Source organism: Rhineura floridana, chromosome 10 (genome assembly GCF_030035675.1).
Source record: "Rhineura floridana isolate rRhiFlo1 chromosome 10, rRhiFlo1.hap2, whole genome shotgun sequence".
In the NCBI taxonomy this organism is placed as follows: Eukaryota; Metazoa; Chordata; class Lepidosauria; order Squamata; family Rhineuridae; genus Rhineura; species Rhineura floridana.
The window spans coordinates 88570332-88853252 of NC_084489.1; the positions used below are offsets into that span (position 1 = coordinate 88570332).

The 282921-nt window shown below is 42.9% G+C and overlaps 9 protein-coding genes, 1 long non-coding RNA gene and 3 other non-coding genes across 27 annotated transcripts; 8 read left to right on the forward strand and 5 right to left on the reverse strand.

Annotated features, from left to right (window-relative positions):
• Positions 1–9285: 9285 nt before the first annotated feature.
• On the reverse strand, positions 9286–58908 carry LOC133365657 (tyrosine-protein kinase SYK-like). 4 transcript variants are annotated; one of them, XM_061587951.1, is made up of 13 exons: positions 58784–58908; positions 41250–41701; positions 40513–40673; positions 34923–35061; positions 32400–32481; positions 30531–30571; positions 21686–21791; positions 18805–18967; positions 15797–16006; positions 14063–14249; positions 12654–12794; positions 11405–11517; positions 9286–10136 (listed from the first exon to the last, which is right to left on the reverse strand). In XM_061587951.1, exons 2-13 carry the CDS (start codon positions 41655–41657, stop codon positions 10064–10066), a joined length of 1824 nt encoding a protein of 607 aa, XP_061443935.1. In that variant the 5' UTR covers positions 41658–41701; positions 58784–58908; the 3' UTR covers positions 9286–10063. The 4 variants fall into 4 exon arrangements, with proteins under 4 accessions (XP_061443935.1, XP_061443933.1, XP_061443934.1 ...); XM_061587949.1 differs by lacking the exon at positions 58784–58908 and adding an exon at positions 58234–58675; XM_061587950.1 differs by lacking the exon at positions 58784–58908 and adding an exon at positions 57388–57589.
• A 17565-nt stretch (positions 58909–76473) lies between these two features.
• On the forward strand, positions 76474–81089 carry LOC133364955 (uncharacterized). 2 transcript variants are annotated; one of them, XR_009758063.1, is made up of 5 exons: positions 76474–76572; positions 77343–77455; positions 79356–79506; positions 80292–80351; positions 80925–81089. It is a non-coding gene; the product is annotated as an uncharacterized LOC133364955 (long non-coding RNA). The 2 variants fall into 2 exon arrangements; XR_009758064.1 differs by having other exon boundaries at positions 76518–76537.
• LOC133365715 (small nucleolar RNA SNORD126) lies at positions 79206–79283 on the forward strand. The gene has a single exon (XR_009758307.1). It is a non-coding gene; the product is annotated as a small nucleolar RNA SNORD126 (small nucleolar RNA).
• LOC133365716 (small nucleolar RNA SNORD126) lies at positions 79585–79662 on the forward strand. Its single transcript, XR_009758308.1, has one exon. It is a non-coding gene; the product is annotated as a small nucleolar RNA SNORD126 (small nucleolar RNA).
• LOC133365712 (small nucleolar RNA SNORA79) lies at positions 80560–80706 on the forward strand. Its single transcript, XR_009758304.1, has one exon. It is a non-coding gene; the product is annotated as a small nucleolar RNA SNORA79 (small nucleolar RNA).
• Positions 81090–85136: 4047 nt separating the features above from the next.
• Positions 85137–87075, forward strand: LOC133365647 (OTU domain-containing protein 1-like). Its single transcript, XM_061587912.1, has one exon. It carries the CDS (start codon positions 85437–85439, stop codon positions 86616–86618), a length of 1182 nt encoding a protein of 393 aa, XP_061443896.1. The 5' UTR covers positions 85137–85436; the 3' UTR covers positions 86619–87075.
• An 8079-nt stretch (positions 87076–95154) lies between these two features.
• Positions 95155–142331, reverse strand: LOC133365646 (transmembrane protein 161B). 2 transcript variants are annotated; one of them, XM_061587910.1, is made up of 12 exons: positions 142097–142331; positions 127731–127834; positions 126478–126561; positions 121086–121183; positions 119401–119557; positions 113801–113952; positions 111740–111800; positions 109238–109378; positions 107537–107650; positions 102121–102295; positions 99894–99990; positions 95155–96385 (listed from the first exon to the last, which is right to left on the reverse strand). In XM_061587910.1, the coding sequence occupies exons 1-12, from the start codon at positions 142097–142099 to the stop codon at positions 96108–96110; spliced, it is 1464 nt and encodes a 487-aa protein (XP_061443894.1). In that variant the 5' UTR covers positions 142100–142331; the 3' UTR covers positions 95155–96107. The 2 variants fall into 2 exon arrangements, with proteins under 2 accessions (XP_061443894.1, XP_061443895.1); XM_061587911.1 differs by lacking the exons at positions 119401–119557; positions 121086–121183; positions 126478–126561; positions 127731–127834; positions 142097–142331 and adding exons at positions 118137–118198; positions 119142–119246 and having other exon boundaries at positions 113801–113854.
• Positions 142332–148561: 6230 nt separating this feature from the next.
• THAP7 (THAP domain containing 7) lies at positions 148562–161151 on the reverse strand. Of its 6 annotated transcripts, none has more exons than XM_061587247.1 (6): positions 161066–161082; positions 156896–157033; positions 155656–155735; positions 154815–154967; positions 151316–151432; positions 148562–150519 (listed from the first exon to the last, which is right to left on the reverse strand). In XM_061587247.1, the coding sequence occupies exons 2-6, from the start codon at positions 156977–156979 to the stop codon at positions 149964–149966; spliced, it is 990 nt and encodes a 329-aa protein (XP_061443231.1). In that variant the 5' UTR covers positions 156980–157033; positions 161066–161082; the 3' UTR covers positions 148562–149963. The 6 variants fall into 6 exon arrangements, with proteins under 6 accessions (XP_061443231.1, XP_061443229.1, XP_061443227.1 ...); XM_061587245.1 differs by having other exon boundaries at positions 156896–157036; positions 161066–161081; XM_061587243.1 differs by lacking the exon at positions 161066–161082 and adding an exon at positions 160538–160664.
• Positions 161152–162699: 1548 nt separating this feature from the next.
• LOC133365023 (serine/threonine-protein kinase PLK4-like) lies at positions 162700–191334 on the reverse strand. The gene is made up of 16 exons (XM_061586213.1): positions 191233–191334; positions 189565–189660; positions 186428–186523; positions 186234–186348; positions 184341–185361; positions 178846–178946; positions 176241–176599; positions 174770–174871; positions 173510–173612; positions 171708–171857; positions 171059–171189; positions 167622–167710; positions 167328–167478; positions 166661–166801; positions 165570–165676; positions 162700–163093 (listed from the first exon to the last, which is right to left on the reverse strand). Exons 1-16 carry the CDS (start codon positions 191332–191334, stop codon positions 162994–162996), a joined length of 2964 nt encoding a protein of 987 aa, XP_061442197.1. The 3' UTR covers positions 162700–162993.
• Positions 191335–214218: 22884 nt separating this feature from the next.
• CHST14 (carbohydrate sulfotransferase 14) lies at positions 214219–217195 on the forward strand. Its single transcript, XM_061586049.1, has one exon. The coding sequence runs from the start codon at positions 214754–214756 to the stop codon at positions 215870–215872; it is 1119 nt and encodes a 372-aa protein (XP_061442033.1). The 5' UTR covers positions 214219–214753; the 3' UTR covers positions 215873–217195.
• A 2990-nt stretch (positions 217196–220185) lies between these two features.
• LOC133364951 (diphthamide biosynthesis protein 3) lies at positions 220186–231030 on the reverse strand. The gene is made up of 3 exons (XM_061586052.1): positions 230759–231030; positions 227175–227249; positions 220186–222781 (listed from the first exon to the last, which is right to left on the reverse strand). Exons 1-3 carry the CDS (start codon positions 230864–230866, stop codon positions 222716–222718), a joined length of 249 nt encoding a protein of 82 aa, XP_061442036.1. The 5' UTR covers positions 230867–231030; the 3' UTR covers positions 220186–222715.
• Positions 231031–231566: 536 nt separating this feature from the next.
• Positions 231567–255757, forward strand: LOC133365420 (oxidoreductase NAD-binding domain-containing protein 1-like). Of its 5 annotated transcripts, none has more exons than XM_061587262.1 (8): positions 231567–231928; positions 236479–236624; positions 239610–239673; positions 241380–241486; positions 247216–247357; positions 253122–253364; positions 254560–254668; positions 255337–255757. In XM_061587262.1, exons 2-8 carry the CDS (start codon positions 236503–236505, stop codon positions 255489–255491), a joined length of 942 nt encoding a protein of 313 aa, XP_061443246.1. In that variant the 5' UTR covers positions 231567–231928; positions 236479–236502; the 3' UTR covers positions 255492–255757. The 5 variants fall into 5 exon arrangements, with proteins under 5 accessions (XP_061443246.1, XP_061443248.1, XP_061443251.1 ...); XM_061587263.1 differs by having other exon boundaries at positions 231686–231774; XM_061587264.1 differs by lacking the exon at positions 236479–236624 and having other exon boundaries at positions 231567–231774.
• Positions 255758–262702: 6945 nt separating this feature from the next.
• LOC133365357 (cyclic AMP-dependent transcription factor ATF-4-like) lies at positions 262703–265873 on the forward strand. The gene is made up of 3 exons (XM_061587119.1): positions 262703–263185; positions 264430–264744; positions 264936–265873. The coding sequence occupies exons 2-3, from the start codon at positions 264528–264530 to the stop codon at positions 265784–265786; spliced, it is 1068 nt and encodes a 355-aa protein (XP_061443103.1). The 5' UTR covers positions 262703–263185; positions 264430–264527; the 3' UTR covers positions 265787–265873.
• The last annotated feature ends 17048 nt before the right edge of the window (positions 265874–282921 follow it).

Sequence of the window (282921 nt, forward strand, 5' to 3'; positions counted from 1 at the left end):
TACCAGAGCCTAAATAGTTCCAGTCTCAAGGTGTATGTTGCGCTTTGCCATGTCTGAAGCATATTAATAAATGTTGATGTTTATAGAAGAGTTGTATATGCTGAGACTTAGCAAAGACATTATAGCCACTTTGTGACAGAAAGGAAAAATTGGCACATGGCACTTCCTAAAGGAGTAGTGACTTCAGAAGGTCTTAGAAATGTAAGAAGGCATAGGCTTCTGTTCCGCCCTGCGTTCATCACATGCAGCACTGTCTCTGTTCTGCAGCAGTTCGTCATTTGCAAAACAATATGTTATTTGTTTTGTTGTCCACTGTGGAGAAACTATGTAACTTAACATAATTAATTACATAATTACGTTGTCATTATGTAAATTACTGATGGAAAATTTTATATATTCAAACAAAAAGCAAAATATATTATTTTATAACATTTTAATAAGTTTAGTAGCCAGCTAGAACCCTTTTTCTTCCCTGACTGTGCTGGTGTGTTTGGAACAGCTTGTACTCTAAACAAAATAACACTGAATAGAAACTGAACTGTCCAAAACGTAGGAAAAATTGCAGTAGCTAAAATGCTTACCTAAATTGCTTAGCTCATGGCAAAAATGTACTTTTATGTGAAGTACTGAACATTGCCAAATTCACAAGAACATGATGCAGAAAGTATAGTATGCAATGCCTATACAATACCTGTGCAATGCCTATGAAATACTGTAATGCCTGTGTCATACTGATGTGTAACCTCCTGATTGGTAGATGCTAAAGTCTATGTTCTGAAATGTATAAAAACCCCAGGCAACCAGTGCCAGGTTACAGTTCTCCACTCACTCAGAGGGAGACTGACCAAGCTTGTCATCCAATAAAGGCCTACCTTTTTGCTGCAAGCCTGTGTCTTCAATTCCCTCAAGGACCCCCAGTCCAACGAACTACAAAATTCCCCGCCATTACATTGTCATTATGTTTGTACACCCCATTGATTCCAATACAAAGGAAATGGATTGCGAATGGGGACAAAACATTTATTGTGTATTGTTTGTTTGGGGATGGAACAACAACAGTGAATACTGATTCTGTTTGCTGGATTGATTTCCTTTCCAGATGTGGGATAAAGAAGCAAACACTGGCCATTTCCACTCCCATTTCCGTTGAAATTCTCTGAGAGCCCTAATTGTGGTATAAGTCACTTCAGGATGGCATATATGTGTAATTGGAGATGTTAAGGAACCTGTAGCAAGTTTGCTGAATATCGTAATTTATGTCACATAAGGTGCAATGCTAATGTACCAATCTTTTGGGTTCTATGGGGCTACTTTGTACATGAATAATGCAAACACAATTACAATTATGTAAGATTTTTGAAAGTTTAAATCAGGTAGCAAAAATGGCAAAACAGCACAACATGTATCAACAGAATATAAAAGATGTCTTCAGAATATAGTAATTCCCAAAGTTCAAAGCAACCACCAGTGCACGAGTTGCTTGCAGAAAATTCCAGAACAGGAAGATTAAGGGTTTCCATTCAGAAACCTTAAAGCCCTAAATAAAATACAAGATATATACAAATACATAAAGCCACTAAAAGGAATTGACTCTTCCATTCCCTCCAACACACAAATTAAAATCCTGTTACCTAATTCAAGGTAACAAGGGCCTAATTCTTCCTTCCTGGCATTAACAATACCTTTCCCCTCCAGCCTTTCTCTCTTTGTGATCTAAAATCCACAAGTGCAGCCACTTCCTTAAGGTTTCTCCACCCGCTGGACCAAACCAATAATCCATACGGGTTACATTATCAAGTAAAAATAGTGATTTGTCAAGTGGTATGCCTTGGGGAGAGAACATATTCTTCAGTTGGTTTTTCCTCTGACGTGTTTCGTTTGATTTTCTTCCAAAAGAAACTTACACACAAAATCCTCATGAATAAGGATCTTGAAAAACAGGGCAAAAATCGCAATAGCAGTTGAGGATTTCAGCTTGGGTTTGGAGAAAAAACCCTGAGAGTAATGCCAAGATAATTAGCAGTCACAGTGGTTGTGTAACCCTTGATCTACATCAAAGTAACAATGAATTGAGTCATTTATTTAATTGCACAACTACGTTTTGAACTGGGAATGCCGCCTGTGAGACACATCATGGCCATGATCTAAATGCAATCCATGAGCTATTTTGACAGCAACTAAAATGCTAATTCAGAGGCAGAATTTAAAGACAAAACTGCTGGAAGTAAATATTTTGAAGAGCTTTTTAATGTGACTATCGCATGTTAGTGACGCATAAATATGAAAGCAGTAACTGCACTTTCTCTGGTACCGAATATCACCGTCCTTTGCAGAAGAATAGTAATTAATCCTCCCTGCAATTAAAAGCATAGCACTTTTCATTTATGCAGGCAAACATGCACACTAGAGACAATAACAACATGCGTCCACTACTCCACTTAGAGACTCAACTTGGACCAGGGGTGTAAGACAATCAGCACGAAAGGAAGTGTGTTAGCCACTGAGAAGAGTCTTCTAACATGCTTCTTTCCTGATTGGAGCCAATTGGAGTGAAAGGAGGCAAGTCAGCCACTGAGAAGACTCTTGTCAGTGCTAACACTCTCCTCTTGCATGATTACTAGTTCCTAGGCGTTAAGAAGGATCTCATTCTCAACCCCACAGCAAAAAAAGGGGGAAGGGGCGGTGGCTCTTATCCACATGAAGGGACCCTGCAACATCTGGATTTACCACTACACGACTGACTTGGACTGATCTGGAAAAAGACTGGCAACAATACTAGCTGCACCTACTACCTCTTCAACACCTTCACTTGTCATTTGCTTACTCAGTCGAGGGTGAGGCAGGGAGGCAGTTTCAGGCCTAGAGAACTCATACAGGAAGCACAGTGGTGGAAATGGGCAGGAAAACAGGCAGAAAAACACATGCAAATGACTGGGGGACAAGGAAGGGGAAAGGGAGGAGTGTAGATGTGGTAATTTAAAAAACATGCTTACTTTTTTATGCATAGTTTATTTGTTTTTCCATTTTTTTCTATGACAATACAAGTAACAAGCAAAAACACAATAAAAGGCCGGAGGCAACAAAGCAACAAAACGCTATCAAGTTATAAAATGCTAAAATAAAGAAAAAATGAATAAAAATAAATAAATTGGGAGAGAAGGAGTTGGATAGGGAAAGGGAAGGGAAGGGAAGGGAGGGAATAGGCTCTAGCAGAGCCCCACATGGCACATTTGCCTTAATGGACCATGCAAACCACTCCAAGTAGGAGTCCTGGATCTCAGAGTATTTATGTTTTTTTTGCTGAGGACGTTGAACTTGTCAAGGATTATCAATACCTTGGCACAGTCATTAACCAAAATGGAGACAATAGTCAAGAAATCAGAAGAAGGCTAGGACTGGGGAGGGCAGCTGTGAGAGAACTAGAAAAGATCTTCAAATGCAAAGATGTATCACTGAACATGAAAGTCAGGATCATTCAGACCATGGTATTTCCGATCTCTATGTATGGATGTGAAAGTTGGACAGTGAAAAAAGCAGATCAGAGAAAAATCAACATTTGAAATGCGGTGTTGGAGGAGAGCTTTGTGCATACCATGGACTGTGAAAAAGACAAATAATTGGGTGTCAGAACAAATTAAATCAGAACTATAATTAGAAGCCAAAACGATGAAGCTGAGGTTATCATACTTTGGATACATCATGAGAAGACCTGATTCACTAGAAAAGACAATCATGCTGGCGAAAACAGAAGGGAGAAGAAAAAGAAGGCCAAACAAGAGATGGATTGATTCCATCAAGGAAGCCACAGACCTGAACTTGCAAGATCTGAACAGGGTGGTTCATGACAGATGCTCTTGGAGGTCACTGATTCATAGGGTCGCCATAAGTCGTAATCGACTGGAAGGCACATAACAACAACAAAAGTAGCTCTTTCATGTGCAGCAAGGGAAGGAAGTTCCTCTGACCAATAAGCCATCAGGGGAGTTGTTTGATCCTTCCAGTGCTGCAAGACCAGTTGCTTGGCTACAAACAGAGCATGCAGGTTCCAGCTACGGTGTTTCTCTATCAAATTCTAGGACATTGGGATATAATGCAGTATGACATGAACATCTGAAAAATGTAGAGATGTTCCTAGGACCAAGTTCATGCGTGTAAGGACTTCTGTCAAAATGGGGTCATGCCAGGGCAAGACGCATATGTCTCATCACAACGCCAACACGCATCAGTAGATGGAATATGCTTCTGACAGACGTGATGGGGGGGGGTGGTCCAGCAAGCCCAAAAAACAAATTTCTGCTGGATAAGACATACCCTAAGTTCCAGGCAGCACAACCTTACAGTGGTCACTATGGATTGCCATTGTCTCAAATGTATGGCGTGTTCCAGTTCTCTGTTCCAGACCTCCATAAGGCCACCCATACCAAACGTCTCACCACTCAACAAAATGTTATAAAAGGAAATTGTGGGTTTCGGAAATTGCATTGAATCTATAAGATGCTGCAACAAATCCAGCATTTCAGAAGCACTCAGCACCGCTGGGCCATTGGCCGAGACCAAGAGGTGCTGCAACTGATCCAAGGTAGACAGCTCCCGGTGCAGACACTGTCATTATATACTTTACTCACTAAGTGGCACTGGGTGTTGCTGCATTTGGATGGAGTTGAGATTCTTTGTGCTGTTCCGCTCTTAAGAGAGAGAGCAAAGGGTTTGTCTGGCCTTCTGAGCACCCTTTGAGTCAGCGACCTCCAAGAGCATCTGTCCTGAACCACCCTGTTCAGATCTTGTAAGTTTAGGTCTGTGGCTTCCTTGATGGAATCAATCCATCTCTTGTTTGGCCTTCCTCTTTTTCTACTCCCTTCCATTTTCCCCAGCATTATTGTCTTTTCTAATGAATCAGGTCTTCTCATGATGTGTCCAAAGTATGACAACCTCAGTTTCATCATTTTAGCTTCTAGTGATAGTTCTGGTTTAGTTTGATTTAGTTAATGAATGACTTCATGGCATGCAAAATATAAGGGTGTTTCACATCTGATAGGAATAATGCAGCCACATCTCTACGCGGATTAGCTACTGGTTGAAACCAGGGCTGGCTCCAGGAATACTGGGGCCCTTGGGCATCAGCTTGCCCTGGGCCCCGGCGTGTGTGTGTGTACACACACACACGCGGCCCCCCATACCCCCCACCTACCTGTCTGCTGTCTTTTACCATTGCCCTAAATGAAGATGGCGGCTGCGGTTTCCCTAAGGGGATGATGCCTCCACCGCCATCTTTGTTGATGGCACGCATGTGTGCTACGCGCACACATTTCTGCCATCAACTAAGATGGCGGCAGGGGCTTCAGTACCTTAAGGAAACGGCAGCCACCATCTTCATTAAGGGCAATGGTAAAAGACAGCAGACAGGTAGGTGGGGGGGCATGGATTGTGGAAGGAGAGCAGAGGGGCAGCTGAGGGCCCCCCTGTAGCTCCAGGGGCCATAGGGCCAGTGCCCCACCTGGCCGCCCTTTAGAACCGGCCCTGGTTGAAACCCTGCAGTGCTGCTGTCAGTCAGTGTAGACAAAACTTAGCTAGATGGACCAAGGGTCTCACTTTGTATCAGGCAGCTGCCTAGGATCCCAATCATATATCTGGCTTCTACATTTCTGAGATTACAACAGGCATCGCCTGCACACCGGCAAGCAGATCTTCCCTGCCACAAAAGGCTGAGCTTATTCTGAATTTACTCAGAACCAAAACATATGCAGACAACCTTGGGCTAATGAAGAAAACATTCCCTGAGGACTGGGCTCCTAGCAGTGGCGGGGGGTGGCTCCATGTCAGTGGGGTAGTGGAATCTGCTCCAGGTTTTATCCAGGTGTGGCACCTTGGACATGGAATTTCTTGTGGTGTAAATTGGCACTGAGCAAGGACGCCGAAAATCTATTCTAGATCAAGGAAAACAAACAGCCAGAGAAATTCAGTGAACAGATTTTGTTTGTCAAAATAAAAATGTAGACAATTGGAAATAAAAAAAGAGAAGCAATTTCTGTACATAAATAGGCAATGAAAATAGGACTTCCTTGTAAACAAAACATCTATTTCAAAAAAGGCATTTTGCATTCATACTGTCAAGTGAATCTACTTGTTCGGAATTGGTTTACATTCTGTAGCACTGCTTGAATATGAAGTGATTTTCCATTTCCAGCAGTCAGCTTCCTTAACTGTTGCATCTGAGGTAGAAAAGCATGGACACAATGCTTACTAATACTAAGCCTCTTCCCTGGGTGGTGCTGGTTTACTACCTCACTATCTTCCACTCTTGTGCATGCCTTATATTTAAGGCCTGTCAGGTAAGTATACCAGCAGGAAGTAGCTAGTGCTGTTGTCCCTGGGAAAGCACATGTGCATGCAGGCACACACTGGGGACCTCAAGGGAAAGGGAGAACAAGTGGAAGAGAAGGAACCCATTTCTCTTTCCTCTAACACATGACGTACTTGCAATGTAATCCTAAATATGTCTACTCGGATGTAAGCCTCACTGACTTCAATGGAACTTACCAACTGGTCAAGTGTGTATAGAAATCCAGCCTAAACTGAGATGAGCCTGGCTTTGCATAGTAAAATAAATCCTTTGGGACCACTGAATTCCTTTCAAAACCCAAAATGAGAGGGCAGGACCTAACTCAATAGATCCGCTAGCACAAGGATTTCCACTTGCACAATGGAATGTCCACTCCCTCTCCTCTCCATGTGTGCTCCTATGTCTCCCCAAATCTGCTCTGGAGGATTGGGGGAACCTCTAGAACTATTTAGCGAGGTTTGGGGGCATGTGAGGACAGGGAAGGGAAAGCCAAAAGTCCTTGTGCTAGTGGATCTATTTTAAATTGCTTTTATACTGTTTTAAATTTTAAAATTGTTTTAAATTGTTTTTAAAATGTTTTAAATTGTTTTTAAAATGTGTTTTAAATTGTGTATTTGTTTTAATGTTTTTGATTGCTGTAAACAGCCCAGACAGCTTCGGCTATGGGGCGGGATACAAGTGCAATAAATAAATAAATAAATAAATCTTTTGAGTTGGATACCACTCAGAAATTTTGTATCTGTATTAAGTAGCAGACACACTCCTATCCCCAATGCAAAGTATATTGCAATTCTGAGGACTTTTGGGGAATAAGGCCTAGGCTTTCAACATTAAGGTGTTTTAACACAAATATATATTAAGAAAGCCAGTGTAGTGTAGTGGTTAGAGTGTTGGACTAGGACCTTGGAGACCAGGGTTCGAATCCCCACACAGCCATGGAGCTCACTGGGTGGCCTTGGGCCAGTCACTGCCTCTCAGCCTCAGAGGAAGGCAATGGTAAACCACCTCTGAATACCACTTACCATGAAAATCCTGTTTATAGAGTCGCCATAAGTCGGCATCGACTTGAAGGCAGCCCATTTCTATTTTCCATATATATAAACATAGGAAGAGCCTTGCCAGATCAGACCAAGGGCCAATCCAATCCATCCTCCTGTTCTCACAGTGGCCAACCAGATGCCCATTATGGGAAGCCCCCAAACAGGACCTGAGTGCAACAGGACTCTCCCCACTTGGGATTCCCAGCAACAAATATTCAGAGGTATACTGCCTCTGAACATTGTCTTATCTTCCATGAATTTGTAATCCTTTCTTAAAGTCATTCAGGTTGGTGTCCCATTACTTCATCTTGTGAAAGTGAATTCTATAGTTTATGTATGTGCAGTGTAGCGATGGGCTCCATTCCTGCAATAATCAGATTTGCCATCGGATTAATTATTATTTCTGGTAGTCTCTGTGTTTGCTGAGAGAATTTTGAAGTAGAAACTCTTCCCGACTGGTTTTCAATCCATTCTTTTTATTTTTTTTGTTAAAATTTGCTTTGAAATCATCAATAGTGTGAGTGATACTTTTATTGATCTACTTTCTATGTGTGCTCTTCAAATGTGTTTTCATTAAGTGGTGATTGTCAGCAGCAGGGGGGAGACACTGACTTATCTGCCTTAATCTGCTCTGCAGTGCACTTGAAAAGGAATGTAAACAGGCAATAATTGCAGAGTTTGGAATAAAGATGGATATCAGTGGAGACTCATGAATGAATAACAATTATAATATCAATTATATATAGATATCAGAGGAAAAAGGAACCAGATCGTTAGCAACCACTAAGGGGCACGCTTAAAAACGGAATGTAAAAAAAGAGAGGGTTCCATCCATAATGCTGTGTAAAGAAGTACTTTCTTTTGTTTGTTCTGAATCTCCAAACATCCAGGTTGGATAGTCTTGTTTATCTCCCTCTCTCAAAATACTAGAAAACATCTTTCTCTTCTCACCATGCATAATCTTATACACCTCTATCATGTGTGTTCCCCCTTATTCACCTTTCTTCTAAACTAAAAATCTCCAACTGTTATAAGCTTGCAGTCCCTTGATCATTTTGCTTGCTGGACTAAGTTAAGAAACTGCTTTAGGAAGCTCCATGGAAGGCTGCAGAATGGATCTGGCAATGCTTAGGAGCAGAGCTTCCTGAAACATCCCAGGAACCGCTTGGTCAGCTGTGCCCGGCCAGGAAATCTAGAGGCCCTAGTGGAGGAAAGGAAATGCAGAGGTGGGCCTTCTGCCAGCCAGGCTCTATTGCAGTGGTCAACAATGCAGACTATGAGGGCAATTTAAAATGCCACAAACTGTACCTGTAGCCCACTGAAAAGCACTTCTGTTCTTGCTGTATTCATTGATTCAGTCGCATCAGTGCTAACAATTGCTGGGATGTGTAGTGCTCATGGAGCTGTTTGGGACAGTAAAGGGCTTTCAAAAAGGAGATGCCCATCAACTGGTGTGTCTTCCCTTGGGAATACCTTTCAGGGTCCTAAATAATGTGACTGTCACATCCCTGAAACTGGCACCCCAACTTTTATTCTTATGCTGATGGTCTTGGCGGACCAATTGCCTGTAGCAATTGTAAGGCCCTCTGCTAGACGCTGTAGGATTCCTAACTTCTTTCATTTCTTATACTCTATTTTGTTGCCTTACAATTTGTATTCCATTGAATTCAAACTGTAATACACGAAAATACAGTAAAAGACAGAAAAGAAGCAATAAAATACAATTAAAATAAATGTATTTAATGCAGGCATGCCAAGGACCCCTTGGAAGAAGCTCACAGACCACTGGTGATCCCTGGACCACAGCTTGGAAGCCCTTGCCCTACAAGATACTAATGCCCGGACACTGGATTTGTGGTTACACGGCCTGATAGTACTAGTTAAGATAGAGCTATATTGCTGATGCAGGTTCATGTATTTTATTCTTACTGTGAAAGTGATTTATAGTTTATCAGGAAATGATGAAAATGTATACTCAAGTCCATCATTGGGATTCACCCCAAGTAAATGCCTTCAGTTATTGCAGCTTTAGTTGTATAGATCAGGGTAGAGGTTGTGGTTAAGTTGCTGTTGTGGAAAACAGCCTGCAGAAGAATTAGATTTCTCTGTAGAATAAGACTTAACAGCAAGGAAGAAGTACTGGCAAAGACCAAGGCAACATGGTTGTTTAGCACATGAACAACATACTACTTATACAGTTTGAATTGGTAACTCATTAAACACAGTCTAAGGCTGAGCTCTACTACTTAAAACAGGCTCAGTTGTGGTCTAGAATCAATCCCTGTGTTAAAAGCCCCAAGGAAAGGCTATGAAAGAGGCAGTGTGAGTATCCCTGATTTAACAGGAACAAGTAAGGCATGGAAGACCTCTTAACAGCAATACAGGTCTTCTGCTGAGAGCAGGAAAGGTGTCTGGAGAGGTCTGCTTAGCTCTCTTGGCCTGCAGCAAAATCCATGCCAGTCCACAGTCAAAAGGTTAAAAACATAACTAATATCCAAAGGACAACAGGAACCCCACTTTGAAAACGATCCTTTACATGTAGAAACGCTCTGAAAAGCAGCACAGGCGGTTTCACAGCAAAACTTTTCCCCAAAGATTTCCCTGGAGAGCATCTTCGGACTTGTTATTTGCCTCATGCTCGGTATCTCCTTTTACAATCGTCAATATTAAGCACGCCATGCTCTTATTGTGCAATGTCATAGTAGAAGGTGCGCAGCCTGAACTCCACCGCAGAAAATCCTGGCCGATCATCAACGCTGCAAGCAAAAGGCAATTTTTAAAATAGGCACACACCCCTTTACTTTCCCATTATTTAAGACCTGTTTGGCAATTTCCAGCCATCTGTTACTTCAAGACCCAAACTGTGTAATGGAAAGGCATGTTTTGGAGACACTGGAAGTGGGTTTTGACCACAAATGTCAGTAATGCCACAGACTGTTGCTCACCAACCGCATCAGGAAGGTCCCGGAGATACTTGATGGAGACTTGCGAGGGAGATACAGACATTCAGCCCCTAGTCCCTCCTGAGCAATAAAGGACAACACTGCAACACGGTCCCCTCTCCACCAGGTGAAGGAAGGGGACAGCTATGAGAAGGAAGTCGGGTAGCTGAAGACAGACTGCAATTCCCAGCTGCAATGTGATTATAAAGACCGTCTCTCTTCCTCTTGAGGAGTGGGCAGCTCTCGGACTGGTGGAGATTGGAAGGCACCAGCCACTTCTTGAGCTTCCCTGGGAGTCCAGGAGCGGGACCGGAGGAGCATCCAACAGCACCCCATTGCTTTAGGCAATTTCTCCCATAGATGTAAAAAGGCCTTCCTCAGAGAGAAAATACTTGAAGGGGCCCTTAGATCAAGCACCATGCTTGGGATTAGTTCATACTCGGTTCCCATATGACCCAGAATGTTTGCTAAGTGGGTCTCTTCTAAGGCCTCTCCTACAATAATTTAGGGCACCCCCATCACTGAAGGAAGGGTCCTCTGTTTGTGAGAAGCATTGAGAGGGTCAAGAACACCACTCTATCTTCTTCGGTGGAAGCAATGCGTTTGTATTTTTTTTCATCAACATTGCTTTTGAGGTTTAAAAACCATACCTACTTTTTAAATGGCATATTAGATGTATTTTTCATGGATTCTCAACAACTGCGTAGCTGTTGCAGTCCAGCGTTTTGTCAGCCTAATTCTGGAAAATGCTGAACTGGAAACTGGCAGCTGCTATGTAGCTGTGCACAGTGATTCTGAGCAGCTGTGCAGCATTCTCCGCTAAAAGCTAGATCCCAATCATCTATACTCCAAATGGGCTTGCAGGGGATTATTTGCTGTTTTTCCTTGCTGTGCTAGGTAGCTGAACAATTATTGCTAGTTCACATTTTTATTCTTTTGGCTCAAGACATTTAGGACAGATCATATATTTTAATCCCCCCCCCCAATTTAAAATGCAGAAAAAGCAAAGAAAGGGCAGGGGGAGAAAGTCACAAGCAATCCAATATTTTTATCAGAAGAAACAGGAATATGATGATGCTCACTTATACGTCCAACACAACTTCATTAAGTCATAGATCTCAGGTGGGCAGGCAGGTGGGCATTCCATGCGCAATCCTAGTTCAATCATCTGAGCAACCTCTCCCCCTTTCATGCCCTGCAACAGAGTGAGAAAGGATTTTGGTCGGATGGAATTACTTACAGAGACAAGTGAGGCTCTGGGAAAACATGGAGTGCCTCTCTCTTTGGTTCCCGCATCTCCATTTGACTCCCTGACCTCCCCCCCCCCCCCAGTGAGTCCGCATCCTCTGCCCACTGAGCATGCATGCTGAATCTGCATTTTGGGTTTTGAGTGGGGCAGACATAACTTGTGCTGATCCCACCTATGTTAAATTATCTGATTTCTCCACTGAAGTCTCTTCTGTCCCCAGGGGACACTTAAAAATAGATTGTTAGAGGGAATTGGGGAGAGACATGAAATGGCCCGTTCTACATTTCAGATAACAGCTGGTATAGCACAGTGGGGAGGAGAGCCTGGCTGGGAGTCCAGAGCCTGTGCGTTCAAATCCCAGTTCGTGTCTCCTGGGCATCAAGAGCCAGCTAAAGATCACCCCCACAGCAAGTGGCTCAGGGGTCACGTGCCCTGCCACCTGTGCAGCCGTGGGCAAGCTCCATAGTCCCCAGGAACCCAGTTGCCCCCCAGCTGGCAGTTGCGGACAAGGAAGGGGCTGGCTTGTGCAGATATATGGCAAGCTGAGCAGGCCCTGGCCAGCTGGGGAGGACCAGCCTCAGAAGGAGGCAATGGGAAACCCCCTCTGAATACCGCTTACCATGAAAACCCTCTTCATAGGGTTGCCATAAGTCGGGATCGACTTGAAGGCAGTCCTTTTCCATTTCACATTTCAGATAGATCTATATGTCTCTTGTCCTCCTGTTACTGCCACTCCATTCACCACCACCACCCGGCTATCCTTTTATTTCTTCTCCAGTCTCTCATGATTCCATGACACGGAGTTATTATTTTATTTATTTATTTATTAGATTTATATTCTGCCCTTCCTCCCAGTAGGAGCCCAGGGTGGCACACAAAAGCACTAAAAACCCTTTAAAGCATATTTATCATTATTATGGGGCTGTTTGGGGGATCCCCCCCCAGTTTGTTTCTGGAGATTTTTGTTATGTTTGAGCATGCCAATACTGTCTGTGCCAGCGCTGTGGTTTTGGCTCACGGAGAAAGTCTTGAATCTGCGTTAAAATATGGAAAACAACAAGCACACACACATATATACATACCTTGTATGGCTTTTGCCCATAGGAAAAAGCCTCCCACATTAAGACACCAAAACTCCAAACATCGCTCTTGCTTGAAAATTTGAAGAAGTTCATGCATTCTGGAGCATACCACTTGATTGGCCATTTCCCATAACGCTGTGCCTACAATGATTCCACAAGTAAATGGAGAGATCATTAGCCATATATACCATTAGCCATATATACAGCGATAAGTAGAAACAATTTCGTTTTTGAATTTTTTTGAGGTTTTAAAGTCTACCCTCTTCTGACAGCTTAGGGGATGGTCCGTGCATCTACAGTAAGGAGAGAAGGGGGGGAAGGTTAACCACTGAGGGGTCCAATGTTCCCAGTGTAGCATCGTGCTGTGAGCCAATGATGTCATCAGTGTGGGTGTGTATACGTGCAACCTGCTAGAATCTACTCAGCACAGACAGCATAGCTGCACCCGCTGATTCATAGGGTCGCCGTAAGTCGTAATCGAAGGCATATAACAACAAAAACCTGCCGCTCCCTGCTTGGCTCAGCTGGCAGCAGTGACAGCTAGCAGGTTGTCCAATTAGTTTTCAGAGAACAAGGACCCAGAAAAGATGCCTTGCAGTGGTGCCTGTGCTGCCCTGATTATGTTTTGTATTGAAGAGTGGCTTACCAATTGTAAACTACAGCGGAAGTACTTGCATATCACAGAAAGCTACAGTGACGCTGTGACAAGAAGTCTCAGCCAAGGCACTTTAACAGGGTGAAATATCTTTCTATGTAATATTTTTGTGTTGCGCTACACGCTTCTGTGCAGGCGCAAGTTGTGATGCTGTGAGGTTAGGGGGCAAGGGCCCAATGGTGACAGCGCCTGCAGCAAACAGGTGAGCGAGCAAGTGCGGTGGCGGCGGAGGCAAGCAAGGTGCCCAGCGGTGGATGGGCGTGGCCCTTGGCTGGGGGGTGGGTTGGTTGGGGGAGAGGAAGGGGGACCTGTGGGAGGGAGGGAGACTGCGTGTGAGGGGAGACCCATGAGGGGGATGGAGGGAGAGCTGGTGACCCATGGGGGGAAAGGGGAAGAGTGGGCTCATGATACGTGGGAGGGGTGAGGGCTGATGACCCATGGGAGTGAGGGAGGGAGGGCTGGTGACCTGTGGGTGGAGGAGAAGCACTGGTGACCCATGAGGGGAGGGGTGGAGGGGGACTGCTAGTGACCCATGTGCAGGGAGGGAGGTGGACGTGCTGGTGAGGGTTAGAGAGGTACAGCACTGGCAACCCATGGGGGGAGGGCTGCTGACCCATAGAGGGCAGGAGCGCTGGCGACCTGTGGGCAGGGGAAAGGAGGAGGAGTGCTGGTGACCTGTGTGTGTGTGGGGGTGCGCTGGCAAGAGTAGGCAGGGTTGGCGAGTGAAGCAAGCAAGGGCAGAACTGCTAGTTACCTGATAATAATCACTAGAGCCCAGTGCTTTGGAAAGTCCAAAGTCACTGATTTTGGCATAATGTTGTGTAACCAGCAGTACGTTTCTCGCAGCTAAATCTCTGTGCACAAAGTTGTTCTCTTCCAAATATTTCATCCCCATGGACACTTGATGAACCAGCTCTATGATATTCTTTTCTGTGACATCTCTGAAAAACAAAAACTGCACCTTTAGCAATTTGTAGTATATTTTCACTCATTATTTCATGGCAGTTTGTTTATTGTATTTTAATCAGTTGTTACTAGATTTTCTTTGGGTCGAATCCCACATTGTGCAAATGGATTTGCCTTTCCTTTCCTCCACCTTACAGGCTCCCAGATGTGCTACAAATCTGCTCCTGAGGGCTAGTAAACCCTCCATAAATGATGTTGGGGGGCACGCACCCCTTTCCTTGCAGCCAGCTTTGCAATCTTTTGTTTGAATGTGAGGAACATGCAAGGGTGTGTGAGTGTGTTATCAAATATAAGTATTATAAATGCTTATGTTACAAACCCATTACATGCTTGCACTTTTCAAGACTGAAGGTGTCCCATCTAGAAGGGCTCCATACTGGAGAACAAACAGTAATGACGCACTGTACACATTTCTCGACTCTTTTGAGAGCACACCTATCATGTAATTATTCATTCTGACAATTCTACTATCATCAGGTATTGCTAAAATTCAGTTAAATCTGTTATTCAACTAGTTCTCTTTTGAATGATTCAAGAATTTAAGAATATCTGAATTCTTCTAATACTTTGTATATCAAAGGTTTTAAGGTTTTCTGTGTCTCACATAGGTTTTGAATATTTTCCATGTTAAATGTTTAAAGTTTTGTACATTATTTTGATATTCCACACCTCCAAAATTAATGTCTTCAGTCTAGCTGTACCGATTGTCAAAATACATAATAAAGTCTTTAAAGAAAAATGAATAAAAATCCCTATCAATCATCCTTACAGTTCGGCTCAGCAGATTTTCATAACTTGACACTAGTCACTGGGAAGTGAACTTGCCTGATGTTGACCAGAAGCCAGCACAAGCAAAGCATTGTGGGCAATAGGCGTAAAACTCCCAGAAAACCACTTTTATAGCTTTCTCCTATGTATATTAAATATGGCTAATGGACAAAAGTGCACATGATACATGCTCTTTTTATGTCCCCATGCAGAAGTTCATTTGTGAAATACTAAATTCAGTAACATGGCAGCCAAATTCCTTGTCTCCCAAGTCAGCAGGCAAGCTTGTGTGTCTAGGGGCCCATGAATACCTAACTATAAAATCCACATTTTCCATATTTGAGATCCATATATGTCCTGTTTATGGTCTGATTTATATTGTGAAAACCCAATTTTCAAACATCCATACGTCTGGGATTTTTTGGGGGGGAGATCTAAATTGCTTTAGCATTGGTCACTCCCCTAAGTCTACGCCTTGTCACTGATTGATCCATTTAGCTTTTCACAGTCCCTTCTCTTCCCTGGACCTGATGGGTTTAGTTTCATTTACGGAAACTGCTTCAGTTTTTTACTGAATTTCACTAACATGGCTGGACATTAGAATCTTCTGCACAAACCAGCAGTGTAAGTGGGCTCTCAGAAAAAAATTAAGCCTTGGAAAACCATCATTATACATTTCTAGCACCCATGTTAGTGTTAAAGTTACAGTCTATTGATTTTGCATTTTAAAGTTCAAGAATTCAATAAACGTTACCTGTGTTTTATCAAATATTTATTCAATGGGCCAAGTTCAGCCATTTCCATTACCAACATCCAGGACTCATCCTCACACAAGCCAATCATTCGGACAATATGAGGGTTATCCAGTTGTTGCATTACAAGTGCTTCTCTCAGCAGTTCATCTTTTATGGCGGGATCATTGCCTTCGTTCTTGAGAATTTTCACAGCCACTGTTGTTTTCCCTCTGCAAATAAACCACCAGGAAACTTACATTATATGCCTTGCTCAAAGGAGTCTTCCCTGATTGGCACATGCTCAGTCTATTCAGTTTCCCATTTCTAAGTGTGGCTGTGTGTATCACCTCAGAGAAGTGGCAACTAACATTTTTAATTCATGCAGTATAAGTCTCTAGCCCTCCTAGAGTGAAAGTTATGAAGCAAAATATGCAGGTAGTGGCAGCTGGTGCCACCATGTTAATGAGGCAGTGGAATCCACTCCAGATTTTAGTTTAACTTTCAAGGAGCTGTCCAAGGTTCACACTAAAACCCGGAGTGGATTCCACTGTCCCACTGACATGAAGCTACTAGCTGCCATTGTAGGCAGGTACCCTTCAAAGTAAATGTTTTGAGAGATATGAATCAGCCTGCTTCCACCTTCCACTGTTTTTAGCCAATGAGTGATGTCACAGCTCTAACTAGCAAGTGTGTTAGAGAAGCCCACAGTTACATATGCACAGAGAAGGCAGACAATGCAGAAGGAACTTCCTGGTTAATTGTGAAGGTTTGTTTTCGCCTTTTTTTTCGGGGGAGAGGGGTCATCATTCAAATTTTTGTTTCTAGACTCCGACAATAGAGACGGGACTGCCTGATTTGTATTTATGGTACTTCTTGTCTCACTTTGAAACTTTTTTCATTATTTCCTGCTCAAGTAGTGATTGTTGCTCAGATAAAATAACTGAGAAATCTAAGATTTTAGTGCAGCTGTGACTGGGCAGTGGTGTGTCCATCAAAAAGCAAAAAGTAGTAGCGACAGCAAACATTCATACTCTAACACAGGCTTACTTTCATGCAAAAATGTCATTTTTTTTCTATGCAGCCATTAAAAAACTACCCTGCTAATGCAAATAAAACCTGTTAGTATATCCATATTGCAGGAGAGGGCTGAGGGAGAGGAGCATATGACAACCCTGGAGTGTTTTTTGATTATTTGTTTGTTTTTAAAGGGGACTGTAGGAGTGCAAGAGGGGGCTGCTGACTACAACAGCAACAGTAATGGGGGAAGGAACCATTAATTTTCCCCCACCAATGGGGGAAAAATAGGGGGATCCTTGGGGTTGGGAATTGGTATAAACACTTAAATGGTTGTATCAAAGGTTGAAGTCCTTGTCCTCAACACAGAAAACAAGAAAAGGGTCGCTGTATGGCCTGTGCTGATAACATTGCTGCAGTTGTTATACAATGTCAATAAATAATCACAACAAATAGACTTTGAAGACACTGTTTCCATTTTAATTATTTAACCTGAATTTATCCAAGCATGGGTATCTGGACCTTGGTGGCTGTAAAATCTCTTTTCACCACCCGCCCCCTGATCTGAAATATGGACCTGTTGGTCTGCCGTTGAATGCACTATTGCTAGCCTAAGATCAACTGTTGACAGATCCGCAGTAACATAACTGCTCTACAACTCATTAAATGTGAATTCTTTGCATGGCTTAGTATTGACATTAGGGGAGAGCGCCATTTTTGTGCCTTTCACAGCTGCATTGAAGGAAGCACTTCTCTACTCAGCGCATAGTTAAACTATGGAATTTGCTCCCACAAGACGCAGTAATGGCCACCAGCTTGGATGGCTTTAAAAGAAGATTAGACAAATTCATGGAGGACAGGGCTATCAATGGCTACTAGCCATGATGGCTGTGCTCTGCCACCCTAGTCAGAGGCAGCATGCTTCTGAAAACCAGTTGCCGGAAGCCTCAGGAGGGGAGAGTGTTCTTGCACTCGGGTCCTGCTTGCGGGCTTCCCCCAGGCACCTGGTTGGCCACTGTGAGAACAGGATGCTGGACTACATGGGCCACTGGCCTGATCCAGCAGGCTCTTCTTATGTTCTTAAGGCAGACGTTCAACAGGTTAAGTCTTTTCTAGTATGGAAAAACAATTATAGGGAAAGCTTCAGTTCAGGTAAGATGTCTGTCAGACATCATATTCGTTGCATGTGGCTCCTGACTTAATTTTGGTCCCTCCACTGTACACCCAAAAGACGATGAATTTTGCACATGACCCAAAGTATATGCAAATGTTTGTCTTCTTTTGCCAGTGGGACAGAGGGCCCAATCTACCTACAATGTCCTTGGCCCAGAAATTCCTGCTGGCACCCATGTGGGCTTGGGCTGCACAGCTGCAAATCTATGTTCTATGAAATGAAGTGTGACTTATTTTTAGAGCAAAAATGTGTGGGATTAGCTTTCACTTTTTTAAATTACTGAAGGAAAACAACTTTAGTATACCCTTAACGTTAAAAAACAAACAAACCGAAACAAACCACTGTTGATGACAGAATAATAGATCCTGGTCATTTCATGGAATGTACTCCTGTACCAGGTAAAGCAACCTTCTCCATCTGTGTGACTTGCAGCTGGGGCTCATGGAAGTCATTGTCCAAAATATCTGGAGGGCACCAGATTGGGGAAGGCAAAGGTCAACAGCGGCGCATGAAGAGGCAGAGCGGCCAGTGCCACCCTCCCAGCGATGGGGTGGGGTAAGGTGATGGCCTGGGCAGGGTGGCTCTGGGATGATGGCATTAATAGGTCACTCCTGCGCGTTGCCAACAGCACCAACCTGGAACAGCCGTGACCTTGTTGCCACCTCACCCCATCCCATCTTGGAAAGTAGAAGCATTGCTGACATCAGGCATGTGCTCCCCCCATCACCCCCCTTGGGCTGCTGCTGGCTGAGGGAAAGGATGTCAGATTCACGACTTAAAAGTAGCAGTATCAAAGATGTATGACAAAGAAATCAAGATGGAGAGAATTTCAAAACTTACTTTTTCATTTCATAGGTGCCCTTTTTCACAGTGCCAAAATTACCAGAACCAATTTCCTGCTCTTCCAGGGTCAGCAGATTTCGGTCAAGGGTAGCTTTTATCTCTTCTGTGTCTACATATGGACTCACATAGACCTCCGTGTCCATGGGGAACCTCTGATCAACTACACGTTGAACAACAGGACAGATTTTACATTGCATGTGTGTATGTGATATGAATGCCTCTGTTCTCCCTGATATTAACACAAGAACTCAATAAAAACAATTAAAAAAAATATTAACACAAGAACTGTCGAATGTTAGGCCTCTCCCTTATTTCTTATTCACTTCTCCTTCCAGACAGCACCATATGCCAGCAACAGCCTCTACCACAATTGGTTGTTGTTGTTATGTGCCTCCAACTCAATTACGACTTATGGCAACCCTATGAATCAGCGACCTCCAAGAGCATCTGTCATGAACCACCCTGTTCAGATCTAGTAACTTCAGGTCTGTGGCTTCCTTTATGGAATCAATCCATCTCTTGTTTGGTGTTCCTCTTTTTCTACTTCCTTCTGTTTTTCCCAGCATTATTGTCTTTCCTAGTGAATCATGTCTTCTCATGATGTGTCCAAAGTAGGATAACCTCAGTTTCATCATTTTAGCTTCTAGTGACAGTTCTGGTTTAATTTGTTCTAACACCCAACTATTTGTCTTTTTTGCAGTCCATGGTATGCGCAAAGCTCTCCTCCAACACCACATTTCAAATGAGTTGATATTTCTCTTATCCGCTTTTTTCACTGTCCAACTTTCACATCCATACATAGAGATTGGGAATACCATGGCCTGAATGATCCTGACTTTAGTGTTCAGTGAGACATCTTTGCATTTGAGGACCTTTTCTAGTTCTCTCACAGCTGCTCTCCCCAGTCCTAGCCTTCTTCTGATTTCTTGACTATTCTCTCCATTTTGGTCAATGACTGTGCCAAGGTATTGATAATCCTTGACAAGTTCAGTGTCCTCAATGTCAACTTTAAAGTTACATAAATCTTCTGTTGTCATTACTTTAGTCTATTTTTACCAACCACAATTGGTAAGCTTCTTGAAACCGACTTTCCGCAGCAACACCTTTGCTGACTAGGCCTCCCAGATGCATGTTAGTTGCATTTCCATTACCCACTGCTCCCCACCCTCATCTCAATTTGTCATCTCCTAACCTCTTCCCTCCAACCCCCTCTTTTGTTGGTTGTTTAACAGGCACCTGCTTGTCTGACTTTACGCCAAATAAACAGCTCTTCTAATATTTTGCTCATTCCTCCAGCAAACCATCTTAAAGTAACTGCAGTGACTGAAGCAGACTTGTGAAAATGGAAAGTCAGTGTGTAGTTCCATGCAATCCTATCTTTAACCCTGAAAGACTAGGAAAAACCTTTTTCCCCACATTTGGCCTTTAAAAAAATTAAGAAGGTTTTGCAAAATTCCAAAGATGCTTCACTTGAAAACAGACCTAAAAGTTTAAAAGTGGTCCCATGTTATTTGTGTGTGGGTGTTGGTGCGGAATTGGGGAAAAAAAATAAATTAGCAATACAGTCCTATGCATGTCTAATTAGGAAAGTTCAAAGGGATTTACTCCCAAGTAAATGTGCTGATAAATCAACAAAATGATTTGGCAAAACAAAGCTTAGGAGGAGACAGTTTCACAAAACAGTTTCTCCTTGAATTACTGGGTGAATTGCATGAATTTTGGGTCAAATCACTATACCTCTTCAGCAATATCAGCAACTGAACGTAGTGGGACTGAAATACCACTTGGAGAGCTTTTTGATCAAGCGGTTTATAAATGTTCTAATTTTCTAAATAAAAATAATTAAACGTTGTGACAAATATGCTCATTATAAATAGCATTTCTAGGCATTATAAAGCATTTCCAGGACTTTTTTTTGAAGATTTCTGCATTATGAATTACCACAATTATTCAGGGTTTTACCAGTTTCCATGTTTAGCACTTTAACATTTCTGCATAAGCATCTGTCCACCTCAAAATAAGAAGGAATAGATGACATCCCTGGGAACTTGACTTTTTAAAAGAAAACTGCTACTAGGTTCTTGGCTATTGTTTCCAGCTAGTGTTGGGACCTATTCAGAACAGGAAAACACAAGGCTTCCTTTTCCAAAGGCTTTAGAATCAAGTTTGGGATAGAATCTTTCTTTGGTGTAGCAAGGCTACTTGGAGGAGCGGAATTTATTTATTGTTACATTTATATCCCACTTTTCCTCCAAGGCTCAAGGTGGCATACATGGATCCCTTGCTCCTCATCACAACAATCCTGTGAGGTAGGCTCAGCTGAGAGACTGGCTGGCACAAGCTCACCAGTTAGTCTCATGGCTGAGTGAGGATTTGAACCCTGGCCTCCCAGGTCCTAGTCCAACACTTTAACCACTACACCACACTGGCCAGATAAGCTCATTGGGGTCTCTTATTCAAGTTAGGAACCTAACCAGGCCCAAAAGAAAGAAGGGGGATTAAGATGATACTAAATTCAAGGTGGAAGGAAAGCCTTATAATACTAGCAAGCACTAACGAGCACATCAATTCAAAGTCCATCTGAAGTCACAGTAAAGGCAAAGCAAGTTTTCATCATCATCATCATTATTATTATACCTCTGAGGTAGGTTAGGCTGAGAGACAGTGACTGGCCCAAGGTCACACGGTTTTAAAATCTAACGTTTACAAGGGAAAGATGTGACCAAAACATCTGCCTAACCCTTAGATCCTATTTTGAGAGTTGCAGACATCTAGAGTGAAGGCAAGTAAGATTTGAATATGTGGCAAGATAACACAAATGACTTGGCCTATCTTGAACGACAACTACTATCAATAAAGGAGTGATATCAATGCCTACCTTGCTTTATCCATGATGGCCCATAAGGGTTATATGGAGAAGTGTTAGATGATGAGGATGAAGGTAAGGCACAACCATCATTCCAGCCAGGAACAGGTAAAGGTGGCTGTGGCACATAATCAGATTCTTCCATTAGCATATTTTTGGGGTATTAAGGAGAGTATTATATGACAAGAACTAAGCAATGAAAGATATAGGCGATGAAAGTATGCATAAGGAAGCAAGCAAAGCTTACCTAAACCTCCAGGTTATTTCTTGCATACGTATGCCAGCAAAATAAAAAGACACATGACAAAGCCTAAAGAATTCTGGCAAATATTTCACAGCATTTCCTGACGAGGGAATTAACTAATGGCTTTGTGTTCAAATTGTAGCTCTGTAGAATTGCTGGTCTTATTGCAGAATTCTCCACCCGCTCTAACTGAAGCTGCTCAATGTTTGTTTCCCTACTCTGTATTATGTTTTTCACGACTTCCTTTTTATGGTCTCTGCATCATATATAAACATATCCCAAAAAAACTCTGAATCAGTAAGTCTGAGAGTGAACCCATCTATATCTCCCAGTATTTAAAGTGGTAGACATAGGTTCATCTCACTAATCATTTTTTTTTTGCCTGTCTCTATATCTTCCCTGTCAAACTGACAAGCTCCTCATCTATGTTCCTGGCCCTTGGCTTTATTTTCAGCATGAGTCAATAAAATTGACTATACAAAAGGATGGTTTACCAATGGCATTTTATTCGGCATGCAGTCAGTCCTGACAGTTGGTGGCAACCCATTAACCAGGATCACACATGTGAAAAAGACTGTCAGAGATAAAATTCCCAGAGTTACGATGGCTGGAAAAGTGGTGTTGACTGTGTCCGTGTTTACCTGGTTCACTTCTGTCACGGGCCAGTGCATTCTTGAGCAAGGACTACCTGTGTGTCTCATGGGACCAGAGCTTGGAAAAGTTACTTTTTTGAACTACAACTCCCATCAGCCCCAGCCAGCATGTGCTACCTGCAGGCTACCTATAAAGGCTGTTCAGCAGATTTTGTTTATTGTTGCTCAGCTATGTCTGTAAATTTTATTTTAATGGGTTTGCAGCTGAATGACTGCAGGGCCTACGTTGCTTAAGCTTAACTTGCAGAGAAACTGAGATCCTGAAAAGAATTTTGGTTTTGGTGGTCATTTTAAGTCTTGTTTGTATTCCTGCACCTCTATCAGTCTGTAACACTATTAAGGATGCCTTGATGAAGAAAAAGACAGTAGGTGAAATAAAACTGATTCAAATGAAACCAAGTCATTAGGGAGACAGACAAATCTATTCACTCTTCCAAGTAGGCATTTGGCACCCTAAACATTTTTACTCAGACTTACTTCTGAGTAATATTCATGGAACAGTATGTCTGAATGCATTTATGACTGCAGTCTTGCTCCACAGTTCTAAACACTATAGCACAAACGTACTCCTGCTGCATCCATTCTAAAAAGTGTATCTAATTTGCTGTGTATCCCATTAAATACATGGAAGCAGGAATTTAATTGTTTCCAAATCTTTGGTACAATATAATTTAAATGAGATAAGTACATGGATACGTGCTTCCCATCTCTGCACTTGTTAGGGGGAAGATGCAAAATCTTGACTTTGAATACAGCAGAGAAACAGGGAGGCAGGAAGTGTGGAAGCCCTTTACTTCTTTCCCCCTCCAAATCTTACGTCCTAAGCCGTGGATCTTTTCACTAACGAGAAACTGAGAGATGCAGTAGTCTCATCCAGCAAAATCAGACTAAACCAGATTAAATGATCAGCGATTTAAAGTTTGTTCATTTCAGAATTGATTAGGACTAGCATGAAGGAGAGAGACATGTAAAATCCACTTAATTTCCCCCATTTATTAGATAAAAGAAACACAGAGAACTGATCTGCCCCACACTTATGGGAAAAGAAGCAGGCATGTGCCAATCTGCTTCACCAATTAGGAAGTATTTTTATTGGAACTTTTAATGTAACATACAAAGGGGGGGCAAGCTGGCTTCCATTCATTTCTCCTAAAAATAACCAGTGTTAATAAGCACAAGCACCCAAATATTACTCTTCATTACCTTAATTAACTATTTTCATTATCTTAGTTAGTTTTCCTAACGTGCATGCCTCTACATATCTACTCTGAACAGAAGTAAGCCCCAATGAGTTCAACGGGACTAACTTGCAGGTGCGTATGTAGGATTGTCGCCTTGTTATACTTCTAAACTGTGTACTAATCCTCCATGAAGTCTTTGTAAGAGCCAGTGAACAATTTTATCATCATCCTATTATAGTCTGCATGCGGCTGATCCTGAACTGCTTGAAGGCCTTCAAGAGACTACAAAAATAGGCCATCAAGGATGTCCAACATCACTTGCATTTACATGACAGGCTGAGAGGTAAACAGTCTAACTAAATGTTGGGAGCCTGTGAAGAATTGTTGTGGGGTGTGTGTAGGAAAAATAATTTGAAGCACCCCCACCCCAGCCCCCAATAGCACGAGACTACTGAACTCCAGGGCTACATGTGCAGCTCCTGGTCGCCTAGTCCAAAACCTTAACAGTTATAGTTCTATAGTGCTAGCTCTCGACTCAGACGTGTAACACTACAGCAGTTTTCACCCCCCAATCCTGTATGGGATAGGGTTAAGGAGGCAACTGGGGGGGAGGGATGTACATTCCTGACCTTATTTGTAACCACACGCCACCCCTGATTCCAGGATGCATGAAGCTGTCAGGTCAGAAGTAAACACTGAAGAAAGTTGCCAAATGTGCACAAAGGATTAGCAGCAAGGCATGGAGTCAAACCATCAAAAAGAGTTGTGAGTGAGCTGAGTAAGGGTCAGTCCCTCCACACATCTACAAAACACTGCATTTATGCACTTTTTTGCTTCCCAGCTTTGGGAAAGTGTGTGATTTGATTCTGGTGATAATTCCACATGTTGACCAAGTCTAGAAACCACAAAGGATATCAAAAGAATAAATAAGTGTATCAGAAAAATTAAAAGAAATGTTTAACACACATACCTATTTTCTTAAGTTGTCTGCAATAGTGGTTTCCAAACTCTCTACTGAGAGTAGGGCTCAACTGTGGACTTTTGCATTTTTCTCCATGATTCACATGTAGGAACCTTCCCTTTGAGTACTGGATTGAATCATTGCTCCTCGTGTATAAGACCCATTGTCTGTTGACCTACAGTCCCAGATGGTTTCTGCTGAACACTGGTGGCTTTCAGTCAATGATTTAGCAATCATTGGGCTGCTTTTGGTATCATTTTTTTGGATCCTATTTTATGATCCTGGTGTGGCTGCAAGATCACCTGAAGATTTCCTTTCCAATTCTGGTTAGCAGTAAGTGCCAGCCTAGCAATGGCAATTAGCCTTAAGTACAGTTTATTGAAACAAGCCAAGTTCAAATTTTGCTTTATGAAACTGCCTTGTTCTAATGAATCATAGTTAAATATACCACAGTTTAGGGCTCTGATGAAACACTAAACTATGATTTAAAAAATGTTAGCGAAAACTTCAGATTTCCTCCTCTTGGCCACACTGCAGGAAAATGAAGTTGAGGAAGTATGGCAGGCCAAGCCTCTGCTATGCTCATTCCCAAAATGACAAACCATAGTTTATCATTGCATCTGAACTGTCATCACTCTAAAACAGTCTTGCTCCTTGCTTCAAAAGAATAAGCTCTTCCAGTCTGTTTTTCAAAGCACTTGATTTGGCTGGAGAAAATGAGATACAATTGTTTATTGTGATACTCTGAAACATGAATGTTGAATGCAAGGTTATTTTTTAAAATTCTTCCTTAAATAAGTGAGGATGGTTTTCCAAGGGGGTAACTAGGTTGAAGATGCAATCCACTATGAACTTACCAAGAAGCAACTCCCTCTGAACTCAATGGGGTTTACTTCTGAGGTAGACATGTATAGGATTGCAATGTTAATCTTATAGTTTAGGTTTAAGAAGTCTGTGGAACTATATTAATAAAAGATTCACCCACCAAGATCCTCCAAACCAGAAAACTGTGCATATTGGCAGTTGTGTATTTAAATAGCTAGCTTTTTTGAACACTCAGGTAGTTCAGTGCTTATTCTGACTGTAATCCTGTTCCATTAAAGTCAATAGGAACAGAACTGCATGCTCTGAATGTGTACATAAATTAAGGGGTCAGCTGTTTTTGCATTACCTTCAGGGGCAGGTTTCACAAACAACTTTTAAAAGACATAGGTACATTCTGAGAAATCATACCCTGTGTCTTCAAATGCATGAAAACAATAATGGCAGAAAAGAATGCACATATTTCACAAAAAAGATGTTGGAACTCAAGACACTTCTGGACACTAAGTAGTACTTAGGTTTTGCAGCACAAGTCTATTGTGAAGCAATATGATGAGGAAGCCTCTTTTTCCAATCCTAGTTGTGTGTGGGCTGCCCTAGCAACTGCATCATAAGCTTGTCTTCAGGAAAGGCGGCAGGAAAGGCCTTCAAGGAGGCAAGAAGTGGTAGTGATGGGGGACTTCAACTACCCGGATATCTGCTGGGAGACAAACTCTGCGAAGCACAAAGCCTCCAACAAATTCCTGATGGGCCTTGCTGATAATTTCCTCTTTCAAAAAGTAGAAGGAACAAGGGGATCGGCAATCCTGGACCTGAACTTAACTAACAGGGACGAATTGGTCACGGGAATTAAAGCGGTCGGTACCTTGGGGGAAAGTGACCACGTAATGCTGGAATTCGTGATTCTGGGGAATGCCAAAGAAGAATATAGTCAAATATGGACCTTGGATTTCAGGAAAGCCGATTTTAGCAAGCTCAGGGAAATGATGGTAGGATCCCGTGGCTAGATAGACTAAAGAAAAAAGGAGCCCAAGAAGTGTGGGAGTTCATGAAGAACGTATTACAAAAAGCGCAATCGCAAACAATTCCAAAGAGGAAGAAAAACAGAAGACATCGGAAAAAGCCAATGTGGCTACACAGAAGACTGGTGGAGGAGGTAAAAATAAAAAAGAGCATGTATAAAGAATGGAAGGAAGGATGCATCACCAAGGAAGAGTACTGACGAGCAGCTCGGGCTTGCAGGAATAGCGTAAGGAAAGCTAAAACCCAGAATGAGCTGAGGCTGGCGAGGGAAGCGAGGAACAACAACAAGGGGTTTTTCAGATTGAAATTGAATTGGGAGAAAATACGTTCGAAGCAAGAGAAAGACCAAGGAAACGGTGGGACTGCTGCTCAATGAGGATGGCAAAATGTTGACAGATAACAAGGAAAAGGCAGAACTGCTGAACGCCTATTTTGCCTCCGTTTTCTCCCAAAAAGGGAACAGTGTGCAACCTTGCATCGGTAGCAATCTCAGTAAGGGGTCGGGATTGCAGTTCAAGATTGATAAGGAGATAGTCAGGAAATACCTAGTTAACCTAAATGAGTTCAAGTCTCCAGGGCCTGATGAACTGCATCCCAGAGTATTGAAGGAACTTGCTGATGTACTCTCGGAACCTCTTGCCATCATCTTTGAGAAATCCTGGAGAATGGGAGAGGTGCCGGAGGATTGGAGACGGGCAAACGTCGTCCCGCTCTTTAAAAAGGGTAAAAAAGAAGATCCGGGGAATTACAGGCCGGTCAGTCTGACTTCAATACCGGGAAAGATATTAGAACAGATAATAAAAGAGTCCACTGGCAACTATCTAGATAACAATGCTGTGACTGGTAGGAGCCAGCATGGGTTTGTCAAGAAAAAATCCTGTCAAACTAATCTCATCTCTTTTTTTGATTGGGTCACTAGCTTAGTAGATGGTGGAAATGCTGTAAATGTAATCTATCTAGATTTCAGCAAAGCGTTTGACAAAGTCCCCCATGACCTTTTGATTAGCAAACTGGTCAAATGCGGACTAGATGGAAATACTGTCAGGTGGATTCACAACTGGTTGGAAAACCGTACTCAAAGAGTGGTCGTCGGTGGCTCTGCTTCGGATTGGAAGGAGGTCTTGAGTGGAGTGCCACAGGGTTCTGTCCTGGGGCCGATACTCTTCAACATTTTTATCAATGACTTAGATGACGGGGTGGAGGGAAGCCTTATGAAGTTTGTGGATGATATGAAACTGGGAGGGATAGCTAACACAATGGAAGACAGGAATAAAATCCAAAGGGACCTGGATAACTAGAAAATTGGGCTAAAATTAATAAAATGACATTCAATATAGACAAATGCAGGATTCTGCATTTAGGCCACAAAAACAAAATGCATGGGTACAGGATGGGAAATACCCGGCTTAGCAGTAGTGCGTGTGAGAAGGACCTTGGAATTGTAGTGGATCGCAAGTTGAACATGACCCAGCAGTGTGATGCTGCGGCAAGAAAGGCAAATGTAGTTTCGGGCTGCATAAACAGAGCTATAGTTTCCAGGTCGAGGGAAGTAATAGTCCCACTATATTCTGCATTAGTCAGGCCTCATCTGGAATACTGCGTTCAGTTCTGGTTGCCTCATTTTAAGAAAGATATAGACAAGTTAGAGCTGGTTCAGAAGAGGGCGATGAGGATGATAGCCGGTATGGAGAACAAGTCTTATGAGGAAAGGTTGAAGGAACTTGGCATGTTCAGTCTGGTGAAGAGAAGGCTGAGGGGCGACATGATTACACTCTTTAAGTACCTGAAGGGCTGTCACATAGAGGAGGGTACAGATTTGTTCACTGCTGCCCTAGAGGGTAGGACTAGGTCTAATGGTTTTAAGTTGCAGGAGCGTAGATTCAGATTGGACATTAGAAGGAACTTCTTGACAGTAAGGGCAGTTCGGCAATGGAACCGACTGCCTAGGGAGGTGGTGGGATCCCCTTCGCTGGATGTCTTCAAGCAGAGGCTGGACAGCTATCTGCGGGAGATGCTCTAGCTGTGGATTTCCTGCTGTGAGCAGGGGGCTGGACTCGATGGCCTACAAGGCCCCTTCCAACTCTATGATTCTATGAAAAATGGAAATGGACTGCCTTCAAGTCGATTCCGACTTATGGTGACCCTATGAATAGGGTTTTCATGGTAAGCAGTATTCAGAGGTGGTTTACCATTGCCTTCCTCTGAGGCTGAGAGGCAGTGACTGGCCCAAGGTCACCCAGTGAGCTTCATGGCTGTGTGGGGATTCGAACCCTGGTCTGCGAGGTTGTAGTCCAACACCTTAACCACTACGCCACACTGGCTCTTCAGAGAGTCAATGAAAACAGCAAAACTCATAATTCACATGTATTTTTTTATTTATTATATGAGGGAGATAATTCTAGGTAAGTGGAAAGGGCAGGTCTAGGTTTGACATGTTTTGTGTAGCAAATTAATTCTCCTGCGTGTTCTTTTTTCTTTTCAAAGCTGTAACTTGTTTTGCCTTCAACAAAACTATGGGGAGCATTTTTCTTTAACATGTTTGGCTTTCTAATCAAGTTGTCCAGCTGCTTATTTTAAAATTCAATAGATTATAAAAGCATCCTTAGGGATCTACATTTAGCAAAAATTCAGAGGAGATGTCTAATGAAAGTAAGGCCACTGGACAGAGAAATCTCCATTTCATTCTTATTTTATTTTTTTATCTGAATCATGGTAAGAGAATTAATATTTAGACTGTTTGCTCTGAACGCATCCTTTATTTTTTAATTATATGCACTACCAGATAGTAAACCAATATGAAACCTTACTTAAAACACACAGACACCTTCAATCTCCTTGGCCCAGTTCATCCATGCAAACATGTTATTGGTTGCTTCAAACCCAACTGAGCGGAGGTTGCTCCATGTGGCAAGCTGTTTATATACAGTGTTCCTCTTCTCCCATGCGTAAGCAGTTTTCACCCTATCATGGTAAACTGCAACAAGTGGAGGTTCGTATAGTGAAAGATGCCAGAAGCGGTGTGGCAATTGGAGTAAGTGTACAACCTTAAAAGGGTATCGCCGTTCAATTTGAAGTCAATGCCCTGCCTCCTTCAGCACCGATGTGAACGACATGGAGAAAAGCCTACTCTTTCAAAACAGGGTCGGATTTTCAAAAGGCCTCTGTGCTTGAGACCAAATGTTTTCATTCCTTGGAGTTCTATTTCCCCTCTCATTCTCCATATAATGGCCCTCTATAATATTTTGGCTCCACTGTTATTATTTTTTCATCCTACCTCACTTTCACCCTGTTCCCTACTCTAGTAGTCAACACATTCAAATTGCTTTGGAGGAACAATGGCTGCAGAGCAAGAAAATACATGCAGAATATCTTAATTTAAATGAGTTATTTTGAATGTATAGTTAGTGTTTTCTCTCCCCAGAATATAGGAACTGTGTGTGCAGAGGAAAGGGGATGGAATCCAAGTGGTGTCACGACTCCACTAATGGCAAGGACTTCATCAATGGAAATGGGAAGGAGGTGGTTTTCGGTGACTCCTCCTGAAGTCCCCACCCCAAACCAAACTGTTCTGGAGGGTTGGGAACCCTCCTGAGTAGATTTCAGAGGGTTTGGGAAGCTGCAGGGAAAAATAATCACCAAAAATCTCCTCCTTTCCCTATTACGCTAACCTACACCGTCCACAAGTGGAGCAGCACCACTTGGATCCTGTCCATTTCCAGTATCCAGATAGCCACACACAAAGTATTGCTGTAATTATTTTTACACAAAATTATTTCTTGCAAAGAACTGAAAGGCAGAGCAAAAAATAAATAAATCCATATGTCTAATGCTGTTGTATGAAAATACACAAACATTTCTGAAAATCAGAGCAAGTATTCATATATTAAGAACTAAAAAAAAATTAATCATCCTTAGACTTTTGTTATATAACAGAAACCATAATTACTGCTTTTCACCAGTACAATTTTCTTACCTTGCTGCCACGAGACTTACGATGTGTTGCGAAGGACGTGCCTAAGAGAATGAGGTAAACTACTATCAGAATTTGTTTCTAGGAAAAATGACAGGAGAAAAACATTCTGTAGGGAATAAATGTGCACAAATCAGTCTAGCTCTGGCATGATCCTGCTGAAAATGTAGTCACAAAACTAAGGAATGGAACTTAGGAACCTGCCTTATAGTGAATCAGACCATTGGTTCCTCTAGCTCAGATACCAGGTATTGAACCAAGAACATTCTGCATGTAAAGCAGATGTTCTACCATTAAGCTACAGGTCTCTCCCAAAGAGGCTGGATTTCTCACAGAGGGACTCTGAGGTTGCAGCAAACTGCTAAATATACTCCTACGCTATGCTGTCATTACCCCCTAAAGCTTGGTAGGGCAGCCCTGTTGCAAAACACAGTACTAAAAGGGAACTCTGAAGTTTCCAAGATAGCTGTGCCCCACTTGCTTAACACAGGATGCTTCTATTATTACTATTATTGTTGTTGTTGTTGTTTGATTTATATCCCGCCCTTCCTCCCAGCAGGAGCCCAGGGCGGCAAACAAAAGCACTAAAAACATTGTTGTTGTTGTTCTGTGCCTTCAAGTCGATTACGACTTATGGCGACCCTATGAATCAGTGACCTCCAAGAGCATCTGTCATGAACCACCCTGTTCAGAGCTTGTAAGTTCAGGTCTGTGGCTTCCTTTAGGGAACCAATCCATCTCTTCTTTGGCCTTCCTCTTTTCTACTCCCTTCTGTTTTTCCCAGCATTATGGTCTTTTCTAGTGAATCCTGTCTACTCATGATGTGTCCAAAGTATGATAACCTCAGTTTCATCATTTTGGCTTTTAGTGACAGTTCTGGTTTAATTTGTTCTAAACCCAATTATTTGCCTTTTTTGCAGTCCATGGTATGCGCAAAGCTCTCCTCCAACACCACATTTCAAATGAGTGGATTTTTCTCTTATCTGCTTTTTTCACTGCCCAACTTTCACATCCATACATAGAGATCGGGATACTGATATTCAGATATTCTATTCTATTCTTATTTTGGGATAAAACAAATCAAGCTTTATGATCTGGGAGGTTCCCGATTCACACGCTACTGCATGTTCTGCTTTGCCTCATCAGTAAAGTTTGAAAATCTGTTTTAAAATGATCTCAGTACTCCAATTTGAGACAATTTGTATGAAATAGATGAATATGAATTTTCAAGTGGCATAAGAGATATCTAAGGGACAGAACAGCATCAATAGGTTCTATTCACTTCTTAGCATTAGGGACTTGTTTAAAGTGGTAAAAAGAAATGGTCTGTGAGATATTGGACTCTGGTTCATATATTTTAATTAATTGATGTATTTTAATTATTGTTTATTTTATAATGAATTGAAATGTTATAATGTGTATATTGCAGTCTGCTTCTGTGTTGGAATTGCTTTTTAATATGCTTTTAAACCTTTTTTAAAAAAACAATTATGTTTTTAAACCTTTTTTTTAAAGTCTTCAAAGCTTTTTAAAAATATGTTTTTAAAGTTGTTTTAATGTATTTTAATGTCTGTTTTTATGATGTTTTATAGTGTTTTTAGTGCTTTTGTTTTTCGCCCTGGGCTCCTGCTGGGAGGAAGGGCGGGATATAAATCAAATAATAAATAAAATAAATAAATAAAATAAATTGCAATGTTATATTGCTATATTGGTAAGTATTTTTTGGTTGAGTGCCGCTTTGGAGACACTATGTGGAAAAGTGGCCTACAAATGGAATCATCATCATCCTCCCTAGATTTAGCCTTTATAGTTAACTAATGATGCACATATGGATTCACCTTCTAAATATTCAAAATAAACCCAGTCACTCACCATTTGCCAAGTGAGGATTTGGGACTGGATCTGTGATGATTCTTAGAAGTCCATCTGCTTTGTAGGAATAATGTTCCACTAGCTATTGTGAGGAGAAATAAAACAGAAAAGATTAGAGCAAAAGGAAACAGGATGAAAACCCTACACTGAACTGTTACTAGTGGCTTGCAGCCAGAGAATCCCGCCACCTGCCCTGCCAACCTCTTTGTCTGTTCCTCGGCCTCCAATCATTCCCTCATGTTTTCCCTACCAAACTGTTCCCAGGCTGCATGCAATGATTTAATAAAGCCCCACTTTCTCGTTAGCCATCCACATTGACCATAACTCATCCTTCAAGGCCACGTTCTCCCTTTAGATCTCCATTTATCAGGAAGGGATCCTGTGATTCAGTTTTGTGAGGGAGGGGAAGAATCCAATAATTAGTCCACTTCCAAAGTGGCGAGCAAAATACTGTCTAACATAGGGATGGGCAAAACTCAAGATTTCACCATGAGCCGCAGAAGGACTTCATGAGTATGGAGGACTTTTTGAAGCGATTCTGGCTGTGCCCCTAGAAAAAGAGTTTATTTTGCAGTATGTACACAACTGGAAAAATGATTCTGTCTACATACTTAAAAGTGAAATAAACTCTCATGCCGTACTTCATACCTGATGATATTCACACTAGCCCTGTTCATAAATTACTCTTATGTAGGGCATACGGAGTAGGACTGCCATTTTAGCCCTGCCCCCAAGTCTTGATTCTGCAACAAATCTGTGCTGTGTGCATCGTCTGCAGAAAAATTCACACGCATGAGCACCATTCACATGTAGGACTCTGCATGTCTGGAAAACCTGCACAACTAGGTATCCTGATTGGGAGACCCTGCATGGGACAGATACGTGCAACACACCACTTGTTGCAGAAATAAGATCCAATGGCAAGGGCAAGGCTTTGGGAGGAAAGGCTGGATATAAATGTAATAAATAAAATGAATGAATACATTATAAAAATGTGGCCTTACTCTGTTACAGATCTCTCTCTCTCTCTCTCTCTCTCTCTCTCTCTCACACACACACACACACACACACACACACACAGAGAGAGAGAGAGAGAGTAACTCATGAATAGAGCTACTGAGTGTCTCCCAGAGCGTGGAAAAGTTACTTTTTTTGAACTACAACCCCCATCAGCCCCAGCCAGCATGGCCACTGGATTGGGCTGATGGGAGTTGTAGTTCAAAAAAGTAACTTTTCCAAGCTCTGGACTATCTCCATGAAGGAAAAATGGCGCATTTAGCTTATCAACACACGTGTTACATTTGGCATACTATGATGCAGCAGCAGGTGGCATGTCCTTTGATTTCAAAATTCATTCATCACCACGCCTGTGCCACTTTAGAGATCCGAATCATTCACATTATGTGCACGCAAACAAAACATCCAGCCCAACCACAGAGAACATGTAGTACTGTGAGGTCTCACATTTGCTAGGATTCACTTGGACTCAACCACGGAATCTGTCTTCAGTACCCCGGGCCCTTTCTTTCATAGTAGCTTGTCCATCATCCCCAACCACAAGTCAGCACCAGCGTTCCAGAGCATACTACTTTTTCCGCTTGTTACCTCTTGGTTGCTCATAGGTTAAGGCCACTATTATTTGCAAAGTGCAGTATTAGGCGTTTCATTAATCAATACTACTCTTAATAGTAATGGGGAGTCAAGACAGAGGGTGGCTTCCTCGATTAAAAAGCAGTAATGGCAGATGTGCAACAAACCTGTATATCCTCTTTTGGTGTTTTCATTTTAACATGCAAGAATGAACTTGCACGCCTCCCCAGGAGAGAGATGTCTATACTCCAAAAAGTGGCCACAGATTCCCCCGGGGAGAAGAGGCACAACCTTCCCTTGCCCATGTCGCATTGGCATTATACAAACTGAATACACAAATCATTCATGCATTTGCTGTTGCTACTCCTTTGTAGGAAAGTCACCTGAGAAAATGACTTGGCAGAGCCTGCATAAAGAGTCGGTGGGATTTAAATTTAAACTTTCTCAGTGCACTGAATTAATGTGAAGTACATGCAAAAAAATCCTTTAAATCTTGGTTTCATAATGGTTTACAAAACCACATTAATATATAGTTTATTTCTGCTTTTGTGTTTTACATTGAAAAAAATTTAAAGGCCACAAGAGATGTCTCACAACACAATCCTATATTTATAGTCCCTCGTAGCATGTTGTGTTTCAGAGAGGGTATAACAAAAGTGGCACAGAATTTCACTGTTTTTATATAATGTTCCCATTTTCAGTTTCTGGGATTCCTGCAATTTGCTCAACGACAGCAATAACCCCAGTTAACCTAATTTTGTCTAAGAAGGTCTAAATAAATCATATATTCCCCACATTTTGTGCCCACAATGAAAGACAGGAGAAGATATGATTTTGCAAAGTATATTTGGACTACAGACCAGCAAAACCCATGCTAGCTATGCTGTCGATATGCAGGTGTAAAAGTCAGCTGGTTGGCAACACCCAACAAACCTGGCAGAGGCTATCAAACTTCTTTCCTTCCGGGATTGAGAATTTCCCCTTTCTCTCCTTCTCAATGCGATAATGTACTACCTTTCCTTCATTGAGCAGACAGAGAGCATAGGATTCCTGGTTCTCTTTTTCCCTAATTCTGCCAAGGAAAAAGATAAATAAATAAAATGATAATTTTCAAACTGCAGGGAGTGTCATTCTTATGTAAACAAATATGGGGCTAATTCTTCTCCAGTTTGTTATTAGCTGTGTTCAGCTCCCAGTTCTCACCATGTTTTCTACATTGTTCAGAATTACCTTCATTACCAAATTCAAGGTTCTAGTCTTGGTGTACAAAGCCCTATACAGCTCTGGACCAGGATACCTGAAATACCATCTTACCCCTTATATACCCAGTCGATCACAGCGCTCTGCAGGTGAGGGCCTCCTGCAGATACCATCTCATCAGGAGGTTCGTTCTGCACAATATAGGAAACGGACCTTTAGTGTGACAGCACCTACCCTGTCGAATTCCCTCCCTTTGAATATTAGGCAGGCGCCATCTCTGTTATCTTTTCGGCACCTTTTGAAGACTTTCCTCTTTCAACAAGCCTTTTAGGTTGAGACCTATCCCAGTCTGCGTCTGTGTTAGAATTGCTTAATATGTTTTTTAATACAGACATACCCCGCTTAACGTTGCCCTGCTTAACGCTGCCTCGCTATAACGTACATGCTCCATTCATCCCCATCGCCCGCTTAACGTTTGTGCGCTTGGCAATAACGTGTACTTTATGGGCATGACGCCGCTGCCATCTAGTGGTGATTGTGTGCAGTACAAGTGAAGACAATTGCTCCACTTAAAGTAGATTTTCACTTAAAGTATACTCTTCGGTCCCATTGCAACCGTTAAAGCGGGGTATGTTTGTAATGTTTTTAACCCTTTTTTAAAGTTGTTTTTTTAAAAAATGTTTTTAACACTGTTTTGTTTTAATGTATTTTAAGATCTGTTTTTATGATGTTGTAAAGTGTTTTTAGCATTTTGTTTGCCACCCTGGGCTCCTGCTGGGAGGAAGGGCGGGATACAAATTAAATAATAAATAAATAAATAAATCACAATTTGCAACTTGTCTAATGGCGACTGGAGATACTTGTCTGTACCTCCCAAGTGAGCAGGGAAGCAGCCTTCGTACAGCCGCTCTGAGATTCCACAGCATGTCAGCAGCATCTGGGAAAACAGTCCTTTGCACTGACTGCTACAGTAGTCTAGTCCAGTTAATAAAGGATTCATGGGTTCTTCAGTTCTAGGGCAGCAAATCGTACTTTTCAGTGTGCATATCATTTATTGTTATGAATACAGGAAGCAGCTTTATATCGAGTCAGACCATTGCTCCATACTGTCTACAGAGACTGGCAGAAGTGGCTTGCCAGGATTTCAGGCAAGAGTCTCTCTCCCAGCCTTACCTAGAGATGCTATTGGGGACTGAACCTGGGAACCCTGTCATGCAAGGCAGATGCTCAACCACTGAGCTTACAGCCCTGCCCCAAAAGGGAATTACTATTATTATTTGTTTAGAATATTCCTGTATCATAAAGCGAGATATGCCTAGCTCTGTAACATTCCATCCTTGGGACAGGCGCTAACATCAACAAGTTCCCACTTCTCTGCATGCTATACAAAGATCCCCCCCCCCAAAAATGGCTTGATTTTATTCTTTATAAAAAAACTTCATGTCCTTAAGAATCAAGTTTTTTTGTTTTTTTGTCTACAGTAGCTCTTCATTTAAAAAGCAGCTGAATTCCAAAATGAGAGGCAGATGTTGCGTGGTTAGGAGGAGGAAATATATTGGCTTATCACACTTGTTTTATGCTGTAGCCTGGAAAAAAGTGAGAGGCAGAACTAACAATTAATGTGATCTTGCCCAGTCCAAGCTACAAAGATGACTTGGATTTTCCAGTTCCTGAATTGTGCACGCATAGTATGCATTTGTTGGCCTATCCTATAAATAGTTTAGGTAGTTGCTAACAGAAATAAAGAGAGAAGTGCATTACAAATTTTGTTATCTCATGGCACAGTCAAATAAAAGAGGAAATGGAAATGGACTGCCTTCAAGTCGATCCCGACTTATGGCGCCCCTATGAAGAGGGTTTTCATGGTAAGTGGTATTCAGAGGGGGTTTACCATTGCCTCCCTGTGAGGCTGAGAGGCAGTGACCGGCCCAAGGTCACCCAGTGAGCTTCATGGCTGTGTGGGGATTCAAACCCTGGTCTCCCAGATCACAGTCCAGCACCTTAACCACTACACCACACTGCCTCTCTAAATAAAAGAGGAGGGGGAAAAACACCCAAATGTAAATTAAACATTGGAGGGGAAATTCACTTAATTTGCTCCATCACAAAAGAATGCAGGGCCATTAACACCTATCAAGAACAACAGTGTGACAAATAACATTTTCTAGACTAGTAACATTTGCTTTTAGAGTAGATTTAGGCAAGTTTTCTCCACCTTTAATAAATCTGGGTTTACATAGGGCTTGTCCAAACTGACCCGGATAATCCATGTTTTCCATATTCGCTTTGTCATCTGACAGTCCCCATTTTGCCTGTTTGTTCGCTCTTTCAGATGTAAAAAATACGCTTTTTTTGCGCCCACACACGCAGCGGGAAGACCCGTACATTCTTTTCGCTTTTTCCAAGCTCCGCCTGTAACACCACCCCCTATCAGCCAATTGGTCTGCAAAATATGACGTATGCTCCTCTCCCCCTTTGCACCAAAGCGCAATAACGCACATGCGCTTGAACGTAAGAGCGCGAAAGTTTGAATTCCCTGATGGTTTGGTAGTAGCTTCAGCTGGTGCAGAACGCAGCTGCCAGATTATTGACGAGGACCAGTCGGTCTTTGCATATAACACCTGTCCTGGCGCGTCTGCACTGGCTCCCTATTTGCTTCCGGGCGAGATTCAAGGTGCTGGTTTTGACCTATAAAGCCTTACACGGCGTGGGACCTCAATACCTTGTGGAACGCCTTTCTCGCTATGAACCTACCCGTTCACTTCGTTCACAATCTAAGGCCCTCCTCCGGGTACCAACCCATCGGGAAGCCCGGAGGGTGGTTACGAGATCTAGGGCCTTTTCTGTGGTGGCCCCTGAGTTGTGGAACAGCCTCCCCGAAGAGGTACGCCTGGCGCCTACACTTCCATCTTTTCGGCGCCAGGTAAAGACCTTTTTATGCTCCCAGGCATTTTAATCTTGTTAACTTTTTTAATCTTTTAATCTGTATTTTAATTTTTGTAGTATTTATTTTGTTTTTGCTGTGCTTTTTGTTGTTTGTTTGTATATGTTTTTGTATTTTTATTATGATATATTGTATTTTATTTTGTTTGTTCACCGCCCTGAGAGCTATTTCGCTAAGGGCGGTATATAAATTGAAATAATAAATAAATAAATAAATAAATAAATAGTGGCTCTAATGGAGTTCTTTGCCGCTCGCCACTCTGGAGCAGGGCCGGCCGGGGGGGTGGTGGTTTCCAGGTGCCCAACTGTCCAGGGGGATTGTGGGCAGTGCAAGGGATCAGCGCTTGTAATCGCTGGGCGAATCCCCCGTAACCCTGGGCTCATTCACTGCAGGGCATTGTGTGGCTCGGCGGCAGGAATGCTGCCCCTGAGGGAAGCAAACAACCCCCCCAGCGGGTGGCAGCTCTGGGCTCGGGCAGGAAATGCAGACAAACAGCCCTGTGTGCTGCTATGTCAATCTGCGCTGAAGCGCCCAGCACACGCTTTGCGGTGTTCCCTCTGATAAAAGAAACATGCAAACCACTTATATGCCAATAATTCCTGTATTTTTGTTTGCTTTATTTGTGATATTTCGCAAAACTGACTGTATGCTTTTCTGCCTTTATGATATATTAAAATTTCTGGAGATACAGATGGCTGGCAATTCCACTTATTTCTCCAGAAACGCAAGTAACGACATGTCATGTCTAGGAAGGTAGAGCACCAGTCTCTATGGTTCCAGGTGGCCGAGAAGCTCTAGCAAACCACTTGTATGCTTATGCCAATAAATTCCTCTGTTATTTTTTTGCTTGTTTTGCGATATTTTGCAAAACCAACTGTATGCTTTTCTGCCTTTATGCATATTAAAGTTTCTGGAGATACAGACGGCTGGCAATTCCACTTATTTCTCCAGAAACGCAGGTAATGAGGAGTTTATTGTTTTTAAACACACAGAGAGAGAGAGAGAGCAAGCAGGTCTTTGCAGGAGTGGTGGGGAGGTGGGCGGGGAGGTGCAGATAACGGAAGGAAATAAGCAGCGCACAGTGTGTGTGCATGGGGGAAATCTCCTCTCCGCCCGGGTATATCCAGTACTATGTTGGTAGATGGAAAGGAAAACAGAAAATGAATGAGGAAGAGAAAAGTTAGTTAATGCGAAAGAAAGACAAAGCGCCAGGGTCTCGCTTTTCTCCCGTGTGTGCCTGTGCATGTCTGTCTGCCTCCCAGCGAGGAGGAAAGAGCAAAGCGAGCTCCCTGCACCAACCAGCCACACTTGAGTGAGACCAGCCAGGAAAAGGGGGGTTTACAAACAACCACAATTGCCGCCTAGTTTGCACGATGGCTAAAAATTAATGCTGATTCTGCTTCTGCGCAAATGCGCTTTTTTGCATCTGCGCAGTAGAAGTTGCAGAGTCCCCCCCAACACCACCCCATTGCTCTGATTGGTTCAGTTTTCCCGGACTTTCCCTGGTCATTTTCGAACATGCGCAAAAGTGGAAATATATCATTGGCTGGGAATTAGGGAAGGGGTATGGGGAAACGCCCAAGCACCGCCCACGGAATGCCTCCTGCTCTAAAGTCCGCAGTATTGCATCCGAGTGCCTGAAGGTACAGCGGGTGATTCCCGGTTTAAAAAAGCAAATAGCATTTTTTGCGGTAATGCCAAAGCGGATTTAACCGCGAGAAAGTCCGCTTTAACAGGTGAGGTCGTATGGACCATGGAAAATTAATGAACACACAAAGTGATCATATTGCAGATTATACAATCGTCTGGATGAGCCCATACAGTCAAGTCCACAACAGAGATTTTCTAACAGCTGAGTTGTTTTCATTACTGTCAGCTAACTCTTGAGTCTTGCAGAGCCGGTGATTTGAAGGCCCAACAATCAGCTGATCATCAGTGCTTCAAAGCACTGCTCACTGGGCTTCAGTAAATGCATCAAACAACGGGATTTAGTGCTTGAAAAAATAAAATAGAGCAAAGTGTCTGAAACACCATGCATGGTTTTGGTATACTGAAGAACAACAGATTGCCATTGCCCCTCTTAGAAAACTAGTAATAAAATTGGTTAAAAAAAATTGAAGTATAATCCACTGACAGAGCTGTTTTGAAAATACATTCATTTACTGCTAACAACAGGAAAGTTAAGCAGATTTAATATTCCACAAAGAACGTACAATGTTTGTGCAAATGAGAATGAAAAGGATAGATTGATATAATGAACATAAAATACTTTGGAATGGCTAGAAATGCCGACTGCATCATTGTACTGTTCAGTTTTCCAACTACCCTTCAGTCAGCAAGCATGACCCTAGAAACTGTGAGACAAACAAATTTACTTACAAAAATTTCCCATTCGTCTTTGTCCCTAGGCGAACACGATACTCCGATTCCTCCCGAGATATCTTCCCATGGAACCAGGGCATATTCAAGTGTGCAGTTGTAGCAATCAATTTCTCTAAGTGGGGTTTCTGACCAATAATAGCTTGCTCAAGGGCATGTCCCTGCGCAATAGAAAAAAAAGTGGGGGAGGGGGAATGTAAGAATATAAAATAAACAGTTCCAGAAACTGAGCTAAGCATTGAATGGTTTAGAGATGTTCAGAGTCTTTTGCTTTGTCAGGAGCTGACTAGTAGGTATGTTTAGTTATACTGGCCCATCAACATGTATATATATTCATTAGATAACAAATCAGGACAATTCATAGTAGAAGAGCCCTTCTATTTCAAAAGCGACACTAAAAAAAAGCCAAAGATAAAATAAGGCAAACAGTAAGATTTCATACAAGCAAGTCGCATGCAAGAAAACATGTCACCTAGGAATGTACCCTGTGCTTTTAAGATAAGAAATGTGGTTACTACATGGATGTTGACACTGGAGAATTTCAAATAGTCAAATGTTTATTTTCAGAATGGAGATCAGAAAGTGCCAGCCAGAATGGTATTTTTGTTAGGAAGGGGAAAGTCCTTAGGTGCCACTGCAAAAGCACACGGTTTCCTTTTTCCTTATTCTCCTCTACACACCTCCTTATTTAGGTGTCAAAAACATAACAGATAAAAACACAGGAGAACTAAACTTACATGCAAGTTCCATCTTCGCTTGGCATAATCCCTGATGAGATTCTCCTTTAAGTCCTCAAACTGACTTGTTTTTGGTTCCACTCCTGGTGGCCGATGACAGGGCTTCTTCAGCAGGCAGACAAGACCATCCACTTCATCTGAGTGGTAATGAATGAGTTCTACAGGACTCTGGTGGGATTTCCCTCCTGTAATGGCGTACGTCCCGCTCTTTTCCCTCTCAATGATATAATGATACACTTTGCTATCATGGACCAGGGACAAAGCAAAGACACCGAGATAGTTGCGGCTTTGTCGCAGTAGGTACAGTCCGTCGCTCAGCCCGCCTTGCATCAGGTAATCTTCTGCTTCTTCGCGTGTGATGTTGCCAAAGAAATAGGACAGGTAGCCAATAGGAATAACCCCTGCCATTTTTTCCTTTCGCTTCTTAATTCTGTAGAGTAATTATTTTGTACCTGGTAGGAAAGAAGGAAAATATACTTTATTATTTTTTTTTTTACAATAATTTTTATTCAAATTTTCATAAAACATAGAAAACAAAATCATAAAACATTCAAAGACAAAAAACAAAACAAAACAAAAATGATTAAACAAAAAAATAAAATAAAATAAAATGTTGACTTCCCATTTGTCACATATCAAATCAGTTATAGGTCTACAATATATAACAATCCTGTCTCTTAAATCATATTATAAAATCACTTTCCTCCAGTAGTTATCTTAATTAATCATCAAATCTCATAAACATTACTTTATTCTTTCCACAAAAAGTCAAAGAGAGGTTTCAATTCTTTAAGAAATATATCTATCAATTTTTCTCCAAATAAACATGTCAATTAATCCATCTCGTTAATAATTATAATAATCTTATTGTCATAACCATAGTCCAAATAAACATTTCGATTAATCCATCTCATCAGAATCTGTTAGGTCCAATAATTTCAATAGCCATTATTCCATTATCCCTATTAGTTCCATCTTCCATCTTCAATAATCCTGTTAAGTCCAGTAATTTCAGTGTCCAATCTTCCATTATCAGTATTCCATAATAATCTTGCTGTTGTAGCCATAGTCATATAATAAGAGTCTGATGGGAATTTCCTCTATCCCAAATATTTTCTTGCCATCCATTCTGAATAAGTTGCTGAAATACTGTTGTAAAGTCATATCTGTGTTCTTCTTTTTTACAAAATGCACTGGCTCATCTCTTGAGAGTTTTTCCATTGTCACATGGCTGCAGTTAATTCCATATATTTTCTCTATATCAAGCTCCATCACATCATTCCAGTCCAGAAGATTATCCAAGCCACTGATAACTTTATCTCTAATATCTTCATTAATTTCTTCAGAGATAACGTTAAATTCCAAACAGTAGATTTTATTTCTAAAATCCATAAACTCCAGATCTTTTTCCAATTCCACATTTGTTCCAATCTCCAGGGCTTGTATCTTCCCTTTATTTTTTCTTTTCTCATCTCTGATCTCATTCTCCTCTCTCACAGGGTCCCCTATTTCTTTAAGCTCCTGCGTCATTTTGCTCAGTTCAATTTTCAGCTCCTTACTACCCTGTCGCAGGGTTTGTTTCGTTATCTCAATCTCATCCATTATTTTCTGAAACATAATTACTTCCAGATTCTCAGCCACTTTCTTGATTGCCATTTTTAAAACCACGAAAACAAAGCAAAACAAAAATAAAGAAGAACCACTTCTTATTTCAGCAACAATTGGGTTAATATTCCAGGCTTGATGACATCACAGTATAAACAGAGCAACCTGCCTTATCTCTCTCGTGCAAGAATGCAAAACAAATTTAGTTCCCAGCATCAAAACAGTTAGTGGCGTCGTGAAGAAGCAGATTCGTCAAAATAAAATAGACCAAAAAAAGAATAGTCCCAGACAATATAATATTCCTCGGAATAGAAATCAGGAATAGAAATCCCTCTTCTGTTTATTATCTTTAGAATGCACTTCCAGGACAGCTTTTTGCAATAGAAACAGAGATAAGCTGTTAATTTCGTGAATAACAGAGAAGAGCTATATCTCACCCAGAAGTTGTCCAAAGCCGATCAATCTGACAAATCTCCTTTTGCTGCAACAATTTAAACCAAGTAAAAAAAATAATAGAAAGAAGGGTGCTTGCCTGTTAGTCCGTTCTCTCTTTGAAGAAAAGATAAACGTATCGCTTAAGCAGATAGAGCTTGTTAGAAAGTCCGTCCGGCATTGTTGGCTGGACCTTATCTCATAAATTAATGAAATCCAGTCCTCCCAACAAAAACAGGCTTTGAGGTTGATCTCTACGTTTCTCCCTGCCCGGGAGAAATTTCATCAGTCAAAAAAAAAATGTTCTGACTGATTTATATCTGAATAAGCTTCTTTTGAGGCGGGAGCCCGTCCCAAAAGCAGGCACAAGCGAAGTCACCCTTCCCGGAAGTCGAAAATATACTTTATTTTATATATATATATGACAGCTTAGTGGTTAAAGTGTTGGACTACGACCTGGGAGAGCAGGGTTTGAATCCCCACATAGCCATGAAGCTCACTGGGTGACCTTGGGCCAGTCACTGCCTCTCAGCCTCATGAAAACCTTATTCATAGGGTCGCCATAAGTCGGAATCGACTTGAAGGCAGTACATTTCCATTTCCATTTTACTGTTCAGTTACTTTTCCTCGACATGTGACACTGTCACTAATAAATATATCACTTTGAGGCCTTAATACGGGACTCAGACCTCGCAATTAGAACTCCATGAGTACGCAACAGGATGTGACGCTGAACCACAGGGGAACCCCGTCTTTTGGTGGCTATCAGACCCCTCAGCCTGTGAACTGAACCCGTCCACATGAAGAGCCGTGGTTCTTACAAATCTGATTGTTGCTACTGCCATGAACTCAAATAGACTAGAGTCATTTTCCTATTATAAGTGGGAAACAATGGAAAAATACAGCCTTCACCTTAAAGAAGTGCATTGTTTTCTTCTGTTAAGCCACTGAATAAACCATTGATGGTATATCAAAGATGAGACCTAAACCTGAAAACACAAACGTTCGCTCTGGGGGCCTTTTTGTTGTTGTTATGTGCCTTCAAGTCAATCATGACTTATGGCGACCCTATGAATCAGCGACCTCCAATAGCATCTGTCGTGAATCACCCTGTTCAGATCTTGTAACTTCAGGTCTGTGGCTTCCTTTATGGAGTCAATCCATCTCTTGTTTGGTCTTCCTCTTTTTCTACTCCCTTCTGTTTTTCCCAGCATTATGGTCTTTTCTAGTGAATCCTGTCTTCTCATTATGTGTCCAAAGTAGGATAACCTCAGTTTCATCATTTTAGCTTCTAGTGATAGTTCTTGTTCAATTTGTTCTAACACCCAATTATTTGCCTTTTTTGCAGTCCTTAGTCTTATACCAATTCAAGACAGGTGCAGGTGGTGAATCGGCTAGGTTGGCTGCATATGGAGTAGTCCAATAAATTAAATATGCTCTCATCCCTATATTTCAAGTGCGTGGCTGAACTGAAAGTCTGTGGCTTTCCCAAGCTTCCTAGCAAATTCATCATTGAGGAGATTTGAATCAGGGATTTCCTTGCTCACACACTTAGCCATTATTCTGCCCATTACCTTAGGCAGCTCCTGGAAAGTTCAGGCTAAAACCCAAAGTGGATTCCACTGCCCCACGGACATGGAGCCACCAGTCGCCAAGGACACAAGCTACGTGCCTACACCAGTGCATACATACAACTCAAAAACACCTGTCACTGGTTTGCTAGGCACGCTACGGCAAATTCAGCTACCCTTTTTATCTTTCTATGTACTGCTGAATTATAAGCAAACATCATGCATGGTTGTCATTCTGCAGCTATGGACTATGCTTAGGCCCAAAACCTGTTTACAGCCTTGTGGTATCTGCTCTTCTCCACCTTTTTAGTCTAGGTTTTTCTAGACTTCAACGCTCTTCGATTACCCTTTTAAAAAAATATTTCCATCTGACACAGGAAGCCACAAAGCATTTAAGGAGATGTATCTCTCTAACTGAAAACGTCGACCCTGCCTTTCCTGTTTCCTCCTGTGGCCAGTGGACATTCAAACATTGCCTATTTTAACCAAAAGTAACCGTTAATCATTGTGCAGAAGATTTAGCGGAAGAGAAACAAGCACAGAATTATTGATCCTTGGAGCACCTTTCTCTCAGCAAAACCCAAGAAATATTAACATATTATTCCCAAGACATGTTCCTTCCTTGATCCTTATGTCACTGGAATAATTCTTATGGGGTGGTGGGGAGAGGAACACTCTGCTCTTATTCATCCTGCAGAAACATTATCTGTGACTGGAATCTAGTAATTTCTGATTTATGTCTCCGGTAACTACGGTATCTTCCTGACTAAGGCAGCTGGTGCAGGTCTTTTCCACTGTGTTTTGTATGATTTGCAAGCCCACATTGCTTACACCCAGTGGTGGCCAGTGGCTCCATGTCAGTGGGGCAGTGGAATCCACTCCGGGTTTTTGTCCTAAGTTTCAAGGAGCTGTCCAAAGTGTAAGTAAGCATTTGGGTCACAGGGACGAGAACAACCACAACAATGGGTTCAGACATATTGCACAATAAGTCATGTAACGCTCAGCTGAAAACAGGGCTATGGAGTCGGAGTCGTGGAGTCCGAAGCAATTTTGGGTGGAGTCGGAGTTGGTAGAAATGTTCCAACTCCGGCTTCAAAATAAATTTTGATTGACAATTTTTTAAAAATATAAATTCAAAATGTCAAAGAAGCTTCCCATGAAGTCAGCTGTAGTTGAGCATTTCACCATAACTCAAGATGGAAAGCATTTTTTGTGTCAGCGTATGACACAGGACCCAGATGAAGACAAATGCTGTGATGCCAAGATCAGCGCATATTCAGGCAGCGATAAAAATGCTCCTACCAGAGCTTCCAATTTAAAAAGACATTTACAGCGCTTTCCAGGGCTGTGGAGTTGGAAGCAATTTTGGGTGGAGTCGGACAGTAGAAAAATAGAGGAGTCGGAGTTGAAGGTTTGGCGTACCAACTCCACAGCCCTGGCTGAAAAGCCAAAAGATGTGGCGACGGGACAGACGTACAGCTGACCACAAGTGAAGTTTTCCTTACAGCAAACTGAAACAGTGAGCAAATTTTATTAATTTAACAAAAAGGTCCAAGAACTACTCTGGTTCTTTTTAAATTTAAAACTGAGAAACTAGGTGAAACCCTCGTGGCTTGACAAACTCCAGCTGACAAGTTTCTGTTAAAATCCTGCTGGACATATTCACTTCATCTTCCTCAAAAGAAAGGTTTTTCAGTTCAAACACATATTTTTATAATTAACTAAATATATATCCCACCATTCCTCCAAAAAGCTCGAGGCAGCATACACAGTTGTCCTTGACTCCTCCATTCCCTCAAAACAATCCTATCACATAGGTTAAACGGCCAAGAGATAGTGGGAATTTGCAAACCAAAAGTGGAGAAAAGTAGTGTACAACAGAGATTTAGCAGAAAATTACATTCACAATATAACTATATTAATTATTGCTCCAGACATAAAATTTACCCTTCTTTTTACATATCCATTTCTTTTCTTAGGTTGCCATTCTCATTGAGCTCAATGGGAGTTATTTCTGAGTAGAAATGCACAGGATTGCACCATGGGACAATCGTTTCATTGGCATAGATTATATAGTGTGTGGTGTACTGTAGTTTATATGAGGGATAAAGCTATAGGAATCATCAAAGTATATTTACAGAAGAAAGAAAATTATAAGGCAACTAACTCACCAGGGCCGTGGGGTCGATATGTTAAACCTCAGACTCCGACTCCTCTATTTTTCTACTGTCCGACTCCGACTCCTTCATAAATGGCAAATGTATATTAATATTAATAAATTAATATTAATACTAGTATTATTAAATTAATATTAATATTAAAATATTAATTTTCTTTTGAAGCCGGAGTCAATACATTTCTACCGACTCCACGACTCCGACTCTACAGCCCTATAACTCACAATGAGACGGATAAAAACAACTAGAAAAGGTCTTCAAATTCAAAGATGTATCACTGAACACTAAAGTCAGGATCATGCAGACCATGGTATTCCCGATCTCTATGTATGGATGTGAACGCTGGACAGTGAAAAAAGGGGTAAGAGAAAGATCAACTCATATGAAATGTGGTGTTGGAGAAGAGCTTTGCGGACACCATGGACTGCAAAAAAGACAAATAATTGGGTGTTAGAACAAATTAAACCAGAACTATCACTAGAAGCTAAAATGATGAAACTGAGGTTATCATACTTTGGACACATAATGAGAAGACATGATTTACTAGGAAAGACAATAATGCTGGGAAAAACAGAAGGAAGTAGAAAAAGAGGAAGGCCAAACAAGAGATGGATTGATTCCATAAAGGAAGCCACAGACCTGAACTTACAAGATCTGAACAGGGTAGTTCATGACAGATGCTCTTGGAGGTCACTGATTCATAGGGTCGCCATAAGTCGTAATCGACTTGAAGGCATATAACAAAAACAACAATTGGCCTTTGTTTGCATAATAATATTGCAAAATAGCTTTTAAGTGGAAATCTGATTCATTAAACATCTGATTTTGCATTTGATTGCAAAACAGCTAAAAAAAAAAAAAAGCAGTGTGATACTGCTGTAGAAGCCAGAAGGAGGAAGCACTCTGGTTCAGTTTCGGAAGCAGGAATAAACTGTAAGGAAGAAGGCAGAAGCATGGACAGGGGGTGAGACCTCAGGTCATCCACCCATAATAAAAAAGCGGGGAAATATGTCCTCACTATAGAGGTTGGAGTGGTTAATAATCAGGACAAAAAACCCCATCCGTTTACAGCCGGGCAGGGGAGTGCGGATTTAACTAGGAGAAAGTCTGAAATGGCGGGGAACATCATATGGAAACAGAACCATCAATAGTCTTCCCAATGGTCTCATATTAACGTGTGTGTGTGAAGCAGTGGCAACTTTAGTCCAATGACACATTGTGCAGGAAGAGGCCACTGTCAGGAAGAGGCCACTACAAGGAAGCACATACACTTGCTGTGGCAAGTCACGGCAACTCAGTAGCAACCACACAGAGAAAATTCTCCTCTTAAGAGCAAAGCAACTTCCTTGCACCCTGTTCAGATTACAGGTTATCTCTTATGTTAAGTTACATAAAGGTAAAATAACAGATCTAGAAGCCACTGGACTTTGAACCAAATATTTGAACTATCACTCATGGGCATGGGTTAAACGAATTCAGTACATATCAGAACCTAGCACATTGTGAGAAAGCAATATGCCTGTAAAACAGGCAGAAATGAAATCTCTTTGTCCTTATCAGTCCTTCAGGTATCTGAAAAACTGTTACCCTCAGTCTTCTCAAGACGAAACCCACCCAGATCCTTAAACCTTGCTTCATAGGATCTGTTTTACACTCACTGTCTCTTTGCCCTCCTCAATTTGCTTATATTCTTAAAGTGGTTTGGTAGTCCCACCACCCTTGGAAGCTCAGGGTGTGTGGGGCCCCTGGGAGAGGGCCTTCTCTGTGGTGGCCCCTAAGTTGTGGAACTCCCTCTCTATCAAAGCAACCTCACTGTACAACTTTAGGTAAATGCTGAAGATGCACCTCTTTACCCTGGCCTTCGACGCCTGAGATATATATTTTAGGACCCACCCTATTCTGTGAATTTGGGTTGTTTTTAATGGTTTTTAATGCTGTATTTTAAAATTGTGGTAACCCGCCCTGGGACCTCTCGGTGAAGAGCAGGTAATAAATGTTAATAATAATAGTAATGCAAGGAACTGGATACAGTACTTGTCTGATTACTGCTGAATGCAAAGAAATTTACATTAAAACTTTAAATTAGATTTAGTCCACGCTTGTTAATTAAATATATTCTGCTCCAGTCTTACAAGAGTTACCCGATCTTTGTCAATTTTGAGAAACACTTCCTGTGCTTCTCTGAAAACGTGCCCCTCCGACCACACACATTTGTGTTCAAAGTGGTTTGCAGAAAATAAACAAGTCTAATACAATCAATCAATGGTGATCACTCGTGGCTGAGTAAGATTGTCTTCCAAGATAAGGTCTTTAACAGTGGGTCCGTAGGCGACTGTGGAGGCCAATTCTGGATCCACACAACCTCCCACAGTGAGGACATAGGTTTCCAGATGGAAGATGGTCACAATGAGGATTTGTTTGACATGCCTTCCGCTTGGCTCATTTGTCTCTTTCGCCCTGTATTAGTGCTTCTTCAAAGTCCATAGCACCTTTGATAATAGCCAACCATTTGGGATGCTCATGGGCCAAGACATCCCAGTTCTCAATGTTCATGTTACATTTTTTTAGGTTATTTTTAAGAACATCTTTAAACCTCTTTTGCTGTCCACCGATATTCCATTTTCCATCCTTAAGTTGGGAGTAGAGTAGCTGCTTTGGAAGACGGAGACCAGGCATTTGAACAACATGGCCGGTCCAGCGAAGCTGATGTTGGAGGATCATTGGTTCAAAGCTGGTGCTCTTTGCTTCTTCCAATACGCTAACATTAGTCTGCTTATCTTCCCAAGTAATTTGCAGAATTTTCCGGAGGCAGCGTTAGTGGAATCTTTCAAGAAGCTGGGAGTGGCGTTTAGAGATGGCCCATGTTTCACAGGCGTACAGTAAGGTCGGTAGTACAATGGCCTTGTAAATAACCATTTTGGTCTCCCTGCGAATATCCCAATCCTTGAACACTCTACGCTTCATTCAGGAGAATGTGGCACTCACAGAGCTTAGATAATGTTGAATTTTAGTGTCGATGTCAGCTTTTACAGAGAGATGGCTGCCAAGATAAGAAAAGCGATCAACATTCTCCAGCGTCGCACCATTAAACTGGACTGATAGTGCTACAGAGGGACTAGTTCGCACCTGCTGATGAAGCACTTTGGGTTTTTTTATATTAAGCGAGAGGTCAAGCTTTCCATATGCTTCTGCAAAGACATTTAGGATAGTTTGAAGATCTTCCTCTGAATGTGCGGAGACTATGTTATCATCGGCATATTGGAGTTCTACGAGAGGTTGTAATTACCTTACTTTTTGCTTTCAGCCTACTGAGATTAAAAAGCTTTCCATCTGTTCGATAAGTGATTTCCACACCAGTGGGAAGTTTCCCCTCAACAAGGTGTAGAATCATGGCAATACAATAACCATAATGCATAATAAAAATTAGAGCTTCATTACAACATAACAATAACAATTCAACTATTAACAGAACATTTAAAATGTATCAAAAATTTAAGGGAGCAGAAAGTTTACCAACAGGTCAATTAACAGTACCCAGTATCTTCACTTCCTGAAGCAGTCCCGCAGGTGACGGGATTAGTGCCTAGACCCTTTCCCCCTTCCACAACTTTTATACCTAGACCCCAAAGTCCACAAAGCATCCCCCCAAGGTTTTTCTAGCAGCAGGCTCCCTTATGAAAGCTGAAGAGCAGGATACGGCAGGTGTGATGGCAAACACAGAGTATCACCCTCCTCTTAAAATAACTCTTTCAAAAAGTAAGCAAGATACATAGGGCATTGCAGGACCAAACTTTAATCTTGTTTGGATCTTATAATGAATGCATGAGGTTTGGAACAACAACCTATGTTACAAGTGACTTGAGCTAGTGGGGGAGACAGACAGAAACGCAAGCTATTCTTCCCTCTGCTGATTCCTCCTCTAAGGTGTTTGTTGTTTTTGCAGGCTTTGCTCCTCCCCTTCTTTTCCTGTCTTTGTGTTAGCTAGTTAGTAAGGGCTTACAAGCTGCATGGCTGCTTCATCATGAGTGGCTTTACCTCTTTGTAGTAATAAACCTTGTTTCTTTATTCTTTCAACTACCAGTCTTAACAGACCAGTTATTTCTGCACTCCGCTGCAATACATATCTGTGAAAAACTCTAATAGAAACAGCCTTCTGTATACAACTGTAAATGCACATAGGGAATTTTTGCATACACAGGGGCTCTTTTTAATCATATATAATGAATGTGTGGAGGTCATATGTGATCCCACTTCCAAACCTTTGAATGTCTGAAAACCGCTCCTATCACTGGTATATGAATTTTCTTTCATTTCAAGATTCATTGTATTTAAATTGGGTTGTTGTTTTTATTTACTTATTGTAAACTGCCCAGAGAACTGTAAATAAATAAAATGTCCTCCACAAAGCAGAATGCGCAATGTTCTGATTTCCAGTGTTGACACATAATCTTTTCAGTTACTAGCACAACTTGTTGAACTTATTCTTTACAATGTTTTGGCAGGGTACATATTGTAGGAATGCATTAGAATGTGGCACAAATAAAGGAAAATCCGACAGAAGTTGGACCGGAAGATTTAACCTTGCACCAAAACTGGGAGATCACAAAGACAGGAGCAGCAGAACTTTCCTTGCATCTTAACTCATATCCAGGAGTTCTGATTTTAATGACGTTCACTAAATGCCAGCGTGCTCTGAATGTTATTTTCAGCTGAATCATTTTCAAACAATATGTTTTGCGAGAGAGCAGTATAAAAATACTTCTATAAATATAAATAAATAAATGTCTAGATTGGATGTTGTGAGGGATTTTGGGGCTATATCTCACTACAGAGGCCCCAATGGGGGCTCCTGATTCCATCTTCCATGGCTGCCAAATTTGCCACTTATATTCCAGATCCATCCATACCTAAAGTTAGCTCTGGGAGAGGGGCTTATAGCACTGATGAGGGTGGATTAAGCACCTCCCCAGCACTGCTGCTACAATCAAATTCAGAGTCTCGTAACTATTTTAAAGTTAAATATCAATATCAAGAGATCTGGTCACACATCCTCTGTGTCAGGTGTGGTTTGGTCCTCAGTTCTGAGACGGAGAGACACATTTGAAGGTTTTGTCCCAAGTGGGAAACTGCAGATTCTCCAAAGAAAAGTTAAGCCATGCTGACAGCAATGGAGTTGAATTAAGCCATACTGACAGCAATGGACGTAAACTTTAGTTTTAACTCACTAAAGTCCCATTGCTTTCAACAGAGTTTATGAGCTAATAATTTTTGCTGGACATGCACACGCTGTTTGAAAGCAGAGGGAAGGTGACTTTGCATCCCCTGCTGTTGCTAGCAGACAGCCATGTGGGGGTATTATGTTGGCTGGAGCTGCATCGTCCCTAATCTGAAGAAATTCTTAAATGAGAAGCCTGTGACTGATGACCAGCCCCACATAACAATCAGATTTGTGCATCTATAATTTAACATCCCTAAAAGTGGGTGTGTCATCTGCCAATGGCCTTTTCTGCATGCAAGCTTTTGTCTAATCCTCTCAGAAAATTTCCTTTAGAGGAGTATTTTTTGTACAGAAATAGGTTTTTGCAGCCCTACTATTACTAAGGATGCTAAACATCTTCATCAAGGTCTGTAAATACAGTGTTTAAAATGTTTCTGTAGTTATTGTTATAAACTGGGCAATTTTATAAGTATCTTCTGTGTACAATGTCAATTCTATCCTTTCCTTTCCATATTGCACCTGTTATATCTGGGATTCATGCCAGCTTAAACTAAATAGCTCTCACAAAGTTTTTTTTAAGCCGTGATGGATAAGTTGTACAATATTTCTAGCACTACGGAACAAAACTCACTCTGCTGCTCACACACAAAAGAAGCACAAGTAAAAAGCCTATTAATTTGCGGACACCTTTTTTCCCAGTAATACTTAGCATTCAAAATTGTTTTTTCTTTCTTTCTGCTTTTCCTGCTGTTCTTATAATTTGCTAAGTGGTTCCAGCCACTCTTTTTTTCTTTGCAGATGGAGAATCTTGTAACTGGCTCTTTCAGTTTTGAAATGTAGCTAACAATAAATGCAATCAATTCAGTTAGAACAGACCTAGATATCCAGTACCAAAGTCAACCCTAAAAACAACAACACCAACACGTTTATTTACCTGTTTATTACACACCTGAATCCCAAAGTTCTTCTGGAAAGTTCAGAAGTGTTCACTTGGGGTTCCCAGGCAGTGTCTCATCCTGGCTCTGGCCAAGCTAGGACTGACTTGGGAGAGGCAGAAAACCATCATTGTTAAATGGCCCCTCCCATCAGAAGTGTTCTGATTCTTGAGCCCAGTTTTTATTTTGACTGAGGATAAAATATGTTTTTTAAAAAACATATTCGTCCTCCAACAAGAAAGGTCTATATGCAGAAACAAACGTCTCTCTTTTTGGTTTGAGAATCATATACAAGCTAATGTACACATCTGCACTGCAAACATCCAGACCACACTGGATTGCTAGTTTTCTCTCTTGATGCAAATTGAGGTACACATGCCTATCGGGGACCTCTAGCTACATGCAATATTTTATTTCTTTACTTACTTGCCTACTTAATTATTGTATTTATAAAAAGATGGTTCTCTGGGTGGCTTACGGCATAAATAGATGTAATACTGTTAAAAACACAGCATCATAAAATAACCCAACTTCCAGCATAAAAACTGCCAGTATAAAAGCAGCAGTTCAGAAAGCTAAACTCAGACTTTTAAAGGGGCTGGGAGAATTAAAAGGATGCCAACATGACGTAAACAAGAGACTGTGGCCCCCTCTGCGGAGGGCACTCTCCCACCTATTTCAATTCTGAAGGTCATCTCAAGGTCTATAAGGGAGGAGATCTTTCAGAGCCGCCCTGAGCTCCTGCTGGAAGGGTGGGATATAAATCAAATGATACTGATAAATATAAATATAGTTTGGTCCCAACCTGCTGAGGGCTTTAAATGTTAAGATCAGAACTATGAATTGGAGCCAGGAACAGAATGGGAACCAGTACAGCTGACAAAGCGCTGGTGTGATGTGATCAAATCGCCCAGTTCCAGTTAACCATCTTGCAGCACTGGTTTAAACCAACTGGCCCATTTTGAAAGGCATCCCCATGATACTATCCTTGTGTTGCATGAGGCTAAAGCAGAAATAAGTGCAGGTCTGAATTATATTGTTTATTTCTTCACACAAGAATCGCAAAGTGCAAAAAAATTAAAATAAATGCTGACGTTATGTAGATCTCGGTATGCCATGAAAATATTTCTATTTTAGCAAGCATTTCTGGAATCTTAATTTTATCTGGCCACTTGCAATTCTCTACAGTTTTATTTATGATGCATGTTATTTTGCGTTTTATTTTGTTGTAAGTCGCTTAGTGATCTGTGATTATAGGTGATTCATAAATATTTTAAATACATAAATGAGTTCCTCTTTTCATAGGAACACAAGGAGCACCCTTTTACTGAATCAGACATGGATCCATGTAGCCTGGTACTGACAACACTGACCAGCAGAGTCTCTCCTGGATTTCAGGCAGAAAACGTTTGAAGAACTCTATGGTTTGTCACCTAGAAATACAGAATGGACCTGAATTTTGGGATAAAGCGCAACTCAGTGATACACATAATTCTGAGGAAAGAATTCCAGTTCAGGAAATGTGCATTAATACCATGTAAATAAATGCAGCATATTTTTTCGGTCTTAGTTAAAAGATATAATTCTCTTTGTGCAATTTAAAATGAAAGCCATTATACATATTATGAGAAAGTAAGTCCCATCAACACCATCCTTTCAGGGTTTCATAAGACCTTTGTAGCACAGTAACTTGAAAGGAATATTGGCACGTAGCCCTTTCTAAATGGAAACCAAACAACAATAATAACAATAACAATAACAATAACAACAACAACAACAACAACAACAACAACAATAATAATAATAATAATAATAATAATAATAATAATAATAATAATAATAATATCAACCTGCCCTTCACCCACAGGTCCCAGGGCAGATTACAACAGTTTTAAAACACATAATTAAAAACAATTAAAAGCAACCTCAACATCACAGAAAATAGGACGGGTCCTAAAAACATACATCTCAGGCGTCAAAGGCCAGGGTAAAGAAGTAGCATAGGTTGTGGTTATCACCATGGAGTATAACATATTCATACGGACCTTCTAAAAATTTATATATTTGAAGTTTCAATGCAAGCAAGCTAAGCAGGAACAACCCAATAGTGAAATCTGTTTTGCATCTTGCAGTCTTAAACAAATTAAGCAATACATATCCTGTGCTCCATTTTAAGGATGTTACCAACTGCAGGCGTTGGGGGTTTTCTGTCATGCCCAGCTCTCTCTCTCCCCCCCCCCTTTTAAACTTTACATCCAGTTTGAATAGAGTTCCGGTCTCAGTACTGTCACGGAAGGGAATATTCTTGTTTCTTTCAAAATGAATAATCTACGGTGGTGTTGAGACCAAGACCAACAGAAGAAATTATGGAATCCTTCTCTGCGTTTACTTATTTTTTACTGAGATTTTGCTGTAGGGAACCACAAGGAGCAACCATCAAAATAAAGGAACAGCCACAGACTAGCACAGAGAAAACGAGTGACCGTAAGGAGGTTCTTTATTTTTGCAGTATCATTATTACTTTGGGATGGAAAGGTGGGGGGAGCACTCCTCTTTTGGTATTACAGAAATCTAGATCCATCGCCATCAAGCCCATAGCAATGTAAAGTTAACATTTATTCCTGATTTCATGTAGCCGTATTACAGCAGAAGATGGCAGGCCACTCCATATTTGGACAACAGACCAACAGATCACCTTTAAAAGATGGTCCTAAGCACATTCATGGAGAAGTTAAATGTGCCTCAACAGCCCAATTCAGGAATGCCAATTTAGGCAGAAGGCCCACTCTTTCCATGGAGCTGTACACAGGGTCATCATAAGCACCTATTTTTCTTAAATGAAAAGGATGACTTGACCATGCCATCTGACAACCAATGTGTTAAAGAGAGCCAAGTCTCCAGCTTTGGGAGCGGCTGGATTCAACTTTCTGTTGAGCCAAGAAGCTCACTGGGGTGGCTTTCATTTTCTTTAGAGAATTATTGCCATGATATTATTATTATTATTATTATTATTATTATTATTATTATTACTACTACTACTACTACTATTACTACTACTACTATTATTACTACTATTATTGTATTTATATACCGACCCATAGCTGAAGCTCTCTGGGCAGTTTACAACAATTAATAACATTAAAAACAAATATACAAATTTAAAAACACATTTTAAAAAGCAATTTAAAAACACATGCTAAAATGCCTGGGAGAAGAGGAAAGTCTTGACCTGGTGCTGAAAAGATAACAGTGGTGGTGCCAGGCGCACCTCATCACACAGATCATTCCATAATTTGGGGGCCACCACTGAGAAGGCCCTCTTCCTTGTTGCCAGACTCCCAGCTTCCCTCGGAGTAGGCACCCGGAGGAGGGCCTTCAATGTTGAGCGTAGTGAACGGATGGATTCATGTTGGGAGAGGCGTTCCATCAGGTATTGTGGTCCCAAGCCGTGTAAGGCTTTATAGGTTAAAACCAGCACCTTGAATCGGGCTCGGAAACATACAGGCAGCCAATGCAAGTGGGCCAGAATCTGTTTTATATGTTCGGACTATCTGGTCCCTGTTACCAATCTGGCCGCTGCATTTTGCACCAGCTGCAGTTTCCGAACCATCTTCAAAGGCAGCCCCACGTAGAGTGCATTGCAGTAATCTAACTTGGAGGTTACCAGAGCATGGACAACTGAAGCCAGGTTATCCCTGTCCAGATAGGGGCATAGCTGGGCCACCAACCGAAGTTGGTAGAAGGCACTCCGTGCCACCGAGGCTACCTGAGCCTCAAGTGACAGATGGTTCTAGGAGAACCCCCAAGCTACAAACCTGCCCATTCAGGGGGAAAGCGACCCCATCCAGGACAGGTTGGACACCCACCATCCAGGCAGAAGAACCACCCACTAGCAGCATCTCAGTCTTGTCTGGATTGAGCCTGTTTATTAGCCCTCATCCAGTCCATTGTCGCAGCCAAGCACCGGTATGGCAGATAACCCCCTGCAAGGTTGTCCAGAGCCTGAAAGAAAGATCCTGCGGGGATGAGGCACCTTTTCCAAATATCTGTAGGTGCGTTTCAATAAACAAACAAATCTCCACTCATCTGATGTAGTAGATTTAAACAAGGATTAGACAAATCCATGGAGGAAAAAGCCATCCATGGCTACCCGCCGTGACAACTACGCTCTGCCTCCATTGGCAGAATGCTTCCAGATACCTGTTGCTGGAAACTGCTGGAGGGGAGAGTGCTGCTCTTGCGCTCATGCCTTGCTTGCTTATGGGCAGTCAAGTAGTGGCAAACTTTGAAGTGCACGGTCCCTCCATGATAGTCACAGCCACACCCCCTCCCATCTTTTTTTTTTTTGTCTGCTGGGTTGAGAAAACAGTTCCTTGCGAACGCCTTCTCCCGCAACAACATATGCCCTTACAAGCCAATAAAGGGGAGAGTGTTAGGTACTCAGAAGAGTCTTCTCAGTGGCTGACTCACCTCCTTTCACTCTGATTGGTTCCAATCAGCAGGAAAAGACAAGGAAGCATGTTAGAGGAGTCTTCTCAGTGGCTAACACACTCCACTTCCATGCTGATTGGCTCATAGGATGCTGGCGACATGGGGACCCCGCTGGGACCCTGCTCCCAAAAAAGTAAGGGGTCTAAGACATCCCTGCTTATGGGCTTCCTACAGGGGCACACCTGCTTGGCCCTTGTGAGAACAGGATGTCCAGGCGCGCCTTTGATTGCCGCAGGAGGAAGGGGGCGCCCCTGCCTGGCTGGCCCCTCTCCCCGTAGGGCTCCTGGCCTGGCCCTTCGTCAGCCGCCCTGAGGCAAGCACGCGGGGCCGGGAAGAGAAAGCAAGGCAGCCCGGGCAGCCCTAAGCAGGCACGGGGAGGCTGCCCGCCCTGCGCCCGCCTGGGGCTCGGCTGGGGCGGCCGCCACCCGCCGGCTCCCAAGAGCCGCTCCGGGTGGCCGTGCAAGCCGTTCAGCCTGGCCGCCAGCCCCAAACCACCCTCGCCGCGGGGTCGGCGGGGCCCTCCGTCCCGGGGGCCGAGGGCGAAGAGCCGCTTACCTGAGGGGCCGGTGGGGACACGGCAGGGCGGCCGCCAGGGGCCTCTCCTCCGGCGCCTCGGCGTCCCCAGCAGCCGGAGGCCAACCTTCCTCGGAGGCCGGCCGTCCGGCAGGGGCGACAATCCCCCGACGGCGCGCGCCAGCCCCGGCTGGGAGGGGCGCCCCGACGGCGCCAAGCACGGGGAGCGCACCTCTGCCCGCCGGCCCGCCTGGTGCTGCCGCGGAAGGCGCGTCGTCGGCTCGGGATAACAGGAGCGCCGGCTGCCTCCTTTCCAGCGGTTGCCCCAGCGCCGGGCGAAGGCTGCCGAGCAGCGCGGCTTCCTCGTGGGCGAAGCCGCGCTGCCGCCCTGTCCTGAAGCGCGTTTCTGGCGGGGTGGGGTGGGGGCTCGCGGGCGTCAGGAGGCGGAGGTGCTCTGGAGCCTGGGCTCCACGAGGCTCTGGAGTCGCACTCCTGACTCGGGGGAAGTCCCCCAGGGGAGTGGTGAGGACTTAGACGCCTTACTTTTTGGGGAGCCGGATCCCTATGTACTTGTACTTAAGGGACCACTTACGTCCATATGCTCCTACCCTGGATTTAAGATCATCTGCCTCTGGTCTCCTCTGCAGGCCTGTTAGATCGACTGGCACAGGGGAGGGAGCCTTTTCAAGCATGGCTCCCAGACTTTAGATTTCCCTGCCCCAAGAAGCCCGCTTTGCTCCCTCCCTGATGGTCGTCCGGAAACTTGTAAAAACTAAATTGTTCCAGAGAGCCTTTGGTTGGGACTGATGGGTCAGCCTGACACTGTTTAAATTCTTTTTATCTTTTATTTTTATCTTTTAAGTTCTTTTGTTCTCACTCTTTTATATGTATATGCATGTATATTTGTATGTGTATGCATAATGCATTTTTTGTATTTTACTAGTATTTTATGCATTTTAATTTACTGTAATGTTTTGTGTTTTTATTGTGCATTTTATTATATATGTGGGGGATTTTATTGTAGCCACCCTGAGTGCCCTATTGTAGGGTAGAAGGGCGGGATAGAAATATTTTAAATAAATATGTCTCCAGCTCCCCACGGGAGCCAATCAGGGTGAAAGGGGAGCGTGTTAGCCACTGAGAAGAGTCTTCTAATATGCGTCCTTGCCCTTTCCTGCAGATTAGAGCCAATTGGAGTGAAAGGAGCTTCTGTTTGTACCTACTTCCAAAAGCCAACTTGGGGAGAGTGAGAATTTGGTGCCTGCAGAAGGAGGCAGTGAATCCCGATGACAGTGCCCCGGCTACATCATCAAGCAGTGTGGTAGGCGCGAGGGACAAACATGTAGACGCTGAACTCAGCAATTCAAGCAATATCTCTGACAGTGAGAAAGAACAGTCAAATGGTGACAGTGATAGAGAAGCAGAACGCAGGATTCAAACCTGGCCAGGTTATTCTACATGTATAATCTTAGAAGGGGGATTACTGTAACTATTATGAAGGGACCCTGCACTTCTGAATCTGCCACTAGACTACTGCCTGACAATAGTGTCGCCGGCTCCCCGGCACACCTCTGTAGGCAGAAATTCACCAGGCACAAGCCAGTCTGTGCACTGCTTTTGTTTCCATGCCAAGTAAAGATGCAACAGCTGAGTTTCTGCTTTTTGCATGTACGAGGGTGACTGTGCTTTTTAGCTTGGAACTGTATGCATTCGTGCTGTGCAGTTAAAAGCTCCGCTGGATGCAAGAGACACTTTCTTCTGAACGACGTGCATAGGATTTTGTTGGATCCTATGAAAACATTCATAGGATTGATTTGGATGAGTGCATTTGATTGTTTATTCTTAAAACGTGCCTGCAAAAAGGTAGCATTTTCGCAAGAGTCCTCAGCCGTTTTGCTATCTATTTGGCAGTGTATTTTGCTTGCATGATAGAGATAACTGAGAATAGCACAATTCTTCAGATTTACAGTTATTAGGGGGCTGCTATATTATTAACTTAGCAATTGTCCTTGAGTACTTGCTTTCCAGTTAACCTCAGCCAGAACAGCAAAACATGTTGCTTCACGCTTCATCTACTCTTGGAAATAATGTTTAAGCAGGTTTGCTACTTCATCTGCAGGGAATTCCCAAAATATCAGGGCGTTCCCAGCCACTCATGCAAAGGTGTGAATGAGGAAAAATGGAGAGTAGGTTACATAAGAACTAGGCACCTACTGTTTCAACATTTCCCAGTATGTAGAATTCCCATCCAACAGGTTGGGTCGCTTTCTTTATCCTTTGGATATTGTGTAACAATTAGTATTGACTTTCTACAGGAAAGAGCAATATGGGCAGGAAAATCAGTTTATGGAACGCTGGACCAGCTTTCTGATGTATTCCAAGACAATGTGCATCAACATAATCTGTTTACATTATTATCAGAAGTTACTGTGCTTGTGTGAGTTATTGGGTATTTACTTTTCTTAGGTGTAATTTTATTTGCTGTTGAATGGTTTTTGGAGAAAAAAGAAATCTCTCTCCACATCTTTTGGGTACTGGCATTTCTGATGTCAGATCTGTGTCCATTTACACTGTTGTGTGGAAACTGACCTGTTTGTTCTATACAGAATGCAGGAAGATGTTACTGGCAGATGTTGGCATATATCACATTGGAAAATAACCAAATGAGCATTGACTGTGTTGCCAGTACTGTGTTTTGAATCTGGGAACACACAATATTATGAGCAATGTGTATGTATTCTGTATTTTTGTGTGAAAACCATTGTTTAACAAGTTTTTATTTGTGAACCTAAGGAACAGGTAAAATCAACTTTGCAGCCTTCAAGTTGCAGTGCCACTGCTGAGAAAATAAAATTTCTTTGTGTTTTTTGGTATATTTGCAATTTTTTTTTATTAAGGAAATAAAAAAGAAAACTCTCCTTACAATTATAAACAGGTAGAATTGTGCTTCACACAACAGCTGCTTCAGCAGTTGTCTTCCAGTGGCGGGAGGTTGAAGGCAGCATCATAGAATCATAGAGTTGAGAGGGGCCTATAAGGTCATCGAGTCCAACGCCCTGCTCTGTGCAGGAATCCAATTTAGAGCATCTCCGACAGGTGGCTGTCCAGCTGCCTCTTGAATGCCTCTAGTGTTGGTGAGCCCACCACCTCCCAAAGTCATTGGTTCCATTGTCATACCACTCTAACAGTTAGGAAGATTTTCCTGAAGTTCAGCTGAAATCTGTCTTCCTGGAACCTCCTGTCCTGCACTCTGAGATGATCAAAGAGATCCTGGCCTCTGTATGGCAACCTTTCAAGAACTTGAAGAGTGCCATCATGTCTCCTCTCAGTCTTCTGAACCTGAACTAACATTTGCAGGAAGGGATTCTGAGGAACTGAGACAAATAGTGGTAACGAGAGAGGAAGTTCTAAGCTTAATGGACAATATAAAAACTGACAAATCACCGGGCCCGGATGGCATCCACCCGAGAGTTCTCAAAGAACTCAAAGGTGAAATTGCTGATCTGCTAACTAAAATATGTAACTTGTCCCTTGGGTCCTCCTCTGTGCCTGAGGACTGGAAAGTGGCAAATGTAACGCCAATCTTCAAAAAGGGATCCAGAGGGGATCCCGGAAATTACAGGCCAGTTAGCTTAACTTCTGTCCCTGGAAAACTGGTAGAAAGTATGATTAAAGCTAGATTAACTAAGCACATAGAAGAACAAGCCTTGCTGAAGCAGAGCCAGCATGGCTTCTGCAAGGGAAAGTCCTGTCTCAGTAACCTATTAGAATTCTTTGAGAGTGTCAACAAGCATATAGATAGAGGTGATCCAGTGGACATAGTGTACTTAGACTTTCAAAAAGCGTTTGACAAGGTACCTCACCAAAGGCTTCTGAGGAAGCTTAGCAGTCATGGAATAAGAGGAGAGGTCCTCTTGTGGATAAGGAATTGGTTAAGAAGCAGAAAGCAGAGAGCAGGAATCAACGGACAGTTCTCCCAATGGAGGGCTGTAGAAAGTGGAGTCCCTCAAGGATCGGTATTGGGACCTGTACTTTTCAACTTGTTCATTAATGACCTAGAATTAGGAGTGAGCAGTGAAGTGGCCAAGTTTGCTGACGACACTAAATTGTTCAGGGTTGTTAAAACAAAAAGGGATTGCGAAGAGCTCCAAAAAGACCTCTCCAAACTGAGTGAATGGGCGGAAAAATGGCAAATGCAATTCAATATAAACAAGTGTAAAATTATGCATATTGGAGCAAAAAATCTTAATTTCACATATACGCTCATGGGGTCTGAACTGGCGGTGACCGACCAGGAGAGAGACCTCGGGGTTGTAGTGGACAGCACGATGAAAATGTCGACCCAGTGTGCGGCAGCTGTGAAAAAGGCAAATTCCATGCTAGCGATAATTAGGAAAGGTATTGAAAATAAAACAGCCGATATCATAATGCCGTTGTATAAATCTATGGCACGGCCGCATTTGGAATACTGTGTACAGTTCTGGTCGCCTCATCTCAAAAAGGATATTATAGAGTTGGAAAAGGTTCTTATGTTGTTATGTTCTTAGGAGAGCAATGAGGATGATCAGGGGACTGGAAACAAAGCCCTGTGAGGAGAGACTGAAAGAACTGGGCATGTTTAGCCTTGTGAAGAGAAGACTAGAGGAGATATGACAGCACTCTTCAAGTACATGAAAGGTTGTCACATAGAGGAGGGCTGGGATCTCTTCTTAATTGTCCCAGAGTGCAGGACACGGAATAATGGGCTCAAGTTACAGGAAGCCAGATTTTGACATCATCAGGAAAAACGTCCTGTTAAAGTGGTACAACAGTGGACCCAATGACCAAGGGAGGTGGTGGGCTCTCCAGTACTGGAGGCCTCAGCACCTGTTGGGGATGCTTTAAGTTGGATTCCTGCATTGAGGGGGTTGGACTGGATGGCGTTATAGGCCCCTTCCAACTCTACGATTCTATGATTCTGTGGCTCAGAGCAGCTGCCTTCCCTATACTGAGAGCAATCAGGGGTTGTGGAGAGAGGAGAGGCTTTTGCTGGCAGATTCCTTCACTGGGGGTGTTCCACAGCCCCATACTTTGTGAGGCCAGATAAGGTAACTCAGGCAGTCATTTGGTGCCCAGGGACGATTGCAGCGGTGTTTCTGTCTGCTCTTAAGAGGCCTCCGAGCGGCCTCCCACGTACACACAGACGAGGCCTGCAGGTTCTGAGTTCCACCGTGCTGCTGCCCCGGGGTGATCTTACGTGCTCTTTGGGCCCAGCTGCAAGATCCTTCATAGTGTGGAATGTTGCTGACGTGTATTACTGTTGTAGCTTGTCCTGAACTGCCTTCCTGTTCATAAAGCATGGATTGATCCCCGTTTCGCCCATGAATAACTCGCTAGGGGGCGAAGGCAGAGATCCGGCAGCTGGGGCAGTCTTCTTCCAGTCCTTACAGTAATGGGCAGTCAGATGTTGTTGGGCTCCACCTTCCACCAGCAAGGCCCATGTTGAGGGATAATGACAGGAGTTGTAGTCCAAGTTGGTTACCCTGGCCAAGGGCCAATTCATCTTCAGATTCGCACGGTCCATACTGAACAGGTACCATTTCATCAATCTCCATTTGGGTGCCTTTTAACTTAAACGGATTTAGTTTAAAACTAAACCAGACGGCAAGTATTCCAAATAAACTTTATAGAATTTGGCTGTTGCGGTCTGAAGTGTGTTTATGCCAACTCTTAAGGATTTTTCTAATTTCCCACGTGCCTAGACTCTGGGTGCATACTTCTTGGGCAAGTGAGTGGGGTCTGATGAGGGAATGAGCAAGCTGTCCTGATCACCCACTCCCAGGGCAGGGTAGGCAGCTGGATGCTAGCCTTGTATTCCCAGTAAAGTTGAAAGGGATATTGTCTGGCAAGTGCAGGGTGTCCCTTTATAAGTAATTGCCCTGACCTCCTTGAATTCACTTCTGCCTGAGGGGCCGAAGGTGCTAAGAGGGGAGTGGTTGTGGCAGCATATTGGATAGTTTTGGCATGCAATTGGCCTACCTTGCAAGAGAGTTGTGCAAAGCTGGCTGTCTTAGCCTCCCCTTCAGTTACAGTGAGGGGAAGAACCACACACACCACTTGGAGCTCCTTGGCGCAAGGGTGGGGTGTCCATGCTCTAAACAAGTCACTGCTGTCCGTTTGGAGCCATCTTCCAGTCCACTTGACTCTGGCCAACTCTGAAAAGGGGGCATCTACTGCCCTGAGCCAAGGCAGTGAAGCAGGCATGCCTAGGAGGGGCCATTTCATGTATCTATGGAGTGATAGGGGGGGATTGATGGCCTTATAAGTCCAACTCCCTGCTCAATGCAGGAATCCAAATCAAAGCATTGATTTGTTGTGCATCTTCTCAGAAGGAAGTCTCTGTTTAATGGTGCTAACAATCCAATGGTTTTCTCCAGGTGCTGCCTCTGAGAGAGGTTTGGAGGGTGGCGGTGACAAGGGAGACAGCCTTTTCAGTTCTGCCCCGTCTATGGAACACTCTCCCTAGTGAGGCCTGCCTGTTGCTGACATTACATCCTCTCAGTGCCATGTTAAGAGGTACCACTTTCCCCAGGCTTTTAAGGGATCATGATCATTGTGATCACTGCTGTTTCTGCGTGTGTATTTAGGGAGGGGGCAAATGGTTTTTATTGTTAAAGCTCAACGGCTGTTTTTTAATGGTGTATGGAAGTATGGTGTGTGTGTAAGCACCAACCAAAGCCAAATCAATATATATGGGTCTTTCTCTGCCCCTTCTCTCTCTTGCACCTCTTCACCATCTGCTCTGGAGGGTTGGGGGAACCCCCAGAACTGATTTGCAGGGAGCACACAGAAAGTCCTGTTGCACAGGCAGAAGTCCTTGCACTAATGGGACACCTTCGTTAAATAGAACCTATAGCTTCTGCGTCCCTTATAATATTTTAACCATGCCTTCTGCATCCATTACAGGGACATCTAAATCTATTTTCCCTTTCCAGTGCATCCATTGCTGGATTTTCCCCAACAGTAAACAGCAATGTCTTAGCGCTGGAAAAACCGCAGAGAGAACTAGGATCATTCGATGATCACAGCTACCATACGCCAAACTACAAGTGTGTGTTGGGCTTGCTTTTTAGTATGTTTTTTAAACCCTTTTTTTAAACAATACGTTTAACCTTTTTTTAAAAAGATGTCTTGAAAGCTTTTTTAAAATGTTAAAGATGTTTTGTTTTAATGTATTTTAAGGTCTGTTTTTATGATGTTTCAAAATGTTTTTAGTGCTTTTGTTTGCCGCCTTGGGCTCTGCCCGGAGGAAGGGCAGGATATAAATCAAATAGTAAGTAATAACTACAAGGGATGTGACACTCTTGATTCTTCCCTTTAGGATGCTGAGGACCCTTTTACCAGACCTGTAGGAAAAATTATTTAAGGCCTTCTCAAAACACGAAGTGGAAAAAAACTTTTAGCAACAGCAGCATGGGAACATCCTCCCACAAGGCATTTGTCCACCATTTCTTCTTTTTCTAAAAAACGAACACATGAACTCTTTAACAAAAAGGAGGGGGGGGGGAAGGGAACCAGTGAAGAGGGAGCTCTGCTGTTATCCCCTGCAGCAAGGATAGTAGCCGCCACACCCCATTGTTGTAGGGCTTCCCTTTCCCAACAGTTTTGTAGGGCCCACATTTTCCACCTCGCCAGTCTCCTCGCAGCACACAACCCTTTTTGCCCGCAAGTCCTGCCTGAAGTTTCCCCCTCCCCCTCTGCTTTCCCCCACATCACCTCAGCTGCCTTCCATTATCCGTGATGTACCCCACAGTGTGGAGCAACTCCTGCCCCTACACAAGCTCCTAAACAATTTTAATAAGGGAAGATAAAAGTGGGACACAGTCACTGGAGCAGTTTCCCCAAAAGAAACAAAATCATTTTCAGAAGGTGCAGTCTCTAATTATAGTCAAAACAGGAAGCACAACAGCTGAATCCACACATTACACTCAATTTTATTTATATAAAATGCCTTGAGTGAAAACAAGAAGAGAAAAAACCCTGCTGGTCAGGTGCCACCGAGACAGTCCCTTTTGCCATCCGAAGGCAAGCTGGTTATTTGGCATTTTTAGCATTGTTGGCCTGCATTTTTTTCAGCCCTTTCTTGTTATGTTTCTTTGCAAATCGCATGTTCCTCAGAAACTTGGGATCAACCTAGAGGTGGGGGGGAAATGAATAAAAATATAATTTGTTTAGCAACTCATATTAACTGGCTCTGGTATTTATGACGGGGCAGCTGAAGGCAGCCTGCTAATGCCACAACAGAGCCTGTTCCTCAATAAAGCAGCACTTTGGTAGCATCAGGGTTAACAGCCTGCTTGGTCTGGCTCAAATGTTTCCTCTCCCTGTGGCTTTCTACACTCCAGCTTCTGACCCAGTGTTATAGTTCTGTGCTTGACCACATAAAGAAACATGGCTGCTGCCACAATAGTGGCCATTGGTAATAGCTGGCAAACAAAAAGTTAGGTTACACTTGAAAGATAGCAGGGGAGCAACTCACTTAACAGTTCTGAGTCTAATTACTGCTCTTTTGCAAAATCAGGGTGATATACAACATAAAAACACTTCAAAAGCAATACAGGCGGGTCCTGCTTATACGGCACATTCCGTTCTGGACCCCCGCCGTAAAGCGGAACCCCATTGAGTATAATGGGGCACGTCGCGCAAAAATGCCGCAAAAGCGGCTTTAAAATGGGGAATGAAAGCCACTGCATTAGCGGAGCACCGGGAAGCAGGGCCCTACTGTACAGATCATAAATTGACTGACTACTCATGGCCATTTTAGACAACTGCATGGGCCTGCTGGCATACAAGACGTCTTCACGAGACACCTGAAAGTCAAAAGCGAGGATGCCTGCTGAATCTCTGCTGAAGAGTGTCCCACAGCATGGGACCAGCAACATTAAATGCCTGGCTGCTGGTTGCGGCCAGTCAGGCCTCTGGAACATAGGGGTTCTTAATATGACGTAAACACAGCTATATACTAAAATGAGCAAAAGTGATCTTCACTGAGTGACTCCAAACAACAGATACAGGAGAAACAAGGACATATATCCTTGTGTATATTCACAAGCCCTGGACAGCAGGCATCAGAAAGGAGGTGCTCCCAAGTTCTAAAAGGTGCCAAACAGGCTCACTTCCAGCAGCTTTGAGGAATGAAAAAACAGAAGTTTGGTCATGTTATCAGGCTACTTCTCTGACCCCGAGAAGAACCCTCCCACTGCATCCAAAGGCTATTTGCATCAGTCCCATCTACCTACATAAAGAATTTGAAGCCAACTGTGGTTAAAGAGGTACCCCAACAGGAGCAAAATAACTAAAGGCCTGCGATATTCACATTCAATGAAGTGCAAACATACGAAGTATAGGCTGTGTTTTGCAATATCCACTGCATGTGACACTGAAGTGATGCTTAATGTCGTCGTCTCTCGTCTGTAACCCTGCATTCTTAGCATGCAAGGCCTACTACACAAACCAGCTGCTGAGGAGCAAAAATGCACTTACCCCCTTCAAAGATTCATATCTATTCGATCTGGGTTTCTTAATGCCATTTCTGTGCCACTTGCGAGCTGTTAAGAGATAATACCATTTAAAGATTAAAGATTGCTGAAGTTGTAAATCAGCATTCGCCAACTTGTGCCTTTCAGATATACTGGACTACACCTCCCATCAGCCCCAGCTAGCATTTTTATCTGCCTATTAACAAAAAGAAAAATATCTATTTCCTCATCACACTTGCAGGTTTTTAAAGTTCTGTGAGCTAGTCTGGAATTCCCTAGTTAAAAACTGGAATCTGGGCAGTCACTGAAAAAAATGAAATGGGCTGCCTTCAAGTCGATCCCAACTTATGACGACCCTATGAATGGGGTTTTCATGGTAAGCGGTATTCAGAGGTGGTTTTACCATTGCCTTCCTCTGAGTCTGAGAGGCAGTGACTGGCCCAAGGTCACCAGTGAGCTTCGTGGCTGTGTGGGGATTCGAACCCTGGTCTCCCAGGTTGTAGTCCAACACACTAACCACTACGGCTCTCTGGGCAGTCACTAGCAAACACAAATTTTGGCTGTCTATCAAGGACAGCCAAAATTGATGGACTCTTGATATGAAAAGCTTTTGAACACTCATACAAATGCCGTTGTTCTTATTATTGACTGCAAAATGAGTCTTCTCTGTAATTTTCCCTTTGAGACATGAGAATGTACATGAAGACTGTCAACATGTCCCCCAGCTGCTCTCTGTTGCCATCCTTACCTGCACCATCCAGGCCATACTCTTAAGCGGAGCATTCTTACCTACTTTTTACCTGAAAAGTTTAAACTCTATTTCCATGTAACAGTCCAAACTCCTTTTTAAGATCTGCTTTGCTGAATCAGACTAAAGGTTTATCTATTTCTGTACTATGTACATAAGAGCCTGCTAGATCAGGCCAGCGGCCTACCTAGTCCAACATCCTGTTCTCACAGTGCCCAAGCAGATCCCTTAATGGGAAACTCACAAGCAGGATCTGAGCGCAAGAGCACTCCTTCCTCCTGCAGTTTCCAGCAGGGCTGTGGCGTCGGACTCATGGAGTCGGAAGCAATTTTGGGTGGAGTCGGAAGAAATGTACCCACTCCAACTTCAAAATAAAAACTTATACTATTATAATATTATAACATTTTTTGGTAAACAGGGCTGTGGAGTCTGGGTTGTAAGCAATTTTGGGTGGAGTCTGAGTCGGACAGTAGAAAAATAGAGGAGTCGGAGTTGAAGGTTCGGCGTACCGACTCCACAGCCCTGGTGTCCAGCAACAGGAATTCAGAAGCATACTGCCTCATTCCAAATGGATCTCACCAATGGGAGTGGGAGAAAAACATGTTTGCCTACCACTGTTGGGACCAAGGCACTCAAGGATGGCTTTCAAATGAAGATTATCTGGAGGTCCTGAAAGGGCTAGAAGGACCATGTGCTTTGATCAGCACAGGAAATATCACTTTTGGGACCAAGCATTGGGCATTTATGCTCACTATGGCAAGGATGATGCTGCCCTCTGGCAAGGATGATGCACCAGCAGGCATCCTCCCATCAGCTGAAGATGGCACACTCCCAGACTGCCTTTCTTGCAGGAAAGGTTTTTTTCCTTTGGGGGGGGGTTTCATTTGGAGGAGTCTGCCTCAGGCTGATGAGGGAGGGGAAAGTACCTGGCAACAAGACCAGTCAAAACTTACAGAGCCCTGTATGGGACTGGTGACCCACTACAATTTCATTGAGAATTCAACGACTCTGTGTCTTACTGAATTTGAATCTAGATTTTAGGGTAGATCAGGTGTGGGGAACATCTTCCAGATGTTGCTGAACTACAGCTTCCATCATCCCTAGACATTCACCATGCTCGCTGGGAGCTGCAGTTCAGCAACATCTGGAAGGCCAGAGCTTCTGCACACCTGAAGTTTTTTTTTTCAAGTTGTTGTTTTGATCGCAGTCCTTCCATTCACGGGCACATTAAATAAATCCAATGAAAAACATAATATGTAAAGAAAAACATGAATTGTATTTAGGCACCTGGTTATTTGGAATTGTTAGTAAAGGGATGTGGATCCTCCCACTTATAAATACGAAAAGTTTTATATCTGTTGATTAAGAGGTCAACAACTACACACAATTACCTTTACTTAAAACTGTTTTGGATGTCCAAGTAACAGTTGCTGATAATTACATGCCTCCAACAATGCCTTGCAAAAGAAAGAATTACTGACCAATTCTATACAAACTTACACTGATTGTGCGTGGTGTGGTTCTTGGACTTGGCCATGGCTTAAACCTGTTGCAAAGAATCGAAATCAGATGCATTCCTTTCATATACAGAACAGCAGCACAGAAATACATTTTGAAAGTAGAAAAGCTTTAAATTCTATTTCCATGTTACAGCCCAAACTCCTTTTTAAGATCTGCTTTGCTAGATCAGACCAAAGGTTTATCTAGTTCTGTTTTATGTACATAGGAACAGCCTGCCAGATCAGGCCAGCAGACCATCTAGTCCTGCATCCTCTTCTCACCGTGATCAACAAGATGCCCGTTATGGGAAACCACAAGCAGGATCTGGGCACAACAGAGCTCCCCCCTCCTGCAGTTTCCAGCAGCTGGAATTCAGACGCACACTGCCTCCAAGCATGGAGTGCGGCATCTAGATGCTTCTGGTACGCAAGAGGAACGTGAAGACAAAAGACTCCCCTGTTGTTTGACAACTGAGACAAAGGAGACAGTCCTAAACACACTTACTAGGAAGTAAAATCCACTGAACTCCATAGTACTAACACCAGTAGTGTGGTGGCAAATTCAGAAGTGCAGGGTCCCTTCATGATAGTCACAACCACATCCTCTCCCATCCTTTATATATTTATTTATTTGGCTGCTGAGTTAAGAATGAGATCCTTTTTAATGCAGTCTCCCACGATAACAAACGCCCCTAGGAGCCAATAAGCATGAAAGGGGAGAATGTTAGCTATTGAGAAGAGTCTTGTCAGTGGCTGACTCACCTCCTTTCACTCCAATTGACTCCAATCACCAGGAAAGGACAAAAAGGAAGCACGTTAGAAGACTCTTCTTGGTGGCTAACACTCTCTCCTTTCCTGCTCAATAGGATGCTGGAGACATAGGGATGCTGCTCCCAAAAAAGTAAAGGGTCTAAGAACCCCCCTGGGACCCCGGACCACTACACCTGACTAACTAGAGCATAAACACACACACTGCCAGAGGTCTACAGCCTCTGAAGATAGTGCTCTCATGGCTTGAAGCTGGTCTGGAAGCTGCAGCTGGTGCAAAATGCAGCAGCTCAACTGCTCACTGGGGCAGGGTATTGCCAGAATGTCACCCCGCTGCTGAAATAATTGCACTGGCTGCCTATTACTGGGCAAGATCAAAGTTCTGGTTTTGGTGTACAAAGCCCTATACAGCTTGGGACCAGGATACCCAAAAGATAATCTTACCCCTTATATAACCACCCCTTATATCACTGCACTCTGCAGGTGAGGGCCTCTTGCAGATACCATCGTATCAGGAGATCTGTTCTGCACAACATAGGAAAAGGACCTTTAGTGTGGCGGCACCTACCCTGTGGAATTCCCTCCCCTTAAATATTAGACAAGTACAGTCTCTGTTGTCTTTTCTGCACCTCCTGAAGACCTTCCTCTTTCAACAACCTTGTAAGTGGAGATCTTATCCCAGTCTGTGTTGGAATTGCTTTTTAAGATGTTATTAAACCTTTTTTAAAAAAATTGTGTTTAAAGATGTTTTGTTTTAATATATTTTCATGTCTGTTTTTATGATGTTTTATAGTGTTTTTATTTGCCGCCCTTGGTTCCTACTGGGAGGAAAGGCAGGATATAAATTTAATAAATAATATTAAATAACATTTTGCAATAATCGGGAGATTGTCTGGCTTTTTTAAAAGAATGTTTTGAACTCTGGATTGCTCCGGATCAATTTGAGTTGATGTAATTTGGTTTGGACTAATCTGGACCCAAACTGGCCCGATTCAGTTCAGGATTTGGGATGTGGTCAAATCAGTTACACCTTATTACTTAACTTTATCATTTAAAGACAAATACATTACTATGATGTATATTAAGAGCAGAGCTTGGAAAAGTTACTTTTTTGAACTACAACTCCTATCAGCCCCAGCCAGCATGGCCACTGGATTGGGCTGATGGGAGTTGTAGTTCAAAAAAAGTAACTTTTCCAAGCTCTGATTAAGAGCGGTTTTAGTGTTTTTGTTTGCTGCCCTGCGCTCCTCCTGGGAGGAAGAGTGGGATAGGAATTTAATTTTTTTAAGTAACGTTTTTGAAGATGTTTTGTTTTAATGTGTTTTAAAGTTTGTTTTTATGATGTTTTAATGTTTTTAGTGCTTTTGTTTGGGCTCCTGCTGGGAGGAAGGATGGGATATAAATCAAATAATAGTAATTAATTAATTAACTGAACGAGAAGCAAGCAAGCTGTTGACAGGAGGCTTTCTCCAGGCATTCCTATAATCTCTAGCGTCCACTGCATGTGTTAGGCATTGCTGCATGAAAGTGGATTCCATATAAACCCTAGAAAGACGGATGTAATGCTTGGGCAAGTCACACGCCATGCCCTCCAGAGACACCTCATGCCACAAACGAGCAGGACCCCAGCAGGGCCAAGGGCGAGACCCACCTGCGCTCCATCTTAGAATCATAGAACAGTAGAGTTGGAAGGGGCCTATAAGGCCATCGAGTCCAACCCCCTGCTGAATGCAGGAATCCAAATCAAAGAATTCCCGACAGATGGCTGTCCAGCTGCCTCTTGAATGCCTCCAGTGTCGGGGAGGCCACCACCTCTCTAGGTCATTGGTTCCATCTTCTCTCCATCCCTCCATTTCCCTCTCCCCTCTGCCGTTTCCTGGGGCACAAAGCTGATCTAATTCCGACCGGCCTCTCCACACACAGGACACGAAATGGCTTCCTAGGAAGGCGTCCCATCCCTTCTCCCCGGCCAATTTGCTGCTCCCCGGCATTCCTCGGGAAGGATGGCACTAGATTGACAGAGGGAAAGCTCACCTGCGCCTCCGCCACTGTTCAGGCCGAAACCGGAAGAGAAATAGGCCTCGCAATGCACTCTAGGAAACTAGAAACCCATAGAGCCACAGAGGGCGCAGTTATTATGTGCCCCTCTGGAAACGCAAGCCTCCGTCGGAAAGGTTCCCTATATCACCATGGAAGGAATGTGTAACAGCACCCAGATTTTCATGAACGTTGGTGGATCTATACAGTAATACTGGATGCCCCATTCATCATGAGGTTTCACAAAGTGGTCCTAGGCTATGGTCTGAAGGCACATGAGGCCAGCATCCTGCTGAAGCTAAGCAGGGTCAGTGTCTGGATGGGAAACCGCCTGGAAACCACATGTAAAGCCGCCTTGGGTTTCTATCATGAAAAGAAAGGTGGGGTATAAATTATTATTATTATTATTATTATAGTTTATTTATACCCCGCCTTATGGCCAAAAGGCCCTCAAGGCGGCTTACAAGAAAAACACAAATATAGAAATACATCAGAAAAACAATACACTTTACAAAAATTAAATAACAAATAACATTATTAAAAAATAGCAATTACAATTTCCAGTGAAAATACAGGGTGGTGCAGGCGCCTGGAGCAGCAGAAACATCTCAGGCTGCCCCCAACAAAGCTGTGAGTTGGTTCTGTCTCTTTGCTTCTATGCTTGCAAGTCCGACACCTTCAGTTGAACTTCTGATCAGCTTCTCTGATGGCAAAATACAAGTAAGCTTTCCCCAGCACCAGCCAGTCGTGGCTGGATGTTGTTCCTCATCCCACCGCCATAGTTGTAAATGGCGGCAGCAGTGGCAGTCCCCTGCTTGGAGGCCACGTAGATCTTCTCAGAGAAGGTGCACCCACCGCCCCACTGGACCTTCTCATGTCTCTTCAGACTATCTTACGTCCTAAGGTCTGTGTGTGGTGGTGATGGTCATGGTGAGAAATGAAGGCCATGGAACTGCTTTATTCTGTGTTCTGCTGGACTTGAGGAGGCAGGTTGGAGAAATGCTTTGCATTATTCCTCATCCATTTTCAGGCTTCAGAATTTTTTCCTTCCTTCCTTCCTTCCTTCCTTCCTTCCTTCCTTCCTCTCTCTCTCTCTCTCTCTCTCTCTCTCTCTCTCTCTCTCTCAAATAAATAAATAAATTAGTAATAATCCTTGATGCCCCAGTAATACAACCCCCCATTGCAGGCTGGACGAACGGTATACTCAACTTCATCTTCATCTGTATTCATATTGGTGACCCAACGGTAAACACCTCTGGAAAAGGATATAGAAGTCTCCAAAGGCTGAGAGATAATTGTCTCCTCCATGACAGTTGGGATGGAGAGTGTATACTACAGCATCCTGGTCCTTTTTCATGTTGATGACACGGCAACAATGGTCTCCTTTGATGATGTAGAACAGGTCAGACTTATGGGCTAAGTAGTTATCTCCTCCCTGACAAGAATCGTGCAGGCTAAACACCTCAAGGTCGCTTGAACTTGGTTGACCTCATGTAGCAGCCCAGGTCTGAGCAGACAATGTACTAATATATTTATTTGTCCCCCCAATAAATCAACCTCTTTGTTCTTGGGGACTATTTGTGGCATGGTGCTTGATTCTAGGAAAAACAAAACAAAACGTGTCTAATTAGATCAGAACATTTCACAAATTTATTCCTTTATTTATTTATTTGAGAGCCAGTGTGGCGTAGTGGTTGAGTGTTAGACTATGACCTGGGAGACCAGGGTTTGAATCCCCACACAGCCATGAAGCTCACTGGGTGACCTTGGGCCAGTCACTGCCTCTCAGCTCTAATAAATAATTATTAAGCAGTAAGATTACAGGTCAACAAAGAAATGCTCTAAATCCTAAACTATTCTTCCAAGTATCCCTCCAAGACATACCGGTAGTCATGCAGGGTTTTTTTTAAATGAGATGACAGAAAGTTCTGTCGGTGTAGAATCAGGGGAAGCCATTCTTGGTTACATAGTCCACACAAGTTAATGAGAAGTCTGAAATGGCCCCTCCTAATTTAATGTAGCAGTAACCTTGATGATCTAACTTCAACATGAATTTAACAGATTGTTACACACACCAAAGTAATAAAGAAAATATACATAAACTGAGAATGGACTTGACCAATGGAAATAGGCAAGAAATTCTTGAAGGCCAGATGCTTTCCCCCCCACTCACTGCAATCAGCCAGTACTTTGGAGATCATGCTCATCGGAACAACCAGCCTAGGGTGGATCTATAAATAATATTCCCTTCCTGCTCTCCCCTTCCACACTGCTCATTTAACAAAGAAATTAAAAGTGCATTTGCTTATGTCGTGGTTTCTCATTCACTGTTGACATTAAAATTGTAAGCTTCTTGGGGCCAGGACCCAATCCCTTTTGCATATACTTTTTAATGCATCATGTGTGCATTAATCAGCAACAACACTTTAGAAAGTCAAAAGAGCAGTTTTCCTGGTCTCGTACAGCAAAAAACACACCACTGAAGTGTTAACAGACACTATATATTTTCATATCAAGAAAGCATAGAATCATAGAATCGTAGAGTTGGAAGGGGCCTTGTAGGCCATCGAGTCCAACCCCCTGCTCACAGCAGGAAATCCACAGCTAGAGCATCTCCCGCAGATAGCTGTCCAGCCTCTGCTTGAAGACATCCAGCGAAGGGGATCCCACCACCTCCCTAGGCAGTCGGTTCCATTGCCGAACTGCCCTTACTGTCAAGAAGTTCCTTCTAATGTCCAATCTGAATCTACGCTCCTGCAACTTAAAACCATTAGACCTAGTCCTACCCTCTGGGGCAGCAGAGAACAAATCTGTACCCTCCTCTATGTGACAGCCCTTCAGGTACTTAAAGAGTGCAATCATGTCACCCCTCAGCCTTCTCTTCACCAGACTGAACATGCCAAGTTCCTTCAACCTTTCCTCATAAGACTTGTTCTCCATACCGGCTATCATCCTCATCGCCCTCTTCTGAACCCGCTTTAACTTGTCTATATCTTTCTTAAAATGAGGCGCCCAGAACTGAACTCAGTATTCCAGATGAGGCCTGACCAATGCAGAATATAGTGGGACTATTACTTCCCTCGACCTGGAGACTATAGCTCTGTTTATGCAGCCCAAAACTGCATTTGCCTTTTTTGCCGCAGCATCACACTGCTGGGTCATGTTCAACTTGCAATCCACTACAATTCCAAGGTCCTTCTCACACGCACTATAAGCCGGGTATTTCCCATCCTGTACCCGTGCATTTTGTTTTTGTTTTGTTTTAGCAGGGAGAGGGCTACATCTTTTCTCCTGTGTTAGTTTTCTACATGCAAGGATTTTGTAATGCAGACGTATTTACAATCACGACTGAACGATTTGATTTTCCTGAATGTGTAACTTGGTTTTCAAGCAGACCGTACTGATATTGATCATATAGCTTGAGTTGGTAAATTTATGCTCTTGTGTTCTGCACTGATGTAATACATACCAACGACCAAAACACAGAGGGATGAAAAAGTTGGTTAGTGTGCCTCTTTAAAATGTACACTTGGAAACTATAAAATAATATCATATTAGCCATTTGCAAAGCTCTGAACATATCTGTAGCCTATGCAAAAGAACTGGCACCTCTCACCCTCCGCCCCACAAATCTCCAAATTGGATCCTTGCCTTGAAGTGATAAAGAAAGAGACATGATTGGCTTGCCTCCCCAGCCAATCCCAAGGCAGGCTGCCAGCATTTCCTGGCCCGCCTACCTTCTTCCTCTTTCATTACCTTCAGGTGTTTGGTTGTGGGTAAGCCTCGGTCGTTCCTGAGATCGAATCCACTGGTAATCTTGGATTAGTTTTTGCCATCCATTCTAGTTGCGCCTTTGGAAAGAATTGCAGCACACCTAGGGATTGGGTAGTGAGATTTTGGGGCGCACTTATGCCCCATCGATTTCAGTGGGGCTTGCTTCCAACATGGCATGCTTTAAGTCGGATGGTGCGCCTTGGAGCGCGTGTTCGGTGCTGAAACCTGCAAGGGAGCCATCTGGGTCCGCCCAGTCGCTCGTCTGCTCTCCCCCGCTATAAATACTCTTCCTGCTGTTTTCATGGGATACGGAGTGAAAACAGGCCGCGTGGTGAAGACGAGGCTTGCAGGTTTTTGTCGGGGGGGGGGCGCCACATTGGCGATGGGGCATGTTAGGGTAGAGGGAGTTTCTTCTAGCCAACGTCTTACTAGTCGGAAAGACTTGGGGGTCGGTCTTTTCAAGGGTGGTTAGAAATCTAGCCACGCTTACTATGCTGGGAAGTTAACTTCCTTTTGGGGGAATCATATTGATTATAGGTGATGTATAATAGTTTGATTGCCAAAATGCTTGTTGTGCATGTGCCGCATCAAAATTATGTTCCAAAAAGGAGGGTTGATGCGAGGAGAAGCTCTTAGAACTCTGGGCCTTAGAAGACTTTTTAACCCGTTTTGTACTCCTGTGTGGTTCCTGACATCATGGTCCTGATTTAATTCTTCTTAATTAGAGTCAAAAGTCTGATCTAGGAGGAGAGTTGAGGTTTGCTTGAGTGCTCTGTTAACGCTTCTCCCCCCTCTTGTGCTCAACAGGCAGGAAAAATGGATGGTCACCGCTTGAGGCCTCTCATCAAAGCAGTGCTGTGTCCTCTTGGAATGCGCTCATCTGGGTAAAAATCAAAACTTTATGTTCTCCATATATTTAGGTAAGGCTTTTCTGAGGGGGAGCTCTTGTGCAAAGGTTTGCAAAGGTAATGGAAATGTTTGTTAATTTCTAGCCCACCTCTTTTTCCAAGGCGCTCAAGGTAGCATACACGGTTCTCCCTTCCCCTCTTTATCCTCACAACAGTCTTTTGAGGTAGGCCAGTCTGAGAGAGCGACTGGCCCAAGGCCACTCTATGAGCTTCATGGTAGAGTGGGCATTTGAACCCTTTCAGCTCCTTGGGTGTATGTAGCCCTAGGGACCTTGTATGCCCACGTCTTCTGCAGATAAGAATAGCAAATTGAACTTGTACGTACATTTCTGTTTTCAGCTTTTGTGCTTATGAACAAATGCCTGAAAATATGGTAATAATGTGATGAAAAGTTTGAGAGGCATATAAAGATGATTCAGATAACTTTAATCTTAAAAATATCAAATGATAAAATTGAGAGGTTGGTTCAAGATTTTTTTATATTTTGGTTAGAAATTTTATGAGATAAAGTAAAGTGTGCTATTTATCTAAAATAAAACAAATAGTAAACTGAGTAGTTATGATGGTAGAAGCCTCTAGCCTTATTTGGCCTACCCTGATTGTTAGTAGCTCCTGTTACTGGTGGAGGAAGATTAATATTTTGCACATTCTTGGCCAAATAACTTTTTTTTTTTTGCTTCTCAGTATAAAGGGTTGATGTCATTCAGTTGTGTCCAAGTGTTGCCAAGAAAAAGACAATACTGTGACCAGAGCTTGGAAAAGTTACTTTTTTGAACTACAACTCCCATCAGCCCTAGGCAACATGGCCACTGGATTAGGCTGATGGGAGCTGTAGTTCAAAAAAGTAACTTTTCCAAGCTCTGATCTGTGATCCATTACTAATGCCTGAATCCTGGCAAGATGGAGGCGCTGTGGGTTGGTGGTTTCCGAGTTCAGGTAATTGATCAGTTGCCTGCTTTGGATGGGGTCGTACTCCCTCTGAAAGAGCAGGTCTGTAGTCTGGGGATGCTCCTGGATCCATCTTCCTTGCTAGAGGCCCAGGTGACCTCAGTGGCCAAGAGTGCCTTTTATCAACTTCAGCTGGTAAGACAGCTGGAGCCATTTCTGGACAGGGATAGTCTGACCACTGTTGTCCATGCACTGGTAACTTTTCAGACTGGATTATTGCACTGCGTTCTATGTGGGGCTGCCCTTGATGGTAGTGCGGTGGCAAGACTGCTCACTGGGGCAGGGTATCACCAACATGTCACTGCTGCTGAAAGAACTGCACTGGCTGCCCATCTGCTATTGGGCCAAGTTCAAGGTTCTGGTTTTGGTGTACAAAGCCCTATACAGCTCGGGACTCGGATACCTGAAAGACCGTCTTACTCCTTATATACCCAGTCGATCACTGTGCTCTGCAGGTGAGGGCCTCCTGCACATACCATCTTATCAGGAGGTTCATTCTGCACAATATAGGAAAAGGACCTTTAGTGTGGCATTACCTACCCTGTGGAATTCCCTCCCCTTAAATATTAGACAGGCGCCATCTCTGTTATCTTTTCGGCGCCTACTGAAGACCTTCCTCTTTCAACAAGACTTTAAGTAGAGTCCTTATCCCAGCCTGCATCTGTGCTGGAATTGCTTTTCAAGATGCTTTCACTTTTGTATTTTTTAAAAAACTGTTTTTAAAGATGTTTTGTTTTAATATATTTTAAATGTTGAAGTAAGAAATCTGTGGTACTTTGGTTGCTAAGAAGGAGGTGTCAAGAGACTTTTGTAGAGCCTGCTATGATGAGCTGCATGTTCTGTCCGTGTTTCACCTGATTAACTCTGATTATACACATGCCCTGAGCAGATCTCTCATTTGCACAACTGATATGACAGTCTTGTATATAAATACGTCATAATAACTGGTGGCTTTCTTTCATAGAATATGGGTTTGGAGGAGGGTGAACACCACATACTTCTGAAGAGTTCTATAAAGTGAACAGCTGCAATGCAAGGTGGACTGAACAAATTCTGAAAACTACTAGGATATCAGAACTCAAGACTTTGGTCTCTTTGGTGACAGTGAGAAAAAGGTATGATCTTGGCTTCTCTTGAAGCAAGAAATTGTGATACCTTGGTTGCTAAGTAGAAGGTAGCAAGAGACTTTTAGGAGCCTGCTGTGATGAACTGCATGTTCTGTCCGTGTTTCACCTGATTAACTGTGATTATACACATGCACTGAGCAGTTCTCTCCTATGTCCAATCAACATCTCCACAAAAATGCTGGGGTGTGTGTGTACTTAAGGATATTCTTGTCAAGGCTTGATGTTGACAATTGAAATGACATAGCAGTGTGATGCAGCAATAACTTATCTTCTAAAAGATAAAGGGGTTAACTAGATGTATCTAGACATGTATGCAGGGCCCTTAAGAGTAAGTTCCCCCAGAATGTTAGGCATACTTTCCTAAATGTAAGGGCTGACATTTATTTGACGCAAGCTTTCAGTTACTGAATTCTTCCTTCTCAGACTGGAAGCGTACCTGGTTGTGATGCTTGGCCCTTTTTATCTCCCCAAGGGGTGTTGAACAGACAGAAGCATTTAAATTTGACTCTGGTGTTTGATTTATAGTGACTCATTCCATGTGCAAGGCACCCTTTGGCTGTCAGGTGAATAAATATGCACACGTTTTGCCCATTAGCATAGGAGTAAAATTTAAATTGCCCACTGGGGTCTGATTCTATGTAGGAAACATGACACTAACTCTCCATGGTAACCAAACTTTCTATAGTAGAGAGGGGTGCAAGAGCCATAAAGGACATCCTTTGTGGTCAGATGAAAAGAAGGATGGTTGCTGATTAAAGACCTTGTTTTTATAGGGCTGATGATTCTGAAGAGACGAGACAACAGTTTGGCGTGTTCTCCATTCCCTAGAAAATGTAAGGATTGACACTTTTTCTCTTTTGCCTTGGGACACATTTCAACCCAGAGCAATCATTACTATCTTGTAAGAAGTGGCTATTCATGTAGTAGAATTTACTATGCATAATAAGCAGGATTAAAAACTATATGCAAGTGGATCATCAAAAGAACAGTGGAAGGTTGAAATATAAATAAAGGTGGGCAGAGTAAGGATTAGTAAGTGCATGATGACTGTTCCTCTTGCTGTCACAAGCCTTGGACAGTGGGATTTTGTGTCATCAAATATTGAAACTGGCCTTTCTTCACTCAAGGTGCCTTTGGATGGATTTGGCCATCTGCTAGCACTTTTGAATTTTGCGGGGCCAGACATTCTGAAAAGAGCAAACATAAAGCTTTAAAAACATAGACTGGGGTGTATGAAGAGGATGGCTGTTTCCTCATTGGGATCTCTTGACTGGTACAAAAGGCTTTGGAATGTGGACATGCAAGCCAAACTGAGTTATTCTTCCATGGAAGAACCAAGCTGTGCTTGTCTTCCACAGGAAGCTTGAATTTACATTTCTAGATGTCTAAACCATTGCTTTCCACAGGTATGTTGGAGATGAGCTTTAAAAGGAGAACACCCTGTTTCACTCTGGAAGAAAAGTTGTATAGAAGATGGAGGAATTTGCCATAACATCTCAGAACAAGATAGTGGATCCTTAATCTCTGAGAAGTGTGTAACCACACACAATAAAACTTTTGTGTGAATAAAATTGTGGCTCATCATTGTCACATTTACTAATGGAGTATATGTTGAATAGCTTTGGAAATGGTGTACAATTCATATTAGAAACTGTCTAGTTCCAAATTTACATGAGTGCATTAATGGGCATAATGGTTTTCAGAAAAGGAAGAGGTGGTTGTGTAAGTGTAAATATGAAATACTAATTTAAAATGATTTTTATTTACTATTTTATTAAATTTACATCCTGCCCTATATATGCAGTACATGCTATCTGCATTGCACATGTCCCTATTTTTTTCTGGGGGGGGGAGGTTTATTTCCAAACTTAACAGTTGTAGATGAAAACTACACCTTGATTCCATAAACCTGGGCTCCTACTGGGAGGAAGGGCGGGATATAAATCTAATAATAATAAATAAACCCTCCTGTTTGTCACAATGGCCTTCTAGTGAAGCTAGAGTGGGATGCTCTCGTTTTGTAAACTCACAAGTTACTCTTGCTATTGTGAAAATTTTGAATCTGTTAGTCATACTCTTGAGTAAACCCATTGAAATTAATGGACATGAGTAGGTTAAGTCCATTAGTCTCAAGGGGTTTACACTTGAGTATAATTTAGCTGGATGCAGCCCAATGCCATTGACAACACTAATAGCTGTTTTAAAATCTTGTCAACACATAAGTCAGCTATCCAATTTGTGCAAGATGTCATAAGTGAGCATGTTTTGGCTTATTTTGACATCTAGTGCTATTCATATTAGCAAAGCCTGTATTAAAGGTATAAAGTACAATGGCTACTCAAAACTGACTGGTCCTGTAGCTGAGACCCCATCCATGGGGACTATGAGAGTGGAGACTACTGAAACAGGTTTGTAGCAGAAGAGGATCCAAACTGGTCTCAATGGAAACAGTTTTTTTGTAAACATTTTATTGAGTTGTCCAACTATTATACAAAGCATTTCAATAGTAACCAAGAACCGCCCCTTCTATCCCTTCCAAATAAGTGTACCTTGCATGCAATTAATTAAAGTAATCCAATCTTAGAACAGAAACATGCCCATATATGCCTGGGAAGCAGATGGAACTGATAGTTTCTAAGTGGGTTGCTGGAATGTCCCCAGCAAAGGCAAGAAAATGTTCCAATTCCAACACAAGGACCATCAGTTTAGTTTTCCTAATGTTAAGGATGTAGGTTTCGTGCTGACATGAACATGCCTGTTCATAATAAAAATGGGAGCCGTGTCTGTTTCCTGTATGTCTAAAATGCAACTTTTGAAATTTGGAGTTTGAAAGGCTCCATGATTTCTCAAGTGTCCAAGCCACATACGTTTTTCAGCGATATGGTAGTGCAAATACGGTTTTCTTGATCTCTCAGTGGCTTTTGATACCATCGACCATGGTATCCTGGGAAGACTGGCTGAGTTGGGAGTGGGAGGGACTGCATGGCAGTGGTTCTGCTCCTACTTGGGTCGCCTCCAGAAGGTGGTGCTTGGGGAGCATTGCTCAGCACCCTGGACTCTCCAGTATGGGGTTCCGCAGGGGTCAGTTCTGTCCCCCATGCTGTTCAACATCTACATGAAACCATTGGGTGCGGTCATCCGGAGCTTTGGAGTGCATTGCCATCGGTATGCTGATGACACACAGCTCTATGTCTCCTTTTCATCTTGAGGTGAGGCTACCAATGTGCTGCACCAGTGCCTGGCTGCGACAATGCACTGGATGAGGGCTAATAAACTAAGGCTCAATCCAGACAAGACTGAGATGCTGCTAGTGGGTGGTGGTTCTGACCAGATGGTGGATGTCCAACCTGTTCTGGGTGGGGCTGCACTCCCTCTGAAGGAGCAGGTTCGTAGCTTGGGGATTCTCCTAGAACCATCTCTGTCACTTGAGGCTCAGATAGCCTTGGTGGCACGGAGTGCCTTCTACCAACTTCGGTTGGTGGCCCAGCTACATCCCTATCTGGACAGGCATAACCTGGCTTCAGTTGTCCATGCTCTGGTAACCTCCAAGTTAGATTACTGCAAAGCACTCTACGTGGGGCTGCCTTTGAAGATGGTTCGGAAACTGCAGCTGGTGCAAAATGCAGCGGCCAGATTGGTAACAGGGACCAGACATTTCGAACATATAAAACCGATTCTGGCCCACTTGCATTGGCTGCCTGTATGTTTCCAAGCTCAATTCAAGGTGCTGGTTTTGACCTATAGAGCCTTACACGGCTTGGGACCACAATACCTGATGGAATGCCTCTCCTGATACGAACCCACCTGTACACTACGTTCAAGATCAAAGGTCCTCCTCTGGGTGCCTACTCCAAGGGAAGCTGGGAGTCTGGCAACAAGGGAGAGGGCCTTCTCAGTAGTGGCCCCCAAATTATGGAATGATCTTTCTGACAAGGTGTGCCTGGTGCCAACACTGTTATCTTTTCGGCACCAGGTCAAGACTTTTCTCCCAGGCATTTTATCATGTGTTTTTAAATTGTTTTAAATTTTTAAATTGTTTTTAAAAGATGTTTAAATTTGTATATTTGTTTTAACGTTTTTAGTTACTGTAAACAGCCCAGAGAGCTTCTGCTATGAGGCGGTATATAAATACAATAAATAAATCCGTTAAATTTCATTCTGTTGTTTTCAGTGCAATGCTCTAGCCTTTCAAAATCCCTTTGAATTTTGTTTCTGTCTTCCAAGGTATTAGACTTGAAGTCACCATGCATTTGGGGTGGGGTGGGGTGGGGTCCCTCCTGCACATTCTGCTGAGCTAGAGGGACCCTGGACTTCTGCCCCACAGACCTGCCCTGACAGCACCATGCATTTCAGTAAGTCCTCCAGGCTTCTGTGGCTTTTGGATTCCACCCCCGTGTGTATCTGAGTACATGTGTGTACATAAACACACAGAACTACAGGGTACGACTGTTGACTGACTGACTAGAGTGAAAGTGTGTTATTGTGTGCCTTCAAGTCAACTATGACTTATGGCGTCAGTTTGAATCAGCGACCTCCAAGAGCATCTGTCATAAACCACCCTGTTAAGATCTTGTAAGTTCAGGTCTGTGGCTTCCTTTATGAAATTAATCCATCTCGTTTGGTCTTCCTCTTTTTCCACTCCATTCTGTTTTCCCCAGCATTATTGTCTTTTCTAGTGAATCAGGTCTTCTCATGATGTGTCCAAAGTATGATAACCTCAGCTTCATCACTTTAACTTCTAATGGCAGTTCTGGTTTAATTTGTTCTGACACCCAATTATTTGTCTTTTTCACGGTCCATGGTATGCTCAAAGCTCTCCTCCAACACCACATTTCAAATGTGTTGATTTTTCTCTTACCTGCTTTTTTCACTCTCCAACTTTCACATCCATACATAGAGATCAGGAATACCATGGTCTGAATGATCCTGACTTTAGTGTTCAGTGATACATCTTTGCAATTGAGGACCTTTTCTAGTTCTCTCATAGCTGCCCTCCCCAGTCCTAGCCTTCTGATTTCTTGACTATTGTCTCCATTTTGGTTCATGACTGTGCCGAGGTATTGATAATCCTTGACAAGTTCAATGTCCTCATTGTCAACTTTTTTAAAAAATGTAAATGTGCTGCTTTCAAGTCGATGCCAACTTATGGGGACCCTATGAAGAGGGTTTTCATGGTAAGTGGTATTCAGAGGGGGTTTCCCATTGCCTTCCTCTGAGGCTGTGACTGGCCCAAGGTCACCCAGGGAGTTTCGTGGCTATGTAGGGATTCGAACCCTGGTCTCCCAGGTGGCAGTCCAACACTCTAACCTTACACCACACTGGCCCCAACTTTAAAGCGACATAAATCTTCTGTTGTCATTACTTTAGTCTTTTCAACGTTAAGCTGTAGTCCTGCTTTTGTGCTTTCCTCTTTATCTTTCATCCGCATTCCTTTCAAATCATTACTGGTTTCTGCTAGTAGTGAAAGAGAGACCAGTTTACAAAGAAGCCTTTTTTATCTATTCATTTTTTATTTGACTTCCTCCCGCCGGTGGGGCAGGGAGCACACGGCGCGGGGCGAGCGCCAAGCCATGCCGCCCTGAGGACGTGCGCCTTCCAGCGAGCGTGCTGGAGGGAGGGAAGTAAACAAGGCCCGGCCTTCCCTCCTCCCCGCCCCCTACCCCAGGCCTCCAGTACCTTCCAGGAGGCTCTGGGCCTAGGAGAGGGAGAAGGGAACCGCCCAGCGCTGTGGCGCAGCAGGAATTCAGCTCCGGCCGGGCCTGAGGGAAAAGGGGGCGCCTGGAGGGGGATGCCCGTGTTTACTTTCGCTCGGGCGCCTCATCCTTCCCGGCGGCCTGTGAGGAGGGGCGGCGGCCCCCGAGCCCGGCGCCTGCGGCCTTCCTCACGCCGCCGCCGCCGCCGCGTATAAGAAGCCGAGGATGCAGCTCTACAGCACCATCGTCACTCATTACACGGCGTCAGCGGCGAGCGGCGCGGCGAGCGGGCCGGGCGTCGTCTTCAAGGTCTCCCCTTCGCCGGAGCCCGCGGGGCAAAGTCCGGTGGGAGTCGAGGGCGGCACCGGAGGCGGCGGCGGCGGGACTTCGAGCGCCGTGGTGGGAGCGGGCGCCACCGCCGCCATGCCCGCCTTCTCCTGCCTGGAGCTGCTGCCGCCGGCGGGGCCTGCCCAAAGGAAGCCGCCGCAATGCTACAGCTCCGCCGCGCAGATGATCCGCAGGAGGCTAGTCCCGCGCCCGGAGCCCGTCGGCATGGCGGCGGAGCTGGGCCCGGCGCCGCACAGCCATCAGTGGCTGCTGCTGGAGGGCGACGCGGCCGCCGCCGCCCAGCCCAGCTTGCCGCCGGAGCCCAACGCCTGCTTCAGCGAGCACTGCCAGCCCGTGCCGGCAGCAGAGTCTCGGCCGGCCTGCCAGGCAGCCTCCGCCGGCGCCTTGGAGCATGGCGGCGGGTGCTGCTGCCGCCGGCGGGAGGCCGAGCTCGAGGGTGCCGACGACGAGGACAGCCCCTGCCAGGCGCGCCCGACGAAGCTGGCGCTGTACCTGGCCGAGGTGGAGAAGCAGGACAAGTACCTGCGGCACGAGGGCCGCTTCCGCTTCCACATCATCCCCGACGGCAACTGCCTGTACCGCGCCGTCTGCAAGGCCGTCAACGGCGAGCAGCGGCTGCACGGCGAGCTCCGCGAGCAGACGGTGCACTACATCGCCGACCACCTGGACCACTTCAGTCCCATCATCGAGGGCGACGTGGGCGAGTTCCTCATCAACGCCGCCCAGGATGGCACCTGGGCGGGCTACCCGGAGCTGCTGGCCATGGGGCAGATGCTGGATGTCAACGTCCACCTCACCACCGGCGGCCGGCCCGAGAGCCCCACCGTCGCCACCATGACCCACTACCTGGGGCCCGAGGACCCTGGGCGCCGCAGCATCTGGCTGAGCTGGCTGAGCAACGGGCACTACGACGCCGTGCTGGACCGCCAGTGCTCCAATCCGGAGTACGAGGAGTGGTGCAGGCAGACGCAGGTGCAGCGCAGGAGAGACGAGGAGCTGGCCAAATCCATGGCCGTGTCTTTGTCGAAGATGTACATTGAGCAGAACGCCTGCTCCTGAGATGGGCGCCGCGCCGGTTGCCCGCTGCCACGGTGCCTTCATCGCTCTGCATCCAGCACTTGCGCTTCAGACCGAGCAAGACCTTGAAAAGAACAAACCTAGGCTGAGATTTGTAATGAGCACTTGTATATATTCGGGTTACCTACAATTCTGTTCTTTTGTATATGTTTGTTCTGTTTCCAGTACACGCTTTTCTAAAAGTTTTTCCCCCTTTGGCAGAATATTTTTTAGCTTGTTATCTCTGTCTGTTACCACCAGAAATGAGTTAATAAGAGGATTATGGTGTTTTGTTTTTGCTAATATGGCTTGTAGCTTAACGCTTGTTTTATGCCGCGTTTCTGTCAAATGGGAGGAAGCGTGTTATTCTACTGATTTTCACCGCTTTTCTTATTAGATGAAAGCAAAGAACTTCCAGGCCTCTTTTTTAAAAAAAATTAAATACGCAGTTAACTTTGAAGTGACAGGTTCTGAGATGAATTGACTACTCTGCAGAACAGGATTTCTTCAGACAATTGGAACGTGGCTATTTCAAGAATGGTACAGAGACCAGTTGTGACTAGGATCAGATGGCTTTTCATTTTATTGCCTGGTTGGTGCCATCTTTTTTAATTTTACTAGTATCTGGTTTAGAATGTTAAGACATGACATTGTTCCTTAAGAATGGCCTTGATATGTGGTCTTTGTTCTTTCTATCGACATAGATGCCACCTGCCTGCCTTCTGACAGTGCACCAGCAGGCTTATTAGATCACATTCTATCTTTTAGATGTTTTCTAATCGCTACTAATGTGCTTACTCTGGTATTATGTAAAAATGTATTTATACTAAGTTTGTATATATGGTTTGCTGGGTCAAACATTCAAGGTTTTCAAGGTAAAAGCTACCCTCTTTAATTTCCAATCAAAATGACACGGCTAGATATATTTATTAAGTAATGGAGTTTTTACTTTTTTATTTTGTGATCTTTGAATTTATACTGTATTTGTATAATAGGAATATTCATAGCTATTCTGGAATAAATGTATAGTTTTGCTTGGATTTATGTGAGTAACAATTGCTAACCGGGGTGGGGGATAAAAATGTGTGACCCTTTAAAATTGGGGTTAATGATAGGGCAGTACAAGAGTAGGAGAAAGCCCTTTCCTCTTGGAAAAAAATGATCTCTCTCTTGCAGTAATGTAGTGGCAGATTCAAAGTACAGGGTCCCTTCATGGTGGTCACAGCCATACCCTGTCACAGCTATGTTCCTTCTCCAGGCTAAATATGCCCACTTCTTTCTGTCTCTCCTCATAGGGCTTTGTTTCCAGTCCCCTGATCATCCTTGTTGCCCTCCTCTGAACCCACTGTAGTTTGTCTGCAACCTTCCTAAGTGCGGTGTCCAGAACTGGACGCAGTACTCAAGATGAGGCCTCACCAGTGCTGAATAGAGGGGAACTAATACTTCACGCAATTTGGAAACTATACTTCTGTTAATGCAGCCTAAAACAGCATTTGCTTTTTTTGAAGCCACATCACACTGTTGGCTTACATTCAGCTTGTGATCAACCACAATTCCAAGATCCTTCTCACATGTAACATTGCTGAGATTCCTCATCTTATAACTGTGCATTTGGTTTCATTTTTCTAGGTGTAGGAAAATGCACTTATCCCTGTTAAATTTCATTCTGTTGTCTTCAGCCCAATGCTCCAGCCTATCAAGATCCCTTTGAATTTTGTTTGTCCTCCAGGCTATTAGCTATCCCACACAGTCTTGTGATATCTGCAAATTTGATAAGCATCTCCTGCACCTCCTCATCCAAGTCATTAATATGGGCCCAGGACTAACCCATCCTCCAGGGAGATAGCATACCTGGCATGTCCATGGATCTGCTCAGCATAGTTGGGTTTCAATCCCATGTGGTAGGGAGTCTCCCACTACTACTCTTCTTGACATGGGGCGTGGTTTCATTGCCTTTGCTTGACTGAGCTTCAACCTCTCGCACTTGCTGTCCTGTGGGGTCCCCAGTCATTCTTCTGCAGGCTGTCCTCCAATCTCATCCTCAGGTACCTGAAAGCCATCCCATAGTTCCACCGGCATGGGGTGCCTTCAAGCTCTTCTGCTCCTGTCATCCTTTTGCACAGTTTCTTCCACTTCCATGTTTCCTCAACACCCTTCTGCTTCAACATGCTGCTGTTCTTCCACCTCCTGTACTTCTCTTTGCTGCTGTTGTTCCAGCGTTCTAAGAACTCTTCATCTTCTCAGGGGTGGCCACTCCGTGGCCCTCCAGATGCTGGTGGACTACAGCTCCCATCATCCCTGACCATGAGCTGTGTTGGCTGTGACTGATGGGAGCTGTAGTTCAGCAGCATCTGGAGAGCCGCGGAGTGGCCACCCGCCTTATACCTTGAGTGTGGCCACCCATTGCTCCAGCCTGCTCACTTGTTCTGCTAACAGTGCCACCAGCTTGCACTTGTTCCTAGTGTATGCCATGTTGTCCTCAGGCAAGAAAACAAAGGGACTAGCTTTTCTGGATAGATGCTAGAAGGGACGTACAATTAATTAAGATCTCCAGATTTTCCCCATGCTTCTCTTCTGTGAAAACTGAACATTTTAGAGCCAGTTATTTGACCAAATTAATGCCAGTTTCCCTAAGAAATGCTTTTATGGAACTATGTTTCCAAGTCATGCCAACTGCAGTACTAGACGGACGCTACAAAAAGGTGCAATTTGAAAATAGATTGTGTATTTGTGACCAATGTCAGGTGGAGAACTTTGTTCATTATATGTTAATTTGTCCTCTGTATGGCCCCCAAGAGAGATTCTGGAAACCTCTTGTCTCAGGGAAAAGGAATGCCCTTGTAGAATAAGTACAATTCCTCCTGAGCGATACTAATGGTTATGTGACATACAAAGTGGCTCTTTTTGCGCTTGCTGCGAAAAACATTAGAAAGAAAGAACTAGATAAAATTGCTACAAATTGTTTGGGAGATTGTCTTAAACTGAGCTTGCTGATGGTAACTCTGAAATTCTTTTATAGTATTGGTTGCAACAGCAATTTGTTCTCTGTATACTTCAGCATATCTCCGTATGTTTTTACTTTTTTAATGTATTTGTCATGGCCTTTGGCTAGTACAATGAACTGAACTGAAAAAAAGGAAACAAACATTGCACACACCTTGTAGGTCACCACCACTAGAGCATCCTTGCCGTCCATAATCTCTGCTGCCTTTTGTTTCGTTCTGCTTGTATTGGAATGGCCTGTGCTTTGTCCTGTCCTCCTCGAAAGTTGACAGGAGAGTCCCACTGGTGTATTCTCCTCCACTACACCTCCTCCTGCCAAACACTTGTTAGCTCTCCCTGTTTGCTCGCTCTCTGAGAGCTGGCTCACTTGTATACCCCTCTTGTTACACAGGTAGCTGTTGGGAACCTCAATGCGTGTGAACCTGCTATCCACGTATCCCATTAAACATGCCTCCTTCAGAGGAGAGGCATCTTTTGCTAGGGATAAACCAGGCGCTTTGTCCTGAAATGTGCCTAAATAGTGTGTGTATATCTCAAGAAATGCAGGTCCAAACCAAGCTAAAGCAAAGCTTGCTTTTATTGAGAGAAAAGAATAGCAATATAAAATTACTGGGTGCGTGGCAGCATTGATCATTACTCTGCTAACCCATTCATGACTCTAAAATAAAGAGATAGAAGGTCCTTACTGCTATATGAAACAACAGATAGCTGAGATGACCTACCCGAGGCCCAAGGAGTGGCCTGTGGAATGCAGGTGGAGTGATGTGAACGAACTCTGACCAACAACCAGGAAGGAATCTCTTGGCCTCAAGGTTTGCACCAAGCCACAGGCTCCTTGCCTGACCTCTGGCCTGTGCTACATTCCTTGAGAGTGTAGTTACACATGTTGGAGCTCAGGTGCACTCTTGGGCCCTCAGGCCCTGCTCTTAAATACATTTCCCCTCCTACCAAGCAATTTGGAAAGGAGGGGTTTGGGGTATGTATGCGGTGATCTCATGGTGTGTGTGTGACACTTGGGTTTTGCTTCTAAATGCTGCCTTCAGACAACAGGATTGCTCTGCTAGGTGAAAGGGAAATCTGCCAAAGAAGAAGATAACATTTAATTTTAAAGAGGGTCTGCCTGTTTCTCTGAGATAGCCAACAGATTGGCCTTGCTGCATGTCCTCATCTCACAATAGGAAGGCACAAGGAGTCAGAAAACTGGCTGTGGGATGGAAAATGTAGTCAGGATACTCCAGGGCAATATGATTATTGTTTTAATAAACTGTAATGGGAGTTATAAACCATGTTAATTTAGAAGGCTTCTGTAACCTTCCTTGATATCAGAAATACCTCCTAATACGGTAACTTCCACAGAAATAAGTGTATAATGAAGTAGTCTAAAATAAAGCCTCCCAATCTAAATTGTTAAGATAAAAAAGCCTTACAATATAAACTGAAATCAGGATTAAATATTTTAAATGCGTATATAGATTTGTGGCTAACCAGGAACATGATATGTTTTAACCCTTGCCAATCAGATCAGCTCACTGGTATTTCCTTTGATTCCACATTACATTGCTTTATATTCTATCCGGTATATATTGTTTTTATCGGATATTCAAAAAACACTAAACAAATGCACATTTTCATAACCATTGTACTTTCATATTACTGCATTTGAAGTGTAGGGGAAATTATTTACCGGAGAACCAGAGTTCTGTCTTGTCCCGCATACGATGATATATTTCAGTTAAAGTTATGCGTTTAAGTTTTGTTCAAATCCAAATGATTCAACCATTTAGAGTTGACCTTCTCCCAAATACCCACAACAAATTGTTTCCAGGTATGTTTTGAGGCTTTTCTTTGTTTAGCATAAAAATATTTCACATCAAGAGGCTGTTCTAGAGTGCAGCCATGCTTTTGGCTCATGCTTCATCAGGGAGCAATTGGTTTTATCACACAACAGCTCGGAAAAACACCACTTCTGAGAAAGTTTTCAGCATGCTCAAATACCTTTAGATATGTCTGCATTTGCTCAAGATTCTGTTGAAATCATACAAACGAAATGCCTATTTTAAATAAGCACTGCTACAATGTTCTGATTTATTATCCACTTCTAAAGAGATCATACAGCAAGGATGCCAAGGGTGATATCGCCTATCACAAAGTCAGATCAAATTTATTTTCTACTGCTCAAGACAGGGTAAGACTCAAATCAATAGGTTCAAATTACAAGAAAAAATATTTAGGCTAAACATTACAAGAAACTTCCTAGCAGTGTTCAAAAGTGGAAGACGTTGCCTTGAAAGATGGTGGACTCTTCTACATTAGAGGATTTCAAGCAGAGGCTGGATGGTCACCTATCAGGGATATTGTAATAATGGGCGATAGCCCATAATAGTGTACGGACTTTTCTCCTATTCTCATTTTATGGTACTTGATACTTTAAAGCATATTTTCTATAGGATCTGCATTTTCATTAGAAAACATTTTAAAAAACAGTGGTCTTTTAAAAATACATGATCTCCAATGCACATTTTTATGCTGACTCCACAAATTATAAAAAAATAGAGTTAATTTGCCTTGGAGGTTTAGTTACATACAAAAGTATACTAGTATCATGAAGCAACAAAAGATTAATTCTGTATTTCACTGTTGCCAGGGTTTTTTCTTTTCCTGGCAGAGCTCTTCTATGTTTAAACCAATTATATGACACGAAGAAATTCAGCCGGTGAAGTTTCTGCTAACATGGAGAAATAGCTGTTAAAGACTGGAAAGGTTTCCAGTCCTAATTTTCCTCAAAATCATGATGAATTATCATAGGTTAATAGAAGTTTAAAGAAAACTAAAATACATCTTCTGCATGTATAATGTTATAGACAGTGCTCTGCACTAGAGATTAAGGCAAATGCTAGACCCAAACCTTTCAACATGGATTGTTTTTGAACTTGCATACCTTTTCATTTCATTTATATGTACTTTTTAAAGGCTGCACTGGATTCCAGCCATGGCTGACAATCCAATTTTTACACTGCTTTTCTCCATACTGTATTCCTTTGCAATCTTTTCTCCGTGCTTCATGTTCTCCAGCTCATATATACATATAAGTAGTGTACACTCTGCAAATTCAACTGACAAGAGATTGGAATATACTTCAATCAGCAGGCGGAAATCCTGTACAAGCAGGCTACTCCATTCACTTTAATTGAGACACTGATGCACACATTCCTTCATGCACAGAGCTACCCTCTCTACAAGCATGACTGAGAAAGCTCTGGTGGGCAAGCAAGTTGCATGGTGATGAAATCACTGGATGAGAACATTCATAACAGAAATGCAATGTTCTCTTGGTGAATCAAATCAGCACCATTGTAATCTGGATATTTTATTTATTTAGTCAGAGCTATTTTTTGAAAGGACAGTCAATCCCATGAAGAACTGTCAGAGGACATCTATATTTTGAAGTTTGATAAAATGATTTGGATCCCAAGGTGCACTTGCATGAGCTCATACAAAGTAGTATTGCCTCATACCATGACATTTGAGGGTCCTGACCCTCAAAAGTGGCTTTTGGGGAAGGCTTGGGCACAAGCAGCTGCAGCGAGGAGGAAGAGCAGGAAAGCCCCGTTGTGAGAGTGTAATTTTTCACCTGCCTGTGTTAGGATCCAAGTTTTATAAAAATTTGCTTCTGTCAGAATTCCATGAAGCCCTACTACGTTTAAAGCTAGTTTTAACTAACTGTACTGCAATTAATTTTTCGTTTTAAGCAGAGGCAGTTTTACTACCATTCAGCAGTTATTCTCTATTTTTGTAGTTATTAAACACAGTCCTTTAACCTCATTGCCTTTACCCTTTTCAGACCTGGAGACCTCATTTAAACCCATACTGATAAGGGGACCCAATTCTAATTTTTGAGACATCTATCTTTGTCTTCTCTCTCCCTTTTTAAATAAGTGCAAATGGTGGTGGCACCACTGGTATGGATCACTTAGGTCAGGGTCTGACTTCATTATGATCTATGAGCTGCCAGCTGGGCCCATGCTTTAAAATACTCTACCTTTATAAATATTTATAATGTATAACCTTAACAGCAGTCTCTGTCTGATAAAAGTGTATAAACACCAGCAGTGAGCGTGACAATGTAACATATTTTAGGTCTTAACTAAGTACAAGTAATGGTTCTTCTAAAATGGAGTTGTGTTGCAAGTCCCCAATTGCTACAAGCTATTACAACAGGCTACAGATGAAGTGGAAGAGCAAGAGGGTGAAGAAGCCAAGCCAGAAAAAAGAAACCTCTATATTATATGATCAAACAACAGACAAGTGTCTCCATCGTGTGAGCTTCCTGGGGGCTTATGGATGGCCACTGATAAGAGTTTGATCCCACAAACCAATTGCCATGTTTGTCTGTGCTGTGTTTATACTGTTCATATGTGGTATAGTGAATAAAGTATTTAAGGTCCAACAAGGGTAGTGTGTTGAGGATACAGCCAGTTTAGAAGATGACCCTGACATTTTGGAAATACAGATTCATCTCAGATGTTTTGCTCAGGCTGAATCAAGTAAGGAAAATTATGCAGATATTCCCATTTCCAAGTTTACACTAGTAGAGACAACTGCTATGATTATTATGAATTGGTGTTTCTCATGCTACACTGTGAAGTCTCTCTTCATCCATACAAGTGTTCCAGTTCCTAAGGCAAAAATAAGCAAAACACTGGAGAAGCCAATTTAAGAATATCCACTAGTTCTATTTTTTTTCCAATTTAATGTTGTGAACCAGACATGAAATAGACAAGTAAATGCGAAGTTTCTTCTAGAGCTTTTTCACCTAGCTTAATTAATATTCTCTTAACACAGCCCAACCATTACTGTGATAGCAGAACAGTTAGGATGGGGCACAGTGATTATAGTGCCAGTGCGATACGATGACCCATGGCATTGTCATGAGCCAACTCCGCATGCTGTAATTGGTATTCTAGGGTAGTAACGGTCTAGCAGCCGCCGCCAATGCTACTACAAGTGCTGAAGCAAAGAGGTAGCCACAAGAGAACAAGGTACACTGGCACCATCTAGTATCGGTGTCCTTTATGATAAGATTGTAACAGCCAAGCAGAGCAGATGGCTCACTGAAACACAAAACACCTTACAGTGCTAGAACAGGGAAATAGCATGCCGGCTACGGCTGATGGGAGATGGAGTCCAACATCATCTGGAGGGCACCTCATTGGCTACTCCTGCCAAGAGTGCTTTCATTGACACAACATTGCAGCTATGCTTATTTATGGTTAAGGCTACTAAAGGATCTTTTCAGACATAGCCCTTATTAACTTAATTCTTCAAAGCTTGCCCGTCGTGCAGTACACATTATATGGAAATTTCAACATTTTCATCTATTATGTTGATGATACACACTTAGCAAAACAAATTTAGGAGTCTTTGATCAGTGTTAACAAGCCACTCCAACCATTGTTGTGAAGTCAATTAAATTTGTCTTAATAGCAGAACAATAAAACCCAAATGGATTTTGTGGATAAATATTAGCACCAATATGTTCAAGGATTCATATGGCTATTTATTATTTTTAAAAAGACTGTTAAGACTGAAACAATATATTTACTCTTACAATATGAAAATTCTTTAGGACTTCCTAACATATTACATTATAGGATACAATGCCTCACACATAGTGTGGAAGCCTCGCCATATTATATTACTTTGTATAGTTTTAATATATGAATGTGCAGGAGTGAGGCACATGTCGTAAGCTGTGTCACAATTTTAAGCCTTACTACTCTTCAGTTATAACTACTAAAGGATGAGTTCAAGTATGTGAGTGCTCAAAGAGTGAAATGCTTTTAGAGTCTGATAACGGCACACTCCTGACTATTCATACATTAATTAACCGAGTGACACATATTGCAATACAATACCCTTACTGTAATATGTAAACAAGTCCTTCAGCACATATGCTTTCCGAGTCCATGCATTTTATTTACAATAAACTCTTTTGAAACATCTTCCTTTACTGTAATATACAGTATTTCTTTGTCCTATTGGATGACCTTGCTTTTCAGTAGAAAAGCCAACTGTGTTTTTCCAACAGGGTAACTTCTCCAACCCCTCATACGGCTCAGCTGAACTTTCATTTTCTACACAGTCACTGTTACCCTAGTACCTTAACACCACTAAGATCAGCCAATCAATGACTGAATAACACAGTGTTTTGAGGACAGCACGGAGTTAATCAAAACAAAAGGTCAAAAGGTTATCTGACATATTTCAAAGTAGTCCAAAAAGATTTCAGCAGTTGCCTACAATTTTAGGTAACAAAGTTATAAACTCGTTTGCAATTTCCAACATTACCCAAAATTTGTCCAAGAATGTGAAGGAAGCATTTACAGAAAAGACTGATACTTTCCCCCCTTGTCATGTTATTTCTTTCAATTTTCTTTAGTCTCCTTGCGGCACATGGACTTCCTAGTTTTAAATGTTTGCCTTGTTAAGTCATGCCACTGTCAGGTACTGATGATAGAAGAGCCCAAAAAGGCTTGTGGAAAAGAGACAAGCAGCAATCCACCAGGTGAGAAAAGACAAAAGTCCTCTGAATAAGAGCGGAGTGAAAATGTTCTTCAGGCTAGCCAGTGTCATAGTTAGCTGTACTACAGTTACCTTCATCTTTCCCTCATCAGATGAAGATTCAGAGTTTACTGAACTGCTCAGAGGACTGCTCTCCTCTGGTAAATCTGAAGTAGATTCTGGATAAACGCCCCAGGAATAGTTGCCTACAGAAAGAAAATAAGAGGGGTGGTTAAGGGTTATAGTCTCATTCTTTGAACATTTGTAATTACATGTCAATAAGCAAGCCTATGACTGGTGTTAATATAGCAAACAGCATAATCTAGTTTCTAGAAGATGAAAAGATGATAGCTACCTGAACCCCAAGATTCACAATGCAGTTTTGCTCAGTACAAACTTAATGTCCCTTTTTCATGCTCTTAACAACAGGTGAAGCAGGAATTCCCACATCTGCTCTGTAGTCAGATGTGCAAGCCCCAGATATACGTATTGTTCTTGCTTCCTGTTGTCACTTGTTTGTAGTATGTAAAGCCTGAGCCTGGAGACGCAAGGTGAAGTTGGAGGCAGCATGCGCTGGTTCACAAATTTAAAAGATGACTTGAATACATTGTAATGGGCTCAGCTCATACAGGTTTAAAATATGTTTATTATTGCTGCAATAGCTTATACAGTCTGCTTAAAACAATGGTATGTATACTGCAAAAGAGCAAAAATGTTCTCAGAAAGGGTTTCTTTGCCCCCCTTCTGAGCAAAGCACTAAATTCTCTATGAATGGCTGTAGTAAAATACAGACAGATAAGGCGTCTGGGCAGTTGGCCAATGTACTCTGGCTGACATAAACAAATAAGAAGAAACTCCTTATATGGTATGGTTAACACCACAACACTCAACTAGTTGTTGACAAAAGGATTGGCTAGTCGCACTTGCCGTCTCAGGTAGATGGCACAGAGAGACAGCACAGAGAGATAGCATGGCCAGGCAGCATAGCTCATAAGACCACGGGAAAACGCCCTCTCTCTGATAAGAAAGTGTATAAAAAGACAAATCATTTACTGCTCAGGATCCATCTCTGGCTGGAGAAGGTCAAAGACTCAGGAGTGATATACCATTCATGTCCTCTGATGAGTGAGATGTATTTCCATATATTCTGTACTTTTGGCTCTGTGATAAGACTTTGAGTTTAACTCAGTCCTTTCACCTGTTGTAACCTAGCTAAGGCTGCTATCCAATATATGTCTACTCAGAAGTAAGCTCCACTGGTTTCAATGGGACTTACTCCCAGATAAGTGTGTACTGGACTGCAGCCTGAGGTCTTATACTTTGATGTTAAATGAATGAATGATTTGTATTCTCTTTTTCTGTTTCTGCTATGATGGCTAATACCACTTAGAATGCATTTTAATACAGTAGGGCCCCACTCATACGGCGGATTACGTTCTGGACCCCAGCTGTAAAGTGGAACCCATTGAATAGAATGGTGCGCAATGCCCGAAAACCGCCGTAAAAGTGGAACAAGTGCCGTATGAGTGGGGCTTTAGTCTAATTGCATCTAATTGAGACCGCTGTATTACCGAATTGCTGTAAAGCGAAGCGCTGTAAACTGGGGCCCTACTGTAGTTGTAGTGTGCAAGATATGAATATATATGTTAGAAGTCTATTCTGCTGTCTGAAGTCTGATTCCCAATTAGAAAATTTCTGGTATCTCCCAAGTCCCAAGAAATCTTGGGTGGGATCTCTAACTATATCTGCCTACTGTTTGACAACTGCTGTTGGAAATCTGAGCTGAGGTGAACTAACATTCAACATATAAGGACTGAGCAGAGATGGATAAAGGGAGAAAGCAAGAACCTCAACCCTGTGCATTCACAAGAAGAGGGCTGGCCGTGCTGGTATCAACATGTATATGTATGAAGGGGAGGGGAAGAGAAAAGACGAATAAATAAATGGCATTTCTTTAATGTCTCTATCCTACAGTATTACAATTAATGCCCATGATCCAAAAACATCTTCTCTTATCTCCTACGCTAGTTCCCGGTAAAAGTTGTCTTTATTTTCTGGGGCACAAATATTTTGAATGAACTTAAGTGTCTCTTTTAGGGAAGACTTGTATAGGCCTTGATTCACCATTAAACCGGAGGAGGAGACTTGTAGACATTAAGAGCTGATCAACACCTTCTAACAAGGGCAGCACTTCATCTTTTTTGGGGGGGGGGGACGGAGAGCCAAGACTCTAGTATATGCCATGTCATGCCCAGCAAGCATATTTTGGACATCATAAACAGGAAGCATAAATGCATGTGTGCCCTTACAAAAATATCACTAGTAATGATTTGAAACGAATGCTGATGAAAGTTAAAGAGGAAAGCACAAAAGCAGGACTACAGCTGAACGTCAAAAAGACTAAAGTAATGACAACAGAAGATTTATGTAGCTTTAAAGTTGACAATGAGGACATTGAACTTGTCAAGGATTATCAATACCTCGGCACAGTCATTAACAAAATGGAGATATCAGAAGGCTAGGACTGGGGAGGGCAGCTGTGAGAGAACTAGAAAAGGTCCTCAATTGCAAAGATGAATCACTGAACACTAAAGTCAGGATCATTCAGACCATGGTATTCTCGATCTCTATGTATGGATGTGAAAGTTGGACAGTGAAAAAGGCGGATAAGAGAAAAATCAACTCATTTGAAATGTGGCATTGGAGGAGAGCTTTGCGCATACCATGGACTGCAAAAAAGACAAATAATTGAGTGCTAGAACAAATTAAACCAGAACTATCACTAGAAGCTAAAATGGTGAAACTGAGGTTATCATACTTTGGACACATCATGAGAAGACATGATTCACTAGAAAAGACTGTAATGCTGGGAAAAACAGAAGGGAGTAGAAAAAGAGGAAGGCCAAACAAGAGATGGATTGATTTCATAAAGGAAGCCACAGACCTGAACTTACAAGATCTGAACAGGGTGGTCCATGACAGATGCTCTTGGAGGTCACTGATTCATAGGGTCGTCATAAGTCGTAATCGACTTGCAGGCACATAATAACAAAACAGTCATATGTAAAAACCCTGATACATGTAATTCTTAAGCTGTTTTTGAGCAAGAACTTTCCTAATTACTGGCTGTCTTATACATGCACATTTTGCCAGCCATTCTTGGACTTGGAACTGAGGTAAGTGATAGGTGCACAGAGGTCTGCAGGAATGTTTTGGCATGCAGTCATATCTCAACATCTTAGCTTGCCATTTCTTCCAGAATACTGAACAAAACTAATACAGCTTTATAACATAGCACTGTTGTTGTTATGTGCCTCCAAGTCAATCACGACTTATGGCGACCCTATGAATCAGCGACCTCCAAGAGCATCTGTCATGAACCACCCTGTTCAGATCTTGTCAGTTCAGGTCTGTGGCTTCCTTTATGGAATCAATCCATCTCTTCTTTGGCCTTCCTCTTTTCTACTCCCTTCTGTTTTTCCCAGCATTATTATAGTGAATCATGTCTTCTCATGATGTATCCGAAGTATAACCTCAGTTTCATCATTTTAGCTTCCAGTGACAGTTCTGGTTTAATTTGTTCTAACACCCAATTATTTGTCTTTTTCGCAGTCCATGGTATCTGCAAAGCTCTCCTCCAGCACCACATTTCAAAGGAGTTGATTTTTCTCTAGCATTAATGGGCTGATTTTTTCTTTATTGGATGCTTCTTACCTAAAGTTTTCAACAGCAGAGTCATGTGAAGCAGCATCACCAGAGGCGCCACATACTGAAGTGCAATTATGCAAAGGTAATAGAATACTCTGGCCACCTAAGCCAACAAAAATATTAGATGATTCAGCACACAAGCCAATAGAGTGTGACAATCACAGAAGTTACCATAGCCAGCAGTTAAGCATAGTTGTTGGCATTACTGAACCAAATATCTTAGAACACCTAATGCAATTTATTTATTTTATAGAATTTATGTATCACTTAACATAAAAATCTAAAGTTTACAAAAAATACTACCATTATAAAGTCACAAGCTAATATCTAAAAATACATATCAAAATACAATAAAATACTAAATCATAACACTGAGCACAATAATCAGAAAAATCATGCAATTTTAATTTGAAATCTGTTTGCTATTTCCGTCCTAAACACCATCCAAAAGCAAGTATATGGTTTACATCAGGAATATGTTTACCACTCATATACTTAAGTAGGGTTAAGCAGCATTACCCCCTGAAAAGCAAACGGATGGATGGCAAACTGTGCCAATACCCACTCCCGCTCCCATAGAGCTAAACTATTTCTCCAATCCAGAAAACATAATTTGTTAATTGCTACTTCCATTGTCTGCTAGTCTTTCAATCAAGTCAGTCATTTGCATTGACAACCACCATTTTCCAACTACAATGTCACTAGTTCTTCTACCCACTAACCAGTAACTCGGAGATAATGTGATGGCAAATACAACTCTCCCCACAAGCTGTTACACCAAGATGCAAAGGAGGAGATGGTGCTAAAGCTTTCTTCAACTGCAAACCAACAGCGTTACCTATTCACACAGAGAGCAGTAAGCCCTCACTCTGAATTGACTTTGTGGAATCATGATGCCATCACACATTATTTCATCTCAGATTGGCAGGAATCACTGAAGGAAGATGGTGCAGTATTAGCAGGGGTGCAGTAATAACACTGAACCACCAGAGGGAAAATACTGCTGTGAACAACAGTGTTGAAAGGTAAACAAGGTTTTTCCCCCCAAAGGAATATTTATACCCACCCAAAAGATACCCTTTCACTCTGAAACACAGGGCCGGCTCCAGGAATGCCGGGGCCCTTGGGCATCAGCTTGCCCTGGGCCCCGGTGTGTGTGTGAGCGCGCGCACGTGGCCCCTCCACACACCCCACCTACTGTCTGCTGTCTTTTACCATTGCCCTGAACAAAGATGGTGGATGCAGTTTCCCTAAGGGCATGACGCCTCTGCCACCATCTTTGTTGATGGCATGCGTGCGGGCTACACGTACACATCTCTGCCATCAACTAAGATGGCGGCAGGGGCTTCAGTACCTTAGGGAAACCACAGCCGCCATATTAGTTAAGGGTAATGGTAAAAGACAGCTGACAGGTAGGTGGGAGGGGCCGCAGATAGCGGAAGGGTGGCTAAGGGGCCCCCTGTAGCTCCAGGGACCATCGGGCCAGTGCCCCACCTGGCTGCCTTTTGGAACCGGCCCTGCTGAAACATTTATCTCTTACCATTCAATGTAATCTTACAAACCAGGAGCAGAGAACCTGTGTCCATCTAGATACTGGACATGCATTAGCCCCAGCCAGCATGGCCAATGATCAGTAATTATGTTAACTGTAGTCCAGCAACAGCGGGTTCCCTCTATTAATTTATTTCCCATTGCGGAGAGCCTCATCTTTGCTACCCCACCACTATGTGATGGCCTTTGGCTTTTCTTTCACTTTATTTTAATCTCAAGGTGCAAGATCCCACATTTATATTATATCCCCCTTTTATATTATCACCACCTCTAAAACACCACCTGTCGGATTTCCACCATATCCATCTTTGTTGCATCTTTGTCTTCTGCCACCTCAGACTCCCGAGTCCACTAAGAAAATAGGGATAGGTGCCCTTAAGAGAATCTGTGCCATCAAAATCAATAAGCACTCTCCCAGTATTCCTCTCTGACCAGATGACTCCTTGAAAGGCAAGGCTACACAAATCAAGGCCTCTCCTAGAAGGAACAGTGGAAGATGGGAGTCAACCACAACCTGGAGGGGTTGCCTTCCCACACACTGAGGTAACAATCCCTTAATAATCCTACCTAGTGGAGCTAGCAGGAGGGACTACCCATCCAAGGATCCCCTCCCCCACTGCAGGAAAATCAAAATATATCAGTTCATTTATTTTATACACATTATTTTTTCAATCAGGCTTACCATTTTCTGTAGTTCAACTGTACTTATTCTGCCAACTTCCTTTTTCATTTGATCTACACATTTCTGTGCTAAATTAAGATAGGCTTGAAGATGACTGCGCATCATGGCTAACCTCAAAACACACAGGAGAATTATAATCCACAACCTGACAGTATCAAATGTAGCTTCTGACATCCTGTCAATCAGAAAAAAGGAACACCATGATTTTCCAAAAGGACATTCGCACTGTGCTCAACAAATATTCTTAATATTTTCTGAAATTTGTACAAAATTAAGTGCTGAAAGAAACGATGCCAATACAGAATAAAAGAGGTCCTTTAACAGTACCATTTGTACACCTTTCAGACACCAAGTCCACTTCTTAAAAAGCCCACACTGGACCCAACGGAGTGCAACAACTATAGACCAGTCATCAGCACCCCTTTCTCGGCAAAGGTGGTGGTTGTAGAGCAATTGCAGGTATTCCTGGATGAGACTGATTATTTAGACCCATCACAATCTGGATTCAGACCTGGTTTCAGAACAGAATCAGCCTTGGTTGCTCTGATGGATGACCTTTATTGTGAGAGAGAGAGGGAATGTGACCCTGTTACTTCTGCTTGACCTCTCAGCGGCATTTGATACCATTGACCATGGTATCCTCCTGGACCAACTCAATGGGATAGGGAATAAGAGTGGTTCCACTTTTACCTTCAGGGTCGCATCCGGAAAGTTTTGTTGTTATGTGCCTTCAAGTCGATTATGACTTATTTATTTATTTTATTTTATTTTATTTCATTTTTAAACCGCCCATAGCGAATAGCTCTCTGGGCGGTGTACAAAAGATTAAAAGTACAGAAATACAAAATATCACAATAAATAAACTGAAACAAAGAGATTTAAAATTGTAACATTAAATGCTTTAAAATGCCTGGGAGCATAGCCAGGTCTTAACCTGGCGCCGAAAAGGTAGAAGCGCCGGCGCCAGGCGTATTTCTTCGGGGAGGCTATTCCACAATTCCGGGGCCACTACAGAAAAGGCCCTAGATCGAGTAACTGTCCTCCGGGCTTCCTGATGGGTTGGTACCCGGAGGAGGGCCTTAGACGCTGAGCGAAGTGACCGGGTCGGTTCATAGCGGGAGAGGCGTTCCACAAGATACTGCGGTCCCACGCCGTGTAAGGCTTTATAGGTCAAAACCAGCACCTTGAATCTGGCTCGGAAGCAAATGGGTAGCCAGTGCAAACGGGCCAGAACAGGTGTTATATGCGCTGACCGGCTGGTCCTCGTCAGCAGTCTGGCTGCTGCATTTTGCACTAGCTGAAGCTTCCGAACTGTCTTCAAGGGCAGCCCTACGTAGAGCGCATTACAGTAATCCAACCTAGAAGTTACCAGAGCATGAACAACTGAGGCGAGGTCATCCCTGTCCAGATAGGGGCGTAGCTGGGCTACCAACCGAAGGTGGTAGAATGCATTCCTTGCCACCGTGGCCACTTGCGCCTCCAGAGACAAGGAAGGATCGAAAAGAACCCCAAGACTACGAACCTGTTCCTTCAAGGGGAGTGTAACCCCATCTAGAACAGGGTAAGCATCCACCATCTGGGCAGGGAAGGCATTCACCAGCAGTGTCTCAGTCTTGTCTGGATTGAGTCTCAGTTTATTAGCTCTCATCCAGTCCATTATCGCGGTCAGGCAGTGATTCAGCACATCCACAGACTCACCTGTAGAAGATGAAAAGGAGAAATAGAGCTGCGTGTCATCAGCGTACTGGTGGCAACGCACTCCAAAACTCCTGATGACGGCACCCAGAGGCTGCATGTAGATGTTAAAAAGCATGGGGGACAAAACCGACCCCTGAGGGACTCCACAATGGAGAGTCCAAGGAGTTGAGCAATGTTCCCCAAGTACTACCTTCTGGTGACGATCCGCCAAGTAGGAGCGGAACCACTGCCAAGCAGTGCCTCCAACTCCCAACTCCGCGAGTCTCCCCAGAAGGATACCATGGTCGATGGTATCAAACGCCGCTGAGAGATCAAGGAGAATCAACAGAGTCACACTCCCTCTGTCCCTCTCCCGACAAAGGTCATCATACAGGGCGACCAAGGCTGTTTCAGTGCCAAAACCAGGCCTAAAACCGGATTGAAACGGATCCAGATAATCGGTCTCATCCAAGAGCACCTGGAGCTGACCGTATGAATCAGTGACCTCCAAGAGCATCTGTCATGAACCACCCTGTTCAGATCTTGTAAGTTCAGGTCTGTGGCTTCCTTTATGGAATCAATCCATCTCTTGTTCTGCCTTCCTCTTTTTCTACTTCCTTCTGTTATCCTGAGAGTAACACTGGGTAAGTATTCCTTGGCCCCCTGGCACTTACACTATGGGGTTCCACAGGGTACTATTCCCTCCCCAGTGCTCTTCAACATCTATATGAAGCCATTGGGAGTGGTTGTTAGGAGGTTTGGAGCAAGATGTCAGCAATATGCTGATGACACACAGCTCTATTTCTCTGTAACATCTGAATCAGGAGAGGCTGTGAATGCTCTGGATTGGTGCCTGAATGCTGTAGTGGACTGGATGAGAGCTAATGAACTGTGCTTGAATCCTGGGAAGATGGAGGCTCTTTGGGTAGGTGGTTCCCATGTCTGAGAGATAGGCAGGTTACCTGTTCTGGACGGGGTCATGCTTCCTCTGAAGGACCAGGTCCATAGTTTAGGGGTACTCCTTGATTCAACTTAGAGGCCCAAGTATCTTATGTGGTTAGGAGTGCCTTTTACGAGCTTTGTCTGATTCGTCAGCTATGGCCATTCCTGGACAGTGATAGCCTGACCTTTGTAGTCCATGCACTGGTAACCTTGAGGCTGGATTACTGCAATGCAGTCTATGTGGGGCTGCTCTGGGCCCTGGTTCAGAAGCTCCAGCTGGTGCAAAATGGCAGGTGTTGCCACCACTCACCATATGCTCAGAGGCACATGTTGCCGAATTCTTCCAAGCTACACAGGAAGTGGATTGGACTGTGAAAGACCAACCCAAATTGTGTTTGCATTTTGACAAATTTGTAGGGCAGTCCAATATCTCAGAGAGGAGGTCAGGTCTCCTGCTCCCCTGGTGCATTCACTATAGCTGTCCAATTTCCCTGCTTTTTAAAGTTTGATAGAAATATCTGTTGGCTACAGGTACGTTCTTAAACCACAAGGTTTTTTGCCTATTAATGAATATAAATAAATAAATACAGGCATATACAGAGATGGTGATGGTCACAAACCTTTGGGAGAGTATGTAGCAAATTTCCTACTGCTACTTTAGAGTTAACATTCCTATCACCCTGGGTTTCCAAGATATTGTATGCAATATGTACTCAAGTAAATAAATGGATCTTGAGCCATTTGTCTCTCTATTCCCTTGTAAAATTGAAGGGCAAAAATATGTTCAGTGTATCTTTACAGGCAGTGGAATGCAACAGAAGAGGATTAATACTGACTGTTTTTAAATTATGCAGTTTACTGGGCAGGGTATTTGGTCTTTTCACTACTTCAGGCGTTGCATTACTTTGCATCATTTTCTCTTGCATTTCAGTTCTATTAAATGCCAAGCAATTACAAGAAATCTTTCACATTGTTCTGTACGCTGCTCATGCTAACATCATCCTATCCAAGCCCAGAACTCCTTTCACTGTTTCAAAGAGTTGGTTAAACAAGTTAGAAGGTGGTGCCGTTTGTGTTCACAAGCAAGTTCAGGAGTCATGATTAAACACTTTCCTTCCCGTCTCCCAACAATAGCTGTGAAATTAAGTATGAACACTTATGTGAAGTGACAATGCAAGCTCAGCTTGAAGGATCCAGCAGGATGTGCACCAAATATGGATCCCTCCCACTGTAGTTACCAAGGAATTGATAGGAGATGTGTAAGAGCATATTAAAACATAATGCGTTTTGCACACCTGTAGCAGTCATGGCTAACTTTTAGAAGATTCTCCCCAATATCTAAAGATCAAGAGATCCTTTTCATTACAGTTCCTCAGTACTATTTAAGACAACTAGCTGCCTCTGCATTCATAGCCAAACAGATCTCTGTAGTTCCTTGAAATCTAGAGCTCGGGAGTAGGTTCTGCTCCTAACATTACTCTGTGCCTTTCTAGCTTCCTACGGGTGCCATTCCCAGTGTTACTACTTCTCAACGTTACCACCATCAAAAGTCCTACCATTCAAACAGAATGAATAACCAGCTAATATAATGGGTGGTATTCAACTAAGTCATAGAGTAGGCCCGCTGCAATCCATGGACTTATTAAGAGAGCCAGTGTGGCATAGTGGTTAGAGAGCTGGACTACAACCTGGGAGACCAGGGTTCGAATCCCCACCCAGCCATGAAGCTCACTAGGTGACCTTGGGCCAGTCACTGCCTCTCAGGCGAAGAGGAATGCAATGGGAAACCCCCTCTGGATACCGCTTACCATGAAAACCCTATTCGTAGGGTCGCCATAAGTCAGGATCGACTTGAAGGCAGTCTATTTTCCTTTTTGTTGTTGTTGTGAAGAACTCCAAAATCATTTTAACTGTGCAACAACCTGAATTTGCTAGTATGCAGTTTAATCCTGCCTGCAAAATGGTGACAGTTTGGAAGTGGTTTTATGAGACATCTAGGCACGCCTCCACCAGTCTGGTAGGGAATGTGGATGTCGAATTTGCTCCTACAAGATGTAGTACTGACCACCAACTTTAAAAGGGGTGCAGATGAATTCAGAGGATAAGGTAACTACTAGCCCTGCTGGCTAGTATGTGGCGTAGTGGTTAGAGAGTGTTGGACTAGGACCTGGGAGACCAGGGTTCGAATCCCCACATATCCATAAAGCTCACTGGGTGACCTTGGGCCAGTCACTGCTTCTCACCCCCATGAAAACCCTATTCACAGGGTTGCCATAAGTCGGCATCGACTTAAAGGCAGTCCATGCATTATTATTATTTATTAGATTTATTAGTTGCTTGATACCCCAAGGTCCCCAAGCAACTTACACAATGTTGAAACAAAAACCAATAAAACGCACTATAAAACATAACAAACAACAACTACAAAACAATAGCGATAACACCCCCATGTAGCTGCAAGATAGTTTGGCAGCATATTAAAAGAAAACATCACCTCAGTCTAGGAAATGCTTGGGAGAAATGGTACATCTTTACCAGGTGCCGGAAAGATCTCACTGAAGGCACCAGGGGAGCATATTTCAAGACTAACCTGAGTCCATTGACTGTAGTCGGCCTACCCTAAGTATGACTTAGTCAAATGCTACCCAACATATGTTGCATTCCTTGGTTTGATAAACAAACAACCATAAAGGCTGGGGCAATAGTCAAGTCATTCTCTTTAGGACAGCTACAGTGGTCTAAAAAGCAGACATGTGTACAGTAAGATTTACAATATAGGTTTTCAAAAGCAGCTTACAAAGGCACATTCTCTTTTCCCAATGGTGGATTCATTATATAGTCCTTGGTAATGGGCTTGACCCACAATAAAACCATAAGCAGGGGTGCCAGGAAGTTGATATGCAGCAGAGTTCTGAAAGTTGAAGAGGGAAAGAAAATCAATGCATTAAAATAACCAAGTTCCAAACTGCTGTGCTGAACTAAAGTAAATACATACAAACTAGTTCACAGTCCATTAATAAATACATGATCTGGTTTTCAAAATGTTGCTGAAAATCCTGGAGCTCAGCTCCTGACTTTAATCAGTTTCTTCAGGAAGAAGTTCAACAGTGGCTGACTAGCTTCCCCAAAGCCCAGCTTCCTTGCCACTACCAAGCTTCATATGCAGTGTGGCGCTGAAGAAGACTCTTGGGTTATATTCTAGGATTCGCTACCCATTTGCACACGGCAACAATGAAGCTCAATAGGTCTTTACAGCAAGATGAACTGGCAGTGTGCCCAAGAATATGCTCCAAAATCTTCTGCAAAAAGTGGAGGCTCTCTAGCAGGCTCACAGGACTTTGGGGTTCCTGAGCAGATTATTACGATGGTCTAGAAGGTAATTCCAATGAATTCACAGCTTCAACCCTAACCTGACCCCCCCCCCCACACACACACTAAACCTACAGCAATGGATTACTAGCCTGATTCATGAACTTGTTAAAAAACCAAAACATTTTAGTTACTGTTTGAAATTGTAGAGAAGGAAACTTTGAAACAGATAAACTATTTAGTTAGCAAGCAACGTATCTGCAGTTGAGGCAATGCAGGTAGAAAGAGGTAAATGGTATGAGAATAATATTTTTTTCCTTGGGTTTCGGCATGCGATCCAAGCGGAGGTAGGGTGAAGCAGTCATTTTGGAGACCATCTTTCGCTATGCCCTTTCCATGAGCATATTCAATAATCAAGTTGCTTGAGGATTCTTCTCTGTGGCATAATGTGCCTAAGCTACTTCCCAGGCTGACCTGCCACTACAACCTATCTTTGGTTATCCACAGGACTTGAAGTCTGTTAATCCTCTTATACGGGTTTCCAACGGTGCTTCTCTATCAGTTTCAGCTGGTTCGGAATGCACCAGCAGCTGACTGGCTTAGGCACCCATGATCTGATTATTCCTGTGCAGCATTCTTGAGCATTCCTAGAGTCTCAGATACCACATATAATGTGCAGCTCCTCCCACTGTGTATGAAGACAGCATGGGCCACTGGATCTTCACTATGGCAGACCCTTCGGTGTCAAAACTTACTCTATGCAGACATTCAACTGTTCCAGGTATTCAAGGATTCTGAACACAAGTCCAGATTTGCTTTTATCTTTTAGTTCCCCCCTTACTCCCACCTCCATTATCTCCTTTTAATATGTTAATAGATGGCCTACTTGTACTCTCAATCTATTTGGAAGATAGAATGCTGCCTTATATAGAGTCAGACCATTGGTCCATCTAGATCAGTCTACACTGACAGAGGGTCTTCAGAGTTTCAGGCAGGGGTCCCTCCTGGACCTACCTGGAGACGTCTAGGCCTGAACCTGAAATCACCTGCATGCAAAGCAGTTGTGGCTGAGCTATAGTCCTTCCTTGACTTTTACAGCACCCCAAAAACATGAATTGGCATTTTGGGTGAGAAAACGAAACCCAAAGATTATTAAGATACAAGCAAAATTCCATATGATGTAGCTTACTGGGTGATTTTTTCAGTGGCTAAACTCAAAGCATCCAAATGCATCTGAGCCAGTCTCAATCCAGGGAATGTCAAAAAAGCACCAATAAGTGAACAGATGAAAGCTAAGAAGAGTTTGAAGGTTAGTTTAGAAACAGGACCCCTAAAAAAACAAAAGGAAAACAAGAGTCAGATTTTCTGACATTTTAAGGACATGATACATATTTTGCTCTTTCTCACCCCAAGATAATAGAGGTGTGAAACGGAAATAAAAAGCAAACAAAAGGCATATTTCACTTTCAGCTGTTAAGGAATAAACCTATTACTGAATTAGTATTTCTGACTTTCAAATATAAGCCAAACTACTCTTTTTTTGCTATCACAGCAAAAAGAGAGTGTCTTCTTAGATATTTATTATGCAAAAGTTCCTTTGGTACTTGCTGCCCAGTAATGGCTTGTTGTTGGCAAGGGAGGAACAACATGCGCTTGGGCATATTTGCGTGCCATAGTCAGAGCCTACATATCAACAACAGGGAACCTCCAGCCCATGGGTTAAATTAGGCCGGCCAGGCCTCACCATTTGGCCTGCTAGGCCATTTTGACCAAGCCATAACTATCTGCTCTACAAATGACATCAGGAGCAGGGCAGGTAAAGATTCAGTTGAGACAAAAGCAGAGTTGTCCTGCACTCTACAAGCTTCAATGGTCAGCTGATTGTCAGGGCTTCCATAGTGCTTTGCAAATCCCAGTGTGGACAAAAACGGGAGATCTGACACCAGTTTGATAGGTAGGTGGCCCCACCCACCTGTCAAACTTGACCTATTGGGGAGATAAGATCCTAGCCTACCCACCAGATCCAGTTGTCCACCCTTGCTATATACTAACAGTGTTGTATAGTGGTTAGACTGTTGGACTTTGACTTGGGAGACCAGAGTTCGAATATGCAGTCCGCCATGAAGCCCAATGGGTGACCTTAGGCCAATCACTGCCACTCAGCCTAACCTACCTCACAGGGTTGTTGTGAGAAGGGGAAGAACTATGTACGCCACTTGAGCTCCTTGGGGAAAAGGTGGGATATAAATAAATAAATAAAATAATAGAAAACTTATTCTCCGAGTGTGGCTATTTATGTAGACAAAATGGCATGCACAGACACGCATGTACGCACACAAGAGAGGTATGAGCAACAAGTTTGGGGAAAACCCCAGATTTGCAGAAGTACAAAAAAATCTGTGAGCAGATGGGCAAGGGGAGAACCTCAAAAACAGTGAGAACTAAGTATGCTTAGTGGGCATGGGATGCTGATTGACTGTTGGTGGTAAAAAGAGAGGGTGGAATGGAGTAACCTGGAAAAGGGCATGGCTGGCATTCTGAACAGGAACTCTCCACACTGCAACTTTTTATACATAATCTATATATATTATTTTATTATATAATCTCACATGCCATACCCCTCTGTACAATTCATGACACTGATGCTGCATCCCACCACAGGATGGAGAATGACACAATTTTATCCACTACCCTGTATTGCTGGCAACTTTTAAAGGTGTTACATCTGTGGAATAGCATATTGAGGCTTTTCCTGCTGATTACAAGAATTATTCCGACAGGCCTTTGGAATAGAAGATGCTTAAGGATAGAGTTTAAGAGGTGTACGGTATTGTATTGCACTATTTTTAAACTGTTTTTTGAAACATTTTAAGTGTATGTTTAAATGTCGTATATAGTTTAATTCAATTTTAAACGCAGGTTTTTGTATGTTTTTATTATATGTATTTGTTTTTATTTGTAAGCCGCCCTGAGTTCCAGCTCTGGAAAAAGGGAGGGGTAATAATAATAATAATAATAATAATAATAATAATAAATTTCTGCTCAACCCAGCATATTTGTGGATCCATGGGGGAAAACATCAGCACTAGTTTCATGTGACACTGGCTCAAGAGCTAGGGCAACAGGACTCAAAAAAAGGACCGGATTCTAATATAAAAGGAAATTTCAGCAGGTATAGCCTGTTGCACTGGGGTGACACAGCCCTGTCCTCATTTACACGTCATCACTCTTTCCTCTAAAAACATGAAGTTACAATATAGTTCCAAATTATGAGCTTCAATTCAGAGAGTATTTGGTTTACAGGACTGAATAGTTGCTACCAATTCAAAGTAAGTATCTGAAAAATAGAGAGCATGGTCTGTTACATCAAGAATCTTGTAGTGAGCACCATGAGCTCCTACTGCAACAAGAACCATATAATGCAAGCCCACCGGAACCTTTATTTTCTGTCAAGAGCAGCTCCCACATGCCATACCAGGTGTTCCCAACAGTTTCAGAAGCAGTTGGAGGTACACACAGAATTACTCTCATGAACACAACATGAAAGGTCTTGCTGTTCTTGAAGACCTTGCCACATGTGTCTCTGTGAATTAAAGGGCTAAACTCCTGCAAGTAATACAAACTCAGCTAAAAGGAGATCATTTCAGTGAGAACAATACGCATCTCTACAGAGGTGGGGGTTTTTACTTACCGGGATTCCAAGCCTTGCTTTTCAAAAAACTGCACAGCGCTTTCTGAAAAATTTGAGAAGCCTGTAGATGGAAACGTTTTACACAAGGTGAAATGTAGAATCTCAAAATGCTAGGAGCACAGAACGTTTCAGATGTAATTCTCAAATGCTAACCAGGTTCTTCTTCATCATTCAGAATGCCCTAATTCAATTATGAAAAACCTAGGCCTCTGGTGGTCTCTCTTTGCTGTTTGTATATTCTCTTAAGTGTGAACAAACTGACATCTCTTTAAGAGTGCAATCCATATCCACCTGAAGTCAACACCAAAGGCCTTCATTGATCTTAATGGGGCTAAATTACAACCTAAGAGCATAACCAATTTCTAGAAGAGGTGCTTCAGTCAACTGCAGTGATGGGGAGTTTAAGAAATGAAAACAAGCTACGGTTGGAAGTAGACAAAATAATAGTAAATATTTCAAAAATGAATCTATTTGTAAGGCACACACTGGGCAAGAACCAGAGAAACATTGGCAGGAGACTTTCTTGCATCCCTTTACTCCAGCAGCCTGCAACCCTCAGAACAAGGTGAGCTGGGTGGTGGGTGCAGAGGAGGAAGAGGATATTAGCGAAAATCATGGGGAGGCATTTTCCATGAGCAGAGCTCTTATACGTGGAAGGTGCCACCATCCAAGTTTCGACGATCCTCTTCCCTGTGTTCCACAGCCCATCCCATTTTGCAGGGTCCCAGGGGGCGGAGGCTGGGAGACTGCTGGGCAGAGCAGAGAGTCACCTACCACAGATCACCTTGTTGAAGACCTTTCCATTCCAGCAGGCATGTTAAGTAAGGTTTATTAGGCCTATTGTACGTTTTCATTGTTTAGACACCATGTTATTTGACTGACATCTTGTTTTATACATTGTTCTTTACAGAGCTTGGAAGTAACTAGTTACAAGTAACAAATTACTTGTAATTCATTACTTTTTTGAGTAACGAGTGGGTAATTCCTTTACATTTTGGTTGTAATAGAACTAGGAGTAATTTTACTACTTTTGTGGAGTAATTGCAACGTTTCCAGAATTACTTTTGGGCATTACTTGGGGGGGAGCAGGGGAAGTCTTCTGCTCCTCTGATTTGTGGATGAAAATCATGTTCCTCAAACTGGGCTTCTGTGCAGTGTCGCTCTTTCCTCATGCTCTGTGGATGCTTAGGAGGCAACGAGGGAGGAGGCGGAGAGTGAGACGGGGTGGAGTGGAGAAAACAATTATTTTAAAAAACAGATAGTAGTGGTGAAGAATGGAGTGGAGGGAAAAAGGATCCAGAGGTCAAGAACATGGATAAAGGAGAAGGAGGCAGCAGCAGAATGGAGATAAAGAACCGTGGAGGTGAAAGATGACAACGCGTGTTTGTGTGTGTGTGTGTGTGTGTGTGTGAATACCGTGTTTGCACTTGACACAAAGTGGCCTCCACCACCCTCTCTGGCTACTGTGCTGCATTTGCAGTATTTTAACTTTTTTGCATCTCAGGGGATCCCTCCCCACCACCATTGCTATCTTATGAATTAAAATAATTATTCTACTACCTCTGTATGTGTTTATTTTTAATGTTGTTTGAGGCTACTTAGATGTGCAGCAGCCAAGGCCAGCACCTTGTAGGCGTTTTTTTCTAAGTAACTGAAATGTAATTGTAGTGATTACTTTGGAGGAAAAGCAAAGTAATCAGTTACTTTCAGAGCAATTGTAATTGTAACAGTAATTACTACTTTTTTGGGCCATGTAACTGTAACTGATTACTTTTTAAAAGTAATCTTCCAAGCTCTGGTGCTGTAAACTTCTTTGTGACTTTCTGTAGTGAATCACAGTCTATAAGGTTAGGAAATAAATTAAAATTTTTATTAGAGAATGTTTGATTAAAAAACAATGTACAGGCAGTGAAGCAGCATATATAACTTCTGTGGAAGCTGGGTGCATGCAGAAGTTTTTAGTAAACAGTCGTAGGAAGCAGGATATAACAAGGCACGCAAGCCCTTTCTGGATCCAACCCAATGATAACACTGCCCAGATGCAACGTTTTAAGGTCTTACCTGATTCAAGTCCAAATTCGAGATAATTTTCTGTTACAATCAGAATTGTCATGGCTTTGACAAAGAAAAAGAAGCCAAATGTTACACAGACTGATCTTTCACCTCCCTCTTCTACTTTGAAGTAGTGTGCAGTTAATGAGAACAATATTTTGCTACATAAGAATAGTTAAGGAAAAAACGGCTTTGTACAATCCTGAAGATTAACCAGAGATTAGGCTACAGAGAAAAATATTTACAATAGTCTTAATCAAACTGAATTATTTTGTTTAAATACACGAACACATTATTAAACATTGTATCAATATTAATACATTGACCAGGATCCAAAGAATCAGTTTGATATGCTCAAAGAGACTTTGGCTTATGTTTCATCATCAATAAGTAGTCCCAATATGCCACATGGTCCATTCCTCTTTAAACAGAGGCAACTAAATTGATATAGAAGTGAGGTTGCTGTTTAAAGTATTAAAAAATCCTACACAGCATACCTAGAATAGGTTGTCGGATGCTGGGTTGCATCCAATATGTCCCTCTGCTGATGGGAGGCTCCTTGGATCCAGTAGAGGTTTCCATTGGCTGAAAGGTTAGGGGGCACAGATGATTTTCATAAATTCACCTTTTTTCTGCAGCTCCCTGCACCACTCCCACACTTTTCCAAAGGGTCTTCCAACTCTACCCTTTGGGGGCAAGGTTCTTGAGAGTGTGGCTGCAAATCCAGACTCTCTTGGATGAAACTGACTTTCTAGATCCATTTCTATCAGGATTTAGGCCTGGCTTAGCATGGAAACTGCCTTGGTCACCCTGTATGATGACCTCTGTTGGAAATGACACAGGGGGAGTATGTCGCTGTTAATCCTCCTTGATCTCTCAGTGGCTTTTGATACCATCAACCATGGTATTCTTCTAGAGTAGCTGTCCGAGCTGGGGGTGGATGATGCCCTCCCACTTGGATGGCTGTTTTCAGAGGGTGGTGCTTGGGGACTATTGTTTGGCCCTGTGGAGCCTTAAGTGTGGGGTACCACAGGGTTTGATTTAATCCCCCATGAAATCTACATGAAACTGCTGAATGGGGTCAGCAGAGTTCAATGTCAACAACGTGGTGACGACACACAGCTTTACTTCTTTATATCTGCAGGTGTGGCGGTAGATGTGCTAGATCAACATCTTGTCTCGGTAATGGACTGGATGAGAGTCAATAAACTGAAGCTTAGTCTAGACAAGACTGAGGCATTGTTAGGGTGGTTCCCTAGACCGGACGGATGGGATGTGGCCTACTCTAGATGGGGGCACACTCCCTCTGAAGGAGCAGGTAATAGCTTGGGGGTACTTCTGTATCCATTACTGTCACTGGAGGCTCAAGTGGCCTGAGTGGCACCAAGATCCTTTCACTAGCTTTGACTGGTGGCCCTAACTTCAGTTGTCTATGCTCTGGTAGCCTCTAGATTAGACTACTGCAATGCATTATATGTGGGGCTGCCTTTGAAGATTGTTTTGAAACTGCAGCTGATGCAGAATTCAGTAACCAGTTTGTTGACTAGGGCAGAATGGGCAGAACATCAATTCTGGCATGACTGCACTGGCTACCAATTAGTTTCTGGGCTCAATTCAAAATGCTGGTTTTGACCTACACATCCTTATGTGGCTCAGGACCCCAATACCTCAAGGGCGGCCTCTCCCCACATGAACCAAGCTAGACCCCGTGCTCTTCATCTGAGCCCTTCTCCATGTGCTTTCTCCAAGGGAGGTACAGAGAGTGGTGCCACAAGAAAGGGCCTTTTCAGTGGTGGTTCCACGCTTGTGGAATGCTTTCCCCAGAGAGGTATGCCTGGCACCATCATTATCTATTTTTAGGTGCCAGGCAAAAGCCTCCCTTCAGATAGCAGCAGGTTCTTTTAATGTGGCAGGTCTTGCAAGGTCTATCTTTATCTGAACTGATGTGTTTTCAGGTTGTTGTGTTGCTCTTGTTTATAATAGGTTTGTTTGTCATAGCTGGTTTTGACATTTTATCGTTTTAAGTCACTTTCATAGAATAGTAGAGTTGGAAGGGGCCTATAAGGCCATCAAGTCCAACCCCCTGCTCAATGCAGGAATCCAAATCAAAGCATTCCCGACAGATGGCTGTCCAGCTGCCTCTTGAATTTGGGTTGCTTTGCAAGAATAAATTAATGTAATATTAATACATTTATTAATAATTGTTGAGCAGATTGGGTGGTAGAGGAATGCAGAGGGTATAAACATAAATCACCTCCCCCCCTCAGCAATTACCATCTGCTGGATCAAAGAGCCTTCCATCAGCGTACAATTGGATACAATCTCTGGGCACTACATGGAAATAATTTCCATTTAAAGAGTTAGCACTGAAGACTTATTCAGAAATGGAGTAGAGTTCATCACAACCACGTTTGACTTCTCTCACTTAGGAATTATAGCCAGGCCCTTTATTTCCAAAACTGAAATGTCTGTAGGAACCAAATAAATTGTAACTTTTGTAGAGTTGAATATTTAAGTATTTTCACTTATTTTAAAGGAAACTGAAATTAGATAGAAGTATTGGCTAATTAAGGATTGCAATCTTTCTCATCAGAAACTACTTATCAGAAACTACAGAATTTAACAACTTCATATGCACAGGTTGAACACAAAAATGTGACTTGATCACACAGTCATTTTCCCTCTGTATCACACTAGTATCAGTCTGCAGAAGACTTTAAAATATTTTAAATATTAACAGAATGGGACTTTTTTTAAAAAAAGGGAACTTCAGAATATTGATTGTTAGTTAATTAATGCAGACAAACTGCTATTGAAATGAGAGATTCTTTAAACACAAAGTCATTTCCAAATGACTTCCAACAAGCACACACTATAATACCAATTTTTACTATAATGTAAGAAATCTGAATTCAGATGTATGCATACTCTACGGTTTGGGGATTCATTATCAACGAACAGTGCCAGAAACTGAATTCAATGTATGCACTGAATAATTTCATCTCCTATTAGGGTATTTATTTGATTTACAGCCTGGAGGGGGAAAATATTATTTAAGTCATGAATTTCACTAATTAAATCTGTATCCACATACTAGGAACACTGCTAGTATTTGTTTCCTTTGACTTTATCAGTTCAAGAGACACTAACATCTTGGACAGAACTCTGGCCTCGAATAGCTTACATCCACTCTGCAGCTTCTCTTCAGACAGCTGTTTGACTAACATTGATTATGGAAGCCACAATCTTTTTTAATTATGTGAGAACATACACAAAGGGTAGCAGCTGACCGGACTGGAGTACAACCTGAAGAAATAAAGAAATGCTGCCACATGCGGTTGGTTCCATCATGTTTTGAGCTGTCCCATTCTTCATATTTTCTTGCCCATATATCTATCCTGGGTGGGGGGAGGCATGATGAGGAAGACAAACAGAACATTTAAGACTTGAGCAAAAGGAGATGCTAGCTAGTGAGGAACACTCTTCAATGGAGGTCTCATTCCCAGGCTATGGTCTAAAGGCACATAAGGCCAGCTCCCTGCTGAAGCTAAGCACGGTCAGGTGTGGTCAGTGCCTGGATGGGTGACCGCCTGGGAACCATATGTAAGCCGCCTTGGGTTTCTATCATGGAAAGAAAGGCAGGGTATAAATGTAATAAATAAGTGTGTGTGTGTGTGTGTGTGTGTATTTCAGTGCTAGGCTAATCCAAAGTTAGCGAATTTCTTAAGTTAATGCATGTCCAAAGCTTCAAGAAAATGTAAAATAATAGTTTAGGTCAACATATATAACTAAGAGACAGCAATCAGCAATGTGACTTTTTTCATTCCCTATGTTTGCAGAGTCTCCTCTTTAACAGCAAGCCTGCAGGTATGCAGAGGCTGGCACATTTTACAAAGGACAGGAAAAGAGCAATATATAGATTGCTGTTGGTGGTACTCTTCTCCCACAGCAGTCTGCACACAAGTGCTCCTTTTAGTATACTGTCATTCATTACTACAACTTTTACTGCATGCTGTGCAATATTGGCAGCTGTAAACAGAAGCCCTAATTTTGTTGCAGTCCAATTATTTTGAACAAGGTTATATTCTAATTAAAAAAAACACCTTACTTTCAAGTAGGTTATGATTTGATATCGTTTCCTATGCAAATAACTACAAAGCATGATATAGGCTACAATTTTAAGACCATGTCCATGACAGAGTTCATAAAAAGGACAGTTTTATAGTGTATCATGCTATTACTTAGCTAACATATTTAACGAGAATGACATTAAAATAAAGCATCAGCATCTTGCAAAAACTCTGGCTTGAAAGCTAAAATTAGAAATATGTTTTATTCAACTTACGTCAGCAAATGAATCATAAGGAGTATTTATCAATGTCTGAGCAGCAATGTCAATCACCAAAACTAGGTAGGGGAAAAATTAGAAAACAATTATACAGGCATACCCCGCTTAACTTCGCTTCACTTAACGTTGCCTTGCTATAACGTACATGCTCCATTCGTCCCCATCCCCCGCTTAACGTTTGCGCGATTCGCAATAACATAATTTTATTCGCATGACACCGCTGCCATCTAGTGGTGATTGCGTGCAGTACAAGTGAAGACAATTGCTTCACTTAAAGTAGATTTTCACTTAAAGTATACTCTCCGGTCCCATTGCGAACGTTAAAGCAGGGTATGCCTGTACTTCTCTAGCCTTGCTACAAATCTTATTAATGGGAATAGATGCCAGCCTCATGAAAGATGCCATTTAGCCCTAATTATCTAGAACAAGATGGGGGGGGAATTTGCCATGTGGCTCAGTAACTCACTTCCTACCTCTGCAAAATATAAATAGTACATGTAAGATTGTGTCAGAATGCTTTAGACACCTCTTTGGTAATATCCATTCACCATCACCTGCAAGACCTGCAAGCACAACCGAGTATTATTCCACTGTACAAGTCTTACAGATGTTACCTGTGCTACTGGACAAAGATAAATTCTTTTATACAGAATAATGCACTATGTAATATTGAATTATGCACACTTTAGATGAACCCACACAGCTGGTGTAGCACAATGGGAAGGAGAGTCTGGTTGGGAGTCCAGAGTCTGTGAATTAAAATCCCCACTCGTGTCTCCTGGGTGTCAAAGGCCAGCTAAAGATCACCCCACAGTGAGCGTCTCAGGGGTTACGTGCCCTGCCATCAGTGCAGCCGTGGTGCCCAGTTGCCCCCCAGCTGGCAGTTGCGGACAAGGCAGGGGCTGGCTTGTGCAGCTGTGGCCAGCTGAGCAGGCCCTAGCCAGCTGGGGAGGACTAGCCTCAGAGGGAGGCAATGGTAAACCCCCTCTGAATACCGCTTACCATGAAATCCCTATTCATGGGGTCGCCATAAGTCGGGATCAACTTGAAGGCAGTCCATTTCCATTTTAGATGAACCCTACTGTAATCTTGGAGGTCACTGATTCATAGGGTCGCCATAAGTCATAGTCGACATGGAGGCACATAACAACAACAGCTGTAACATATCCTATGCGCCAAATTATCCCCTGCAAGTTTCACAAAACATTACAGCATATTTTAAAGAGTTATACAGAACAGTTAGGACACTATAAAAGGATACATTGCAAAAGCCAGAACAAGCAGACACCAGACAATACTGATATTCATTTCTTGTGAGGGCTTCATCCAGCTGTAGTAGATTTCGGTTACTAAATATACCACTGTAGCTGCAACTGTGAAGTCTACCAGCCACTGATATTCAGGAAAATAATGCAAGGCTGAAAGATATATGGTTACTGAGTAACTGAAATATAAGCAGAAAACAATTTTCACATCTACAGCTGTGGTTCCTAGATTCTCATATAGACCCAGGATGTCTATACTTGAACTGCAGTTATCAACGTCTTTTTTAAAAAAATCAACCACAATCATATTGTTAGGAAGACAACTCACAATGTGAGAAACACCGTGAAATAGCCAGAATCTTTAGATATAGATATTTAGAGATAGATATTTAGGAACACACTGGCTAAATTATAGTTTCTGGCAAGGAGAATGCTGCACTTCTGACATTCAATTCAAATGGCTTCATACAAACATATAAAAGTGCTTTATTATACATAGGTATACCACTAGTCCGTCTAATCCAGCACTATCCACTCTGAATAGCAGTGGTTTGCTAGGATCTCAAACAGGGGTCTTTCTCATCTCTGCTACCAAATATAGCCTAATTTAAAATGCCAGGGAATGATCTGGATCTTGTGTGCGCAGAGTGTGTGTTCTACCTGTCCTCAAACACATATATCTCAATTGCAACTATCATGACCAGTTTAGCCTCAGAATCGTCTTAGAACAGCTTCAAAGTTTTAAGTTTAGCCTACAATATATAGTGCCCCTTCTCTCTTTAAAATAATGTTGAGGTAAAGGTTTCAATATTCACTGAAGCCTTGCAAGAACCAACATTCTGTCATTGGAGTCATTTCTGTATGCCATCAGAAAGCTGTTCTCCAACATGCACGAACTCTCAAAGTGAAATGCATCTTGTGAAGTGCACCTTTAAAATGAAAAGCTTAAAATAGTCGTCCTTTATCTCCTTCCTGATTTATTTGAAATCTGTCTGTAATACAAATACCGAGCACTACATGGAATCAATTTTACAACTTACACAATGACTGCCATATGGAGAGTAATAAGACTTTGAATACTGAAGTAAGCATTTAGCAGAATCTCTCACATGCAAATATTTCATTTTTTTATGACTGATAAAATATTTTGCTTAGGAAAAGAGATCCTCAAACTGCAGAACTTACCAGTCAAGAAACCCTCACCTAACAGAAGGAAATGGCAATCCTCCCTTTTTTTCATCGACCTAGAAATACTTTGTGCAGTCTAATCTTACTTCTTTCTATGACAGTTATGAAAATCTACTACGCTAGAACAGTAAGTCTGCTTTATAGTGAATCTATTTTCTCTGTCAATACAGAAATCTAAAGAAATCCTTAGATTTTTAGCATTAAGAATAATTCTGATTTTGCTGGGAATTAAGGATTTTTCTGAGGCTGGACTCCCCCTGCCCCTCCCCCCAGCAACACCACCCATTTAGGACACCATGCAGCTTAAACTGTTTGAATTGCTCTTTCAACTGTTTGAATTGTTGTGCTTTTAACGGATTTGTTTTATTGTGTATTTTAAATATGTATGGATTTTACGCTTGTAAACTGCTTGGAAGACATTCTGGCATGTAAGCAAGATGTAAATTGATGATTATGATAATGATTTATTATTATTATTTCCACAGATCCTTACTTAATGCGTCGATTTCAGTAATAGACTTTGTTTCCAGATGAAGATCAATGTCTTTAGGAATGGTTAGAGGTTTGTTTTCAATATGACCATTATATTTCCTGTAGAGAAACATACATCATATCAGCTATTTCATATTGCCTCATATCTTATGTTGAGTGACATCAAAGTTATCCGTTCAAAATGGATTTAAATATAATTCGTATAAGAGAGAGAGATAGACAAGCACCTTCATTCTTGCAGGAGGTTGGGGACAAGGTTGAAATAACACCATCCACTCCTTCCAAAACTAGTTCCGACTGAGGGTTGTGCATATACATTACCCTCTGCCATCAGGAAATATCACCACCAGCAAAGAATAGTGTATGGATGCTAGCTGTGACCAGGGATGCAGGTTCACTGTGTAAGCTGCTTAGCAAAGGGAAAAACTGTAAACCATCCTCCCAATTATAAAACTCTGATGAATGGGAGAGGAGATCTTAAAGGTGCACTGAGCACAATACATGAAGGCCCAATGCGATTTAGGTTCTAAGAGTATTCCTCAGGAGGAAATGATTCCGTTTCTTTAAGGAATGTCTAAAACAATATTACATGCACCTCTCAGGTATCTTTCCTCTTTCCTCTACTGATGCATTCCCTTCTTTGCTACCTATACAAAGATGACCAAAGTCCTCAAGTCTCCAATTACTGCTAAAATAATCCAGGAAAAAATCCTCAGAGGAATAACAGGTTTCTAGTCCCCACAATTATAATCATATATATTTGAAGGGGGGGGGGATAATAGATGTGACAGCCTGCATGACCTTTCTTATAGCAAAGGTGAAGTATGAAATCCTAACAGATCCCGATCCCTCAGTCACACTTCCTTATCCTATTCATCAGTGTGTCATTTGCTACATATCCAATACAGAACAGGCTTCAGTGGTACAAAGTGAGTATTGTCAGCTGAGGCTGGTATACCACTTATAACTAGACAAAGGTGGCCTAGCCAGTTATTCATGCTCTGGTCAGGGCCTGCTTGAACAATGTAGTGTGCATAAGGCTATCCTTGAAGACAGTTTGAAAGCTGCAATCAGTTCAGATAAAGCAGCAAGATGACTAACCGGACCACATATACAGAGCCTATGGTCACCAGATTTGAAACAATTGAATCCTGAAGGATTTCTGGGCACAATTCAAGGTGGTGGGTCATAAATAGTTTTGGAGCAGAGTACTTCAAAATAGACCTCATCCGCATGAATTGGCACACATATTAATCCTGACAACTGAGGTGAGGTGGGTAATGACCCATGATGGGGCACCACGACAAAGGTGGCCCTTTCTTTGGAACTCCCTCCCCCAGACAAGCTCACCTGGTACTGACTACTGCAAGGACAGAATATGGAGAAACGAACTGGTTCCCAATCGGAAAGGATGTGAGACAGGGGTGTATTCTATCACCCTATTTGTTTAATCTATATGCAGAAAATATCATACAGAAAGCAGGATTGGACCAAGATGAAGGAGGTGTGAAAACTGGAGGGAGAAATAGCAATAATTTAAGATATGCAGACTAGCAGAAGCCAGTAATGATCTGAAATGAATGCCGATGAAAGTTAAAGAGGAAAGCACAAAAGCAGGACTACAGCTGAATGTCAAGAAGACTAAAGTAATGACAACAGAAGATTTATGTAACTTTAAAGTTGACAATGTGGACATTGAAGTTGTCAAGGATCATCAATACCTTGGTACAGTCATTAACCAAAATGGAGATAATAGTCAAGAAACCAGAAGAAGGCTAGGACTGGGGAGGGCAGCTGTGAGAGAACTAGAAAAGGTCCTCAAATGCCAAGATGTATCACTGAACACTAAAGTCAGGATCATTCAGACCATGGTATTCCTGATCTCTATGTATGGATGTGAAAGCTGGACAGTGAAAAAAGCAGATAAGAGAAAAATCAACTCATTTGAAATGTGGTGTTGGAGGAGCGCTTTGCGCTTACCATGGACTGCGAAAAAGACAAATAATTGGGTGTTAGAACAAATTAAACCACAATTATCACTAGAAGCTAAAATGATGAAACTGTTATCATACTTTGGACACATCATGAGAAGACATGATTGACTAGAAAAGATGATGATGCTGGGAAAAACAGAAGGGAGTAGAAAAAGAGGAAGGCCAAACAAGAGATGGATTGATTCCATAAAGGAAGCCGCAGACCTGAACTTTCAAGATCTGAACGGGGTGGTTCATGACAGATGCTATTGGAGGTCACTGATTCATAGGGTCGCCATAAGTCGTAATCGACTTGAAGGCACATAACAACAACAAAAGTCTAAGGCAGTTTTTAGCCAGGTCTTCTTTTTCTTCCTTTCTGTCTCTGATTATTTTTATTGTTGACTATTATTGTTTTAGTTGCTCTAACCTGCAGATGGTGTGGAACTCCTAATTTCCATCAGCCCCAGCTAGCATGACCAATGGCCAGGGATGCTGGGAGTTGCAGTTCAATGACATCAGGCAGCCACAGGTTAGCCACCACTGACATAAACCATATAAAATAAAACAAAACCAGGTAGGCAAATAGGCCAACTCCAATTGTGTTCTGTTTCCTTTCTTCCTTAACCATTAAACCAGAGATAGCTAACCTTTTTTAGCCCAAGGCTACATTTACACTTGGTGAAACCTCCAGGGCTGCATCCCAGTGGTGGGTATAGCCAAAAGTGTGTGCAGTCACTCTATACTCTCTCATACACACACAGGGTCACTGTTCACCCTCATCAGCTTATCTATACAGACCAGCTATTGGGGGGGGATTTATTGCCCTGTCTCCACTCATCAAATGCTCAATCTGAGGACCAAGGGGTGGTGAGGAGAATCTGCATCCCCATTAGTGTTTTTGGTTTTTTTGCCACCCCTGCTGAATTGGGGGGGGGGATTGGCTTAGGGGACTGGATCAGGTCCCTCAACTGAGAGCTAACCACCCCCTACAGTAAACCAACAGTATTGATAGGCGGACTGTTAGTGTATTGGAAGAAGCAAAGACCACCAGTGTTGAAACAATGATCCTCCAATATCAAGTTTGCTGGACCGGCCATGTTGTTCGAATGCCTGATCACCGCCTTCCAAAGCAGCTACTTTACTCCCAACTTAAGGATGGAAAACGAAATATCAGTGGACAGCAAAAGAGGTTTAAAGATGTTCTCAAAGCTAATCTAAAAAAATGTAACATGAACACTGAGAACTGGGAAGCCTTGGCCCATGAACGTCCCAAATGGAGATTGGCTATTATCAAAGGTGCTATGGACTTTGAAGAAGCACGAGTACAGGGCGAAAGGGACAAATGAGCAAAGCGGAAGGCACGTCAAGCAAATCCTCATCGTGACCATCTTCCATTTGGAAACCTGTGTCCTCACTGTGGGAGGCTGTGTGGATCCAGAATTGGCCTCCACAGTCACTTACGGACCCACCGCTAAAGACCTTACTCTGGAAGACAATCTCACTCGGCCACGAGTGATGGCCAATGAATGAATAAGCCAAACTTATCAGGTGGATAGCGGTGGAGACATGGCAAATATCTTAGATAAGCTGCTCCCCTGCTCCTTCTTTTATTCCTCACAAAATCCTGTAGGTGCTTGGAATTCCTTTAAGTTTCATGTTTTTATTGGTGTAGTGGGAGGGCAGATGTGCACATCCACATATACAGTTTTCCATATTTATTTATTTATTTGTTGCACTTGTATACCGCCCCATAGCCGAAACTCTCTGAGCGGTTTACAGCAATCGAAAACATTAAAACAAATACACAATTTAAAAACATATTTTAAAAACAATTTAAAACACAATTTTAAAATTCAAAACAATATAAAAACAATTTAAAACACATGCTAAAATGCCTGAGAGAAGAGGAAAGTATTGACCTGACGCAGAAAAGATAACAGTGTTGGCGCCAAGCGCACCTCGTCAAAAGAATCATTCCATAATTTGGGGGCCACCACTGAGAAGGCCCACTCCCTTGTTGCCACCCTCCAAGCTTCCCTTGGAGTAGGCACCCAGAGGAGGACCTTTGATGTTGAGCGTAGTGTACAGGTGGGTTCGTATTGGGAGAGGCGTTCCATCAGGTATTGTGGTCCCAAGCCGTGTAAGGCTTTATAGGTTAAAACCAGCACCTTGAACTGAGCTCGGAAACATACAGGCAGCCAATGCAAGCGGGCCAGAATCGGTTTTATATGTTCGGACCGTCTGGTCCCTGTTACCAATCTGGCCGCTGCATTTTGCACCAGCTGCATTTTCCGAACCGTCTTCAAAGGCAGCCCCACGTATAGTGCATTGCAGTAATCTAATTTGTAGGTTACCAGAGCATGGACAACTGAAGCCAGGTTATCCCTGTCCAGATAGGGAAGTAGTTGGGCCACCAACCAAAGTTGGTAGAAGGCACTCCGTGCCACTGAGGCTACCTGAGCCTCAAGTGACAGAGATGGTTCTAGGAGAACCCCCAAGCTACGAACCTGCTCCTTCAGGGGGAGTGCAACCCCATCCAGGACAGGTTGGACATCCACCATCTGGTCAGAAGAACCACCCACTAACAGCATCTCAGTCTTGTCTGGATTGAGCCTCAGTTTATTAGCCCTCATCCAGTCCATTGTCGCAGCCAGGCACCGGTTCAGCACATTGACAGCCTCACCTGAAGAAGATGAAAAGGAGAAATAGAGCTGCGTATCATCAGCATACTGATGGCAACACACTCCAAAGCTCCGGATGACTGCACCCAACGGTTTCATGTAGATGTTGAACAGCATGGGGGACAGAACTGACCCCTGTGGAACCCCATACTGGAGAGTCCAGGGTGCTGAGCAATGTTCCCCAAGCACCACCTTCTGGAGACGACCTGCCAAGTAGGAGGAAAACCACCGCAATGCAGTACCCCCAACTCCCAACTCCGTGAGTCTCCCCAGAAGGATACCATGGTCAATGGTATCGAAAGCCGCTGAGAGATCGAGGAGAATCAACAGAGTCACACTCCTCCTGTCTCTCTCCCGACAAAGATCATCATACAGGGTGACCAAGGCTGTTTCCGTGCCAAAACCAGGCCTGAAACCCGACTGAAATGGATCCAGATAATCAGTCTCAACCAAGAGTGTCTGGAGCTGGCCCACAACCACTCGTTCCAGGACCTTGCCCAGGAATGGAACATTTTGCTACCGGCCTATAGTTATTAAGATTTTCTGGGTCCAGGGAGGGTTTCTTCAGAAGCGGTCTCACTACTGCCTCACTACTGCAGCCAAGGACCACCCCCTCTCGCATATATAGTACAAATATCATTTTCAAGAACTATTTGGAAGAGAAAATGATGGTTCCCATTTTATAGTTGGAAGAGAAAGACTGAAAAATAGTGACTGGCCAAAACTGCTTACTTACCTATCTTTCTTGCTTTTTCCCTTTTGTTGCTTTCCGGCAAGAATACGTAATTCTTCTTCTGTGGGATGCAGATACCATCGCAAACTAGAAAGGTTTTGAAGAAGCAGATAGCAAGAAAAACATAGGTGTTTGTCACACGGAATATCAAAACATTTCCTTTTTGTTCCTTCGCAAAGTTCCTGATTTCAAGCTGATGCTATCATATGCCACATATTTCCTTATATGAACGCCACCCTGTAGTACATAGCACCAGTCATCAGGATGAGGTTCCACACTGGTGTCAATTTTGTACATCTAAGTTTCAAAAGACTAGCTTGCCGTATTACAAAAATTCACATAATAAGCTTCAAGGAAATCAGTTTAAAAGCCCTATGACTAAACTAATGAGGTTCAACAATAGTTTTAAAAGCATACAGTGACTACAAAAGCCTCTGGTGACTTGGGCTGGTGGGGGCAGAACACTCATACTCTTCATTTTGAACTCCTTTTTTTTTTGCCTATTGATCTATTTTCAACATTTTTCTCCTTTCAAACAGCTACTGCAGCCATCACAACCATCAAAGAAAGTCCTTCATACAGTGCATAGTAAGCTGTGGAACTCGCTTCCAGAGGAGGCAGTGATGGACACCAACTGGCTGCAAATGCAAATTTATGATTAATATGGAAGGCCTTGGGTAGATTGCGGTTAGCACACACGTACCGGTTAAGACTTAAGGAACAGAGTTTAATGATCTAAAGTCATCAAGGAATGTGATCTAGATCACCATGGAATGTGTCACAAATAGCATGCCTTTCACCAATGACTGCTTCCTTTCTGATTCTTTCTTTAATTTCAACTTAACTTTTTGTCTATAGAAGGTACCATTTTTAATTACAGGCACTTGGGGAAGAAATGTGTTGTATAATTAAGAGGAATTTAGATGGAACAGAAATGTTAGTTTCTCCAACAAGAAACCTGCCAAGACATTTATTAAGATTATAACCAAGCATATAACATATTTCTCAATTTAATCTGAAGTTACAATACAATGACAGATCTCCAAATGACTCAAAAAGATTGAAAGTGACTATTCTATTGAGAGCCAAACTTTCAAGATTTGCACATCACTGTGATTTGTTTCTAGACAAACTCAAACACGCTACACAACAGGGCAATTACAACAACACCTTACAGTCTTATTAGTGTTATGGTATAAGCTTTCATGGGCTAGAACCCACTTTGTCAGATGTTTGACTTGTTGCCCTTATCTTACCTGCCACTACAGAGAAGCCACCGTGCAAGAGAGTAGTGAGGTATGATCTTCTGTATAATACTAGCCATCACCATGGTAACCACCAGCTGCACACCTATCACACCCTGTAGAGAAATAAGCCAATGTATGTTAACATGCAGAAACAAACTTTCTATTTCAAAGCTTACTTTTCACAACAGCTCCAAAACGAACCTTTATATACTGCAATTATTTTTTGTAACTGTGAGTGGGCTGTTGGTCCTAATCCTTCCACAAAGGCACTGATGTATGATCCACAAATGTGGCTTTTAAAAGGATTTTAAAAGGGGAGATAGTACTGTGCTTTACCTAGGAGTTCTCAGTTTAAATTCTTACCCAAGCTGGACCAGGTTTGCAATTAGCCACTCGCCTGGAACAAGTCATGACTTGCTACCAGATTTGTCTCCGCTCTCTCTTTATCTTAAAAATACTCTCAAAAACTGGTGAATTAGAGCTGCTTCAGAATATGGGCAGAAACAGAGATATACCTGTGTCTACTACAGGAAAATCAAAAAGTGATTGACCATGGCTCCTAGGCACATAAGTCTCCTCTTCACATATTTATTTATTTTCCATTGATGAATCACTTCCTGTAAAATATTTCACAGCAACGGAACAATCAAAATATCAATAAAAAACAATTACAACAATTTTGTAAATAAAAACAATTAAAAACAGGCAATTAAAACAGACCTCAGTGAACACCTTCACACCCAGCTTGCAGCATAAAAAGAAGAGGCTGTATATCTAATACTTTCCAATGTATTGCGTAGCACACTATAGTTAGGACTCTGCCTAGCTAGAATATGTGTGGCAAATTTCCATCACCGAGATGATGATGTCCTATACCCATAAGCCATGAGAACACCATGGCGGATGAGGAAGGCAAGGTATGGAACGGGAAGTAAACAAAAGCAAATCCAGATGCTCTCTCTCATGGGTCGGGCACCTCTTTCAGTCTGAGGGCTAGATTCAAAGATGGCCAACCTTCCGGGGGCTATGTGACAGTTGGGGCCACAAAGGTTCTCCAGCCAACAAAGCAAAACACACAAAAGAGTTCCCCAAGCATCACCCCATATCACACATCAGGATCACATTCCAGTTCTCCTGCCACAGAAGTAAAACAGAGAATTAATACCCACTCATTCCCAGCCATATTCCATATCACACATGAAGGTCACTTCCCAGTTCTGTAGAAAGCAAAGCAAAAACTAAATGTTCAAGCGTGATACTCCGGCCCCTCCCAACTCCAAACGAAGATGGGGAAAAAAACACAGGAAAATATTTCGCAATTAGCAGCACATATAAACACACACAGCCCCCACCACCCCACTCCCAGTCCATTATAAGCTGAGGAGACAGAAAGGTCTGGGTACCTGGATCTCAAGAATATTAAATGCTAAATTTCACAGTACCAACTTTTAGCACTAAGTTAGTGTGCTAAAGATCAGTTATCTATTTGACTAAGAAATATATCAAACATGCAAACACTCTTACGCAAACATAGCAGGTAATGTGCTCTCACTTAGCTTCACTCTGCAGGACAGAACTAGGTGGCAGCAGTAAAAAAAGCATGCTAGAAAGATGCACATCCCCAAGCACTTGAATTACATTTTGCTCCACTCCTTCTAGCAATCCGAGAGAGAGAAAGCGCATGTATGCACAAAAGATGCCAGTTCTTGATTTAACACAATCTCCCCAACTTATTTGTCCACATAGCACAACTGGAGCTGAAGTCAAAGATTTAATGTCTTCCGGTATGTTATAAATTACCGCGCTATAACCTCACTGCTTGCTTTCTTTCTTTCCTTGCAGACAGAAATTCAGAGAACCATGTCAGACCATGTTGCTACCAACAGGCTACACTTATGGCAGTATTCATTCTGCTTTGAGCCAGAAGCCCTTAAAATCAGCAGGAGCGTGCTACTTATACAATAAAACACAATAATGCCCTGTCCTGGCTGTTGGTCTTGAGCTGCAGATGCAGCCAGCTCAGTGTTGCAGATAGCAGGAGTGTTAGACTAACTACCTGACACATGTTCATGACGCACATAACTCAACGTCACTCGTTTGTAGCCTCAGATAACTAGGTTCTTTAATCATTTTTGCTGCTGCTCTTTGGATTCTTTCCAGCTTGTCTATAAAAAGAATCTTAAGAGTGTGACAATCAGAATGAAACATTATACTCCAGAAAAGTTCTCATCAATGTCAAGCAGTTCTGCTTTGCTCCCTTATCAAAGTTACCTATTACAGCGTCTGCTGCTATTGAAATGGTGCCGTGTTGCAGACTCACGATCAGCTCATCAACTATGACCAAGTGTCTTTTTGCACTGCTGTTGGGTAACAGCTCATCCTGCAATCATTCCTTTCATAGAATAGTAGAGTTGGAAGGGGCCTACAAGGCCATCAAGTCCAACCCCCTGCTCAATGCAGGAATCCAAATCAAAGCATTCCCGACAGATGGCTGTCCAGCTGCCTCTTGAATGCCTCCAGTGATGTTATCCAAGTGGGAAAACCTTGTGCTTATCCTTGTTAATCCTCATGTTTTATTTCTTGTTATTTTTCCAATTTGTTGGGATAATTTTAATTTACGATTCCGTCCTCCGAAGCATTTGTAGTTTTCAGTTCATCTTGATACCACGTAAGAGCATCCAAGTTTTACACTAAAAAAGTTACAGCTTATCAAAATATTGTGCCCAAAACTAATTATATAAGTTAGTCACGACAAGTGATTTTGATTAGGGTTTCTTGGTTTCACCCACCACAGCGGCTGCAGCAAGCGTGCAACTGCTCCCATGACAAGCCCCATTTTGCCTTCCAAATTCGGAACAAGAGGTGAGGGGATCATCTCCACAGCTGAGCAGCAATTTGCACCCTTACCTAGGCCCACAGTCGGGAGAAGGGATGGTGGCTTTTTGGTTGCTGCATCACCAAAGAACTTGGAAACGGTAGCAGTACAAGGCCACACAATCAAGCCCCCACCACCATTCCAGCTCCAAACTTGGAACAATATATTGTGCCTGACTAAAACGGGAGCTACAGCATTATCAGTGATAATAGGAGGGGCAGGGGTCTAGTGACCAAACTTCGGTTTGGCTACCAAGGCCAGCCAAAAATAAAGGATCCCTGAATTCATATACATTAGTTTAATTTACATGTGGCATTTAGAACCCATATTTGAGTTTTGTAATAAAAAAAGTGAAGTTGTTCTAAGTCAAGTATTCATGGCATGATAAATTGCTGATCACAGTGCACCAACTGAGAGGAAGGAGGCTAAAATTTTACTTCAGGATACATGAAAACTGTCCTAGAGGTTGCCAGTATTGCTTACACGCCCAAGTCAGCAATCTATGTTTTCCAAAACATTACTTTACTGCCTACAATGTTTTAATGTTCACCGCCCAGAGAGCTGCTGCTAGTCGGGCGGTATATAAGCTTAATAAAATAAAATAAATAAATAATAAATACAAAACCTATTGAAAATGGAAATGGACTGCCTTCAAGTCGATCCTGACTTATGTTGACCCTATAAATAGGGTTTTCATGGTAAGTGGTATTCAGAGGGGGTTTACCATTGCCTTCCTAAGGCTGAGAGGCAGTGACTGGCCCAAGGTCACCCAGTGAGCTTCACGGCTGTGTGGGGATTCGAACCCTGGTCTCCCAGGTCGTAGTCCAACACCTTAACCACTACACCACACTGGCTCTCCTACAAAACCTATTAATATTGTATAAATCTACAGTATACATTATGCTATGGTATGGGAGGTTTAAATTTGACCATCTATGTTCCACATACCTCTTACAGCCCCTACCTGTCACCCTTAGACAGGCATTTACAGCACTACGTTTTTTTCCCTTGCCTAATGCTGATAGAGAGGGACAGATTTCTGGCATCCCAAAGAATCAAAGGAAATGTATTTGCGGATCCCATACAGAGGAGGATCTCCCACATATTCTGTTTTATTGTCCAATCTATAAGAATCTTAGAATTAAATTCCTTAAGAAATGGTTAGACATTCATACGTTGTGCACAGATGATGAAAAAATAATTTTCCTAATGTCTGACTTATACTCGGAGGTGACTCATAAAGTATCTTTGTATGTAATAGTAGCTTGGAAATTACGAGTCAATTTTCCTACAGAATGTCACACAAAGCAGATGGCTCGTGAATATGTATCAGCTATGGTACTGTTTTAGATTGTGTTTTTTTAGAAATTGTTTTAATACTATAGGCAATTTTGTTGTATCTGTTTTGTTTTGTGTTGGCCAATGGCCCTGCAAATAAATTTTGATTCTGATTCTGATTCATTATGCTATGATAGGTAGTCAGAGGTTTCATGGAGACATGGAGACCATAATACAGTCAGACTATAACAGAGCTCTAAGAAATCACTTACTCAAGGGCAGGAAAATTGATTGCCCACAATTACGCCTAATATTTACTTTTGTAGCAGCACTTGCTTTGAACAGAACTTAGCAGTTGCACTGTAACAATATCTAGAGGTCAGACAGTCTAGGACTACATCGTGATAGGCACTGTTCTTAGGTAAGCATAAGGTAATTGACAAAACAGGTTAAATATGAAGGACATAATAAGGAAAAAACCAAGGTCAGCAGAGAAGAAAATGTATAGGCTGAAATACATAACACCACAGAACTATTTCTCAGGTTTTTAGATTGCTCTTGAGAAAAAATATGATTCCTGGGCAGATTTGCAATGCACCATTAGGAGTCTCTGTAACAAAAAGGCAACTTCATGATAAGTACCAGACCCGTACGCATACTTAGCTATACTTAGGTTTAAGACCTTAGGGCTGTTTCACACAGCTTCTCTCCCACCCCCAAGTATGTAGATTCTACATGAAGTGGGGCAGTACAGAAAAGCCTCAGGCTTGTGTACATTTCCACAGTGCCCACAAGGTCGTGAGAGATCAACTCTCTATATACTCACATTCCATTCATACGATCCATACACCTCTTTTTTGCCAACAGATTACACACATAACAAAAAATAAAATTACACAACTGTAATGGGCGAGATCCAACATTAGTCATACTCAGAGTACACCCACTGAAATCAATGAATTTAAATAAGTCAACTGATTTCAATGGGCTTACCTAGCTGGCTATCATGTATGCATGTAGAGCTGTACACACTTGTTTGTGAAGGGGTAGCCATGAACAGGGGTGTTCAGCATGCCTAATCATCTTCCAAAGCAGCTACTTTACTCCCAACTTAAGGATGGAAAACGGAACATCAGTGGACAGCAAAAGAGGTTTAAAGATGTTCTTAAAGCAAATCTAAAAAAAATGTAACATGAACATCGACAACTGGGAAGCCTTGGCCCATGAACGTCCCAAATGGAGGTCAGCTAAAGGTCCTGTGGACTTTGAAGAAGCACAAATACAGGGCGAATGGGACAAACGAGCTAAGAGGAAGGCACATCAAGCAAATCCTCATCGCGACCGTCTTCCATCTGGAAACCTATGTCCTCACTGTGGGAGGCTGTGTGGATCCAGAATTGGCCTCCACAGTCATTTACGGACCCACTGTTAAAAGACTTTATCTTGGAAGACAATCTTACTCGGCCACAAGTGATCACCAATGAAAAATGAATGAGTATCAAGCCTAGAGAAATGATCTGCTGTTTTTCTTAACACTGCCCGCAAGTTCACAAAATGAATGAAGTGACAAGTGTCTCCCCACACACGATAGAAAAATTAGAAAATGAAATCCTGGCTTTATTATATATAGATCTAATTGATTTAAACTGTTTAGTGCATAAGATGGGAAGCAACCAAAGGCAACCAGTCTGGAAATCTGGGGCCTGCATCCTTGTTCTGCTGAATTGCAGCAGAACCTTGAACTCAGGCTGAGACCAGAAACTAAACAGGTCCTGACAGGACTTACTAAGTTCCAATTGTATAAGGCTGCTTCCCACAACCTAAATCAATGGAAGATAATAAGTACTTCAGAACACTGCTGCTTAGTGACCTAGTTTCTCAAATACCACTGGCTGAGAGGTTCTTACATAAAGTACGAGAGTTCAAGCAACATTTATCATCGCTACATTAAGAACTTTTGCCCCTAAAGATAACATGTGGTAAGAATTCGAAAGCCCTTTCAATATTCTCAACAGCATGGGAGCTTCTGCAGCCCTTCAGTGGCTTCAGACGCCTCAGGCCACGTGAAAGGAAGAGTTCAAAACATACCTTCTTTCCATGCCAGGATCTCCCCAGTTCCCCAGCAGGGCAACGCTAGCATGGAAGGAGCCATGTTGCAACATGGGGCTTCTGATCTTAGGGAGACATGCAGATGTGATATGTATTGACGGGTAATGGGAGGTATGGCGTTAGGAGAACAGGCCAGGTAAGGGGAACTCGTCCCAGACAAATTGTGTCTGTGCCTTGTTCCGGTTCTCCTCATACCCACAGGTTTGTTGGTTGTCCTATCAGCCAGCTCTCGGATCTCCAAGTGCTGCTTTTGAATGCCAGGTCGGTACATAATAAAACCTCACTTGTCCATGATTTAATTCTGGAGGAGGGTGCCGACCTGACATGTATAACCGAAACCTGGGTGGCTGATCAGGGAGGAGTTGCTCTTTCCCAGCTTTGTCCACCCGGGTATTTGGTTCAGCACTGTGGTAGATCTGAGGGCCGGGGAGGGGTCTATAGGAGTTCTTTCCCTCTCACCAAGCACCCTGTCCAGATGGCGACTGGTCTGGAATGTCTCCACCTTGTATTGGGCCAGGGAGACAGACTAGGAATACTGTTGGTGTACCGTCCACCTTGCTGCCCAACAGCTTCCTTAGCTGAGCTGACAGAGATAGTCTCGGAGATGCTCTTCAGATCCCCTAGACTTTTGGTACTGGGGGATTTCAACGTCCATGCCAAGGCTGTCTTATCTGGTGCAGCTCAGGACTTCATTGCCTCCATGACAACAATGGAGCTGTCTCAATTTTCTACCGGCCCAACGCATGTGTCAGGACATACTCTTGATTTGATCTTCGCCACTGGACATGGAGATGGTGGTCTGGCGGTGGGGTGTTTTTCATCTACCCCATTGTCATGGACAGATCACCGCTTGCTGAGATTTAGACTTACAGCGGCTCTTTCCCTCTGCAAAGGTGGAGGATCTATTAAGTTGATCCGCTCCCGGAGCCGGATGGATCCCGCAGGTTTTCAGAGGGCTCTGGGAGATTTTCCGGCTGATAGGACTGGTGCTCCTGTCGAGGCCCTGGTTGCACTGTGGAATACGGAAATGACCCGGGCTATTGACACGGTCGCTCCCGCGCGCCCCCTCCGCTGTAGAGCTCATACAGCTCCGTGGTATACCCCGGAGCTGAGAGCGATGAAACATGAGAGGAGGAGGCTGGAGTGCAGATGGAGGAAAACTCCCAGTGGATACAATCATGCCTTGGTAAGTGCCACCAATAAGTTGTATACAAAAGCGGTAAGGACAGCAAAGAAGCTTTATTTTGCTGCCTCTATTAGATCATCCCTATGCCGCCCAGCGGAGCTTTTTAAAGTTGTGCGTGGGCTCTTACACTCTTACACCCCCACGATACTACGGAAACATCGGAAGCCCGCTGCAACGAAATTGCTGGACACTTTCAAGATAAGATCGCATGTATCCGCAGGGACCTTGACTCCGATGTTGCGACAGATGAATCCATTGAAGTGTCCGGAGCACGGCCTTGTCCTTCATTATTGGATGAGTTTCAGTTGGTGCAGCTCGAGGAAGTGGACAAGGTGCTTGGAATGGTTCGGGCAACCACGTCTGTTCTGGATCCTTGCCCATCTTGGCTAGTGGAAGCTAGCAGGGCTGGGACCACCGGTTGGGCCAAGGAAGTGGTTAATGCCTCGAGGGAGGTAGTAGTCCCTGGTAGCCTCAAGGAGGCAGTAGTGAGACCTCTTGTAAAGAAACCCTCCTTGGACCCAGATAACTTGAACAACTATAGACCGGTGGCGAATGTCCCTTTTTTGGGCAAGGTTTTGGAACGGGTGGCTGCCGGCCAGCTCCAGGCGCTATTGGATGAAACCGATTATCTAGATCCGTTTCAATCCGATTTTAGGCCCGGTTTTGGCACCGAAACAGCCTTGGTCACCCTGTATGATGACCTTTGTCGGGAGAGGGACAGGGGGAGTGTGACTCTGTTGATTCTCCTTGATCTCTCAGTGGCGTTTGATACCATCGACCATGGTATCCTTCTCGGGAGACTCGCGGAGTTGGGTGTCGGGGGCACTGCTTGGCAGTGGTTCCGTTCCTACTTCGCGGACCGTCACCAGAAGGTAGTGCTTGGGGAACATCACTCGACACCATGGACTCTCCATTGTGGAGTCCCTCAGGGGTCAGTTCTGTCCCCCATGCTTTTCAACATCTACATGCAGCCGCTGGGTGCGGTCATCAGGAGTTTTGGAGTGCGTTGCCATCAATATGATGACACGCAGCTCTATTTTTCCTTTTCATCTTCTTCAGGTGAGTCTGTTGATGTGCTGAACCGTTGCCTGACCGCGATAATGGACTGGATGAGAGCTAATAAACTGAGACTCAATCCAGACAAGACCGAGACACTGCTGGTGAACGCCTTCCCTGCTCAGATGGTGGATGTTCACCCTGTTCTGGATGGGGTTACACTCCCCCTGAAAGAACAGGTACGTAGTTTGGGGGTTCTTTTCGATTCTTCCTTGTCTCTCGAGGCCCAAGTGGCCTCGGTGGCATGGAATGCATTTTACCATCTTCGTCTGGTAGCCCAACTACGCCCCTATCTGGACAGGGACGACCTCGCCTCCGTTGTTCATGCTCTGGTAACTTCAAGAGTGGATTACTGTAATGCGCTCTATGTAGGGCTGCCCTTGAAGACAGTTCGGAAGCTTCAGCTGGTGCAGAACGCGGCTGCCAGACTATTGACGAGGACCAGTCGGTCTTCGCATATAACACCTATTCTGGCGCGTCTGCACTGGCTCCCTATTTGCTTCCGGGCGAGATTCAAGGTGCTGGTTTTGACCTATAAAGCCTTACACGGCGTGGGACCTCAATACCTTGTGGAACGCCTCTCTCGCTATGAACCTACCCGTTCACTTCGTTCACAATCTAAGGCCCTCCTCCGGGTACCAACCCATCGGGAAGCCCGGAGGGTGGTTACGAGATCTAGGGCCTTTTCTGTGGTGGCCCCTGAGTTGTGGAACAGCCTCCCCGAAGAGGTACGCCTGGCGCCTACACTTCTATCTTTCCGGCGCCAGGTAAAGACCTTTTTATGCTCCCAGGCATTTTAATCTTTTAATTTTCTTAATCTTTCTACTTTTAACATGTATCCTTCTTAATTTGTGTTGTATTTGTTTTTGTTGTGCTTTCTGTTGTTTGTTTGTACATGTTTTTGTGATTTTTTACTATGATATATTGTATTTTATCTTGTTTGTTCACCGCCCTGAGAGCTATTCTGCTAAGGGCGGTATATAAATTGAAAAATTGAAATAATAATACCCAAGCTATCAGATTAATATAAGAAGGGCCCTAATAAGCTAAGAATAAGCCTTCCTTTTTTGATCCACATCATTGGATGTTTTGATCCATGTCATTGGACATTCACCCAGTTGATCATGCTATTATATTTCAGGAAACATTCACTATTGGCAGTTATTAGGAGTTTATAACAGCGTTTGACTCAAAAAGTAGTCCCCACCTATTATCATGAATTTACCAGCCCTGAGCACTTCTAAATAGGCCTGAAACCATTTGATAAAGGATAATGCACTAAATATTTAAAAGATATTTAAAAAGACTTGCACTGTTCAATTGGAACCAATCATGCAACATACTTTTCCCAACAGCGTCTAAGCAAGTGTCTCCAGAAGATCACAAGCAGTGTATGAAAGTGGTTGAGAGCCATTCCTTCCTGTTTGTTGAGGCATCCAACGCAGTAAAGGGAATCTAAATATTGTGGTTCCACTCAACTATATGACTAATAGCCCTTAATAGACCAATCTATCGCACATGCACTAGGGTACATTTTGCACTAGTATTTTTTAAGTATCCATATAGGACATACATGGTGTGAATGTGACAAATGTATTTGCCCCCCCAAAATCACACAAATAATTGTGAGAGGGCAGAGATTTGACAGAAAACCGTATCTTATTGTAAGCTGTATAAAGTGGCCTTTAGGATGGTGTCAAACACATATAGGAATACTTATTTTTTCCATAGGTATTTGATAGGAGTTGCTGGTCATTGAAAGAATCTATTGCTCATGCCCCTGAGGAGTGCAGGCTGACCACTCATTCCACAGTGACTGGGTCACTTAAATCTGGAATGTTAACTACTATCATCAGTGCTATCTGTAAACATTCCCCCCCAAAATTATAAAAAGAAGCAGAACGCCACCAGTGCTCACTCTCTCAAACTTCTGTATAAACCCAAGTCAAAGGACTAAGTATTGTCTCAATAGCCCAGCTGTGAAATTATCAGGTATAGTACAAGGAGACAACAGCCTGTCACCATAAAAAGGAGGGGAAAGAGTGGAATTGCTGCATCAGTAGGTTTATATGCAATTCTTATCTTGCCTAACAGGTTGCATGCACAGTGAAGTGAATCAACATTATATGGATTTGACACAGCCAAATCAGTTCTTAACAACCAAATAAAATCAAACTACTACTTTTTTTTAGCTTACATATTAGAGTAACTCTGGGTAAATTTGTAATATTAGGTTAATTATAACCCTTGACTTGCTGATTTTTCCAATCCAGCATGTACATGGACTGGTGCGTGCAACCACCTCTGTACTGGATCCTTGCCCCTCTTGGCTAGTGAAAGCTGGCAGGGTTGGAACAGCCGGCTGGGCCAGGAAAGTTATAAATGCCTCCTTGAGAGATGGAGTGGTCCCCAGCTGCTTAAAAGAGGCAGTAGTGAGACCACTCCTGAAGAAACCTTCCTTGGACCCAGATAATTTGAACAACTGTAGACCGGTAGCGAATGTTCCATTCCTGGGCAAGGTCTTAGAATGGGTGGTCGCCAGCCAGCTCCAGGTGCTCTTGGATGAAACCAATTATCTAGATCTGTTTCAATCCGGTTTTAGGCCCGGTTTTGGCACTGAAACAGCCTTGGTCGCCCTGTACGATGACCTATGTCGGGAGAGGGACAGAGGGAGTGTTACTCTGTTGATTCTCCTTGATCTCTCAGCTGCTTTTGATACCATCGACCATGGTATCCTTCTGGGGAGACTCACGGAGTTGGGAGTTGGGGGCATTGCTTGGCAGTGGCTCTGCTCCTGCTTGGTGGACCGTCTCCAGAGGGTTGGGCTTGGGGAGCATTGCTCGACACCCTGGACTCTCCATTGTGGAGTCCCGCAGGGATCGGTCTTGTCCCCTATGCTTTTTAACATCTACATGAAGCCGCTGGGTGCGGTCATCAGGAGCTTTGGAGTGCGTTGTCACCAGTATGCTGATGACACACAACTCTATTTCTCCTTTTCATCTTCTTCAGGTGAGGCTGTTAATGTGCTGAACCGTTGCCTGGCCGCGATAATGGACTGGATGAGAGCTAATAAACTGAGGCTCAATCCTGACAAGACTGAGACGCTGTTAGTGAGTGCCTTCTCTGACCAGATGGTGGATGTTCATCCTGTTCTAGATGGGGTTACACTCCCCCTGAAAGAACAGGTTCGTAGCTTGGGGGTTCTTTTCGATCCATTCCTGTCTCTCGAGGCGCAGGTGGCCTCGGTGGCACAGAATGCGTTCTACCACCTTCGGTTGGTAGCCCAGCTACTTCCCTATCTGGAAAGCGACGACCTCGCTTCAGTTGTGCATGCTCTGGTAACCTCTAGATTGGATTACTGCAATGCGCTCTACGTGGGGCTGCCTTTGAAGACAGTTCGGAAACTACAGCTTGTGCAAAACGCAGCAGCTAGACTGTTGACGAGGACTAGGCGGTCTGCACATATAACACCTGTTCTGGCTCGTTTGCACTGGCTACCTATTTGTTTCCGGGCCAAATTCAAAGTGCTAGTTTTGACTTATAAAGCCTAACACAGCGTGGGACCACAATACCTAGCGGAACGCCTTTCCCGCTATGAACCTACCCGTTCACTACGTTCAACATCTAAGGCCCTCCTCTGAGTTCCGACTCACAGAGAAGCTTGGAGGGTCGTAACAAGATCTAGGGCCTTTTCGGTGGTTGCCCCCAAATTATGGAACAATGTCCCTGATGAGGTGCGCCTGGCGCCTACGCTTTTATCTTTTCGGTGCCAGGTTAAAACCTTTTTATTCTCCCAGGCATTTTAATTTGCATTTTAATTTTAATTTTATCTTTTAGTCGTATATCAGGTTGTTTAATGGTTTCATATGTATGCTTTTACTGTTTTTGTGATTCTATTGTATTTTATCTATGTTGTGCACCGCCCTGAGAGCCTTCGGGCTGTGGGCGGTATAGAAATCGAATAAAATAAATAATAAATAAATAAATACATGCACTATGCATTCTGTTGTGCTTGGTCAATCAACTCTCCCTGAAGCATTTATGAAAAACAGGAACGCCTACACAGAAACTATTGCTTATAAACAGGCCTGCCCTTGTAGCTGGTGAGAATGAAACTAAACCTCACCCACCCCACCTAACAAATCCACCCATGCTGCCCACGCAGGAAAAGGAACAGCAACAGAGAACTACATTTCTCTAGGCTGTGGAAAGATATCTGAAAACAGGGAGCCCCAAATCAATGAAAAATGAAATGAACTGCCTTCAAGTCGATCCCGACTTATGGCACCCCTATGAAGAGGGTTTTCATGGCAAGTGATATTCAGAGAGGGTTTCCCATTGCCTTCCTCTGAGGCTGACAGGCAGTGCCTGGCCCAAGGTCACCCAGTGAGCTTCATGGCTGTGTGGTGACTCAAACCCTGGTCTCCTAGGTAATAGTCCACTCTAACCACTACGCCACAATGGTTCTAAATCTATAGTATGAGCAAATTGGACTTTTGCTTAATACAGCATCAGTCAGGGCACATCTAGCAGGAATGGAGAAGCTGCAGCCCTCCAGGTATTGTTACGATCCCTCTCAGCCCCAGCCAGCAAGAGATGCAATTAGGCATTATACAAGTTGGAGTTCAGCAACATCTGGAGGGCCACAGGTTCCCCGCTCCTGCTTTAATGAACTTATGTGCCGCCTTTTTTGTCACCAGCGACCTCAAAGCGGTTTACATAAAAATAAATCATACCATTACAAACCACAGAGCAAATTACAAACTGATCACAATTGAAAAACTGGAATGGACTGCCTTCAAGTCGCTCCCGACTTATGGCTACCCCATGAATAGCGATTTCCTGATAAGCGGTATTCAGAGGGGGATTACCATTGCCTCCCTCTGAGGCTAGTTCTCCCCAGCTAGCTAGGGCCTGCTCAGCTTGCCACAGCTGCACTAGCCAGCCCCTTCCTTGTCCGCAACTGCCAGCTGGAGGGCAACTGGGCTCCTTGGGACTATGCAGCTTGCCCACGGCTGCACAGGTGGCAGGGCACGTAACTCCTGAGTCACTCCCTGTGGGGGTGATCTTTAGCTGGCCCTTGACACCCAGGAGACACGGGTAGGGATTTGAACTCACAGACTCTGGACATTACAAACCGAATCACAATTAACATGTATTATTTTGGAGAGCCAGTGTGGTGTAGTGGTTAAGGTGTTGGACTATGACCTGGGAGACCAAGATTTGAATCCCCACTATTTTCCTTTTTGTTGTTGTTGTGCAAGAACTCCAAAATCATTTTAATTCTGCAACAACCTGAATCTGCTAGTATGCAGTTTAATCCTGCCTGCAAAATGGTGACAGTTTGGAAGTGGTTTTATGAGACATCTAGGCACGCCTCCATCAGTCTGGTAGGAAATGTTGATGTCGAATTTGCTCCTACAAGATGTAGTACTGACCACCAACTTTAAAAGGGGTGCAGATGAATTCAGAGGATAAGGTAACTACTAGCCCTGCTGGCTAGTATGTGGCGTAGTGGTTAGAGAGTGTTGGACTAGGACCTGGGAGACCAGGGTTCGAATCCCCACACAGCCATGAAGCTCACTGGGTGACCTTGGGCCAGTCACTGCCTCTCAGCCTCATGAAAACCCTATTCATAGGGTTGCCATAAGTCGGAATCGACTTGAAGGCAGTACATTTATTTATCTATCAACGAACTTATCAGAAAGCATCCCTTTCTAAAGCATCCCTCATTCCCGCCACGCTTCAGCCCTCAGTCTCGGGAAGAGGATTCCTCCCGCAGACTCGTGAAGCCCTAAGAGGGCGAAGCGGCTCCAGGCAGAACTTCGCATCCTGTATGCTCGACTCCTTCCCTCCTCGGCTCACACTCACCATGCTGCTCCAGGGGCCGCCGGCGCCTCCTCGCGAGCTCTCCCCACACGCGGCTCATAAATCCTCCCCGCGCGAGCCGAGGAGCGCACACAGCTCAGGGGAGGGAGACTCCATTGCGCTCAGGATCCCTCCCTCCCCCCCCCGGCGGTAACACCGGTTTCGAACGCCCGGCTCACGCCTTCCGGGCCTGCAGAGGTCACGCCAGGACCCAACCGCACAAGGACCCAAGAAGAGCTGTCCGCGGTAGTCGCCTGAATGCGAGAACCCACCCCTGTTTACGGCCTACCGGTCCACCACACTCTATTTATTGGAACAAATTCTAATTACAGTAGAACAAATTAAACCAGAACTGTCACCAGAAGCTAAAATGATGAAACTGAGGTTATCATACTTTGGACACAGAATGAGGAGGCATGATTCATTAGAAAAGATAATAATGCTGGGAAAAACAGAAGGGAGTGGAAAAAGAGGAAGGCCAAACAAGAGACGGATTTATTCCATAAAGGAAGCCACAGAGCTGAACTTGCAAGATCTGAACAGGGTGGTTCATGACAGATGCTGTTGGAGGTTGCTGATTCATATCGACTTGAAGGCACATAACAAAAACAAAATGGAACACTAAAGTCAGGATCATTCAGACCATGGTATTTCCGATCTCTATGTATGGATGTGGAAGTTGGACAGTGAAAAAAGCAGATAAAAGAAAAATCAACTCATTTGAAATGTGGTGTTGGAGGAGAGCTTTGCGCATACCATGGACTGCAAAAAAGACAAATAATTGGGTGTTAGAACAAATTAAACCAGAACTATCACTAGAAGCTAAAATGATGAAACTGAGGTTATCATACTTTGGACACATCATGAGAAGACCTGATTCATTAGAAAAGACAATAATGCTGGGGAAAACAGAAGGAGTAGAAAAAGAGGAAGGCCAAACAAGAAATGGATTGATTCCATAAAGGAAGCCACAGATCTGAACTTACAAGATCTGAACAGGGCGGTTTATAACAGATGCTGTTGGAGGTCGCTGTTTCATAGGGTCACCATAAGTCGTAATCGACTTGAAGGCACATAACAACATTTATTTATGATATATCCCACCCTTTGTCTCAATAAGAGCCCAGGGCGGCAAACAAAAGCACTAAAAACACTTTAAAACATCATAAAAACAGACTTTGAAATACATTAAAACAAAACAACTTTTAAAACATTTTTTTAAAGCTTTGAAGACGTTTTTTAAAAAAAGGTTAAAAAACATAGTTTAAAAAACAAAAAAGGGTTAAAAACATTAAAAAGCAATTCCAACACAGAGGCAGACTGGGATAAGGTCTCTGCTTAAAAGGCTTGTTGAAAGAGGAAGGTCTTCAGTAGGTGCCAAAAAGATAACAGAGATGGCGCCTGTCTAATATTTAAGGGAAGGGAATTCCACAGAACATAAGAACATAAGAACATAAGAACATAAGAAGAGCCTGCTGGATCAGGCCAGTGGCCCATCTAGTCCAGCATCCTGTTCTCACAGTGGCCAACCAGGTGCCTGGGGGAAGCCCGCAAGCAGGACCCGAGTGCAAGAACACTCTCCCCTCCTGAGGCTTCCGGCAACTGGTTTTCAGAAGCATGCTGCCTCTGACTAGGGTGGCAGAGCACAGCCATCATGGCTAGTAGCCATTGATAGCCCTGTCCTCCATGAATTTGTCTAATCTTCTTTTAAAGCCATCCAAGCTGGTGGCCATTACTGCATCTTGTGGGAGCAAATTCCATAGTTTAACTATGCGCTGAGTAAAGAAGTACTTCCTTTTGTCTGTCCTGAATCTTCCAACATTCGGCTTCTTTGAATGTCCACGAGTTCTAGTATTATGAGAGAGGGAGAAGAACTTTTCTCTATCCACTTTCTCAATGCCATGCATAATTTTATACACTTCTATCATGTCTCCTCTGACCCGCCTTTTCTCTAAACTAAAAAGCCCCAAATGCTGCAACCTTTCCTCGTAATGGAGTCGCTCCATCCCCTTGATCATTCTGGTTGCCCTCTTCTGAACCTTTTCCAACTCTATAATATCCTTTTTGAGATGAGGCGACCAGAACTGTACACAGTATTCCAAATGCGGCCGCACCATAGATTTATACAACGGCATTATGATATCGGCTGTTTTATTTTCAATACCTTTCCTAATTATCGCTAGCATGGAATTTGCCTTTTTCACAGCTGCCGCACACTGGGTCGACATTTTCATCGTGCTGTCCACTACAACCCCGAGGTCTCTCTCCTGGTCGGTCACCGCCAGTTCAGACCCCATGAGCGTATATGTGAAATTAAGATTTTTTGCTCCAATATGCATAATTTTACACTTGTTTATATTGAATTGCATTTGCCATTTTTCTGCCCAACAGGGTAGGTGCCGCCACACTAAAGGTCCATTTCCTATGTTGTGGAGAATGGACCTTCTGATAAGTCCTCAGTAATTTGGGACTTGGAGGATAAGGCCATCAGTTGGTCATTCATCCACTGGCGATCACTCATGACCAAGTAAGATTGTCTTCCAAAATGTTTTGTTTTGGAAGATGCCTGTGCTTGAAATTGTTTTATGTGGGGAGATCGGCGCACAACAATGCACAATCTTGACAGAAAAAGGCTTTGATCCAATGGCATGGGTACCATGACAATTGGAAGACCTTTATCTGCTGCAGCCTTCATCTGCCTTCACAGCTGTTGTAACATACACATTGTTATCCTCCGCCTGTTCTGCCGTTGAGGGCATTCTTGGATCATTCTTTGTCTGATTCCTCTCCCTTGACCTTACCACCATGGGTGACCCTGCTGGGAGTACATGACTCCCGACGGCATCGCTCACAGGGTTCATTGGAACAGGCAAGCCCACTCACCACTACAAGGCGACGATCCAGCGAGTGGTACCTAGCCATGATGGCTGTTCTACCTCCACTGTCACAGGTAGTATGTCTCTGAAGTGGGGACATCGCTGTCACACTCAAGTCCTGCTTGTGGGCTTCCCATAGGCATCTGGTTGACTACTGTGAGGACAGGATGCTGGATTAGACAGATGGGTCTTTGGCCTGATCCATCAGGGGCGCTCTTACTTACTTGTTCAAGAGAACTGGTTCTCCTTATTAAAGAAACTGTATTTCCATCACTCCAATTACAGGCTCCCCTTTCCTGTCCTAGGCTTCCCTCTGGTGGTCCCATTCTTTTTCATTGTGAACTTGGTGTAGTGGTTAAGGTGTTGGACTATGACCTGGGAGACCAGGGTTTGAATCCCCACACAGCCATGAAACTCACTGGGTGACCTTGGGCCAGTCACTACCTCTCAGCCTCATGAAAACCCTATTCATAGGGTCGCCATAAGTCGGAATCGACTTGAAGGCAGTACATTTACATTTTTACTTTTTCAACGTGTTGGCATTTTGTCATTCCATCCCCCCCCGCCACCATTAGGATCACTTGGCAGGATTCCTATGCTCTTAACAGCTGCCAGAGCTGCAAAAAAGGAGATGATGACACATTTCCAATTATTTTTAAAGATGCATTTGTTTTGAAGACGTGTGCCCTGACTTCCAAATAATCCTCAAAGTGACTTAGGGCAGTTGTATACGTAACAGCCACTTGAACACAATCCAGTAGCCTTAGATAAATTATCGGGAACCTTTGGCTCTCCAGATGTTGATGAACTGTAACTCCCATCAGCCCCAGAAAGCATGGCCAATGGGCAGGGATAATGGGAGTTGTAGTCCAGAAAAATCTGGAGGGCCAAACATTCCCCACCTGCTTTAGATGCTCTGAAAGGCCCTTCAGGTAGAAGCTGGAATAGACAGTTCCTTCTGGCAGGGAAGGAGAAACAAGCTCCCTGCAGATAGCTGGGGCCACACCGGTCTTCCCCTTGCTGTTATATTCCTCCTGGGAGGCAGGGGATACAGCCTCCAAGTGGCTTTAAGCCCTCTGCAGTCCACCTTTTCCCATATGAACCCAGACCCTGCGTTCAGCATCCGAGGCCAGGAGGTGCAGAGGACAGCGACACAAGAATGGACCTTCTCAGTGGCAGGCCCCACTTATCGAATGCTCTCCCCAGAGAGGCACGCCTGGCGCCATCACCTCTCTCTTTAGGCACCAAGCAGAAAAACATTCCTCTTCCAGGCATTCAGCTCTTACATTTTTTGGAGTTTTGATATTGCAGCCTCTTTAGGTTGTTCCACCATCTTATCCATGTACTGTGGTTTTTAAAGAACTTTTTGTGTTAGTTTTATATTGGTTTTAATCTTTTCACTTTATGTCACTTTCGGTTCATTTTTATGAAGAAAAGTGACAAATAAATTTAAATAAATAAATAAATGTCAGGACACTCGTAAAGGCACAAAAACCCTGCTAGAAAAAAAATTGGCAACCCTGTATTCCATTCCGGCTTCCATAAGCCCAGCCCTTGTTTCCCAAAGGAGATTTGCTCTGAAATGCAGCATGCATGCTTGCAGCCTGGAGTTCAGAACCGGTAAGATTAAAAGACTCTGTCAAAGACAAAAGATTGCTAAATATAGACATGTGTTCACAGGATGATACCCCCAAGGCTGGCCTAACAGCACCAGCAGTGATAAAATGTTTTTGGGGGGACACCAACCACTGTGCAATCCAAGATATACACCACAGCATCCCTTGTAATTTTGCAGAGATTTGGGTGCAATATGCGGTCACGCATGTTCCTAGAAATGTAGCCCCAAATCTTCTAATCTTCAGTATTGCAAGGGATCATGAAAACACTGCTCAGGTTACATAATACACCCATAGAGCAAAATGGCCTGGCCCAGTCCTACATCAGCCTTTCGGTCCCCAGATGATGTTGGACTGCAAAGCTCTTCAGCTAATGGTCAGGAATTATGGGGATTGTAGTGGAATATATGGGAACCCAATGGTTGCAAAAGGCTGCCCCACATAACTCTGAGGGTCAAACTACATAGAATGCTGGAAGGTGCATTTATATTCTGGTCCCTGCAACTTTGAATAGCAGCTGCTAGGCCACCTGCTCACGATCAGTACAGCAGTACCGGGGGGGGGGGGGAGTAAACCTTTTCCTCCCATACCACAGTCCCAACAACTACTCCCTTGTTTGACAAGGGAGGGAAACTGTAATAAATATTTGTAACCTGCCCTAGGACCTACTGGTGAAGGGCAGGCAATAAATATAATAATCACAATAATTTAAAAATGCAGCTTTTGAGGATGGGAGGGGGATGTTCAGGTGGGCTTTTTTAGGGGGGAGAAGAATTAAACTCCTTTCCAGTGCACCACAGTCTCAAATGGAACACCCAGCAGCTATTTAAAATGGGGGGGGGGACGACGACGACTCACAAACCTTCAAAGCGATACATTGTCATATATAGCTTTGCCCTTAAGTCTACTATGCTTTCTGCTGTAGACAAGTTCTTCAGTTATAGGATGATGGCACAGCACGTTGATTTTCTAAAATATTATTAGATTTATATCCTGCCCTTCCTCCCAGTAGGAGCCCATAATAGCTTTGTAGGTATCCCAAAGCACTGTAGAGCCAGGGAGTAAAGGGATGAAGTCTTTTAAGCACTTGTAAGCAAAGTGGGGAAAATATTTCCTAGGTAACCACAGCCATACCCTGTGCTCGTGAGGTCACAATAGATGGATGACATCACAAAACCAGCCTATGGGGATTAAGTCAGACTGCCTTTTGGCCCTACCTCTCAGTCCTAAAGTTCAAAGGAGTGTGGAGCAGATTCACTTGAGTCATTCTCCCTTGATGGCATTTAGACACAGTTCAAAGTGCTCACTTTTCAAGGTGTGTAGCATTGCTAAATATAGAAAAGGAAGGATTCCTATATATTTCTCACTCCCATTTTATCCCTTAACTGTTTAGAATGGTATCTTGAGATTTCCTATAGAATTAGGACTTATAACAGCTTTGTAGTGGTGGTGTTGAAAGCAGGACTGGGGAACGTGTTTGACTACCACCATCATCATTAATAGCATTTATATACCTCTTAATATGCAAAATCCCTAAGTGGTTTACATAAAGTACCATAATGTCATAAAAAAAGAATATACATACTACATTATACAAAGAAATATGTCAGTTAAAACAGAAAATCCGTCAATAAAACATTGTTAAATAGCAATAAATAATAAAACATCAGTGTGATTAATCTTAGGAGCCAGGGAGTGTCTGCTTCAATAGATGGGGCTTCAGGTGTGTGGCAGGGTTTTCCAGAGAACTGATGGCACCCCGACCATTGACCATGTTGACTAGAGCTGACCACAGGTCTCCCATCCCTGGTTTAAAAGATAAACCCAGCTAGAGGATTTGGGGGACTCTTAGAGAAGGCCTCCTCCACAGAACCACTTAACTCCCTCCCACTATGATTTCCCTGAGTTTTCTATGCAAAGTCAGAATCAAGCCTGAACGTAGCCCAGGACCTTCAATGAAGGTTTGTTGCAGGACAGCCAGAAAACAGCAGCAGCCTAATAAATTTATTTTGTTTCATTGTGTTAAATACGAATAAAATTAAAATGTACAAAATTTCAAAGTAAGGGTTTAGTACTTGTCAGTTATCTCAGTGCCTTTGCATTCATTAGCCATAACAGACCATTAGAAGGCAAGAACAAATTTATTTTTTAGGGAGCAAAAATCTGCCTGCATGTTTTTTCTTACATCTCCCCAGTAAAAAGGGCTAGAGACTTTAAAAAAAAGCTTAACATTCAGGGAAGAGGCCAGGAATATTTTTAAGGAGTCACATACCATAGTCATCCCCACCCCCCAGCCCAGTTAGGAATGTTGAGGACTCTGTTGAGGCAGTAAGTCCTTGAATGGTGCCAATATGAAGGGAATATCCTGCAACTGCTGCAAGTTATAGAAATCACTTTGTTTCAAACTGAAAGCAGTTGCCCCAATTCAGCAAGAGATCCTTGTCTTCTTCATGACACATGATAATGTGCATATTTAAACTATTTTTACTCCAGTCTCCAAGCTGAAAAAGGCTCCCAGAGCAACTTTCAATGATCAATAATAATAACCCATATTCATCCAAGGCCTCCCGCATTTGGAATAAAATTTCACAAAGGGGTATTTGAAGAGCACAGATGATTGTACTCTTTTTGTGCACTAAACAGCTTCCTCTGCTTGTTCCTGGTGTCTCTCTTCTTTTATAGACTAGCTCTAACTCAGTTGGTAAGTGGATAAGTTTTGCTTGATATCAAGCCTAGCATGCAGATTCCATTTAAGCTTGCGACTTGGCTTACTTGCCGAGTGGTTTTACTAAACTATTCCTCAAACGATACCATCACCTCTAGCACAGGGAGTTTACTTTTCTCCTGCTCACACACTCCATCTCTGTGATGCAGGTTAAATCAGCTGAAGTAGTTAGCATTATGGATAAGCGTCAGTGGGGTGAGGACGCTCTTTCGGGGCAGCAGGCTGGTCTACAGGATCTTAAGATCCTTGTAGCTCTAGAATTCAACACAAAACAAGCTGGTTCTTATCTCATACAGCAACTAATTCAAGCCCCGCATGAGCGCGGCTGAGTAGCCACTTGCTAGAAATTGTAGGATTCTTACCTTTCATGCAACACCTCGCTGAGGGCTATAAGTTAACAGCTATAGTGAATCTCTATAGTGACTCCAAAAGCAAACACATGTCTTTCAGATATCCTGGCAGCATCCATCATACAAAACAGTGTTTATTTACAGATACAGAGTAAATGTGAACGGTGACGGAGGCAAGTGAAGTGGCCAGCTAGTTCACAGGGCCCCAAGCTCGGACACACAGCTTAGCCATGGGAAATACCAGAGAGCCCAAAGCCAAGAGTGCACCAAACTGGGAAAGTTTGGGTTTGGCCCACCCCCAAGTTATTCAAGGTCATTGAGAAGCTGCAATTCAAAGACCTGCAGGTGGTCCTTCAGCCGTCGATGTGTGTCAGCACCGTGTGGCCGTCGCTCGCGCTGTAGCTCGCAGATACGCAGGCGGAGTCGTTGCTCCCGGCGCCGGCAGGCCTGCAGCTGCCGCTGCGCCTTCCCCAAAGCATCGAGCGCCGCCTCCGCTCGCCGTTTCCACAGCAAGGCACTGCCCACCTGGTAGCTGTGCTCGTTCTGGATGTAAGCCCCAGCTGGGGGAGGGAGGCGCAGCATGTAGAGGGAAAGGGAAACGGGATGGGATGGATCCCCCACCGGCTCTGGGAGGGCTGGAGAAGGAGACTCTTCTTCCTGGCCTGTCGCAGCTGGGGACTGTTCCAGGGGAATGTCTGACAGGGTGGCCAGGCTCTCTGACTCTGGCCCAGGAAGGTTGGGCTGGCTTCGGGGTTCACCGCTGGTGGGAGCAGCCCCAGGGCTTGGCAGCTCTTGAGCAGGGAAGCATGAGATGTCCATGCACAATGGACTCGACTCCTCCTCTGGGCAAGGGCCACAGCTGTAGTAAAGGAACAGAACCAGGGTCAGACGGGAAGGAAGCAGGGAAGATCTGCCACATGCTTCCTGCCTGAGCAGCAGCAAGTGGGGGCAAGCAGAAGAGAACAAAACAGGGGATGTCCTTGCTCCAGACACGCCAGCATGAGCAGTACCGAGTGCCAATCAAACAAGAGAAAACATGGGATGAAGATATACTGTAATATCACACATTTTACACAGACCAAACAGGGTTGGGGACAACCAATTTCAGTTTAGACTGTACACTGCAATCGAGTATCAGTGTTTCCCACGTTATGCTATACCTAGCCTGCTACCCATCTCTCCCTCTCCCTGCTAGCTCAATGACGTTAATCTCATGCTCTACAAGTCTGTTCCATAACACAGCCTTCCCCAACCTGGTGCATTCCATACACTTTGGACTACAATTCCCATCATCCCTGATCATTTGCCCTGCTGACTGGTGCCAGTGGGAATCCAAAACACCAGGAAGGCTGCTGTAATGCTGCCACAAATATCCCTCTATTCAAAGCCTACTGACGCATAGAGCCAATTGCCAGGGTGAGGAGCCTGCACCCCACCCCCAGAAGTTGTTGGACTCCAGCAGCCCCAGCCAGGGAAAGATGGGAACTGTAGTCTAACTTCACCTGGAGGGCCACAGGTTCCACATCCTTGCAATAAGCCAGCAATTCTGTACATACTTACCTAGAAGCAAACCCCACTAAACATAGCATTCATAGGATCGTGCAGTAAAGGAGGAAGCACCTTTCAGAGCAAGAGATGAGAAAGACAGTACTCACTTTTGCTTCTGCTGACGTTTTGCAAGTTTCGAGTTGCTTAGCTTTGATTTTTGGCGCAATTTAGTGTGAAGTTCAAATATGGTGGGAACAGCACCCTCTTTGAGCCGATGGTAACCACTACAAAAGATGCATTGACACTCATAAGCCACGTCTGGCTTCAGACAAACATCCCTCTCTGGTAGAATGTCAGCTGAACTATAGATCTCTGAGCAGGAGGGCTCTTTTTGAGAGCTGGGTGATTCTGGGAGGTGCCATCTGCACCTTCAGTTAGCTAGCAATATTTCCCACCCCAACATACAATGCCTTGCAAAAGTAATCAGACTGCTGACCTATGCTCTTATATTACTGAATTACAAATGGTACATTGTAATTTCGTTCTGTATGATATTTTATTTTGAAACGCTGAAAGTCAAAATCAATTATTGTAAGGTGACATTGTATTTATGTTGGGAAATGTTTGTAAGAAACATAAAAAACTGGAGTATGTTGCTTGCAGCAGTATTCAACCCCTGTGCTGTTGAAGCTCCCAGTTTACACAGATGAAAGAAATTGCCCTATCGAGGACACAATTACCTTACCATTGGCCTCCACCCGCGAACCATTAAAGTGGCTGTCACATTGTCAGGATAAAAACCCTACTGTTGAAGGATCATGTCAGGCTGTGGATGTGAAGGAAAATGAAGACCAAAGAGCATTCTACAGAAGTGAGAGATAATGTAATACAAATGCACAGATTAGGAAAAAGGCACAAAATAATATCCAAGTCTTTGGATATCCCAGTGAGCACAGCTGGATCAATCATCAGGAAGTGGAAGCTACATCACGTCAAGAAAAGGCCATTCCTCAAAACTCAGCGCTTGAACAAGGAGACTTGTGAGAGAAACCTCAGAGAGGCCAACAATCACTTTGAAGGAGCTACAGAGTTCAGTGGCTGGGAGTGGAGTAATGGTGCCCCAGTCAACCATATCAAGAGCTCTGCGTAACACTGGCCTGTATGGGAGGGTGGCAAGAAAGAAGCCGTTACTCAAAAGGTACCATCTGAAACAATGTCTGGAATTTGCCAGAAAGCATGAGAGTGCCTCAGCTGCGATCTGGGAAAAGGTTTTCTGGTCAGATGAGACCAAGATAGAGCTTTTTGGCCCAAACTCAAAGCGGTATGTGTGGCACAAACCTAACACTGCCCATGCCTCAAGACAAATCATCCCTCCAGTGAAGTATGGTGGTGGCAGCATCATGCTGTGGGGATGCTTCTCATCAGCAGGGACTGGGCATCTTGTTAAAATCAAAGGAAGAATGGATGGAGCAAAATACCGGAAAACACTGCAAGAGAACCTGCTTCAGTCCACTAAAAAACTGAAGATTGGGAGGAAATTCACTTTTCAGCAGGACAATGACCCCAAGCACAAGGCCAACGCAACATTGGAGTGGCTCAAGAATAAGAACGTGAATGTCTTGCAGTGGCCCAGTCAAAGTCCTGATCTCAATCCCATTGAGAATCTGTGGTGCTCTTTGAAAATTGTGGTCCACAAGCGACGTCCAACCAACCTGAACAAGATGGAGCAAATCTGCCAAGAATGGGCCAAAATCCCTGTGACACTGTGTGCAAAGCTGGTACATACCTACCCCAAAAGACTTAATGCTGTTATTGCAGCGAAAGGTGGCTTTAGCAAATATTAACGTATGGGGGTTGAATACCTATACAAGCAACACGTTTCGGTTTTTTATGCTTCTTACAAACATTTTCCAACATAAAACCAACGTCACCTTACAATAATTGATTTTGAGTTTCAATGTTTCAAAATAAAATATTACACGGAACAAAATTACAATGTACCATTTGTAATTCAGTAATATAAGACCATTGGTCAGGAGTCTGATTATTTTTGCGAGGCACTGTATGTGGATGCATGTAAGAGTCTATCATAAACAGACCAACCTTTGTGACACATTCTGCTTAAATTCAGATTTACCTCCATAAAACTCAATGGAATTGATCCAGTTTGATCTCCACAAAATAGTGCTCCTTCTTGGTCACTCTCCTATAAAGATATAAAGCTGCTCTATATCTTGCCCAATATTATCTTCTCTCAGTGACTCTTAAGGAAGAGGTCTTGCCCAATACCTACTACGTAAGTTCCTTCTACAGAGCTCTCTGCCTCTCTCACATTCGCACGCATACACATTCATTACTTTATCAAACTTATTTAAGACTGCTTGGGGAGTGTGACACATTTTAGCATGGTACATGAGTGTACGCCTGCTGACTAAAATAAAAGCCTCATGGTTTCCAAATTGGATTTCTCAAGGACTACGTTTTCATTGTTTGTTCATATTGCATTTCCCCAACCAAAGAGATAAAACCAGGCACCCTGAATAAACCAAAGAGAGGGGGTCTCCAGAACGGCCCTTTCTTGTCTCCGGGAATTGGTTTGTTTTCTGATCTTGAAGTTATTTTTATCTCCCTTCTTCACCAACTCTGCAAGTACCCTTTAAAAACATGGAGGCTGCAAGCAGCACCTTAACCAATGCTAAATGTGTCATCTCAGTCATTGCCATTTTCTATTTGATACCCACTACAGTAGGGCCCTGCATTACGGCGTTCCGCTTTAAGGTGTTCTGCTGATGTGGCGCCTTTCATTTTCAATTTTAAAGGGTTTTCCCCCCTTTTGCGCCGTTTTGGCGCGATGCGGCCCATTAAAGTCAATGGGGTTCCGCTTTATGGCGTTTTCCGCTTTACGGCGGGGGTCCGGAACGGAACCCACCGTATAAGCGGGGCCCTATTGTATGTAAAACAACATTTGGCATGGAACAATACCTCACATTTCTGACAGTGGCGCATTTGAGAAAATCACAGCTTTACGACTTCAGACTATGCCCTCTGCTTTTTTGGATGGGAGATTTTCTAACATTCCAACTCATCCAAGAGTTTATATCTGTGAATCTGGTGAAGTTGAGGACATTGTACATTATTTACTAAGATGCCCCCTATACAAGTCCCCAAGGCTTAAATTTCTTTCCTACATTCTTCGCTCCTTGTCAAATAGATCTTTCCTGGAGCAGATATGTATTCTGCTAGCAGGCAACAATACATTGGTAGCTACCCAGGTGGCAAAATTTGCTCTAGCTGCGGGGAAACTGGATAGAGCTGGATACCCAAAAAACCTTGTGGGGTGAGTGGGTTGTGCCATGGCGCCATTATGGCTGTAATGCTTATCCACTAAGTCAGGGGGTGGGTCAGTGTATCTTTCGCTCGGGAGAGGAAATTTTATTTGAAATTTAGTGCTGTTGTCCCTTTACCGTATGCTGTTGAACTGTGTTTGTTGAAATATGACTTGTATTTTAATATGTATTTTGTTTCCCTTTTACATGTGATGAATTGTGGTAGCCTATGGCTTTGAGCAAGAAAGATTCATTTCATTTCACTGTCTAACTGTGACCACATTCAACTGTTTTAATTCTGCTCGGTTGGTTCATGCCCTTTCATATTCTAATGACCTACCTGGTGCCCACCAGTTCAAAGCAACTCTTCTCAAAGTGCTTGGAGCAGAAGTACACATACTTGGAGGCAGGGTCCCAGAGACCCTGGCCACTTATGTCTTTCCGCCGACAGTTCTCCAACCACATTGCCCGCCGGGGGTTGTCCTTTGGAAGTCTGTGAGTACACAGAGGGGATGAGTCAGAGTTAGTCTGGCAAGGATGAGAAGCTACATGGAGCAAAACTACAGATCCCTTCTCCCCAAGCTCAATGGCATTTGTCTGAAAACATCGCTCTGGGAGCTTCCTGGTCATGAGGATTGACTGTACCCTACAGCAAAAGAGCAATCTGTTTGCATGGAGTAGCAATTGTAGCCTAGTGTCAAATTGAGTCCAACTAATCCCTTGGACTCCTGCTTCTTGTTTTTTCAGCTTTTTTGGCATTGTTATTATTTTTAAAAACATGCGTGCAAACTAGAGCTTGGGATTGTGCCAAAGCTATTCTAAGCTATAGTAAAAAGGCATTGCAATGTCCATGAATTATAGCAGGAAAATATAGGAAAGACCTCCAATTGGATAAAGAAGTCACAGTGAGAATCTGACAGGCTTTTCTTGACCTTTCCTCTTCCTTGTGACACAGTTCTAATCTTGGATCAATGGCTACAAGCAACTCCATATTTACTGCCCTTAGCTCCTCAAGGAAGGGTGAGACAGAAATGTACCAAGGGAGAAAAAAAAAGAAATACTAGTATCCTTTATGTGATATCCCTGCCTCAACTACAGCAGACTAATTCCAGCCAACCCTCCAAAATGTTCACCACTTGGAATGGGAGGCTAGGAGGACACAGGCTAACATCATATCTCACCGATGGAAGGAAATGCCTCGGTTGCGTGTCTCAGGAGTGTCACGGGTGCAGCAGCCAGTGGCAGAACAGTGACGGGGCATCTATAAGAAAAGAGAGGATACGTATAACCTACCCTATCCAGAGGACTCAGGGCGTGCTGTAGGAGTTATTATAATGTTACTTGTAGAGGAAGGGGCAAGTCAGGTAATTCAGCCAAGAAAGCCCCAAAATTCTGCACCAAGTTAACACAAATTCTACACTATAAGCAGCTGAATTCTGTAATTCATATATATTATTCTACCCAGCACAATGTATCTGCTTTGCAGAGTATGTGGATTTTTACTCAGAGGAGCTACAGAGGACAGAGAAGTCCAGCTCCATAATATAACTACTGGAAATTTTGTTCATCCACCCCTTTGGCTTGAGATTTCACCAGCATTGCACAGAAGCCTGAAAGTCCATTTCCACAAGACATCTGATAAACTAAGGCTCTGAAGATGAATCCATTGCACAGTAACACATTCTATGAGTTTTCCATACTACCATGGGATACACACAAGCTTACTGTCAAGTCACTCAAGCTTTTCCCCTTTGTCATACTTTGTGAACACCTACTCTCTGTCAGTATCTGTTTAAATTACTTTCCAAGGATTTGGAAACAGTCCGGGGAGAGGGGGGGGGAGAAAGAAAAGATCCCTCTCCTAATATTTTCTGGGCCTTCACATCTCTCATTGTAGAGCAGCAAAACCAGCAAGGCCATTTACAACAGTAAAGCAACCTCTCAGAAACTTTTAAAGTACAGTTAGGACTGAGGCAACTCCAAAACCAGAGCAACCATTTTCAGGAATTGACATGGGGCTGTGTAGTATATGCATCCTTGGAAGAAGATTATTGAAGCTCTTGTCAGAAAAAAAAAATCAAAACATAAAACCAGCATGTTCAAAAACCAGACTGGCATACTGAAGCCAAGAGAGAAAGCGATTCACCGCAAACAAATAAAATTATGAGTGCTGTGAAAAAAGTGGGACTAAGAGAATAGAAGGTCACTAATGGAACTGATTTAGCAGTAGGCTGAGGGTAAACAAAGGGAAGCACTTCTGCACATAGCAGATAAATGTATGGAATTAACTACCCAGATGCAATTATATCGACTTTTGCTACATAGTTTAAAAAAAAAGCATTAGGCCAGTTAATGGAGGACAACTCTTATCAAATGCTATTAATAATGATATCTAAGTATAAATTGAAGTCCTCCAATTACCAGATACTGAGGCAAAAACAACTGGCAGGGTGGGATGACAGAAGTGTTGTTTCCATCCACTGCTTGGGGGTTTCCTAGAAGCATCTAGCTCACCCAACGCTAGATCAGAATACTGGCCCAGATGGATCCAACAGGGCTCTTCTTGTGAAAAGAGAATATAACAGTTAACATCAGTTCTCCGAGATCCAAATCTAACCCTCTACCTTCACGTCTGCGTGTACTCTTCCTTTGCACTGCATTTCATTTTATTATGCTAGGCTGAATTTTCTTCCCTCACAGTGAAGCTGGCTCACATTTGCATGGTGCTGGAATTACTTACGTTGCACTAGAGGCACCAGAATCCGGACAGTGATACAAACAGGAACATGAAGAACAGAAGATGACACCAAGCAAGTACATTGGTATCTTACAGTATGAGGGAGCAATGAGAAACGACTGCCCGTAAGAGAACAGGGAATAACACAGAGAGGCCTAGAGAGAAGCCTTTCTACCTCTTACAGCCATCGGGTTCACTCAGCTGTTGATCTCCTATTCTTGAGGGCTATTTATTTTTTAAACTTGCATCCCATCCTTCCTTCAGGGGGCTTGCATCCCCTTGAGAGAACATGGCGCCCTTTCCCCACCCACCCCCTTCATCTTCACAACAACCCTGGGACGTAGGCTATGCTGTAAGATTATGACGACTTCAGGGATACCCTAATCAGCTTCACGGCTGAAAAATGGGGAACTGAAGCCAGAATTCATTTCAGGTCCAAGCCTGACACTTTTAGACTCCACCCACCGACAGTTCAAAACAGATGGGCGATGCTTTCCCCATTTACACACTTTTACAGCGAAAAAAGCGGATCAGAGAAAAATCAACTCATTTGAAATGTGGTGTTGGAGGAGAGCTTTGCGCATACCATGGACTGCGAAAAAGACAAATAACTGGGTGTCCAAACAAATTCAACCAGAACTATCACTAGAAGCTAAAATGATGAAATGGAGGTTATCCTACTTTGGACACTTCATGAGAAGACCTGATTCACTAGAAAAGACAATAATGCTGGGAAAAACAGAAGGGAGTAGACAAAGAGGAAGGCCAAACAAGAGATGGATTGATTCAATAAAGGAAGCCACAGACCTGAACTTACAAGATCTGAACAGGGTGGTTCATGACAGATGTTATTGGAGATCACTGATTCATAGGGTGGCCATAAGTTGTAATCGAGCTGAAGGCACATAGCAACAGCAAAAACCAACATGCAACAGAAATGAGGAGCATGAAAATGGGTGGGGATGCTAAGTACTCCGGGATGGAAATGGAAATAATGGGGGGGGTAATATAACCAAGGAGAGCCAGTGTGGCGTAGTGGTTAGTGTCGGACTCCGATCTGGGAGACCAGGGTTTGAATCCCCGCATAGCCATGACTTAGCTCTACTTCTCCTTTTCATCTTCTTCAGGTGAGGCTGTTAATGTACTAAACCACTGCCTGGCCACGATAATGGACTGGATGAGAGCTAATAAACTGAGACTCAATCCTGACAAGACTGAGATGCTGTTGGTGGGGGGGCTCTCTGCCCAGATGGTTGATGTCTGACCTGCCCTAGATGGGGTTACACTCCCCCTAAAGGAGCAGGTCCGTAGTTTGGGGGTCTTATTAGATCCGCTCCTCTCACTGGAGGCTCAAGTAGCCTCGGTGGCACGGAATGCGTTCTACCAGCTTCGGCTGGTAGCCCAACTACGACCCTATCTGGATAAGGAGAACCTTGCCACAGTTATCCATGCTCTGGTAACCTCTAGATTGGACTACTGTAATGCACTCTACGTAGGGTTACCTCTGAAGACGGTTCGGAAACTTCAGCTGGTGCAGAATGCTGCGGCCAGAGTTCTTACTGGGACAAAAAAATTTGATCATATAACACCTGACCTGGCCCAGCTGCACTGGCTACCAATATGTTTCCGGGCCAGATTCAAAGTGTTGGTTCTTACCTATAAAGCCCTTAACGGCATCGGACCGCAATACCTGGCGGAACGCCTCTCCCGCTATGTACCTACCCGGTCGCTGCGCTCGACGTCGAAGGCCCTTCTCCGTGTCCCAACGCATAGGGAGGCACGGAGAACGATAACTAGAGCTAGGGCCTTCTCAGTGGTGGCCCCCGAACTATGGAACGCCCTCCCTGATGAGATACGCCTGGCGCCTTCTTTGTTATCTTTTCGGCGCCAGGTAAAGACCTACCTCTTCGCCCAGGCATTTTAAAAATTTTAAAATTTGAATTTAAAATTGGAAATTTTTAATTATGTTTTATTGTGTATTGTATTTACATCCACTTGTATTTTAACCTGTTTTATTATGCTGTACACCGCCCTGGGAGCTTATTGCTATAGGGCGGTCTAAAAATGTAATAAAATAAATAAATAAATAATAAATAATAAATGAAGCTCACTGGGTGACCTTGGGCCAGTCACTGCCTCTCAGCCTCAGAGGACGGCAATGGGAAACCCCCTCTGAATACTGCTTACCATGGAAACCCTCTTCATAGGAGTGCCATAAGTCAGAATCGACTTGAAGGCAGTTCATTTCCATTTCCCACAATTAGCCATACTAAGGCTCTGTTACTTCAGGGATGGGCATTTTCTCTGCTGTTCCAAACGCTGTTTGTTGGACTCCCAACATCCACCAGCCCTAGTAGCCATTATGACCAACAGCTAGGGATCATGGGAGCTTCCATATGATCCTCACAACAACCCTCTGAGGTAGGTTAAGCTGAAAAACAATGACTAGCACCCAGTGAGCTTCCTGGCTGAACTGGAATTTGAACTCTGACCTCCCAGCTCTCTGGCTTAAGTAATACTACTGCCTCTCAGCCTCAGAGGACGGCAATGGGAAACCACCTCTGAATACTGCTTACCATGGAAACCCTCTTCATAGGAGTGCCATAAGTCAGAATCGACTTGAAGGCAGTTCATTTCCATTTCCCACAATTAGCCATACTAAGGCTCTGTTACTTCAAGGATGGGCATTTTCTCTGCTGTTCCAAATGCTGTTTGTTGGACTCCCAACATCCACCAGCCCTAGTAGCCATTATGACCAACAGCTAGGGATCATGGGAGCTTCCATATGATCCTCACAACAACCCTCTGAGGTAGGTTAAGCTGAAAAACAATGACTAGCACCCAGTGAGCTTCCTGGCTGAACTGGAATTTGAACTCTGACCTCCCAGCTCTCTGGCTTAAGTAATACTACTGCCTCTCAGGCTCAGAGGAAGGCAATGGTAAACCCCCTCTGAATGCCGCTTACCATGAAAGCCCTACTCATGGGGTCGCCATAAGTCGGCAGCCCATTTCCATTTCAATATAACCGAGGGCCACACGAAACTGATGGGGAAGCCGTGAGCCGCCACCCCCCCCCCAAAGAGGCATTCCAGGGACCAGAATTCCACCCCCCCCAAAGAGGCATTCCAGGGACCAGAATCATCACGGCGGCGGGATACTGGGACCAAGCAGGGCCGAGGCTACAGCAGCCCCCCCCCCTTCCTTTAGGGAAAGCCTGCAAAATGGCACCACCCTGGCGGAGCCCCCAAACGGGGACGCGCACACAGAAGGGGACTGGGGAGCGGAGGGCCCCGGGGTTTTCTTCCCTTTCGTTTCTCTGCTCTCACCTCCCCACTCCCATTGCTCGGGGCGCCGCCGGCGCGGCTTCGAGGCTGGCAAAGGAAACGGAAACCTCAGCTCTTCTCGCGAGACGTAGAGATAGAAGGAAAGTGAAGAGGACCCCTCCACTTCCGGCATGTCCGCTCGCGAGCCAATTTGGCCTGCAGCTCAAGCTTCCGGTACACAATTGCAAGAGCTTTGTTTTCTAAAGGTAACATTTGCAGAGATGGAAAGGGCTGCAAAGCGACGCGGCTCTGCTCACGTGGAGAATCAGGGGCAACACAGGACATCAGGCTTTTATGAAAAAGTCCTTTATCCTAGACGCTTACTTCCTCCCCCCGAAAAAAACCACATTTCATTTCTTTGTTGCCATACAAATACCAGTACAGTATGCAACAACACACAACAACGAAAAAGGAGCACTAATCATCACATTGTAGCAGATAAAGAAGTTAATTTTTTGTTCACTGTCCTTGTTTAGTAGTTGTTCTCTTTTCCATTCTGAGTTTTCTTTTTAGACACACAGACACGCTTACTTCAGAGTAAGGCGCATTGAGCTCCTGCTGAGTCTTTGTAGCAGGGTATCTTGCTTCCGGCTCGCCCGCAACAACCCAGCCTCCCTCCTCAGCTTCTCAAAGAGAAAAGAACCAATCAACAGTCGCCGTTCTGGTCAAAGGCCAATCCCATTTAAGGTCATAGAAGGCGAACTGTGCCTGTTTGTTTATAGCATGTTATTTCTTTATTGTTGTTGTTGTTATGTGCCTTCAAGTCGATCATGACTTACGGCAACGCTATGAATCAGCAACCTCCAAGAGCATCTGTCATGAACCACCCTGTTCAGATCTTGTAAGTTCAGGTCTGTGGCTTCCTTGATGAAATCAATCCATCCCTTGTTTGGCCTTCCTCTTTTTCTACTCCCTTCTGTTTTTCCAGGTATTAGTGTCTTTTCTAGTGAATCATGTCTTCTCATGATGTGTCCAAAGTAGGCTTGCTAAAACGTTCTGCAGAACATGAAGCTTGCACACTGTGTGACATTCTGATTGGCCTAATGAAGATACTGCTTCATGTGGATTTTTTAATGAGCTGAAATAGCTACTTTTGGTTTTTATGTAGAATGTCCATGGTATTATACAAAGATATGTTATGTTTTTTAGATTGTTAATAAGCAAGAAAAAACAAATGCATTCAGTTACATTATGACCACTGAGAAAGCTCAACTGCAGAGAGAAAAAGTAGTTTTGTCCCAGCCTGTTCCATCTTCTAGTAGGACAATGTAGTTCTTTATGTAGTGGCTAAGGCTGCAATCCAATACACATTTACCTGGGAGTAAGTTCCATTGAACCCAATGGAGCTTACTTCTGAGTAGGCATGTATTGAATTTATTTATTTATTTGATTTATATCCCGCCCATCCTCCCAGCAGAAGCCCAGGGCGGCAAACAAAAGCACCAAAAACACATCAAAACACCATCAGACCTTAAAGAGTAAGGATTAGAGCCTAAATGTGTGTCAAGTTCTCCATTTGCAATACTGTGGTACAGCAGGCCAAGAACCTTTTTGGAGAACTCAAGTTGTTTCTGTACATGTCATGGAGAAAGTTGTAAGCTTTTTGTGAAGTGTGAGATAATGAAGCCACAAGCTATTACACTGAGGCAAAATAGTTGGTTCAGTTACTATTTTCTTACCTGCAAATTAGTGTGAAATCTGAAACACTACTTTGGCTGGGAAAATATCACAGTACACATAACTATCTCCCCTTTGGAAAAAGGTAGATTTACATGGATTCTTTCAGTAAGAAGCAACTAATTTCGTACTTGGATTGGATATAGCTCTAGCTCTACATGCAAGTGTACAAATGATTATGGATTCCTATTATAGAAGTGCAATTTTATTGACAAATTAGTGTATCTAGTAGAGTATACCTAAGCATTTGTGTTTTAAAAAAGCAAGGGATCTGTACAGTTACCACTGCCTTTATTTTTTTAAGCCTTGTTGTAGGGATATTTCATTAGAAAAACAGTTACAAAAATATAAAACAATACACTTTACATATTAGCTGGAAATAACATAAAATACAAGATATTTACAGGCACAAATACTGCAGCAGCAGAGATGTGTTTTGATTTCAGAGATATAAGAACAGCAGAGAATACATACACACAAACACTCACACACAAACACATAGAGTTCAGACTCCATTCATGAAAAGTAACTGTAAGTGGTGGTCACAGCAAATTCCTATAATCCGTTATATTAAAATGCAAATAATTTTGCCTTGATTGATCTTACTTTTAAAAAGCTTTACAAGTGCTTAGCAAAGCAGAACACAGCAACTCTTTATCACCATATGTTTTAACTCCAGCCAGGAAGGTCTAAGCTCATCGAAGTGCTTCATTCACTATAGTAGTAATTTCTCTTCATTACCACCAAGTTATTTTTCAGAGCCTTCATATTCCAACAGTTTCTCAGCGGGGACCCACTGGATTGGTAAACATTACCAGAATGGAAGATAAACAATGCAACTTTTCTTTGATGTACTCTGGCAATTTATCATTTTCTCCATACCTAGCAAACAGCAAAAGTTCCAGATGAGTAGATTTAATGGAACACATGTAAGAGACAAATGAGACAACATACCCACTTCAGCAAGGTCACATTTTGGTCCAATAGTGATTTATAGTTAGGTTAATATGATAATATTGGCAGTGAAATGCTAATTCCAGTGAGATACAAAAGGAATTTCATAGTGGAAAACAAATGTATATGCATTAATCAATCTAAACTCAAATTTTAGACATGTAGTATACTTCAGGTTCTGTGTGGTATACAACAGTTCTGCAGTGTTCCCTAACAGTAGACTCCATTGCATGTTCCCAGTTGAACTGAAGCTGAGAGAGTATAACCCTACCATGCTACTTATTGGTTATCCCCATATTGTGGATTGGGCTGAAAGAGCAATGTAGTTCACTGTTCTAAAACAGTTGGAGGATTATGCTGAGAAACAGCAGCTTTTACAGCAGCCTTCCAATGTAATCCACTCTCTGCAGGTCCCTCCTCTAGGATGCACAACTTAACGTGGTGAGGGGGTTTGAGTGTTGAAGAAGCCGAGAGCAATGCCGTCAGGAGTCTAGACCAAGAGGCTAGACTCCTAGCAGGGGCACCCAAGGCAAAATGGTCAAAGCTGAGACACCAAACTAAGATGCATCCAGACTCGGAGGAAGGCAATGGTAACCCACCTCTGAATATCTCTTACCACAAAAACCCTATGAACAGAGTATCCAAAATGCAACACAAGATAGTGCTGGAAGATGAGACCCCCAGGTCAGAAGGCACTCACTGAACTACTGGGGAAGAACAAAGGACAAGTACAAGTAGCGCTGGGTCAAAGCCGAAAGGAAGCCCAGAGGCTGATGCGCACAGATGCGAAAGGAGAGTCCGGAGTTGTATGATGCACACAGTAGGAACATGGAACGTGAGAAGCATGTACCAAGGAAAGTTAGAAATTGTCAAGCAAGAAATGGAATGTATCAACATTGCAATACTTGGCATGAGTGAATTAAGACGGACGGGAATGGGACATTTCCAATCAGGCAACTACAAAATATTTTATGCAGGAAATGAGAAATTAAGAAGAAATGAGGTTGCTTTAATAGTAGGAAGTGATGTAGGAAAAGCAATTAGGAGCTACAATGCAAGGTCTGAGCGAGTGATATCAATGAGATTAAATGGGAAACCTATTAACATAACCATCATCCAAGTCTATGCTCCAACGACAAACGCAGAAGAAGAGGAATTGGAATTATGCAGAAGTACAGGAAGAAATTGATCACACACCAAAACAAGATGTGCTGATAATCATGGGAGACTGGAATGCAAAAGTAGGAAACAGAGAAGAACTAGGAATTGTGGGAAATCAGAAGAAGGCTAGGACTGGGGAGGGCAGCTATGAGAGAACTAGAAAAGATCCTCAAATGCAAAGACGTATCACTGAACACTAAAGACAGGATCATTCAGACCATGGTATTCCCAATCTCTATGTATGGATGTGAAAATGGACAGTGAAAAAAGCGGATAAGAGAAAAATCAACTCATTTGAAATGATTTATTGAGTGATGCCAGTTATTAAATTTATATTTAATTAATTCTACTGGCAATACATCAAAAGTAATTTTGGTGTAACATTTGATTTAATCATTGCTATTCTGCCAAGCCAAGCCTAATGTACCTTCTCCCATTTTTCCAAATCTAGTTTGATGCTTTTAGTCAGGAGAATAAAATTCAATTCAAAAAGTTTGTTCAACATTTTCGGTATGATAAGAGAAAAATCAACTCATTTGAAATGTGGTGTTGGAGGAGAGCTTTGCGCATACCATGGACTGGGAAAAAGACAAGTAATTGGGTGTCAGAACAAATTAAACCAGAACTGTCACTGAAGGGAGTAGAAAAAAAGGAAGGCCAAACAAGAGATGGAATGATTCCATAAAGGAAGCCACAGACCTGAACTTACAAGATCTGAACAAGGTGGTTCATGGCAGATGCTCTTGGAGGTCACTGATTCATAGGGACGTTTACTAGGCAGACTGTATATATGGGGTGGGATTGCCAGTTCCTTCCCCGGCCTTTCTTTACCCCCCAGCATATGCTGGGTACTCATTTTACCGACCACAGATGGATGGAAGGCTGAGTGGACCTCGACCCGTTTTACCAGAGATTTGACTTCCTCCTTCCATTGGAATCAAACTCTGGCCGTGAGCAGAGCTTTCGGCTGCATTACCGCCGCTTACCACTCTGCGCCACGGAGTACCAATACAAAAAGTTATGAAATTAAAAGGCGAAACATTTATATAATCTGAAGAGAAGCCAGAATATGTGGATTAGTAATATAATGTTAATTTGCCTTTGTGGATGGTTTTGTTCGTATCGTATATCTCTTCTAGATTTTGTGATTCCAGTAAAAAAAAATATTAAAACAAGGAAAGAAAAGTTATGAAAGTAATTGAAATGGCAGGAATATGCTGCAACTATTACCAGTGACACTCACCTAACTGTATTTCCAGCAGGAAATGTATATGTGATGGAGGAAATTCCAGCTTGAGCAACCAGCTGGGATCCATCATTAAACTGAACCCATACTGCTCCACTAGTCAGCTAGTAGGGAAAAAGTTTCATTATAGAATTAGCTCACATCATATGACAATGGACTATTTTCAAACATTTTATTTTTCTAGTCTATAAGTTTTATTAGCATGGATTGGCACAGCATGTACAGTTAAATGACTACAAAGAACATCAACTCAGAACTGATGTATGATCTATAGACTGCCACATGTGGCAGAGATGCTATTGCATAGAGCTGCTGTTTCAGAGACATAAAATGGCTCCAGACGCAATCAGTACCACTACAGGAGAGAGAATGTGTATCTTTTACTGGCAAAAAGACAACCACCTAAACTCTGCTTGATAGCCAGAGTCAGCCTTACTAGGTTGCATCCAAAGGTTCACTTTCTTCAGAGAAAAGACTCATTCCTCCAGAAGACAGTAGAATTTGGATGCAGTCCACTCTGTGTCTTCTGTCATACAAGACAGAGCACTTGCCTATTGAGTTAGGCAATGCGGAATTCAGATTTTACTTCACTTGTGCAACCTAGTTAGCATTTTGTTTAACTCGAGAAATTCATATGCACGTTAATTCTAACAATTTTTCATGGTGAACACATTCTAGTTTAAAGTGCAGAAAGGAGCCAGGCATACAGCTTTGTATTCTTCCACTAACTACTTCCTGATCTGCAACAGATATTGAAGCAAGTAAGCAAACAAAGTGGGGTGTGTGTGTGTGTCTGGACAGGGAACAGAAGATGGTATTCAACACTAGTCCTACTCACTTAGAGTGGGATTTGACCTACTGAAATTAATATGCCTAAATTAGTCATGTCCATTAATTTCAATGGGTCTACTCTGAGTAGGAATAGTGTTGAATACTACCCAGAGCTGATATGTGCATCATAAATTATACTGTTAGTTCCTCTTTAGTAAAAGTATAGCAACTACTGCATTATAGCTCAGCTTGTTCTCATCTCCCTCTCTGCCCAAGATACTGTGACTTTTCTGCTTGGTTATTGATTACCAACTCACCTGAGAAGCCCAGCCAACGTTCTTTACAAAGACAGACTTCAGCAGTTGAACTGAATTTACAACACATTCATTTGGGTGATTTGGGATGCTCCTGGATTCAGTCGTTGCTGCTGTGAATGCAGATCCTACATATGCCAACGTCTGGAATATAGTTATGGAAATATCACAATTGTGAATCATACAACAGTTAGATGCTTCAGTGTTTAAAGAGTGGATGCCTCTCTCTGGTATACAGTACCTGACAAGTGTTCCGTTAAAAACTTAGTTAAAATATGCAACAAGCCAACACCATTGGCTCTAGTTTTGAGCATTCACCATTATTTGTTTGCACAAAGTTTGTGGAGACGTTATATAATTCCTGTTGTTTATTGAGCATCCATTGTGATTTGTTTGTATCATGTCTTCTCTTGTTCCAGGCATTTTAAGTATGTATTTTTAAATTGTTTTTTTTAAGCGTTTTTAAATTTGTATATTTGTTTTTAATGTTTTTAATTGTTGTAAACTGCCCAGAGAGCTTCGGCTATGGGGCAGTATACAAATGTAATAAATAATAATAATAATAATAATAGTCATCTCTAAGCTTGTTAAAAGGAGTTGACATTAATTTTCGCTTTCCAGTACAGTGCTTCTTATGACTTAAAATAAAAGCATGAACTTGTTTACTTACAGATGGATTAATGTTAGATGTTTGACTTGGACAGTCAGATCTAGTGGCAGCATCTCTCTTCATCAAGGCTATATCTACTGAAGAAGAGCTTGAATCTGCCAAAGCAGGAAGGAGTAGTAAAGCCTTTGGAGACTCAGGATTTCCTGGTTTCCTGGTAATGGAAGAATTAGGTTCATATGTTTAAACTTTCTTACGACCATTAAGAATATAAAAAGGCAGAAGCTAATACTTTTGTGTGAGAAGTGTAATGGGGAACATACAATTGAGGGAAAAAATCCATGAGAGACTGCTTACCGCCCAACAACAATGGGGAAAAATTGAACACCTTCAATTCTTTCTTCTGCCAAAATAGCAGATTCCAGGGCAAGGCAAATGCGATGGCCCTATATTAAAAAATAAAGACACCTTTCGTTAAAACATGCTGACCCCTTCAGAGAAAGCAGGAATGTAATACTCGGGGAGAATGGGCAATGCCAACATAGAAAATATTTATACAGTCTAATAAATTAAAATGAAGGAGTTTGTTTTGTGAGAGAACTAGAAAAGGTCCTGAAATGCAAAGATATATCACTGAACACTAAAGTCAGCATCATTCAGACCATGGTATCCCGATCTCTATGTATGGATGTGAAAGTTGGACAGTGAAAAAAGCGTTTAGGAGAAAAATCAACTCATTTGAAATGTGGTGTTGGAGGAGAGCTTTGCACATACCATGAACCACGAAAAAGACAAATAATTGGGTGTCAGAACAAATTAAACCAGAACTATTACTAGAAGCTAAAATGAATGAATGAATGAATGAATGAATTTATTTCGGTCACAGACCAGCCTAGATAGTATGTATACAAAATACACAAATTACATCTTACAAAAAACCACAAGATAAAAGCAGGAAAATATAAAGAAATAAATATCAGTTAAAACATTTACTCCATATCTAGTATCTTTTTCCTACAAATAATAGCGGCTGCACAAAATTTGGCTACCTTGGTGGTAACCATAGGGTTACAATCCGCTAACAAGAAATGGAGATAACCAGCTACGGGACCCGCTGGAAAAGCTTGTAGAATAGGAGTAATAAAGACATGACGAAGATCTCGATAGAAAGAACAATACAGAAGGACGTGTCCTACTGTCTCCACCTCCCTGTTCTCACATGGGCAAACCCGTTCACAGTAGGGGACTCTATTATACCTGCCCTCGAGCAAGGCAGAAGGCAAGACATTATGTCTAGCCAAAGTGAACGCTTTTCTGTATTTAACAACAGTTAAGTTTACCAGATAGTACGCAGGAGAGAATATTCTTCCATATAAACCCAGATTAGGATATGCCGCAACCAAACTTAAATTAGTTTGGTGTTCGATATCCTTGATCTGTTGGAGAATGGCCATTTTGGCCTTGGAAAACCCAAGTTCAATAAGAGCCTTGGGCAAAAAACCAAGGGCACAGATTTTATTATACAAGAACCGCTTCCACTTAGACTGAAAAGAATCTTCTAGTGTCAGGGGGGCCAACCCTAAAGGGGTAAAGATCATCTTAAGCCAGTAGTTAATTCTATAGAACCAGACGCGGGACTCTATAAGAGGAAGACCAACCTCGAGGCGTATGACTACATAGGAAGGGAGGCCAAGTATAGATCTAAGGAATTTAGATTGAATAGCTTCCAAAGACACAAAGTCATCAAAAGCACAAAATTGCGCTCCGTACAACATTTGTGCTAATACCTTGGCACTAAAAACCTGTATCGCAGAGGGGATATATTGTCCCCCTTTACTGTAGAAGAAAGATAGCGATGCCTTTACGCTCCTCTGAGCAGTTGCAATGGCGTTGGCAATTTGTGATTTCCAGGAACCAGAGGAATGGAAAATAATTCCCAGGTACCTGTACACTGTAACCTGCTGGATCAGATGGTCGTTTATTTGCCAGCAGTGATTGGCCTTTTTCTTGGTAAAGATCAAAACCTTAGATTTATCATAATTTATTTTCAACATTTCCTCATTACAATATGAAGCGAGTGCCCTCAAAAGGCGACGAAGGCCAACACTAGTTTGAGACAGAAGAACAGCATCATCCGCATACAGTAATATGGACAAGGGTCTGTTAGCCAATTTGGGGGGATGGGAATTTACTACCGCTAGGTTATTGACTATCGAGTTGATATACAGATTAAAAAGGGTCGGGGCAAGAATGCAGCCCTGTTTGACCCCGTTAAAAGTAGGGACATGCGCTGACAGGTGTCCGGCACGATCATCACCTGGTTGGCCACTGTGAGAACAGGATGCTGGACTAGATGGGCCACTGGCCTGATCCAGCAGGCTCTTCTTATGTTCTTATGTTCTTATATCTAACCCTTAAACTGGTGTTTTCATGCAGACTTCGAATTAAATATAACAGCCTTCTATCAATATTAGTGATCTCCAGTTTAAACCAAAGTCTGTCCCTGAGGATTGAATCGAATGCCGACTTAAAATAGATGAAAGCAGCAAATAACCTCCCTCTTGGCATAGCAGTATATTTTTCGGCCAGATGTTGAAGAACAAGCCCTTGGTCCACTGTCAATCTCCCTGGCCTGAATCCCGCTTGTTCATCAACTAAGATGTTCTCCTCCTCCAGCCAGCTAATTAATTTTTCAAGAAGATGTTTGGCATATAGCTTGCTAATAACACTCAATAGGTTAATAGGCCTGTAATTTGCCGGGTCGGATCTATTTCCTTTTTTAAAAATAGGTATAACGATTGCAAGTCTCCAATTGGCCGGAATTTGCGCGGATTGATCAATAGCAGTGAATAAAGCTGCCAAAATTGGAGCTGACCAGTCTATGTTCTCCTTCAGTACTTCAGGCACGATATTGTCACACCCAGGCGCTTTTCTAGTTTTGAGTGTGTTAATAAAGGAGATGATTTCAGAAATAGATACCGGGGGCCATTCCGAAAGGGAATGCAGCTCCTCCCTCAGCATACACACATTACTATGTGTCTTGGCATAAATACCACGAAAGTCTGATTCCCAGACGCCAACCGGGATGTGGGAATCCAAGGCCCTCAAGTTGGGTTGCCAGCCCTTAACCACCAGCCTCCAAAGCACGGCCGAGTTTTTCAGCCTGGAATCTTTAATTAAATTTTGCCAGGCCATGCGCTGCGCTTTTTTCTTTTTTTCAGATATTAGGATTTTGTATCTTCTCTTCAGCATCAGATAATCTGGAGGAAGAGACGGGAGGTCAAGGGTTCTATAGAGCTTATACTTTGCCATAAGGAAGCTAAAATGATGAAACTGAGGTTATCATACTTTGGACACATCATGAGAAGACATGATTCACTAGAAAAGACAATAATGCTGGGGAAAATAGAAGGGAGTAGAAAAAGAGGAAGGCGAAACAAGAGATGAATTGACTCCATAAAGGAAGCCACAGACCTGAACTTCCAAGATCTGAACAGGGCGGTTTACAACATATGCTATTGAAGGTCACTGATTCATAGGGTCAGCATACGTCTTGATCGACTTGAAGGCACACAACAGTTTGTTTTTACCTTCCTGCTGCATAACATGGACTCTGATCAGTAAATATGAATCAGTAAAATTTCACTGATCTTTCTCCCTGACTTCAAAGGAATCTTTCAATGTAAGTCATGTATTTGGGATAATATGCATACAGGGAATCCAGTCTGCTGATTTCCCATTTGAAACAACTTACTAGTACATCATGCCCACTCAAACATACAAATAATGTTTACCTCATTTGCATGATCCACATATATTTGTATATCCTTCTCTAATCCAATTTCACTCTCTTCTTTTATAGTGTAGGCTTTTCCAGATTTTTCTGTTACTCTAATTACACCTGCTGTCTTGTGGATTTTTGCTCCTATTAAAAACAACAACATTATTTTCTCATCTGTACAAGCACTGACAATATAATCCCATTCTAGTAGAAGTAGTAAATATGAGATGATGCTTAACTACCTCCAGTACAAAGACAATTATCATTGAGTGTAATTACAAAAAGTACTATCCAGTACCACTCATATCAGATATCTATCAGGAGGAATACTGTATCAACATTTGCTTGATTTCAATTTTTTCTTAATATTTACATTTAATCTCCAATAAAATCAAGCACTAGAAGAATGTAGTTTCCTCCTACTAATGATGCTGAAGCAAAAACCCAAATATATACATTTAATGTGTTACATTTCAAATTGGGATTTTTAAAAGTAGATAATTTGCATGTGGTGTATGATAGTTGACATGTCCTAAAAACATCAGTTAAACTAAGCTTTAGTTAAATACTCCTAGCTTTTTAAAAAAACGAGAGTTGACTAATAATTTAATACAGATTTAATGGCTGAAGGGATATGTACAAAAAAGTTTAAGGGTACATACCATCATAAAAACAAATTTCCACATCTGCAGGAGGAGAATTTTCCATCAACATGCACTTGGCATATCTTGTATAGAAAGTGACTTTGGGAGTTTTGGATCTTACCAACTGCACAAATTTAGCAGCATACTGATACTTTTTCCAGTACTTCTCTAAAATGAATGTATAACAGAAAGTTGTTGTAGTTAAAGTCACCTATCCACTTACAGAACATGTTTATTAATCTTGAAATTAATTTCTGCCAAAAGTTGATATATGGCATTAGCAGATAGATTTATTCTGCAAACTAGCTCCATTATGAAGCCTACTAACAGGCTGCTGTTAATTCTTGACTGTTCCCTACTCCTCCCCACCCTCCCATGTGCAATATATTCAGACAGAACATTTTTACTTCTGCCTTTTTTATGTTTTGGGGAACATCGAGATATAAGGGCCACAGTCCTAAGTTTATGCATGCAACAGACCAGCACAGTCTTTTCACATACCAAAGAAAGGGAATGTGCAATCTACTAAGGCTGTGCTCCTTGTTTAATTCTTCAAGCATCACCATCATGCTTCAAGCATCTGTTGGGAATGGTTTGATCTGGATTCCTGCACTGAGCAGGAGGTTGGACTTGACGGCGTTGTAGGCCCCTTCCAACTCTACTATTCTATGATTCTATGATCATACACTTCATCATCATACACTGAGGTGCACACTGAAAGCTGCAAAAGCTTGATAGGGTTGCAGATACCATTTCCATGCAATGAGCAAGATGCAAGGCTTAGTCTCTACGTCATTGCCAAGCATTCCAGGTAAGAGTCTTTTAGTCCCTGGAAGCTATTATACAGAAGCAATCTATGGAGCTCCTTTAAATGTTGAGGAACATTTGCTAAACAAGAGGCTTCAAGAAGATTCCACATGAAGGCAGGAACATATGACGCTACTCTCAGTAATATTTTATTTTATAAACACTAATTGATAGGATTACCCAACATCTTTTAATTGGTCATATTTCTACATGTATTTATCAGTATTTATGCATTTTTTTACTGTTGAAAGAAAGAGACAGTATGCTCTTCATAAATTTTAGTATTCCAATATCCACAACTGCAGGTTAGGCAATATGCTTACATGGTACATGAAGTATGAAAACTTCAATAATGTGAGTATTTTAATTCAAATCACTTTAATTACTGAGTTTAATGCATCTGTGGAATGACTTTAATTACTGAGTTTAATGCATCTGTGGTATCTGTAAATATGCTGATGGCAAAGGGAAACATATGAAACATAATTACGGGGAAAAACATCCATATATAGGGTTTGATCCAGACCTGCCCTTTCACAAATGAGCTCTGATCCAGTGGAGGCTCCCAATGAAGGAAGGGGGGATTTTTGCTGACCCACCTTTCCTTCTGCAGTCCCCAGCATCACCTCCCACGCTATTTTGCTGGGATCCCCAAACCTCTGGAGCAGCTTTCAGGGGACACGGGGAATTAAGAATAGGTGAAAATAGCTTTTCCCCTTTCCACTGGTAGAAGTGTCTGAATCCAACTAATAATTGGGAAAGATCCAAAGAATTACAAAGATTTGGATATGCCCTATTGGACTTTTGCCTTTTTCATTTATTTATCTGAACAGCAGGTCTCTATGTTATATCGCGTGCTACTTTTGAAGTTCTCATTTTCAGAAGCAGTTATCTATGTAGCATGGGAAGTGGGATAAGAAACATAAGCTCAAAACCCCTTTGGGTGTGTAGAACACTTGGTTGTTGGGATCCCTGACACAGTTTCTAAATGGGCCCATAAAAATACACCTTACCTAACAAGTTGTCAAAACTGTATATATTTAAGTCTTCAGGAGGTGGTGGTGGTTTATCGTTAAGAGGGCTGCCTCTTCCTTCATTTGGGTGGTAAACTGTGACCTTAATACACAGAAAGACACAATATCATATGCAAAGAGGTATGTACCTAACAGTTCTTTCTGAAAAATGAATTACTTGTTCAGCAATATAGAATACTGTAATATTTGATACGTGTGGTCAAGTCTAAAGTCCCTGTTTTCTCAAAAAAAGAACAGTTGGCTATCCTCACCAACCAAAATTATCTACAGTTTCATAGGTACAGAATTTTAAGTTAGGTCAGTGCTTTTAAAGACCAAACTGATTACAGTCAAATCAGATACCTTTCAATGAATTGTGCCAGCAATTTTACCAGAAAAAGAGTATACATACATTGAAAGCTTATTATAGCGCAGGGGTCAGGGGACAAAGGATGCACCTGCAGTATAGAGCTTCCATATTATAATGAAAACAACACTGTAAAGGTTAAAGCCTGCTCGTACAGTACAGGTTCCTAGAGAGGCAAAAATCCCGCCGCTGCAGAACTGAGTGGAAAGGAAGAAATAGGAAGGGTAACAGAGGGAAGAACAAGTTACTGTAATAATAAAGCTCCACAGACAATGTAAGAACTTGAAGAAGACCCGAGAGACAAGTGTCCCTTAGGGAAAAAAGGCCAGGAAGGAAAAGGGTGGGAGCGGGATGTCAGCAAAGAGATTTTTAAAAATGCTGAGAGGAAAAAAGACTCAAAAACCCATGGGAGGCAAACAGGGGACTCACCAGAGACACGGAGCATGGAGGAAGAAAGAAAAGAGGTATAGCCAAAAAAAAAAAGAGTATACAGTATTTTCTCAGGAGACACGGTAACACCTGTAGTATGTATCCCATTCTGTGGTACAATAAGACGTGTTATATTGAGTTTCCATTGAAGTTCAAAGATAGTAAGAATTAAGACAGATACTTATAACGAACATCTAGATTTCACATATACGCATTTGACATATAAGCATTTAGCATAAAAAGAGGGCTCAGTGTTAAGCTGTATATATAATGCCTGGGGAAAAACCCTAATTTCCAGAAGCAAAAACATTGTGGAACAAGCTTTCTTAGGCAAGACCTTACTGCATCAAATAGTGCACAATTTTCAGTGTAACATGAGGCATATTACATCTTAGTAACATTGACATAAACACATTCTTTCAATATTACCCATGAAGTTAGAAGGAATATAAATTAGTACTCACCGCACTTCCATCACAAGATATCCTCAGAACTTCTTTTACAAACTCTTGTGAATTGTATTCTTTTAGGAATTCCATGTATACTCCTGTATCTAGAATATTCACCTAGAATGTATGTTGAAAACAGAACACAGCGTAAATAAAATGCTTTTGCAAGAAATCCCATGTAAAGACCCTTTTCTTCTTTCACAATACTGAAAGCAAAATGAACTAAAATTCTTCAGTCAAGAACTTGTTTTTATACTCCTAGTAAGTGCTATCAACCTGAACAGAGGAGATTCTATTTTCAGTATCACTGAATAACTATGAGGTTGGTGTCGATTCATGAGGTAGCCAATCAGGATGTTCCAACCTTATTGGATTTACAAATGCAGGGGAAAAGATGGGAGGATTAAGGCGGAAAACAACACCATGAGAGCAAAAACAAGAGAGGGAAACACAATAGAGTGCGATGGTAGCAATACTGGAAAGGAAATCTAGGAAGGAAAAATAAGTAAGGACTGACCAGATACATTTATTCATTTAAGTTCAATAAATGAATTTAAATCTATGTACACTTGTGTTTGATGTTGACATAAATACACAAAAGAGGTAGGATATTATCTTAACGCTGTGTTAAGAAATTGATTCTTATCAAAAATGTACACACTTCCTAACAGAATGAAACCCAACAGAAGTTATCATCCTTACTCCCCCTCTGATTTTTGGAGACCAAAAGTCCAAAACCCTGTACTTAAGTATGCATATGAGCAATTCTTAAGGGGCTGATCCAATCAGGCATTGTTCAAGCAAAGTTGGGGATAGGACAGGTCACTATAGGCCACAACTACAGCTTCACCGCCAATGCAGAAGTAGCCATCAGCATTCTATTCTCCATGGTTACTTCCAGACTTTGTCAGAGCACAACATCTAAACAACCCAGTCATCTGCACTGGGTTTAGCTGTATCGGTACCAGAACCCATTCCCATTCCTGGCAAGCAAGGCAGAGCCAGCCAGTTTTCATCTGACTGCTAGAAAACCACCCTCCATGAAATATTTCACCAAAGATCAAGGTCAGAGTCCCCATGACCCTTTGTGGCATATCTCATGGGGGCTGGTTTTCTAGCAATCAGATAAAAACTGGCCAACTCTGTCTTGCAAGTCAGGAACATGAAAAGATTTTAGTTGCAGCAGCACAAGTCGGTGCTTGTGCCAATTCAGCTAAACCCAATGCACAGGACCAGTCTATTAGTGGAGGTGTGTGTCTTTAAAAATGAAACAAAGCTACTGTTCTTGTCAACTGATTATCAAGTTTAAAGATGTTGAATGTCCAGTGCTGTGCTGCTAAGTAGAGAAGATTAATACTGTTCAAGCAAATTGGTTTATGTTGTAACAGTTTGTTGTTTTTTTAAAACACTAAAGAACTCCATTTTTATAAAATAGTTACTGCAATTCTTTAGCAACTATCGTTTCGAAATATAACACAGTACATACCACCGCAATTTTTGTTTTTTGTCTGATTGGTTTTAGTCTATGAGCATTGAGAGGAGATACAATACTTCGCAGTGTAGGTTTTGCACGTCCATATTGTGGCCCTTTGCCTCTGTTTTTTCTGCTTTCAGACAATAGATGCAGACCAAATGCAGGCAGTGTCAGAACCTTCTCAGCAGTGTATTTCCTGATGGCCTGTGGTCCTATAGCTGGTGCTGTTGATTGTACACAGTCAGGAAATCTTTTCCCTTTTAAGCCATTCCATGCATTTTTCAGTGTTTCTTGAGGCACACCAAGATGGAATTGATAATCTCCTTTTGCGTTCTTAATGTTGCTGTTATATGAAGGTTCCTGTGTCTGAGCTGAAGCAGCAAAGGAATGTTTTAATGATTTGAAAAATGCATTACAGGAGCTTCTTAGCTCTTGTAGGAGAAAAAATGTTTTGTATGTAAGTATAAATGAGACCAGTTAAGCATTTTCAAAACGGAAGCAATGTGTCATTTTTGTCTACTTACAAACTGACACCAACTCATAAAGTGTTTACCATTTATTGTTGTATGCATAATAAGCTAAGTACTGTGTTACATAAAATAATTATTCAGAAAAATTGGTTGACACAGGTGTGAATAGCAACAGCCTCCTTAAATATTTACTGAAAAGGTGTTTTTTCCTTGTTTAAGCTTAATTCTGCTGAAAGAGACTGAACATCAGGTTCGTGGTTCTTGCCTTCAATACAAACAGATGGACTGGGAGTGGTGATATAAAGCATTTGGGATGGTATCAAAACAGCAGCACCACATCTGTTCTGGTAAAGTGCATGAATTATCTCATTCCCTCCTTCTGTCAAACTACAGAAGCAATTAAAAACAAATTAAGAAGAAAATTGCTTGAGGATTCCAATAATCCAAACGGCATGTCCTATGGTTACAACTCCCCAAGGCATTCCTGGTAAATTCAAAACAAAAGAAAATGTCTGAGAAGATTTAAGTAGTCCTTGGTTAAATTACAGCTGCATTCTGTGCTCTTTCAATAAATGATGTAATATGATGCAGGAGATCAAAAGCTCCTCCATCCCTTCTGTTCATGTTATTCTTCCTTCCGCCCACCCTTCTGCAGCAATGTTAATATAATAATCATTTGCTGTTTTCATCCTTTACCTCTCTACGCAGTTAAGCTGTTTCAAGATGACATCTTATTACTTTCAGAAAAGTGAACTCATTTCTAAAAAATGAAAAAGTCTTATACTACTTATATTGTTGAAGTTTTAGTTCATAGCAGCTGTTCAGAATAGAATCCTGTTCTCTGTTCTTCCGCTTTGCTTCCATAATAAGTGATAATAGCACATTCAGTTATCATACTTTATAATGGGTATCTTCCCAGGGACTGTTTATGTTGCTTCATTTGAAACATAGCAATGTTGTATATCAATAAACTAAAGCCAGTTCCAAACATTCTGGCACACTCAAGTGTTACAAAGAAATGCAACACAGAATTCAGCGGAAAGGGAGCAGAGCTTGGAAAAGTTACTTTTTTGAACTACAACTCCCTTCAGCCCAATCCAGTGGCCATGCTGGCTGGAGCTGATGGGAGTTGTAGTTTAAAAAAGTAACTTTTCCAAGCTCTGGCTAAACCTGCCACTCACCTCTGACTCTGGGGTCACCAGAAGCTGGGATTAGCCTCCACCCTACTGATGGCCCAAGTGCATCCCTTTATTTTTCCCATATAGATGAATGACTGCCACACACTCTTTGGAGGAGGCGAGAAAGCACTTGGCAAGATTCTTGTAAGGGCAGAATTTCCCCCTACCTTTGAGCCATTAGGTAGCCCAACACCCACTGAACACACAAGACTGGACTGCATCCCATAGGACTCAAGCATTATATGGATGCTCATCTATACATAGGATTGACAGCATCTCTATGAAAACAATGGCAAACATGGGCTCGACATTGTGCAATGTGGCTCAGAAAAAAGTGGTGCGATGAGTATTCTGCAGCATTATCCATCGCTACAACCTGTTCCTTCAAGTGGTATTTTTTTGCTTCTCCACAGTAAAGTTAAGTATGCAGAGGTACTGTCAAAGTACACGGAGAATCCAAGACAACACTCATAATTACAAAATGTAGGCCAGTACAGTTCCGCTAGGTCAGACCTGCAATACCCAAAAGCCTTCTTCACAGAACAAGCTCCTAATAAACCTACACAGACCTATGACCTACCTTCAAATGGTCTTAAAACTCTACACCAGGGATAGCCAATGTGGTGCCCTCCAGATATTGCTGGACTACAACTTTCATCCTCCTTGACAACTGACCATGCCAGCTAGGGCTGATTGGAGTTGGAGTCTAACATCTGGAGGGCACCACATTGGCTTCCCTTGCTCTACACAGTTACTCCACAATCCATAACACATTTCATCATCTATGGTAATTTCATATTCACATGGAATCCCTTCAAAATTAATTTAATTTTTTGAGCCATATCATTGCCCTCAGACGGACACACAGTCTACCTATGTAAGCTCTGCTTATAAGAATGGTCTGTTCTGGAGAGATTCAGTGTGTTTAACACTCAGGCAATAAAACACTCTGATTAAATAAATCCATACCATTTAGTTGCATATTTCCAAGCCACTGATGCATTGTTTCATCTTGGACCTTCGGTTCTAATAAACCAGTGCTGGGCTTCATTGGACACTGATAATTTGAACTACAGACAAATAATTACTCATAAGTACTCTCATAAATATTGATACAAATAACATATTGATCACAAATTAGAATAAATTCTAATGATGGAACATATGATATCGCTACCACAAGATATAAAGAACAGATTCCACTACATAGTCCTAATATTTTAAGCTAGTAAAGAGAGAAACTTTGTTTTTTACAATTTACAATTTCTCATACTCAAATGGTACTATGTAAAATTTGAGATGTTCACTCTCTTAGTATATTTCTTAGCATAAAACCATTTCTGAGTATAAAGGTAACAGCTGAAAATTAATGCAGGCCAATTATCTGCAATAGTGATCCATGGCTACAAACAAAAGAAATAATGGCCTAGATGCATTTTGTGAAAACACCTTTTAAATAATACATTCTGTGAAAGATGTGGTAGAGTTTATGTTGACATTTATTATTATTATTATTATTATTATTATTATTATTAGATTTATATCCCACCCTTCCTCCCAGCAGGAGCCCAGGGCGACAAACAAAAACGCTAAAAACACTTTAAAACATCATAAAAACAGACCTTAAAATACATTAAAACAAAACAACATTAAAAACATTTTAAAAAAAACTTTAAAAACATCTTTTTAAAAGGGTTAAAAACACATTGTTTTTAAAAAAAACCCAACACATATTAAAAAGCAAATCCAACACTGGGATAGGTCTCAACTTAAAAGGCTTGTTGAAAGAGGAAGGTCTTCAACAGGCGCCAAAAAGATAGAGATGGTAAACAGCCGGCTTCTGATATAGCCCATTCTCAATCCCGTTGCCAGGAGTTTGCCACATTCTTTGAAACTAAGATAGATCAGATTCGCTCCACCTTGGACTCTATTAAAATAGCAGAACATAATGATATTCCATCAGAAATTGATGTAGCCAAACTGGCAGAATCCAATGACAATCCATCTGAAACTGTTCTCCCATCCCAATTTACGAACTTTCAACTTATCTTACCGGTTGATATCCCCCAACTTCTCACCAAAATGAGACCGACAAACTGCTCACTTGATGTCTGCCCTTCATGGCTTATAAAAACATCAAAAGCTCAACTTGCGAACTGGCTCTGTGTGATAATTAATGCCTCACTCCAACAAGGCCATGTTCCCAAGACATTGAAAGAAGCAATTGTAGTTCCTTTACTGAAGAAGCCTTCCCTTGACCCCACACTTCTTACCAATTTCCGTCCAGTATCTAACTTATCTTTTATCAGTAAGGTTATTGAACAAGCTGTAGCCACACAACTTCAAACATTTATAGATACTAATGATTGCTATGATCCCTTCCAATCAGGCTTTCGACCAAAACATGGGACCGAAACATTGCTAACAGCACTGGTAGATGATCTACGACTTGAATTGGATAGAGGAAATCTAACTTACTTAATTCTGCTAGACCTGTCGGCCGCATTCGACACTATTGATCATACCATTCTCTTAGACCGTGTCTCTTTAGTATAGGATGCCGAGGAACGGTACTACAATGGCTCCGCTCCTTTCTGGAGGGCAGGCTACAAAGAGTTGTCCTTGAAAATTTCTCATCCAAGGTTTGGCCAGTACGATACGGTGTCCCCCAAGGCTCCGTATTATCCCCAATGTTATTCAATATTTATATGGAGCCCCTAGGAAGGATTATCCGCGAATTCGGAATACACTACCATCAATACGCAGATGACACCCAACTCTACTATTCTTTCCCTCCAGATACCATAGAGGCGGTCCGTCCCCTAAACCAATGCCTGGTTGCCATACAAAACTGGACTAATAGGAATAAATTAAAACTTAATCCAGAGAAGACGGAGGTTCTGTTAATTGGACAAAGACCGTCTCATGAAATTAAAAACCTACTTACCTTAGACGGGGTCCCACTCCCTCTGAAATCCCAAGTTCGGAGTTTGGGTATTATCTTAGATTCCGCTCTGTCCCTTGAACCTCAAATTGCAACAGTATCCAGAAGTGCTTTCTCTCAATTAAAACTAGTCCGTCAACTCCGTCCTTTTTTAGAGATGTCAGACTTGAAGCAAGTGACACAGGCTCTTGTGACCTCAAGACTGGACTATTGCAACTCCCTATATATTGGACTATCTGCAAGATCACTTCGCCCGCTTAAGCTGATACAGAGAGCGACGGCAAGAATGCTGACCAGAGCAAGCCCACAGACACACACCACGCCTCTGCTTTATCAACTTCACTGGCTTCCAATCTCATTCCGTCATCAGTTTAAAATCTTAGTATTAACTTTTAAAGCTCTAAATGGTTTAGCACCAATATATTTATCAAATCGTGTTCCGGAATTTAAACCTCAGCGACCGACAAGAATACATTTCGAACACTCTCTCATCATCCCATCCACCTTTATAATCCGCCGTCCCAATACTAGAAATAAAGCCTTCTCGACCATAGCGCCCATCCTATGGAATAATCTGCCACCAGAGATCCGACATTCTCCTTCACTCATGGACTTTCGCCGTCAGTTAAAAACTTTTTTGTTTCGTTTAGCTTTTAAACATTTAATTGATTTTTAATGTTGTTATTGTACTCTTATTATTGCTATTTTAGATTGTATTGGATATTGTTATTGTTCGCCGCTCTGAATTCTATGAACTAGGGCGGGATATAAATTATTAAAATAAAAATAAAATAAAATAAATGGTGCCTGGCTAACATTCAAGGAGAGGGAATTCCACAGGGTCAGTGCTGCTAAAGGTCCGTTTCCTATATTGTGCAGAACGAACCTCCTGATAAGATGGTATCTGCAGGAGGCCCTCACCTGCACAGCGCAGTGATCGACTGGGTATATAAGGGGTAAGACGGTCTTTCAGGTATCCTGTTCCCAAGCTGTATAGGGCTTTGTACACCAAAACTGAAACCTTGAACGGCCCGGTAGCAAATGGGCAGCCAGTGCAATTCCTTCAGCAGCAGGGTGACATGCTGGCAATACCCTGCCCCAATGAGCAGTCTTGCCGCTGCATTTTACACCAGCTGCAGCTTCCGGACCAGCCTCAAGGGCAGCCCAATATAGAGAGCATTACAGTAATCCAGCCTGGAGGTTACCGGTGCGTGGACAACAGTGGTCAGGCTATCCCGGTCCAGAAATGGCTGTGACCTTCTGAAAGAAGTTGTCACTTGTTAATGCTGTAGCAGCTGCTCAATACCCCAATACATATGTTGACTGAAATTGGTCAAACTCAGTCTTATGATAAACAGAATGTAACTGGATCCATCTCAATCGGGCTTCAGGCCTGGACATGGGACTGAAACAGCCTTGGTCGCCTTGGTGGATGATATGAGGAGGGCGTGGGATAGAGGCAAATGCACCTTCCTTGTTCTCCTTGATCTCTCAGCGGCTTTTGATACCGTTGACCACGCTATCCTCTTAAACCGCCTGGAGAGGTTAGGCGTAGGAGGCACTGTATTGCAGTGGTTCCACTCCTTCCTCTCTGGTAGGTACCAAAGAGTGGCATTGGAGGAGGAGATGTCGGATCCTTGGCCTCTCACTTGTGGGGTGCCACAGGGTTCTATCCTCTCTCCGATGCTGTTTAACATCTATATAAAGCTGCTGGGGGCAATCATCAGGAGTTTTGGGCTGCGGTGTCATCAATATGCAGATGACACACAGCTCTATCTCTCATTTAAATCTTCACCAAGATTGGCTGTAGAAACCCTGTCCAAGTGCCTGAAGTCGGTGAGTGGCTGGATGGGAAGGAATAAGCTGAAGCTGAATCCAGACAAAACCGAGGTACTGTTTGTGGGAGACAAGGGAGGGTTAGGGGATATAGACCTGGTGCTCAATGGGGTACATTTGCCCCTGAAAGACCAGGTCCGCAGCCTGGGGGTCATCCTTGATTCCCAGCTGTCCATGGAGGCTCAGGTTTCGGCTGTGAGCCAGGCGGCGCTGTATCAACTCCATCTGATATGGAGGCTGCGCCCCTACCTCCCCAATCATCTGCTCCCACCAGCAGTACATGCCCTGGTCACCTCTCGCCTAGACTACTGTAATGCGCTTTACGTGGGGTTACCCTTGAAAACGGTCCGGAAGTTGCAACTGGTACAGAATGCAGCGGCTCGTCTGATTAAAGGCAGCCGCCGGCAGGATCACATCACTCCAGTGCTGAAGGAGTTGCACTGGCTACCGGTTGCTTACCGAGCCCAATTCAAGGTGTTGGTTTTGACCTTTAAATCCCTATACAGTTTCGGGCCAGTCTATCTGAAGGAGTGCCTCCAGCATCGGCAGGGATGCCGCTCAACAAGATCAGCCTCAGAAGACCTTCTCTCGATCCCACCGGTTAAAACAGCCAGACTGGTGAGGACCAGAGGGAGGGCCTTTTCAATAGTGGCCCCCACCCTGTGGAATTCTCTCCCAAATGATCTCCGCCATGCCCCTTCGATGATGAGCTTCCGCCGGACTTTGAAGACCTGGTTCTTCAGGCAAGCCTTTGGGTTGGGTTAAGTTTTTATTGTTGGGTTCTAATATTTTAACATTTTAATGTTTAATGTATTTACTTTGTACGTCGCCCAGAGTGGCTGGACAACCAGCCAGATGGGTGACTAATAAATATATAATAATAATAATAATAATAATAATAATATAATAACTTAAAGGGTCCCATATCCAGAAGTTGCCTATGCCAGCTAGAACTTTTCCCCATCTATTTGTCACCTGCAAAACAGCAGCTATAGAGAAATCATTGGATTGACTACAGTAAAGATTCTGAGTCCTTTGGGTGCACAAGTAGCCTACCAGGAACAGGGTTTACCTGAAAACTACACTATTTTTTAAAGTCATGAGTAGACCTTTCCCGCCTTCTGTGATCCACTCTTATGTACAGCTGAAGTGATATTCCCTTTAGTCACAGAGGCTCTGCCTCCTCCCCTTTCTGCTGTCACCAGCAACCTCATACCTTTTACATAGCTGGTTTGGACAAAATGACAAACTATCGTCTAGCATTATGTGCTCCACACTCCTATTCCACAGCATCCACAAGGAGATAGAAGTTTCTATTTTCAGTTAACCACAGTGAAGTGTTATGTTCAAATCCACAACTGTGGTTAATCTCAATTATGGTGTACTGAAATGAAACAAGCCAAATTTATGAACCAGAGTTCAAAGTTGGTTCATTTCCCTAACCATAGTTAAAATTAATCAGTTTGTGATTAATTAATCATGCTGGATCTCAGTTAAAAACTAAAGTGAAAGCTTCTGATTTGCTCACAGGTGTGCTGAAGTAAAGAGGAGTGCAGAACTGATGAGACCAGGGCTCAGTGAACTAACATAGTTTAGCATTACATCCAGACAAGGCCATTATGTTATAAGGACACCAATTACAGGATGCACTCAAAAAACACAGCTGTAAGTAACAGATTCTTACTGAGTATGCTCTTTCACCGGTGGAGAGAGATGTTCTTCCATTGAGCCAGAGCTAGTGGGAAGCTTTTCTTTAAATACAGTAGGAATATCATCATGACTATTTGCAGGTGAAAAGTCCTTTATATTTTCTATTAGTCCTCCTCTGGGCTTTGAGAGGACTTCCATGGAATGGCATCTCTCCACACGATTTAGTACTCCTTGACTCTGACTATGGGATGTGCCTGATCTTTCAGAGGAGTGTGCCCTCCTGAGGTAGCGTGAATGAGGTCTATCTTCAAGCAGTTGCATTGCTCTTCCCCTACTAGTATTGCCCGTTTCTTTTGCTGGAAGTCCCAAATTATGAGAACTACTTCCGTACCCAGATGAAACTTCACCGGCATTCTTATTCTTAGGAAGAATGGCAATTTTGTTGGGAAGCGTCTGACCCCCTATAAGTCTTTTCTTTTCCTTTAAGCAGCCACTTGTACTGACACTGGGAGAGGCTGTAGAAATGGTGGCATTTCCGCTGTCTATTGAATCCTCTACAGTTCCCAGATCTTTACTTCTTCCTGAGCTACACCTGGACATAAAAGGATGATCCAATACAGACGAAAGGCTTAAACGATCTGCTGGATTTTTGCGAAGTAACTGGTGAATAAGGTCTTGGGCCTCTTCTGACAAAAACATTGGCATTTCATAATCTGCCAGCACCACTTTGTTCAAGGTGTTCTTTACTGTATTGGTATCAAAAGGTGGCCTTCCAGCAAGAAGAGTGAACAACATACACCCCAAGGACCAGACATCAGATTCAAGCCCATGCGCACTTCTTGTGGCTATTTCTGGAGAAATGTAATTAGGAGTTCCACACATCGTGTAGTGCTTTTCATGAGGCATTGTCAGTTGGGTTGCAAGTCCAAAGTCAGCAATCTTGATGTTCATATTGTTGGTTAGTAAAAGATTAGACAGTGTAAGGTCCCGGTGCAATATTCCATGGGAATGAAGATATAACATCCCTGTAATAATCTGGTGCATGAAGTTCCGAACTACATAGAATAAAAAAGGAGATGTTAAAAAGCATTTTTTGTTATCTTGTCTTTGAGTTTGCTAACCAGATTTGTTTCTTTTAATTTAAGATATTCAATGAGAATTATTGCAACTCAAAAATTGAGCTGTTCCTCAAACAAGCAACTAATGAGCCTTACAAATGAATCAGTGTAAGTGCTCCAGCACATCCCAAAATTTAGTACAATAACGGTTGAATTCCATACAAAACTAATATATTTGTCAGTCTCTAAGAAGTGAAACAGCACAACCAAGGAATCATTTCTGATTAAAGAGTTACTATTTTACACATCGCACAGAGGAATTATGCATTTAAATTATTTATTTAGACTATTTTTAATTTTCTTTACAATCAGTATTGGATTCCCATGTTTGCCAACTGTTTATATAATGATAATATAGATTTATTTGCATTTTTGTGCTTGTTTCCGTTGCATGTAGCCAAGAGTTTCACATTTATCAACCTTTAAGAAGCGTATTACACCCGTACAAAAATTGATAGCAGCATAATAATTAAGAGTTATGTTAGCTGCAGAACAAAACTATATGGTCAGGATCCAAAGGCAAGCACAACAAACTCCACATGCTTATTGCGAATTTGGGGATTGTGTTTCCCAAACTGCAGCCTCACATGCTGTATAGGAAATCACTTCTGAAAGAAAGGGTGACTTTCAAAAGCACTGTCTTACAGACATGGAAGTCCACTATGTCTAAAGAAAAAAAAATAATCCCACTTGCTATGTCCAAGCCCTGGGTGGGCATAAAGTAGTTGTTTGGATCCCAACCTATTTACTTGTTGGACAGCCAGAAAGGCTGCTTGAGAGTGCAATCATAAGCAATATTTCAACCCTACCTTCTTCTTCAGAGAAGCGGTTATTTCTATTCTTTAAATATCTGCTCATTTCTCCATTATGACACATCTCCAGTATCAGGTACACATAATTACTGTCTTCAAAGTAGTTATACAGCTAGAAAGAGAAAAATTAGTATTAGCATAGATTGAAGCTCAAATTGCAAGTGTTTCCAGTTCTTAGTGTAAATTCTTACCTCAAGTATAGAGGGATGCTTTAGTTGACAATGTATCTTCACTTCATTTTGAACTCTCTGCACCATTCCAACTTTATGCATGGCCTTTTTGTCAATCTGAAAAGACATAAAAAGGATTTCCCTAAACTGCAGTGTTTTACAATCATTCACACGTGAAAGTAACCTTACATTGTCTCTGGTAATTTAACTAAGCCGAACAAGGGTTGGAAATACTGCAGTTTATTATTATGTTGTACATTAATGCCATGATCTCAAGTACAGCTTGCTTCTTTTAATCCCATACCTGATTAAGATAAAAGCTATTAAGCAATGTGCTTACGATATCAGCCTAGGAAGTCAGCCCAGCTGAATAAAATGGGACTTTCTTCCAAATAAATCACTTCTGAAAGAAAGGGTGACTTTCAAAAGCACTGTCTTACAGACATGGAAGTCCACTATGTCTAAAGAAAAAAAATACACATTATTATTATTATTATTATTATTATTATTATTATTATATATTATTTATACAATAAAATCCTCTGTTTCGTTAATCACAATTACGTTCATATATTTTTAGGTGATTAACAGAATCCTTATAGGGATCCAGAGCAAGTTTGAGTGAAGTTCTGTTTGTTGCTTTTAAAACTACACAATATGTTAAAAGCATAGTTTGGTCTTCTGCTTTGTTTTGCTTTCAGCCAGGAATAGCTAACCTGTAGCCCTCTGGGAACTACAATTCCCATCATTCTTGACCACTGGCCATGCTGGCTAGGGCTGATGGGAGTCCAACAACATCTGGAAGAACACAGCTTAGCTGCCCATTTTTAATATAAAATAGCAACCGCAGTTCATGAATCAGGATAGGGACCATGGTGCTGGTGAAGATTTTTTTAAAACTTCTTTAGCCTGCATTTGTGGTCTTGATGAAAATGCCCTCCTCCAACTGGGAGGAAAGCTATCACTGATGCCAATTAAAAAGGCCTCTCCATGTATGCTCCAATCCGGACACTGTGTTTGACCTGAGGCCCTTCTTTGTGTGTCCCCTCCAAAAGAGGCATGGAGACTGACAACAGTGAGTCAGTCCCCCCATTGTGGTGGGCCCCCCATTTGTGGAACGTTCTCCTTAGGCAGGTACACCTGGTGCCATTATTATCCATCTTTATGTGCCAAGCAAAAATATTTCTCCCAGGCATTTGGTTCTTAACATTGGAAGGCTTTTGGAGGGCTTCAGTTGTGTAGCCTTCCTAAGAAGGTTTCTTCCACCCTTTTATGTACCAACTTAGTGTGGTGTAGTGGTTAAGGTGTTGGACTATGACCTAAGAGACCAGGGTTCGAATCCCCACACAGCCATGAAGCTCACTGGGTGACCTTGGGCTGATCACTGCTTCTCAGCCTCAGAGGGAGGCAATGGTAAACCCTCTCTGAATACTGCTTACCATGAAAACCCTATTTGTAGAATCACCACAAGTCAGGATTGACTTGAAGGCAGTCCATTTTCATTTTCCATTTTAAACTTTATTTTTTATAATGCAGCGACTCCCTTATGAGGAAAGGTTGCAGCATTTGGGGCTTTTTAGTTTAGAGAAAAAGTGGGTCAGAGGAGACATAACAGAAGTGTATAAAATTACGCATGGCATTGAGAAAGTGGATAGAGAAAAGTTCTTCTCCCTCTCTCATAATACTAGAACTCGTGGACATTCAAAGAAGCTGAATGTTGGAAGATTCAGGACAGACAAAAGGAAGTACTTCTTTACTCAGCGCATAGTTAAACTATGGAATTTGCTCCCACAAGATGCAGTAATGGCCACCAGCTTGGATGGCTTTAAAAGAAGATTAGACAAATTCATGGAGGACAGGGCTATCAATGGCTACTAGCCGTGATGGCTGTGCTCTGCCACCCTAGTTAGAGGCAGCATGCTTCTGAAAACCAGTTGCCAGAAGCCTCAGGAGGGGAGAGTGTTCTTGCACTCGGGTCCTGCTTGCGGGCTTCCCCCAGGCACCTGGTTGGCCACTGTGAGAACAGGATGCTGGACTAGATGGGCCACTGGCCTGATCCAGCAGGCTCTTCTGATGTTCTTATGTTCTTAAGTATTTTGAGTGTGCATGTGTATGTAGAAAAGTGAATAGCAATAATAAATTAATAAATAAATAATACTAGTCCCAGTCCCCCCAGTGGCTGCTATGTAATAAGGTTTTTATAAAAACAAGACACACGATGCAATGACACATATAACATAATGTGCAAAAGACACCACTTATTTCATATTATGATCTGTCCTGACCTTGAAAGCTATTTTGTACTAGGAAATCCTAAGCCCATATATTCATCTATGTTGAACAGTTTTGCGGGTTGAAGTACTTCAGATGAGAAGTGCTGAGAGGACTGGATTGGCTAACGTGTTTGCACAGCTAAGTTTGGGGAAGGCACTATACAGAGATTAGAAAACAACCTTTGTTGTTTGGGATTCAAATTGACAGGTGAACTCGGACGTCAGGAACTGAAGGAGCTGTGGTAACATAAAGGGGAGTGAAATATGGCATTTATTGGCTTATTGGGTATGAAAATATGTAGCTAAACCTCATCCTTTTCTCCCCAGCCATTTGGCATCCTGTTGTTGTTGTTGTCATGTGCCTTCAAGTTGATTACGACTTATGGCAACCCTATGAACCAGTGACCTCCAACAGCATCTGTCGTGAACCACCCTGTTCCAAACTTGTTAAGTTCAGGTCTGTGGCTTCCTTTATGGAATCAATCCATCTCTTGTTTGGCCTTCCTCTTTTTCTACTCCCTTCTGTTTTTCCAAGCATTATTGTCTTTTTCTAGTGAATCATGTCTTCTCATTATGTGTCCAAAGTAGGATAACCTCAGTTTCATAATTTTAGCTTCTAGTGACAGTTCTGGTTTAATTTGTTCTAACACCCAATTACTTGTCTTTTTCGCAGTCCATGGTATCCGCAAAGCTGTCCTCCAGCACCACATTTCAAATGAGTTGATTTTTCTCTTATCCGCTTTTTTCACTGTCCAACTTTCACATCCATACATAGAGATCGGGAATACCCTGGTCTGAATGATCCTGACTTTAATGTTCAGATGATCGCATCCTGTATTCTGCCTAAATTCCGTTTTTCAGGTAGCTGATCCAAGGGCCACTTACCATTTTGATGGCCACTTCTAGGCCTGTTTTTAGGGATACTGCTCTGTAGACTCCTGCAAAGGAGCCCTTGCCCAGAAGGTTTCCCACCTTGAAATCCTAAGAAAAAGAAAAGGTTACTGTTGTTACCGTCTCCTCACCTTCCATTTGCATAGACAGGCATCAGCTATAGAGACAGACGCTGGACATCTCGCACTAATAGTTTTAACATGTTACATATACATTTTCCCACTGACATATTTGTAGAAGAGATGTCAGGAAACATCCTGTTTTTTTCACCGTGATTTAAATAACTGATTTAAAGAGTCACCTTGAATTAATCCCTGCTCTGAAGCAGGAAAGCCACCAGGAAAGATTTTTAATAGAAACTGAGGCTAGCTTGAAGTACATAATAACAGGGAGGAAATAATTGCTTCAGCTTCCCATTGCAATGTAACTAAAAGGAAAGAAGTGAGGCTGGCTTCTCCCTCCTTCCTCCAAAAGGCTGTTTTTAAACATGCATCCCCTTCACAGGGTACACATACACCCCTAACCTCTCACCTACCCTTATCTATGTTTTGCTCCCTTCACCACTTTATTTCATCTGTCACAAGATTTCCAGGCTGTAACTCCTCACTCCCTAGTTCCGTATTTATTTATTTATTTATTTAAAATATTTCTATTCCACCTAGGGTTGCCAGGTTCTTGGCCTGAGACTGATCCTGTATGTTTAGGAGAAGAGAAAGTCAGCCAAGTGCAGGTGTTCTTGCAACAGTGTAATGGGAAAAACCACAAGGTGGCATTCTCCCTTCCCCCTGCACAACTTTTAAAGACACAGAAGTCCTCTTAGTTGCCAGACCCAGCCTCCAAGAGGTCTTCTTTATCTTTAAAAGTTGTGCAGGGGGAAGGGAGAATGCCACCTTGTGGTTTTTCCCATTACAGTGTTGCAAGAACACCTGCACTTGGCTGACTTTCTCTTCTCCTAAAGATACAGGCTCAGGCTCAGGCCATGGACCTGGCAACCCTAATCCTGCCCTTCTACCCTGTAATAGGGCACTCAGGGCAGCTTACAAAAATAAAATCAAACACGTACATAATAAAATTGTAAACATAAAATCACAAAAACATTACAATAAATTAAAATACATAAAATACAACACACACACATATACATATATAATGGGATTGATACTTATGGGCCTACAAAGGTAAAATTTAACGTAGAAGGCATACAATCAGTGTCAGGCTCTACCTTCATATTTCATGGGCATCTTGAAAGTCTGCTCCAGAATTTAACACCCCTCTGACCTACAGCCGTTCACTGCAGAGGGCAAAGGCAGCAAATGGAAGACCAGCATCAAGGGGATGCCCCTGCCCTTTTGCTAGCTTACGCACAAGTTGCTGATTTGCACGACGGAAGAACCCTGACGCTTCCGCAGGTGTTCAGCTTTACTCGGTTGCACCTTGCAGTCCTCGTACTTTCCCCCCTCTCCGCTCAAAACCCCTGCCCAGGCCACCGTTTGGAGGCAAGGGGGCAAAAACCACTTCAGGCACTTGAAGGCGAGCTCAAGGCTCGGGGCTGTAGCTGCGCTTGCCAGGCACGCTCAACTCAAGGCAAACGCGCCAGGCACGAGCTGTTCTCCAGCAGGGAGCAGCCAACCTGCCCCGGCCGAGGAAAGGCAGCCGCTTTACCTGAATGGAGCTCTCCCAAGGCGAGCACTGGGCCATGCCGGCGGAGGCTGCGCCGTCGCCGGGCAGCGGAGAGAGCAGCAGACTGAGCAGCCACCGCGGCATCCTGCCGGGGACTCGCAGCCACCGAGGAGCTCGTACACACGGGCCTGGGCAGCGGCTCGCCTTACCGCCCTTGCTCCCGCTCCCTGGGGAGACGCCGCTTCCACTGCGCGCTGCCATAGCAGCAGCCAAGGAGAGACTCCGGGAAGGACGCCAAATCGGGCCGGCCCCCGCAGCCCGCGCCCGGACCAGCTATTGCCGCCGCGGAATAAAGCCTGAAAAACGGCCGACTTAGCCCCGCTTCCCGAGGAGGAAGCCCCACCGAGCCGCGTATAGAGGCAGAGGATTGCGCGCAAAGTTCGTGGCGTCCTGTGCGAAGGGAACCTACACAAGCTTCTCCCAGCTCATTACCTTCTTCCTTTCCCACTACGGGCAGAACCCTAAAGGCAATTCGAACAGAAACTCTGCCCTCTTGACCAGCGCGAGTTTGGCTGCAAGAGGCAGGGATGTGTTTGCGCGGGGCTTCGGCGCCTACGCGGCTTTGCTTATCTTGAAGGTTGGGGGGGATGGACGTAAATATTCTAGGCCAGCCTTTTTCAACCAGTGTGCCTCCAGATGTTGTTGGACCACAACTCCCATCAGCCTCAGCCAGCATTGCCAATGGTCAGGAAAGATGGGAGTTGTGGTCCAACAACATCTGGAGGCACACTGGTTGAAAAAGGCTGTTCTAGGCCAAGAGCCAGCGCCAAAACCCGCATGTACAAAAGGTTTTGAGTATCTAGACATCTTTCAGAAATGATGGCATTTTCCCAAAGTGCCAGAGTTTAGGGCAGCCTTTCCCAACCAGTGTGCCTCCAGATGTTGATGGACCACAACACTCATCAGCCTCAGCCAGCATTGCCAATGGTCAAGAAATATGGGAGTTGTGGTCCAACAACATCTGGAGGCACACTGGTTGGGAAAGTCTGGTTTAGGGGTTGGCATCCACCTCCACCAAACCTCTTCCTGAAGCCAATAACTACATCATAAGGCACATGGACTAAAGCGAATTATTAGTTTTCCTCCTCACTGTAGTCTGGGGATTGCCAGCCCTTTTGAGATCAAGGATATATTTGGAATTTTGAAAGAGTGCAGTGGGCACCACCCCTTCTGGCTGATTCCTCCCTCCTACATACCCATAAAGTGGGCACCAATATACATTTTTTTTGCTTTTCCAAGGGCTCAGAATCAATGCCCAATCCAGTAGAATTAAAATGGATCACCTTTCATTTGCACAATTTGGAAACTCTCAGATTACAGCAAAGAGGAAGACCAATAATTTATTTTAATCGGTTTGCATTGTTTTTATTGGCTGAATGTCCAGTTACCTTACAAAGTCACTTGTGTGTGTACTGCCTTCAAATCGATTCTGACTTATGGCGACCCTATGAATAAGGTTTTCATGAGGCTGACAGGCAGTGACTGGCCCAAGGTCACCCAGTGAGCTTCATGGCTGTGTGGGAATTCAAACGTCGTAGTCCAACACCTTAACCGCTACACCACACTGGTTGTCAATACTAATGACCGGGAAATGATTGGTAGTTTGGGGTTGAAGTATGAATGTGAAACAGAGAAACTGTGCTAGGGTTTTCTAAAGGTTGTATCCCCCCCCCCCGTTCTCATAATGGACAAAAATAAATACACAAGTATTTATTCCTCAAGTCAAAAAATAATTATTTACTTTGACTTTATTGCCAATTTAGTTCATAATTTCAGAACTGACATGCATAGTTAGTATAGTAGAAATTATTATTTCTCAGATAATATTAAATGATCCGATTTGGGAATGGAACTATTTAAAACAGCCAAAGTGAATTATGTTAAGATGCAGGAAGGTAGTTTCTACCAAGTGGTACCAATTTCAGCAATATGCCTCATGATGAAATTAATGGTCCCCATTAGCCATTTTTTTATCAAAACCCCAACAAAGTCAGACTGGATAGTCTGAAATCATGCACACAATTCTGCACCAGACTCAGCATGTTTCATCCATGTACCTTGTGACATAATTAAAATTCCAGAAAGGGGGGGGGCTGCTACTGCTACACACCCCAGCAGTTGCTCAAAAGACTGGCAGTTTTGGAAATATCCAGATATCAAGACATTTCGTACCTTAAGATGCTCACTTTTTGAAAGTGGCTCTTGGACTATTTTTTGTTTTCTGTTTTCAGTTTATTGGATTTCTATGTGCTTTTAATTGTAACTCATGTCCAAGACCTAGGGGTAGGATATATTGCAGAAAGCAATGTAAAATTCTTCATGCTTGTACCCACTCTTAACAGACATCATAAAGGTTCTTAGCAGCCTTTGCTAGATACAACTCCCAGGTTTCTCCAAGGGAAGGCATGACTGTGAAAAAGTCGTATCATAGGGTTGTCTTCAACTAAATCCTACTCTGAGTAGACCCATTGGAATTAATGAGCCTAAGGTAGCTGTGTCTATTAATGTCAATGTGACTAGCGCAGAATACCACCCATAATGTTTTAAAGGTATGGTGCAGGTGTTATGTAAATTTGTACAGATATTAACAGAGGTTGTCAACGGTCTCAGATGCGTGTGTGCGTTTACCTAAGAAAGCAGACTTTTACCCTGCATTGAGATCACTGAGACTTAAGACTTAGTAAAATAAGAAAAGCTACTTTATTTATAGAAATACATAGTAGGTAGGAAAGGCATACCTAGTTGGAGGCGCAATGCCCAGGTTTGGGAGTTGCTCTCATGGCTTAGGAGGGAGAGAGCAGAGACAAAGGTGTCTCCCCTCTCCGACAGTCAAAGAAGAGGAGAAGGAAAGGGCCGAAGGAGAAGGGGCAGATAAGCTTCCCTAAGCATATCAGTCTGTGATGGAAGGAAGTCAGTCAGAGCATCACAGGTAAAGGTAGTCAAGCCTATCAGTCTGGAGGACCCTCACTATATCTCCCTTCTGGAACATGAACAAAAGAACAAAACTGGAGTTGCTCTTGCCCCACTTCCAACAGGTGTGACCTAGGATAAGCTGTCATGAACCTGAGGTTTATCCCTTCCTATTAGACCACTGGAGTCCAATGCATCTGAAAATTCCAGGTGGACTCTCCCTTTGAAGTTCTTTTGTTGGAGGAGGGTAACTTTCAGGTCAATAGAAGGGTTTGCTAGGAGGCTAAAATGTGCCCTGCTGGTTTTTGAATATTCCAATTTCTGGATGTCTAATTCATGTCTGTTAATTTGTGTGTGCATAGAGATGAATTGTTTGTACAATGCAAAAGGACATGAATAGGACTTGACTGCACATATCAAAGTGGAAGATGAGTCGGTGAATGGCGCCTGCTTTTGTGGCTAGAGTTGGTGGAGGAATTTCTTCAGTACATATTTAAAGGCAAACATACCAAATTCTCACTTTCACAGAAGTGACTGTCCATCTCAAGAATGGTTTTGTGAAACTCAAAAGCTCCCCCCCCCAAGTCAAGCCTTCATTTTCAAAACGATGGCCTAGCCGTCACACTCTCCCTACCCCCCTCATCTTGGAGACGCAGATTGTGATCCCTCAGTAGTGTGAGCAGAGTCTGCACAGACTCACATGCCCTATGTCACAAAGCAAATTCCAATGAGGCATCTGAGGCTCAGCTCTAGCCGAAGTTAACACCTTGGGCCTGAATGTACCCACACACACACACACACACACACATTGGGGATTTCCCTGATGCTTCCTAGGTCCTCTTGAATGAGACAGTCTGTTCCCCAGAACCAGAGCCACAGTGTCAGGCTGTTAGCACACTGGAGAACTTTTGTCTTTTCTTTTTTTAAAAGAAATGCTCCATCCATGGTGATTGGATGAAATAGCTGCACACTGGAATTGAGCTGCTCATTGGGAAGCTACACTAGAAGATTACACACACACACCCTTCATTTACATTTCAAAACAGTAAACAGGAGTAGAAAATAGTTTCCATGCTGGAAACTGGGGCTTTTAAAAAATGTTGAACAAGTAAGAAGTAAGCTCTTCTGGGCCAAATGCTACTACTGGCTGCCTCAGGATTTTAAGAACTTAGGGATGAAGTGGCAGTGTAGCAGCAAAGAAAGAGGTGCTGGAACTCAGTTAAGGCAGCCTAAAATACCATTGGCCTTTTTGTGCATTATTATCTCTATTGCACCAGATGACTTGCACCCCAAAGCTGTTGTCTGAGTTATTAAAAGGAGCCCCACCACATGCACAAGCGCTGGTGGCTTAGCGTATTTTGAACTACCTCCCTGAAGTGGTGGCGGTGGGGTCCCCAAATGACTATTAAGTCCAGAGAATTACATTACCTGGCTGCTATGTGTGATATCGGTCTGGAGAAGCTTGTGGTGGGTGGGTGGGTTGGTGTGGGCATTGCAAAAAGCTGGAGCGGATTTGCATCTTGGACAGAGGCCATTTATCTAGCAAGGTGGCTTTGGGGCACCTGTTCACCAAGGGGAGCTGCACCCTCAATAACAAATGTCTGAAAGTGGGGTGTCATCTTCACCTAACTTCACCTAACTGCACCATTGGTGGCTGATGGTGGTGGATAATGAACGGGCAGTAAAATGGCAAATGCATTTCAATGGAAGCAAGTGAAAAGTGATGGATATTGGGAGTGCAGCTCCTAAATTCATGTCTGCACTTCTGGAGTCTGAATTGAGAGTGATGGACCTAGAAAAAGATCTTGTGGGGGGCACGGTGGTGGTGGTGGATCACTTGATGAAAATGTCAACCCAGAGTGCACAGGGTTCCACCAATCTGGGCAGGCTTATTTGCATATTATGCAGAATATTTCCTAATTATGCAATTTTTTTATTTTTTTATTTTATTTTATTTAATTTATATACCGCCCTAAGCCCGAAGGCTCTCTGGGAGGTGTACATAAAAGGTAAAAGCAGGCACAATATATAAATACAATAAATATAATAACTCAAAAAAACAAAAACACACAAACAATACAAGAACCAAACAACATCCAGAATACAACACAGTAATAAAATACTGTAAAAATACACTTTAAAATGCCTGGGAGTATAAAAAGGTTTTCACCTGGCGCCGAAAAGCTAGCAGCGTCGGCGCCAGGCGCACCTCATCAGAAAGACCATTCCACAGTTCGGGAGCCACAACCGAAAAGGCCCTATTTCTAGTCACCATCCTCCGAGCTTCTTGATGGGATGGTACTCGGAGGAGGGCCTTAGATGTTGAGCGCAGTGTACGGGTAGTTTCATATTTATTAAGCATATTAATGGTTGCACTGTCCAGTTGTTTTGTTTTCGTGCCTAGCAATTACCACTAAACTGGAGGGGGGGAGGATGTGAGGAATCATTTTAAAAAAACAACCCCTTATATTTCCAGCCATAAATGCCCAGACTCTAGTTTCCAATGCTATGGAATATTTATTTATTTATTTATTTATTTATTTATTTATCAAGAAGACTTATATCCTGCCCTTCCACTGTTAAAAACAGAGCTCAGGGCAGCTTTCAAAACAAGAAAAATTCACAGTCATAATAAAAACACAAAATAGAAACAAACATAAAACAAGTCATGGCAGCAGTATAAAAATCCAGCATAAAACAAAAAGCCAAGAAACATGAATGAAAAGCAATATTGTGACTAAGAGGCTGTCTGTACCAACAATTAGGAAATGTGAAATGAACATACCACTAAAGCCTGAACGTCAGATAGAAATCCAGATTTCAATATTATCAGTTCAATCGATAATCTTATCTTTAAGCTTCAGGTTTCAAAGGAAGCAGTGCTGTCAAAACACCAGATTATACTCCTGGCTGCTCCCCCAAATTTGAAGTCCCTGAAGATATCCAAGCTTATGCTGAGTGGTAAATTGAAGACCCACAAGTAAACAGAAATTATGTAATAATAATAATAATAAAAATTTATTTTTAAGCCGCCTATCTGGCTGAATTAACGGCCACTCTAGGCGGCGTACACAGAATAAAATACAACATATAAATACAAAACAATATCAATACTACTTAAACCAAACCCATCCACATCATTACAGAGTCAAACTAAAGTTACTCAGAGGTCCTGTATGCCCGCTGAAAGAGCCAAGTTTTCAATTCTTGGCGGAAGCCTGTCATGGAGGGGGCATGGCGAAGGTTATAAGGCAGAGAGTTCCAGAGGGTGGGGGCCACAACCGAAAATGCCCTCTCCCTGGTCTGCACCAGCCTAGCTGTTTTGACTGGCGGGACCGAGAGAAGGTCTTGTGAGGCTGATCTCGTCAGGCGGCCTATCTGATGATGCTGGAGGCGCTCCTTTAGATAAACTGGACCGAAACCATGTAAGGTTTTAAAGGTTAACACCAACACCTTGAATTGGGCCCGGTAAACAACTGGTAACCAGTGCAGATCTTTTAGCACTGGAGTGATATGATCACAGCGGCGGCTGTTCTTAATCAAACGTGCCGCCGCGTTCTGTACCAGCTGTAGTTTCCAGACCGTCTTCAAGGGTAGCCCAACGTAGAGCGCATTACAGTAGTCTAAGCGAGAGGAGACCAGGGCATGTGCCACCCGTGGGAGCAGATGAACAGGGAGGTAGGGTCGCAGCCTCTGTATTAGATGTAATTGATACCAAGCTGCCGGCCTCACTGCCAAAACCTGAGCCTCCATAGACAGCTGGGAATCAAGAACAACCCGAGGCTGTGAACCTGGTCCATCTGGGGCAATCTTACCCCATTTAGCACCAGGTCAAAATCACCCAACCCCCTCTTGTCTCCCACAAGCAGTACCTCGGTCTTGTTGGGGTTCAGCTTCAGCCTATTCTACCTTTAAGTATACCACTAGACAGAACAGAATCTTGGTGTGTAGCAAGGCTTGCCTGAACTTCAGAGTATTTGGAGCATTCTGTGGTGTCCCGCCCCAAATAGTAGCTATAAAAACACCTATATACTGTTTTTCAACAAAACTTTCCCAAAGTAGTTTACACAGCACAATAGATCATGTTTGAAATTTGGCTGTGTAAAAGAAGACAGCTACAAACCAATGCTTTTCATTTCGGTTTTGAAATAAGGGAAATTCTCCGCAGTCCTTGCAAAAGCAAGAATGGGGCTTTGAATATGAGAAAGACTAATAAAGAAAATGGATCCTCTAAATATGTGTGAAAGATCCTCCGTGGCGCAGAGCGGTAAGCGGCGGCAACGCAGCCGAAGCTCTGCTCACGGCCGGAGTTCGATTCCAACGGAAGGAGGAAGTCGAATCTCCGGTAAAAGGGCTCGAGGGCCACTCAGCCTTCCATCCATCCGTGGTCTGTAAAATGAGTACCTGGCATATGCTGGGGGGCAAAGAAAGGCCGGGGAAGGAACTGGCAATCCCACCCCATATATACGGTCTGCCTAGTAAACGTCGCAAGACGTCACCCTAAGAGTCGGAAACGACTCGCACGACAAGTGCGGGGACACCTTTACCTTTTTAAATATGTGTGGAGTGCAATCTTCTCCACCAAATGCTAAGCTTGCCTCTACTAATTTGGCATTAGGAATAAGGGATTTCAGCCACTGCCAGGTGGCAGACACGTTGCACCAGGAGGAAAAAAATACCCCATAGTAAGCAAATAACTTTTTCCAGAGTGGGGAATGTGGGGTGGATTGTTCCATTGTATATATGTGTATGCGTGGGTGTCTATATATGTACAATATATCCATACACATACATACACCCATCCATCCGTCCCTGAGGAGGAAATGAAGTAGGGTGACCTTTGGTGGGGTGATACCTGCCAGTCATTTTGAAGAAAGATATGTATCAAAAATATACCTTTTAGCCTTTTCTGACTTGCTGAACAGAGGCTCTGCCGGGCAACAGGGTGAGTGAGGCTGCATTCCAACGCAACTTTGAGAGCAAGCATCATTTAACAGAATGGGGGCAGGACCGAAAAACGCAAGCGCCAGTACCTCGGCCTTTTCTACAGAGAGGCTTGCTTTCATACCTTGCATTTGTTCAGGGGAGGGAGCGTTTGGTGGATTCAAACCCCTTTATTCCACCCTCCGTGATGCCAGGCAGATCCTCCTATTGCATTCACGCCTTAAGACACACACCCCTGACACAGAGGAAATAAAGATGAAAGCCGCTTCTCCTTGCAGACTCAACCAGAAAGTGAGCCAGAGTCTCTGGGAAAAGGGCTCAGTTGCATGTGTTGATCAAATGAGCATGCACAGTTTTCTAAACTGGGAAGATTCTGCGTATGCAGCAGGCAGACAGGCTAAAATTATTTCCCCAGGACTGCTGTTGCTAATTGGCTAAGAACAATGGAAGGTGGGAGTAGGCTGATTTCTCACAAAATGATTGGGCAGAAAACTGCCGCCACATTTTGCCTTGTATTTCTGGATCCATAAGGGCTAGAGTCTTGCTTTCTTCAAAAAAATGAAAGCTGGGAATCCGGGCCACCTAATGGGCTAAGTGGGCATTGGGTAGCCTGGCTAGAATCCAGGTAAAACCCAGCAAATTGGGCAATATGGCAACCCTAAGTGTGAGGATATTTGCAAAAGGGCTTTCAAACAGCCCTGCAGTGTGCTTTGGCTGTGTGTGTCTGTTTGCAAGAGGGAACACACACACGCTACCAAACTGAGCAGGATTGAACCCTCCACAGATGGTTCAGTCCTGTTTTGCAAGTGTGTTTCTGCAGTTGGTCCAATCCTCTTCTTTTTAGTTTGGTTGGGAGGGGAGACATAGCATGTTCCCATCTCCTCCCAACTGTATGCTTAATTACGGTTTAAAAACCCTGATTAAACATGTGGTCGGGAGGGGGTGGGGACAATGTGGAAAAGGAAACATGAAGTCGCCCCCCTCCTGACTTCGTGTTTATCCCTCCAGCCAGCTGCCAATTGTACCTGCTCCATAATTTGTCCAAATTCATTAATGGCCCTGTTTTAATAATATTTTCATTGGGAATTTAATTTTACCCAGGCATTAGCCCTGTATTACTTAGGCAAACATAGAAAGTGTGATAGCTCTATTAGCAATCATTCATGATTGCTCCCTCCTGGTTTAAGGAAGGGGTCAGGACATTTGGAGTGCATCCAGACAGGTTAATTGAAGATGCTTAGGAAAATTCCCTTTCCTTCAAATCACCTGCATGCACAAATTTCGAGATGGTTAACATAAATCTATGAGAGGCTCGATATGAAAGTCCTAAATTGGTCGAGAGAAGCCAAATGTTGCTGGTGCTCTGGCCCAATGGGGTTTTCGGGGAGTCAGACATAATGGTTGTATTAAACCCTAAGGGGAAACCCATTGGAATGGATAGACCTGAATTAGGCATGTCCATACATTTAAATGAGTCTACTCTGACTAGGACTCTCATTGGATACAATCTTGGGCCTTCCTTTTCCAGTAAGCCTTTTAAGTAGAGACCTTATCCCAGTCTGCGACTGTGCTGGAATTGCTCTTTCAGATGTTTTTACCGTGTTTTTTTAAAAAAGATGTTTTCAAGATGTTTTGTTTTAATATGTTTTTAAAGATGTTTTGTTTTAATATGTTTTAAAGTCTTTTTAAGATGTTTCAAAGTACTTTTAGCGTTTCTTGTTTGCCACCCTGGGCTCCTTCTGGGACGAAGGGCGGGATATAAATTTAACAAACAAACAAACCAACAAACCCAGTGTGGCGTATTTTCTCCCGTTAGGACAGAAGTGGGGAACTTCAGGTCTGGAGACTAATGGGCCCTCCAGGCTCGGAATGGAAAGATCTGTCAGTTTCAGTTATCTCAGTTTCTCATTTTCCCAGTATTAAATTAAGTTCTCCACATTTCTCAAACAATTTGCTTAAAAAAAAAAAAATCCTCATGAAAATTCTCCAGCATTTTAGTGCGAATTTCTCCAAAGGAACACATTTTTGCAGGCAGTTTTGACTCATGTACACATTTTTGCGAGGCATTTATCATCATATAATGGACTTTTGCATGTTGTTTTCTCTCCTATATTCAGTTTCATGCACACTTTCCCCTGACATATGCATTTTCGTGAATATTGTTTGATTGGTGAACTGCATTGCAAAATTCTAATCAGTGAGAATCACATCCTTGGACTCAATGGATGAGTCGCCTACAGTTTTTCCATCCCCTCAGGTCACAAAGCCATATTCTATAAAATCACAAGACCCCTATCTATTTCTTTGTTTTAAGTCAAAGATCCTCTGTGGTGCAGAGTGTTAAGCAGTGGTAACGCAGCCAAAGCTCTGCTCACGGCCGGAGTTCGATTCCAATGGAAGGAGGAAGTCGAATCTCCTGTAAAAGGGGTCGAGGTCCACTCAGCCTTCCATCCATCCGTGGTCTGTAAAATGAGTACCTGGCATATGCTGGGGAGGTAAAGAAAGGCCGGGGAAGGAACTGGCAATCCCACTCCATATATACGGTCTGCCTAGTAAACGTCGCAAGACATCACCCTAAGAGTCGGAAACGACTCGCACTACAAGTGCAGGGACACCTTTACCTTAATCATTTGCATTTAAATTATTCATACATATACATCTACATGTATAAATTAGCGTATTTTAGTACAAAGCTGGGGCGTTACTGTCTTTCTTTGGTTGACGTGTAAGTGTCCACCCTCTTAAAAATGCACACAGCTCTATATGCGAACAGAACTGACGTTAAAGAGTTCTTTGGTCTCTGTGGTGAGCACACCTTTTTTCAGGCAATACCTTACACCTTATGCCAAGTCCATCTAGCTCAGTGTTGTCTACATTGACTGGCAGCAGCCCGCCAGGACATCAAACAGGGTCTTTCCTTCCCAGCCCTGCCTGGAGATGCTGGGGACTGAGCCAGGACCTTTTGCAGGCCCAGCAGATGCTCTGCCCCCATGAGCCTCTAAACTGAGGAGCAATGAGTTTCCTGCTGGATATAAAAGGAGGCTGAGGGGACCGTCTCCTTTCAGAAAAGCTGCTTAATGGAGAACAACCAGATTCCTTAGAGAAACAGAGATATTGAGACGAAGAGGGATGCTGAGGCAAGCCGGCTGGCGGGACAGCAGGGCCTCCAAGCTCTGAAGACGCCTCCAGAAGACTCAGGAGGGGCCATTGCCAGGGAGGAGGGTTGCCAAGGCAACAGGGACCCACCCTCCTTTGTGACTTCTCTCCCTGCCGGCTTAAAAGGCACCAACTAGGGATGTCCCCTGTGGGTCAGTCAGGAGGAGCGGGAGAGAGAGGGAGGAGGCGGAGTGCGAGAAGAGGTTTTGGTTTATTTATCTTTTTCTTTTTTATTTATATTTTACTTACATTTTATTTTTCTTTATTTTTATTTTGCTACTTCTATTTTGTTTATCTTTCTGATTCTTCTTCGCCCTTTACTTCTGTGGCCTCCAACTTTCCCTCCTGCACTTTCTCTTCCACAGCTGGCACACGTGGGGCCAAGAGATCGACAGCTGCCCTTCTCCAGGCCCTAGTTCACCTTTCTCCAAGGCCTTTTCTTCCTCCTGCGCTACTCCTTTAACAGCAGGCATGCACGGAGCAGAGAAATCTATCAGCAGCACCTCTTCTCCAGGCTCTACCTCTCTTTCTTCCGAGGCCTCTTCCTCTTTATTTTCCAGCCTGTCCTCCTTCAACTCTTGGGGCTTTATTTCCAGCTTTCTGCTATCTTCTCCCCTGACAGGATCCTGGACAATCAAAGCATCTTCTTCCTCCTCCGCTACTGACTGCAACTCCTCACAGTCCAAACCCTCCAGCTGCCCATCCACTTTCTGGATCTCTTTAGCCACCCCCGTCTGGGTGCTCTGCAGCTGGACTCCCAGGTCACCCTCGACCCCTTGTAGCGGCTGATCAGGCAGGGCCCTCACCTCCTCACATGGGGTCTCCTTTTCCTCTTCAGAGGTACTTCCCAATATCTCCCTCATTCGTTGCCAGTGCTGCTGGCGGTCTCTTTGCCTTTGCTCCCGTTCCTCTTGGCGCTCCCGTTGTCTTTGTATCAGCAGTCTTAATACCCAGCTTTTCCATCTGGGTTGCAGGAGGCACCCCAAAATGCCATGGTGCAGAGAGCTAGTCTCTCTCTGCCCTGCCTTCCAGTTCCCAGCAATTCTCTAGACACACTAAAACTGCAAGCACACTTCTGCTATCTCCCAGGAGTGGGGGAAGGCTCTCCTGTAGAGATTAAATGACAAAAGTGGTCTTCCTGGCCCATTCACCATTGCTACGCAACTGATGGGCCCATTATCTTACCTGGCCAATCTATTTGATTAGCAAAGGAGATTCATCTGGCTAGCAGAGCCAGCCCCCAGGGCACAGGATTTCAAATCAGAGGCTGGAAAGGGGACCCACAGGAATTATCCATTCCAACCCCCCATGCTCATAACATTATTTTTGTCTATTTTTATTTTGCTACTTCTGTTTTGTTTATCTTTCTGATTATTTTTTTTCTTTGCCACTTGTATATATTGCTTTTGTATATAGGGGTTGGGGCCGGGTTAGGGTTGGGGCTCAGTGTAGAATTAGGGCTTGGGTTACTTTAGGTAGTAATCTCAGAGTAGGTTTAGGTAGGAGTTTTACAAAGAAGCCTCAACATGTTTAAAATGTAAGTAAGATTTCTTCGCACCATTTCTGTTTTTGTCTTGATATCCTGGGAGAAGAGCCAGTGGGTTCCCTGTGTAGCCTTGGCTCCTGCAGGTCACTTGGCCAGTTGCCCCAGTTCCCTGCTGCTTCCCTCCACAATCCACCACGGCACCTGCCACCCCCCCTCCTGAGACCAGCAGGACTCTCCCTCCACAAGACACGTGGACGGCTAGATGAATACAGTAAAGATGTGTTTATTTAAACAAAGTAATATTCAGAACTAGTTACCCTCTTACACAAAATGCTAAAATTAGCATTTTGACACCCTGGCCAAATCTTTCCTCCTCAGGAGCCCCCCTCCTCCCCCAAACTCTTCCCCCGAGCCCCCCCTCATTTCTTCTCCTTCCTCCCTCTTCCATCTCTCCAACTGTCCCAACAGACACTCTCTCCACCTCCTTGTCAATCACTCTCCATTGCACTCCGTCTGCTCCCAACGTTCTGCCTCTGGCTCTTCTCTCCTTGCGCACCTGGAGGCTTGCAGGGCACGCGGGGAGAGGAATCTCGGCTTCGCTGGGATCGTTGGGGAGCGGAAGATTTAGCACACAGACATATGCACACACACGGAGTGATTCTGATGGACCTGAAATGACAACGGCGATACCTGCCCTGAAAGAGTTGAAACATGGGCCAGTGCCCCTATTTCTATCTTGCCTGCTCTGAACCCTGGCCTCTCCAGAACCCCCTCCCCACAACCTTTCCAGCTATGGGCCTCATTCTGACCTCTCCCTCTTCTGTTCTAGGTTGAGGCGGCTGCGGAGGCTGCAGAGGCTTCTCCGGTGCAAGCCTGGCAGGGTCAGCCCTTCAGGGGCCAGCAAAAAGCCCTCCTGGAGGTGCCCGTTTGAGGAGAAAAAAGCCGGAAGCCAAGCCAGGTGAGGTTGCCAGGGAGGAGGTGGTGTCCAGTTTTTGGGGAAGGGAGATGGTTAGGATGGGAGCCCAGGAAGAGGTTCACTGGTGCTCAGCAATCCCTCACAGGGGTGTAGTTTTCAGGGGTCCCATGAAGTCTTAGGCCACTAATGTTTTAGGAGCCAGATCTGAATCAGAGTCCCTATAACTCCAGTGTCCTACAAGCCAATCAGCATGGAAGGGGAATGTTCCACTGTGAAGGAAGCCTCCATGCGTTTCTACTCCCAAAAGCCCAGACCAGTTGTGGAGAGGGAGAATTCTATAATTGCAGATGTAGAGAGAGAGAATCCTGAGGATAGCATCCCATCTGCATCATCCAGCACTTTGGTAGCGGCAGGAGATAAACCTGTAGACACTGAACTGAGTAATTCGAGCAACATCTCTTGACAGTAAGGAAGGGCAGGCAAATGGTGGCACTGCTAGAGAAGCAGAAAGCAGCATTCAGGCCTGGCCAGATTATTTTGTAATTTTAGACTGTTGCGAATCTTAGACGGGGCAGGACTGTGGCTTTCCTGAAAGGACCCTGCACTTTGGTACGTGCCACGACACTACTGAGGTTCCCTCCCACAAAGAGCCCCATCTGTTCCCACAGCGGCCAACTGGATCCTTCAGGGGGAAAGTCCACCAAAGGGCACCTTGACAGTCACCCTCTCCCACTCGTGATCCCCAAACACCATTAGTCCCTCCAGATGTTGCTGAACTGCAACTCCCATCAACCCCAGCAAGCTTGGTCAACGGGAAAGGGTGATGGGAGTTGTAGTTCTGCAACATCTGGAGGGCCAGAGGTTTCCCACACCTCCTTCAGAGACACCCTGGAGTAAGAGAGAGCCAGCTTGACTACTAGCCCTCAAGGGCTTTATCCTTCATGAATTGCTCTACTCCCCTTTAAAACCACACAGTGTGCTTCCCCACTGCATCCTGTGGTCCGGAATTCCATCCTGGAGCGATGCAGCGTTGCATGTCCTGTATCTGTCCAAGGTTTCAGGCATTCAGCCCTGCCTGGGGATGCCATGGGGTTTGAGCTTGGGACCTTCGGCATGCAGGGCAGAGGCTCTGCCACTGAGCTACGGCCCTCCCCAATCCCCCACGCTTTGGCCTCGCTGGATCCCAGCATTATGAGAGAGAGAGAGAGAGAGAGAGAGAGAGAGAGAGAGAGAGAGAAGGGAAAAGGCGGAGGGTGCAAAACGCAAAAGAGAGGGCAAGGAGTTGGGTGCCCAGCAGGTAGGAAGGCAGGTGGGGGGGGCAGAGCAGAGAGGGTCATCTGAAGAATGGCCAGGAGATGGGGAGCAGGAAGTTCTGCAAGAGGATGGCTAAATGAATCAGGGCAGGAAATTACAAGAGGTGCATGAACCTTCCTTCAAGGCCTTTCCTCCTCTTTCCATTGCAGAACCGCAGATGCCACAGGTGGACAAGAGGCTACTGTAAGGACAGAATATGGAGAAACCGACTGGTTCCCCATCGGAAAGGGTGTGAGACAGGGGTGTATTTTATCACCCTATTTATATATACGGAAAGCGGGACTGGACCAAGATGAAGGAGGTGTGAAAATTGGAGGGAGAAATATCAATAATTTAAGATATGCAGATGATGCCATACTCTTAGCAGAAACCAGTAATGATTTAAAACGAATGCTGATGAAAGTCAAAGAGGAAAGCACAAAAGGAGGACTACAGCTGAACATCAAAAGACTAAAGTAATGACAACAGAAGATTTATGCAACTTTAACATTGACAGTGAGGACATTGAACTTTTCAAGGATTATCAATACCTTGGCACAGTCATTAACCAAAATGGAGACAATAGTCAAGAAATCAGAAGAAGGCTAGGACTGGGGAGGGCAGCTATGAGAGAACTAGAAAAGGTCCTCAAATGCAAAGATGCATTGTGATAGCTGGCTATCAAAGCCCAAACTGACAAACTCCATAAAGAGACACTCCAGTCTTGCATAACGGAAACAGGTTTAATGAAAAGCTCAAAGCATACATTTAAATAAGGAATGCTAGACAAAGCCCTTAGCTGATTGAATACTTCTCACCTGTGCTTAGCAAGCAATTCAAGTATCTTAAAAAGACATTACACCACATGTAAACACCAAAGTCAGGATCATTCAGACCATGGTATTCCTGGTCTCTATGTATGGATGTGAAAGTGACAGTGAAAAAAGCAGATAAGAGAAAAATCAGCTCATTTGAAATGTGGTGCTGGAGGAGAGCTTTGCGCATACCATGGACTGCGAAAAAGACAAGTAATTGGGTGTTAGAACAAATTAAACCAGAACTGTCCCTAGAAGCTAAAATGATGAAACTGAGGTTATCATACTTTGGACACATAATGAGAAGACATGATTCACTAAAAAAGACAATAATGCTGGGAAAAATGGGAGTAGAAAAAGAGGAAAGCCAAACAAGAGATGGATTGATTCCATAAAGGAAGCCACAGACCTGAACTTGCAAAATCTGAACAGGGTGGTTTATAGCAGATGCTACTGGAAGTCGCTGATTCATAGGGTCGCCATAAGTCAAAATTGACTTGAAGGCACATAACAACAACCTGGGAGACCAGGGTTTGAATCCCCACACAGCCATGAAGCTCATTGGGTGACCTTGGGCCAGTCACTGCCTCTCAGCCTCATGAAAATCCTATCCATAGGGTCGCCATAAGTCAGAATCGACTTGAAGGCAGTACATTCTATTTTTTAAGAAGCTGGGGTGCAGACGGCCCCTGTTGCTGTTAGCGAGAATAAAGTCTCATCCAGATGACTGCAAAATGTGTGACACGTCCGCTATGTGTGTTCATTATTTTTCGGTCGTCCAAATGACGTCTCGTGCTGTTATGCATTTTCGCGGGTTAAATCCACTCCTTGCAATACCGGCAAAAATGCGATTTGCTGTTTAAAATCAGGAATCATCCGCTGTGCCTTCAGGAGTTAGGATGCAATACCGCGGACTTTACAGATGATGGGCGGTTCTTGGGCGTTTCCCCTTGCCCCTTCTCCTCATTCCAGCCAATCACATATCTGCACTTTTGCGCATGTGCGAGAATAAGCCCGGGAAAATCGAACCAATCATCGCAATGGTGGGGTGTTGGGGGGTGTCTGCAACTACTGCGCAGATGCATTTTATTTTTTGCCAGCCTGCAAACTGGGCGGCCACTCTGGGTGAGATCTACAATGCACAGCAAGCGAGAAGGGGGGGGGTCGGTTTCAGCCTGCCCCCGAAAGCCTTGTCAATTTCATTCTACTTGCTGGGGTTTTTGCTTCAAATCAGAAAAGCATACATTCATTTAAGTGTAATATGGCAAATGCAAACAAGAAAAGAGCTTCTAGTCGGTTTCAAGCCTGCTCCCTAAAGCTTTGTCAATTTTATTCTTGTGGGAAGGAAAGGGAGAAGGGGGGGCAGTTTCTTGCTTTTTTGGAGAAATAAGTGCATTGCCAGCGTGTGTATCTCTTTAAATATCAATAAAGGCAGAAAAGCATACATAAGAACATAAGAACATAAGAAGAGCCTGCTGGATCAGGCCAGTGGCCCATCTAGTCCAGCATCCTGTTCTCACAGTGGCCAACCAGGTGCCTGGGGGAAGCCCGCAAGCAGGACCCGAGTGCAAGAACACTCTCCCCTCCTGAGGCTTCTGGCAACTGGTTTTCAGAAACATGCTGCCTCTGACTAGGGTGGCAGAGCACAGCCATCATGGCTAGTAGCCATTGATAGCCCCGTCCTCCATGAATTTGTCTAATCTTCTTTTAAAGCCATCCAAGCTGGTGGCCATTACTGCATCTTGTGGGAGCAAATTCCATAGTTTAACTATGCGCTGAGTAAAGAAGTACTTCCTTTTGTCTGTCCTGAATCTTCCAACATTCAGCTTCTTTGAATGTCCACGAGTTCTAGTATTATGAGAGAGGGAGAAGAACTTTTCTCTATCCACTTTCTCAATGCCATGCATAATTTTATACACTTCTATCATGTCTCCTCTGACCCGCCTTTTCTCTAAACTAAAAAGCCCCAAATGCTGCAACCTTTCCTCGTAAGGGAGTCGCTCCATCCCCTTGATCATTCTGGTTGCCCTCTTCTGAACCTTTTCCAACTCTAGAATATCCTTTTTGAGATGAGGCGACCAGAACTGTACACAGTATTCCAAATGCGGCCGCACCATAGATTTATACAACGGCATTATGATATCGGCTGTTTTATTTTCAATACCTTTCCTAATTATCGCTAGCATAGAATTTGCCTTTTTCACAGCTGCCGCACACTGGGTCGACATTTTCATCGTGCTGTCCACTACAACCCCGAGGTCTCTCTCCTGGTCGGTCACTGCCAGTTCAGACCCCATGAGCGTATATGTGAAATTAAGATTTTTTGCTCCAATATGCATAATTTTACACTTGTTTATATTGAATTGCATTTGCCATTTTTCTGCCCAACAGGGTAGGTGCCGCCACACTAAAGGTCCATTTCCTATGTTGTGGAGAATGGACCTCCTGATAAGTCCTCAGTAATTTGGGACTTGGAGGATAAGGCCATCAGTTGGTCATTCATCCACTGGCGATCACTCATGACCAAGTAAGATTGTCTTCCAAAATGTTTTGTTTTGGAAGATGCCTGTGCTTGAATTTGTTTTATGTGGGGAGATCGGCGCACAACAACGCACAATCTTGACAGAAAAAGGCTTTGATCCAATGGCATGGGTACCATGACAATTGGAAGACCTTTATCTGCTGCAGCCTTCATCTGCCTTCACAGCTGTTGTAACATACACATTGTTATCCTCAGCCTGTTCTGCCGTTGAGGGCATTCTTGGATCATTCTTTGATCTGCGACAAATCGGAAGTCAACTATTTTATTTTTACTTTTTGTTGTTGTATTGTTATGTTTTTTTGACTTTGTTTTGTTTGTTTTTGGAAAAATTTGAATAAAAATTATTAAAAAAAACAAACAAACGCGGCCGCACCATAGATTTATACAACGGCATTATGATATCGGCTGTTTTATTTTCAATACCTTTCCTAATTATCGCTAGCATGGAATTTGCCTTTTTCACAGCTGCCGCACACTGGGTCGACATTTTCATCGTGCTGTCCACTACAACCCCGAGGTCTCTCTCCTGGTCGGTCACCGCCAGTTCAGACCCCATGAGCGTATATGTGAAATTCAGATTTTTGGCTCCAATATGCATAATTTTACACTTGTTTATATTGAATTGCATTTGCCATTTTTCCACCCATTCACTCAGTTTGGAGAGGTCTTTTTGGAGCTCTTCGCAATCCCTTTTTGTTTTAACAACCCTGAACAATTTAGTGTCATCAGCAAACTTGGCCACTTCACTGCTCACTCCTAATTCTAGGTCATTAATGAACAAGTTGAAAAGTACAGGCCCCAATACCGATCCTTGAGGGACTCCACTTTCTACAGCCCTCCATTGGGAGAACTGTCCGTTTATTCCTACTCTCTGCTTTCTGCTTCTTAACCAATTCCTTATCCACAAAAGGACCTCTCCTCTTATTCCATGACTGCTAAGCTTCCTCAGAAGCCTTTGGTGAGGTACCTTGTCAAACGCTTTTTGAAAGTCTAAGTACACTATGTCCACTGGATCACCTCTATCTATATGCTTGTTGACACTCTCAAAGAATTCTAATAATACTTTCTACCAGTTTTCCAGGGACAGAAGTTAAGCTAACTGGCCTGTAATTTCCAGGATCCCCTCTGGATCCCTTTTTGAAGATTGGCGTTACATTTGCCACTTTCCAGTCCTCAGGCACGGAGGAGGACCCAAGGGACAAGTTACATATTTTAGTTAGCAGATCAGCAATTTCACCTTTGAGTTCTTTGAGAACTCTCGGGTGGATGCCATCCGGGCCCGGTGATTTGTCAGTTTTTATATTGTCCATTAAGCTTAGAACTTCCTCTCTCGTTACCACTATTTGTCTTAGTTCCTCAGAATCCCTTCCTGCAAATGTTAGTTCAGGTTCAGGGATCTGCCCTATATCTTCCACTGTGAAGACAGATGCAAAGAATTCATTTAGCTTCTCTGCAATCTCCTTATCGTTCTTTAGTACACCTTTGACTCCCTTATCATCCAAGGGTCCAATCGTCTCCCTAGATGGTCTCCTGCTTTGAATGTATTTATAGAATTTTTTGTTGTTGGTTTTTATGTTCTTAGCAATGTGCTCCTCAAATTCTTTTTTAGCATCCCTTATTGTCTTCTTGCATTTCTTTTGCCAGAGTTTGTGTTCTTTTTTATTTTCTTCATTCGGACAAGACTTCCATTTTTTGAAGGAAGACTTTTTGCCTCTAAGAGCTTCCTTGACTTTGCTCATTAACCATGCTGGCATCTTCTTGGCCCTGGCGGTACCTTTTCTGATCTGCGGTATGCACTCCAGTTGAGCTTCTAATATAGTGTTTTTAAACAACTTCCAAGCATTTTCGAGTGATGTGACCCTCTGGACTTTGTTTTTCAGCTTTCTTTTTACCAATCCCCTCATTTTTGTGAAGTTTCCTCTTTTGAAGTCAAATGTGACCGTGTTGGATTTTCTTGGCAATTGGCCAGTTACATGTATGTTTAATTTAATAGCACTGTGGTCACTGCTCCCAATCGGTTCAACAACACTTACATCTCGCACCAGGTCCCGGTCCCCACTGAGGATTAAGTCCAGAGTTGCCGTCCCTCTGGTCGGTTCCATGACCAACTGGTCTAGGGAATAGTCATTTAGAATATCTAGAAACTTTGCTTCTTTGTCATGACTGGAACACATATGCAGCCAGTCTGCCAGTCGTTTAAGTGTAATATGGCAAATGCAAACAAGAAAAGGGTGTCAATTTCATTCTCCTTGGGAAGGCAGGTGTGAAACTGACCAGCAGCCTTTCCTTCCAAGGGAGAACTCCTTTATAGCCATATTGTGCTCCCTTGCAAAGGGCGAGAGGAGCATACATAATTTTTTTGCTGACCAATTGGTTGATAGGGGGTTTTAGAGGCGGAGCTTCGAAAAAGCAAAAAGAATGTAGAAGTCTTAAGGCTGCTTGTGCGGTGCAAAAAAGTGTTGTTTTTTTTAATTGGGAAAGAGCGAACTAAAAGGCAAAGTGAGGACTATCAGATGACAAACCGAATATGGAAACCGTGGATTATCCCTCACCCTTTGGTGAGGTACCTTGTCAAACGCTTTTTGAAAGTCTAAGTACACTATGTCCACTGGATCACCTCTATCTATATGCTTGTTGACACTCTCAAAGAATTCTAATAATACTTTCTACCAGTTTTCCAGGGACAGAAGTTAAGCTAACTGGCCTGTAATTTCCGGGATCCCCTCTGGATCCCTTTTTGAAGATTGGCGTTACATTTGCCACTTTCCAGTCCTCAGGCACGGAGGAGGACCCAAGGGACAAGTTACATATTTTAGTTAGCAGATCAGCAATTTCACATTTGAGTTCTTTGAGAACTCTCGGGTGGATGCCATCCGGGCCCGGTGATTTGTCAGTTTTTATATTGTCCATTAAGCTTAGAACTTCCTCTCTCGTTACCACTATTTGTCTCAGTTCCTCAGAATCCCTTCCTGCAAATGTTAGTTCAGGTTCAGGGATCTGCCCTATATCTTCCACTGTGAAGACAGATGCAAAGAATTCATTTAGCTTCTCTGCAATCTCCTTATCGTTCTTTAGTACACCTTTGACTCCCTTATCATCCAAGGGTCCAATCGTCTCCCTAGATGGTCTCCTGCTTTGAATGTATTTATAGAATTTTTTGTTGTTGGTTTTTATGTTCTTAGCAATGTGCTCCTCAAATTCTTTTTTAGCATCCCTTATTGTCTTCTTGCATTTCTTTTGCCAGAGTTTGTGTTCTTTTTTATTTTCTTCATTCGGACAAGACTTCCATTTTTTGAAGGAAGACTTTTTGCCTCTAAGAGCTTCCTTGACTTTGCTCATTAACCATGCTGGCATCTTCTTGGCCCTGGCGGTACCTTTTCTGATCTGCGGTATGCACTCCAGTTGAGCTTCTAATATAGTGTTTTTAAACAACTTCCAAGCATTTTCGAGTGATGTGACCCTCTGGACTTTGTTTTTCAGCTTTCTTTTTACCAATCCCCTCATTTTTGTGAAGTTTCCTCTTTTGAAGTCAAATGTGACCGTGTTGGATTTTCTTGGCAATTGGCCAGTTACATGTATGTTTAATTTAATAGCACTGTGGTCACTGCTCCCAATCGGTTCAACAACACTTACATCTCGCACCAGGTCCCGGTCCCCACTGAGGATTAAGTCCAGAGTTGCCGTCCCTCTGGTCGGTTCCATGACCAACTGGTCTAGGGAATAGTCATTTAGAATATCTAGAAACTTTGCTTCTTTGTCATGACTGGAACACATATGCAGCCAGTCTGCCAGTCGTTTAAGTGTAATATGGCAAATGCAAACAAGAAAAGGGTGTCAATTTCATTCTCCTTGGGAAGGCAGGTGTGAAACTGACCAGCAGCCTTTCCTTCCAAGGGAGAACTCCTTTATAGCCATATTGTGCTCCCTTGCAAAGGGGAGAGGAGCATACATAATTTTTTTGCTGACCAATTGGTTGATAGGGGGTTTTAGAGGCGGAGCTTCGAAAAAGCAAAAAGAATGTAGAAGTCTTAAGGCTGCTTGTGCGGTGCAAAAAAGTGTTGTTTTTTTTAATTGGGAAAGAGCGAACTAAAAGGCAAAGTGAGGACTATCAGATGACAAACCGAATATGGAAACCGTGGATTATCCCATTCCCTTTGGATAAGCCCTAAATTCATTCCGCCGGCAACCCCCCCCTTCAAAGATTAAAAAAAGGAATGGCAAGTTTGATCCCCATTTGCATAGGGGGGGTCTTCTATGAAAGACGTGCGCACGCCCCAGGGGCAATAACAGGGCCCGAAACATCTACTTTCTGGTCCTCTGTGCATGGGGCGGGGGGAAGGCGCGCCCCACCCGCCCAGGGCGGCCCCACCCGCCCAGGGCGGCCCCACCTCGCTTCGCTTCCAAGGAAAGGGGAAAAGCCGGAGTCCTTCCCTGCCGGTGGGAGGGCTCAAGAGTGGGCCGGGCCGAGGGGCGGAGCCTGGCGCCCCCGGTCCCTTCCCCTTGGCCGAGGCGCGGGGCCACCCGGGCGCCAGGGCCGTCCTCCCCTCTCCGCCCCTCCAGCAGGGGCGAGAGGGAGGGCGCTCGCGGGCCGGCACCCTCGGGGTTGCGCGCCTGGAAGTCAGCTCCCCGGTTGCGCAGCTCCATTTCCCCAAGGCAAACGCGCGCTCCGTCCCTCCCTCCTCGCTCGCTGGTGTCAATTCGGTTCCCTGGGCAGCATCCGAGAGCCCCTCCTTCCTCCCGCTCCCCCCCCCGCCAAGCAGCAGCAGCAAACTCGCCCTCCGTCGCCCCTCCTGCGCCCGGTGCCAGCCTCGTTCCCCAGCCAAGGGCCCCCGGGGCCTACAATGCAGGTCATTCCACCTCGTAAGCGCCGATTCACTCCGACGACAATGACCAAGAGCCATAAGGGGACCCTGAGATGCTTCAATCCCCGATTGAAGTGGCGGTGGGGGAGAGAGGCTGCATCCAGCAAGCATCACCTCCGCCCGCCCCACTCGGCCGCAGCCGGCCGCAGGGACCACTCTGCAAAGAGACGCTGGAGGGGGCGGTTCCTCCTCCTCGGTGCAGCCCTCCCGGCGAAGCCTTCGCTCTAGAGAAACCGCCCTTCCCAGACGCTGGAGAAAAGCGGCGCATCCGGTTCCTTTCTGCAGCTACCCGACAGGCTCAGCCGAGCGAACAGAGGAGCTCAGGGACACGTCTGGAGCTCTCCGTTATATTGTCCTACTGTGCCCTGCGCCGCGTGGGAGGCAGCCTGGTGGAAGCTTTTGGGCCCTGTCGCTGCTCTTCGCAAGACGCATGTAAAGCTGCGCTTGGTTAATCGAGGGCTCTGCCGATAGGGACGCTGTTGGACTACAAGCCCGGCCCTTCGTCTCCCATCCATCAAAAGCAACGTCAGTGGCTGCTGGACCTTGAGGTCGCATCAACGTTGCACCCACCGCCAGGTCATGTTTCCTAAGCCCCTGATGCCTATGGTGGGAAGAGGCAAAGAGATGGGGGCCTCTTTTGCGCAACGGGCCACAGTCTCTGCCAGGACCCGTTCACGTGGCACCAATGGCACCATACTGTTGCCTTCCATGTTGATGTTTGGCGTAATTGTGGCGTCCAGCGGTCTGCTCCTTATGATTGAGAAGGGGATTTTGGCAGAGATGAAGCCTCCACCACTACATCCTTCCCATGGAGAGCTGCCCTGGAGGCACGTTGGCAGTGCCAGAGCAGCACCAGCACCAGAGGGCATGGATTACCAGCTGCTGCAGGAAATCCGTAATAGAACCATTCGTACCATGTGCGGACAAAAAAACATGCCTCACAGTATCTGGGATCTCTCACCAGTACAGAGGAGAACAGTGCTCAAACACATCCTGGTTAGTGACAAACATCACTTTTTATACTGCTATGTTCCCAAAGTTGCCTGCTCCAACTGGAAACGAATCCTTAAAGTTTTGGATGGTGCCCTGGAGAATGTGAATGTGAAGCTTAAAATGGACCACAAAAGGGACTTGGTGTTCCTAAGCGACATGAAGCCAGATGAGATCCGTTACCGGCTAAAGCACTATTTCAAGTTCATATTTGTCCGGGACCCAATGGAAAGACTTTTGTCTGCTTATAGGAATAAATTTGGAGAGATCAAAGAATATCAGTTAAAGTATGGTGTGGAAATAGTCAAAAGATATAGGAAAAAAACCGGGAAAAGCACAGGAGATGATGTTACCTTCTCTGAATTTCTTCAGTACCTCTTAGATGAAGAGGTAGAGAGAATGAATGAACATTGGATGCCCATCTACAATTTATGCCAGCCCTGTGCAGTGAGATATGATTTCATTGGATCCTATGAAAGACTGAATGAGGATGCCAATTACATTCTTGAAAGGGTTCAAGCACCCTCTCTTATACAGTTCCCAGAAAGGCAATCATGGTATAAGCCAGTGACTCCTGAAACATTGCATTATTATCTGTGTAACACTCAGAGGGGGCTTATAAAAGACTTACTACCAAAGTACATTCTGGATTTTTCTTTGTTTGCCTACCCTCTTCCAAATGTTAGCAGTGAATTTTGCAGACAATGATTTTTTTTCACTGTGAAGAAGTCCGTGTTCTATGCAGTTTCCTAATTTTATACTCTTTTGACATCAAATGCTTTGCTGCTTGCTCTAAAGATCAAAAATAGCTTTACCTTTTTTTACAATATGTATACGTGCTGCTGAGTTAAGCACAATGTTTTTCTTTTAACTGTGGTTTTTGTATATTTCAGGAACAAAACATTTTTGTAGAATTATTGGAGTTTCAACTGCAGGACAGTCACATTTTGAAAAGAAATTGTAATAGCAACAACAGCTTTGGGAAGAGGACCCCAGCATCCCTTATTTGTATGCTTGTGTTGTGTCACTCGCTGGCATGTAAGATCTTGTCATGCAAAAGCAGCAATTTGATTCAGTGTTATATTTTTATTCCAGTATTGAACCACAGTGGCATTCAGGGACCTTTTATTGATATTGGTAGAGATATTAAGGCTGTGGTTTGCATAGGGTAGCCATAATTTGGGATTGACTTGAAGGCTGTCCATTTCCATTTTTTTTGCTACTCACTTATCTAGAAACAAGTCCCATTCAGCTCAGTGGACTTCCTTCTGAGGAAACATACATAGAATTGGGCTACGTCGAATATTGTTTGCATTATTTTGTATAATAAAAAGGTAACATCCTCATCCTAAGCATTTCTACCCACAAATCCCCCTGAATGAAATAATGCAGACAATAACGTGGTGGCTTTTATTACTGGGTTATGATGATATGATATCTCAAGCACCTATTTGGCTAGTTCAACAATTTATCGGCGATAGCATTTATAGAGCAAGCCTATGCATGTTTACTCATAAGTAAGTCCCACTGTGTGCACTGGAGCTTATTTGAGCTTTAAGGACTGCAGCCTTTAAAGTTCTGAGCATAGGGAAAATGCAAAGTATGGGAGAGCCCATCAATAACAGTAGGGATGTGTGCGTGTCAAACACACTCGTCAAATAATTTGGAGCTTTGTATACCGTAGCTTCAGATAATGGGATTTGTATCTTCTTTGGTGCACTAGTTTACTAGGTGCTATCATGTTTTCTCTGTTTTCTCCATGAAAATATATGCGCTTTGTTTGTTAAGCTGTTAACACCGACTGTTTTCCTAATCCTATCTCAAAGATTATCTCTGAGGTAATAGTTACAATGTAGTTAGAAAACATAATTTTGTTGGGAATTTGTTGAAGTCAGGTTAAGTTCTGATGATTACATGCATTCTCACAGCTTTTTATTTAAGCATTATGGTTATTAAACATGAAAAAGTTCATACAGATTCATGAATGTTTATTCAGTGTCTGTCTTTTTAATAAAGTTTGTATGTAATATTTTTCTTGGATGTTGTGTGTTTCCTTTTATTATGTGGTTTGGAGAAAGGGGCAACACCCAGCATTTGTAATGTTTTGAAAGCTGGAAGGTCTTTTTTTGTTACAAGCAAACCAATTCCTTTATCTTATGCTTCTCCCCTTCCCCACAGCTATTTTTAGCCACTGTGCTAAAAAGATACAGTATGTGATCTAAATGTATAGCTGGTTAAACTAGCAGGGGTGCTGCATGGCTCTACTTTCCACTTGCCAGGAAAAGACTTAAACATAAGCAACAGCACCCTCCGCCGCTCCTCCTGTGCCCGGTGCCAGCTTCGTTCCCCAGCAAAGGGCTCCGGGGCCTTGTCTTTGGACCTGCTGGGTGGACTCCCAGCAATCACTCCCACCACCACCCTGCGCCTTTTCGAGACCAAGTGTTCCATCCATGGGGGGGGGGTGGAGTAAAGAGCACCCAGCAGAAGCGCCTCCTGGAGAGTCCTGCTGGAAAACCAACAGAGGGAGGGGAAACGTTTCCAGCCCACGCCTCGCAAAACCCCCCCAAAACGCTCCAGCCCACCTTCCCCCTTTTCTTGCTGCCTGGTACTGGGACAGGAGGGGTATCCAGGGGTCATCTAGACCCACCTGGGTTGATTTGGCCCAGGCAAGGAAGGAGAAGGTGCACCTTCCAGAAGCAGCCCCCTCGCAGATGTATGTGCTTTCCCCCCCATCTTTAGCCTACATCCCTCCCAGATCCCCTGCCCCCCCGCCTGCAAACTCCTGCCTAGGTCTCTCCTTTATTCTCCTGGCCACCGCCTCCTCACGTGACCGTTGCTGCCCAGCTCCTGCTGCGTCAGCACAGGCCCGTCCCCCCCAGCTCTTGCACCTGGAGTGTTTGGCAGCACCACAGAGCACCCGCCTGATGAGACATTAGCTCCTCTCCCCAGAGAGACATGGGTTGGTGTCTTTCCTTTTCGCTCTCCCCAAAGCCCGTTTGGCTCTTTGCACCAGGAGCAACTAGTTTTTTGGAGCCCTCCATCCATCTGACAAACTGAGAGGAGGCTCAAATCAATTCAGCCCCTGCAGCACCGAGCCTTTGAAGACCAAGGCCTCCACCCATGGGCTGACATGGCCCCAACAGGAAAACCAGAAGGCAAGCAGGGGTGGCGGCTCACAGCAAATGGAGGAGTTGAGCTAAACGGGGCTGGGGACCAAATGTGCAGCATGGATGCCCCATGCCACCCTTCAGTGGCCCAGCTTTCGTCTGCTCCAGGAGAGGCCAGAGGGGATCCCTCCCTCCCTCTCGCTCCAGCTCAGATGGGGATTTTCCTGTGTCACAGATCCGAGCAGAGGACAGGCACAAAGGAGACAGCCCACAAAAAAGCTTTGTTTAGATTTCACCTAAAACTGTCGTGGGAGAGGGTGAGGACGTCAGAGGGGAAGCCTGCTTTGGGGGAAGGGGGACCCAGGCCTGGGGTGTGGAGGGGGTCTTTGGTGAGCCAGGCTCATCAGCAAGGCAGTGCCTTGTTTCATCCAGGGGTCAGTGGCGGGCATCGCTCAGGCCTGCAGGTCAACGGGGCTGGCTGGCAGTGCCAGCCGGATTCGGATAGTAGTAGCAAGGGCAAGAATACATCCCTGGGGACAGAGGAGGGGGGTCAGGAAGGGTCAGGCCAGACAGCAGAAGCTGCAGCACAGAAGGGGCCGATCCTGGGCCAGGCTCCCTCCCTGGAGGACTCCCCTCTCTCTTATTGGTGGCTGTCCAGTGGAGGCCTCTTGCAGAGGGAGGAAGGTCCAGAGGGCCTGCTTTGCATGCAGAATGCCTGACGATGGCCTCTTCAGTTCAAAGGGCATCAAGGGCAGGTGATGGGGACCAGCCTTTGCCAACTTGGTGCCCTCCAGTTGGAGGGCACCAGGTTGGCAAAGGCTAGAGTAGACAGTTCAGATGGGCAACAGGCTCCTCCAAAGGGTCACTCCCTCCCTCCCTTGGGTGCCAGCTGCCTGCCCTTGCCGCTCTTCTTCTTGCTCTCCACGGGCTTGAAGTGGATGGTGGGGATGGGGCAGACCAGCTGTTTGGGGTCTATCAGGCAGGACTTCTTGTCCCAGCCAGCTCCCTCCAGGTAGAGACCTCAGACCCACCCCCTTCCTTTCTAGAGGCCCAGGGTGGGGAGAGAGAAGATGCAGGAATGAAGGCATGGGGGGCATCTCTAGAGCCCCTGGAGGTCCCAGCTCACAGGCACTCTATGCCTTGGGGAAGCACCTACCTTGGGGGGGGGTAGATGAGGTTGTTGTCATTAGGGTTGCCAGGTTCTTGGCCTGAGACTGAGCCTGTATCTTTAGGAGAAGAGAAAGTCAGCCAAGTGCAGGTGTTCTTGCAACCCTGTAATGGGAAAAACCACAAGGTGGAATTCTCCCTTCCCCCTGCACAACTTTTAAAGATACAAAAGACCTCTTGGAGGCCGGACCTGGCAACTGAGAGGTCTTCTGTATCTTTAAGAGTTGTGCAGAGGGAAGGAAGAATTCCACCTTGTGGTTTTTCCCATTACAGGGTTGCAAGAACACCTGCACTTGGCTGACTTTCTTTTCTCCTAGATACAGGATCAGTCTCAGGCCAAGAACCTGGCAACCCTAATCTCACTATTTCTCTTCCCAATGTCTATTTGAGACTGTAAACCCCTTGTGGTAAGGACCTGCTATACCTGTTCTTTGTAATGTGACACGTACACAGATTACCCGTCTTTATAGAACAATCGACACAGCTCATTAGTGCTGATGTAATGCTTCCACTGATCACTCATAACAACATAAGAGTCTTGCTGGATCAGGCCAGAGGCCCATCTAGTCTAGCATCCTGCTCACTGTGGTCAACGAGATGCCTATGGGAAGCCCACATGCAGGTCCTGAGTGTGAAAGCACTCTCGCCACTTGCAGTCCCAAAGTATTTAAAGGCATACTGCTTTTGACAATTCCTGTATACTTCTCCATGAAATTTCTGTATAAGGGAGCTCATTCACTATAAGCATTCTAAACTATTAATCATTTTTATTTGTCTATACCAGCTGCAACAACTGTCCTCATTTGGTCCAATAACAATAAATATTGCTAGGCTTCTAGCCTTCAGTCTGATATGCAAAATTTGCCACTTTCAAACAGATGAATTTTGGGGCATTTCACTCTAATAATACCAAATGCACGGGTAAGTAGAGACGAGCGTATCTGGCCCTCAGGGCTCAAGTGCATCTAGCAGGTAGTCTTGCGGCTGGGGTCTACTGTTGCCCATTACAAAGAGGTAGGGAAGCAGCATAACAGAGGGCCTGATGTTTGCCATGACATTTGTAACAGGTTCTGTGATGTGTAGTGCCTAGTGCCTTGGGATGATGTCACTGCCTCATAGTAGGGATTACAGGTCTCATTTGGTTTTGGTAACCTTCAGATTTTGAACTACAACTCTCATCATCCCAGATCAGTAGCCATACTGGCTACGAATTATTCGAGTTTATGGAACCTTCAGGTGCAGACAGTCTGGAATTCAGTAGGAAATCGGACAGTGTTCCTCAGAACCCACTGATTCAGATTTTAATTTATTATCTAAATAATCTAATTAACTAAATCATTAATTTTACAGTGCCAATTGATGTTAAGCACTTTGTAAATAAATATGGCAATGCCCTAAGTGTCTCTAGTCACCGCACAATAAGCACCGTATCAGGAGACTGTCACGTTTACCAAAGAAGTACAGCACATCAGTTCTGTAAAGATGCATAGAATCAAGTGATACTGATACTTGCATTGACGCCAACTTGTTCCAGTAGGAAAGTGCAGTTCTGACATGTATGGATTTCATAAAGCACAGCAACACCTACGTCACGCTACTTCAGTATTAAAATTATTTTAAAAATAATCATACTACTGTAATGAAAGATTAGATGAGGCTCCCAAGCTTGCCCCATCTTTACTGCCAAACAGCAAGCAGAACACCAAAGTAGTTACTCAACAATTTTGCATGACCTGATTTGACAGGTCAGAATGCCACTGCGACATTCTAGGGCCAGATGGTGCAACAGCTATTCAGATGATTGACTAAGAACAGCATCCCTAATTTTATACCTGGAGGTTTCACAAAATCTCATTTTCTGCTTAATCCAATCCCATTAAAGCTGGAATATCGCCTACCAGAAGAACCACAAGTTAAATTTAATTTAAAATGCAAAATAAATATTTGTATTTTTGTAAGTCAGTCTGCAAACTTTCTGCGCCACCTGTTGGCCACCAAAAGCAACTGCTGTTAATACATGAATTTCTCAACAAAGTAGAGTATTTCATGGATGACAAGTTGTTGATAAAAAAGGGGCCCTTCAAGTGTTATACATACATGCAGTCATTGTGTTCAATTACAAGTTAAACAGGTTGCTTGGTTTTAAATATTCTGGTAACACCATTACTGGGTTATTAGTGAAACCCAATAAAGATGAAATCAGTGTGTGTTTGTTCACAAATTCCAAGATTAGATATTTAAATATTAAATTTAACCCTGAAGGATATGATGGACATAACAAAACTCATTTAAAAAGCTGGTGTTTCGGTGAACTTACACAATCTGCTTTTACCCAGGAAAAACAGATTGGAATGAGTTTTGTACAGGTTTTCTCTAAAGCAAAGACCATCAAGGTAGATTTTCCCCCACTTAGAATCACTGTGATATATACACCTTGGAAAGTGTTACCACAAATCACACCCTGAAATTGCAAATACAACTGAAAAGCCCAGTTACAAACCAAGTAGGCGATGAGATTTACAAATATGACAAGGTGGAGGTCATTGGATCTCTGGGAACGCTAAACTGACGTAGCAGATGTAAGAACTAACAGCTTATGTTTATACAGAGTTGTCCTATTAAACCCACTGATTTTTCTGCTCATCATTCAGTCTTTATGTAATTTGGCTGCATATTTGGAAATACCAGGTCAGCTGTTAGCTTTGCTTACAGCAACCCATCTAGGCGAATGACAGTGTCATCATCATGTCATCATACTGAGTTTGTCAAGACAACACAACTTGGAATGGTGCAACTTTGCATGAAATAAAAGATTAGCAGGACGACTGGTATAGGCTTGATTTCAACAAACTTGGCCTCTAATACAGACCCCTCTTTAAAAAAAAAAAGCATGGAACGTACTCTTCTTGCTCATATTATAGGACCCAGCAGCTCACTCTGTGCATCACCTGAAATAATCCAGTGTCCAAGAACAAGTGATAGTTTGCTAGATTTGGAACAAGCATTACTGACACTTTTGGGTATTGGGGATTGTTGCCATTTTCAATCTCGCACTCGAAAGATAACTCCATGCCTTTAAATATATTATGAACTTCTTATGCACAGAAACACACAAAAGCTTTTGACACTTCTGTTCTTTCTCTCAAAGTAGTGAAGCTGATGATGAGAAGCAGCTGGTGTCTACATGTAAAGAGTCTTCAGAACAGGCATGCTTGCGTCTTCTGCCTCAACATTACTACCACATTTTTCAAGGACAGGAAAGTTCATCAAATGATCATCAGCATTTCACCAGTTCTTTGTTTGTTGGTGGTGCTGAGACTTCTTCGCCACACATAAACTGTTCCTAAAATATAAAAAACAGGAGTCATACATTTTTTCCAGCAGTCACTGACACGGTCGATCAAAAGAATAAGCTTCACAATGAATTTGTGCTCTCCCAAAATGATTACATTTCTATATTAATGTAAGACTGGCACTAATAATTAAATGTTACTATAATAGACAAACATAACCTCAAAATAGGATGCGGTTAATTTGTACTGAACTCCATGGCACTAACTTCCAAGTATGCATGTATAGGACTGGGTGTAAAGCACATTTACATTTCAGGGAAGAATAAAATTAATTCAGCCTTGCACACTAAAAACATTTTCAATTTGTTTGATCTACCCTGGAAACAGGTTTGTTTCCAAGCCCAGCCTCCAGCCTTTAAGGCCCTAAATAGCTTGTCACATATGTACTTTAAGGATCCACTTCTTCCATATGTTCTTCCCCACATGCTCTGTTCATTAACAAAGGCCCTACTCTGGATTTATTGACTGTCCGAAGCCCAAAAAGCAGCAAAGAATAGGACCATTTTGGTGGTGGCACCAATCTTGTGGAAAGCCCTCTCAACCGATATTCACCAAGCCCTGTAACTTCTATTGTTTTAGCCACTTGGCTAAAACCTGGTTGTTCATAGAACATAGAATAATAGAGTTGGAAGGGGCATATAAGGCCATCAAGTCCAACCCCCTGCTCAATGCAGGAATCCAAATCAAAGCATTCCCGACAGATGGTTGTCCAGCTGCCTCCAGTGAATGCCTCCAGTGTCGGGGAGCCCACTACCTCTCTAGGTCATTGGTTCCATTGTCGTATGGCTCTAACAGGAAGTTTTTCCTGATGTCCAGTCGAAATCTGGCTTCCTGCAGCTTGAGCCCATTATTCCATGTCCTGCACTCTGGGACGATCGAGAAGAGATCCCAGTCTTCCTCTATGTGACCTTTCATGAATTTGAAAAGTGCTATCATATCTCCCCTCAGTCTTCTCTTCTCCAGGATAAACATGCCCAGTTCTTTCTGTCTCTCCTCATAGGGCTTTGTTTCCAGTTCCCTGATCATCCTTGTTGCCCTCCTCTGAACCTGTTCCAGTTTCTCTGCATTCTTCCTGAAGTGCGGAGACCAGAACTGGACGCAGTATTCAAAATGAGGCCTAACCAGTGCTGAATAGAGGGGAACTAATACTTCACGCAATTTGGAAACTATACTTCTGTTAATGCAGCCTAATATAGCATTTGCCTTTTTTGCAGCCACATCACACTGTTGGCTCATATTCAGCTTGTGATCAATGACAATTCCAAGATCCTTCTCACATGTCATATTGCTGAGCCAAGTATCCCTGATCTTATAACTGTGCATTTGGTTTCTTTTTCCTAAGTGTAGAACTTTGCATTTATCCCTGTTAAATTTCATTCTGTCATTTTCAGCCCAACGTTCCAGCCTATCAAGGTCCCTTTGAATTTTGTTTCTGTCTTCCATGGTATTAGCTATGTCCCCCAATATTGTATCATCTGCAAATTTGATAAGCATGTTCTGTACCTCCTCATCCAAATCGTTAATAAAAATGTTGAAGAGCACTGGGCCCAGGATCAAGCCCTGTGGTACCCCACTCATTACTTCCGCCCAGTTTGAGAAGGAACTATTGATAAGAGCTCTTTGAGTACAATTCTGGAGCCAACTGTGGATCCACCTAATAGTTGTTCCATCCAGCCCACATTTAGCTAGCTTGCTAATCAGAACATCATGGGGTACTTTGTCAGAAGCTTTGCTGAAGTCGAGATATATTATGTCCACAGCATTCCCACAGTCTACAAGGGAGGTTACCTGATCAAAAAATGAGATGAGATTAGTTTGGCAGGATTTGTTCTTCATAAATCCATGTTGGCTCCTAGTAATCATTGCATTGCTTTCAAGACGCTTACAGATTGACTGCTTTATAATCTGCTCCAAAATTTTTCCAGGGATTGATGTTAGGCTGACTGGTCTGTAGTTCCATGGTTCCTCCTTTTTGCTCTTTTTGAAGATAGGGACATTAGCTCTCCTCCAGTCATCTTCAGCCAGTTCCTTCAATACTCTAGGATGCAGTTTATCGGGCCCTGGAGTTTTGAACTCGTTCAAAGTGATTAGGTATTCCTTGACCATTTGTCTATCAATCTCAAGCTCCAATCCTGCCCCTTCTACTTCATGTTTCCCGGGAGGGTCATAGACCCTCTTTTGGGAGAAGACTGAGCCAAAGTAGGAATTGAGCACTTCTGCCTTTTCTTTGTCATCTGTTATCATTTTGCCATCCTCATTGAGTAGCTGTGCCACCGTTTCCTTTCTCTGTCTTTTACTATGGATGTACCTGAAGAAAGCCTTTTTGTTGCTTTTAGCATCTCTCATTCTCAGCTTTAGCCTTCTTGACACCATCCCTGCGATTCCGTGATACCTGCCTGTACTCTTCCTTTGTGGCCTGGCCTTCTTTCCACTTCCTGTATGTGTCCTTTTCCCCCCAGGCCATCTCTGAGCTTTTTGTGAAGCCACATTGGCTTCTTCTGCTGTTTCCCCCCTTTTTTCCTTGTTTGAATTGCTTGCTATTGCGCTTCTAGAATTTCCTTTTTTAGAAGCAAGCATTAGGGTTGCTTGTCATGGAACCGTACTTACAATTGTTCTGAGTTTATTGAAATCAGCTTTCCTGAAGTCCAGGGGGCGCGTATGGCTACTCTCAGCTTTTGCTTCTGTTAAAATCAAGAATTCAAGTATGGTGTGGTCACTTTCCCCCAGAGTTCCTGTAACTGCCACTTGATCCACCAAATCATCTCTATGGGTTAGAAGGTGTGCAGCTGAAAGACTTATCTCCTTTCATTATGAATATTTTAAGGCTGTTTTCCTTCCTCTCTGCCTTCATTTTGGTTTGGGGGATTTCATGAGTTGTAGTTTTTAATGGATTTTGGATTCTTTATTGTTTTCTTCTTATGAGCATGGTATTTCATGGTTGTTTCATGCATTTTGTGGTTATATGTCACTTTGAATTTCTTCGGGGGGGGTAAAAAGCAGGATATAAATTTTAAACCAATAAATGAAATGTATTGTATCCATTTTGCTAATCATAAAGTAGGCCAGGACTATAAGGGAAATAAACTTGCCACTACTACATCTACCAGTACCAACTGCTTTTCCCCTCAGCTGTCTGTTTCTTGCACTAAAATGGTGGCTGTCATCACAACACATAATCACAACAGCCCCACATTTCAGTACTACCAGGTGAATAGCAGGAAAAATAGGCCTACATGTTTAGGAGAGAATGCAACTGGAGGCAACAGCTTCAGGGCTGAACCACAGCAGGACTACAATGACAATTAGGTAACTATAGGAGTTGACTGAAACCCAAGAACTCGTATATCCCGAAGTGGTACTATTATGGTGAACAGAAAATTTTAGAGGACAACTCAATTTACATTGCCATAGTTTTGCCTGTTCAGTCAAATAATTCAATATCCACTTTGTCAACAGACTTGAAATTCTAAATGTATTTAAGATTGTTCAACTAAGTTCATTAAGACATGCGCTCTGGTGAACGTGGTCAGGATTGCAACTTTGAGTACTGACTTTCACTATGTAAAGGTTTTCAAAAGCACAATTATGGCCAATGATAAATTACTTTGGAGAGATCCATTTGATTTCACTTAGTGCAGCCTATTCTTGGAGGGGAAAAATCCCATAAACTGTAATGTGCAAATACACAGGTGTCACATTCAAAACAGAAGTTGTGTCACTCTGTATCAGCAAGAGAAATACTGTGCAATATTAGGGACTTATTCACAATGTGTGTTTTTGCAAGAATATTATCTCACTAGGAGCATGGATGTGAAAACTAGAAACAATGGGTAATATTGAGTGTCACACAAGTGAACTTCCACTCATGCAGTGAGACTTCTTCCTGTTGCAGTCTCCTCCCCTTCAAAACATCTGCTTCCCCAACCCTCCAGAGCACTTTGCGGGGGGTGGTGGATGTGGGAGGCTGGAAGAGGTCAGAGAAAAGGAAGGAAATTCCCATTGCTTGAATGTTAAGCATGTTCCGCTGGCAGGTAAATACAGCTGGATGCCATGCAATGGATTATATCCAGGCTAAGTTGGTTACACTTAAGACTCATTGAAATCAATGGGACGGAAGTGTGGCTAACACTCTAGAACAAACCAAACGGGAATAGAGAACACATCCTGATAGCCACAGCATGAAAGCAGTACATAACCTGTGCATTTACTGGAGCATCACAGCATTAGCAGATCCTATGGTACAAGATTTACTATAATTCTCCTAATACTTTATGTGAGCAAGAAGAAAGAATAATCCACACCAAAAAGTACCCTCAGAAGTGTATCCATTTATGTGAACACAGACCATGGCAAGCACAACGTCTGCCCCTGCCCACTCCTTACCTTATCGTAAATTACTTTTACTATGAGTGAACAGCTTGGGCAAGTGGCCACATCTTCACCATTCTCCAGATCCTCCTGCAATGATACACAAGAAGAGCCTATCATCTCCTGGACAGGGCACTTCCTCATTTGTTATAGGTCATTTCGACCCTCTCGCCAAAGCTTAGATCCAAGAGTCAGAGCAGAGAAGGTTGTAGAACAAAAAAAGAAGGACTGAAGCAGGAGTAAGAGTCTCAGAGGAAACAACCCACAGGCAAGGTCACCACTGGATTCAAATGTTCTCCCTATAGAGCATGTATGCAGTTCAGAGGTATTCTTGGATTCAGCATTGCTCCAGGTAGACGTCATCCAGACTGCTTTAAAAAAAATCACCTGGTTTGTCAACTGTGCCCTCTGCTGAAAAGAAGAATCTTGCTACACACCACCCTGCAAACGTCCATATTATTATTATTATTAATTAGATTTGCATCTTTCCCTTCCTCCCAAAGGAGCCCAAGGTGGCCAAACAACACAATTAAAGACATTACAAATTTTAAAATTTAAAACACTTGAAATACATTTGAACACAAAGCATCCAAGCACAGAGGTGCTGAGCTGCCAGAATCCATTGGCTTTCAGTTCCAGATGCCTGAGTGAACAAAAACATGTCCAGATTCCATCTGAACAATGATAAAAATGGGGATAAATGCACTGTACCAGGGAGGAATGTCCACAATCAGGGCACTGCCACAAAGGAAGCCCTGCTATGGGTCACTGACCCCAGTAACACTTGCCAATGTCAGTACTAGCACAGCCTTCCACACTGACTTCAGGGCCAGAATGGTTAATATTGGGGAAAAGCAATCTATTAAATACTTGCTCCCCAAGCCAGCTTTGCACGCAATGCTCCTAGGATCAGTGACATGTAGTCCCACCATATTTTCCCACTCAACAACCTGGCTGCTGCATTCTTTGCTACCTGCAATGTCCAAACTGTTTAAGGATAGCCCCACATAAAGCACATTGCAGTAGTCCAATACTGGACTATCATAACGTGTTTCATGCAAGGCTGCCCTCAAATTGTTGTTGTTGTTATATGCCTTCAAGTCGATTACGACTTATGGCGACCCTATGAATCAGTGACCTCCAATAGCATCTGTCATGAACTACCCTGTTCAGATCTTGTAAGTTCAGGTCTGTGGCTTCCTTGATGGAATCAATCCATCTCTTGTTTGGCCTTCCTCTTTTTCTACTCCTTTCTGTCTTTCCCAGCATTATTATCTTTTCTAATGAATCATGTCTTCTCATGATGTGTCCAATGTATGATAACATCAGTTTCATCATTTTAGCTTCTAGTGACAGTTCTGATTTAATTTGTTCTAACACCCAATTATTGGTCTTTTTCGCAGTCCATGGTATGCACAAAGCTCTCCTCCAACACCACATTTCAAATGAGTTGATTTTTCTCTTATCCGCTTTTTTCACTGTCCAGCTTTCACATCAATACATAGAGATTGGGAATACCATGGTCTGAATGATCCTGACTTTAGTGTTCAGTGATACATCTTTGCATCTGAGGACCTTTTCTAGTTCTCTAATAGCGGCCCTCCCCAGTCCTAGACTTCTTCTGATTTCTTGACTATTGTCTCCATTTTGGTTAATGACTGTGACGAGGTATTGCCTTGACAAGTTCAATGTCCTCATTGTCAACTTTAAAGTTACATAAATCTTCTGTTGTCATTACTTTAGTCTTCTTGACTTTCAGCTGTAGTCCTTCTTTTGTGCTTTCCTCTTTAACTTTCACCAGCATTCGTTTCAAATCATGACTGGTTTCTGCTAGTAGTATGGTATCGTCTGCATATCTTAAATTATTGATATTTCTCCTGCCAATTTTCACACCTCCTTCATCTTGGTCCAGTTCCACTTTCCATATGATATGTTCTGTGTATAGATTAAACAAATAGGGTGATAAAATACACCCGTCTCACACCCTTTCCAGTGTGGACTATCATAACGTGTTTCATGCAAGGCTGCCCTCAAATACAGTTCAAAAACATTAACGGGTTCAAAACGCAGATGTGCGTTTGTTGTCTGGTGCTAATCGTGGACCATTGAGGACACTTTCTCCCATGTGAATTTCCTCAAGTACCCAGATCAACTTAAAACTGTATTTATAAAAATATTTATACCCCACCCTTCAGCCCTTAAATAGGACCATTAATAGATCATCTTACCTGGAGTGGTGCAAAGGGTTCAATGGGCTACCTGTCAGTCATGTAAAATCAAAATGTTGTCAGACAAATGTTGTCAGACATGCTGGTGAGGACTAGAGAGAGGGCTTTTTCAATTGTGGCCCCCACCCTGTGGAACTCCCTCCCAAATGATCTCCGCCATGCCCCCTCCTTAATGAGTTTATGCCGGGCCGTGAAGACCTGGCTCTTCAGGCAGGCTTTTGGGGTGGGCTAGATTTTATTCTTCTTGTTTCCAGATTTTTAATGCTTATTGTATTTGTATGTTTGTTTTGTACGTTGCCCAGAGTGGCTGGATAGCCAGCCAGATGGGTGACTAAGAAAATAAATAAATAAATAAATAAATAAATAAATAAGATGACCTCAAGTCAGATGTTTCCTTTGCAAGCATGGCTCAAATTAAAATTTGATGCAGAGGACTATTGCAAGCCTGCTTTGGACAGAGATCAGGAATTCTATAGGCAGCCAATCCTATCAGTGCTTGCTGTCACCACCAATCAATGCTGACACAAGCCTCCCTTCCCAAGAAATAATTGGGAGCACACTTTATGGCTCCTAATTATTTATTCAGTCATGTCTCCACCTACTCTACATCTAACATCATAGATGACATCAGGTGTGGGGCAGGTAAGCGTAGTTGTGGAAAACAGCTTTATGGGCTAAATGGGGATCTGTGCCAGGCCTAATCTGGCCCATGAGCTGTAGGTTCCCCACCCCTGATCTAAGCCCTAAAGAGCACTCCCTTTTAAGGTTTACTTCCTTAGCTGAAGCAAGGTCAGCATCTGTATGAAGCAGTCTTGTCCCCCTTTGAGCAATGCTGTCTCTTTCAAGACCCTCACAAGGCTAGTTCTCTGTAGAAAGAAAGGGATTCCCTCCCCCCTCCCATTTCTCCAAGCCTTTGAGGTTTAATATTTTAGTCTCTGCTGTTCTCTCTGTGTGTGTTTTTGTTTTGGCAGTTTGGCTTTAACTAGCAGTTCTAGTTTATAATGGTTTTTAGGTTTCATTGTAATTGTATATAAAATGTTATAGCTGCAAGCCACTTTATGGCCTTACATGGAATGGAAAAGCAGGACAAAAATGAACCAAATTATAATTAAAGAAAGACTCCTGTATAAGCAGCGTCAGCCAATGCTACTTTTCTCATCTCCTGAAACAAGCTTTATTGCCAGAACCAGCTCTTCTAAGCACATAAGGTTCTAGCACCCAGAGCCATGTGGCAATGCTGGTGGGTAACTGTGGCCACGCCCCGAACCTCCAAGGAACAGACATGGAGCGCAAACTCAGAAGTCACTCTCGCCGAGTTTAATGTGACATTCCTACGTAAGTGTGAAAGCAACACACACACAAACCACTTACCCGCGTGATGAGGAAACGATCCCCGCACGGGCACGGGTAGCTGTAGGTTTCCGTCTCCTCATCGTACTCGAAGTCCTCGATCTCCACTTCGTCGTGGAAAACAGACATATCCCAGCCCGGATCTCACTCTCCAGAGAAACTATCAGCTAATGCCACTAGGCCACCGAATGCCAGTTAAAAAATGAATAAATTACACACCACCATCTTTGTTCCGGTTTGACGCCACACGGGAACTCCTCACCAATCAGCTTTCAGGAAAAGAAACAAAGGGCACAAGATATATGTCACCCTCGCGATGTCTGGGAACCAATCAGAGAGGGAGGGAGGGACAAAGGGGAGTGGGCTCCCATAATAGAGTTATAAGCGTCAAGAAGAAAAACCTCTAACGGCTGAATATGCGTGCCAAGCGTCATTCTGTGGTTGTTAGGAGCGATGAGATCTGCAACTGTAAAATGCAGAGCCTAAAGAGACAGGAAAGTAGTATAGTTCGAAACCCGCCATTATTTTTACTTCATAGTGATTTTTTCCTCACAATTGTTCTCTATGGGTGATCTTGCCGTCGCTCAATTCCTTAGTATCTCTATGGTGAACTTCTATGCTATTGCATTGGAAGTTAAGAGTAGAAAATCCAATTTCAATATTGAACCGGAAGTGGAAAAACTGCTTGGAAAATTTACTTTTTTTTGAACTACAACTCCCATCAGCCCCAGCCAGCATGGCCACTGGATTGGGCTGATGGGAGTTGTAGTTCAAAAAAAGTAACTTTTCCAAGCTCTGCTCTATGGTGAAGTTAAGAGTGGAAAATCCAGTTTCAATATTGAACCGGAAGTGGAAGAAATACACAGTCGGAACATTTGTGACTTTGACTTGTCGTTTCCTCTGCACGTCCCAGGATGCCGGTACTTTGCTTGCCGTGCCGGAAAGGAAGTAGCCGCGTCGATGCTGGTTGCTCGTGACCGAGCTTCGGTGACCTTTCCTGAGGAGCCGCGCAGGAGAAGAACCAGTCTGCGGGAGAAGTAAGCGGCTCTCTTCGCTCTCCGGGGAAGGAGGTGTCTAAAAAGGCCCGCGGAAAGGATATCTGGTCTCAGCAACGAATGGTAGCCTTCTCCCGTTGCACGCCGGAGTGACGCTGCTTTTGGACGAGCCTCTCCTTTCCCCCGTTACTCTGATGTGAGAAGAGTCCTGCTGTGCATCTATTTATTCGTCCATTATTATCTTTTGTTCGCCCTCCCTAATTTATCCTCACAACAACCCTGTGAGGTGGGTTAGGTGACTGGTCTATGAAGTGAGCTTCAGGGCCGAGTGGGAATTTGAACCCGGTTCTTTCTTGTCACTTCATACTGGCTCTCCTTCTAAGTCCTGTATTCTGCCCACAGTAAGAGTAGGAGCGTGAAGGCAATAGCTGTCTCTTGCTGGTGCACCCCAGCCCTCCTGAGCTGTTATTTATTGACATGACACAACATGTTCTTTTCCTCTTCATTTTTGCCTAAACAAATGACCTGCCTCTTGGTACCAGCACCTTGCGTGACACTCTTAGTGGTTGTTGCATGACACTCTTAGTGGTTGTTCCATACCTTACTTCCTGTTGAAAAAACACTGTTTGTGAAATATGGAGTTGTGTATGGCTTTTGTTGTGTCTACTTTCAGGAAAACCTTATGGGGTAGACCAGTGTGGGATGAAGAGCCTCTTTTCATAATACTTGAACTTGGAAATACCCAATGAAACTGATTGGCAGTACGTTCAGGGTTTTACATTTTATAGTGTCTTTGTATGTTGTAAGCTGCTTTGATGTTCTTCTACGAAAAGTGCACCTTGCAAATTCTTAAATAAATTATTTATTTTAAGTATAAATAAATATACAATTGGAAGTTCTTTTTCACACACAACCGTAATGAATGTATGGCACTTGCTAGCACAAAAGTAACTAACTTTAGATGACTTTACAAATGAATTTTACAAATTTATAGAGGATAGTTCTGGTAGTGAATCTCACAATCAGATGCTGGGAACAAACATTGGGGAATGATGTTGCCTTTATGTTCCACTTACAAGCTTTGCAATAGCAACAATCTGAAAACTGAATACTGGAGCTTTGAATATCTCCATTTCACAGATGGAGAACTGAGGTTGAAAAAGAGTGATTTGTCTGCAGGTTACATAAGAGTATGACAGATGAAGGGCTTGAATGCAATTCCTAATTCTTTCGGTGTCTTCTCTGTTGTCTTCTCAGGCCTAGTTGTTAATGAACTGTTTCTTCCTCATCTCCCCTGCACTTTTTAGGTGTCACATAAGTCCATACACAAGAGATGCTTGAGTGCTGTGGTGTCTGAAACTGGGGGAATCTGTTCAGTTCACAGTCACTCTTTGAAAGAACCTTTTCAGGCTGCTCTCTTATACATATTTAATGGGAGTCAGCCCCACTGAACTCAGGGGACATACTTTTGAGTAGACTTGTATAGGACTGAGCTGTAAAAAAGCTCTGTGTCAAGTCCTAGCCTGAAACATAAACTCGAACAGAGCACACAAAACACAGAATCAAAACATTTTCTTTTTTAAAAAAACCCCAGCTAACCTAAATTTGGTTTACTATAGTTACCAAATGCAACAGTAGTATAAAGTCCTGAGTCCCTCTGGAAAATGTTTAGATCCTGATTATATCTTACCTTGACATCTGGCAAGTTTGCTTTCCATTATATTTGTTTCTCAAAGTATACCTCTCAAGTGACTTCATTTGGCAAACTCTCTCTCCCATCTGTCACATTTTTGATACAAGCAAGTAGCACTTTGAAAAGCTGAAAATAATATAAATGATTATTGTCTCCAACCAAAAAGCAGTCTTTGAGTTGTATTACTTTCAACCTGCTATCCTGTGCCAAATTTCCTTGTAAGTCCCGTTGAAAGTTGGGCTGCATAGGTTATTAATACAGTCTACTAAGTCAGAGTATACACTGAGGTGCCATATTGCATTCCCGCAGATGAGACAGATATTTTTCTATGCATATACTGGTGGCAGATTGTGCATTTCCTTTGTCCAATGCCCAGGACAGATATAATGCTAGCCACCTCTTAACTGCAGTTAGGAGATGTGGAGCATGTGTTGGGACCATGAGCCTCTCCTTCCTTCCTGTGCATGGGTTCTCCCCCACCTGCTTCTCTTTTCAGATCTCTGTGTGCAATGTTAGGACTGCATCAATGATTAAGCTAACCATGGTTAGCTCAAACCAAAGTTTGTAAACCTTTTAACCATAGTTGCAAGCTCTGGTTTGAAACCATGATTAACATTCATGTTGGTGTAGTTGTAATATAAGTATGTTTATTTTATTTGAGTTTATATACCACTTTTGTCACAAGTGACCTCAGTGTGGTTTGTCTACAATAAAACAAGTCACATAATTACAAATCACAAATCAAATCACAATTCACATAATTACATATCAGCAAACATCAGTATCAGTAATCAGTAATGCTGCCTTGGAACTAAGTGCTACTGAACTCTGTGGAACTTTCCTCAAAGTAGAGAGGCATAGGATTGGATTCAGAACATCTGAGGGCTCCTTGTGGGGAGTGCTGTATCAAAAACAGTTTAAAAAAATAGGCGGTAGCCACTGCAGCATAGTACAAGTTAGCCACTGTATCTGTCTACCTCCTGCCTTTAAGCTGGAACCTTTTCTAGTTCATAAACTTACTTTGGGGCATGCACACACTTGTTAATTTTCTTGGAGTACTTTATTACTATCTGTTCTATCATTTTTCAAGGATCTGAATTTTGTTTTGGTCAGACATGAAATACTGGACTTGATTCAGTTCTGTGTGGGGGTTTTTGTGTGCTTTTCTGTTTGATTAGTCCTAGTTTCAGTGTTATCTGGCATGGTAGTGGGTCTGAAAACATGCTGGATTCAGCATGAATCACTCAGTGTTTTATGATGAAAGCACACTAAGTATTTTTATGTGTAAAATCTTCTTTGTGCCTAGAAATCAAAGTAGTATGATATGATGCATCTCAAAATAACTCTATACAAGTGGTTGAGAACCTGGACCCCAAAGGCTGCACGTGGTCCCTACCTTAATTTCATGCAGCCCCCCTGATAGTGGCACAGAGAGGGAGAAATGGCGCTGCACTTGAGGTTGGTGAAGAGAGTACCATGCGAAAACTTTGCCACTTTTGGCTCTGGCCCCACCCACCGCCAGAATGCCAGCCCTGACAGATTACTCCTGAGAAGATATAACCCTCAACAGTAAAAAGGTTCATCACTCCTACTTTATACCATAAAGGTACCTTTGTACCATGAAGGAGCGGGGAACCTTTTTCAGTCTGAGAGTCACATTCCCTTCTGGACAACCTTGAAAGGGCCACATGACAGTGGTGGACAGAGCCAGAGCCAAAAGTGGGGGAGCAATGAATGTCAATGTTATCTTTGTACAGTAGCCTAGTTTCTAAGCACTTACGCACCCCTCTCTATCCTCCATCCAGGCAAGCAAGAGGCATGGTCAGTATTCAAGGTCATATTCCAATCAGGCAAAAAAAAACAGAGCCAGTGAGGGATGTGCATTTGCCCACCCAGAGGGCCTGAAATTTCCCCACCCTTTCCATAACATAATAATAATAATAATAATAATTTTATTTGTGGGTCGCCTGTCTGGCCAATGGCCACTCTAGGCGACGTACAATTTAACAACAATACATTACATCATAATAAAATACATCATAAAATACAATATAACAATAAAACAATAAAACAGTTCCAGTACAGAGTAGTAGGCTATTGGTCGTAAAAATTTAACCCTCCCCGTAAGTCCCGAAGGCCTGTCTGAAGAGCCAGGTCTTCAAAGCTTGGCGGAATACATTCAGGGAAGGGGGATGCCGAAGGTCATACGGGAGGGAGTTCCAGAGAGTGGGGGCCGCCACTGAAAATGCCCTTTCTCTTGTCCCCGCCAACCTAGCTGTTTTAGTTGGCGGGATTGAGAGAAGGTCCTGTGTGGCTGATCTTGTTGGGCGGCATGGTTGGTGGCGCTGGAGGCCACCAGTAGCTGGAAATGTTTCTTTTAAAAAAGCATTACCTTTTTCATGTTAGCCTGAGATGTTAATAGGGTGGTGTTTTTATTTTTAAAAGTATATAAATAAATAAATGCATTCTTAGTTTTATAAAAAGGATCGTTGTAGAACATTCAGCTCCTCAGCAAGGACGATTCGAAGCAGTGATTGACAGCATTTAATTGGGTTTGGGGGCTTAGCAGGGTTTGTCTCTGTGTTCAGGACTTTCCCGTGGTATCACTCCCTGGCCTCTCTCTCCCTGTGTCTTGTCCTTCACTGCACCCTGGCCTGGCTTGCAGGACATCAACACGCTCCTTAGTGCGAAATCCAGCATTTGGCTACTTGGAGAGACCATGTGTAGTGATGAGCAGAAGAATGTCTCCTGGCTAAGTGTTTTTGACTGAAACTGCCATAGACTGAGAGAGAGATGTGTTTATGATGTGAGTGCCTTGTTCATGGAAGGTGTCTGTGATGTCAACACCTGTCCAGGAATGGGCTCATTTCACTTGCCTCACCAAGTCAGCAACGTACTTTTTGTGATGAAGGTAACTCCTCTTTTAAATATATGCAAAACAGGTGATTTGTCTGCTTCAGAAATGTACTGGTCTGGCTATTTGAGACAATTGTTGATATTTGCTAGTTAAGCAACAAATGTAATCTGCTGAGTTTTTTAAATTGTCTTTACAGGTGTTTAAAGGACTAGGGGACACTATGGTCTGTGCTGCTCTTTTTGCTATTCCTCCATTACTGAGAAGTATTACTGGAGTTTTTCCCATTTGTTCTTTGCCTTTACCTCTGAGATATGCAGCGTTACGTTTTTGCACGGTAAATGGGTAAGATTTTTTTTAAATATATTTTTATTGAAAATATACTACCAGAACAACAAAAAAGAAAAACTGAAAACCAGTTGCCGGAAGCCTCAGGAGGAGAGAGTGTTCTTGCACTCGGGTCCTGCTTGCGGGCTTCCCCCAGGCACCTGGTTGGCCACTGTGAGAACAGGATGCTGGACTGGATGGGCCACTGGCCTGATCCAGCAGGCTCTTCTGATGTTCTTATGTTCTTATCAACATTCAAACAAAAAACAAGAAAAAACAACAATCCCAACCCTGGGTCACTAAGAATGAATATATATATGCAATAAAGAACATACATTATTTTCTCAATACATTGGGAGAAAGATATAATAGAATTATGGATATACCATGTAAAACACCATTCAATATTTATAAATTAATTAGCAAAGGAAAATTTATCAAAAGTTAAGAGAACCAAATGGATCTAGCTGTAGATGAAAGATGATCATGTAGTCCATATTCATTTGTACATTCAATAAATGGCCCCCATGTAGCAAAGTATACATCAGATTTAGTCTTATCTTGTAAAAAATGAAGATTATAAGTAATTTTATCTAATAAAGCCAAATTCCATATATTTCTGTACCATGTCATTTTATCCAAATTTTCTAATAATTTCCAGTTTTGTACCACTGTTTGACGAGCTGCCATTAATAATTTAGAGATCAAAAATTTAGATTTCAGTTTAGCATTTTCATCTTTAAACAATGATAAAATAAATAATTCCAGAGTAAGTATAATGTTTTCTTTTATAATATTTATAAGTTCCTTATGCACTAAATTCCAAAATGGGACAATTTTAAGGCATGTCCACCAGGAGTGGAAGTATGTGCTTTTGTTAGAACAACCACACCAGCAGAGTGAGTTCATATTAGATGATATATAAGACAAATGGGTTGGAGTTAAATACCATCTATATAGCATTTTAATTTATTTTATTTATTTTATTTTATGAAGTTTATATACCGCCCCATAGCCGAAGCTCTCTGGGCGGTTCACAACAGTCATACATCAAATACAATAAACCACATATTTAGACAATTTAAAACAACTTTAAACAATTTTAAGATTAATGTCTTTATGGGTAGCTGATATGGATTTATTATATTTAGACTAACAAATATTTTTCCATTCCATATTATTTAAATCGACACCTAAATGTTGTGCCCATTGGAATTTAAGCCCTGTAAGTTGTCCCATTTGTGATTCTAGTAATATTTTATAAAATGCAGACACAATGCCTTTACCTCCAAACCCCAATGATAACATTGTATGTTCAAATCCAGTAAGTGGACGAATAGCAAATTTTCTAATATCAGGATCTTTAAGTATATAATTCAGTTGAAGTATATGAAGCAATCCTAAATTTAAGTTCTGTATGTTTCCTCTAAGCTGGTCCAATGTAATTGGGCACTCCTGTATAAAAAAGTCTTTAAGCCTAAAGTATCCAAATTGTTCCCATTTTGCAATACATTTCTTAAGTGTCTCATCTTTAATACTAGGATGAGATTGTAATGGAGTTAATGGGGAGTATATTGATTAAATTTTTGATTGCTATTTTTTTCCAAATTAACAATGTAGCTTTTGTAAACGGATTGCTTATAGAACGTAAAAAGGAGTGTCGTAAATTAGTAAATGGTAATGACCACAGTGGTCTGGAATGTAACATATAATCCTCCAGCTGAATCCAGGTTTTATTAGCTCTCATAATTATAAAACGTAATTGTCGAAGTTGAAAAGATGAGTAATAGATCTGTAGATTAGGAAGTCCCCATCCTCCTTCATCTCTGTGTGTGTAATATAATTTTTTAGCTAACTGAGGTTTTTTCTTTTGAAACACAAATCTGTTTAGCATATCTTGCCACTTATTAATCTGTTTTGGCTGGAGAAAGATAGGAAAAACTTGAAAGAGATACAAAAATCTTGGAATTATATTCATACGTATAGAGGCTATTCTTCCTAATATGGAGAGATTAAGTCTGGACCATCATTTTACATCTCTTTTAAGTTTGCTTATCAATGGGAGGCAATTGAGTCGAAATAATTGGGATTTTGGGGGGGAATCTGCACTCCCAAATAATGAAATGAAGTATTATAGATTGGTATTTCCAAGATTTTACGAGCTTCTAGTTGATGATCAGGTAGCGTATGAAAAAACATACCTGATGATTTGTTATAATTGATTTGGATCCCTGCAACCTCTGCACATTTATTCAACTCTTCTTTAAGAGGTTGTGCGGCTGATTTTGCATCTCCCAACATTAGTACCGTATCATCAGCGTACATATTAATTAAATGTTTGTTTCCTGCTCCCTGGTACTCCATTACATCGACATTACTACTTAAACGCGCAGCTAACGGTTCCAGGGAAACAGTAAAGTAAATGGGTAAGATATTTGTGTCCTCCAAATACTAAATTTATATTGAGAGAAATGGAAATATTCCCATAAGACAGTTATTATGTTTCTTTAAAACTGGAGAAAGTCAGCTGCTGACAGCGTATTTTTGGATATTTATTTCTTATATGTGTTTATATGCTGCTGTTAATTAAAAATCCAAGAGGAGTTCACAAACACAGTGTCATTTACTTAACAGAGCAAAATAAAACCATAAAAGCATTAAAATATCAGTAAGCAAACAATCCCATTGACTCTTCTACAAGCCAAATTTTCCTAAGCCTAATTGGCAACAACCTCAGGAATGCTCAAAGGCCTCAGTGAAGAGGTACATCTTGATTGTTGGCAGGTGCAGGTTCAGATTCAGCTGTGGTTTGCTGGTTATCATTGGAATCAGTGCTGGGTTTGATGGGCAACTCAGTTCTTACGTTCTCGGCCTTAGAATTTTGTTCTTCATGACTAGCATTAAGTGACTCTAAAGTTAAATGGGTCTTTAATGAGCTTTTTTATTTAAGCTCTTATAATGAAATTGGGTAATGACAGATCTTAATTTGTCTTTTATTTAAAGCAAAATGAAATCGAAAAGAAAGGCTGATCATCTGGAGAGAACAGCAAAGGACTTTCGGCAGGAGGTTGGTATTGTAATGCACAGCCTGAAATAAACCATGCGGTGAAGAGCCTGGATACGTTTGATGGTGACTTTGCCCTTATTTCTAAGAGTCCATCTCTTCTATCATCTTTTTGTGATTATACGGTTTCAAGTTGGCTTGTTTCTAACAAACAATAGTCAACATTAACACAGTTTGTCAGTTCAGACAAAATGACAAGCTGTGATTAAGCGAAATAGAAGTAAAACCTTCTGAACTCCTCATGGCTGCACTGGAGGAGGAGGGGAGAATGTGCGGGCCAAAGGCTAGCCAAGGCTCTTTCATGTCATGCAGCTTCTATGACATATGTTTGGTAAGCAAGTTTATTTGTAAGTCTTAAAGATGTGAGGAACGGCCATAGCTCAGTGGCAGAGCTTCTGCTTTGCATACAGAAGGTTCCCGGTTCAACCCCGACATCTCCGTGGAGGGCTGGGAATGTCCCCTGTCTGAAACCCTGCAGAGCTGTTGACAGTACTGAGCTATATAGACCAATGGTCTGACTTACTATAAGACTGGTATCTATGAGGAAGAGCAAGTTAGTATAAAGTATGAAGGGAAATAAGGCACAACACTATTGTGCTGTTTTTTAGATGACTCTGTATCAAACCTGTTGCCCATAACAACCTTGTATGCAGGATCTAATCATGGCTTTCATGTTTTTGTCCATAGATTACATCCTAGGTTAATGTGAACATGGTAAAACTAGTCTTTGTACCATGTATTTTATTGTACGTCGCCCAGAGTGGCAGGACAACCTGCCAGACAGGTGTCTAACAAATCTAATAAATAAATAAATAAACCAAGAGGTCTTTTGTATCTTTAAAAGTTGTGCAGGGGGAAGGGAGAATTCCACCTTGTGGTTTTTCCCATTACAGGGTTGCAAGAACACCTGCACTTGGCTGACTTTCTCTTCTCCTAAAGATACAGGATCAGTCTCAGGCCAAGAACCTGGCACCCCTATGAAAGGGTGAGATAAAATGTAGTAATAAAAATAAAGTTGAACCAAAATAAAATCCCACTATTATTTCCCATTAGACAAGGTATGGGGAACCTTTAGCCCTCCAGATTTTGCTGAAGTACAACTCACATAATCCCTGGCCGTTGGCCATGCTTGCTGGGGCTGATGGGAATTGTAGTTCAGCAACATCTGGAGGGCCAAAGAGATGAACACCTGGAAAAAAAATCAGAAAATGTGGGGGGAAATGGAAAAAATGCTTCCTCCCCAAAATATTTCCATTTCTTTTCCTGGGCCTTCACATCTCTATCTATAATGTACAAATTCATGAACAAACATGAACATGAAAAAATGCAGGTTGTTTATAGATGAACACAGCGATGTAGAGATCTTTAATTTTGTAAATATTTCCCCCTTTTTCAGGCATTAAGTCAAACAAAGGCAGAAAAATGGGAAGAAAAACTTTTAAGTTTGTAATCCTAAACACCTCCTAGGAAGTAAGCACCACTATATATTGCGAGACTTACTTCTGTGTAAACATGCTGAGGGGTGCTCTGTAAATTTATGAGTCATAGTAGAACAGGCTAATTGAAAATTCTAGTAGTCCCACCTCAGTATCGGTGATTAATGACTGGAAGGAGGTTTCAGCACATGGGATATTTTCAGTATTGAAAATCTTGAGTTTTTTCCTGAAACAGTAATAGTGGTAGTGGTGATTATGATTTTTGTCTTTTAGATTATTTCTAAAGCAAAAGTGTGTGGAATCACCAGTGAATCTGAAACAGTTAAAAGACTCCGTTTGGCAGTCACAGATAAAGAATTTACTTTTAAAGCAGGACAATGGTAAGGTTCTTCGTTCTGGATTTATTAAACAGAAGGGAAACTTAAGAGTGCAAGCCCAAATTAATAATACATTTTTGACATTCAAAGAGTCATGAGACTTTTCTTCTAGATAGCTTTGTATGAAACAGCTGGTAAAAGTGATTTGGGAATTTGTCCAGATTTTATCTCTATGCAAAACATGGCCCTGCCAAACCAGCAGAATGAACCTCAATTATAACCTTGGGGGGGGGCACTATCCCAATTTATTGCTTTGTGCTATATTTTTCCTGAGAGAATTGTATCTAAGAATACTATAAGCACACTCCACATTTAAATCTTCTGATCTGCTGAGTGTTTTCTGTGAGTGATGCAGATATTTTATTTAATATCTTCCAGTTGTGATGAAGGCCTGGCTCCTCTGAAGCACATGACTAGTCACAAGTGAACTTCAGTTTCTCATATGGCCGTTCCACAGGAAACCTTTTTTGAAGATTTTCAAAGTATATAGCATGTCAGAATGCTTAAAATAGCTCTTTGGATCCTGGTCATAGAGTTCGATCCAAAGATACACTCCTGCACATGGTTTTACTTCTTGCTCTAGAGCATTGTGCAAGAAAAGTGAAACTAAATCCAAATACATTATTCCGCATGCATAAGAATGTCTGAAACTTGTTATGTAAGTGGAAGCATAAGAATTGCTTTATACTGTACCTGTAGTAGCATTGTATGGACTGTTGTGCAAGCTGTTTCGGAAATCTTGGCAGAAAAGCCCTCATCAATAAGGGTCTCCTTATTGAACATTACATGATAGAATTTGTTATTGTGGGGTTTTTAGGATCTATACATTTTTTCCAAACATTTTGGTGATGCTTTGCAGACTGAATTGGATTCTGGGCCTGTCCCACTCCCCCCACTCCCATTTTTCTTTTTCTTTACTTTCTTTTCTTGGACCAGCTGGCAACCAGGTTTTATAGGAATTAAACTTCATCCATTATGATGTTAATAGCATGAGTAACTAGTTCAGTGTTAATTTTGCAGTCTTGTACATTTAGAGCAAGAAAACAAGCTGTTGATTGCAATAATTCATGTTTGTGGAGCAATTTGCAGCAGCCTTTGCACATGTGCACAGATGCGTACTAAATTTCTGCTTGCTGGTTCTTGGAAAAACATTTACCCTTCAAAAATGTTTTGGTAATTATCATGCTGAAAACTGGGTTCAGTAATTATAATTATTCTTTTCATTATCTTCCTTTTAAGGTGTTCTAATTCTGTTTGGCATGCACGCTTTCTACCAGTGCAGCCTGCAAGTGTGATTGTGTTCAATGAGAGGTACTAAGAACTAGGCCACAAGAGAAAAAGGTTAATAGACCTACTTTTGTAGTGAAGTGTCAGGGTTTCTCTTTGTAATGCAAACATGCACAACTCATTTGCACAATATAAAAATCAACCCCCGCTTCCTGGGGACTAGTTGATTTTCTTCACGTCATGTTCACTTATAAGATTTCTACCATCACAGGTGGACTGGCAGAATCTTGAGCGCAGTACCTGTTAAGACCGTTGCATGTTTGAGTCTCTCTTGAACAATAGGGAGGTATATAGTGAAATATATTGTTTGTTTTACCTTCCACTTTGTTATGGGATTGCGCTGCTGGCCTTAAAATTGTTACCTTCCTTCCTCTTAATTAGCTGTGTGAATAAGCCCACAAACTTTACTAGCCTGCAAAAATGTTTACTAGTCTGCTTCGGGGCCTACACATGCAGCTTGCTGCATTTGTATGGAAGACTTGGAGAGAGGGGTGTGATGTTCCTGTATATATGGTATATTACTATATTACTATATATGGTAAGTGCTGTTTGTATAGGAGATACATGGTAAGTGGAATGAAAGAGGGGGGGGAGTAAATGGGCAGTAGAATGCTGGATGATTGGCTGAGTGTTTAGAATGGCTGAGAGTATAAATGGAAGGATGACAGTTAAATCTGGGTGGATGTGAGTGGGTTGTTTTGGTGGGTTTTTGAGAGGAGATTGTGTGGAGAGTTGGTGGATGTGAGGAGAGTGTGGAGTTCGGATTAATACTAAGACAGGTACCAGAAATAGATGAAACCATATGCTTATGTGCCTTTATAAAGTAATCTTGTTATCTCTGTTATTTAATAAAAACTATATTTGGTTTACCGAAGGCCTGATCCTTGGCTGGGGTTATATAGACCAGAAGGGAGGGCAAGGTGCTTACCAAGGCTGAAGGGAAACTAACAATTGGTGGCAGCGGTGAAGGGAAGAATATAACACCACAAGTATTCAGAGCAAACCAGGATCGTATGCTTTATATATAAAGATCAAAGGGATTGGGGACAGCTTAAGCACTCAGTCACAGAGGTAACCTGATAGAGAGACTCAGGCAGAGTCTCTGGGAATACTGGTTATAGGACGTGACTGGGGGTGCTGCCTAGCAGGGGGATCTGTTGAGATCTGTGCTAGAGCGGGGAGAGAAACCATAAAAAAGGACAGTCCGGACTGGTGGAGTCCCTGGTGGTGCCTAGTGACAGGCAGTAACCACGAGCAGGTAGGAACCTGACAGGGAGAGCCAGGGAAGGGCGTCACAAGGGGCTTCCCTCCCCTGGCAGCCCACTTGGTTTTTATGTGGGGTGCAGAGGAGGGGCAAAGCAGTCCATTCCTCCTCTGCCAGCTTGCTCACTTGCATGCAGTTTCTTGTCACCTATAGCTACCCAGGAGAGTGCTTAAACACAAGGCTGCTTTTACGTGAATGTTGAGATTTCATTTTGGTAAATAGTTAACAGTTTTCAAATATGCCCTGTATGGAATTTACAATGAAGAACAAGAAATAATAGGCAAAGAAAAACTGGAAGACAGAACAGCTTGGGTGGAATCTTCCTGATCTCTACTAAGTCACCAAATTAAGGCTGCAATCCTATGCGTACTCAAGAAGAAATCCCATCACAGTGCAGTTATCTACACGCATAGTCAGAAGTATGTCTCATTATTTCCAGTGGAGCTTCCTCCCACATATGTTAATTATGCAAGTAATATCAATAGGTTCAGGCTATACAGATAACACAACTGTAGTTCTTGCCAGTTTACCAGTTTTAAAATCTAGAGGTTCTCAACTGTCCTGACAGATAACAAACAAACATTAACCTCCATATTCAGTACACACACCAGTAAGGCTTCATCTAAATAAATGGAGGAGTCCAAGGCCCTTAAAATAAACTGAGATTTTGTAGTTCACTTTCATGAAATATATAGAGTGCAACTGTTTGTTTTGCGCACAGAAGTCCACACAGAAATGAGTTTCTGTACACAGATTCTGTTTTAAAGGGTGTACTGTAGAGGGGAAAGCAGATACCCGCAGATCAGGTAATGGTGTTCGGGAGGCATTCCAGCATGTATGATGTGGAGCCACTTTCCTCGCTTCCTAGTCAGGTTTCTGTTCATCTTGGATTGTAGCCTGTTTTATAGAGCACTTGTATGTTTAATTATGAATAAATGCATATAAATACCATTTATATGTATGTAATTATATACAATAACTATCGCTTTCTGTGCAGAATACGTTACAAGCTGTTACTGGTACCTGTAATTAGTGAAGAGCTTCCTGAATACACTCTAGCAGGTTAGCTGTTAGTGAACTTCCTTTAGCTTGATACTGTTTCACAGTTAACTTACACTGCAGTATCTAATAAAACAAAGTGGATCTTGCTGCATCTGTTCATCACTGTGTTAGGCAAACACATGGGATGATGCACAGCATAAAAGCCCTTTTAAGCAAGAGCTTTTTAAGCTGTCAGAAGCATCTACATGGTGGGTGCTTTTCAGCAGTTTGGTCATTGTCATATTTTAAATAGGCCTCTCATTCTCCCTTGTTAATGACAAGGCTGCTTTAATAGTCCATGTGCCTGTCACATTAAACCATAGTTTAATGTGATTGAGGAGCGTGCACTGTGGCGCTTCTCTCCTAATCTTGCTGCTGCTGCGCCACACACAACACAAGCCAGAGACTGGTTTGTTGTGTTGTCCAAACCTGGGTTCATGTTGTGTTTGAGGGAAACAAGCCACAGGCTGGGTTTGGGTGACACAAGCCAGACTCTTACTTGTTTTGTCTGCAGCATAGGAAGAGCAGAGCAGGAGCTTATGGATAGTGTGCCCCACCACATTGTTAGTTCAAATTAAACCATAGTTTGTTTTAAACTTTGGTTTAATGTAATGTGTGAACCAGGCCATTGTTTCACAATGTATAAACAGAATCAGTCTTAATCTTGTATATATTATTTTGGTAGCTTTGTTACTTTTCAAAATATGAGTTGCCGTCACAGAGCTTTAAACATGCAGATATTTTCTTTGTATCTGAACATTTGCTACTTCAAAATGCCTATGACATCTTTAGTTATACTAATAGACAAAATCTTGCATGAACTTTCATTGCGGTTTTTGGTGTAGTGGTGCCCTTTATTGTGCTTTCTTTCCTCTCAATGGGTTATTCATTTTTATTGCTACTAATTGTCACATGATCCCCTTATACATAAGTACATACTTTCAGGAATAGAGGTGCAGAGGTTTTTTTTAAAAAAATACTTTTTATATAATAATTGTCACAGGGGTTGACATATACACACTCATAAGGAGGAAACTCCTTGAGATGGGATTGTGAATTAGCTAGTGAGGTGCAATTTAAAAAGAAGCTCCTTAGCTCTTGCCCAAAAGGAATAGTTTGAAAGAGTGACAGCCTAGGACATATGTCCACACAGATGACTTGTAGCTTTTAATGGACTAGCTTTCGAACAAAACCCAAGTAAATAGGGCGCTAAATACAGTGATGGATTAAACATCCTGCCCAATCTGTACCAAACTGAACTGTTCAGACATACTTGTCCAGCAATCGGTCTTACAATATTTAATATGTCAAATATTTTATCACATATTTTGCCACTAGAGGTTGCTATGATGCAGCTTGGAAAGCATTATATCATTTATAAAGGGTATAATTTTTGACCTCGGTATAAATAGAGTTAATATTCTGTGAACTCTGGTGTGTAAAAAAAGAACCATTTAATGTTCCCCCTTCACCCCAGTTTTTTCTAGGTATTGCTATTGCAGAGCAATAGTAATGTTGACAACGTGGTGTGAAATTAGGTTTTAGAACTGACTCATCCATCACGGATGATCAGCATGTGGAAGCAGACTTCTAGACATAGGTCTCCATCTGAATTAGGTTCCTTTCATGTAATATTGTGGGCTAAAGAAAAGTGAAGTGCATGTCTACTCTGGAAGTTTCCAGTAGGCTAAAAGAAAAGATATCAATGTAATATGTATTGCATCAATAAGTTCCTTTCACTCAACATTCCTTTCATTCATACATCACTACAGAAGCTATCAGCCATTTTGTGGGGCTGCATCTGAGGGGCATGTTACACAGCAGGGCCCACACTGTTGGCTTAGCTGGGACTGACTATCCTTTGGCTCTTCCCCTGCCAGAATATCTTGCTTCAATGGTCATTCCACCTGGTCATTATTATTATAATTAAGTAATATTATATAAGAATTGGAGCCTGAAAACAAATAATGTGTAGGATGGATTGATAACTAGGTCCTAGAAATAAAACTACTTTACAAAGTAGAAAAAATATCACACTGGAACTTATTCAATTCTAAGTTTTAAATGGAGGGTAAAAAAGAAATCTGCCTTAGAAGAGACTCAGTAGAATGTTTTGTTTGTTGAATTTGTTTTCTCTTAGGGTAGACTTCTTTATTCCTGGAGTTGCTGTAGTTGGTGGATTCTCAGTGTGTTCAAGTCCTGGTCTGCTGGACCAGGAAGGAGTATTGGAACTAGCAGTAAAACATACAACGCACCCTCCTGCTCACTGGATTCACACTCAGGTATGCTACTTAGTGCTGATAATAGTCTTAGTTCATTTTTGTTATTTTTAAAATGTTTTCTACCGCTTTAACTATCATAAGCCTCCTTGAGATCTTCAGATGAATGGCAGTGTAAAACAATCTTTTAATAGACTGTCCAGATTGGTATTCATTTCAAATTTCATTTTTTGTGCCAGGAAAAATGTTTTTGGCCTATGTAAGTTCCTCTACAAAGGTTTCTCCTCCTTCAGTTGTACAGGTGTTGCTTCTGTGGAAAGGCATTTGCTCTTCTTTGAACTGAAAGCTCTACTACCTTAAGTCTTTGCTTTAAATAATAAATTGATATTGTTGCAGATTATTAGATCCTTTCCAGTCGGGCTTCAGGACTGGACGCGGAACTGAAACAGCCTTGGTCGCTCTGGTGGATGATATGAGGAGGGCGTTGGATAGGGGAGAACAGACCTTCCTCGTCCTCCTGGACCTCTCAGCGGCTTTCGATACCGTTGACCACAGTATCCTGTTGAGTCGCCTGGAGGGACTGGGCAATTGGAGGCACTGTTTTACAGTGGTTCCGTTCCTATCTCTCCGGTAGATATCAACGGGTAGTGTTGGGGGATGAGGTTTCAGACCCTTGGCCCCTCAACTGTGGTGTGCCACAGGGTTCTATCCTCTCTCCCATGCTATTTAACATTTATATGAAACTGCTGGGAGCCATCATCAGGAGTTTTGGGCTGCAGTGTCACCAATATGCGGATGACACGCAGCTCTATCTCTCATTTAAATCTTCACCAGAGTTGGCTGTGGATACCTTGTCCAAGTGCCTGGAGTCCATAAGTGGATGGATGGGAGAGAACAGGCTGAAGCTGAACCCCGATAAGACTGAGGTATTACTAGTGGGGGACAAGGGAAGGTTGGGTGATTTTGACCTGATACTTAGTGGGGTGAGTTTGCCCCTGAAGGACCAGGTCCGCAGTCTCGGGGTCATTTTGGACTCCCAGCTGTCTATGGAGGCTCAGGTTTCTGCAGTGAGCCGGGCAGCTTGGTACCAACTTCATCTAGTACAGAGGCTGCGACCCTATCTTCCCATACATCTGCTCCCACGAGTGATACATGCCCTGATCTCCTCTCGATTAGACTACTGTAATACTACAGGGATTGCCGTAGTAGTTTAGAAGTACGTTTATTGTGGCTTGGTTGTTTATATTTTACTTGTGACATTTCTAGGCAGCTTTTCAGGGCAAGACAGCTTACCTAAAAGCATAATGCTGTGCTTTACACAAATTCTTCAAAGGAGCACAATTTGTACTTTTTGGCTTTTGTGCTGTAAAGAGAAATATGCTTCTCTTACTTGACATTACATTTGTTGAGTAGCATTCATTTCAGCATAAAATCAATGCCATCTTATCACTTGAGCAAAAAGCTTTGAATATTAGGCAGGCGCCATCTCTGCTATCTTTTCGGCTCCTTTTGAAGACTTTCCTCTTTCAACAAGCCTTTTAGATTGAGACCCATCCCAGTCTGCGTCTGTGTTAGAATTGCTTTATACGTTTTTTAATAATGCTTTTAACCCTTTTTAGAAGTTTTTTTTAAAATGTTTTTAATGCTGTTTTGTTTTAATGTATTTTAAAATCTGTTTTTATGATGTTTTAAAGTGTTTTTAGTGCTTTGTTTGCTGCCCTGGGCTGCTGCTGGGAGGAAGGGCGGGATACAAATTAAATAATAAATAAATAAATAAATAAGCATCCCCACGTGGCCCTTAATTCATCCGTGGCCATGTGACCATAAAAAGTGTTCCTACTGTTGTTAACTAGGTTAGTTTTATGCACCATTGGAATGTCAATAAAATAACTGACTTTGAAAGATGCTGGAAAAGTATAGAGCCAGTGTTACTGGACTGCAAATGCTAACACAAATCCTTGTGGAGATTTCCTATTGATTTCCCGTTGCTCATTAACCTAACATCATAATTATCTGCATCTGAGGCACCTCTTTGGAGTTTTCCTTCCTTTCCTGCTTTACTCTTTTTTAATCAAATTCACAGTGGCACAGCACTGAAAGCAGTTAAAAGCATTAGCAGTTCTGGGGTGAACATATCGGGACACTGGGATTAATGGTGATCTAGAATACTATACCATGCCAACTTGTAGTTTTCAAATGGCTGTTTGCATCCCTAACATGATCGCTGCCATCTGAAGAGTTTGTGTATCTATACCTTTTAACAAAAATGGAGAGTGACTGTAGAGGTAATGCAAGAAACGTGTATTTCCATTCTGTATGATTCTGTGCTATTTTTTGTTATTGTTAAATGATATAGAGGAATGTACTTCAAGATGTAAACAAGAGATGGTTTTGAATCTCTTAGTAATAAAGCTAGCATATTTTTTCTTGTTATGCTTCTTATTGTAGGGATATTTTAATTTTTAAAAAGAAATACATATTATACAGCCGTGAGAGTGGCTGTATACTATAGCCAGCATGGATTTTGTGCATTCTGCAGTGTTAAATTGAAAATACCCCCCATGCCATTCTGATGCTTCTCATAAGCTCATTTCAAAACAAAACATAAAACTTATAGTCCTGAACTCAGAAAAGCTTGCTTAACAACCCTCTAAATTTTCATGGTGATACACAAAACAGTCAGAGAGAATCGAGAGTTCAAAGTGTAAAAAGAGAGAGAAACCAGACCCCTGTTGGAGTTTTTTCTGTCAATGTTCTCATAATTTGTTGAAATTAATTAAAAATCAGCCATGTTCACAGAGTACCTGTAATCTTATTACTGACCTTGCCCTTCATCTTCTGCAGTTTAAAAGTTAAAAAAATGCCTAGTTTTTTTTAAATTAATTTAAGAAATTTAACATTAAAGTTAATGATAAGCATGGGCATGCTCAGTAAGAACCAGCTGTCAGTGTTGTAAAAGCCAGATTCACAGCTGCTTGACTTGACTAATTGGGGCCACACCCATGCCAGACCTTTATTTCACTTTAGACCAGCCTTTTTCAACCAGTGTGCCTCCAGATGTTGTTGGACCACAACTCCCATCAGCCTCAACCAGCATTGCAAATGGTCAGGAAAGATGGCAGTTGTGGTCCAACAACATCTGGAGGCACGCTGGTTGAAAAAGGCTGCTTTAGACAGTCATGGCTTCCCCAAAAGAATCCTGGGAAGTGTAGTTTGTGAAGAGTGCTAGGAGGAGACTCTTATTCCCCACAGAGCTCCAGTGGCCAGAGTGGTTTAACAATCAGCCACTCTGATTGAAGTTCTGTGAGGGAACAGGTTGTCTCAGCACCTTTCACTAACTGTACTTCCCAGGATTCTTTGGGAGAAGCCATGTCTGGTGTGGATGTGGCCAGGGACAGCTTTGGTTTAAGTTTGGGTGGGAAGGCTACATGTGCCTCCTGTAGAATAAATGCGGGGGCACGTTACCAAATTCTTCCAAGCTACACAGGAAGTGGATTGGATTGTGAAAGACTAACCCAAATTACGCTAATTAGAGCAGAGGAAGAGCAAGTGACTCACATCTTTTTGTACTGTGTAATGCCCAAATCAGGAGCTCCTCGTGGCCGTAGCTCAGTGGGAGACATCTGCTTTGCATGCAAAAGCCCTAAGTTGAACCTGGTATCCGTAGGTAGGGCTGGGGAGAACTCCCTGTCCAAAACCCTGGACCTGGAGAGTTGCTGCCAGTCAGTGCAAATGATCAAACCTGCCCTCCACCTTCCCTTCCCACTGCCTGCTCCCATCCCCCCTCTTCTCCTATGCCCTTCCTCCCCCCCCCCATGGTCAGTTTCACCTATCCTGCTTGCAGGAGAGTAAATCCCACTGAACTCAGTAAGCATGCCAATGATCATTCTCAGCATCCTTGCACAGGATCCCATTTTTTACCTCCCAGATTAAAAAGCAGAGAAATTCATGAATAGGCAAAAAAAAGCCCTTGTGGTTTAAGAACGTACTATAGCTAACATATATTTCTATCAAACTTTAAAAGGCAGGGACATGTTACCAGACTCTTCCAAGCTACATAGGAAATGCATTGGACTGTGAAAGACCAACCCAGATTGTGTTTGCATTTTTACAAATTTGTAGGGCAGTCCAATATCTCAGAGCAGAGTTCAGGTCTCCTGCTCCCCTGGTGCATTCACTATAGCTGCCTAATTTCCCTGCTTTTTAAAGTTTGATAGAAATATCTGTTGGCTATAGATACGTTCTTAAACAACAAGGTTTTTTTTTTTGCCTATTAGTGAATATATACTAGATACTTTAAAATGGCTATTCTAATTCTGTTTAAAATGATGAAATTCATTGCACACAGGGCCTGAATCAAAGAGCAGATTATTCAGGTAGTTGGGCTCCTATCATAAGAGAGATACACCGGAGAAATAGAAGGATAGATAATGGTACAAACGTATAGAACTTGTATAAACTGATGAAAGATGACAGTGTCAATTCAGTAGGTTTTTGTTATATATTTGTCTTATAGGTACTATAGTAATCATGTTGGTGTGCATATGAATATGATGCTGTATAAATTGCAAATAAATAATTACAAGATGAGGAAGGAGGCTTTGTAGCCGAGTACTGTTCTTTTTTTCTAGTTGGGAACAAGTAGTACTTTTCTGTGTGTAAGTAGAATATGCTTTGCCTCAAGGATTTCCACTGATGTTTATGGGGGAGAGGGAGGATTCTTGGATGTTAACTGTGTGCAGTGTTCCACCCATTCAACGGGGCTTTACTTTTTTTCCTGCATGAAGCCTCTATCCTCCCTGAAAAAGCCAGAGGACCTTCTAGAATGGTTTGGTTTATGGCAGTGGAGAAGACTTGCTCCTAAAAGGGACAGTTGCCCAATTTCTGCCAAAGTGCTTTCCACTTGTGTTAGGGCCTGTTAGATCCCAGCCAGCTACTTTAGCCCAGCTTTGCCCCTTTGAACCCAACATGCCAAAACTGACATTTCTTTTGGCTTTCTCCCACTGCCAGTAATTAAATAATGTTACTTTTTAAACTATACATTTGACAAAGTTTTGATCTTCTATTCATCTCTCCCTTTTCAGAGAATATACATATTCTGAGCATCATTTTTAAGAGTGTAGTTCACTAATTTCTTCTCCAGCTAGATCATTCCATATGGTGCTTACTTAAACAGGTGACCCAAGCTGACCTGAGCTGTATTAGTCCAGATTTTACCCTTCATAATTTGATTTCCTTGAAAAGGGTGTGTGCAGTATCTCAAAAGCCCTCTGTCTCTGTGATTGGTAACACTCCTGGTTACCATGTAGCCATAACAGCTGTAAAATCTGATTTATATGGTTGTAAGATAAACACTGAACTGAATGCAGGATTATTTTGGGGTGTGGTTTTTTAGATCATAGACAGCATTTTTTTGTTTTAAACCCATTACCACTGCAGTATCATTTCTTCCCACTCTCTGACATACCCCCTTGGAGGATTTGTCTAAAAATACAACTACTCAGTTCCTGGGAGTTTGGAATCCCCACTTGAGCTCCCAAGTTCTCTGAACATCACACTTCCTTTGTTTTAAGCCAATAGCATGGAATTGGCGAAAGAATGTAATCATATATTGTTATCACCAAACACCCAAATCTGCCAGATGACATTCTTAACTTTGGAGAATGTGTATATTAGAGTAACAAAACTTTTTCTTCTCCGGTGAGCTGGGACCCACCAGCGTGGCATTTAGGCAAGGCTTTGTCTTTAGCCTGTGGGTCTCCTACATACAGTCCTGTCTAATTTACTTCCAAGCCCTTAATTTCTCTCTCTCTCTCTTTCCTCTTAGTGTACCCTTAACTCAGAGGTGGCTTTGCGAGTGGGAGGCAACTTCTTCTTTGATCCTCAACCAGCTGACTCTCCTTCAAATCTAGTGCTCATCGCCGGTGGAGTAGGGATTAACCCTTTGTTTTCTATACTGCTTCATGTCGCAGACCTTCATACAATCCAAGAGAGAAAAGGAACTGGGTACAAAATGGGAACGACAAATCTCTTCTACTGTGCCAAAAATACACATGAGCTGTTATTTAGGGTAGGTTAAATTATATATATATATATATATATATATATATATATATATATACACACACACACACACACACATCAATCATTTGCTTTATACTTTCATTCATTCAATTGGCGATCACTTGTGGCCGAGTAAGATTGTCTTCCAGAGTAAGGTCTTTAACAGTGGGTCCGTAAGTGACTGTGGAGGCCAATTCTGGATCCACACAGCCTCCCACAGTGAGGACATAGGTTTCCAGATGGAAGATGGTCACGATGAGGATTTGCTTGACGTGCCTTCCGCTTAGCTCAGCCTTCCCAACTAGTGGGCCACCAGATGTTGTTGGACCACTTTCCTGACCATTGGCAATGCTGGTTGAGCCTGATGGGAGTTGTAGTCCAACATCTGGTGGCCCACTACTTGGGAAAGGATTGCTTAGCTCGTTCGTTGTCCCTTTCACCTTGTACTTGTGCTTCTTCAAAGTCCACAGCACCTTTGATAATGGCCGACTAGGAATACTAGGAATTGTTTGGATTAGCTCTGAGCCATGAGAGACTGACTAAAAGCACATAAGCGATATCGAAGCGTGTCTCATCTTTTGCTGAGGTAGCTGGTCTCATTCTCTATTGCTTGCTCTCCTCCCTTAGTAAAAGTGACTGACTCTGCCACTCCCCATTCAACCTGGCCACATCTGCAGCTGGGGTATGAGGGCCAGCCAGGTCAGGTAAGTGTGGGCTGGAGCTGGTCTCCCTGGCTTTCAGGCCTTTGCTCCAGAGGCAGTGGCCTGTAGAGAGGCTGCACAGAAATGGGGAGAGGCATTTGTTTCGCACTGCGCATGAGAAGTAATGTACTGCTGCCATGGTTTCCATTCTGCTTTTTCATTCCTGTCGCCGGGTCATGCTTTATGCGTTTCCTCTCTTTGCATCCCCAACTATGCTAAGGAGGAGAAATATTCATGAGAGTGGAGCAAGAAATGGGTGACCATCTCCTGAAAGCATATTTGTAGATTTAGGCTCCATTGTAGGACGCATCCCCTAGATCTGAAACAATGCTTGAGCTGTAGGAAAAGAGAAAGTTACATTATCCATTGCTTAAACAGAGTGTACTGAAAGTGCTATATTCTTACATGCTTCTTCAAATCTGTGGGGTTGGGACTATGCATAAGATGCATCTGTTTTGATTTATTGCGTTGTGGCTTGACCAATTATCATTCACATTCCAGAAACATATCCTCGGTTTGACAAATGCATTTCCAGGAAAAATCACATGCAGCTTCCATGTTACTCAGCAGAGTTCACCAATCTGTGAAAAACGTCAGCCTTATATTAAGGGTATGTACTTTTGGGATATGTGAACACATTAAAAGTACTCATTGCACTAGGACTTTAGGGTTATGGGGACATAGCTGAATTTATTTATCTGGCTGCTTTTTCATATACACAAGTATTAATCTTGAGACTTAATAAAAGGAGTCCCATGATGGGCTGTGCAAACCCATATATATTTACTCAAACGTAATTCCCATTATTGTCAATAGAGCTTACTCCAAGGTAATTGTACAGGAAATTGCAACCTAAGTGAGGACATCATACACAAAGCTGTAATCATTTTTCAAATATATTGCAGTTTCTTTGTTGCAACTAGCATTCTTTATCGCTACTAGTTCTCCTTTACCTTTTTTCCCCGCAACTATATTTTCCTTGGACACTAGGTAGCCTAAAGGTAGACATGATCTTGTTTTACCATCTGTTATGCCACGGCTGGACAGTTTGGATTTCTTCGTGGGATGCTCTATGGGGTGGGAGTAGATTACTGAAGCACTGTTAAGAACAGCCATTTGTCTTAAAGAATAAATCTGATAAAGACTACAGTGAATTTCTTGTAAACTGTCACACACAGCTGAAAGAGCTGGCTGTTGAAACAGTAGTGACTTCTGCCTTTGAACTATTATATAGCTTCATGATAATATTCTTACGTTTTTCTTGTGTTCTCTATTTAGAAGGAAGAATATCTGCAGATGATCTAGAACAATGTATCTCCAAGGATACTTTGTGGTATATCTGTGGTCCACCTCCAATGATAGAATCTATATCGAAGCTGCTAGCAAACCTTGGTGTGGCTCAAGATAATATTTTGTTTGAAAAGTGGTGGTAGTACATAGCAATCCTTCAGCAGAAATTAAAAATAAAGAAAATGGAATACACACATATGGATAAATACTGACGAATGTTAAGAGTTTACAGAAAACATACTTTTCCATTTGCCCCAATGAGACTTTTATGTATGGAATTACGTTAACTTATTCTAAATTTGGCCACTCAATTGTGAAAAAATAAACACAGTACACTTTATAATCAAGACTAACTTGTATGTGTCTGACTCAATTGTAACTTCCAAAAGTAAATAATATATTTCCTTAAGCATTTTCTGAACTTTTTATTATGCATATAACTCCTAACTATGCGTGTCTGGGAGAAGGGACAGATATGGACTGAAATCTAAGGGAAATTCATACACAAGAAGAGAGAACTGAGCACACAATGGAGTTTTGCTACCTGTTTTCACCATGTCTCTTACTACTGAAGACACAACCCCACTGTTTGCTTTTAAGGTGGCTTGTCTTTTCAGCAGTGGAAACTACTACATTGAAATAAGCAAAGCTCTGGCTGCACATCTCAACTATTGTTTAATATTACTGGTTCTGGAAGTTTATTAGAAACAGCACAGGGAGTAGTAGTGAAAATGCACATGATGTACATTTCTATGTGCCAGCAGTGTATGTAGGACAAACCTTGGGATTGTACTCTGATCCTGGATTCTGTGCTACCATTCTTGTGTCAAGTCTCCAACAGTGAATCATCATGATATATGTGTGAGTAATAATTTCTGTGGGATTTACTTCCAGTTACTTCAAGAGTGTTTGTCTTCTATTCCCAGTACATTTAGGTGACTTTGGCAGCAGCAAAAAAAGGCTCCGCTCCCCCTGCCTGGGATCCTCTGACCAACCAGGTTTGCACACAATTTGGCGGCAGCACTAGCAGGGGACCTGATTTAAGTGCTTTTCAGATCCAGGGAATCCCCACCAGCTCTGGGGTACAAAAGCAGCACAGCACCACCACCCCGTACCCCACTTGCAAGGCACCTTTTCCCTCTGCCTGAGTCCCGTATTCCCCTCTCATCCTGCTTCCCCCCCATTTCTTCCATTTCAGTACAGCACTTCACAAAAAGCAAATCCCCCCCCTTTCCCCTCATTGCACCCCCAGTTTTGTGCACCTCTTTGCCCTCTGCAGCCTCCTATGAATAAAAGACAGAGGGAGTGCTTTCTACAAAGTGTTGCACAGATCTCCATCTGCTAAAACAACATTGCTAAATTTTATCCATGCTCTTGGTAGAGAGCAGTTCTATCTGTGAGAGGTCCAGCAGATATAGCTTTATTTATCACAAGTGGCTTTTGTGCCTCATGATTTGTCCTAAAACATTGCTTTAAAACAGTAGAAAGTTTGTGTGTAGTCCACAAGCAAGTCCACATGCTTAAAACCTGCTATCTTAAGACCGTTGCAAACTCTGCAACAACCACAGTGACAATTAAGCGCAATTATTGGATGCTACATTTTCCCCAATTAAGTAATTGCTCAAAAACTTCAACAGGATACATTACGAAGATGCAAAATGCTGTTTCCAGGTATTATTGCTAACAAAGGCGTTGCTATCGGCAGAAATTGGAAATTGCTTTGAAAGACAATTATTTGATCAGTTGACTGACCACAAGCTTTAAGAATGTTCACAAATGCTGAAACACTAGAATGGGCAGATTACATAACTAGCAGAAATGCTGCCAGCTATTACTGGCTGATACTGAACTTTAATACTGGTTTTTGCAGGTTTTTTTAAGAATGTATAAAACCACGTTGCATTCCATTTTAATTTCTGATCGCATAGCACAAATAACATATAGCAAATGTGATAATGAAGGGAAGCAATTTGGGTATTTCTGCATGGAATCCAGGTTTTCTAAGTATGTGGGAATTCTGGCAGGAAAGCTATATAATATAATTTCCCCACTGTTTAATCAGATAGGTATTGTGGATTGTGTCCCAAGGCCTCTGTTTGTGCATAATGTAACTATTCATATTTTTGTTGTATGTTACTTTCATAAATATTAAATGTTGCTTAACAATGAAAGACGAGCAACGCATGTAGAATTCACCCCATTTTGAACTAAGGGCAGTAGCATGTTTTAAGCACCAATGGTTAGAGAATAAGTCCAGTGGCATACGTATGGCAGTCTATTGTGCAAAAGCAACAAAGAAGGAAGTTTTTCCTGATGTCCAGTTGAAATCTGGGTTCCTGTAACTTGAGCACAGTATTCCTGCACTCTGGGACGACCGAGAAGAGATCCCGGCTCTCCTCTGTGTGACAACCTTTCATGGACTTGAAGAGTGCTATCATATCTCCCCTCAGTCTTCTCTTCTCCAGGCTAAACATGCCCAGTTCTTTCAGTCTCTCCTCATAGGGCTTTGTTTCCATTCTCCTAATCATCCTCGTTGCTCTCCTCTCAACCTGTTCCAGTTTGTCTGCATTCATCTTAAAGTAGGTGTCCAGAACTGGATGCTGTACTCCAGATGAGGCCTAAACAGTGCAGAATTGAGGGGAACTAGTACTTCACGCTGTTTGGAAGCTATACTTCTGTTAATGCAGCCTAAAATAGCATTTGCCTTTTTTGCAGCCACATTGCACAGTTGGCTCATGTTCAGCTTGTGATCAACAATTCCAAGATTCTTCTTGCACATAGTATTGCTGAGCCAAGTATCCTCCATCTTATAACTATGCATTTGGTTTCTTTTTCCTAAGTATAAAACGTTGCACATATCCCTGTTAAATTTCATTCTGTTTTCAGCCCAATAATTCCTATCAAGATCCCTTTGAATTTTGTTTCTGTCTTCCAGGGTACTAGCTATCATTTCCAATTTTGTATCATCTGCAGATTTGATAAGCGTTGCCTGCACCTCCTCATCCAAGTCATCAATAAAAATGTTGAAGAGCACTGGGCTCTTTTGTTGTATAGAGGAGGGGGGTGTTAAAAAATGATCCGCTCCGGGTGTCAAATACGCTAGGTATGCCACTGCTTGGTGCCATTCAAAAATAACTTCTGACTTTTTGCTAGGACATTTGGCAGAATCTAACGCTCCCTCAGTTTCCCATCTCTGGTCTCCATAAAGATGGAGCATCTCAAAGAAGCAGTGGAAATTAGAAAGCCTAATTGCTTAGCTGCCTAGGAGAGAAGCGGTTTTTGAGAGTGGTGACTACAGCTGTGGTTGCTTTGTGTGTGTGTTGCTCAGAATAACTGTCCTCTGTTGTCAGATCTTTTCCGCCTGCCTGTTGTTTTTTTCTGTGTCTCTTTACCAATGTGCAGGAATACATGTGTGCATCAGTAAAACAATGCACAAAAAGAAACTAGATGCATTCAACATTCAGTTCATTTTTTCTCCACTTTTGCAGTGTATCAGTGCATTATGCATTGGTAATGTAGGACCATAGGAAGCTGCCTTATACTGAGTTAGACCATTGGCCATTTACCTCAGTATGGTCTACGCTGATTGGCAGCAGCTCTCCAGGATTTCAGACAGTCTTTCCTAGCCCTACCTGGAGATGCTGGGACTTGAACCCGGGACCTTCTACATGGAAAACTACATGCTCAGTCACTGGGCTAGGACCCTTTCCCAGCCTAGACTAGGTGGAACTAACTTGTTATGGCATCAAGTATCTAAGAAACATGTTGTGGCATTGATTTATTCATTAAGATTGCTTACCTGCCCTCCTCTATAAGGTCCCAGGACGGGTTGCCATAATATAATCCTATAACTAAAAGCAAGCAAACTGTTTATCCAGTTTTTAAATCAAGTAAATCAGTTCCAGACAAGCGTTTTATTTATTTATTTTTATTTAATTTAATTTATATACTGCCCTAAGCCCAAGGGCTCTCTGGGCGGTGTACATAAAATAAAACAGTCAGGAATATATAAATACAATAATACAATAAAATCAAGCCAACAAAGGTAAACAAAAATAATCAAACAGCAGCAAAATACAACAATACATATAATAAAACGCATTAAAATGCCTGGGAATATAAAAAGGTTTTCACCTGGCGCCGAAAAGATAGCAGCGTCGGTGCCAGGCGCACCTCATCGGGGAGACCATTCCATAGTTCAGGAGCCACAACCGAAAAGGCCCTATTTCTAGTCACCACCCTCCGAGCTTCTCGACGGGATGGTACTCGGAGGAGGGCCTTAGATGTTGAGCGCAGTATACGGGTAGTTTCATATTGGGAGAGGCGCTCCACCCCGTATTGCGGTCCCATGCCGTGTAAGGCTTTATAGGTCAAAACCAGCACTTTGAATTTAGCCTGGAAACAAATAGGAAGCCAGTGCAGACGAGCCAGAACGGGTGTAATATGAGCGGACCTTCTTGTCCGCGTCAACAATCTGGCCGCTGCATTCTGGACTAACTGTAGTTTCCGAACTGTCTTCAAGGGCAGCCCAACGTAGAGCGCATTGCAGTAGTCCAATCTAGAAGTTACCAGAGCATGAACGACTGAGGCGAGGTCGTCACTGTCCAGATAGGGACGTAGCTGGGCTACCAATCGGAGATGGTAGAAAGCATTCCTTGCCACTGAGGCTACCTGAGCCTCAAGAGACAAGGAAGAGTCGATAAGAACTCCCAAGCTACGAACCTGTTCTTTCAAGGGGAGTGTAACCCCGTCCAGAACAGGGTGAACATCCACCATCTGGGCAGAGAAGGCACTCACTAACAGCGTCTCGGTCTTGTCTGGATTAAGCTTCAGTCTGTTAGCTCCCATCCAATCCATTATCGCGGCCAGGCAACGGTTTAGTACGTTGACAGCCTCACCTGAAGAGGATGAAAAAGAGAAATAGAGTTGCGTGTCATCAGCGTACTGGTGACAACGCACTCCAAAACTCCTGATGACTGCGCCCAGCGGCTTCATGTAGATGTTGAAAAGCATGGGGGACAGAACCGATCCCTGCGGGACTCCACAATGGAGAGTCCAGGGTATCGAGCAATGTTCCCCAAGCACTACCTTCTGGCGGCGACCCACCAAGTAGGAGCGGAGCCACTGCCAAGCAGTACCCCCAACTCCCAACTCCGTGAGTCTTCCCAGAAGGATACCATGGTCGATGGTATCAAAAGCAGCTGAGAGATCAAGGAGAATCAACAGGGTCACACTCCCCCTGTCCCTCTCCCGACAAAGGTCATCATACAGGGCGACCAAGGCTGTTTCGGTACCAAACCCAGGCCTAAAACTGGATTGAAACGGATCGAGATAATCAGTGTCATCCAAGAGCCCCTGGAGCTGGCCGGCCACCACCCGCTCCAGAACCTTGCCCAGGAACGGAACATTCGCCACAGGTCTATAGTTGTTCAAGTTATCTGGGTCCAAGGAGGGTTTCTTCAGGAGTGGTCTCACTACCGCCGCTTTTAGGCAGTCAGGGACCACTCCCTCTCGCAAAGAGGCATTAATTACCTCCTTGGCCCAGTCGGCGGTTCCGGTCCTACCAGCTTTCACCAGCCAAGAGGGGCAAGGATCCAGCACCGACGTGGTCGCCCGCACCAGTCCAAGGATCTTGTCAACATCCTCAAGCTGCACAGACTGAAACTCATCCAATAAATAAGGACAAGACCGTGTTCTGGATGCTTCATTGAATCCAGCTGCTATAATATTGGAGTCTAAGTCCCGACGAATTTGTTTGTGGACTAACAGTCCGCATGTCATCAAATGGGCTGCAGTTCATGGAAGTTTATGCCGTGATATATTTGTCCATCTTCAAGATGCCACAAGGCTCTTTGCTGTTTTTATTTAAGCAGACTAAAATAGATAGAAAGGCTGTAAGGTCAAATTGTGTGTGCATGTACTGAGTTAAAGAGCAGCACTTATGTAATAGAATCTGGAATACAAACGAAAGACATGATGGAACTGAAGTTATGTGTGGTGTTGTATGCATATGTATATTCTGATACATGTGCTCATGTTGTTTGTGGGCTTCCCAGGGCGTCTGGTTGCCCTACTGGACTAAATATGCCTGTGGTGACATCCAACAGGGCTTTTCTTATGCTCATTTAAAGCAATAATGGCCTAACATTTTCAGTCTGAGCCTGGGCAGCATTCTAGGTTGGCCAGCCTTCCGAGGGCTGCCTGCCTGTGGTGGTCATGGCCAAAGTTTCCACTGAGCATTTGCTTTCATGTGCACGCACCGCAATTGTGCAGCATATACTGTACCACACACACTCTTCACTCATGCAGTCTGTTTCTTGCACTCCAATACTCACAATCTCTGTCTCACTCAAAGAGAGGAGGAGGGGATATTTATTTATTTATTTATTGAATTTTTATACCGCCCCACTAGCATAGCTCTCTGGGCGGTGTACAACCATTACAATAAATACAATAGAATCACACAGAACAATACAAAAAATATAAATGCAAATCCACAATCTAAAACCAATTAAAACATGTTTAAGAAAAGTTAAAATGCCTGATAAAACAGAAAGGTTTTGACTTGGCGCCGAAAGGATAACAATGTCGGCGCCAAACGCACTTCTTCGAGAAGACTATTCCACAGTTCGGGGGCCACCACTGAGAAGGCCCTAGTTCTTGTTACCATCCTCCGAGCCTCTCTATGAGTTGGAACTCGGAGGGCCTTCGATGTTGAGCGTAGTGTACGGGCAGGTTCATATCAGGAGAGGCGTTCCGAAAGGTATTGTGGTCCCGTGCCGTATAATGAGAGATTTTCTGTTATTGGTATGGAGACCGGGGTTATCAAGGGCAGAACACTTCCTCGCCCTTCCAGCATGCATCTATGCCAAGGCAGGCGCGAGTTGGTTGTTAAACATTTACCAGCACACCACTGAGCTCAGCCCACTTCTTTTCTGACGACAAGGGGGAAAGGAAAAGGCTGGCAAAGAAGACGGAGTCCGTTCCTTTTCTTCCTCATATTCACGTTCAAATGGAAAATTGAAATAGAAAATACAGCAGGCCATTGGAGCAGTTCCCCAACCTGCGCGCCGCCTGAATTTTTAAGACGAGCGACATGGGGAAGAACAACTCCCCCGCCCTCCCCTAGCGCGTTTCCTGCTCCAAGCCAATGACCGTTTGCAGTACACGTGAACAGGCACTGTCAACCAATCAGATGTTTTTACGTTCACGTGCTATCTCGAGTTGGAGAGTCCATCTGCTCAGCCAGTCTCTTGCTAACCGATCCAAGGAAGCCAATAGGAAGCCAGAGATCCTTTTGCGTCACGCGGTCTGACCTTAATTCGGAATCTGGAGACCAGTCTTAGGGTAAAATAGCATAGTGTAGTACCTGGAATCCTTCCGCTGACATTTGAGTGGGGCTAGGCGGATCCGGGTGACAAGCCCCGTAAACGGTACATTTGGCCCTTAGCGTCCTACAGAGAGGCGTCTGGGAAAACCCAGTTCTTGGAACGAAGTTGTTTTGAGTCTGGAAACGGTTGGCGGAAGGATCCTGTTGGAACTCTTTTTCTTCCAGAGGCGCGTCCTGCCGGATCTTGTTGCGTATAAAATCGGAAACCCCGGACGACGACGCATCATTGTCTGGCTGCAAAATACGAGTTGAAGTTTTTGTTGTGCGTTGCGTTCTGTTTCCCGGGGCGCGGCTCTGACGCGACGAAGCGAGGAGCGATTTCGGGTTCCGCAGCCACCGCCGCCATGGCATGGTAGGTGCGGCAGTGCAAGCGGCGGCATCGGCCATTGCAGAGGTGCAGCAGCATCGGCCGCGGCCTCGGCACCTTCAGGCGTCTGCAACCATGGCGTGAGTATCGGGGGAGAGAAACACCTTTGTAACACAGCACAACACATGGGATTAAACGCCCTGTGGGAGGAATTAGCAGTTTTACTTGCTCCTCTTTACATACGAAGGGGTCTCGGTTAGGGGTCTGTGGCGGGGTATACAATTATGGTAATGCGATCGTTAGCTTGGGTGTGGCGGATCTTCCCAATGGGAAAATTATTCTGGAAGCGGGGCGAGAGCAGAACGAGGACTTCGATTTCTCCTGGGGAAAAGGTGGGAGGGGTCTATTTGTTGAAAGTGGATGAAGATTTAATGAGCTTCTGGGCTTCCCACGCTAATTAGAAGGCAGCGTGATTTCCCTTCATACCTAAGTGAATACTCACGAGATCTAAACTATTGATAGACCTGTGGTCTCTATTGGGCGCAAATAGAGGAAGGATGGCATTTCAGGTAATGTTGCCATGGTCTTTTTTTAGCAGAACGGTTGCACTTTTTTTTAGTAGTTACTTAATTAGGCAGATGTCTTAACACCTGAAGCTTTTCCCAGCACAGATGAAAGGATGGGGAAAGGTTCCACTGCTTTTTATTGGCTTGTAACTTTAAAAACCTAGCAAAAGATGTTGGCTTTTGCAACTTTCAGATCACACTTACGGACTGGAAGCCCTGTTTAGCTTTCCAGGGATGACTCCCTGTCACCTTGAAATAGATTTTCTATCCGTTTGTAGAACATGTTTCCCTTTTTTGATGACTGGATGTAAATTCAAACTATTTAGCACCTCCTTAAGTTGCTGCTTAGCCTTCAGAAGAATGCCAGCCTTCATGGAAACGTGGCAGGATACAAAATGGCTCCCTATTTATAGGGTGCGGACACAGCAGATGGATCATGAAATGGCTGCAGCTGTTGCCGTTGCCGCTTGTGAATGCATGAATCAGACCAAGAAGAGTGGTGGGTGGAGATAGAGCTGTGGGTGTGACCATATATGGTTGGGAGGAAACGGATAGGCTGCATCATAGAGGCGAGAATATTTTTGACAAATTATAGTTGGCGCTGTTGTACAATAGTGCCTTGTTGGTATTCATAAGAACTCTTAAAAAGGATCCAGATACAGTGATGGTACTTTAAATTTATTAAAAGCTGGAATTGTGGGAGCCATTGCTGCAGTAACAAAATGTAAATTTCATTTTTTCCCTCAGTAGTGGTAACCTAAATTCAGTTTCAGTGGTTATCTTGGCAATAACAAATACATTTTGCTTGTGTCTTGCAGGTTTTTCAAGGAATTGCACAGCAGCTTTGCTGTATTCGACAAAGACACCATCTATTTGTCTACATTGTTAGACAACAAAGTACTAAAATCTGGCCAAAATGAGCTTCTCAAACACAGAGATGTTGTTGGGGGATTTTCTCTCCCCCTTCAACCAGCCGTGTTTGGTGGCTGAGGAGGGTCTGGGCCTCCTAGATGACTACCTGGAGGTGGCCAAGAACCTCAGTTCGCATGGGTTCTCCAGCGACAAGGCTAAAGTGGGCTCCTCTGAATGGCTGGTTGTGGATAGTTTGAACAAAGCCACAGACAACAGCCAGGGTAAGTCACAGACTTAAATTAAGCATGTTCTGAAAACGTTGGATGGTCTTTTTGGGTTCTGGTTCCATGAGATAAATGCGTGACATCATTAAGATTAAGGAGAAGAGGTAACATAACTAAAAGAAATAGCATATGCTTTTTTAAAAAAATTAAAACCAACTTTTTAAATTAATTTTTCTTTTCCTTGACAGAGGATGCCTTCTCTGGCATGGATTGGATGGTGGAAAAGATGGATCTGAAGGAATTTGACTTTGATGCACTGTTAGGTATTGACGACCTGGAAGCCACCGTCTCCCCAGATGAGCTTATGGCCGCGTTGGAAGACACGTGTGATCTATTTGAACCTCCCATCCAAGAAATTCCCAACAAAGAAACTCCACTGATAACAGAACCAATTGTTCATTCTCCCAAGTCTCCCCTTGGGGCAGACCAGGTGGCCCCACTGACCCCCTTGCTGCCATTTCCCCTCTCTCCAGAGTCACTGATTTCCACTGCAGACCATTCTTTCAGTTTAGAATTAGGTAGCGAAGTAGATGTTCTTGAAGGAAACAGGAAAACCAAGGCCCATATTTTAGTAGTGGTAATCCCCAAGTGTGAGAAAGAGGATGAAGCACATTCTGACAATGATAGTGGAATATGCATGAGTCCAGAATCTTATCTGGGGTCCCCTCAGCAGAGTCCTACCACTTCTGTTAGTTCCCTCAGTGATAGCCAATCAGCTACAGTCCTGCATGATGGACCTGTGAGGCCCAAGCCTTACGATCACCCTACAGAGAAGGCAGCATCAATAAAGATGAAGGGAGAAAAGAGAGTAGACAAGAAACTGAAGAAGATGGAACAGAATAAGACGGCAGCTACACGTTATCGGCAAAAGAAAAGGGCAGAGCAAGAGGCCTTGTCAGGAGAGTGTAGAGAACTGGAGCAGAAGAACGAGACTTTGAGGGAGAAAACAGATGCCCTAAGCAAAGAAATTCAGTATTTGAAAGATCTAATTGAAGAGGTTCGGAAGGCCAAGGGTAAAAAAGTTAAAGTCCCAGAGTAGGGTAGTCGAGTAGATGTTACATGCATGTATGCAAGAGCTAAGTGCAAACAGCTGTGTATTAACGCTTAAATAAATTATTTTGTAGTATGCATTTGTATTGCGTATTGAGGGTGGAGATTTGAAAGCAGGCTTGGTCTCGTAAATATAATGAAATTCAAAACAAATAAAAACAAAGACTGGGTTGTGTTGGGAAAATCAAGGACAACTCTATTGGATAGAGTTAGGAAAAAATCACAAGCTGCTTCTGGCAGTCTTGTCCTGTCACTCTAGTTACAAAAAGTACTACTTGTGATGGATGTTCATATGTAGACTAATAGGTAAAATCAACAAATAGCTCTTCCTGCTTTAACATGGGCCTTGCAACTTCAATTGCTGTTGTGCTGTAGCTGTGTACCTACGATGCTATTTGGCCAGATACAGCTAGCTGGATGGAGCAGTCCTTAGTTTCATGTGAAAGGCTTATTTTTAATTTAGCAATAGTAATTGTAGTTTGTTTGGAATCCTACTTCTGTTTTAAAACACCATTTTACAATTTTGATAGGGTTTGTATGTATGATAAAGTAAATGGGTTAATATTGAATTGAAAGCTCTCCATTCCTGTTGTTGACTGACACTTTACCTACTTTGCTGGGGGAAAGCAGCAACAAACAGCTTTCCTTGTCCATGTGGCCCGTGGAATGTTAACATGAAATCTGCACCTTCCTGTATAAAATACAGAAGACAAGAACAAATTACCATGCCTAGTGCAGTCAGTTTGCTACTCCAGGCAGAAAGCTGGAAGGGGGGGGGGATTTCAAGTCACTGACAGTTACCAGTAAGGGTGTGCCATAGTGACACAATCCTGTTTGTATTTTGCTCCTTTTTATAGTTCTAAACTCGTGTTCCTGAGCAAGGGATCTAGTGGAAACATTTTATAGTGGTAGGTAGAGCGACAGGAACGGGGTTGGCATAACTTCGGCTTGCCTTTCCCCAAACTACAGCATGTGGATTGCATGTGTTTAATGCTGTATGGCAGTGTGTGCTTGCATTGACAGAATTGTGTTGGCTAATTGGGAAGCAAGTGGAGCAATAGGCAAGATGAACTGCCACGTACCGAACAAACTTGAGAAATAGCCCCCCCCCCCAATAGCTTGGGAGTAAAGTATCAAAGACTTTTTGCTTGATTTGTTCATGCAAATGGACAATTGGACCCTTGGATGATAAGGGAGTCAAAGGTGTCCTGAAGAATGATAAGGAGATTGCAGAGAAGCTAAATGAATTCTTTGCATCTGTCTTCACAGTGGAAGATATAGGGCAGATCCCTGAACCTGAACTAACATTTGCAGGAAGGGATTCTGAGGAACTGAGACAAATAGTGGTAACGAGAGAGGAAGTTCTAAGCTTAATGGACAATATAAAAACTGACAAATCACCGGGCCCGGATGGCATCCACCCGAGAGTTCTCAAAGAACTCAAAGGTGAAATTGCTGATCTGCTAACTAAAATATGTAACTTGTCCCTTGGGTCCTCCTCCGTGCCTGAGGACTGGAAAGTGGCAAATGTAACGCCAATCTTCAAAAAGGGATCCAGAGGGGATCCCGGAAATTACAGGCCAGTTAGCTTAACTTCTGTCCCTGGAAAACTGGTAGAAAGTATGATTAAAGCTAGATTAACTAAGCACATAGAAGAACAAGCCTTGCTGAAGCAGAGCCAGCATGGCTTCTGCAAGGGAAAGTCCTGTCTCAGTAACCTATTACAATTCTTTGAGAGTGTCAACAAGCATATAGATAGAGGTGATCCAGTGGACATAGTGTACTTAGACTTTCAAAAAGCGTTTGACAAGGTACCTCACCAAAGGCTTCTGAGGAAGCTTAGCAGTCATGGAATAAGAGGAGAGGTCCTCTTGTGGATAAGGAATTGGTTAAGAAGCAGAAAGCAGAGAGTAGGAATAAACGGACAGTTCTCCCAATGGAGGGCTGTAGAAAGTAGAGTCCCTCAAGGATCGGTATTGGGACCTGTACTTTTCAACTTGTTCATTAATGACCTAGAATTAGGAGTGAGCAGTGAAGTGGCCAAGTTTGCTGATGACACTAAATTGTTCAGGGTTGTTAAAACAAAAAGGGATTGCGAAGAGCTCCAAAAAGACCTCTCCAAACTGAGTGAATGGGCGGAAAAATGGCAAATGCAATTCAATATAAACAAGTGTAAAATTATGCATATTGGAGCAAAAAATCTTAATTTCACATATACGCTCATGGGGTCTGAACTGGCGGTGACCGACCAGGAGAGAGGCCTCGTGGTTGTAGTGGACAGCACGATGAAAATGTCGACCCAGTGTGCGGCAGCTGTGAAAAAGGCAAATTCCATGCTAGCAATAATTAGGAAAGGTATTGAAAATAAAACAGCCGATATCATAATGCCGTTGTATAAATCTATGGTGCAGCCGCATTTGGAATACTGTGTACAGTTCTGGTCGCCTCATCTCAAAAAGGATATTCTAGAGTTGGAAAAGGTTCAGAAGAGGGCAACCAGAATGATCAAGGGGATGGAGCGACTCCCTTACGAGGAAAGGTTGCAGCATTTGGGGCTTTTTAGTTTAGAGAAAAGGCGGGTCAGAGGAGACATGATAGAAGTGTATAAAATTATGCATGGCATTGAGAAAGTGGATAGAGAAAAGTTCTTCTCCCTCTCTCATAATACTAGAACTCGTGGACATTCAAAGAAGCTGAATGTTGGAAGATTCAGGACAGACAAAAGGAAGTACTTCTTTACTCAGCGCATAGTTAAACTATGGAATTTGCTCCCACAAGATGCAGTAATGGCCACCAGCTTGGATGGCTTTAAAAGAAGATTAGACCAATTCATGGAGGACAGGGCTATCAATGGCTACTAGCTGTGATGGCTGTGCTCTGCCACCCTAGTCAGAGGCAGCATGCTTCTGAAAACCAGTTGCCGGAAGCCTCAGGAGGGGAGAGTGTTCTTGCACTCGGGTCCTGCTTGCGGGCTTCCCCCAGGCACCTGGTTGGCCACTGTGAGAACAGGATGCTGGACTAGATAGGCCACTGGCCTGATCCAGCAGGCTCTTCTTATGTTCTTATGCTGATTTCAAGATAATTAATTGCCACTAACACAATGATCACACAAGATAAAGAGGCAACTGGTTTGTGTGATAAAGCACGAGTTACTACTGAGTTGAATCAAGCAGTCAGTGCTGTAGCACAATTATATGAATACCCTTCCCATAGAACATTGTAGGCATGACAATATAGGTTCACAACTATTAACCAGCAGGCGTGCACTGTAGTGCCTATCCCTATAGCAGTACATTTGAAAAGCCTTTATCTTTGCCCAACGAGACCCTCTGTATTGCTGAACGGTTTTTTGTTTTAAGACTACAAGAAAGGCTTTCAGCACCATAAATATGACTAGAGTCACCTGAAAGACTGCCCTGCCCCTTACATACTTAGGTGAGGGCCTTCTGCAGATAGCATCTTATCAGGTCGGTTCTGCCCAACATAGGGAGTGGACCTTGTAGTGTTGTGGCACCTATCCTTTGGGATTCTCTCCCCTTAAATACTGAGAGGCACCATCCGGTACCTTTTTTGCACCTACTAAAGACCTCTCAACAAGCCTTTTGAAGTAGAGACCTTATAAAAGTTTGTGCCTGTTTTGGAATTTTGTAAAAAGCTTTTAAAAAAGATATTTAAAAATGTTTTAAGATGTTTTTGAAATATTTTTAGTGTTTTCCTTGCTGCCCTGTGCTCCTGGGAGGAAAAGTGGGAGAGAAGATTGTTATTAACACTGTGCATACAAACATCCTTTTAAAAGCAAGCAGAACATAGGCAGCTGTCTTATTCACACCATCAGTCTGTCTAGCTCAGAGATGTAAAATTTCCGGAAATTTTGAAGCCATGGGAAAAAATCATTTTCAGAAAAAATTTAAAAAATTGAATATTAGCACTTTTTACAGATTGAAAGTCACCTTGTTACTTCAGGAACATAAAATGTAATTATGTACAAGTTTGTTTGGCATAAGATTACCACATTTTGTATTTTAAATGTACATTTTGTTCAAACAATTATTACAAATTGAATTTATTTTTTAATTTTTTTCCCTTTTTTTGTAACAAACGGAGCTACAAGTTGAGCAGGCCCTAGCCAGCTGGGGAGGACTAGCCTCAGAGGGAGGCCATGGTAAACCCCTGTCGTGCCCGGGTTGGGACTCAAGAACAGAATCACTTGATGAAAGCAAATCAGTTTTTATTAGAGTAATTTCCAGACATAGGCTTCTCCACCTCATGAACTCTTAACGTGAACCAAAACCCACGACATGGAAGAGAGTTGATAGAACAGAGTATCAAACATTCCCTGTCCCTTATCAAGGGGGCTTTCGGGCACGAATTCTCTCGCTCCGCCTCAAACTGCCCACATCTACGCCCCTTCCCTCCTCTTTTCTTTGGCGCCTTTTTAACTGTCTTCGGGTGCGGGGCGATGGGGGGGCGGCTACCTCCTCCCCTTCTGATTCGGAGAGGATGGTAGGGAGTGGGGGGGGTTGGCCCAACACTTCAGGCGATTTCTCTCTACCCCTCTCCTAGCTCATTCTCAGAAACATCAGAATCCCAACCATACATCCTGACAACCCCCTCTAAATACTACTTATCATGAAATCCCTGTTCGTAGGGTTGCCATAAGTCGGGATTGACTTGAAGGCAGTACACAAGCTCCTGAATTGTAAGGAACCTCTTTTGTTTTGCCATTTTATGAGGAGCAGGCAAAAAACAGAATAAACCATCAACATTAATAACAAAATTATGTCTCTGCTAGTCCTCCACCGTGTCAAGCAGACATAAAGCATCCATTCCCATAAAAATAACAGAGAAAAAGGGAGGAACCCAGATACAATGAAACATTTTATTCATGTTAAAACATTCAATAATCCATTTTTTCTTCATTTTTTTCAATTTTTCAGGGAAAAAATGTTTTTTTCCAGACTTTTTCCAGTTTTTTTCAGGTCCTTCACGTCTCTAAGCTCAGTATTGTGAACACTAAGTGGCAGTGACTTGTTTCATTATCTCCTGGCACTACCTGGAAACTGGTGAAGGCAGAGGCTTCACTAGTTACAGCCTCTCTCCATTTGTTACCTCACTATTGCCACCTTCTGACCAAATTATTTATTTATTTATTTATTATTTGATTTATATCCGTCCTTCCTCCCAGCAGGAGCCCAGGGTGGCAAACAGAAGCTCTAAAAACACTCTAAAACATCGTAAAAACAGACCTTAAAATACATTAAAACAAAAAAAAGCTGTAAAAACATCTTTTTAAAAGGGTTAAAAAATATTAAAACATATTAACAAGCAATTCTAACACAGACGCAGACTGGGATAGGTCTCAACCTAAAAGGCTTGTTGAAAGAGGAAAGTCTTCCAAAGGCGCCGAAAAGATAGCAGAGATGGCGCCTGTCTAACATTCAAGGGGAGGGAATTCGACAGGGTAGGAGCTGCCACACTAAAGGTCCATTTCCTATATTGTGCAGAACGAACCTCCTGATGAGATGGCAACAAGTCACAGTGGGCCTCCGAAGGGTCTAAAACCCCATTTCCTGGAGTTGATGTCAACAGACCCCTGACGATATGGAAAAGCTCCACTGGATGGCTACTTGAGGATGCGATTGTGGTAAAGAACTGGGCCTTCTTTTCCGCCACACAGTAGGCACGGTTATGATGTTTTACTTGTGCTCGATCAGCCTCACAGCACATTTTTCACTACTTGCCCTCTAGTCGTCATTCAGCCTGTTTCATTACCCTTAGCTCACTGGTGTACCAAGGTGCAAACCGGGCTCCACAATACCAGAGGGGGCGCTTGGGAGCAACCGTGTCAAGAGCCCGATGCGCCTCTTCTACAGCGTGACAAGGGCTTCAACAGGGTCATCTGCTCTGTCTACTGGGAACTCCCTCAGGGCATTCAGGAATCCTGTGTATTCCATTAGTCTCCAGGAGCGGACCATTTTTATCTGTCCACCACCCCTGCAGGGGAGGATCGGAGCCAGAAGTGGTCTGACCATGACGTTGGGGTGACATCCACCCCCCATTTCCAGACCACCCCTCCCTCCAGCTGGAGCAAAACCGAAGTTGAGCATGTGCCCTGCCCTATGCGTCGGGCTGGTGACAACTTGAGACAGCCCCATGATCGTCATGGAGGCCATGAAGTCCAGAGCCAGAACACTTGAGGTAGCCTCAGCATGGACATTGAAATCACCCAGGACTATCATTCTGGGCTCCTCCAGTACCACAGCTGAGATGGCCTCTGCCAGCTCGATCAGAGAAGCTGCTGGGCAGCAGGGTGGATGGTACATCGGCAGTAACCCTAGTTTACTGTCTCCTCGGCCTGACACCAGTTGCAGGCCCTCATAGCCAGCTCCAAGACAGAGTGGTTTCCTGGTGACAGAGATGGAAGTTCTGTAGATCACAGCAACTTCTCCCCCTCATCCCTGCAGCCTGTGCGGGTGTTGCACCGAGTATCCAGGTGGGCAAAGCTGAATCAGATCAGCTCCTCCCAGCTCACCAACCCAAATCTCGATAATGCACACCAAATAGGTACCTTCATCCACGATCACATCATGGATGAGAGTGGTCTTATTGTGTACCGATATGGCATTAAACAACAACACACAGGCCAGTGGGCACAGCAGATAAACAACGAGGAACCCATCCATGAGAGGAGCTGGAGCAAGGAACAAGGTGTAGATAGTCTTGCCCTTGACTTCTGCAGTAGTTCACCATCTCCTCCTGGCTATACTTCCCTCTACCCGTGATCACTGAAACTGGGGTGGCATCACCCATCTTCCTCCTTACTAAGACTCCTCCTAAACACCTGATATGGACCCAACAATAATGATAGGGCCGGTTCTAAAGGGCAGCCAGGTGGGGCACTGGCCAGAGGGCCCCTGGAGCTGCAGGAGGCCCTCTGTTCTCCTTCCACAATTCGCAGAAGCATCCGCAGACCACCATCCCCCCGCTTTACCTACCTTTCCGTTGTTTTTGGCGGCGTACAGATTTGCCATCAATTAAGATGGTGGCTGAGGTTTCCTTAAGGGTCTGAAGCCTCTGCCGCCATCTTTGCTGATGGCAGGCATACATGCTACGTGCGCGCGTTGCTGCCATCAACAGAGATGATCAGCCCCTTAGGGAAACCTTGGCTGCCATCTTAATTGATGGCAAACCTGCGCACGCCGCAAAAACCAATGGAAAGGTAGGTGAAGAGTGGGGCTAGCGGGGGGATGGCAGGCGGTGCGGAAGCTCCTGTCTTGCGGTCCACAAATGCTTAAGTTCCGCAGATCACGGAGGGGGAACGGAGGGGCCCAGGGAAGGCTGGTACCCAAGGGCCCCAGCATGCCTGGGGCCGGCTCTGCCCACCAACAAAACCTACCTGAACCAGTTATCCAAGTAGGCCTCTGAGAGAATTGAGAACTGTCAGACCCACTCAATATCTTTCAAATATCTTATTCAGTAGGACTCTTATATTTTATACATCTGGTGATAACTTTTGGTGATCATTCTTTGTGTAGCTGGTACCAGTTAATTCATAGAGAACAGTCAGATCGGATCACCCCATGATCTCTTCTCGATCATCCCAGAGTGCAGGACACGGAATAATGAGCTCAAGTTAAGGGAAGCAAGATTTCAATTGAACACCAGGAAAAACTTCCCAACTGTTGGAGCAGTACGACAATGGAACTAATTACATAGAGAAGTGGTGAATTCTCCACCACTGGAGGCATTCAAGAGGCAGCTGGAGAGCTCCCTGTCGGATATGCTTTAAGTTGGATTCCTACATTGTGCAGAGGGTTGGACTCGACGGCCTTATAGGTCCCTTCCAACTCTATGATCCTAAGTTATGTATAGTAAGGTTTTTGTTAGCACAGACTACTAACCTTACATTTGTTTTTAGTGCCAGTTTTTAATACTTTAAAAAAGTAAATCTAGTATGTCCTGACTTTTAGCCTCACGCTGCTTCGTTTTTCACAAAGAACATTGTTAATTACTTCTGTGTTTTTTCCTATCCAACTGGAATAGATGAACCACTTTTTATATCTAAAATGAAGGAGATACTGACTGGTAAAAGCAATTCACACAGTTTGATAAGCCTAAATGTCCTTCATAGGCCTACAGATGTTGATTACAGGAAGGAAGGAAGCGCCATTGAGACACCCGCTGGATATGTTTTGTGTAACGTCTCTGCAAATTGTATGTGTGATATGTCTGATCAGAACCGTCTGCCCCAAACAAAAGGAATTTACATGTTAGGTACCATGCAGGCCTTGTCTGGAAGAATTCCTTACAAATCAGAAAAGTATCCCATTCTTTAAAGTTAACCAATCACCCTGATAACTTGCTTTTTAGTAGTGTGGAAGGCATTGCTGTTCTCCACAGTTCATTGGGCAGGATGGAAACCTAATGGGAATGGGGGGTTGAGAGGAGAAACGCAACCATTGATGTAGCTATTACAGTCACTTCAGGTGGTAGCAGGATCTAGTAACAACCTTACAACAACTCTGATGATGAATCATCTACAAATTTGAGACAATTTGACAATTTAAGAATAAATGTATTTATCAAACTTGAGGGTTTGGGTTTTTTTTTAAAAAAAATATCAGGCTGGCCAAACCACCCAGCAAGAACCAATTTAAAAACATAGAACAAAAAATATCTTTAATTTATATTCCAGAAGAATTTCAAGAGTCCCTTTCTCTTTTGAAACTATGGAATGCCTTAAAAGAAATGGGACTACCACAGCATCTGATTGTTCTGACACGCAACCTATACTCTGGACAAGAGGCTACTGTAAGGACAGAATATGGAGAAACCAACTGGTTTCCAGTCGGAAAGGGTGTGAGACAGCGGAGTAATTTTATCACCCTATTTGTTTAATCTATACACAGAACATATCATAGGGAAAGTGGGATTGGACCAAGATGGAGGTGTGAAAATTGGAGGGAGAAATATCAATAATTTAAGATATGCAGATGATACCATACTACTTGCAGAAACCAGTCATGATTTGAAATGAATGCTGATGAAAGTTAAAGAGGAAAGCACAAAAGCAGGACTACAGCTGAAAGTCAAGAAGACTAAAGTAATGACAACAGAAGATTTATGTAACTAATGTTGACAATGAGGACATTGAACTTGTCAAGGATAATCAATACCTCATCACAGTCATTAACCAAAATGGAGACAATAGTCAAGAAATCAGAAGAAGGCTAGGACTGGGTAGGGCAGCTATGAGAGAACTAGAAAAGGTCTTCAAAATGCAAAGATGTATCACACAACACTAAAATCAGGATCATTCAGACCAGGGTATTTCCGATCTCTATGTATGGATGCGAAAGTGGGACAGTGAAAAAACCGGATAAGAGAAAAATCAACTCATTTGAAATGTGGTGCTGGAGGAGACCTTTGCGCATACCATGGACTGCGAAAAAGACCAATAATTGGGTGTTAGAACAAATTAAACCAGAACTGTCAATAGAAGCTAAAATGATGAAACTGAGGTTATCATACTTTGGACACTTCATGAGAAGACATGATTCACTATAAAAAAAAATAATGCTGGAAAAAACAGAAGGGAGTAGAAAAAGAGGAAGGCCAAACAAGAGATGGATTGATTCCATAAAGGAAGCCACAGACCTGAACTTACAAGATCTGAACAGGGCAGTTTATAACAGATGCTATTGGAGGTCGCTGATTCATAGGGTAGCCATAAGTTGTAATCGACTTGAAGGCACATAACAATAACAATGCAAGAGTTTCTAGCATTACTCCATTACACAAGGGACAACACAGGGAGTGTGTGTGTTTGTTCTGTTGAATGAGAATTGCTCTCCAAGGATGTGGCAGTGAAGTCGTGTGTATGTCTGTGGGAATCTTCAGTAATCTAAAGCACAGTTTGGCCCTTTTGCAGCCGAAGGGCCACAGTCCATTCCAAATAAACTTCCTAGAGCCATATGCCCATATTGGGCGGGGCCAGAGACAAAAGTGGGCAGGGCTATGAATATTCACTTTGCCTTTGTACACACACCACTCTTATGCTCTATACAGGCAATTATGAGCAATTAAAGAGGCATTATGAGCATTCAAGGGTACATGCCAGCCAAGGAAAAATACTTGAGGAGAGTGTGAAGCAGGCCTGGTGAGGGGTGCATCCTGGGATCAAAACAGAGAGACCCGGAGGGCCACATTCAGCCCCTGGTTCCCCATCCCTGATCTAAAATAAGGCACAAATGGGAGGGGATCTTTCATGGGAAATGAATGAGGTGCATGAAGTAGAAAAGATTGTGTGTGTGTGTGCGTGTGCGTGTGCGCAATTCTTATTCTTATCCTTAATTTTTGTTTTGCCCTTCCTCCCAAAAGGGGCCCAGAGAAGGGAGAATGGTATCAGGGAGACAGGAACGGGGGGACACAGTGTATCCAAGCTTCACTGGAATTGCAGAGGCAACTGCATATAATCCTTTTCAAGCAGGGAGGTAACGATGCTCTGATGCACAAAGTGAGGTTGCTTAGTGACAAGGGACAGCTGCTGTGCAAATGCACCCTTCTTCACAGGCCTCTTAGCTGCTGTTGAAAACAGATCCTGGAGGTGGCCCAGTTCAGTGGATGTCTTGATCCCAACCTTATTCTGGCAAATATATATTGCAGTATATTTGGAAATCCTATGCATAATTTTCTATGCATGCAGGCCAGAACACAAAAACCTTGTTACAGTACTATACACAATACTCTGAGAACAGGATTGTTCAAGTCAACATTTCCCAAAAGACAATCCTGCATCCTTTTTTTTAAATGTATGTACCTTATAGAAAAATAGCGAAGAGATGCAAAGGAAAATATATTGATGGGCATGGAGAGAAATTTGTCTTGGATTGGAGATCTATTGCTCTTGGAGGTCACTGATTCATAGGGTTGCAATAAGTCATAATGAACTTGAAGGCACATAACAACAACAGCCTCTTTTGAATCTAAATATAACATTGCAATCCATGAATGATGGAATTCTGAAATAAATTTTCAGTTTCCCCGCCTTTTTTACTTACATTGTAACATTCCTGAGCCATGGCAGACTTAAATAGCAGTACTTACTTTCTACCACTAGGTTATGGAACGAGAAATTATTCCAATAGCATTAACTCTCCTTGATTTCAAAGTACCCCTGTTAGAAAGGGACCAGGGAGGAAATTGCTTTGCTCAGCGCAGAGCATGCTCTTGTCAATTTGCATAAATATTGAGGCTGCCTTTTTCTTTGAAATGCCAGTTCCAATCTTTTTAAATTCTCTGAGATGGAGGGAATTAATCTTCCTGAAAAAGGAGATTATCTATGACAGTAGCAGTGTCAGATCTAAAGTAGAACTATTAACCAATGTTCTATAGTAGTCTTTTAATACAACTCTTTTACCTATGATTCAAAACTGTTGACATTAAAGTGGAGAATGATGAATAGCCCTTTCAGGTTATAGTAGAATAATCATGAACCAGTGGGTTTGCTATCTAGAACACCCCCGGGTTCTTACTGCCGATTTCTACTCTCCCCCATCATTTCTCTACTTTTGTCAGTCATGTCCTGACTGACTGCTACAGGGATAAGGGCATGTCTCTTTAATTGTGGGATGTCACATACACCTAGGATTCTGTAAAATGTTTTGGCAAGCTGACCATCTGTCTAAGAACAGGCCCAAGATTCAAAGCCTATTAATTATAAAAAGGGTGTCTTACCTTGTGAATTTCAAGCCTGCTATAGCAAGTATAACTTTAATAACACAAGCACTTCAAACAAGGTGTTAAAAACTCTGTTTAACCTGTAATATTTTATCTGAAGGAAGAAAAGCTAGATCCCATGCAATTGCAGAGCTGCATTGTATTCCCCAGGTACCTCACTAATTAGTTATTTTGCACTGATGCTTTACTCAATCTACACTGGCTTCCAGTAGTTTTCCGGGCCCAATTCAAGGTGTTGGTATTAACCTTTAAATCCCTATACGGTTTCGGCCTAGTCTATCTGAAGGAGCACCTCCAGCACCACCAATTATGCCGCCCGACAAGATCAGCCACGCAGGGCCTTCTCTCAATCCCACCAACAACAGTAGTTAGGTTGGTGGGGACTAGAGAGAGGGCTTTTTCAGTGGCGGCCCCCACTCTCTGGAATTCCCTCCCGTTCGATCTTCGGCATGCCCCTTCCCTGGATACTTTCCGCCGAGCCTTAAAAACTTGGCTGTTTGGACAGGCCTTTGGGACCGCCGGGGTGGGCTAATTTACATACTGAATGCCTGTTGTTATCTACTGCACATGTTGTTATTTTGTTATTGCTGAATATATCATATTTTATTGTATTTACTGTATTTATTGTATTTTATTGGAATTTAATATGTACATCGCCTAGAGTGGCTTCGGGCAGATAGGCGACCTAAAAATTAAATTTACATTTACTTATGAATCTTTAGGGATTTATTATGCCTCTTAATGGCCTAATAATGTAAGCATTTTTTCCTAAAAAACTGCAGAGTAATTTATAATTCATTTGATGTGAAATTCCCTTAACCAAAGAGGATACAAGATTATTCATGTAGACTAGTATCATGACTGTTTATTTATCCTACAAATATTCATGCAGACTAGTATCATGACTGTTCATCCTACAAGAGAAAGTGATGGAAATGAAAGCATATAGTTGTAGGGAAACCAGTCATCCTGAGTTTGCTTGAACTGAGGCATACCAAACAGGAGTTTCATTTGCTTAAAAAGAAAATTCATAGGTAGTTCAAAAACAATTATATTTTCATTTTGATGGCAAACAACGACTTAAACATGGAGAGAAGGCACACTGCAAATTAGCACCCTTCACTGAGCAAACTGGCTGTAGCAACGGCAGCAAGGAGCACCTCATCTGCGGGGGAAAACACCAGCGCGGGAAGCGCCCAGCAGCTGCCAAGGCTGCCCCAAGAGGAGCCCGCCGAACCGCCCCAGCCTGCCAGCACCATGCCGGAAACAGGGAAGCAACTGTTCGACCAGCAGCAACAACTGGAACACCGGCACAACATCAGAAGGTGTGGAGGAGGGGGGAGAGCACCTCACCGCCGCTTTCCAGCACAGGGCCTTCTGCTCGGCAACAGCCACTGCCACCACATTCTTCTCCTTCTCCTGCTCTAAGCAGGACCCGGGTCCTTGCCGCCGCTTCTTCAACAAAAGCCCGGTGTGGGTCCTCCTGCACGGGGCCTCCTGGCATGGGGGTCTCCCTGCTCAACAACAGCCTGGCGCCTCCTACCCAACAACAGCCTGGTGCGGGGCCTCCTTCTTCACAACAGCCGCTGCCTCCACGTCCTTCTGCCCCTCCTGCTCCAGGTAGTGCCCAGATCCCCGAGCGCAAGTGCTCACAGCTGCCCTCCGACATAAACTGCCATCAGCAGCAGCAGCTGAGTGAGCCCGAGGACATGGGGAGGAAGACGACATTGAACCAGCAAACAGCTTCACTGTAATAAATGCTTGTCGCCCTTCTGCCTCTCGAGAACTCCCCCCCCCCGCTAAGATCACCTCCTCTTTCTTGGTGGTGGTGATAATGATAATGTTGTTTCTATTTAATTTAATTTTTGTATATTGTATTGTTTATATTGTATATTATGGTATTTTTATACCTGTGTTTATTTTTCTTGTAAGCCGCCTTGAGGGCCTTTGGCCGAAAGGCGGGGTATAAATAAAATGTAATAATAATAACTGAACCCCCAAACTGCATTTTAAGCTCCTGAAAAGAGTTTGGGTTGTAAAGGCAACAGCTGATGGTGCTGTATGCTTGAATACACTCTCATTCCTCCCTTTAAAAGTTTTCTTGTGAAAAAAGTAACTTCACACTACTTTTTCAGCTGGTGAACTTGGGCAGGGAAGGGACCCCTCTGCCAGAAGGAACAGGCATGGATAGTGCATGCCTGTTAGGGTTGCCAGGTTCTTGGCCTGAGCCTGTATCTTTAGAAGAGAAAGTCAGCCAAGTGCAGGTGTTCTTGCAAGCCTGTAATGGGAAAAACCACAAGGTGGAATTCTCCCTTCCCTCTGCACACCTTTTAAAGATACAGACCTCTTGATTGCCAGGCTCGGGGACCTGAGGGGACAGCATGCCACAAGCAGCATGGCACCACAGAGAAGGCCCCTGTCTTGCATCACCCTGATATGTACCACCGAAAGATGAGATGCTAAAGATACTGTTGATCTGCTGCTCTTTGACAGCGCTCCATTCTTTTTTGCCTTCCCTTTGCCCTAGAACTGCTTCCTGAAGACCCGTGTAATGGCACCTCTCGCGCTTACCACCTTAGTCCCCATACCCTACAGCAGGGTTGGGGAATCTGTGGCCCTTCAAATGTTGCTGGAGTACAGCTCCCATCACTCCTACCTGTTGGCCATGACGGCTGCTGGTGCTGATGGATGTTGGGAGACCAACATTTGGAACACCACAGAGAATGCCCATCCCTGGAGTAACTAAGCCCAAGTATGGCTAAATGTAACCAGCTGTATATTTTACCCTCTGTTTCCCTCCTCTTCCTCTGTTGAATTTCAGATTGTAAGCCCTGTCTTCTTGTATACGCTGATGGCACAAAATAACAACAGCCATCCCGGAAGATCTCTGGGTCTCAAATGATTTCTGTTGCCCCTTCTCCTGGTAAGGTCATTCGCCTGGTAAGGCAAACTTCAGTCAATTCGGAGAACTGCAAATTTCAAAAGGATGACTGTTTTGGTTTGCATATTGTTTTGGAAAGGGTGAATTAGGTGGGTTCTCCTTCAAATGCAAAATGATTCAAATGTCTCCCCCGTCCCTAGAAACTTCCCCATCACTTTGGTGGAGGTGAGGGAAGGGTGGGAAATCTCAGGCCTGGGGTACCAAATGCAACCTTCCAGCCTTTTTATTTCGTTATGTTCTTACATTCATATCCCGCCTTTCTTTGTTTCATCAAAGGAGCTCAAGGCGGCAATGTTTTGCACTCTCCCTAGGCGGCACTCTCTCCCAAGCTATAATCCCCCCCCGGGTTGCCAGGCCCAGCCTCCAAGAGGCCTTCTGTATCTTTAAAAGTCATGCAGGGGGAAAGGAGAATCTCACCTTGTGGTTTTTCCCATTACAGCATTGCAAGAACACCTGCACTTGGCTGACTTTCTCTTCTAAAGATACAGGATCAGTCTCAGGCCATGAACCTGGCAACCCTAGCACTGGAGCCCATCCATGTAATTTTTTTTTAGAAATAGGTCCTTGCTCGTACAATCTGTTTCATGTGACTACAAACGTTTCATTTATATACATATGTCCCAACTGACTCTCAACTATCTTCATACGCAGTAGTAAAAAGGCACATAAGCCCCAAAGCACACTTCTGCATGTCATCTACATACCAGGAGTGTATGCGAACTGCTCAGTGTGTGTAACAGTACCTGCTTGCTCTTGTTCCCCATTACTCATAGCTCTTTCTCTATTCTTTCTCTTTTCCCTCACTTAAGACCATGATCCTGAGAACACAAATAAAACAGTCAAGACATCCAGTGTTCTCCTCCATGCAGATGACTGCTATCTAGACTACTGTGTGACTCTTTACATGTACAACAATCTTTTTGACTCTTATATCCATCCCACTTCCCCAAACAGCTGACCCTAACCTTGCACTGTAAGTCAGCTTCAAAACGGAGGTTCACAACTGGTTTGCAATGTAGCATGGAGTCGGATGCTGCTGTTCATTTGAAATACACATTTGTTGTTATGAGATATACATGTAACGCTTTCCATAGATTGGGGGTTCATGAGCACAGTCCAGTTGGTGTCCCTGTACACCTCAGCTGAAGAGGGAAGGCATTTTTTTGCTGATTTCCCCTTCCTCCTGGAATACCTTCCCTCATTTCTGTTTTTTTTTTTTTTTTTCAATAATTTTTATTCAGATTTTCATAAAACATACAAGACAAAATCATAAAACATTCAAAGACAAAAAACAAAATCAAAAATAGTTAAACAAAAAGAAAAAAAGAAAAAAAAAAATAAAAAATAAAGAGTAAAATATTGACTTCCCATTTGTCAAAGATCAAATCAGTTATAAGTCTATAATATATAACAATCCTGTCTCTTAAGTCATATTATAAAATCACTTTCCTCCAGTAGTTATCTTACTTAATCATCAAATCTCATAAACATTACTTTATTCTTTCCACAAAAAGTCAAAGAGAGGTTTCAATTCTTTAAGAAATATATCTATCAATTTTTTTTTCCAGATAAGCATATCGATTAATCCATCTCATTACTAATTATGATAATCTTATTGTCATAACCATAGTCAAAATAAACATTTCAATTAATCCATCACATCAGAATCTGTTAGGTTCAGTAATTTCAGTAGCCATTGTTCTATTATCCCTATTAGTTCCATTTTCCATCTTCCATCTTCAGTAGTCTTGTTAAGTCCAGTAATTTCAGTATCCAATCTTCCATTATCAGTATTCCATAATAATCTTACTGTCAAAGCCATAGTCATATAGTAAGAGTCTGATGGGAATTACCTCTATCCCAAATATTTTCTTGCCATCCATTCTGAATAGGTTGCTGAAATACTGCTGTAAAATCATATCTCTGTTCTTTTTTTCAAAATACACTGGGTCATCTCTTGAAAGTTTTTCCATTGTCACATGGCTGCAGTTAATTCCATAGATTTTCTCTGTATTGGGCTCCATCACATCATTCCAGTCCAGAAGATTATCCATGCCATTGATAACTTTATCTCTAGAATCTTCATTAATTTCTTCAGAGATAACATTGAGTTCCAAACAATAGATTTTATTTCTAAAGTCCATAGACTCCAAATCTTGTTCCTGTTCCACGTTTGTTCCAATCTCCGGGATCTCCTCTCTCACAGGGACCCCTGTTCCAGTCTCCAGGGTCTCCTCTCTCACAGGGACCCCTGTTCCAGTCTCCAGGGTCTCCTCTCTCACAAGGACCCCTATGTCTTTAATCTCCTGTGTCTCCAAACAATAGATTTTGTTTCTAAAGTCCATAGACTCCAAATCTTTTTCCTGTTCCACGTTTGTTCCAATCTCCGGGGTCTCCTCTCTCACAGGGACCCCTTCCAGGGTCACCTCTCTCACAGGGACCCC

Coding starts and splice junctions, on each gene's coding strand:
- LOC133365023 (XM_061586213.1), bottom strand. CDS start 191,334: ATGCCGCGGTGGCTGCTCAGTCTGCTGCTCTCTCCGCTGCCCGGCGAC. Junction 178,947..184,340: donor CCGGTGAAAGAGCATACTCA/GTAAGAATCTGT, acceptor ATTTGTCTGTAG/TTCAAATTATCAGTGTCCAA. Junction 163,094..165,569: donor CCTGCTGGAAATACAGTTAG/GTGAGTGTCACT, acceptor GCTGTTTGCTAG/GTATGGAGAAAATGATAAAT.
- THAP7 (XM_061587247.1), bottom strand. CDS start 156,979: ATGCTTCTAGGAAACCCCCAAGCAGTGGATGGAAACAACACTTCTGTC. Junction 154,968..155,655: donor CGAGGCATTTCCTTCCATCG/GTGAGATATGAT, acceptor GTGTACTCACAG/ACTTCCAAAGGACAACCCCC. Junction 151,433..154,814: donor TTTGAACTGGTGGGCACCAG/GTAGGTCATTAG, acceptor CATCTTTTGTAG/TGGTTACCATCGGCTCAAAG.
- CHST14 (XM_061586049.1), top strand. CDS start 214,754: ATGTTTCCTAAGCCCCTGATGCCTATGGTGGGAAGAGGCAAAGAGATG.
- LOC133365420 (XM_061587262.1), top strand. CDS start 236,503: ATGGTCTGTGCTGCTCTTTTTGCTATTCCTCCATTACTGAGAAGTATT. Junction 239,674..241,379: donor CAAAGGACTTTCGGCAGGAG/GTTGGTATTGTA, acceptor TTTGTCTTTTAG/ATTATTTCTAAAGCAAAAGT. Junction 247,358..253,121: donor CTCACTGGATTCACACTCAG/GTATGCTACTTA, acceptor CTTTCCTCTTAG/TGTACCCTTAACTCAGAGGT.
- LOC133364951 (XM_061586052.1), bottom strand. CDS start 230,866: ATGTCTGTTTTCCACGACGAAGTGGAGATCGAGGACTTCGAGTACGAT. Junction 227,250..230,758: donor ATCGTTTCCTCATCACGCGG/GTAAGTGGTTTG, acceptor GTATCATTGCAG/GAGGATCTGGAGAATGGTGA. Junction 222,782..227,174: donor TAAAAGTAATTTACGATAAG/GTAAGGAGTGGG, acceptor TTTATATTTTAG/GAACAGTTTATGTGTGGCGA.
- LOC133365657 (XM_061587951.1), bottom strand. CDS start 41,657: ATGGCAGGGGTTATTCCTATTGGCTACCTGTCCTATTTCTTTGGCAAC. Junction 35,062..40,512: donor AAGACGAATGGGAAATTTTT/GTAAGTAAATTT, acceptor TTTCCTTGGCAG/AATTAGGGAAAAAGAGAACC. Junction 30,572..32,399: donor AAATCCTCACTTGGCAAATG/GTGAGTGACTGG, acceptor TCATTCTCTTAG/GCACGTCCTTCGCAACACAT.
- LOC133365647 (XM_061587912.1), top strand. CDS start 85,437: ATGCAGCTCTACAGCACCATCGTCACTCATTACACGGCGTCAGCGGCG.
- LOC133365646 (XM_061587910.1), bottom strand. Junction 111,801..113,800: donor CGAATTTGGACTTGAATCAG/GTAAGACCTTAA, acceptor TTCCATCTACAG/GCTTCTCAAATTTTTCAGAA. Junction 99,991..102,120: donor CAGTTGAACTACAGAAAATG/GTAAGCCTGATT, acceptor TTGTTGGCTTAG/GTGGCCAGAGTATTCTATTA.
- LOC133365357 (XM_061587119.1), top strand. CDS start 264,528: ATGAGCTTCTCAAACACAGAGATGTTGTTGGGGGATTTTCTCTCCCCC. Junction 264,745..264,935: donor AGCCACAGACAACAGCCAGG/GTAAGTCACAGA, acceptor TTTCCTTGACAG/AGGATGCCTTCTCTGGCATG.